General features: G+C 38.0%; 5 protein-coding genes and 2 long non-coding RNA genes across 14 annotated transcripts; 2 read left to right on the top strand and 5 right to left on the bottom strand.

The window, feature by feature from the left end:
- Positions 1-62,052: 62,052 nt before the first annotated feature.
- IMPA1 (inositol monophosphatase 1) lies at positions 62,053-96,536 on the bottom strand. 2 transcript variants are annotated; one of them, XM_059166136.1, is made up of 9 exons: positions 96,425-96,536; positions 93,247-93,312; positions 92,737-92,870; positions 90,647-90,751; positions 89,080-89,125; positions 86,567-86,675; positions 84,750-84,858; positions 65,320-65,471; positions 62,053-63,561 (listed from the first exon to the last, which is right to left on the bottom strand). In XM_059166136.1, the coding sequence occupies exons 2-9, from the start codon at positions 93,307-93,309 to the stop codon at positions 63,446-63,448; spliced, it is 834 nt and encodes a 277-aa protein (XP_059022119.1). In that variant the 5' UTR covers positions 93,310-93,312; positions 96,425-96,536; the 3' UTR covers positions 62,053-63,445. The 2 variants fall into 2 exon arrangements, with proteins under 2 accessions (XP_059022119.1, XP_059022120.1); XM_059166137.1 differs by having other exon boundaries at positions 93,247-93,309; positions 96,425-96,522.
- Positions 96,537-102,337: 5,801 nt separating this feature from the next.
- SLC10A5 (solute carrier family 10 member 5) lies at positions 102,338-105,514 on the bottom strand. Its single transcript, XM_059168845.1, is given in 11 exon segments — positions 102,338-102,435; positions 102,438-102,740; positions 102,743-102,891; positions 103,094-103,168; positions 103,170-103,395; positions 103,398-103,448; positions 103,451-103,521; positions 103,523-103,553; positions 103,556-103,653; positions 103,864-103,995; positions 105,474-105,514. Coding segments are annotated over 11 exon segments (1,275 nt in total).
- A 1,269-nt stretch (positions 105,515-106,783) lies between these two features.
- ZFAND1 (zinc finger AN1-type containing 1) lies at positions 106,784-130,891 on the bottom strand. 5 transcript variants are annotated; one of them, XM_059166135.1, is made up of 9 exons: positions 130,808-130,891; positions 123,154-123,196; positions 121,541-121,580; positions 120,862-120,934; positions 119,567-119,694; positions 119,388-119,479; positions 118,500-118,621; positions 108,114-108,269; positions 106,784-108,006 (listed from the first exon to the last, which is right to left on the bottom strand). In XM_059166135.1, the coding sequence occupies exons 2-9, from the start codon at positions 123,173-123,175 to the stop codon at positions 107,836-107,838; spliced, it is 804 nt and encodes a 267-aa protein (XP_059022118.1). In that variant the 5' UTR covers positions 123,176-123,196; positions 130,808-130,891; the 3' UTR covers positions 106,784-107,835. The 5 variants fall into 5 exon arrangements, with proteins under 5 accessions (XP_059022118.1, XP_059022116.1, XP_059022117.1 ...); XM_059166133.1 differs by having other exon boundaries at positions 130,778-130,869; XM_059166134.1 differs by lacking the exon at positions 120,862-120,934 and having other exon boundaries at positions 130,808-130,885.
- Positions 130,892-131,358: 467 nt separating this feature from the next.
- On the bottom strand, positions 131,359-142,940 carry LOC131826659 (uncharacterized). 2 transcript variants are annotated; one of them, XR_009351693.1, is made up of 3 exons: positions 142,589-142,940; positions 142,306-142,464; positions 131,359-131,662 (listed from the first exon to the last, which is right to left on the bottom strand). It is a non-coding gene; the product is annotated as an uncharacterized LOC131826659 (long non-coding RNA). The 2 variants fall into 2 exon arrangements; XR_009351694.1 differs by lacking the exon at positions 131,359-131,662 and adding an exon at positions 134,228-142,221 and having other exon boundaries at positions 142,310-142,464.
- Positions 142,941-143,007: 67 nt separating this feature from the next.
- On the top strand, positions 143,008-169,462 carry CHMP4C (charged multivesicular body protein 4C). The gene is made up of 5 exons (XM_059166130.1): positions 143,008-143,351; positions 162,824-163,001; positions 165,611-165,725; positions 168,866-169,031; positions 169,240-169,462. Exons 1-5 carry the CDS (start codon positions 143,162-143,164, stop codon positions 169,302-169,304), a joined length of 714 nt encoding a protein of 237 aa, XP_059022113.1. The 5' UTR covers positions 143,008-143,161; the 3' UTR covers positions 169,305-169,462.
- A 15,558-nt stretch (positions 169,463-185,020) lies between these two features.
- Positions 185,021-233,443, bottom strand: SNX16 (sorting nexin 16). Of its 2 annotated transcripts, XM_059166129.1 has the most exons (9): positions 233,246-233,443; positions 231,229-231,476; positions 231,002-231,141; positions 222,385-222,471; positions 218,810-218,958; positions 199,064-199,133; positions 188,893-189,029; positions 188,258-188,377; positions 185,021-187,312 (listed from the first exon to the last, which is right to left on the bottom strand). In XM_059166129.1, the coding sequence occupies exons 2-9, from the start codon at positions 231,374-231,376 to the stop codon at positions 187,216-187,218; spliced, it is 948 nt and encodes a 315-aa protein (XP_059022112.1). In that variant the 5' UTR covers positions 231,377-231,476; positions 233,246-233,443; the 3' UTR covers positions 185,021-187,215. The 2 variants fall into 2 exon arrangements, with proteins under 2 accessions (XP_059022112.1, XP_059022111.1); XM_059166128.1 differs by having other exon boundaries at positions 231,002-231,476.
- A 52-nt stretch (positions 233,444-233,495) lies between these two features.
- Positions 233,496-272,061, top strand: LOC131826656 (uncharacterized). Its single transcript, XR_009351691.1, has 3 exons — positions 233,496-233,596; positions 260,359-260,611; positions 271,781-272,061. It is a non-coding gene; the product is annotated as an uncharacterized LOC131826656 (long non-coding RNA).
- Positions 272,062-288,358: the final 16,297 nt, after the last annotated feature.

Raw genomic sequence — 288,358 nt, 5'->3', positions numbered from 1 at the left:
TGACAGAATGGGAGAAGATATTTGCAAACGACATATCAGATAAAGGACTAGTGTCCAGAATCTATAAAGAACTTAGCAAACTCAACACCCAAAGAACAAATAATCCAATCAAGAAATGGGCAGAAGACATGAACAGACATTTCTGCAAAGAAGACATCCAGATGGCCAACAGACACATGAAAAAGTGCTCCATATCACTCGGCATCAGGGAAATACAAATCAAAACCACAATGAGATATCACCTCACACCAGTCAGAATGGCTAAAATCAACAAGTCAGGAAATGACAGATGCTGGCGAGGATGCGGAGAAAGGGGAACCCTCCTCCACTGTTGGTGGGAATGCAAGCTGGTGCAGCCACTCTGGAAAACAGCATGGAGGTTCCTCAAAATGTTGAAAATAGAACTGCCCTATGACCCAGCAATTGCACTATTGGGTATTTACCCTAAAGATACAAATGTAGTGATCCAAAGGGACACATGCACCCGAATGTTTATAGCAGCAATGTCCACAATAGCCAAACTATGGAAAGAACCTAGATGTCCATCAACAGATGAATGGATCAAGAAGATGTGGTATATATACACAATGGAATACTATGCAGCCATCAAAAGAAATGAAATCTTGCCATTTGCAACAACATGGATGGAACTAGAGCGTATCATGCTTAGCGAAATAAGTCAAGCAGAGAAAGACAACTATCATATGATCTCCCTGATATGAGGAAGTGGTGATGCAACATGGAGGCTTAAGTGGGTAGAAGAATAAATGAAACAAGATGGGATTGGGAGGGAGACAAACCATAAGTGACTCTTAATCTCACAAAACAAACTGAGGGTTGCCGGGGGGAGGGGGTTGGGGAGAAGGGGGTGGGATTATGGACATTGGGGAGGGTATGTGATTTGGTGAGTGCTGTGAAGTGTGTAAACCTGGTGATTCACAGACCTGGGGATAAAAATATATGTATATAAAAAATATATGTTTATAAAAAATAAAAAAAAAAAAAAAAAAAAACCAGGTGAGCCTTCAGACAACAAGTTTTGCCTTTGGCACTTACCAAAAGAACAAACACCAGTATAGAGTAAGAATCAATCCATATCATCCTTTTCTCTTTGACACCAAAGAAAGATAGCAGCTATCTAGAAACATGCAACTTGCTAGAACAGGATTATAAAGGTTGCCAAACTGAATTTTCTTCATTGCTGTGACAAGGAATCACCAATGTATCACAGGGATAAAGTGAAAAGATGTGCAACAGGGTGACGAAAAATGCAGCTGTGGACTTCAAATCCTTGATGTAGGTGCCAAGGCCATGCCCTGCTGTCATTTGCTGAGATTTGTTGAAACTGTTCTCTTTTGATGTTGTAATCATGAAAAATATCTCAGAATAAAACAAATCAGGTTAGATTTCAAAGGATTCAAATGAAGAACCCCCAGGAATTTCACACCCTACAGTTCTAACTTGGTTTTCAAAGACTTCTGCTGGCATACGTCTTCTGTCCTTATTGCTGTTGGAAGGATGGGAATAGATGCTGCATGTACTTGTTTTTAATGTGTTGTTGAAATCATCTATGCCTATCATACCTCTGTTGCAGCTATGTGGTTTTCTCCGTTCTAGACCAGTCTAGATATTCTTCTTCTTAATTTGTCTAAAATCTGTCAACTCCCTCTCTAGTTTTTACACCAGTTTGTGTTGAAATGCCACTTCATTCTTTCATCTATTCTTTCCTTCCATCCACTATAGATTAAATAAATATGTATTGAGTACCTAGCCTAAGCTCCACACTGTGATAGGTATTTCAAATTCAGTCTTCCACAAGATAAAAGACACAGTCTTATTCTCATTATAATCTTTTGATAGCCTATAAAATTATATCTTAAAAGGCAAAAAATAAGAAGAAATCTTCCAAAAGATACTGACCCAGACCTCTTCTGGGACTGCATTGGCTTAGCCAATGTGTTGGGGGTTTTTGTCGTGCATGTTTGATTTCTAGAAACTTCATGGAGCAGAACATACATGAGTGAGGATTCCAATAGAGGTAGACTACTTTGCCAGGAGACATGCCATGTGAAACAATTGAGAGCTTTCCTCCTTCCTCCCTCCCTACCTCTCCTCTCTCTTTTAACAAGTATGTTTGAATCTATACTATGGACAAGGTGAGGATATAATGAGTGAAAACAGTCTTTGTACCCTTACAATACAGCTTACAATACAGTAGGGAGTAAGGCAGGAATAAGAAGTCATACAGATCGATGCAAATTCTAGCAATAAATGCAATGAAAGACACACCGAAATGACAGGGGACCTCACTTCATCTGGAGACTCAGAGAAGGCACCAAACATAAGTACCTTTATTCTTACTTACAGGAAACTAGCAAGTACTATGCATGTAGTTGCTCAGTTCACTTAGTTTGAACCAGAGTTGGGAATGATTCCTTCCTCTAAAATGCTATATAAAAATCTATATTAAGGGCACCTGGGTGGCTCAGTGGGTTAAGCCGCTGCCTTTGACTCGGGTCATGATCTCGGTGTCCTGGGATCGAGTCCCACATCAGGCTCTCTGCTCAGCAGGGGGCCTGCTTCCCTTCCTCTCTCTCTGCCTGCCTCTCCATCTACTTGTGATTTCTCTCTGTCAAATAAATAAATAAAATCTTTTAAAAAAAAAATCTATATTAAAACCCCCCAAAGAGGTACTTTTTAATTTAGGTGTCCACACAACTCTATTATCTGACTGTAAGGAAGGGTATCTTCCCTTTGAGTAGGTATACAGTGTGGGATTTGAAAATGGATCCCCCTCTGGGCAAAAATAAAGACAACCAAGAAATTCTCAGATAGCATAACATTAAATATCCCTTTCTGGGTACAGAAGTCCAAGCTAGTGTTGTCTACCAGTCCACACATAAGCTACAGCAGTGGTTCTCATTAGACTCATCTGGGTGCCTCTAATACCGCTGCCTGAGTGCCATCCCCAGAGACTCATATTGGTCTGGTATAACTGGGCTTTGAAAAGCTCTCCAATTGATTCTGTTGTGAAACTATAATTAAGAACCACCAGGTAACAATGATCTCTACGCACAAATGACTATTATTACAAAAATGGCCTATATTCTCAGATGTTTGAAAAGGTCTTGCCTGTATTCTCAAAGTTTTGCGTTCTCCAAGTATTTGACTCAAAGAAGAGAACTGCCAGCATTCTCAGAATTCAAGAAGCCTTCCATGGCAATCAGGTGTGAGTGATCATAGGTGCTTAAAACACTCAGAGACTAAAAACTTATTTTAGAAAACATCTTGAGACAGAGAATATTTGGAATTTACTGTAAAATACTGTGTTTGGGCTTGAAATTTTTAAAGACTGACCTTCTGATACAAAGTCTATTTTGAAGCTTATTTTGCTCAGGCACTTAGAGCAAAATAAAAATTTGCAGTTATGGTGACTATAAATTTTGGACTAAAATACTGCAAACCAGTAGGTTGTGTGTGTGTGAGGGGGGTGTGAAATAGGTGATGGGGATTAAGCAGTGCACTTGTGATGAGCACCAGGTGTACGGAAGTGTCAAATCACTATATTGTTCACCTGAAACTAATGTTCCGCTGTTTGTTAACGAAACAGAATTGAAATTTTAAAACTTTAAAAAATAAAATTTAAAATGCCAAGAACTTAAATGAGCAATTCAAATGCTATAATCTATGGGAATTGATTTGAGAGAGGCATGAATGCGATGATCAGGAAAGCTCCCAGGAGACGGAGGCCAGAGAGGCCTTAACTGGTAAGCAGGGTTTTGGGGGGGGGGGGCGCAGGAAGTATGGGGGATTTTACATGAGCATGAAGAGCATGGAGGAAGCGTGTGGAGTTGGAAATAAGCATCAGCCTCCAGCTACAGTGAGGAAACTGGCCAGTGGAACTGTAATGTGCCGTTATAGAGTCCTGGAAAAGAAAAATGCCTTACTACGATAGGACCGAACAGGAACTTCTTTTCATTCCAGGTATGCGAGTTTATACTGTAATTTCTAACACCGAGGAGACAGTGAAGTTCCTCAGCAGGCAGTGATAAGATAGCATTTTATGAATATCAACTCGTTGGCGGTTGCAGAGAGGGAGGGAAGGATTAGAGGAAGAAAGACCAGATAAGAGGGTTTGGCAATGCCTTATCTGTAAGGTCAAGAGAGTTTGGGTTTTCCTGATGACTATGCAAAGAAAAACAATGGAATGTATGAAAGAGGCATTTTGGAATAAGAATCAACCAGAATTAGTCTTGACTATATGTAGGTGGTTTAAAAAAAAAAAAATGAGTCAAAATTATTCTGAGATTTTAAGCCTAAAGGATTTTGAAAGCCCTTAGGAAACTTGGCAGATGCTGGGATCTTTGAGCCCATTTTATAACAGGAACAGTATAATCAATTCTGGCAGTTGTCTGTAGAAGGATAACCATACCCTCAGTGTATTTCATCCATCTCAGAGTGAGTTTTTCTACACCTCCTTAGAACTAACGCTGCAAATATTTTTTATCAGGCCAGATCTCTCATGACAAGAATGGTGTGATGCTCCAATTCCCATAGTCAAAGTGGAGAATTCCAATTTATGGAGCAGGTTTTCTGTAAAACCTGTAAGTTAAGAGGGTAATGAATTAGTGCGCTATGGGCTCCCTTAACAAAATATCAGAATGAGAGGCTTAAACAACAGAAATTTATTTTGTTATGGTTCTGGAAGCTAGAAGTCCAAGATAAAGATGCTCGCAGTTTGGTTTTTCATAAGAATTCTGCCCTGGGCTTGCAGACGTGGTCTTCCCACTGTGTCTTCCTATGACCATCTCTCTGTATGTAAGCAACTTTGGTGTCACTTCCTCTATTAGGATATCAGTCTATTCCATCAGGCCGCATCCATATGACTTCATTTAACTTTAACCACATCCTCAAAGGCCCTATCTCTAAATGGAGTCACATTCTGAGGTTTCCTGGGGGTAAGGATTTCAGCATATAAATGCTGGGGTGGAGGGAACCGAATTTAGTCCATCAGAGGCAGCATTCTTTTGGAGATACCCAAAATTCAAGAATCAGAAAGTTAGGTATTTCTGAGAGTATGTTCAAAGTCAAGAGAACATCTCACCTCTTCTAAAAAACAAAGGAAATTAATCTATCGCTTAAATTTTAGGAATGTTATAAAATAAAAATAGAAAATGCATTATGCAACTAAATCATTCTTTTTTGTCTCCCTATGATTGTTCTAAATATTTTGGATAAAAGAAGAGGGGAACAAAGCTTTTCCCATTTCACAAAATCTCGTCTATGTCCATAAAGTTTTCCACCTGAAATCCTTTGTAAGGTCTCAGCATCTGGGTTTCTGCCCCCCTTCAAAAATCCATTCCATTCACTGATTTATATTTTTATTCATACATTTGTGTAACAGATAAATATTTGCATGTCCACTCTGGCCTCTTCAGATGCTAGATCCTAGGATACAATCGAGAGAACAAGGCAATCAAGGGGGCTACAGCTCTTCTAAGGCCGCATGGAGCAGACAGCAAACAAACATTAGCAGCCATCTGTGGCGAATGCAAGGAGAGATCTGAAGTGGGTGCTAGGCCAGCTCAACACGGAGGCACTTAACCAACCCATGGGGTTATTCAGAAAAGGTTTCCCTGAGAAAATACCTTTTGAGCAGTATCTGAAGGGTGAATAGCAAGAAGAGCAAGAACAAAAGAAAGCAAGGCGGCCGACTTGAGGTAAAGAGAATGACAAGGACAAGTCCTCTGTGTGAGGAAGAGAGCAAGCCCTCTGAGGGTAGCTGGAAGAGGTTTGGGATGTCGGGAACAGGTAGTGCAGCTCTTCCAGATCAGCAAAGAGGCGTGGGGGCAACTGGGCGGCTCAGTCAGTTAAGCATCTGACTCTTGATTTCAGCTCAGATTGTGATGTCAGGCTCGCTGAGTGAGACTGAGACCCAAGTGGGTTCCATGCTCAGTCAGGAGTCCACTTGAGGTTCTCTTTCTAGCTCCTTTTCCCTCCTCTGCCCCTCCCCACTGCAAGTGCTCTGAAACCCACAGCACACTCTCTCTCTCTCTCTCTCTGAGAAACAAGTAAATCTTTAAAAAAAAAAAAAAAAAAAAAAACAAGTTATGGTTTTAAGGGGATTAGGTGGTATCCTGGGGCAATTGGAAGCTGTTGAAGGGATTTAAAGGGGAGGAGTGATTTGATCAGATTAGTATTTTCATGAATTCACTCAGGCTTCTATGTGGGCCAGAGATGGAAGCAGGATAAAAGGAGACAGGTTGGAAGGCTGTTGAAGGAATTGAAAGCAGTGAATGCTTGGAACTAGGAAAATGGATAATATGGTGAAAAAAGATACCAAAAAACTGTGATTTGTGAAAAAATTAAGAATGTTTTCTTAGGCTTTCTAATGCTTCATTTAAGTTCCATAAAGAACAGTGATTTTTTTGTTTGTTTGTTTTGTTCTTGGATAGATCCCAAATGCATCCTTTCTGCTTCTGGAGAACTGCAGAGATCATGACCAGAGAATGTTGGGTTGTCCAGAGAGCACTGACTGTATTCTTTGACTGGATGGCACAGTAACAACAGAAGACATTTTGAAAGCTTATTGTGGGCAAAGTACTGTCCTGGAGGCCTTGTCCTATTCAGTCCTTGTGAAAAATGTAAAGAAGAGAAGCCAAGAATCAGAGATTTGGGGCACAGTCCATAAAAGGTAGAATGAAGATTTGAACTCAGGCCTGTCTGACCCCAAAGCCCATCTCCTTCCCCTATGATCCACTAAACCCCAACCTCTCTGTAATAGGATGGAACATCACTTTTTCTAAGGGGGGGGGGGGGTGTTTCCTACTTGTTCAAAGGCTGACAAAGTAATCCTCTTGCCTTTCCTCCCTCCTGATCTGCCATCTTCGAGCACGGAGGCTTGCCAGGCCCCCAAGGCTAAGGGGACGAACCGGTCTTGAGCAAAGATCTCACATAAAGTGCTCCTGGCCCACAGCCTGTTTCTCCCACAGTTTGAGGCAGAATGAGGTCAAGGCAAACACTTTCATATTTTCTTTCTATGAATTTCTTGGATAACAGATTACTCTCTCAAAATATTTTAGAAGGAATGAGAAAAACTGGTACTTGAAGCTTAATTCTGACTAAGGAGAGAAAATTGTGAGCTAAAGAGGGAGTCACATGTTCCACAGGTTGCGATGACCATGTGGTCTTAATTTTTTAAATACCCAGAGAATATAACTGTGAATTGGTTAGTTGAAATGTACTGGGGCACCTGGGTGGTTCAGTCATTAAGTGTCTGTCTTTGGCTCAGGTCATGATCCAGGGTCCTGGAATCGAGCCCCGCATTCAGCTCCCTGCTCAGTGGGAAGCCTGCTTCTCCCTCTCCCACGCCCCCAACCTATGTTGCTTGTGTTCCTTGTGTATCGCTCTCTGTCAACTACATAAATAAAATCTTTTAAAAAATGTATTTATTTGTCCCCTATTCTGTATCTGACCCTGGGTGCACAGGACAAGACAGACAAAGTGTCATCCCCTTAGAAAGTTGATATTTTAATTTATGGGAGACAAAAGACAATAAACATAAAAGCTGGACAATTCTTGTAAGATTTAGAAAACCGAATTTTAATACCTCCTGGAAGTTTTTAACATCCAAACTGCTAATACCAGATAAATGGTCCCAATTTTTCTCATCTCTTCTTTTAATTAACAATATAATATTTGGAATTGGAAGCCTAGTTTTAAGGTGAAAATGTATTCCGTGACTTGACAAAACTTCCATGGGAATCATGGAAAGAAGACAGTAGCATAAGGTAGTTCTCCATCTTTTAATAATTTTGTAAAGTTTTTCATATGCTTGGGGAATTTATCACCATTTTATTTGTTATTTCTGTAAGTATTTTTTATTTCTTGTATCAATTAAATTCAAGCAACATCTTATACCATAGTTAAAATATATAGCTCTTCTGTTATATTCAGCTTGGAAGATACCCTAAAGAATATTCTTAATAGAAATTTTTAATAAAAGGACATGAACAGATTAAAAAATATCAAGGAAAAAAAGTATTCAGGAAATAATTTCACACCTAGAGACACTAAACGAGAAAGTTTGAGTGACCAAAGACTCTAGATGTTCTAACTTTAAAATTTAAAAAGATATATTCAGATTGTGGAAAATTGCTAAATTCTTGAATATAGCCTGTGAGCATACAGAAAATGAAATGGTGACCTCCAGAAGATCAAGGCATTTTGATAACAAAGCATACATTTTTTTTAAGGTTTTATTTATTTATTTGACAGACAGAGGTCACAAGTAGTCAGAGAGGCAGGCAGAGAGAGAGGAGGAAGCAGGCTAAGCAGAGAGCCCGATGCAGGGCTCGATCCCAGGACCTTGAGATCATGACCTGAGCTGAAAGCAGAGGCTTTAAACCACTGAGCCACCCCGGCACCCCAAAGCATACTTTTTAAATGACAGAATGAAATGTGCTAAAACACAGTACCTTGGTATTTATGGTATTTCCCACGATCTTTCACAGTATCTGTGTTAATAAGAGTTTTTAAATTGTATATGTAGTACTACAGTTAGTAAGTTGGATTCCCAGTGACACAGTAATATTGACTCCAGTTTAATGGAAAGCTGATGGGAACTCTCTACTCTCATTCTCTCTAATGATTTTACCAGGGATTTGAATGAAGATATGGAAAACATGTCATCAGATGTAACAATGTACAAGGTTAGGGTAAAAGCTAATGTGTTTGAAAAGAAAGGTTGGATTAAAAGCACTGATTGACTAGAACAGGGAGAAAGGCCAACTGTTGGGCTACCATGATAGAAAACTCATTATCGTTGCTGTCTTCCTCCTGGGTTTAGTAAAGCCATAATCCAGATCTAATTGAGCGTCTACTTTTTTTTAAGATTTATTTATTTGTTTGAGAGAGAGAGCGTGCACAAGTGAGGGGAAGGGCAGAGGGAGAGAGCCTTCAAGTTGACTCGCTACTTAGCACAGAGTCTGGCTCAGGGCTCAATCCCAGGATTCTCAGATCATGACCTGAGCCAAAACCAGGAGTCAGGCACTTAACGAACTGAACCACCCAGGCGCCCCTAGTACGTATTTTTATTCAATGAACAGAAATTCATTAGCACTGAGGGAAAATAGGAAACAATAATTATTATCCCGAAAGGACTGATTTTAATGGTAACTGATAAATAGGCTTGTTGTTATTGTCGTTTTCTTCAAATGAATGAGTAGAAAAAAAATCCCCTAAAATAACATAATTTAGCTTTCCTCTTCAGATAAGATCTCCTATCATATACCAGATATATGGCTAACTATATATGGCCTTTTCTGGAGTTTATTCATGGCTATATCATGGTGTTAAAATGATGCCTAGAACTTAGCCACAAAAAAAATATTTGTTTATTGAATGACTTTAGGGTAGGGAAACTCACTCCTAAATTGGACACTGCATTTCTAGGGGATACCAGTTGGTGGAATGGTCTTTCTTATACTGAGTCAAACTCATTTTTCTATAACTCCCCATTTATTAGGTATAATTATGCTTTCCTGATAAGGGCAAAATGAACCTACTTACCTTCCAAATATTTTAAGATAACTAGCATTTCCCTTTTAAGTACTTGTTAACTTTTCCAAGAAAAAGGTAACTAATTCCTGAACCTTCTGTATATAACATGACTTCCTATCCCTTAAATCATTCTCATCATTCTCCTCTGCATATACCTCAGATCTTCAAAGTTTCTTATAATGTGGTGCCCTGAATTATATGTATCTCCAGCAGGAAGTTGATCTGAGCACTTTACCACCTTATTGTAAGATTGGATTAGTTGTGTGAAAGAAAGCTATATAAGTAGCAATTATTTTAGTTCAATCTGAAATCAATTAAGTGTTTTCTCAAACTACGGGTAAGTCTGAGCTGACATCTGAGTTACACATGTTAATTTTTCTTTTCAAGAATAAGATTGTATTTTCCCTTTTGTTTTCTACAGCAAGTCTTTTGATTAGCCAAAGGATAAAAAAAGACATTGGTTATAAGAAAGAGGGTATATTCTACTATTCTACAATTTAAATTTGGCTCCAAAAATCTCATATAGGTCTAACCTGATAAATACTCATTGTTCTCTGCAGTCTTGAGACCTGAAAGAAGTGCTCATGGCTTAGACTCTGCATGGGTGGGAAGCACAGGGCACAGAGTGAGGGGAATCTGAGAAGCCAGTTAGGTAAGAAGTCACTAGAGCACAGCACAACCATTGCCCAAGCTCCCCTCTCGGCCAAATGGACATGAGGATTGCATGAAGAGTACCATTGGTAAATAGAGAAACAATTCCTATGACATGCTCTGGGCTACTCTACCCTGTGCTTTGAAAGGAGGGCGAATGCTAGAATTCATCCCCAGAAGGGAGGAAGAGAAGAAATGGCCATAAAGGCATGTAAGGACACAGTCCTCTCAGCCCTTCTCACACACTGTGAATGGATGAGCTGTGTCAGAGGGGAGTCTCTCCTGTATATACCTATACAGAGGGCATAGAGGGATTAGAGTAAGAATTCTGGCAATTCATCCTTCAGTAACTTGAATTTTGAACTGTTTGCAACTCCATGAAGGGTAACAGAAGTTGGACAGACCCAGTTCAGGTTTCCCTAACCCCCACTTCCTTCATTTTTTTCTACAGCACAGAGCCAGGGCCTACCTGCCCTTCTTCCCTTCCAGGCCACCTCCGGCCAGGTGCTGCTCCAGATAAGGGCAACCAAAGCCAGCCAAGATTCATCTGCCCGCAGGAGGTCATGTGGCCAAGGTATTCCTGGCATTTAAGTGGACAGAGTCTGGTTGAGTAATTCCAAAGGAAAGGGCTGAGAAGAAGGATGCCTGGTGGCACAGGGAGCTTCTCTAATGCCCTCACAATTCTGTTCTGGCTCCAAACTTGCATACTTCACTCAGTAAAACACAGGCTTGACTAAAGCAGAACCTTCTCCTAGAAGGCAGTTTAGCAACCCTATCTTGCTCCTTGGGCATTTATTTCCCTTTGGAATCTTTTTTTTTTTAAGATTTTATTTATTTATTTGACAGAGATCACAAGTAGGCAGAGAGGCAGGGAGGGGGTGGGGGGAAAGAAGGCTCCCCGCTGAGCAGAGAACCTGATGTGGGGCTCCATCCCAGGACCCTGAGATCGTGACCTGAGCCAAAGGCAGAGGCCCAACCCACTGAGCCACCCAGGCGTCCCTCCCTTTGGAATCTTATCTCAACCCACACCCCACACACCTGCCACTGTTTTATGCCCCCTACAGAGTGGTATCCTGGGAAGTAATCTTGCCAGTCTACCAATTCTTTTATGGGATCAGCAACCAGCAGACCTTATCTTCTCTTCATTCATGGGCCCCACCATTTTCAACCCCAGCCAAGCCACAGTCTTTTCTCTTGAATTCATTTTGAAAAAAAAAATCATGAAAAATATAACAAAATCTTTTATAAATATTTTTATAATATATTATATACAGCTGCATTTATATACAGCTGCAGCAATGGAAGAAGTACTGGAAGCACTGGAAGGAAGACCTTCCAGGACCATGAGATAAAGACTTACAAGAAAGAACGCCCGCTGAAAGAAACGAAGACATAACTAATTTGGCACAAATGTCCCACTCTCTTCCCTCTGGCAGACAATCACTTATTCTCTGCTTCCCTCATACTTTACTATGCTAAGGTGACAGGATTAGGAGCTGTCCACCCTACTCCAAACTTAAGAGAAGATGCTGGAATGAAGCCCCAAACTAACAAAATAGGAAGAAAAAATTCAAATGCACGTCACCCTTCAATCATAGGGCATTCATGGCCTTAGTTTGTTTGCCTCAGAAAAGTTGTTTAACATCCGAGGTACTAGGTGGTCCATCTCTCCATCAGCCAAAAGCTCATCAATGGATTGTATTCCGACAAGGGGATAGAACTTTGCAAACCCAAGCCATCAGCTACGCATGCAGGATGTTGCCGATTCCTTGCATCCCATCCTCCATGTTCGTCAAAAATCTCTGTGGCAGACCCTGTGCCAGGTTTTACAAACATCATTATCTCATTTAATCTTCTCGGCATTTTACAGAAACACACACTTTGAAAGATTAGGTGACTTTGCCCAGAGCACACACGCTACTAAGGCAGTAGAGCTAGAACAAGGACACTGTGACATTCAAGCTCAGGCTTTGAATCTTATGTTGTGCTGCTTCTCCACAGTAAGTGGGGAAAGCAATGATAATCCTTCTTGAACTGACACTCAGGGGTTATGTCTTCACTGTGACCTGGAAGAGCCAAGGGGACCTGGGGAGTCCTGGTCACTGTTCCCAGCACAAGTCTCTGCCTCCCATCCACGAGTGGGTCATGTGCCTTTTTTCAGAACCTTTCATTATTCTTCCCCACCCTCCAGAAGCAGTGAAGTTTGATGGAAGATTGGCAGATTTTTTTCTTTCTAGTCCAGTCTACCACTAGTGGCTATGAGGTCTTAAGGAAGTCCTACCTATTCTCAGTTCCAAATTTCTAAGATAGAGCAATCATCTCCCATTCTTCCTGAAAGAATCAAATGATAATAGTGTGTATCAAAGTACTTCATAAATGGAAAAATATTCTATGTGTATTCTGGTTCAAGTTTAAATTCCAAAAGTTGGATCAGTGTATTAGCACACACTCACTGCCAAAAAAAAAAAAAAAGAAAAAAAAAAGTAAATTGTATAAACTAACTTTGTTCTTTTGCTAATATTGTATCTAATGTTCTAAAACGCATTGGTATTTAAAATACTGGTTTAACAAAAGAAACAAGTTTTGGTAGAAACCAAGATAGTTGTCAAATGGGTTTTGACCATTGTGTTTTATTATGTGGTTTTGAAGCATAGCCAGATTAAATTGTGGCGAGGGCAAGTGGAGATGCACAGCATTAAACCCTGGGCCTATGAGAGCTGACACCTAGAATAAGAAGCAGTTTGATTCCATAGTGTTCTGAAGGGAGCCAGTGACTTGGCAATTCTGTCTTCCTTTCCTCATTGATATGGACCTAGCACTACAAGAGAGCAAAAGCTGGATCTCTGCCTCCTTTAATCTGTGTCTACACTGGAGTAAGGAGATTAAACTGGAGACTGCAGACACAGGGAAGTGCTAACTTCAAGACAGAATAAGCAGTTGTAAGCTATCATAGCTCATTCGGAGTCCAATTTATCCCAAGGAGTTTTTAGAATGAAATATGTTCCTTTAACTCTTAAAAAAAAAAAAAAATGCAGCCCTTCACTAGTTACAGAAATCTGCCATCTGGGCAATAACCAGAATTTTCTTTACTATTATCAAGTGCTTTCAAATATCATAGCTTACATGAGGAAGAATTAATCTCTTTTTATAGATGAAAATACTAAATTTTAGAGAGACTAAGCCACGTAGATAGTAACTGGTAGAGGTCAAATGTGAGCCCAAATCTTCTTTTTCAAAATATCATAAGTGTTTTTCTATGTTCTAGTCCTTTAAATTTCATCAGTGAAATTCCACGGTCATTTAAAGCCATGGCTTTGAAATCAGTGAAACAACTAACAAACCCAAGGCAAATGCTCAATTTTCATAAACCACTTCTTGAGGATTTTACAGGATAAAACCAGTTTTAAAGTTTATTTCCTGTTGTTCCCCCAATAGTTATTGAACTTGTCACAGCACACACCCTAAACTTTGCTGTTACTGTTTTGCTAAAAATCCCATAGGACTCTAACATCGTCTTTTAAATGCTGAAATTAACTTCCCTGTGTATGTGCTATCTCTTGACTGAGAACATAAGGCTTTTGAAGAACAGGACTATTTTGGGTTGGTGCCAGGGTTGGGGAGTAGAAGGGATGGGAGACACAGGATTGGGGGTTGAGATCTGGTCAGCTTAACTCAGGTGTCCAGAAAAGGGTCCTGGAAGGTCCATAGGAAAACTTTAATCTCAGATGTGTGGAATGTTTTTGATAATAATTAAAACTGTACCATGTTTTAAACTTGAATATGCCTAGGATATTTGTAAAACATTAGTTGACTCTAATTATATCTTACATTATCCATACCAGGTACTTAACCTCTGAGAGTTGAGAAATATTCCCAAGTTCCCATGTCAAACAAACAAGAATGGGAGGTTTTGATGAGGAATTATAGACAAACTGGCCAACTGTGCCTTGACCCACAAAACCGCACGTAGCCCATTAGGAGCTGACTCTGGGAACCATCTGATATTTATGAGCAGAGAATCAAGAACATGAATTTCCTGCCAAGTCAGGCAGGTGGGGCCATTACAATATTATCTCCTAATCAGCCGGCTCACAGGTTCAGACCTGCTCTTCCAGGGAAGGTCTCCTCAGGACAGGCAACCACAGACGTGGTTATCTGATGCCATCTAAACCCCAGATCTACTAGAGAAGAACTTTCATCTCTGCTATGGATTTCCTCATTGAGACACCTGAAGAGTTCTCAGTCTCAGACACTCTGCCTTAGACCAAGAGTTAAGTAAAAACCAGGAGGGCCACAATCTATTTTCTAAATGAATACTTTCCCTCAGTCAATAGGTGTGCACATGAGTGGCTAAGAATTAGGTGCTCACATCAATCAACCTTAAGTGGATTCAATTTAACTTTATTTTTAAATATTCTAATTTTTATTTCTACACTCTACTGGAGTGAACAGAAGGAGAAAGAACAGGCAATACCAACAAAAAAAGAATATAGAGTAAAACAAATCATGTATCCAAAATAAGAAAACAAACAAGCCAATTAAAAAGTGCATATTGCAATGAGCACTGGGTGTTATATACAAATAATGAATCGTGGAACACTACATCAAAAACTAATGATGTACTGTATAGTGACTGACATAACATCATAATAAGAAAAAAGCTAAAGCAAAAAAAAAAAAAAAGTATGCAAAAAAAAAAAAAAAAAAAAAGACATTTCACCAAGAATTGGGAGGGGCTGCCTGAGTGGCATAGTCAGTTAGGCATCCGACTCTTGATTTCAGCTCAGGTCATGATCTCAGGGTTATGAGATCAAGCCCTGTGTCAGGCTTCCTGCTCAGCATAGAGTCTGCTTGAGATTCTTTCCCTCTGCCCCTCCCTCTGCTTGCAGGTGGGCTCTCTCACACAAAATAAATAAATAAAACTTTAAAATATAAATAAATAAATAAATCCACAGTGAGATACCACCACACACCTGTTAGGGTGGCTAAAATTAAAACAACTTACCATTCAGCGTATAGGTAAAATACAGAACAATTGTACTTCTTTAGCATGCTGATGGGGACATAAAACAGTACAGCCACTTTGGAAAACACTTGGGGAATTTCCTTAAGAAGGAAAAACATACCAAAAAAACAAAACAACAACAACAAAAAAACCTCATTATTTAATCTAGCCATTCCATTCCATTACCTAAGTATTTCTAAGAAAAATGAAAGTACATGTCCCTATAAAAACTTGTACATTAATATCTACTATTCGTAATCATCAAAAACTGAAAACAATCCTGATGGCCATCAGTTAGGTGAATGAACAAACTATGGTATATCCAGATGATGGACTACAATTCAGCAATAAAAAAAGAATGGGGCACCTGGGTGGCTCATTCGGTTGTGTCTGCCTTCAGCTCAGGTCATAAGCCCAGGGTCCCACATCCAGCTCCCTGCTTTTCAGGGAATATGCTTCTCCCTCTCCCTCTACCCTTCCCCTAACTCATGCTCTCTCTCTAATAAATAAGTAAATTTTAAAAAATGAATATTAATATACACTACAACATGGATAAATCACAACGTAATTAACCTTAGTGAAATAAGCCAGACAAAGAAAGTGTATATAACCACATGATTCCATTTATATAATATTCTAGGAAACGAAAACTAATGTAACATGACAGGAAGTAGATTGGTGGCTGCCTGGGTATAGCTGGTAGGAATGGGAGGTGAAAGGAGGGACACCAAAGGAGCAGGAGGAAACTTTTGGAGAGAACAGATATGTTCATTATCTTTATTATGGTGATTGTTCCATGAGGGCATAGATAAGTCAACTTTTCAAATTATATACTTTAAATATTTGCACTGTTTTTAAATATCAATGATACCTCAATAAAGCTGTTTTAAAAATACCACAAACACTGAAATGTTTCCTTTTCTTATTTACTTTAGGCAACAAAGTAGTCTGTATGTGTAGAAAAACTAATACTAAAGGCCTCATAGTGAACGATAGTAATACTTCTGTACAAATGTCTCTTCAATCCTACTTTTTAAACTTTTTCCGTCTTTTTCTTTTTTCTAAATTTGTATTTAAATTCTCATTAGTTAACATATAGTGCAATATTGATTTCAGGAATAGAGTTTAGTGATTCGTCACTTACATACAACAACCAGTGCTCATCACAAGTTTCTTCCTTAATCTCCATCACCCATTCAGCCCACCTCCCTCTATCAACCCTCAGTTTGTTCTCTATTATTAAGAATCTCTTATGGCTTATTTCCCTCTGTCTCTCTTTTTTCTCTTCTTTCCCTTACGTTCATCTGTTTTGTTTCCTAAATTTCACATGAGTGAAACCATATGGTATTTGTGTTTGACTGATTTATTTTGCTTAGCATAATACACACTAGCTCCATCCATATCGTTGCAAATGGCAAGATATTCTTTTGATGGCTAAGTAATATTTCACTACATATGTATGGGTGTGTATGTGTGTGTGTGTGTGTGTGTATCATATCTTCTTTTTCCATTCTTCAGTCGATGGACACGTGGATTCTTTCCATAGTTTGGCTATTGTTGATAATGCTGTAAACATCAGAGTACATGTGCCCCTTTGAACCTATATTTTTGTAACTCTTGGATACATACCTAGTAGTACAATTATTAGATCATAGAGTAGTTCTATTTTTAACTTTTTGAGGAACCTCTATACTGTTTTCCAGAGTGGCTACACCAGTTTGCATTCCCACCAACAGTGTGAGAGGTTTCCTCTTTCTCCACATCCTCCCCAACATCTTTTGTTTCCTATGTTGCTCATTTTAGCCCTTATGATAGGTGTCAGCAGGTATCTCATCATGGTTATTTGTAATTGCATTTTTTAAAAAATATTTTTTAAAGATTTTATTCATTTATTTGAAAGAGATCACAAGAAGGCGGGGGGGGGGGGGGCGGGGGATGGGGAAGCAGGCTCCCCGCCGAGCAGAGAGCCCAATGCGGAGCTCAATCCCAGGACCCTGAGATCATGACCTGAACCAAAGGCAGAAGCTTAACCCACTGAGCCACCCAAGTGCCCCCGTAATTGTACTTTATTTGTATTTGTAATGAGTGATGTTGAGTATCTTTTCATGTGTCTATTAGCCATCTGATGTCTTCTTTGGAAAAAATGTCTATTCATGTCTTCTGACCATTTCTTAACTGGATTACTTGCTTTTGGGGTGTTGAGTTTGATAAGTTCTTTATAGATTTTGTATACTAACCCTTCATCAGATATGTCATCTGCAAATATCTTCTCCCATTCTCTAGGCCACCCTTAAGTTTTATTGTTTCCTTCACTGTGCAGAAGCTTTTTATCTTGATGAAGTCCCAATAGTTCATTTTTGCTTTTGTTTCCTTTGTCTCCAGCAACACATCTAGTAAAAAGTTGCTCTGGCCAAGGTCAGACAAGTTGCTGCCTTTGTCCTCTTCCAGGATTTTCATCCATTTTTAAAATTTTGTGTATGGTGTAAGAAAGTGGTCCAGTTTTATTCTTCTGCGTGTTGCTGTTCACTTTTCCCAATACCATTCATTGAAGCGACTGCCCTTTTTCCATTGGATATTCTTTTCTGTTTTGTCAAAGATTAGTTGACCATATAGTTGTGGGTCCATTTCTAGGTTTTCTATTCTCTTCAGTTGATCTATGTATCTGTCTTTGTGCCAGCACCAAATGTCTTAACAACCACAGCTCTGTAATGTAACTTGGAAGTCCAGAACTGTGATGCCTCCAGCCTTGCTTTTCCTTTTCAGGATTGTTTTGGTTATTCAGGGTCTTTTATGGTTCCATACACATTTTAGGATTGCTTGCTCTAGTTCTGTGAAAAAATGTTGCTGGTATTCATATAGGATTGCATTAAATGTGTAGATTGCTTTGGGTGGTATAGACATTTTTTAAAATGTTTGTTCTTCTTATCCATGAGCATGGAATTTCAGAGTCTTAACTATAGAAAACAAACTAATGGTCACCAGAGAGGAGGTGGGTGGGGGGATGGGTGAAATAGGTGATGGGGATTAAGGAGGGCACTTGTGGTGGTGACTACCAGGTGTTGTATGGAAGTGTTGAACCACAATATTGTACACCTGAAACTAGTATTATGCAGTATGTTAAGTAACTGGGACTTAAATAAAAACTTAGAAAAATAAAATAAAACTTTTTAAAATATTTCCTCAGCAAAAAAAAATAAATAACATAAACTGTTTTTAACTACTGCTGATTTTAATTCTTTAGTATTATTTGTCTAACTTTAAATAACAGACTTAAATTATTACTATTCTCAATTTTCCAATTTAAGATTCTCTAGGGGTCATACCACTTCTCCCTTTTCTCAACTACCTTTTATTACCTCAATTTCTCAAAATCTTGACATATTTTATTTTGCTTCATAGTCAAATGCATTTTTCAACACAGTTTTTTGTTTTTCTTCAGCAAGGCATTACTACCATCTCGCAATGTATAGTTTACAGTATCTAATGCTTGGGAAACACTTCTATATTCTTCTTAAGATAGTCTTCCTAGAGTCTACTTACTTGATTTTCTGGCTTGCTATTCAATTATCATGCAAAGATTTATCTTCTTTGCCTCACTAACTACTGGGATAGTTCCCAATTCTTTGTACCCCATTCTTTTTCTTGGTTTCCACTATTATCTTGCTGGATTATGTCCTCAAGTAATTTATGAAAATGATGCCTGGCACCTAAAGTTTCTGAGTCCTTCCATATTGAAAATGGTCTTTATGCTCTTTATGGTCTTTATGTTCTTCCTAGATTTGATTAAATTGAACTGGAGTAGAGAATGCTAGGTTTAAATGATTTTTCTATGAACATTTTACTTTGAAGAACCCAATGCAACAATCTGATTTCTTCTTTTATGCAGGTGATCTGTATCTTTTTTTTAATCTTTGAAGAAGTTTCTATTTTACACTTAAAAAATACTTTAAAAAAACTTTAAAAAATACTTAAAAAACTTAAATAAAATAAAACTTTTAATATTTCCTCAGTAAAAAAAAAAAAAAAAAGTATCTTCAAAAGTACTAAATTTTCATGAAGTCTTATCTTTTTTTCTTTTTTAAGATTTTTATTTATTTATTTGACAGAGAGAAATCACAAGTACACTGAGAGACAGGTAGAGAGAGAGAGAGAGGGAAGCAGGCTCCCCACTGAGCAGAGAGCCCGATGCGGGACTCGATCCCAGGACCCTGAGATCATGACCTGAGCCGAAGGCAGCGGCTTAACCCACTAAGCCAGCCAGGCGCCCACATGAAGTCTTATATTGATAAGGATCTTTTCTATTCGATCTGGTCATCACTTAGTAGATTGCTTCCATAAGAAGGGTTTTTAGCTCTGGGAAATTCTCTTAGTTCTTTTATTATTTATTCTTCCTTGATTTTCTCCCCCTCCCTACCCTTTTAGTTTTGTTTTAATTCTTTTCTTTCTGGAATTCTTACTATACAAATTGTTGATATTTAGGCTTGACCTTCTGTTTTATTTTTCCTTTCTAGATTTTCCATTTTACTCTTTGCTTGAAAACTTCATGTAATTCAAGCCCTTCTAAAAAATGTAGGAAGAAGTAACAATCATGGATTAATGTCTAAGAGCTCTTTTTTTTTTTTTTGCTTGTTTGTTTGCTTTTTAAGATTTTATATATTTATTTGACAGAGAGGTATCAAGAGAGAGACACAAGCACAAGCAGGGGGAGTGGCAGACAGAGGGAGAGGGAGAAGTAGACTCCCTGCTGAGCAAGGGGCCCAACACAGAGCTTGATCCCAGGACCCAAGACCATGACTTAAGCCAAAGCCAGATGTTTAATCAACTGTGCCACCCAGGTGCTCCCCTTTTTTGTTTCTGATTGCCCAACACTTATTTTATGAAGACCATATCTTCCCACTTCTCTTTAAGGACAAGAAATGGTGTGCACAGATTCAAAATTTTCTTTTGTTCTCTAAATGACCAGTTACTCTCCTTTTCTTTTTCTTGGTCTTTTAAACTGTGGATTTCCTTTATATAGTGATGTTTGGTTGTTCTTTTATATTTATATTCTATGTTTGCTATTTCAAGGTAACTGGTATACATTTTCTTTTCTACTGCATTTATAGTATGCAGTATTCCCTAGTATCCCCACTAAGAAAACTTCATGTTAGACTTAATAGGCAAAAGCTCTCCCAAATGGATAGAGCTTAATAATATCTATCATAGGAGCCTTGATTCACTGCAGAGAGTTCTTTAATTCTTTCCTAGAGAAGAACTCTAAGGTGAGAGGAAGGTGTGGAGAGGAGTGTGGGAACTAACTGACCAAGTCATTTTGTAACTAGGTTTTCAATTAACCCCTAGGTTTTCTTCAAATTCTATTTTGAAACAATTTTAGATTTATAAGAAATTTCAAAAATAATACAGATAACCCCCATGTACACTTCACCCAGATTCCCCCAAAGATAACATCTTATACAACATTATAAAAGCCAAGAAGCTGATATTGGTACAATACTATATTGATAATACAGGCTTAGTCAGATTGTGAAAATCGTACACTATTCTTTTTTATGTAACAGAGTTCCATGAAATTTTACCACATGTATAGAGGAGTGTAAACACACTAACAGGATATGGAACTGTTCTGTCACCACCAAGAAGTATGCTTTGTACTTCCATAGTCGCCTTCCCATCCCACTCCCAGTCCTAATCCCTGGCAACTACTGCTTTGTTCTTCACCATTATCACTTTGTTACTTCCAGAATGTTACATGAATGGAATCATACAGAAAGTGATTTTCTGTGATTGGCTTTTTAACTCATTACAATGCCCTTGAGATTAATCCAGGTATTTGCTTATTTATACTTTGTTCTTTTTTATTGCTTAATAGAGTTCCATCGTAGGGATCACCCCAGTATGTTTATCCAGCCACCCAATGAAAGACATTTAGGTCATTTCCTTTTGGGGGCTATTGTAAATAAAGATGCTATGAATATTTATCTACTGGTTTTCATATGAACTCTTAAGTTTTCATTTCTCTAGGATACATACCCAGGAATGTGAGTATATAGTCAGATGGTAACTACATGTTTAAGTTCTAATGAAACTGCCAAATTTTCCAAGGGGCTCTACCATTCACATTCTCACAAGCAGTGTATGAGAGATTCAGTTGCGCTGCATCTTGTCAGTACTTAGTATTATCAGCATTTTTTATTTTAATCATTCTAACAGGTACATGGTATTTGATTTACATTTCCCTAATGCCTAATGATATAGAGCAGCTTTTCATGGGCATATTCACCATACGTCTATCCTCTTTAGCAATATCTTTGATCTAATCTGTGCTTGGATTGATTACCTTTTTTCTATTGTTTAAAGAGTTCTCTCTATATTCTGAATATACATCCTGTTGTTTATAACTGAAGATTCGGGGCACCTAGGTGGCTCAGTCCTTGAATGTCTGCTTTCAGCTCAGGTCATGGTCCAGGATCCTGGGATCAAGCCCCACATTGGGCTCCCTGCTCAGCAGGAAGCCTCCTTCTCCTTCTACTCCTCCTGCTTGTGTTCCCTCTCTTTCTCTGTCTCTATCAATCAATAAATAAAATCTTTAAATAAATAAATGAACGAATGAGTGCATAAATAAATAAATAACTGAAGATTCTTTTCTCAAATGGGGGGAAAAATAATCTCTAGGAAGGATTTTCAAATTAAAAATGTGTTTTTATTTGTTTTCTAATTTTCTCAGCACACACACAAAATATTTAGATTGATAAATATGCCCTGAAAAAATCATCAAATAAAAATCTCTTTGAAAGCCAATGTCATTTGTCATTTGTCTGGCACCTCTTAAACATTTTTTAGGTGAAATATTATACTCTGACTGGCATGTTACTAATTATCTTTAAACACTTTAATATTATCAGTGACCATGTTCGTAAATACATTTTGATTGAATTATTTTGAATTAGGATAAAAACAAGATGACTTTGACAAATAAACAGAAGTGGAATTTCTTGAAAAATTTCTTTGATAATATGAAGTCAAGGCTTTGAATATATTTCAACAATAATCTGAAGATGGGCTTCTAACCCTAAAGAAAAAATAGAAATGCCTATTTTATTTCTATTTATTTTCTTTAATGTGCTGAAAAACCTGGAGTAACAGTTGTTTCCTAGAAGCTATTTCACAAAAGGAAATTGAGTGTTCTTCTGAGACAAGGCTGAGATATAAACATAGTGATTTAAAATTTATTAAAAAAAAAAAAAAAAAAAGAATGCAGGGCTCAGATTACAATTTCATTCAGAAATTTCCCAGCTTTCTCCACAGGTGTCCCCAAAGGCTATGACCATCTCACATTTCCATTCCTCCACCATCAGTCCCTCTTATGTCCTCACATCATGGCGCAGAGGTCTGTTTTCAGGCCATTGTGGGTTCTATTGGCCCTACTGACCACAGTCTCCCTGGGGTTGTCATAGCCACACAAATGCTCTGTTCTGGCAACTGCTGTTTTAAAGTCAAGGAAATAACTTTGTCTGGCTTGGGTTAAACCCTAAAACTGGTAAACCCCAGGGGTTCTCAGCAGTAGAGCTACCAACATTTGGATAGGATAATTCTCGGTTGTGGGGGCTGTCTTGTACAGTCTCGGGAAAGAAGAAAATCCTACCATTTGTGACAACAGGGATGGCACTTGAGGGTATTATGCTAAGTCAGCTAGATCAGACATAGACAAATATATGATATCACTTATGTGGAGTCTAAAAAAGCTAAACTCACAGAAGCAGAAGGTAAAATGGTGGCTGTCAAGGGCTAGGGGATAGAGGAATTGAGGAGATGTTGCTCACAGGGTACAAACTTACAGTTAGGAGATAAATAAAGCTTTGGAGATCTAACACACAGCATTGTGTTCATAGTCAACAATACTGTATTGCTTCAAAGTTGCTAAGAGACTAGACTGTAAATGTTCTCACCACAAAAAAAGAAACGCTAATTATGTGCATGGTGGAGGTGTTAGATAGTGTTATGATGGTAATCATACTGCAATATATAAATGTATCAAATCAACACACTGTACATCTTAAACTCATACAATATTATATGTTTTATAAAAGCATTGTTTTATTTTATTTTTAAAAATTGAGGTTTAACTAATATAACCAAAAGGTTATTAGATATAAGAGTACTTCAAAGAGAAAAAAAATGTCACTTAATTATTTTGGAAACCACCATATTTTCCACATATTTTTCCCCATAGATATATACTTTTCCTTATCCCTGCAGCGAAATTACAATGTTCTTTTCACTATGTTTTATTTTTTCCAATATGCTTCTTTTTGCTTGTTTTTATTTACATTACAGTTAGTTAACTACAGTTAGTTTGCATTACAGTTAGTTAACAGACAGGGCAATATTGGTTTCAGACGTAGAATTTGGTGATTCAACATTTCCATACAACACACAGTACTCATCGCAACCGGTGCCCTCCTTTTTTTTTTTTTTTTTTAAAGATTTTATTTATTTATTTGACACAGAGAGATCACAAGTAGGCTGAGAGGCAGACAGAGAGAGAGAGAGAGAAGGAAGCAGGCTCCCCGCTGAGCAGAGAGCCCGATGCGGGACTCGATCCCAGGACCCTGAGATCATGACCTGAGCCGAAGGCAGCGGCTTAAACCACTGAGCCACCCAGGCGCCCCAACCAGTGCCCTCCTTAATCACCATCACCTAATACCCCAGCCCCCTGACTATGTTTTATTTAGAATAATATAATTTCATTAGCCAACCTTCATGTCTACAACTAATATGAGGTCTATGAATAGAAGTAATATCTTGCATTTACATTACTCTTTTCTCTCAAACCATCTAAACCCTTCATGAAGCCGGGACCTTTTCCATTTTCAGGAGACCCATGTCAATGATTTACCATAACATGTATCTAATGGAGGGAAGGACTAAACAAAAAAGAGTCTGTGACTTTTCGAGAGGTGTAGATCGCTCTCTGAAGGACTGGATTAGAACATGTAACTTCACTCCCGGTCTTGGGCTCAAGCAACCTGCCACGCCCAGTGGCAAAGTAAATGAGGTTTGGCAGAGCCAAATGCAGAGCAATGCAAACAGTCCCCCCCAAAATCAGTGTGCTGTTTCTGAAGTCCCCCCTAAGAAATTTGTCATGTGGAGATCGTTCACACCCACAGTAGCCACTTTGTAGGTTTCCTTATTATAAAACGTACACTTCTTCATTTTCGTCCCCGTGGCTCGTTACACTATACCACTGTGTCTTTGTACCATGATAGAGGGACTTTGCTAGAAAGTGAGCAAGCAAGGAAGAGAGCAAAAGAAACAAAGACCTTTAGTAACGGAAGTCTGGGAATTCAGTCTCAAAGTATCCGTTTTAGTCAGATCAACTCATTGTGGAACTTCAGAAGCTGGGCCTGTCCAGGCTCACCAGAGAAAGACATGTTAGTGTGAGGCTTGACTCATCTGATGCCAGGCCTAGATTGGTTTGGATTGAGCTCAATCCAAAATTGTTTCCAATGGGGGCTGAGTCTTTAGTTGCAATCATAATTCCGAAGGCAAGCCACAGAACTCTTGGCCACTGAATTTACAGCCTTAACGCAGTTGAGTCATTTTCCTAGGGCCTGGCAGATGAGCAGTTGTTCCCTGAGTGGAGTCAGGGAACGTCCCCCCCGATAAGCAGGCATCCCAGTGTCTAAGATAAGAATTTACCAGAGGAACACAAGCAGCAAAATCCTGTCCCCACACTTCAGTGTGTGCGTGAGTTGTCCTATGTATATTTCAGATTATCAAGAATTTTAGGAAAGGGAGAGAAAATTGAATGTTGCAAGCTCGGCAATATCAGTTTTAACATTCTCTTCATTGGACAAAGGAACCAAGTTTTGAGACCAGCCCCCGACCCTAGCCTCTCATCTCCTCTTTGGGCCCCCTCTTTGGGTCTGTGGAGGGCAGTGTGAGGACCCTATGAGAATGCTTTATAATCCCTAAATAGCTGTAGCAGTTGATCATTTTCTTGCATTTCAGCTATTTTCAGGAAACCCTATTTGAATAGGCAGCTTGAATGCTAATTTTATCAAGCCACGTGAATGATCTTCCTGTCTCACTCCTAAACTATCAACCCCATTTTGCTACTAGTTCCCAAGCTCAGAAACGATTTCCCTCTCTCCCAAGCCTCCCTGCATGCTTTGTTTTCTCAGAACTCAAAGGAATTCTCTTCAAAAATAGTTATAAAATCTCACATTGTAAAGCCCTGGGCCCCATCACCTAATTGCCTTCCTCCCCTTAACTTCATTTGTCTCTCCTCAAATGGTCCTGAAACTTGCTCACTTCCAAAACCAGATTTTTTCAGGTGTTTCTCGTCTTTCTATCTACATTATTCTTTATACTCGCATCTGTGAGCCGTGCGTGTACTTAAACACATTTTGAACTTTTAAAAAATTCTGCTTTGTTCTACATCTCATGATAATGCATCCTATACGTCTTTTCCTTACTAAGTAGGAGGGTCAAAGGCTCTAGAGTCATCCCTGAATTTTGTCAATGAGAAAACAAGGTTACATCATTGGCCTAAGTGTTACAGCAAGTGGCTAAACACCAGAGGCAAAGATCTGGGTTTAGATAGGTCATCTGACTTGGGTTCAAAGAGAAGGATTTGAGAGAGCCCATTTATCCTATCGGTGGATGGATTATAATGGGAAGGGAGGCTCACTCAGAGCTCTAAGCTGCCGTGTCTCATGGGAACCCAACAAAATGCAGTTGGCAAAGTAATAATGGCAAGCACTGGGGTTGAGTCACAAGAAACCAGGTCTGTGTCTTAGCATACCTGATTCCTGGCTGAACCAAGAGTGAATGCCATCTTCCTGATTTGTTTGGGTGTTTTTTGCTTGTTTGTTTGTTAGTTTGTTTTTGTTTTTTCATGAAATGTGTTTAAAGTAGATAGTTTTAAGGGAAAAATGTTGGGGTTTGAACATAAAGTGATTTTGATTTTTTTTCTAGTAGCTGCCTCTGTACACATGGTGTTAGAACTTCCCTTTCTTACTGGTTATTGAGTCCCTTCATGATTATGGGCCATACTGTATAACTTCCAATAAATTTTGGTTATCACAGAAGTCTTGTTTCATCTTTTAAAAGCTCATTTCTGTTCATTTTTTAAAAATAAATTACAAATTTAAAAAAAATTTTCCGCCACGACCCCAGCCCTGGCTAGATTCAAATGTCCAGCTCCTGTGTTTTACTCTGGGCAAGGGAGCATGGTTTGCTCTTTAGGAAGCTTTCCCTTTTCCCTCTTCCAGCTACAAGCTGCCCCAGTGTCCTGAAAAGACTAGACATCTCCTTACCTAACTGGGAGGTTGCAGTTGTGTCCCTGGTTTGTCACAGCTGCTAACCTGGATTGTGTTCATTAGGAGTGGACAGTGGTTCCAACCTGCCCTGCTCAAGCCAGGCTTGAGGCTTTGAAGCTTTCCTGGGCATTGCTGGTTCATTCTTAAGTGTGGCCACCTCCGCTGCTGACCCCTACCCGCACATTCATGTGCCCTTCCTCTGCCTACTCCTCTTTGCTTCTTTTGCTTGGTTTTCTGGCCGTTCTATGGCCTCAAGTCTCATCTTCTCTCTGCAGCCATTTCCAGGCAGGACTGGTAGGACCCATTGTCCTTACTTCCCAGAAACCCCCAAAAGCTCTGACTCCTGTCCTTAGGTAATCTCTGTGATGCCAGGTCACTCCAGCTAACTTTCCCCCTGCATAAAGAGAATGGGACAGGTCAACAAGTCCTTGACTAAGCAGACATCTTTTTTTTTTTTTTTTTTTTTTTTTAAATTTATTTGACAGAGGTCACAAGTAGGCAGAGAGGCAGGCAGAGAGAGAGAGGAGGAAGCAAGCTCCCTGCTCCAGCAGAGAGCCCGATGCGGGGCTCGATCCCACAACCCTGGGATCACGACCTGAGCCGAAGGCAGAGGCTTTAACCCACTGAGCCACCCAGGCGCCCCAGCAGACATCTAATTAAGGGGGTAAGTGACCATGTTCTTTCAGGCACAGCCAAATCTTAAGAGGATTCTCTTGGCACCCCCACTTCCACGGGTTTGGAGGAGCAAAGCTTCTGACTCTCTGCAAACTGCGCTTCCTAAGATGGCTGCCTTCTCCCTTCTCAGCAGCGTCATACCCATTTATGAAAGAACCAAATCCTACAGGTAGCTGGCTCTCACACAGATGCCTCCTTGAGTTTGGCATTTGAATCACAGAATGACTTCTGTTCATAGATTTGAGTCACTGAGATTTTAGCCACCAGAAAAAAACTCCACACAACATTGTTGTTTATACGTATATAATAAAATAAAGGCATTTCTAAAACTGTTCTTATTGTGATAAACTAATTTTCATATAAGTAGTACTGTATCCTACCTGAGAGTTCCAGGAAGTCACATAATCGTCGCCTGAGGAAGGAACCTGGGATTCCTCCATGCAGCGTGCAGAGACCACGGTTACCAACAATCCCTCGAGTTTAGAGGATTACCAGGCTCTGTGGGAGATTATGGCTCTATTTATGCTTCTCGTCTCATCATTTCAACATATGTTCATCACTGGTTTAACAGTGACCATTTATACTTTACAAACTCCACCCATGAATATAAGACAGAAGGAGATTTAATGAAAAGCAAAACAGTGTAATTCACAAATTTTCTGGATCAGGCATGTAAGAAAATGTGCAAAGGGGCACCTGTCTGGCTCAGTCAGGAGAGAGTATAACTCTTCATCTTGGGGTTATACGTTCAAGCCCCACATTGGGCATAGAGATTATTCAAATATACAATTGTAAAAAATATATGCAAAAAAATGAATGCTGGCAAACTTTGAATTCAAATATAATCAAGGAATGATAGCTCCATAATGATTTTTAGAGCATCATAATTCAAGTACCCAAGGCTTAAGAAATGAGTAGATACACACCCTTCATAATAGATCTTGTTTTCCTGCAGTTAAAGAAGCAATGATTTTCTTTCATTTTTATTCCTCTTTCAAAGTCTGAAAGACTATCTGAATCACATTTTGGTCAATTGTTTTGGCTACCGCTTGATTCGATCTGAGACTTTTTTTTCCTTAACTATTTACTTAAATTAAAACAGGCTGTGGCCCCAGGCTCTACCGGTTCAGTTAACACCTAAAGGGTTTAGAGTTTCCCATTTAGAGGCCTTGGGAAAGGCTGACTTGTGGTGGGTCGTATACTCCCCCTGGTGGACAGAGAGAAAAAAGTATCTGATGAGCCCTGGCCGGGGAAGGGGGGGTGGGGGGGATAGTTTTTCCCTAAAAAACCTCCACTTTGTGACATTCAAGTTACCAAGGCTCCATCGAGCAGTCTATGCATTTTTTATTGTTTAATTTTATCTCCACTGTTGTCTTTTTTTTTTTATTATGATTCTCTTTCTCATTAAACTTATTCAGCCAACAGATACTATTAAAGGCCTTCCAAGCATCAGGCACAGCTCTAGGCAGTGGGGATACAGCCCTCAGTGAACAAGATGATTCAAAATCCTGCCACTGGGGAGTGCCTGGGTGGCTCAGCCCTTCCTTCCACTGGGGTCATGATCCCAGGTGCCCCAGATTGAGCTGCCTGCTCCGCTGGACGCCTCCTTCTCCCTCTACTGCTCCTGCTGCTTATGTTCCCTCTCTCCCTGTATCTGTCAAATAAATAAATAAAATCTTTACCAAAAAAACCCTGCCACTGGGAGCTTAATATCAGATAGTGTTCATTGTGTGTTTCCTACACACCAGATCATGTACTTAGTGACTTGTAAGTATTATTTAACTGAGTCCTCCCAACAACCTTTAAGGAAACTGAGAAGCTAAGAAATTTGCCTAAGCCCTCGCATAGCTAGGGAGAGGTACGAGACACCTGTGACCCCATAGGAATCATGGCCCTGCCTCAATTTTCATGACAGCTTTTTTTTTTTTTTTTTTTTTAATTGCCTAACAACTAAGCTCCAGAGAGCAAGGGCTTTGCCTGCTTGTTCCCCACAACACAGAGCCCAAAGCCTGCCACGGCTCTTCTCCAGAACAATGTAGTTAAATGGCTTCACGGTAATGGAATCAATGAGTTCAAAACTGATCTTGGGACTAAATGACTCCAAAGCCCTTCTCACCAAGGGACTGCACTACTTTCACGAAAATCCAAAATACAGACAGCAATCCCATACTGGCTTGCTCATTTCACTTAGTTTGGAATTAGATGTCCTCTCCATTTCCTTAAAGAGTAGGTGAAGATACTGGAGTCTAAAAAGAACAAGATTTGGCTCTTTAGAAGATTTAAAATCTTTTTTTTTTTTTTAAGATTTTATTTATTTATTTGAGAGAAGGAGAGAGAGTGCACGAGAGGGGTTAAGGTCAGAGGGAGAAGTAGACTCCGCACTGAGCAGGGAGCCCTTCACAAGGCTCCATCCCAGGACCCCGGGATCATGACCTGAGCTGAAGACACTTAACCAACTGAGCCATCCAGGTGCCCTGAAGATTTAAAATCCTTAAACAGAATTTCATTTGCCCCCTCTCCTGAATTTTATAGCTAGAGGGGACAGGAAGAAGCCAAAGCAACACTGACGCCGAGCCGAGTGGATCCCCCTTTAAAAACCACTGATGCTTTGCAGCAGAGAGTGGAGGAGGAGGGCGGAGAGAGATGGTGGCGCTGCCCCTTCAGGAGCTACCGATCTTGCCCCTGCCATGAGTACCACCTAGGCCTGCAATAAACAGGTCAATTTCCATGGTACTGGTTATTAATTTTATAGTAGCTATTCCTGCAACGGCTATACGCCCTACACCATTGTTTGCCCCTTGCCAAGTGACTTAAGAGCATGATAGCCATCATTCAAATCTATTAACCTTTCTTTCTGTGTTTGAAAGTAATCAACGGCGTTCTGGTCGCAGTTGCCAGGGCAGAATGGTAAATACTGAAAGAGTCATCTTGCCATTTGAAGTGCTTCTGGCTGGAATAAATGTTTGCTCAGGTTGCAGCAATGCCCAGGTCATTCCCTGGTGATGAAGCAGGGATCACCTTCAGGCCCTAGGGAGAGCAGGAAAAAGTACTAGACGCAGGAACTGCTTGTAGGGTGGATCTCACTCAGCCTGCCCTTTAGTCTTGTATTTTAAAGAGGAATTGCTGCTGTCAGCTCCTAGTAGGCAAGACCTAATAATTAAACCAAACCTAAAGGAGAAACAGAAGTTATTTCAGGCTGACCGTTATTACACAACCACAAGAAACAACCCAAGGGAATCCTGAATATCACAAATCGGGAGGCCTCGCCTGTCGTCCAACCTTTAAGATCACGGGGCTCTTCCCTATTTAAGAATTTGTGTATGGGGAGTAGTTCTGTAAAGGTAAGTTTGCCAGTTAATTCTGTACGACAGTTCCTTCATCACACGCTTGTTTTTTCTTCCCAGTCAGACTGTGTTTACAGTTGATAACCACCATCTAGTCTCTCAATCTCTTCCTTCTGCGATTCCATCTTCTCCTACAGTGCAAAAATTCTCCTATGGACCTCTATGCAACTATTTCTCACATTTTACTAAATGTCCTTTTCCTAACTGTAGGAGGCTATTCCAACTGCCCTCTGGGCACCTCTGAGTAAATTTCCCACTCTTGCTTGAAGCTCAATGTGTCCCAAACTGAATTCCTCCCAAAATCTGCTCCTACTCTTTCTAATCATTACCAAAGTCCTCAGTCGGAGTTTGGGATCTGTCCCCCACTCATGAGTTCTGCTGCCCACAGTCAAGTTGCCCTCACTCTCTTCAGCGTCTTTGAAATCCCTTTAATTGGCCTCCATGCTTTTCAAATACCATTCCGGTATGCAATCTGCGCATTCGCCATTTTAAGCACAACTGCTATCAATCTCTCTGCTGCCCAACACCTGTGAGTAGTTCATTAGCAAATTAGAGATACTCCCTGGCCCAGCTGGGCCTCCAGAGCTCTCCCCAGTGGGCCCGTGGACTTACCCTGAATGCCCACTAAACTGGAGAACTCCCCCTCTCTTCAACCAACCAGTCCTCTCCTGTCTCCTGGTGTCAGTTTCCATTCCATCTTTCCCATCCCATGCATTTCTTACAGCCTTCGACTCCATTCAAAAGCCAGTTTCCAATTCCTCCTGAGAGTGTCTCCTTCCATCTCTCCATAGCACCGTGTCGGTGTTTCTCCCATCATAAATCCTTATTTTCTTCCTCTTGGTATTGTAGTTGTTGATTTACATATCTTATTACACATGCACACATAAGCCCCCCCACCCCAACGCACATGCACCCCCCACACACATCATGCTGGAAGGGGTGCCTTCCATTGGTTAGGGGAGAAATAGAAGCTCTGGATCCTAGCTCTAACACCTATCTACATGGCTTTGGGCAAGCTTCTTATCCATCCTGGGCTTGATTATCTTATGGTTAAAAAGTGAGTAATGCTCAACCTCTTCAAATTAAAGTATGTGTATTAATTGCCAGATGCTCTCTAAATGCTAGCTAATGCTGGCTCTCGTTATTAACTTCATGCCCTTCTTGTCTGCAGATCACCTTACGTAGCCCATACCTCATACAAAATAGGTTCTCAGAATGTTGGTTGTATTGAAGGATCTTGTCTTCGGGTGGCCCTTTTGCTTAATACTTATCTCAAAATTTAGTAGCAGTTTGACAAACATTGTGTTGACCTACAGAGCACTGAAGAACATTTCCCAATTAGATTTATCAGACTCTAGGGTTTTTAGCTGGATCGCACTGACCCAGTTCTTAGCCAATTCTTATAAAGCTGATCTTGGTGTGGTGAAGACTAGCCATCACTTAATGTTTCAGAACAGATGGAGCTGTATGACAAAAATATATCCAAAAAGTGAAAAACTAGAAAATGCACTGGAGCCTTATAGCCTCAAGCCTGATTTCTAGAACAGAGAGCTGGTGTCCGGCTACATCAACCCAAAGTTTCCATGAGGTCCTTTAGTTGAGATGTCTCAAACTGTGGTCTCACCAGAGCCTCCTCCTGGGAATGACTGAGGAGAATAAAAGAGGAGACAAAAATCTGGTTTCACCCAGCCACAGACACATGATCAGTCACTCAGCTAAATAAAGCAAACAGTTACCCATATGTTACAGTTCCCAGGCTCAGCCCCAATTACAGTGATTCTCAAAGGCTGATGGTTGTAGTAAAGACAGAAGGTTGTAGTAAAGACAGAAGGGCAGAGGGTGCATTTCCCTCATTGAAACATATCAAAACAACCTACAGTCCCCCTCCTTCTGGTAATTCTGAGAATCGCTCTCTAAAATTCCTGTAAATGTTGTGCCTTCTTTGCCTTCTTTGGGCATTCAGTAAAAGAAGACAAGGCAGGGATTAAGATGCAAAGGGTTGGGACCAACCCAGAAAGGGTCTGGCGGAGAGAAGCGTAGTCTAATCGAAACATCCATCCATGTTTCAGACATGAGTTTTCTAGCTGGTACATGTACCACAAGTTTAATGAGGGGCAGCAAAGAAGTACAGTTGCTTTTTGATAGAAAAATTCAAAAGTGATTCCCTGAAAAGCTGAAGTACAATAGTTCTTTAATTCACACGCGTGGCCTCCTCTCCCCTTTCCCCCAACATGACCGAGTGTGTATGTGTGTACACGTGTGTGTATGCGCACACACGCCTGGGGTTTTCTCCACGTCAGCCAAGGATGGTAACTCTCACCAACTGCCAAGAATATTTTTTTCCCTACAGAAGCTGAGTGTGATCATATTTGATCATATTTGATCAAATATGTAAATAATAAAGACATTATTTACATATTTGTCTGGCTCCCTGCCTATCATGCTCTTTGTCATGGTCCAAAAAGAATTTAAGATGGCTTATGTGGTTATGTACTATGACAAGAATTTAAATCGGAACTGAGCTGAAAGAAGAAATAAATACAAACGAAAGACACAAACACGGAGAGACAGGAAAATAATTAAGTAGTATAATAAAATGGTCTACAACCCTGCTACCAGTGAACGATAAATTTGCTTTCTAAGCTTTCCAGTGGCTGAATTTGAAGAGAATATTCGATTACATAATTCTCATCTCTTAGAGGGATTCCCAAACTTCTGTGTACACCTGAATCACCTGATAAGCTTATAAAACAATCATCACTCAGGGCCCATCAATAGAATTTAAAATTTTATCCATCTGGGGTGAGATCCTGAGGTTTATAATTTTAATGCATTCTTATTAAACTGTCAGATAAAAGGAAACCAGCTTCTCAGGACAAGAACAATTACTTTTGATATTAAGAACTGCAGGACTTTCAGGATGCCTGGGTGGCTCAGTCGGTTAAGTGTCTGACTTCCACTAGGGTCATGATCTCAGGCTCCTGGGATCATGCCCTGCATTGGGCTCCGCACTCAGGAGTCTCCAGACTCAGGAGTCTTGCTTATCTCTTTCCCTCTCCCTCTCTACCTCCAACCCTAGTGCTTTCTCTGTTTCTCTTTCAAATAAATAAAACTCTTAAAAAACAACAAACAAACAAACAAAACTACAGAACTTCCTTCTAGGGCGTGACAAAGAAGACCTTGGATTTCACAATGAATATTCTTAGCTCCAAGATAAGTTTCAGGGGTCCACGGGCTGCTGCTTATAATAACCTTCAAAATGGCTCTTATATAGTTATATGAAAGTAATTACATTGAGAGTTGGTTAAGAGGGGACAAGAAACCTAATAATGTTCCCTAGAAACTTGATTTTTGCTAGTTTGCCTTGGCCCAGAATAGAAACTAAATGGATTTTAAATCTATTCAATCCCATTATCTTTATATGGAGCCAAAAATTAAGAACTCCTTAGTAAATATGTCAGCAAAGTATGCCAGCTACAGGGCTAGGTCAGCGCTGGGGCTTCTCTACAAACCAGAATATGAGTTTGAAGAAACATAATATAGTTAATCTTGTCTTTTATATTTATTCTTGAGGCATTGTATTGTTTCCTGGTTTGAACTGTGTAGCAGAGGGGGAGGCAAGTGCAGCGTGGGGTGCGGGGTGGGGGGGGGGCCTGTGAAAGGAAGTGAGCTCATCTGTATTATGGAAATTGTTCTTTGTAAGACCGGAGTCTGTTTTTAGTGAACCCGAATCACTGAAAGTTCTCGATGTGGCGAAGTTCTTGATACTCATAAGTTTTGTGTGATCTTGTAAAGTTTCCTCAATTTCTATTTTGTAACAAAAAAGATTTTATTGTATTTTTCCTGTCTCCCACCTTGTCACCTGGAATCTGAAATGATTCACGGTTTTGGGGTGTTTCATACATGTTCTGTCTTTCAAATCAATTAGTTGGGATGCTCTTTTGTTTTTCTAAGAAAGGGACTGTTTGGGCTGGTTTTAGACAGTTTATTATTTGCAGGTGTGCGTCAAGTCATTGCTCTCAAACCTGAGACATAAGAACGGTGTTATTAGGTGTTGAGACCTCCCCACACACACACACTTGTTCAGTAAATATCTATAGAGAACTTGGTATTTGCCAAGCACTGAGCTAGATAAGAATACAAGAATAACTAAGAATGCCTCCATGCTGTTTGGGGGTCTTTACGGACAGGAAAGAGGTAATTATAGCATAGTGTGAGAAATAGTCTGAAGGGGAAAATGCAAAATACTCAGGAAACAAAAGTGTACTTCAGTGGTCAGGAAAGGCTTTCTGGAGGAAGTTACTTGTAAGCTAAGACCTAATGTATAGATAGAAATTAAACATGTGAAGGTGGGGTAAGCATGGGTTGGAATGAAGTTCAAAATGGAAGATGGGAGAGAAAACCTAAAAAGCCCTCCCAGCTCACTGTGAATGTTCATGAGACAGAAGAAGGTATGTTGCTAAAGCTGAAATAAATCTAGTCTGACCTCTACATGGCATATGTGGGATTGGGAGTGAAAGTTTGGGAGATAAGAAAGCTGGGCTAGATCTTGAATAACCTTATAATCCATATTAAGGAATCCAGAACATATCCGTGATAATTGGGGAGCCACTGCACTGGTGATCATTTATTTGTATTTAGGAAGATTGCTTGAACTAAATCTCTCCAGTCCTGTCTTTCATCCTGTGTAATTTTAGATGAAGGATATTAATTGTTTAACACTTCAACAACCTAAGGTAGTGAAGGAAATTCAGAATGGAGAACCCCACTGCACCTTGAAAAAGTCCAAGATAGGGGTACCTTGTCTTGGCTGCCCTGGGTATACTGTCTTGCAGGTGGCTGGGCCCCTTTGAACTCAGGAATGTGAATATACTTTGCTAGTTGTGAGATCCTAATAAATGATCGTGTTAATATATTCCTATTGAGTCTCACATACCCCACTTTTGTAGCTCCATTTTCCAAGCAAACACTGCCTCTAAGAAGAGAAAATGGGTATATGGAACTAAGCACCCTCGGCCTTGTAGGCTGGAGATGTGACAAGATCCCTAAGAAAGTTAAGCAGCATATTTGTAAATGTTTTTTATAATGGGCCAATTATTTGACAGGAACATTGAAATCTATTTGTGGGAAAGTATTCTCAAGTATAATAAAAAGAAATATTCATTTTATATACGTTTATGATGAACAAAACCCTTTTTAAAGCTCAAGTTGGAAGAGGGCTAAAATCTAGGCCATGCTACATACAGGGCATTCATGGCTCTGCTTGAAGGAATACAAATTGACCCGCAATACAAAGTAATCCAATTTATGAAAAGAAAGTTACCCTGATTTTAATACTATATTGTTAAACTCGAATATTGGCTAATGAAGTTATTTAAAACTTAAAAGGTTTCTGAAATGAAAATGCTTAAAATGATTCCCTATGTATCGTCTGCCATCTAGTGTTGATCTGTGGAAATAAAAAAGGGTGGTAGGATAATTTTCAAGTCCAGCTCACCAGGTAACAAAGGGATGACTCAAAACATTTCAGTGTTAAGACATCACATTATAGGGGCGCCTGGGTGGCTCAGTGGGTTAAAGCCTCTGCCTTCGGCTCAGGTCATGATCCCAGGGTCCTGGGATCGAACCCCGCATCAGGCTCTCTGTTCAGCAGGGAGCCTGCTTCCTCCTCTCTCTCTGCCTGCCTCTCTGCCTACTTGTGATCTCTCTGTCAAATAAATAAAATCTTTAAAAAAAAAAAAAAAAGACATCACATTATATTGTGAGACTTTCTGAGGTTTGTGGAAGTGAGAGAGTGGACGGGAAAGCTGGCTACTTATAAGACATCAATTACTTCTGGGAAATAGTAGTGTACAGCTAATGGTTCTCAATTCTGTCTGTCAAATAGAATGGGAAACTTAAAAAATATGGATGGCTAGGCTATACTGCAGGACCAAGAAAATCATATTCACTCAAGTGGGACCCAGCAATGGTATATTTAAAAACTCCCAGGTTATTTTAGGGGCTCCTAGGTGCCTCAGTAAGTTATGTGTCTGACTTTGGCTCAGGTCAGGATCTCAGGTCCTGGGATAAAGCCCCACATCAGTTTCCCCTCTCAGTGAGGATCCTGCTTCTCCCTCTCCCTTTTCCCCTCCCCCAACCTCTGCTCTCATGCATGTGCACCCTCTCTCTCTCTCTCTCATAAATAAAATCTTAGAAAAAACAAACAAACAAACAACTCCCAGGTTATTTTAGTGTGCAACCAGGGTAAGCAGCACCAGGGAATGGGGTAAGACTGTGGAATTTAGCTCTACCTCTGTGAGTTTCATTGCTTAGTTATGTGACTTTGAGCAGGGAGATTTGGCTACTTAACATCTATGCGCCTCAGTAAAATGAGGCTAATAACCTCTCCTTGGGTTATTGTGAGGATTAAATATCATAAATGTCAAGTATTTAGCATAATGTCTGGTACTCTGTTCAACAAATGTTAGATATTAATAGAAATTTCATTATCAAGGAAAATATTTTATGAGTTATTTAAAGGGATAAACAACCTAAGGGATATGAACACATAACATAGAGCATATTAGAAATTTAAACATATTGGGGCTCCTGGGTGGCTCAGTGGGTTGAGCCTCTGCCTTTGGCTCAGGTCATGATCCCAGGGTCATAGGATCGAGCCCCGCATGGGGCTCTCTGCTCAGCAGGGAGCCTGCTTCCTCCCTCTCTCTGCCTCTCTGCATACTTGTGATCTCTGTCTGTCAAATAAATAAATAAAATCTTTAAAAAAGAAAGAAAGAAAGAAATTAGAACATATTACATATGGCCTATTTCTATTCTTCTTAAACTGGAAGCCTTGAGGGATTGAATGCTGATGCCCAGCTCAGCCACCCCTGAGAAGTGTGTGACTTCTTTAGTGCCAACCTCAAGTGCTTTATGGCATAGTAAATTATACTCAGTCATTCCCAGTCTTTATCACTGGGTTCAAGATGCCCAGTTCCCTAGTATATTTCATTTGTCCTGCGTGGGTCACACGTCCTTTCCTAAATTAATCACAGTCCTAGGCATTGGTGGTGGTTCCTAAGGAATGGGAAATCATTGTGACTTAGGTCTCTTTACAATCAAAAAATATCTATTGTTCCTACCATTACTAAAAGATCTACTACGACTATTATTATGATTTGAGGCAGAAAGAATATCCTCTGAAAAGATTTAGAAGAGCCCAGTGAAGAAGGAGAGTTTATTTGGCTGGGTATTTGATGGGAATATTAGGTGGGACCATATTATTAAAATTTTGGTTATGATAAATTTGATGTCAGAGACTAGGGTCAAGGAAACATCAAATGTAACTGATTCTAAAAATGAATGAATGACAAATGTAACCGGTTCTAATTGAAGAGTGGCAGGAGGTAGTGGTGGGGAGGAAATGCCTACATTACAGGAAAGTAGCAGAAAATTCTGAGGAGAGAGGAGTTTGGTTAGAGACCTGTTGAGCTGATAAAAGGAGCAGACGTTCCGAAGGGAATGTCCAGCAAGGAGCTGGAGAATCAGGGTGAGGACTCGGAAGGGAAATGTGGGCCTTGCCTCAAGATTTGGGAATCAGTGAAATAGGTGTGGTAGTTGAAGTCATGGACATGCATGTGTTTCCTCGGTGACTTGAGAGAAGAGCAGATGTGCTATAGAGCAGTGTCATGACCACAGAACGAGAAGGCAGCAAAGGGGCTGAGAAATAGTGGACGATGAGATGGACTTTAAGTATGGTATTTAAAAACACAGAGCAAGCCAACGGAAAGAACTGCAGAGAGGTCAAGTTAAAGGCAGGAAAGATTTGGCTTCTGTAAAATAGGACATCACTGCCAACTTCAAAAAGGGCGGGACCACTGGAGGGATATATGCAGCCAATCACCTCCCATCCTTACCGGTTCTTGGTATCACTGAGGGTTTATTTGGTTTGTTCTTGATGTTGCTGGGTTTGCTTCACTCTAATCATTCTGTGGTATGTAGTGGTGTATTATTATTTTAACTTGGATTTCTGGATAACATGATATTGAGCACTTTTATATTTGCTTGTTTGCATATATATTCTTAGGGAGTATGTGTTCAAGTGATTTGCCTATTTTGTAATTATCTCTATCTTTTGACGTATAGTTGGAAACACCGTGTTACATTAGTTTCAGGTATACAACATAGTGATTGGATCAGTCTGTACGTGATACTCAGCTCACAAGTGTAGCTGCCATCTGTCCCCGTAGAGCCCTATTACAATATCAGGGACTATATTCCCAATGCTGCAGCCCCACGTCTTACTCATTCCATAACTGCAGACCTGTACTTCCCACCTCCTTTCACCCATTTTGCCCATCCTGCTCGCCTCCCTTCTGCAACAATTAGTTCTCCATATTTATGAGTATGTTTCAGCTTTCTGTTTATTCATTTGTTTTGGTTTTTCCATTCTACATATAAGTGATATCTGATTTATTTCACTTAGTGTAATACTGTCTAGGTCCACCCATGTTGTTACAAATGGCAAGATCTCACTCTTTTCTTTGTCTCCGTGATATTCCATTTACATATGTACCACATTTTGATTCATCCATCTGTCAGTGGACACTTGGGTTGCTTTCATATCTTGGCTATTGTAAATAATGTTGAATTACACGTAAGGGTGCATGTATCTTTTCAAGTTAGTGTTTTTATTTTCTTTGGATAAATACTAAGTAGTGGAATTACTGGATCATATGGTTATTCTATTTTTAATTTTTTGAGGAAATTTCATACTGTTTTCCTCAGAGGATGCATCAGTTCACATTTCTACTAACAATGCACAAAGGTCCCTTTTTCTTCACATCCTCAGCAACTTCACTATTTATCTTTTTGATTCTAGACATGCTGATGGGTATAAGCTGATATTTCATTGTGGTTTTGATTTGCATTTTCCTGATTATTAGTGATGTTGAGTATCTTTTCATGTATTGCTTGAACATCTATATATCTTCTCGGGGGAAATAACCTATTCAAGTCCTCTACCTATATTTAATCAGATTTTTTTTGGTGTGGAATTTTCTATGTCCTTTGCATATTTCAGATATTAAACCCTTATCAGTTGTATCATTTGTGAATATCTTCTCCCATTAACAGGTCGCCTTTTCATTTTGTTGACGTTTCCTCCAATGTGCAAAAGGCTTTATTTTTATATAGTCCCAATAGTTTATTTTTGCTTTTGTTTACCTTGCCTTAGGAGACCTCTTTAGAAAAAGGTTCCTGGGACACCTGGGTGGCTCAGTTGGTTAAACAGCTGCCTTCGGCTCAGGTCATGATCCCAGCATCCTGGGATCGAGTCCCACATCGGGCTTCTTGCTCAGCAGGGAGCCTGCTTCTCCCTCTGCCTCTGCCTGCCATTCTGTCTGCCTGTGCTCACTCTCTCCCCCCCTCTCTCTCTGATAAATAAATAAAATCTTTAAAAAATAAAAAAAAAGAAAAAGAAAAAGAAAAAAGAAAAGGTTCCTAAGGAAGATGTCAAAGAAATTAATTATCTATGTGTTCTTCCAGGAGTTTTATGGCTTCAAGTGTTACATTAGGTCTTTAATTCATCTTGAATTTATTGTAGTATATGGTATAAGAAAATGGACCGGTTTCATTGTTTTGTATGTAGCTGTCCAGTGTTCCCAGCACCATTTATTGAAGAGACTGTCTTTTTTACCCATTATATATTCTTGCCTGTGTTATTTTAGATTAATTGACCATATAAGTGTGTGTTTATTTGTAAGCTCACTATCCTTTTCCATTGATCTATGCATTTTTTATTATTTTATTCATTTACAATGTATTATTTGCTGCGGGGGTACAGGTCTGTGAATCATCAGTCTTACACAATTCACAGCACTCACCATAGCACATACCCTCCCCAATGTCCATAATCGCACCCCCTTCTCCCAAACCCCCTCCCCCCAGCAACCCTGTTTGTTAAGGGTCTTTTATGGTTTGTCTCCCTCCTGATCCCATTTTGTTTCATTTTTTCCCTCCCTACCCACCACGACCTCCCACTCTGCCTCTCAAATTCTTCATATCAGAGAGCTCATATGACAATTGTCTTTCTCTGATTGACTTATTTCACTTAGCATAACACCTTCTAGTTCCCTCCATGTCCTTGCAAATGAAGGTTTTGTTTTATGTCAGGACCATACTGTTTTGATTACAACTTTGTGGTAAATGGTGAGATCTGGGATTGTGATACCTCTAGCTTTGTTCTCTTGAGTGACTTGGCTCTGTGGGCTCTTTTGTGGTATCATACAAATTTTATGATTATTTGTTCCAGTTCTGTGGAAAATGCTATTGGTATTTTTATAGGGATTGCATTAAATCTGTAAATTGCTTTGGGTAGTATGTACATTTTAATAATATTAATTCTTCTAATCCATGAGCATGGAATATCTTTCCATTTGTTTTTGTTGTTGTGAATTTCTTTCTTTTTTAAAAAATATCTTATTTATTTATTTATTTGACAGAGATCACAAGTAGGCAGAGAGGCAGGCAGAGAGAGAGAGAGGGGGAAGCAGGCAAGGAGCCGGATGCGGGGCCTCGATCCCAAGACCCTGGGACCATGACCTGAGCCGAAGGCAGAAGCTTTAACCCACTGAGCTACCCAGGCACCCCGAGTTGTGAATTTCTTTCATCAGTGTTTATAGTTTTCAGAGACTTTTTACCTCTTTGGTTAAGCTTGTTCCTAGGTATTGTATTCTTTTTGGTGCAATTTTAAGTGGAATTATTTTCTTAATTTCTCTTTCTGTGAGTTCTTTTTCAGTGTATCAAAATGAAACAAATTTCTATGTTAATTTTGAACGCTGTAAGTTTACTGAGTACATTTATCAGTTCTAATAGTTTTTTTTGGGGGGGTGTAGTCTTTAGGGTGTTCTATGTATAGTATTATGACATGTGCAAGTAGTGACAGTTTTACTTCTTCCTTACTAATTTGGATGCCTTTTATTCCTATATCTTGTGTGACTGAAGCAACTAGAACTCCTAGTAGTATGTTGAAGAAAAGTGGTGGGAGTGGACATTCTTGTCTTGTTACTGCTCTTAGAGGAGAATCCATCAGTCAGTATTTTACCATTGAATATAATGTTAGCTGTGGGTTTTTCATATATGGCCTTTATTATGTTGAGGTATATTCTTTATAAACCCCCTTTACTGAGAGTTTTTAACATAAATGGAAATTGAAATCTGTCACATTTTTTTTTTGGCATCTCTTGGGATGATCATGTAATTTTTTTTTTAAAGATTTTATTTATTTGACAGAGATCACAAGTAGACAGAGAGGCAGGCAGAGAGAGAGGGAAGGAGGCTCCCTGCTGAGCAGAGAGCCCAATGTGGGGCTCGATCCCAGGACCCTGTGATCATGACCTAAGCCGAAGGCAGCGGCTCAACCCACTGAGCCACCCAGGCGCCCAGATCATGTAATTTTTATCCTTCATTTCGTTGATGTGGTATGTCACAGTGATTGATTTGCAAATATTAAGCCATCCTTGCATCCCCAGAATAAATCCCACTTGATCACGGTGAATGATTCTTTCAATTATTTAATGTACTGTTTGAATGCAGTTTGCTAATATTTGTTGAGGATTTATGCATTTGTGTTCATCAGAGATATTGGCCTATTTTTTTTTTTTTGTAGTCTTCTGTATGATTCTGGTATCATGGTAATTCTGACCTCATAAAATGAATTTGGAAGCTCTCCTTTCTCTATTTTTTGTGGAGTAATTGAGAAGAATAAGTATTAACTGGTATTAACTCTTCTTTAATTGTTTGGTATAATGCACCTGTGAATCCATCTGGCCTTATACATTTTTTATTATAATTCTTTTTATTGTTGCTTTTAATTCCAGTATAGATAACATCAGTGTTAAATTAGCTTCAGGTGTACAATACAGTAATTCCAAAATTCCATACAATACCCAGTGCTCATCACAAGTATCCTCCTTAATCCCCATCACTTGTTTCATCCAGCTCCCCACCTAACTCCCCTCTGATAACCATCAGTATGTTCTCTATAGTTAAGATTCTATTTCTTCATTTCTTTCTCCACCCACCCTCCTTTTTTCCCCTTTATTTGTTTTGTTTCTTAAATTCTACATATGAGTGAAATCATACATTTGTCTTTGTCTGACTGACCTATTTCACTTAACATTATACTTTCTGTCTTCATCCATGTTGTTGCAAATAGCAACATTTCCTTTTTATGGCTGAGTAATATTCCTCTGTGTGTGTGTGTGTGTGTGTGTGTGTGTACACACTAACTACATCTATATATATGTATACTATGTCTTCTTTATCCTTTATCTATCAATGAACATTTGGGCTATTTCCATAATTTGGCTATCGTAAATAATTCTGCTAAAACATCAGGACATCAGGGTGCATGTATCTGTTTGAATTAGTGATTTTGCATATTTGGGGTAGATATCAAGTAGAGTGATTACTGGATCATAAGGCAGTTTTATTTTTAACTTTTTAAGGAACCCCTCCCCCCATACTGTTTTTCACAGGGGCTGCACCAGTTTGCATTCACACCCACAGTGTCCAAGGGTTCCTTTTTCTCCACATCCACATCAACACTTGTTGCTTGTGTTTTGTTGTTGTTTTTTAGCCATTCTGAGAGGTGTGAGATGATATCTCATTATAGTTTTGATTTGCATTTCCCTGATGATGAGTAATGTTAAGCATCTTTTCATGTCTCTGTTGGCTATCTGGATGTCTTCTTTGGAGACATGTCTGTTAATATCTTCTGCCCATTATTTTAATTGGCTTATTTTTGGGGGGGTGTGGTGTTGTATTAGTTCTTTATATATTTTGGATACTAACACTTTATTGGGTATATCATCTGCAAATATCTTCTCCAATTCAGCAGGTTGTCTTTTATTTTTGCTGATTATTTTCTTTGCTATGCAGAAGCTTTTTATTTTGATGTAGTCCCAAAAGTTAATTTTTGCTTTTATGTCCCCTGCCTCGGGCGACCTATCTAGAAAAATGGTGCTACTATCAGTGTCATATACACTGCTGCCTATATTCTTTTCTAGGGCTTTTATGGTTTCAGGTCTCACACTTAGATCTTTAATCCATTTTGAGTTTGTTTTTTATGTATGGTTTAAGAAAGTGGTCCAGTTTCATTCTTTTGCATGTAGTTGACCAGTTTTGCCAGCACCATTTGTCTTTTTCTTATTGGATATTCTTTCCTGCTTCATCGAAGATTAGTTGATCATGTAATTATGGGTTTATTTCTGGTTTTCTGTTCTGTTCCATTGATCTTTGTGTTTATTTTTGTACCAATACCACACTGTTTTGATTGTGGAGGAATTGTGATACCTTCAGCTTTGCTTTTCTTCAAAATTATTTTGGCTTGTGCAGTTCTTTTATGGTTCCATAAAAATTTTAGGATTGTTCTAGTCTATAAAAAATTCTGTTGGTAGTTTGATAGGGATTGCATTAAATCTGTAGGTTGCTTTGGGTAGTCTAGACATTTTAACGATATGCTTCCAATCCATAAGAATGGAATGCTTTTCCATTCTTTATGCCATCTTCAATTTCTTTAGGCAATGTTTTATAGTTTTCAGAGTACAGGTCTTTCACCTCTTGAGTTTTTTCCTAGGTATCTTATTATCTTTGGTATAGTTATAAAGGCAATGTTTTCTTAATTTCTTTCTGCTGCTTCATTATTAGTGTGCAGAAATGCAACAGACTTTTGCGCATTGATTTTGTATTGTGTGACTTTACTGAATTCATTTATCAGTTCTAGTATTTTATTTTTAATGGAGTATTTAGTATTTTATATATAGTATGTTATCTGCAAATTGTGAATATCTTACTGCTTCCTTGGCAATTTAGATGCTTCTTATTTCTTTTTGTTGTCTGATTGCTCTGGCTAGGACTTCTAGTATTATGTTAAATAAAAGTGGTGAGCAAAGAGCCTGGGTAGCCTAGTTAAGCATCCGGCTCTTGGTTTCAGGTCATGATCTCAGGGTCGAGAGGTCAACCCCTGCATCCTGCTCTACACTGAGTGGGAAGTCTGCTTGAGATTCTTTCCCTCTCCATTGCCCTCACCACACTTGTGTGTGCTCTCTCCCTCTAAAATAAATAAATCTTAAAAAAAAAAAAAAAAGTGGTGAGAGTAGACATCTTTGTCTTGTTCCTGACCTTAAGGGAAAAGCTCTCAGTTTTTCCCCATTGAGTATTCATATTCACTGTGAATTTTTTATATATGGCCTTATTATGTTGAGGTAGGTTCCCACTAAACCTACTTTCTTGGGGGCTTGATCACATAATTTTTATCCTTTCTCTTAGTAATGTTATGTAATACATTGATTGATTTGTAATGTTAACCACTTTGCATCCATGGAATAAATCCCATTTGATTGTGGTGAATTAATTTTTTTAATGTATTATTGGATTCAGTTTGCTAGTAGGTTGTTAAGGATTTTTGCATCTATGTTCATCAGAGATATTTGCCTGTAGTTCTCGTGTTCTTTTTTTTTTTTTTTTTTTTTTTTAATGTCTGTATCTGATTTTGGTATCAGTGTAATACTGGCCTCAAGAATGAATTTAGAAGTTTTTGTTCCTCTTCCCTTTTTTTTATTTGGAATATTTTGAGAAGAATAGATATTAAATTAACTCTTCTTTAAATGTTTATTAACCTTTGCTTGTGAAGATTTCTGGTCCTGGGCTTTTGTTTATTGGGAGTTTTTTCAATACTGATTCGGTCTCCTTGTTGGTAATCAGTCTGCTCAAATTTTCTATTTCTTCTTGCTTCTGCTTCAATTTTTGTAGGTGATAATGTTTCTAGGAAATTATCCATTTCTTGTAGGTTGTCCAATTTGTTGGCATACAGTTTTTCATAGTGTTCTCTCACAATTGTTAATATTTTTATGGTGCTGGTTGTTATTTTATGTGAGTCCTTTCTCATTGTGTCTATTTTTCCTTTTCTCTAATGAGTCTGGCTAAAGGTTTATTAATTTTATTAGTTTTTCAAAAAACCAGCTCCTGGTTCATTTATCTACTCTCTTGGGTCTTTTTTTGTTTGTTTGTTTCTATATCATTTATTTCTGTTCTAATCTTTATTATTTCATTCCTTCTGTTGGTTTTGGGTTTGTTTGTTCTTTTCCTGGCTTTTTAAGGTAAAAGCGTAGGTTGGTTGAGATTTTTCTTCCTTCTTGAGGTAGGCCTGTATTGCTATAAAATTCCATCTTTAAACAGCTTTTGTTGCACCCCACTGTGTTTTCATTTTTGTTTGTTTCCATGTACTTTTTAAATTTCTTCTGTGATTTCTTCATTGATCCATTTATTGTTTGGTAGCATGTTATTTAACCTCCATATGTTTGTGCTCTTTCCAGATTTTTTCTTGTGGTTGGTTCCTAGTTTCATAGCATTGTGGTTGGAAAAGATGTGTGGTATGACTTCAATCTTCTTGAATCTGTTGAAGCTTGTTTTGTGGCAAAATACATTCCATGTACACTTAAATGCATGCATATTCTGCTGTTTTCAGATGGAATGTTCTGAACATATCTGTTAAATCCACCTGGTCCAACGTGTCATTCAAAGCCACTAGTTCCTTGTTGATTTTCTGTTTGGATGATCTGTCCATCAATGTAGGGGTTAAAGTCCCCTACTATTATTGTATTACTATTGATTAGTTCCTTTATGTTTGTTATTAACTATTTTATGTATTTGGGTGCTCCAATGTTGGGTTCATAAATAATTACAATTGTTATGTCTTCTTGTTAGACTGTCCCCTTTATTACCTAATGTCCTCCTTCTTTGTCTCTTTTTACAGACTGTTTTAGAGTTTATTTTGTCCAATATTTCTACTCCTGTTCTCTTTTGACATTCATTTGTATGATAAACATTTCTCCATCCCCTCACTTTCAATCTGCAGGTATCTTTAGGTATGAAATTCATCTCTTGTAGACAGCATATGGATGGCTTGTTTGTTTTTAATCCACTCTGTCACACTATATCTTTTGATTGCAGAACTTAGTCCATTGATGTTCAAAGTAATTATTGGTAGATATCTATTTGCCTTTTTTTTTTTTTACTTGTTTTGTGATGGGTTTTGTAGTTCTTTTTATCTTTTTTTTTCTTTTAAGTAGGCTCCATGCCAATGTGGGGCTTGCACTCACAACCCTGAGATCAAGACCTGAGCTGAATAAGAGTTGGCTGCTTAACTGACTGAGCCACCCAGGCACCCCATTTGTATTTTTCTGATCCTTTTTTCCTTTTCTCTCTTTTGGAGTTTGTTGTCTTTCTTTAGTCATGTACTTGGATTCCTTACTCTTAATTTTTTGCATATCTATTACTCTTCCTGGATTTGTAGTCACCACTGGTTTTATATATAACATCTTCTGTGTATAACAGTCTATACTGTGCTAATGATCACTTAATTTTGAACTCATTCTTTATTCCTTTCCTCCACATTTCAGATATTTGGTTACCTATTTTACATTGTTTTATGAACCGCTGGACTTATTTTTGTGTTTTTTACTTTTTATACTCACCTGTTTTCTTTCCACATATAGAGTTCCCTTTAATATTTATTATAGGACTGATTTAGTGGTCATAAATTCTGTTAATTTTTGTTTGTCTGAGAAATTCTTTAACTCTCCCTCTATCCGGAATGATAGCCTTGCTGAATAGAGTATCCTTGACTGCAAATTTTTCCCTTTCAGCACTTTAAACATATTGTGTCACTTTCTTCAGGTATGCAAAGTTTCTGCTAAAAAATCAGCTGGTAATCTTACGGGGTTTCCTTTGCATGTAACTGTCTTCTCTTGCAATCTTTAAAATTCTTTATCACTATTTTTTGCCATTTTAATTACTATGTGTTTTGGTGTGGACCTCCTTGGGTTGAATTTGTTGGGAAATCTCTGTGCTTTCTGAATCTGGATCTCTGTTTCCCTCTGCAGATTTGGGAAGTTTTCAGCTATTATTTCTTCAAATACATTTTCTGCCCCCCTTTCTCTTCTTTGGTGATTTCTATAATGTGAATGTTTTTACACTTAATAGAGTCACTGGGTTCTCTAAGTCTATTCTAATGGTGCTGTATTTGTTTGTCTCTCATCTGTTCAGCTTGATTGTTTTCCATTATTCTATCCTCCAGATCACTCTGCTTCCTGTAGTGTATTGGTAATTGCATCTGTTGTGTTTTTTATTTCATTTATTGAGTTCTTCATCTCATTTTTTTAATCCCCTTGTCAAGGGTCTCACTGATGTCCTCCACCTTTTTCTGAGGTCCAGTGAATATCCTTATCACTTTAAATTCTCTCTCATGCATACTACTTCTCTGTTTTGCTCAAATCTCCTGCTGTAATTTTGTCATGTTCTTTCATTTAGGATTATTTTTCTGTCTCATTTTGTAATCCCCTCCATGTCTGTTTCTTTGTGTTAGGAAAGTTAACTATGTCTTCTGCTCTTGAGAGTAGTGGCTTTATGAAGAAGAGGTTCTATAAGGCCCTTCAATGCATTGTTCCCTGTTCACCTGAACCTAGCATTTCAAGGGAGTCTCCTGTGTGTGTTGTCTGCATTTTACTATTGTGTCTGAGTCACTTTGCCACTCAATTGAGACCTCTGCACTAACTCTCTGCCTGTTGTGGGTTGTGTTTGCACTCTGATGTTAGTAAATGCCAAACAGGCTGGTTGGGTGGACTGCAGAAGGGCTCAGGAGTGGGCAGGGCATCTTAGAAAAATTTGTTCTAATCCACAAGTCCTAGGCCAGACAGCCCAGATCACAATGACCTCTGGGAGTGTAGAGCATGGAGGGAGTGGCTGGGTGGGTTGCACATGGTGTTAAAAAATTTTGCTCTGGGATGCCTGGGTGGCTGTTGGTTAAGCCACTGCCTTCAGCTCAGGTCATGATCCCGGGGTCCTGGGATCGAGTCCCACATAGGGCTCCTTGCTCAGTGGGGAGCCTGCTTCTCTCTCTGCCTCTGCCTGCCGCTCTGCCTGCTTGTGATCTCTCTCTCTCTCTCTCTCTCTCTCTCTCTGACAAATAAATAAATAAATAAAATCTTTTAAAAAAACTTTTTTTGCTCTGAGTTCAGGGCCGAGGCCAGCAGGCTTGAAGTAGGTGAGTCCTCAAGAGAACTCATGGGTGGGGTACACTACTAGCAGGTTAGATAGCAAGTATTTGTGCATCGTCACCTCCCACAGCTGGTTCTGTATAGATGGGGGGGCAGAGGGAATGGCACCTGCCAGTTCCTTTTTTTTGCAGCAGTCCCCCAACATGCTCTGAAATCCTTATAAACAGGTCTCCTTCTCATTTGCTTCAAGTGTTTTACAAAATTTTGATTCTATGTTGCCACTCTGTGGGACAGAGTCTCTCTAAGAGTAGTAACCCAGCTATCACTTGCCCTCCTAGCTGTCCTAGTGCTGAGTCAGCTGACTTTGAAAGCTCCAGTCTATATGTCCTGCTGGTTATACAGACTCCCTAAATTCATCTTCTCTGTTTTTTCAAGGCCAGAGGACATGGGGATTCATTTTCCCCACATGGGCTCCCGGGTGCTTTCCCCCTCCATGCCCACAGCTTTTTCTCTCTTGCAGGAAGCCCCCAACTACCATTTCTTCCCTTCCTAACCTTTCCAATGTAGCCTCTTCTCTACATTTAGTTGTGGAGTATGTTCTTCCAGTCTTCAGATTACTTACTAGTTTGACTCAGATGTCAGCAATATCTAGTTGTAAGTGTGGGACAAGGTGAGCTTAGGGACCTCCTACTCTGACATCATTGCTCCATTCTGGTCCTGGACTCTTGTTTGTTGAGAGTTTTTTTATTATTGATCCAATTTCATTATTAATAATTGGCCTGTTCAGATTTTCTGTTTCTTTCCTATTTTGGAAGATTGTATGTTTTTAGGAATTTGTCCATTTCTTCTACGTTGTCCAACTGTTGGGACATAATTATATATCAGTCTCATAATCCTTTGTATTTCTGTGATGTGATTGTTACTTCTCCTTTTTTCATTTTGATTTTACTTATGTCCTATCCCTTTTTTTCTTGATGAGTCTGGCTAAACATTTATCAATTTTGTTTATCTTTTCAAAGAACCAACTCTTGGTTTCATTGATCTCTGCTATTGTTTTGGATTTTTTTTAAAGTCTCTATTTCATTTATTTCTGTTCTGATTCTTATTATTTCCTTCCTTCTATTAACCTTGGGTTTTCTTTGTTCTTTTTCTCATTCCTTTAGGTTTAAGATTAGATTGTTTGAGATTTTTATTCCTTGAGGTAGGCCTGTAACACTATAAGTTTCCCCCTTACCAATATTTCTCTGCATCCCAAAGATTTAGACTATTTGTATTTTCATTTGTCTCCAAGTGTTTTATTTCTCATTAGATTTCTTTTTTGTTTTCTTTTGTTTTTTGGTTTTTTGTTGTTCTTTTTTTGTTTTTAATAATTTTTTATTTTTTATAAACATATATTTTTATCCACAGGGGTACAGGTCTGTGAATCGCCAAGTTTAAACACTTCACAGCACTCACCAAAGCACATACCCTCCCCAATGTACATAACCCCACCCCCCTTCTCCCAACCCTCCTCCCCCCCAGCAACCCTCAGTTTGTTTTGTGAGATTAAGAGACACTTATGGTTTGTCTCCCTCCCAATCCCATCTTGTTTCATTGATTCTTCTCCTACCCACTTAAGCCCCCATGTTTCATCACCACTTCCTCATATCAGGGAGATCATGTGATAGTTGTCTTTCTCCGCTTGACTTATTCCACTAAGCATGAAATGCTCTAGTTCCATCCACGTTGTCACAAATGGCAAGATTTCATTTCTTTTGATGGCTGCATAGTATTTCATTGTGTATATATACCACATCTTCTTGATCCATTCATCTGTTGATGGACATCTAGGTTCTTTCCGTACTTTGGCTATTGTGGACATTGCTGCTATAAACATTTGGGTGCACGTGCATCTTCAGATCACTACGTTTGTATCTTTAGGGTAAATACCCAGTAGTGCAATTACTGGGTCTTAGGGCAGTTCTATTTTCAACATTTTGAGGAACCTCCATGCTGTTTTCCAGAGTGGTTGCACCAGCTTGCATTCCCACCAACAGTGTAGGAGGGTTCCTCTTTCTCCGCATCCTCGCCAGCATCTGTCATTTCCTGACTTGTTTATTTTAGCCATTCTGACTGGTGTGAGGTGATATCTCATTGTGGTTTTGATTTGTATTTCCCTGATGCCGAGTGATATGGAGCACTTTTTCATGTGTCTGTTCGCCATCTGGATGTCTTCTTTGCAGAAATGTCTGTTCATGTCCTCTGCCCATTTCTTGATTGGATTATTTGTTCTTTGGGTGTTGAGTTTGCTAAGTTCTTTATAGATCTTGGACACTAGTCCTTTATCTGATATGTCGTTTGCAAATATCTTCTCCCATTCTGTCAGTTGTCTTTTGGTTTTGTTAACTGTTTCCTTTGCTGTGCAAAGGCTTTTGATCTTGATAAAATCCCAATAGTTCATTTTTGCCCTTGCTTCCCTTGCCTTTGGCGATGTTCCTAGGAAAAGATGTTGCTGCGGCTGAGGTCGAAGAGGTTGCTGCCTGAGTTCTTCTCAAGGATTTTGATGGATTCCTTTCTCACATTGAGGTCCTTCATCCATTTTGAGTCTGTTTTTGTGTGTGGTGTAAGGAAATGGTCGAATTCCATTTTTCTGCATGTGGCTGTCGAATTTTCCCAACACCATTTATTGAAGAGGCTGTCTTTTTTCCATTGGACATTCTTTCCTGCTTTATTGAAGATTAGTTGACCATAGAGTTGAGGGTCTATTTCTGGGCTCTCTATTATGTTCCATTGATCTATGTGTCTGTTTTTGTGCCAGTACCATACTGTCTTGATGATGACAGCTTTGTAATAGAGCATGAAGTCCGGAATGTGATGCCACCAACTTTGGCTTTCTTTTTCAATAGCCCTTTGGCTATTCGAGGTCTTTTTTGGTTCCATATAAATTTTAGAATTATTTGTTCCATTTCTTTGAAAAAGATGGATGGTACTTTGATAGGAATTGCATTAAATGTGTAGATTGCTTTAGGTAGCATAGACATTTTCACAATATTTATTCTTCCAATCCAGAAGCATGAAACATTTTTTCATTTCTTTGTGTCTTCCTTAATTTCTTTCATGAGTACTTTATAGTTTTCTGAGTATAGATTCTTAGCCTCTTTGGTTAGGCTTATTCCTAGGTATCTTACGGTTTGGGGTGCAATTGTAAATGGGATTGACTCCTTGACTTCTCTTTCTTCTGTCTTGTTGGCGGTGTAGAGAAATGCAACTGATTTCTGTGAATTGATTTTATATCCTGACACTTTACTGAATTCCTGTACAAGTTCTAGCAGTTTTGGAGTGGAGTCTTTTGGGTTTTCCACAAATAGTATCATCATCTGCGAAGAGTGATAGTTTGACTTCTTCTTTGCTGATTTGGATGCCTTAAATTTCCTTTTGTTGTCTGATTGCTGAGGCTAGGACTTCTAGCACTATGTTGAATAGCAGTGGTGATAATGGACATCCCTGCCGTGTTCCTGACCTTAGCAGAAAAGCTTTCAGTTTTTCTCCACTGAGAATGATATTTGTGGTGGGTTTTTGATAAATGGCTTTGATAATATTGAGGTATGTGCCCTCTATCCCTACACTTTGAAGAGTTTTGATCAGGAAGGGATGCTGTACTTTGTCAAATGCCTTTTCAGCATCTATTGAGAGTATCATGTGGTTCTTGTTCTTTCTTTTATTGATGTGTTGTATCACATTGACTGATTTGCGGATGTTGAACCAACCTTGCAGCCCTGGAATAAATCCCACTTGGTCGTGGTGAATAATCCTTTTAATGTACTGTTGAATCCTATTGGCTAGTATTCTGTTGAGTATTTTCGCATCTGTGTTCATCAAGGATATTGGTCTGTAGCTCTCTTTTTTGATGGGATCCTTGTCTGGTTTTGGGATCAAGGTGATGCTGGCCTCATAAAATGAGTTTGGAAGTTTTCCTTCCATTTCTATTTTTTTGGAACAGTTTCAGGAGAATAGGAATTAGTTCTTCTTTAAATGTTTGATAGAATTCCCCCAGGAAGCCGTCTGGCCCTGGGCTTTTGTTTGTTTGGGGATTTTTAATGACTGTTTCAATCTCCTTACTGGTAATGGGTCTGTTCAGGCTTTCTATTTCTTCCTGGTTCTGTTGTGGTAGTTTATATGTTTCTAGGAATGCATCCATTTCTTCCAGATTGTCAAATTTGTTGGCGTAGAGTTGCTCATAGTATGTTTTTATAATAGTTTGTATTTCGTTGGTGTTAGTTGTGATCTCTCCTCTTTCATTCATGATTTCATTTATTTGGGTCATTTCTTTTTCTTTTTGATAAGTCGGGCCAGGGGTTTATCAATTTTATTAATTCTTTCAAAGAACCAGCTCCTAGTTTTGTTGACTTGTTCTATTGTTTTTTTGGTTTCTATTTCATTGATTTATGCTCTGATCTTTATGATTTATCTTCTCCTGCTGGGCTTAGGGTTTCTTTCTTGTTCTTTCTCCAGCTCCTTTAGATGTAGGGTTAGGTTGTGTACCCGAGACCTTTCTTGTTTCTTGAGAAGGGCTTGTACTGCTATATATTTGCCTCTCAGGACTGCCTTTGTTGTGTCCCACAGATTTTGAACCATTGTATTTTCATTATCATTTGTTTCCATGATTTTTTTTCAATTCTTCTTTAATTTCTCAGTTGAGCCATTCATTCTTTAGAAGGATGCTGTTTAGTATCCATGTATTTGGGTTCTTTCCAAACTTCCTCTTGTGGTTGAGTTCTAGCTTCAGAGCATTGTGGTCTGGAAATATGCAAGGGATGATCCCAATATTTTGATACCGGTTGAGTCCTGATTTAGGACCGAGGATGTGATCTATTCTGGAGAATGTTCCGTGTGCACTAAAGAAGAATGTGTATTCTGTTGCTTTGGAATGAAATGTTCTGAATATATCTGTGATGTCCATCTGGTCCAGTGTGTCGTTTAAGGCCTTTATTTCCTTGTTGATCTTTTGCTTGGACCATCTGTCCATTTCAGTGAGGGGAGTGTTAAAGTCCCCTACTATTATTGTATTATTGTTGATGTGTTTCTTTGATTTTATTATTAATTGGTTTATATAGATGGCTGCTCCCACGTTGGGGGCATAGACATTTAAAATTGTTATATCTTCTGGGCGCCTGGGTGGCTCAGTGGGTTAAGCCGCTGCCTTCGGCTCGGGTCATGATCTCAGGGTCCTGGGATCGAGTCCCGCATCGGGCTCTCTGCTCAGCAGGGAGCCTGCTTCCTCCTCTCTCTCTCTGCCTGCCTCTCTGCCTACTTGTAATCTCTCTCTGTCAAATAAATAAATAAATCTTTAAAAATAAAATAAAATAAAATAAAATTGTTATATCTTCTTGTTGGACAGACCCTTTGAGTATGATATAGTGTCCTTCCTCATCTCTTATTATAGTCTTTGGCTTAAAATCTAATTGATCTGATATAAGGATTGCCACTCCTGCTTTCTTCTGATGTCCATTAGCATGGTAAATTCTTTTGTACCCCCTCACTTTAAATCTGGAGGTGTCTTCTGGTCTAAAATGAGTTTCTTGTAGGCAATATATAGATGGGTTTTGTTTTCTTATCCATTCTGATACCCTGTGTCTTTTGATTGGAGCATGTAGCCCACTCACATTCAGGATAACTATGGAGAGATATTAATTTAGTGCCATTGTATTGCCTGTAAGGTGACTGTTATTATATATTGTCTCTGTTCCTTTCTGATCTACCTCTTGTAGGCTCTCTCTTTGCTTAGAGGACCCCTTTCATTATTTCCTGTAGAGCTGGTTTGGTATTTGCAAATTCTTTCAGTTTTTGTTTGTCCTGGAAGCTTTTAATCTCTCCTTCTATTTTCAATGATAGCCTAGCTGGATATAGTATTCTTGGCTGCATGTTTTTCTCGTTTAGTGCTCTGAATATATCATGCCAGCTCTTTCTGGCCTGCCAGGTCTCTGTGGATAAGTCTGCGGCCAATCTAATATTTTTACCATTGTATGTTACAGACTTCTTTTCCTGGGCTGCTTTCAGGATTTTCTCTTTGTCGCTAAGACTTGTAAATTTTACTATTAGGTGACAGGGTGTGGGCCTATTCTTATTGATTTTGAGGGGCATTCTCTGAACCTCCTGAAATTTGATGCTTGCTCCCTTTGCCATATTGGGGAAATTCTCCCCAATAGTTCTCTCCAGTATACCTTCTGCTCCCCTCTCTCTTTCTTCTTCTTCTGGAATCCCAATTATTCTAATGTTGTTTCGTCTTATGGTGTCACTTATCTCTCGAATTCTCCCCTCGTGGTCCAGTTGCTGTTTGTCCCTCTTTTGCTCAGCTTCTTTATTCTCTGTCATTTGGTCTTCTATATCGCTAATTCTTTCTTCTGCCTCATTTATCCTAGCAGTGAGAGCCTCCATTTTTTATTGCACCTCAATAATAGCTTTTTTGATTTCAACTTGGTTAGATTTTAGTTCTTTTATTTCTCCAGAAAGGGCTTTTACATCTCCCGAGAGGATTTCTCTAGTATCTTCCATGCCTTTCTTGAGCCCGGCTAGGACCTTGAGAATTGTCATTCTGAACTCTAGATCTGACGTATTACCAACGTCTGTATTGATTAGGTCCCTAGCCTTCAGTACTGCCTTTTGTTCTTTTTTTTTTGGTGAATTTTTCCGCCTTGTCATTTTGTCCAGATAAGAGTATATGAAGGAGCAATTAAAATACTAAAAGGATGGCAACAACCCCAGGAAAATATGCTTTAACCATATCAGAAGAGATCCCAAATCGTGAGGGGATAGAAAGGGGATAAAAAGAGGTTCAGAAAGAAAGAAAGAAGAAGGGGAAAAAAAAGAATTAAAAAAAGAAAATGAATAAAGAAAACTATAAAAAAGAAAAATATATATATATTAGATAAACTAGTTAAAAAATGTTAAAAAAGAAAAGGGTAAAAGTTAAAAAAAACTTTTAGCATAAGAAGAGAAGAAAAATGAAAAAAAATTAAATTAACTGCAAGACTAGAAAATCACAGGGAGAAAGCCATGAGTTCCTTGCTTCGCTTTCTCCTCCTCTGGAGTTCTGCTGCTCTCCTTGGTATTGAAACTGCACTCCTTGGTAGGTGAACTTGGTCTTGGCTGGATTTCTTGTTGATCTTCTGGGGGAGGGGCCTGTTGTAGTGATTCTCAAGTGTCTTTGCCCCAGGCGGAATTGCACCACCCTTACCAGGGGTTTGGCTGAGTAAACTGCTCAGGTTTGCTTTCAGGAGCTTTTGTTCCCTGAGCTTTTTCCGTAGAGTTCCAGAGGACAGGAATACAAATGGCAGCCTCCTGGTCTCCGGCCCGGAGGAGCCGAGAGCCTGGGGCCCCAGTCCTCAGTGCGCCCTCAAAGAACAGCGCCCAGTAACTCCCGTCTGCCTGACCTCCGGCCACGCTCTGAGCTCCACGCTCTGAGCTCACCTAGCCTGCGACCGGTTCAAGGTAACCCGGAGCTGTGAGCTTACTGTCAGCTCTGTCTCTGTAGCCGGCTTCCCCATTCCAATACCCGCAAGCTCTGCGACAGACACCCCCAATCCTTCTGCCCTGCGGGACCTGAGGCCACGCTGACCGCGCGTGGGCTTCACCCTGGTTTAGCCTCTGGAGCGATGTCCCTCAGCGGAACAGACTTTTAAAAGTCCCGATTTTGTGCTCTGTTCCTCCGCCATTTGCCGGCTCTGTTCCTCCGCCATTTGCCGGGAGCCGGCCCCTCCCCCTGGGGTCTATCTTCCCGTCGCTTTGGATTCACTTCTCCGCCAATCCTACCTTTCAGAAAGTGGTTGTTTTTCTGTTTCTAGAATTGCTGTTCTTCTTCTCTTCCATCTGCCGATGGATTTGCAGGTGTTTGCAATCTTTAGATAAGCTATCTAGCTGATCTCCTGCTAGCTGAAGTAGTCTCAGCCTGCTACTTCTCCGCCATCTTGACTCCTCCACCTCTCATTAGATTTCAACCCATTTTCAGTTTGATAGTATATTATTTAGCCTCTGTGTGTGTGTGTGTGTGTGTGCTTTCTTTTCTTTTCTTTTTTTTTTTTTCTTGATATCTAGTTTCATACCTTTGTGGCAGAAAAGATGCATGATTTCATATGATTTCCATATTCTTGAATTTATTGAGGTTTTGTGACCTAACATGATCTATTCTGGGGAATGTTCTATGTGCACTTGAGAAGAACTTGTGTTCTGTTGTTTTTGATGTAATGTTCTGTATATATGTTAATTCCATTAGTTCTAATGTGTCATTCAAAGACACTGTTTCCTTTTATTTTTCTGCCTGTATCATGTATCCACTGATGTAAGTGGGGTGTTAGGATCCCATACTATTATTATATTAATGTCAAATTCTCCCTTTATGCCTGTTAATAACTACTTGATGTACTTAGGTGCTCCAATATTGAGTGCATAGATACTTAAAACTGTTATACTTTCTTGTAGGATTGACTCCTTTATCATTATGTAATGCTCTTCCTTTGTCCTTTGCTATTCTTTATTATTTTTTTTAAAGATTTTATTTATTTGACAGAGATTACAAGTAGGCAGAGAGGCAGGCAGAGAGAGAGAGGAGACAGCAGGCTCCCTGCTGAGCAGAGAGCCCGATGCGGGGCTCCATCCCAGGACCCTGGGATCATGACCTGAGCTGAAGGCAGAGGCTTTAACCCACTGAGCCACCCAGGCGACCCTAGTCTTTGTTTTAGTCTACTTTGTGTGATATAATCATTGCTATCCTGGCTCCCCTCCCCTCACACACACCATTTCCACTTCTATTTACATTGTATATCTTTTTCCATCCTTTCACTTTCAGATGGTATGTGTCTTTAGGTCTGAGGTCTCTTGCAGGCACCATATAGATGGGTCTTGTGTTTTAATCCATTGTGTCACTCTATATCATTTGATTGAATTATTTGGACCACTTACATTTAAAGAAATTATTCAAAATATTTTTCAAAAAAATTATAGGAATGTATTTGCTGACTTTTTTTAATCGTTTCCTGGTTTTTGTTTTTGTGGTTGTTTTCGTTACTTCTTTTACTGTCTTTCCTTGTAATTGGTAACTTTCTATAGTATTTTGTTTGGCTCTCTTTCACCTTATCTTTTGGGTACCTGCTATAGGTTTTGGGTTTGTGGTTACCGTAAGGTTCATATATAGGTTCCTAAGTATATAGCAGTCTATATTGTTGATGGTCATTTAAGTTTGATCACATTGACCACATTATAAAATATCTTCTTTCATCCCCCTCCATACTTTTTTAATATGTTATACTTTTATCTTTTAATTCATAATTTACTTCTAATTATGGCCTTTTCCAACTTTAAAGAATTCCCTTTAGCATTTTAAAAATATTTATTTTACATACAGCATGAGCAGGGGGAGGGCAGGGAGGTATAGAGAGAGAAAGAGAGAGAAGCAGACTTCCCACTAAGTGTAGAGCCCAGAGTAAGGTTCGATCTCATGACCCTGAGATCACGACCTGAGCTGAAATCAGGAGTCAGATGCTTAACCAACTGAGCCACCCAGGGTCCCCAAATTCCCTTTAACGTCTTTTAAGTCTTGAACTCCTTAACCTTTTTTCTGTGCAAGTCTTACCTCTCTTTCACTTCTGAATGATAAACTTGCTGGGTGATTATTCTTGGATGTACATTTAAGCTCTTTGAATATACTGTGCCACTCCTCTCTGGTCAGCAGTTTCTGCTGAAAAATTCACTGATAGCCTTATGGAGTTTCCTGTGCTTAACTTTTTTGCTTCTCTTGATGTTTTCAGAACTCTAATTTTATCTTTAGCCCTTGCTGTTTAAACTATTGTGTGTTTTTGGGTGGACCTCCTTGGGCTCATCTTATTTGGAACTCTGTTTCCTGAGCTGGAGGTCAGTATCCTTCCCTAGGTTAAGGAAGTTTTCAGCCATTCTTTCTTTCAAATAAGTTTTCTGCCAAATAAGTTTTCTTCAAATAAGTTTTTTCTAACTCCTTCTGGAACACCTATAATGTAAATGTTCACTTGATGTTGTCCAAAAGCTCCTCTAACCTTTCATTTTTAAAAATTCTTTTTTTCTTTTTGCTGTTCAGCTTGGGTGCTTTCCATTATCCCCCAAATGGCTGATCCATTCTTCTGCATCCACTAAGACTCTTGATTCCCTGTAGTGTATTTTTCTTTTTTCATTTAAAAAAATTTTTTTTCTCAAGGATTTTATTTATTTATTTGACAGAGAGACAACAAGAGAGGGACCACTAGCAGAGAGAATGGGAGAGGGGAAAGCAGGCTTCCTGCTGTGCAGGGAGCCTGATGTGGGGCTTGATCCCAGGACCCTGGGATCATGACCTGAGCCGAAGACAACCACTTAATGACTGAGCCACCCCAGCGCCCCTTTTTTAAAGGTTTTATTTATTTATTTGACAGACAGAGATTACAAGTAGGCAGAGAGGCAGGCAGGGAGAGAGAGGAAGAAGCAGGCTCTTCGTTCAGGTCATGATCCCAGGGTCCTGGGATCGAGCCCCACATTGGGCTCTCTGCTCAGCAGGGAGCCTGCTGTCTCCTATCTCCCTTTCTGCCTGCCTCTCTGCCTACTTGTAATCTCTGTCAAATAAATAAATAAAATCTTTTAAAAATAGTAATAATAAAACAAAGAATAGCAAGAGACAAAGGAAGAGCATTACATAATGATAAAGGAGTCAATTCTACAAGAGAGTATAACAGTTTTAAGTATCTATGCACTCAATATTGGATCACCTAAGTACATCAAGTAGTTATTAACAGGCATAAAGGGAGAATTTGACATTGATATAATAATAGTATGGGATTCTAACACCGAAGGCAGAGGCTTTAACCCACTGAGCCACCCAGGCGCCCCTAGTCTTTGTTTTAAAGTCTACTTTGTGTGATATAAGCATTGCTATCCTGGCTCCCCTCCACCCCCACACCATTTCCACTTCTATTTATATAGTCTTTTAACTTCACTATTGTGCTTTAAGATGGTCTTTGCTATTTTTGGCTCTCTATATTTCCAGGTAAGTTGTTAGCCCTCAAGACCTCACCCAAACCATTAGTATTTGGTGGACTGCATTCAATTTACATCAATTTGACAGGAATTAACAATGGAAAAATAGTGTTCTAAACAATAAATATGTATATTATTACTATTCAGATCTTTTAAAAATTTGTTATGTTTTGTACTTTTTCTGTGCTGAGCTCTTGTACATCTTTCATTAGACAAATATTGGATAGTATTTAATGAAGATCCATAGTACTTAAAAAGCTATCTTATGTGTTTCTAGCTTACACAAATATTTTGTACTTTGACCTTATCTCTAGTAACACTACTAAAGACACTAATTAGAAAATCCAAAAGGATCTGCAAATAACCTAAGTGGGAAATCAGACAGTGAATTAGTTTTATTTCTCCAATCAATCCATTTTTTTTCTCATTTAATTTCTTACGTTAGTTACCATATAGTATGTCATTAGTTTTTGATGTAGTGCTCCAAGATTCATTGTTTACATGTAATACCCAGTGCGCCATGCAATATGTGCCCTCCTTAATACCCATCACTGGGCTCTCCCAACCCCCCACCCCTTTCCCCTCTAAAACCCTCGGTTCATTTTTCAGAGTCCACAGTCTCTCATGGTTCATCTCCCCCTCCAATTCCACCACCCTTCACTTTTCCCTTCCTTCTCCTAATGTCTTCCATTGCTATTACTGATGTTCCACAAGCAATCAATCCTTATACTGTTTTTTGTTTTTGTTTTACCTTGCATTGAAGGCTATAGATTTCCCTATAAGCAGTGCTTGACCTGTACGTGCAAATTTTAATGTTATATTTTCATTAAAATAAACCCTGAAAAACTGAAGAACTTTCAAGGGATAATGACAGAGATAGAATTAAGGAATGGCATAACATTAAAAAAGTAAATAAAGGGGTAGGAAGATAAGGATGTCCCTTAGAAACAAAAGCAAAGAGATGTTAAATAGAAAATAAGAGGATAAATCTAGGAGGTCCAATACCTGAATAATAGAAATTCCAGAAAGAGGACAGAGAATGAGGCAGGGAGGAAATGATGAAAGAAGCAAAACACTAAAGGACTTAAATTCCCAGAATGAAAGGATATGAATAACTAATTAGTACAATGGATGAAAAAAAAATTCCTATCACTAGGAAATTTAGGATTTTCTTTTGATTTCAGGAGTTTTCTAATATTTTCAATAAAAAGAGACTTGGTTAATGGATTGAAAATTGAAAGACTTCTCATCCTCAATTCTGAAGTGAGGCAAATTCTGAGGGAAAACTGTTTTCAAGCTAGCATTTTAGAACTACCCAAACTGGGTGCCTGGGTGGCTCAGTGGGTTAAGCCTCTGTCTTCTTCGGCTCAGGTCATGATCTCAGGGTCCTGAAATAGAGCCTTGCATTGGGTTCTCTGCTCAGCAGGGAGCCTGCTTCCCCCACCCCCTCTCTGCCTGCTTCTCTACCTACTTGTGATCTCTCTCTCTGTCAAACAAATAAATAAAATCTTAAAACAAAACAAAACTACCCAAACTATCAATGAAGGGACAGACATTTTCTTGGGAGATTTCAAAACCTTACCTCTAAGCATCTGGAAGATGGGTGCACCAAAATGAGAGAATGAGCAGGAAGATCAAGGACAAAGATGACTGAACACAAGAGAAATAAAAAGAAGGGCCAGAGCTGTGGTGCAGCATACTTACTTAGCCAGTAACCAGTTTACACTGGAAGAAAAGGAAAAGGGCCCCCAAAAGTGTATCTATAGGAGGAAAAGAAAACAGTGCTAATAGAACAGAATACCTGATTAAGGTTGGACAAGTAGGAAACAAAGAGGTTTTACAATCCTGGGGAAAATGTATTGATTTCAGGAAGAACAAGTTGCACAGGAGAGAAAATATAATCATAACACACTACTAGTTAGCTATCCAGTGAATAAAAGTCCTAAGTTATAAACACTGAATATAAATTTAACAGTAACAAGAAAGATATTCTTGTAATAGGAGGATGAAAAGGAAGAGGTAAAGGTAACTCACGGGTGAGTTAAAAGTACAAAATCCTTATCTTCTATAACAGCAAGTTAACAGATAATGAATAAAACCCATAAATATGTAACCATATATCCCTCCTTAAAAAGATGGAGGTAAATACTAGAAGAAACTGTAAAAGAGTTGGACAGATGAACTATTACTCAAATTTTCAAACTATTGTTGGATAACTCACTTGCCAATCCTTTTTCAACATCCAAAGAAATTTCAGCCACTGATTATCTAATTGCATTTAGAATAAAAAATTAAGTCAAGTCTTTTAGAAAAGCTGGGAAAACAGCAGGCAAAAAACCCCCAAGAACATATAATCAATCACAACTGCAAATGTCAAATATTTACAACTCAACACAAAACACCTAGAAGTACTTTAAACCAGAAATTTTAACAACATTCAATCATAGTTACTTAAAATTTTTCATCAGTCTTAATTAAAATAAATTTAATTGAAAAATTAACCGTAGAGTAATATAGTACAAGATATTTTTACTGCACATGACAACAGCACAAATACAGTATAATACTCAAATCTTAGTATATTTTTAAATATATTAGATGTGCACAACAATAAAATAACCTCCTACTTTACAGATGCACTTTTCATTCTATCAAATACAAGGCTCACATGAGACCTTAAATAATCTTCTGTTCAAGAGCCCAGGGACAAGGCTAAGCAGTCAATCAACCTTTTAAAACATCTATAAACCAGAACAATTTTCTTCGAGTTTCATAAGCCAAAGACTATTAAGGAATATTTTAAGACTGAATCGAATCTGGTAGCAAAGAAATTAAGAAATTTGGGGAAAAAAACATAGTTCAATATTAACAATAAAGTATATCTGCCAGGTTCTAGGTTTTCCTTGGCACAACCATGAAGCGTGAACATCTTTAAAACATGAATATTGAATTCGGTACAATTTTACAGTGTATCTAATTATAGTAAAGTGCATAGCTGATGAGAATGCTTTTTTGAAACAGCTTCTTGAATCCAAATAAATACTGTAATGCAGGGTCTTAGAAAATATATTAACTATAGAAATGCCCACAATTAGAAATGATATCTGGCAATATGGTAATTGAAATGGTATGGCAATGTGAAATGTTAAAAGGAATGATGTTAAACATGAAAACGATGATGGGATAATTTTTACTTTAAAACCTAAAATAAAAATAAAGAGTGGTGAGCTCATTACTTTATGTATGTTATAAGTAGGAATTGTTACCTCCAAAATATTTATTCTTTCAATGCTTATTTTTTAATTGCCCATATTTGACAGATACTCTGCTAGGTGCTATGTGAACACTGACGAGTAAAACTAGGTTCTCTGCAAAGAAAAATACCTTGGTCTAGGAAGTACCCATTATAGACTTACAAATTTAATTAAATATGGCTTTGGGAACTAAGGAGAAAATCTTTTCTAAAAAGTTACCTCTCTAATTAAGAATGCTATGCACATAGTCAATTTCAGAGGCTCATACATACTCAGAAACTCTAAATTGCTAACTATTGCAGTTGATGTGATTGATACCTTGTCTCATCAACTGCCTGTGTGTTTTTCCCCAAAGCACATTCTTACACACAAAATTTTTTAAAACAATGAAATATTTCCTCTGTTCTTTCATCCCCAGTCTTAGTAAAATATAAAACAAAATCCTATTTTTCATCTGGATTTCAAAGAATTTAAACCAAACATATTCTACACGCGAAACAAACACCCTAAGTTTTATAACACCGTCAGTGTGTCAGCAAATATGGGGCGAAACAGTTGTGACTACGTGGTGCTGCTGCAATTACTCTTCATCGTCTCTTTGAAGTGGTATCACCTGAATTTCTTTGGCTATCCTTTCTGCTAAGGTTTTATTATTCGCAGCAATTATTCTTCGTGACATCAAGTCAAATGGCGCACCTAAAATCAAACCAAACATGATTCCTGTAAAACTAGTATAGTATGTGTATTGGTCAATCATAGCATTTTAATACTTTGTTTTCTTTAAAAAAAAAAAAACTGTCATTATCATAATGTTTAAGCTTTGGCAATACATAAATGAGTTTTAAGAATCTTTTAGTAAATACCAGAGTTTTTTTGGGGGGGGGGGGGACTCTCAATCATACCAGTCTGAAAAATGTCATTTTTTTTTTCTAAATTTAAATTCATGAGTTAACATGCAATGTAATATTAGCTTCATCTACTTCTTTCCTGTGTTCTTTTTCTAATCTTTTTATTACTCTTATTACCTCTTTCATGTTTGGGAATCTATGGACAGGAAATCTGACTCCACAGCACAGCATTTTCATATCACTCTCCTTCCCATTTCTTTACTTCTTCATTGCTTTTCTCCCTGATCACTGGTGAATACTTTTAGCCCAGGTTCACTCTTCACTTAAAAAATTTTCACCATCTTGGGGCACCTGAGTGACTCAGTGGGTTAAAGCCTCTGCCTTCGGCTCAGGTCATGATCTCAGGGTCCTGGGATCAAGCCCCACATCGGGCTCTCTGCTCCGTGGGGAGCCTGCTTCCTCCTCTCTCCGCCTGCCTTCTGTCTACCTGTGATACCTGTCTGTCAAATAAATAAAATCTTTAAAAAAAAAAAGAGTTCCGGTGTACAACATTTATTTAACCTGGACTAATGGGGAAAGAATGGAGATAGCGTTCATATTTAAGTAATGTGTTCACGCCAGGGACAAAACGAAGATTTTGACAAACTGAGTCACGCTCCAGCTCACTATATGGAACACACATCTGAAAGTAAAAGAACTACGGCCACAGCAAGCACTGTTACAGATTCTGGACAATATTAATGGTCATATTGAATTAATATTATACTTTTGAATTTTCTTTGTTGTATAGCTTGGTTTATTTTTAATTTGAAAATGTTTTGGTTTCGGGACGCCTGGGTGGCTCAGTTGGTTGAGCGGCTGCCTTCGGCTCAGGTCATGATCCCAGCGTCCTGGGATCGAGTCCCACATTGGGCTCCTTGCTTGGCAGGGAGCCTGCTTCTCCTTCTCCCTCTGCCTCTGCCTGCCACTCTGTCTGCCTGTGCTTGCTCTCGCTTCTCTCTCCATGACAAATAAATAAATAAAATCTTTAAAAAAAAAAAAAATGTTTTGGTTTCATAGTTGTATCTTAAATTTGGTTTTATGTTTACACATGTATAAGTGATTTTAAAATAAAGTAATTCAAGATGGAAAAAAAAAAAGAGTTCCTGATACTCATGTCTGAAGAGGCTTAATCATTTATCATTATTAATCCCACATTATAATTAGCTTCTTATCCTTGCCTCTATCTCTAAATTTGTTTTTTATTTTTTGCTTTTTTTTTTTTTTTTTAGATTTTATTTGGCAGAGATCATAAGTAGGCAAAGAGGCAGGCAGAGTCAGAGAGGGAAGCAGGCTCCCTGCTCAGCAAAGAACCCAATGCAGGCTCTGATCCCAGGACCCTGGGATCATGACCCGAGCCGAAAGCAGAGGATCAACCCCCTGAGCCACCCAGGCGCCCCTCAATTTGTTATTCTTATTTTGCAGAAAACTACATGCCTTGTTTTTGTTTTGTCTTTAAGAATTTATGTAATAAATACTAATATATATTAAACATTAAAGGAAAAAAACTACATATAAAGGAAAGTCCAACAGAGAGAAAAATGCTTTTACTGTTCCATAATTTTACCTGTCACGTCCAATAGTACTCCACCAGCTTCGGTAACAATAATGCCAGCTCCTGCCATATCCCAGCAGTGAATTCCCATTTCATAATAGGCATCTGCAACTCCAGCTGCCACAAGGCACATATTAACAGCTGCTGTTCCAACACCTCGGATCCTAACAAATAACATTTAAAAATCAGATTGAAAAATATCTTTCAAAAAGACTCCTCCTCTAGTTTAATTGTTGAGAGAATTTACAAGTTAAAAAAAAAAACTTATCTAATTATCATGATATACTATACAGATGACAAAATTAATCCCCACAGAGCAATCGTTTAGTAAGCTAAACTCTAAAAGATATATTCAGGGGGGGAAAAAAATGGAAAAAATGCCATCATTCTTCTATAATGGCATGCATGTATATTCATATTTGTCTCAACGTAGGGACTACAGCCCCATAATACAAGCAGTCTCTAGGAGGAGTAGAATATGTTATTGGTCACTGCCACATGTGTGCACATCAGAATGTGTGACTAAAGGGTTAACGGCACACCTGGGCTCTGGTGAGACGGAAGCTGACCTGAAAAGAGTACTACAGGTTTGTACCTCTTCCCTGGAAATATTAATGTAAATATGGATACTGCTTTGATAGCCATTACAGTAATAACCGATTCAAGAAAGAATCACTAATAAATGCCAAAATGAGCAAGCGCAAGACTGGTATTTACATAATGTCAAATTACCTCCCCCAACATATGTAATGCATGCATATATCATTTTATTGTGTTTTGTTTTTATCACATATCATATATATTGATTTTTTTTACAAACTGAATCTATTGGTACTTCATGTCTCTTTATCACATTTTGGTAATTCTTACAATATTTCAAAATTTTTCATTATTATGTTGATCAATGATTATGACTCACTGAAAGCTAAGATGATTAGCATTTTTAGTAATAAAATGTTAAGGTATTATGCACATTGCTTTTTTAGACATAATACTATTATATACTTCATATACCATGGTATAATAAAAACATAACTTAGATGCACTAGAAAACCAAAAAATTCATTGACTTGCTTTATTGAAGTAGTTGCTTTATTGCTGTAGTCTAGAACCAAACCTGCAATATGACTGAGGTATGCCTGTACCTATAATGGAAAAGCATCTTTATAATGGTCTACCAATATCAAGTGAACTAACTTATTATCACCAATAATGGGACAAAAAGCTATCAAGTGCCTCCTCCTATTATGCACTGAGAAAGACATAACATTGCTTCTCTAACATTCCTGACAAAATTGTATAACTCCAGTCTTGAGGAAACCAGACAGATTCAAATCACGGACTTACTACAAAATAACTGATATACATTTTTCAAAAATAGCAAGAGCATAAAAGACCAAGACCAAGCATCTGTTCCAGATTTTTAAAAACTGATGATAAAGGACAACTAAATGCAATGTTTGATCCTGGGTTGAATCTTGGATCTGATTTTTTTCAAAGTTTGAATAAAGTGTCACTATATTAGATAACATACCACTTTTAACTTCCTGATTTTTACAACTGCATTATAGTTAGGGAGTATCTCCTTTATTAAAGAACACTGAAATATTTAAGAAAAAGTGTTCATCATGTCTGCAAGTAATTTTCAAGTGATTTTTACTCAAACTCCTTTTGTAATTATTTAAACCCCTTCATATAAGGCCGTGAGATCTGTTCATTGAAAAGGAAATAACAGGAGTTGGGGGGAGCAGGAAGATGGAGTGGTAGGAGCATCCTGAGCTCAACTCCTTCCACAGATACACCAAGATAACAGCTCTATCTGTGCAAGTCACTCTGAAAAACGACCCAAAGTCTGGCATCCAAAGTTAACTGTGGAAAGACCAAATCTTCTGCCCTCTTTAGGGCAGAATGGGACAGAGCTGCCCTGGAACCAAACCCCACTGGATGAGACTAAAACAGAGAGGAGCGACATCCCAAGTGTGGAGAAGTGAGATGATCAGGCTCCATGCCAGGTACCCCAGGCACTAGGGAACCACACTGCAAAGATGAGCTCCCATAACATTTGGCTCTGATAACCAGTAAGGCTTAACTTTGAAAGCTGTTAAAGTCAGCAGGGTTTAACTCCAGGTACTTTAAAAATCAGCAGGCTTAGCTCTGGAAGAGCTAAGCCGCAATGGGAAACTGTCCTTGCCCTAAAATAACCCAAAACAAAAAACCTATAATAAATATCCCAGCCTAGATACAGCATAGAAGCAGCAATTTGAAAAGTGCCTGTGGTATACACAGAAAGAGACTTATTTACTAATCACAGAACAAGTGCTGGAGGGGCAGGAATCTTCAGGAAACTTCTCCAAGAACAAAAGTATACGCAGGCACCACTTCACTTCCTCTCCCCTAGCCTAAATAGCCTGACACATGTGGGAATCTGTGTAAACCCTATCCACCTATCTCACTAGCACTATATACCTCACCCTCCCCATACAGCCCACACCCACAACTTGGTGGGTATCCCCGAAAAGCAGCTCGTGCAAACAGCAGCAAACAGCAAACAGCCCCAGCAAGGACTAGCACCACTGCAAAGTGACTCTTTCTTGGGTAGAGGCAGGGATAACCCCACACACCAGCACACCCACAGTTCCAGCAACCAAACCTGTGAGCTGGCCACCCCAGGAGAGTGCTCTGCACTTGGTGTGCCTGCAGCTACAGCAAACAGACTGGGTATAGATATCTACTCTGACTGCCCACCCCTCCCACCAAAAAAAGCTTCTCAGGAATCCCCACAGGGAAAGTGCCCTGCCTTTTGAAATGCCCATAGCTAAGGCAAACTAGATGTAGACACCTCCCACATACAACCATACAGTAGTCTCAAGCCTCTCAGTGGTGCAGGACCAAACCTGGTATGATGTGCCCATAGCAAGCAAAATAAGACAGGTCATTATAGCCAACTGGACTAAAGGCAAATGTGACTGGGCCACAACAGCAGGTGCACAGAGCCCACAAAGACACCCCTGTAGTGCCTGTTCTGATGCTCGGGGGCACGGGGTCCAGGGCACAGAAGTTTTTCTTCATAAGGCCACTACTTTCAAGACCAAGAGACAGAGTTGACCTTCTTAATACACAGAACCAGAGTTTGAACAAATGAGGAGAGAGAAGACTATATCCCAAATGAATGAACAAGAAAAAAAATCGCAGCAAAAAAGCTAAATGACATGGAGATAAGCACTATGCCTGATAAAGAATTCAAAGTAACGGTCATAAAGATATTCCCCACTCAAGGGACTTGAGGAAAAAAAAAAAAAAAAGATCGCAGATCTTCAACAAAAAGATAGAAAATTTAAAAAAGAACCTAACAGAGATGAACTCAATAATGGGGGGAAAAAACACACTAGAGGGAATCAACAGAACAAAGGATTGAAAAGAACAGAGTGGTGATCTGTAAAACAGTAATGGAAAGCAACTAAGCTGCACTATAAATAAATAAATAAATAAATAAATGAAGGAAGGAAGGAAGGAAGGAAGGAAAGGAAACTCCATGATTTCATCAAGCATAATAACATAAGCATTATAGGGATCTCAGAAGGAAAAGAGAGAAAGAAAACTTATTTGAAAAAATAATAGCTGTTTAAAAAAAAAAAAAAAAGAAAAAGAAAAAATAATAGCTGAAAAATTCCCTAACCTGAGGGAAGAAACAGACCTCCATATTCAGGAGGCAGAGCATCTAAGGAAAGCCACATCTCCCTACATTATCATTACTTTCTGCCTCATTAATTATTAAAAGAATTGTAAAAGCAACAAGAGCAAAAACAGTTGCATACAAAGGAAACCCCATAAGGCTATCAGCTGATTTCTTGGTAGAAACTTTGCAGGCTAGAAGACAGTGTCATGATATATTCAAAGTGCTTAAAGGAAAAAACCTGCAACCAGAATACTCTCTCCAACAAGATAATCATTTAGAATAAAAGGAGAGATAGAGTTTCCCAGACAAACAAAAGTTAAAGGAGTTCATTACCACTAAGCTAGCTTTACACAAAATGTTGAAAGGAATTCTGAGTGGAAAGAAAAGGCCCTAACAGTAAGACAAATGAAAGGAAGAAATTTCATGAATAAATAAAAATAAATAATAAAGGTAGGCAAAATCTCTTAAAAAACCAGTATGGCGATGAAAACACAAAAGCAGTAAAATGAATTATACATACAATACTGAATCAAGGATACACAAAATAAAATTATATAAAATATAACATTCATAAAATGTGGGTAGGGGAGTAAATATTTCATACTTTTAGAATCTGTTTGAACTTAAGTGACCCTCAACTTAATACAGACTGCTATACCCATAAGATGTTATATATTAACTTAATGGTAACTGCAAATCTAAAACCTATAATAGATAAACACACACAAAAAAGGAGATAGGAATTAAAAGTGTAACACCAAAAAGCCATCAAAACAAAAGGGAAGAGAATAAAAGAAGGAATGGAGAAAAACAACCAGAAAGTAAGTCACAAAATGGCAATAAGAACATACCTATGAATAATTACTTTAAAGGTAAAAAGACAAAATGCTACAATTAAAAGATACAGGGTGACCGAAAAGATTTAAAAAAAAAAAAAAGAAAGAGAGAGAGAGAGACCTATCCATTTGCTGCCTATAAGAGGCTTACTTTAGACCTAAAGACATGTATACACTTAATGGATGGAAGAAGATTCCATGCAAACAGCAGTGAAACAGAAAGCCAAGGTAGCAATATTTAGTTCACATAAATCTGTCTTATGTTACAGTCTCTGTTTTAAAGTCTAAGCCTGGCATTATATAATGATAAAGGGAACATTCTAAAAAGAGGATGTAACAGCTGTAAATGTCTATGCACCCAACACTGGACAACCAAATATAAAGCAACTACTAACAGGCATAAAGGGAGAAATTGACAATAATGGTAGGTGGCTTTAACACAACACTTACATCAGTGTAAGACCATCCAGAGAAAAAAATCAACAGGAAACAGTACCTTTGAACAACACATTAGACCAATGGACCTAACAGATATATATACAACATTCTACCTGAAAACAGCAGAATATATGTTCTTTTCAAGTGCACACAGAACATTTTCAGATCACATGTTAAGCCATAAAACATATCTCAATAAAATCCGTAAGACTGAAATCCTACCAAGCATCTTTTCTGACCACAACAGTGTAACACTAGAAATCAATCACAAGAGGAAATCTAGAAAGAACACAAATACACAGAGGCTAAACAACATGCTAGTAGACAATCAATGGGTCAACAATAACAAAAAAAAAGTCAAAGAGGGAATAAAATCTATGGAGATAAAAGAAAATACAACTGTCCAAAATCTTTGAGATGCAGCAAAAAGCAGTTCTAAGAGGGAAGTTTGTATCAATACAAGCCTAAATCAGAAACAAGAAAAATCTCAAACACCTAACCTTACATCTAAGAAATCTATAGAAAGAACAAAGCTCAAAGCTAATAGAAGGAAATATTAAGGCTAGAGCAGAAATAGAGACTTAAAAAAAAGAAAGAAAAAAAGAAAATGTCAGTGAAACTAGGAACTGGTTCTCTGAAAAGATAAAGGTGATAAGCCTTTAGCCAGATTCAGCAACAAAAAAAAAGAGAAAGGACTGAATCAGAAGTGAAGGAGGATAAATAACAACTGATAGCACAGAAATGCAAAGGATTATAAGAATATTATGAAAATTATATTGGGCAACCTAGAAGAAATGAATAAATTCCTAGAAACATGTAAAAGTCCACACCTGAATCAGAAGAAATAGAAAATTTGAACAAACTAACTGCTAGCAGTGAAACTCAATCAGTAATCAAACTCCTAGCAAACAACAGTCTAGGACCAGATGGATTTACAGGTGCATTGTACCAAACATTTAAGGAAGAGTTAATACTAAAATAAATTTAAAAAAATAAAGAATATGTATTCTTCTCAAACTATTCCCCCCAAAAATATTAGAAGGAAAGCTCCCAAATTAATTCTATGAGGTCAGCATTACTCTGACACCAAAACCAAAGACACTACAAAAGAAGAAAACTACAGGTTAGTATCTCTGATCAACACAGATGCAAAATCCTCAACAAAATATTAGCAAGCCAAGTTCAACAATACATTAAAATGATCATTCACCATGATCAAGTGGAATTTGGTCCAAAGATGTAGGGATAGTTTAACAGTCACAAATCAATATCATACACCACATCAACAAAATGAAAAGTAAAAATCACACGATCATCCCACTAGAGGCAGAAAAAGTGTGACGAATTTCAACACCTATTTATGTTAAAAACCCTCAGCAAAATTGGTTTACAGGGAACATAGCTCAACATAATAAAGGCCATATATGAAAAACCCACAGCTAACATTATGCTCAATGGTAAAATACTGACTGATAGCTTTTCCTCTAAGAGCAGTAACAAGACAAGGATGTCCACTCCCATCACTTTTCTTCAACATACTGGGAGCCCTAGTTGCAACAATCACACAAGATAAAGGAATAAAAGGCATCCAAATTGGTAACGAAGAAGTAAAACTGTCACTACTGGCAGCTGCGCAGCTACTATACATAGAACACCCTAAAGACTCTACCAAAATACAGTTAAAAATGAGACATGTTTACACCAAATCAACTTTTAAAAAAGATTAAAATTATGTGATGCCTTTGATTCCAAATATGCTTTCCTGCCTATTTCTTACTGCATATCAGATTTAAGAAAGAACTAGTAACAAATGTTAAACAGACATTTGACTGCTTTTCAAATACATAAAACCAAGTTAACTTTAGCGGCTTTTGATAGTTTATATAAAGAATGGCATATGGAATTTTCCCCGTTTCTCATGGGCTATGTGATCGTTCATAGCTCATGTCCTAGAAAGCAAATATCAAGCTCTTTCATAAATGACCCCTTGGTATTTCTATTCAGACACAGAACTGCAGGCTGGAAGAACTGCTACCTACTGGCAATGCTTCTATTCATTTCTAATAAATATCATAGGCTCTCAGGCAAGGGGCCTGATAGTCAGAAAAGAACATATTCTTTTATGGACAAATACTGCCAGAGAGTACTTAATTATCAAATAATCAAGACTGTGCTATAGATTTTACAAATGTGTTCTGAAGTCTATCTTAGTCTGATCCATTTGGAGAATTTTTGGCATAAAGTAAAGAAGAACTATCTTCAGTATCAGAGATTTGAGTTTGCACTCCTACTTAGCTGCTTAAAACTATAATCTTGAGAAAGTTTCCTCTTCAAGTTTTACTTTTCTTGTCATCAAAATGGGGATACCAACTTACTCTGGACACTGTTGTTAATGGTTATAATAAATATATGCAAAGCCCTTAGGAGAGTGCCTAACATCTGAAAGGTCCTCAAAGACTATATTTAAGATGAAATTATTCTTTAAACCATGATGCCAGAAAACATTACAGAAGCAAATAGATGTGCATTTCACCTAAATAAGTCCCTAAACATTAAACTAAAGGAAATAGACCTGTAATGATTTAACTTTGCTACATAAATATCATTTACTAGTTAGGAACTTATTAGACTGTTTCTACTTGTTTAAAACATTCATTCAAATTATAACTCTCTTTAGTTTCATGTGCATGTGTAAATAACCCTTCCAAATTCACATTCAATCAGCAGAATGCAAAAGATCACAGAAAGAAATCAGTAAGTCAGCACTTCTTGGCAATATTTTCCTTGTTCTACCTTTAAGAACATACAAAAATAAAAGGGCACTATATACTTTTTACTTCAGACCATGGAAATAGAAAAGGTTAAATTTATAAAGCACTTGGGCGCCTGGGTGGCTCAGTGGGTTAAGCCGCTGCCTTCGGCTCAGGTCATGATCTCAGGGTCCTGGGATCGAGTCCCACATCGGGCTCTCTGCTCAGCAGGGAGCCTGCTTCCTCCTCTCTCTCTCTGCCTGCCTCTCTGCCTACTTGTGATCTTTCTCTGTCAAATAAATAATAAATAAAATCTTTATAAAAAAAAAAAATTTATAAAGCACTTATAGCTCTTTTATGAATAACATAAACATTTTATTGCCTACAGTTAAAGTCCTTGCTTCAAAATAGTGCTATAGCTACAGGCTTTTTTAATCATATTGCTCTTCCCTCAGGGATATCATTCTGAGACATTATATACCTTCTTTTCTTCTTCTTCTTCTTTTTAAGTAGGTCCCATGCCCAATGTGGGGCTTGAACCCATAACCCCAAGAATAAGAGTTGCATGCTCTAGACTGAATCAGCCACTCACCCGTAGGTCCTATACTTTCTTGACAGGAACTTTTTTTACTTTACTTATTACAAAACAGGTCACAGATCTACAGCCTAGAATTATAGTTTGTATCAGACCAAACTGTACATGTAATGTCCTGACTCCTAAAACGAAAATCTAATGTTGAAGACAGATAAATGGTCTGGAAGCCAGGGTTCTAGTCACATCTCCATCTACCTGTGTGATCTCAGACAGTCACTTTACCTCTCCGAACCTCAGTCAAGTCACCTACAAATAAGTCTGGATTATCATATGGTCTTTGGTCAGTTTTAAGAGCCTTTTAAATCAATATTTTCAGAAGGCAAAAGGTAGGCATAATTGGTAGTGAAATAAAATCCCCAAAATCTGTGGTTATTATTTTTCTCTATTTTTCTTCATGAAAACAACCACAATAAAGGTCAGGAGAATTCTACTTAACATACACATTAACTACACTAAATTCAAGAACCTCAAAACTCTAGCTTCCCTTTTAAGGACAAATGTTTATACCTGTTTAATATCTGCTTTTAATTCTTCATCTACAAAACTTCCATTATAGAACGACCCTCAGGTTTGGAACATAATAGTGGCATTCTGATTTAAAACTCACTATTTTCTTCCCCCCCAAAATAAAAATAAAATCAATGAGGACAAGTAAAACGTATAGGAACCATTCCTTCAGCAATTCTAGGAACTAGAAAACATAAATTCTCTGTAACTAGTGGGAAAACAGAAAAATCCTAATATAGCACTGCAAGCTTGAGGATACAGAGTTGGGGAGGGAGGCAGAAAAGATTCTGTCACAAGGAGGAGAAGGGAGCAGAAGAGCCAGAGGGAACACAGACAAAGCTACCTTAAGAAAGAGAAAGTGAGGAGAGGAAGTAAGATGGCGGAAGAGTAGGAGACTGAAATATCATAATATCCCAGGAGTTCAGCTCGATAGTTACCAAACCATTCTGAACACCTACAAACTCAACAGGAGATAGAAGAAGAGCAGCAATTCTAGGAACAGAAAATCAACTACTTTCCAGATGGTAGGACATGCAAAGAAGTGAATCCAAAGCGATGGGAAGACAGACCACAGCAGGAGAGGCCAGCTCCTGGCAAGTGAGAGAGCACAAAATTGGAACTTTTATAAGTCTGCTCCACTGAAGGATGTCGCTCCAGAGGCTAAGCAGGGGGGCGGGTAGAGCCCTTGCAGAGACAGTGTGGTTTCAGGACCTGCAGGGTGACAGAAAGACCAGGGGTGCCTGAGTATGGCAGAGCTCCCAGGTATCAGAGCAGGAAAGCCGGCTCCAGACATGGAGCTGAGGAGTGCAATCTCAGCTCGGGGTTACCTTAATCTGAGATCCGAGGCACAGTCAAGCCACTGCTCTTCCAGTAGGTACCCTACAAGTGGCAGATCCAGAAAGACCCCCTCCTTCCTCCTCTGAGAGGAGCAGCACAGGAGTACACTGCAGGAAACTGCTGGGTTTGGAAAGTCCAAACGGGGCTATGTGCCAGACATAGAAACACAGTCACAGGCAGGATGAGCACGGAATGTGGCCGGAGACCAGGGAGATGGGAGGGAGTGACTGCTTTACTCTCAGGGTGCACTGAGGAGTGAGGCCCCGAGCTCTCGGCTCCTATAGGCTGGAGACTGGGAGGCTGCCATCCTCATTCCCTTCCTCCAAAGCTGTACGGAAATCATTCAGGGAACAAAAGCTCCCGAGAGAAAACCCAAGCAGATTACTTAGCCTGGCCCCTGGCAAGGGCAGTGCAATTCTGCCTCAAGCAAAGACACTTGAGAATCACTGCAAAAGGCCCCTCCATCAGAAGAGCAGCAAGAACATCCAGCCAAGACCAAGTCCACTGATCAATGAGAACTGCAGAACTCCAGAGCTAGGGGAAAACAACACATAGAATGCATGGCTTTTTTCCCAAGATCCTTTAGTCTTTCAAAGTTAAATTTTGTAAATTTCTTTTTTTTCTTATTCTACTTTTTTAACTTTTCCTCTTTCCTATTTATATGGCTTTTAACAATTATATCTTATCAATACCTTTTTAAAAAATCTTATTAACTTTTCATTGTTATAGTCATATTCTGTCCCTTCATTGTATTTAACCTTATTTTTTGTATACATAAAGGATTTTTCTTTAAAATTTTGGGATACAATTTCTTCTAATAGATCAAAATATACCCTAAATCTAGCACATGGCTTTGTTCTAGTTTCCAGCCTGATCACATTCTCTCTTTTCTTTTTCCTTTTTCCAACCAACCTCTTATCAATTCCTTTTTCAGAATCATTTTGAATTTTCATCTTTACAGTCATATTCCAATGCTTCATCATGTCTACCCTTATTTTTGTATATATATAAGTTTTTCTTTCTTTAAAATCTCTTCTAACAGAACAAAATACACCCAAAATCAAGTGGTGGCTCTGTTCTATTCACCAGCCTAATCTTTTTTTTTTTTTTCTCCTTTCTTCTCCTTCCAGTTTCGGGTCTCTTCCAATTGGGTTAGTGTACATTTTTCTTGGGTCGTTGCTCACCTTTTCGTATTTTGTCCTCTTGTTTATCTATTCTTATCTGGGTAAAACGACGAGAGAAAACTCACCTCAAAAAAAAGAACAAGAGGAAGTACTGACAGCAACTGACCTAATCAATATGGACATTAGTAAGATGTGAACCAGAGTTCAGAATAACAATTATCAGGGTGCTAGCTGGGCTCAAAAAAAGCATGAAAGACACTAGAGAATCCCTTTTTGGAGAAACAAAATCCCTTTCTGGAGAAATAAAAGGACTAAAACCTAACAAGTTGAAATCAAAAAAGCTATTAAAGAGGTACAATAAAAAAATGGAGGCTCCTACTACTTGGATAAGCAAAGCAAAAGAGAGAATTAGTTATATAGAAGACCAAATGATGGAGAATAAAGAAGCTGAGAAAAAAAGAGATAAACAACTACTGGACCATGAGGGGAAAATTTAAGAGATAAGTGATACTGTAAGACAAAACAATATTAGAATAATCAGGATCCCAGAAGAAGAAGACAGAGAGGGGCAGAAGGTATATTGGTGCAAATTATAGCAGAGAATTTCCCTAATTTGGTGAAGGGAACAAGCATTAAAATCCAGGAGGCACGGAGAACCCCCCCCTCAAAATCAATAAAATAGGTCCACACCCCATCATCTAATAGTAAAACTTACACACTTCAGTGGCAAAGAGAAAATTCTGAAAGCAGATCAGGACAAGAGGTCTGTAACACACAACAGAAGAAATACTGCATTGGCAGCAGACCTATCCACAGAGACCTGGCAGGCCGGAAAGGACTGGCATGATATATTTAGAGCACTAAATGAGAAAAATATGCAGCCAAGAATACTATATCCAGCTAGGCTATGATTGAAAATAGAAGGAGAGATAAAAAGCTTCCAGGACAAACAAAAATTAAAAGAATTTGCAAACACCAAACCAGCCTTACAGGAAATATTGAAAGGGGTCCTCTAAGCAAAGAGAGAGCCTAAAAGTAACAGACCAGAAGGGAAAGGAAACAATATAGGGTAACAGTCACCTTACAGGCAATACAATGGCACTAAATTCATAACTTTCAATAGTTACCCTGGATGTAAATGGGCTAAATACCCCAATCAAAAGACAATGGGTATCAGAATGGTTAAAAAAAATACAAGACCCATTGATATGCCGTATGCAAGAAACTCATTTTAGACCCAAAGACACTTCCAGATTTAAAGTGAGGGGGCAGAGAACAATTTACCATGCTAATGGACATCAAAAGAAAGCAGGAGTAGCAATCTTTATATCATATCAATTGGATTTTAAGCCAAGGACTATAATAAGAGATGAAGAAGGACACTATATCATACTTAAAGGGTCTGTCCAACAAGATCTAACAATTTTAAACATCTATGTCCCTAACATGGGAGAAGCCAATTATATAAACCAATTAATAACAAAAGCAAAGAAACACATCAACAATTATACAGTAATAGTAGGGGACTTTAACACTCCCCTCACTGAAATGGATAGATCATCTCAGCAAGAGATCAACAAGGAAATAAAGGCTTTAAATGACAGACTGAACCAGATGGACATCACAGATATATTCAGAACAATCCATCCCAAAGCAACATGGAACATTTTCCAGAATAGATCACATCCTGGATCACAAATGAGGTCTCAACAAGTACCAGAGGACTGGGATCATTCCCTGCATATTGTCAGACCACAAAGCTCTGAAGCTAGAACTCAATCACAAGAGGAAAGTTGGAAAGAACTCAAATACATGGAGGCTAAAGAGCATCCTACTAAAGAATGAATGGGTCAACCAGAAAATTAAAGAAGAATTGAAAAAATTCATGGAAACAAATGAAAATTAAAACACAACTGTTGAAAATCTTTGGGACACAGCAAAGGCGGACCTGAGAGGAAAGTATATAGCAATGCAAGCCTTTCTCAAGAAAAACGAAAGGTCTCAAGTACACACCCTAACCCTACATCTAAAGGAGCTGGAGAATAGCAAAGAAAGCCTAAACCTAGCTGGAGAAGAGAAATAATAAAGACCAGAGCAGAAATCAATGAAATAGAAACCAAAAGAACAGTAGAACAAATCAACAAAACTAGGAGCTGGTTCCTTGAAAGAATTAAAAAGATTGATAAACCCTTGGCCAGACTTATCAAAAAGAAAAGAGAAAGGACCCAAATAAATAAAATCACGAATGAAAGAGGAGAGATCACAACCAACACCAAAGAAATACAAACAACTATAAGATCATATTATGAGCAACTCTACTCCAGCAAATATGACAATCTGGAAGAAATGGATTCATTCCCAGAGACATATAAACTACCAAAACAGAACCAGGAAGAAATAGAAACCCTGAACAGACCTATAACCAGTAAGGAGATTGAAGCAGTCATCAAAAATCTCCCAAGAGAGAAGAGCCCAGGGCCAGACGGCTTCCCAGAGGCATTCTACCAAACATTTAAAGAAGAATTAATACCTATTCTCCTGGGACTGTTCTAAAAGATAGAAGTAGAAGGAAAACTTCCAAACCTATTTTATGAGGCCAGCATTACCATGACCCCAAAACCCGACAGACCCCATCAAAAAGGAGAATTACAGGGCACCTGGGTGGCTCATTGGGTTAAAGCCTCTGCTTTCGGCTCAGGTCATGATCCCAGGGTCCTGGGATTGAGCCCCACATCGGGCTCTCTGCTCAGCAGGGAGCCTGCTTCCTCCTCTCTCTCTGTCTGCCTCTCTGCCTACTTGTGATCTCTGTCTGTCAAATAAATAAATAAATCTTAAAAAAAAAAAAAAAGGAGAATTACAGATCAATATCCTTGATGAACACAGATGTGAAAGTTCTCACCAAAATGTTAGCCAATAGGATCCAACAGTACATTAAAAGGATTATTTACCACGACCAAGTGTGATTTATTCCTGGGCTACAGGGTTGGTTCAACATCCACAAATCAATCAATGTGATACAATACATTAATGAAAGAAAGAACAAGAACCATATGATACTCTCAATAGATGCTGAAAAAGCATTTGACAAAGTACAGCATCCTTTCTTAATCAAAACTCTTCAAAGTGTAGGGTACATATCTCAATATGATCAAAGCCATCTATGAAAACCCACAGCAAATATTCTCAGTGGGGAAAATCTGACAGCTTTTCCACTCCGGTCAGAAATACGGCAGGGATGTCCACTATCACCACTGCTATTCAACACAGTACTAGAAGTCTTAGCCTCAGCAATCAGACAACAAAAAGAAATTAAAGAAATCTGAATAAGCAGAGAAGAAGTCAAGCTCTCACTCTTTGCAGATGATATGATACTTTATGTGGAAAACCCAAAAAATAAAGACGCCACTCCAAAACTGCTAGAACTCATACAGGAATTTAGTAAAGTGTCAGGATATAAAACCAATGCACAGAAATCAGTTGCATTTCACCAACAGCAAGAGAGAAGAAAGAGAAATTAAGGAGTCAATCCCATTTACAGTTATACCCAAAACCATAAGATACCTAGAAACAAACCTAACCAAAGAGGCAAAGGATCTGTAATCAGAAAACTATAAAGTACTCATGAAAGAAATTGAAGAAGACACAAAGAAATGGAAAAACGTTCCATGCTCAAGGACTGGAAGAATAAATATGAGGAAATTGAGAGGAAGGGTGGGGGGCTGTGAAAATGTCTATGCTACCTAAAGCAATCTACACATTTCATGCAATCCCTATCAAAATACCATCAATTTTTTTCAAAGAAATGGAACAAATAATCCTAAAATTTATATGGAACCAGAAAAGTCCCCAAATAGCCAGAGGAATGTTGAAAAAGAAAGCCAAAGTTGGTGGCATCACAATTCCAGACTTCAAGCTCTATTACAAAGCTGATATCATCAAGACAGTATGGTACTGGCACAAAACAGACACACAGATCAATGGAACAGAATAGAGAGCCCAGAAATGGACCCTCAACTCTATAGTCAATTAATCTTTAACAAAGCAGGAAAGAATGTCTAATGGAAAAAAGACAGTCTTTTCAACAAATGGTGTTGGGAAAATTGGACAATCACATGCAGAAGAATGAAACTGGACCATTTCCTTACATCACGCACAAAAATAGACTCAAAATGGATTTAAGACCTCAGTGTGAGACAGGAACCCATCAAAATCCTTTACAAGAACACAGGCAGCAACCTCTTCAACCTCAGTTTCAGTAACTTTTTCCTAGAGATGTCAAAAAGGCAAGGGAAGCAAGGGCAAAGATGAACTTTTGGGACTTCATCAAGATCAAAAGCTTTTGCACAGCAAAGGTAACAGTCAGCAAAACCAAAAGTCAACTGACAAAATGGGAGAAGATATTTGCAAATACATATCAGATAAAGGACTGGTATCCAAAATCTATAAAGAACTTATCACACTCAATACCTAAAGAACAAAGAACCCAATCAAGAAATGGGCAGAAGACATGAACTGATGGCCAACAGACACATGAAAAAGTGTTCCATATCATTTGGCATCAGGGAAATACAAATCAAAAGCACAGTGAGATACTACCTCACATCAGTCAGAATGGCTAAATTTAACCAGTCAGGAAATGACAGGTGTTGGTGAGGATGTGGAGAAAGGGGAACCCTCCTACACCATTGGTGGGAAACAGTATGGAGGTTCCTCAAAAAGTTGAAAATAGTGCCACCCTATGACCCAGCAATTGCACTACTGGGTATTTACCTTAAAGATATAAATATAGTGATCCAAAGGGGCACATGCACCCAAATGTTTAGAGCAGCAATGTCCACAATAGCCAAACTACGGAAAGAACCTAGATGTCCACCAACAGATGAACGGATAAAGAAGATGTGGTATATATATACAATGAAATACTATGTAGTCATCAAAAGAAATGAAATCTTGCCATTTGCAACTACATGGATGGAACTAGAGGGTATTATGCTGAGAGAAAGAAGTCAATCAGAGAAAGACAATTATCACATGATCCCACTAATATGAGGAAATTGAGAGGAAGGGTGGGGGGCTGTTTGGGGTTGGAAAGGCAAAAATGAAACAAGATGGGATCAGGAGGTAGACATACCATAAAAGACTCTTAATCACATGAAACAAACTGAGGGTTGCTGGCGCGGTAGGGATAGGGTGGCTGGGTTATGACACTGGGGAGGGTATGTGCTATGGTGAGTCCTGTGAAATGTGTAAGCCTGATGATTCACAGACCTGTACCCCTGGGGCAAACAATACATTATACGTTAATTAAAAAAAAAAAAGGGTAAGACAAACATAAAAATGCTGAACAACATGTAAAAATTGCTAATTCATAGTCCTGCTACAGGGAAGGGGCTGGGAAAAAAAGTAGAACCTCAACTCACAGCCACAAGGAAGCTACACTTCTTGGGGAGAGTCAGATAAGATCGGTTATTCTACATATATGTGGATTCTAAAAACAAAACAGGATAAAAAAACAACTGAGCTCTTAGAGAACATATTGGTGGGTGCCAGGGGTGGGAGGTTGAGGGGATTGGCAAAATGGGTAAAGGAGATCCAAAGGTACAAATTTCCAGTTATAAAATAAGTCATGGGGATATACTACACAGTGACTACAGTTAGTAATTTTGTACTGCATATTTGAAAGTTGCTAAGAAAGTAGATCTTAAAAGTTCTCACCACAAGATGAAAAAAATCTGTATGTGGTGATGTTAACTAGACTTACTGTGGTAATCGTTTCACAATATATCCAAATATGAAATCACTATTCTGTATACTTGAAACTAAAATAATTTGTCAATTTATTGCCAAAAAAGAGAGAGAGAGAGGGGGGTGGCACCTCTTTTAGACAAAGAATTGATGGAAAAGAATTAGGCATGAAAAAATAAGGATCCTGTAGAAATGAAAGCGAAATAAGACAGGCCAACCCTCACCGCCCACCACAATTTAATAGATTATCAGAAAGGAAATTGTACAGAAGGTCAGAACTGACAGCAAAAACAGGTACCAGAAACCCTGATCACAAAATAAAACAGAACCGAAAAAAGGAGACCATAATCACATAAAACTACTATAAAATATCAGGTATTTGTTAATGAAAGTATTTGGGATTTTTTTTTTTTTTTTTTTTTTTTTTGCCTGATACAGTCTCCCCCCAAAACTCAACAATGAAGCTATAAAAAACTGAAAATGAAATCAATCCAACCTGAATTGAATATCCTCAAATAAATATTTGTAAATATGGGGGCAGGGGAGGGTGTTAAATGAGAAATACAAAAACTACTGCAGAAACTGTGGGGGGAGGGTGTGGAGAAAGACAGAAAACAAGAAATGAATGAACCCAGAAAAGGTGGCGGAAGGGAGAGACAAAATTAAATCAGGAATGAAATCCCAATCACAAGGTACCTGAAGGACAACATATGCCAATAAAAATCTAATCAAAGGCAATGAAGAAAGGAAATACAGTAAAGTAGTAAAAATGGCTAGAGAGAGAGTAGCTGAGAAAGACCCAAAGGAAACAGCATTCCTACTAGTGCCCTCATGAAAATGAAAACAACAGAAAATGAAAATGAGAACTGAACTAGTATTTAAAACTATAACTCAAAAAAATTCTCCTGGATGAAAAAAACCTGAATATACATGTTAAAGGAGGAAATTCTGCCAGAATGAACAATTCCAAGATCTGTCCTTGTAAAGCTATTAGCCATGGAAGATTAAAAGAAAAAAAATTTCTCAGAGTCTCCAAGTAAAACATGAAATTTTTAAAGATTTATTTGTCAGAGAGAAAGAGAAAGCACGTGTGAACAAGCACACACAAGCAGGGGGAGCAGCAGGCAGAGGGAGAAGCAGGCTCTCTGCTGAGGAAGGAGCCTGATGTGGGACTGGATCCCAGGACCCTGGGATCATGACCTAAACCAAAGTCAGACGTTTAACCAACTGAGCCACCCAGGCATCCCAAAATATGAATTTAAAAGCCAAGAAAATTAGAATGGCATCAGATTTCTCAAAAGCAACATACAAAGCAAGGCAACAGTAAAACAGCATTTTCAAGACATTTAGTTCATACTTTTTCTTAAGGATATTATAACCAACCAAGCTGTTCAAGTTTCAAGGCCAAAGAAAAACAGTACGGAATGTGCTAGAACTCATGGAGTTTTTTATGCACATGTGCTCTTCTCAAGGAATCTATAGAGGATGAGCTATAAAACGCTTGCTGTCCTTTCCTAAAGTCAAGCAAAAAACTAAGACCAATGTATGAGACAGGTGAAGTAGACAAAAAATAAACAACATAATAAGGTTCATCTTTAGGCTATATATCAAATACTATACCCTAATAATGGAGAATATACTTTTTTTTTAGTATGTACAGAACTGTCCCCAAAATTAATCATATACTAGGCACAAACAAAATATTAGTAAGCTCAACAGCAGATTCATTACAATGTAATAAAAATTAAAATTAAAAATGAAAATTTTTAATGCAAAATTAAATTAAATCATTAATTAAATCATGAAATTTTTTAAAAATTAAAATTAAAAATAAAATTTTAAAATTAAAATTAAAAATGAAATTTGAAAAAAAATCCTTATATAAATTTAAGAACACAACTCTCAGGTAAAAGAGGAAATACAAATTACAGATTTTGTGAAAAATAATTAATGAAAACCCTACATATTAGTATCTGTGGGATACATTTAAAACAGCAGTAAGATAAAAATTCATAGCCTAAACACTTATATTAATAAAAAAATTAAAGAATAAAAATAAATTCAAGACAGAGAGGAGAAAAACTGTATATCAGATTAATAAATCATAATCCTGGTTCTCTAGGGGAAAAAAAATGACAAAATACTAAGTAATTTAATTAAGATTTCCAAAAAGAAAAAAGCACAAATATAAAAAAGAACAAGTAACAAGGAAGAAGTAACTATTGAGAGAAACCAGAAATAAATTTTAAGAGTCTACCTTGTATTCTTCTATGCAAATAATTTGAAAGATGAGGGGAAGTGGATAATTTCTTAGGCTGTGGAAATATTCAGATCAAAAGTGGCTGAAGAGATGTGACAACTATATTCATGCTTGACCCTACACTGACTTGCACTGGAGGAAGAAAATGCTACAAAAGACATTGTTAGGTCAACTACAGAAACTAAATATTGATGGTAGATTAGATAAAATGTAAATTTATAAAGTCAACAACTATATTGTGGTTATGAAAAAAAATCCCTAATCTCAGGAAATAAATTGAAGTATTTTGGAGTAAAGAGCCATAATATAACTAATTTACCCTAAAACAGTCCAGAGGAAAAAAGGTGTATATGCACTTGTGTATGCACGCATTCATGTATATATACACACACATACACACAACCACACACACACACACACAAAGGAAATGATGAGATGATAAAGCAAATGGAGTATAATGTTAACAACAGATAAATCTGAGTAAAGAGCATCCTTTTTTTCCCCATTATTTCTGCAAATTTTGTCAAGTTTGAAATTGTTCTCAGATAAAAAGGTTTTATAAATTATATTACAAAATTATAATTATGGGAGTGATCCTAAGCCTGTTAATGGAAAATTTATTCTGAAAATGTTAAATTCTCTGGAACTTTAGGGAAGAAATAAAAAGAGCTTACCCATGAATAGGAATGCACAAAAGCTTTTCCAGATTAGAAAGAACAATTCTTACAGTCTCTGGTGTTCTGGAAGAGCCAAACTCTGTCACCAACAGTGATTTGGTAATATCTAAAAGAAAATGTTTTAAATAATCACTAAGTTTAGTAATAAGAACTCTGATTTAAAAATGTGATCCTTGTAATTCAAAATAAAATAGGACAATTTTCATCCCTCGTTCTAGTTGTACCATATTTCTTTCATTCTAAGCCTTGAAGTATTAGAATTCTGGTAAATGTAATATCTTTAATAATCAAGGAGTCTGCTTCTTTGAACATCCCCCCAAAATATAAAATATAACCAATCTGCTTACATGCATGATACCTTTAGTGGGAAATAAGCAAATACCTTAATTTAAAAAGAATTTACAAAATAAATAATTTAAATATCGGTTTGAAATAAAACAAAAGTTTAAACTGAATGGTGGCTGACCTCCATTTACTAAATTGATAGATTACCCAATATTTTCCATTCCGTCTTTGAAACAACATGATTGAAGCTCTTAACACACTCAACACCTTTGGCTAAGAGACTCCCTGTGTAGCATACCCTACACTTCATCTCCTTCCACTAGTATACACTTACCAGCTTGTTCTAAACATGTTCACAATTACTGTTTCTTCTAATAATCTGATAATCTAAGAATTATAAAATGCAAAAAAAAAATTACAAAAAGGGAAAGATTTAGTTTCTACAAAAGCTACCACATTACTTTTTTTTTTTGCATTTAAAATGCTTCAATTTTTTTTTATTTAATTTTTTTTTCAGTGTTCCCAGATTCATTGTTTATGCACCCCACCCAGTGTTCCATGTAATAAAAGCCCTCCTTAATACTCACCACCAGGCTCACCCAACTTCTCATCCCCCTCCCCTCCAAAACCCTCAGTTTGTTTCTCAGAGTCCACAGTCTCTAATGGTTTGTCTCCCCATCCGATTTCCCCCAACTCACTTCTCCTCTCCATCTCCCATGTCCTCCGTATTATTCCCTATGCTCCACAAGTAAATGAAACCATATAAGTGACTCTCTGCTTGACTTACTTCACTCAGCACTTTGATAAGATGCATGTTTTTTCACATGTTATCTTAAAAATTAGGATATATCCCAATCTTTAGCATCCTAGAGTTCAATAAAAAGAAACTAAAAATCTGCTCTCAACTTAAGTGTCTGAGGAAAAAAATTATAGAAGTATAGGGGGATTCTGAACTTAGACTGATTTGCAAGTATCTTTAAGTTCTTGCTGCACTTAGAATCTGAAGTACAAACTGTGGGAGATGTTGGACATAGTTTATGGAAAAAAAGGGACTCAAAAGTTCAATGAGCTGTCACATAGAAGACAAAATGCCAATCATCAAGGTCGTAAAAAATATACAGACCTCATTTTTAATGATTCCCAACATTAACAGAATTTTTCCCCCTAAGATTTACAGTCTATCAACTGGTCCCAGTGACATCAGATCAGAGGAATTTGACAAAGAATTTGAGATGCAGTGGCTGAAACAATAAACGATGAACTTCACAGGGGTAGGAAGCCATTCTTATTCATCTTTCTATTCCCAGCATTTAGCAAGCTGGTGAGTCTGAGTGGTGTTTGCTGGACTATACTTTCTTCCTTGCTTCCACTACCACATTCAAAACTGTGGTGGAAACAAAAATGTAAAGGGAAAAGACATGTAATTTACAAATCTGTTAAAAACTGCGAGAACTCCATTGGTTAACTCAAAAATAATGAAAAACACGTAAAGAATATCAACCACACCAAAAATGAGAGGATAAACCTACCTTCCTGTTGTGAAACCTGTAATTTTTGACCATTACAAAAGGCTCCCTTTCCTTTCCTGCCAGTATACATCTTATCCTCCAGGCAACTGTATACCACTCCAAATTCAATCTGCGGAAGGAAAAAAGTTTCCTTTATCAAACTTGAGTATTTTTCATCATTAAATCAATACTTTTTTAAAGACAGTAACAAAAAAATCTGTATACTGAGAATGTTTTCAAATAACTATTATGGGATACTTAAAATGTTAATTTCCAGCTTAAACAGAGGAAAGAGGTCATCAGACGTGAATCATTGACTCTTGTCCCATCCATTTCTCAACTCAACCCACCTTGACCTCTCACCCTCCTGCCTCAGATAGGTAAGTATTTCCTACTTTCTAAGGTGAATCTTCCTTCTTTATTGATTCCGACCCTCTCAAATGTCTTTGAAATACTCCTCTACCAACTGATCCTCCTCCTCTCAGATTTCCATTCTGATACTTTCACACCAAATTTCTACCTCCCCCACAAAATTTTCAAGATGTTATCTTCTCCTTTTCCCTTCACTGCCTAAAGGGTAGTCTATACTTCACCTCTTTTATTCTCCTCTTAACAAAAAATACGATTTGGCTTCTGCCCTGATCACACACACTTCCAAAACTTCCCTGAAAGAAATTACCTGTGAACTCCTACTAACCAAATACCATCTCCAAATATTGGCGACTGCTGACCATCATCCATACTTTATTACATATTTATAAATGGAAGTACTGGATTATTACTTAATCCAGTACTTATTTCTTAATCCAGAAACATGGGAGTACTGGATTATTATTTAATAATTATATTTAATAAATAATATTTATAAATAAATATTTATAAATAAATAATTATTATAAATAAATATTATTTAATCCAGTACTCCCATGTTTCTGGCAGTATACATAGTCCTACCTCTTTCACTAATCTGTTTTTGTGTCACTTTTTCTGAGGACCTTGTTCTCTGTCCAACCCTTAAAAGTGGTGTAGGTCAGGATTTGTTCACTCTTCCATTTCTTCAATCCCCTTCTTGGATGTCTATATTCTTAGAGGTTTGTTCTTTCCAGTTCATAAATTCAACTACCACATTTAACTGTGGCCTGTACCACCTACAACCATACTATCACAGGGCAGAACCTATGCGTCCATTAATCTTGCAGAAATCTCAACCAAAGAGGTCAAAGATCACTCATTACCTGATCACACATCATTCCTTCCCCAAATGTCTTCTTCAAATTTTATTTTTTGGTTTTATTTTTGGTTCTGGCATTTCCTCAGCCACCCTCACTGCCCCATCTTAGTTCAGAATCACCCACCCTGCCCCTCTGGTATGATCTCTGCACTGCAAGAATTATCTGTCACCCTGTACTTGAAGAACCTCTACTGGTTTTCTACAGCCTAAAAATAAATGTTCTGGCATAGACAAGCCACAGTGCCTCACAATAAACCACAACTAACTCGCCTCATCATTTCTACTCCTGCCACTTTCAGAGTTTACTCTCAATGAATATCTCGTTCCCTACACACATCATGCTCTTCTCCAAGCTGTTCTGATTAAAATACTTTCCTCCGTTTCTTCTTTATCTGAAAAATTCCTCCTTTTCTAAAACCCAACTTACATGACCAAACTCTAAAGACCCCTTCTGTTATGAAGATTTTCCCCAAACCACTCTTGGGCAGAACTGGATACACCCTCTTCATGTTCTCACAGCATTTGTTTCATAGTTCCACTATGTATTTATCTGTCTGCCCATCTAACTTCAGCATGAACTGTGAGTTAGTTCAATGGCAGGGCAGCACATAGCCCAAGGCTGATTATAGGGTAAAGGCTCCTTTAGCTTCTTTCAGAAGTTCTCACTAATTAGTGCAACCCTGTGCCTAAGATGTGTTTTTATTTTCACAGATTTTTTATCTCTCCTGTATACATACTGATTAAATACATCACAAGCTCCTGGAAGTCAGGTATGACAGATGTTAGTAAACATCATTCATTGCTGGATCAATGAAATAGCCAAACAGCAAGGAAATGCAATAGCTACAGCTTGTATTCTACTAGGTTTCAAATTAAGCAAATATTTGGATTCCTGAACATACTCAGCATTTCCCAACCATGTTCTGGCCCCTACCATTTTCTGGTCTTTCAAAGTCTCCCTTCACAGACACCTTAAGGCATTCTTAACTCAAATCCCTCCACTTGCATCTAGCATTTCAGATCACACATCAGCTCCTATCACATCTGACTCTATCACATATATAATGGTGATTAAATATGAATTGTATTTCAGTCACTTATCTGTATTTTTTTCTTTTAATTATTGCTTCTCAGAGATTAAATTTTCTTTACTGGAAAAAGCATCACGCCAATTCTAACAGTTCTGCAGCTTACTTTGAAATAATGCAGCTATATAAATTGAATATAGAAACAAACCTAAATTTATGTACTCTTTCTTAGAAAATGAGAGCAAGGCATTTTACTATAAATTTAAACAGCATACCTTTTTATTTACAGTGAAGCCAATCGAAACAGCTACAAAAGGAAATCTTAAAAAAACACACACACACATATACAAGTTAACCAAGATAAAAATTACTTTCAATAAAGATGTTTTCTCATAATGTAAATGACTACAGAATTTTTCATATAGTTTCAACCCTCCTCCCACAGAACAGTGTGTATAGTATGCACAGACTATGGGGACAGGTGGGACATGTATATACGTACACACATTCAAGATGCTTCTAGCTTCTACAGACATGAAACATCTTTGAAAGAATTCACAAGAAATAGATAACAGTGGCCACCTCCAGAGACTGGTGGTCACCTCCTGAGAAACTGGGGTCAGAAGTGGAGGGACACTTTGCACTGCATGACATTTTATATCTTCGGAATGTCAAATGCCACGAATATAGTAACTGTAAAATACTTTTTTCAAAAAATACGGAATTTAAAAAATTTTTAATTGTTCATGATTAAGAAGTCTCTTTCCTTTGGTTATTTCTCCCATAGTCAGGACCTATAAACACAAATACCAAATTGTACAGAACAAACTGTTACTTGTCTTTAATACCAAATTTGGAGTTTCACACGTGAAAAGTAACTGTTAGCCACAACTATTGCTATGGCCTCATGACAGTTTGAACACATACATTGTAATTTTTGACTCAAGAGTCAAGATGAATAAAATAAGACAAAATGTGTTCAACTACTGAAAATAAAAAGTTTAATATTTAATAATTTTCATTTTAACAAAAATGGGACCATAGTATCCACTCTGTATTAGAATCTTGTTATATCAGGAGCATCTTTCCACATTAACACTCCACATATAGATTCTAGATCTTAGCTTTACAGACTTTAACAATTCTGTAGTAGTAAAGATACGTATAGCTACACAGCAACTTCAAATATAACATTTATGTGTAATCCCAACAAACTAGGCTACCCATTTTAACTGTCACTGGCAAATCCCTCAGGCTTTCTTTTAGTGCTAATATACTGAGTTACATACTTACTTTGTGCCAGGCACTATACAAGGTCTTATATAAAAGTATTACTCACTGAATCCCATGAACAAACAGTTCTATAAGGAAGGTAGCATCAAAATGTCCATTTCACATATTAAACAACAACTGAGGCTTAGAACGATTATAACTTGCCTAAGGTCACAAAGCCTATAAAAAAGCATCTGAAATCAAGCCCAAGTCTGTTGAGCCTAAAGCACACACTCTTTTTAATAGTTTCTTCTCCTGGACTGAACCCACTCTATACAGACAACACTCTCTATGACCCCCAAAATTGACTCCATTAGTTCCTTAATCTCAAAGTAGCAATACGGCTTGCTTACATTTCTATCGGGCTCCACCAGTGAGAAAAAGAATGGTGAACAGGGCCCCTCACTGCCTAAGCCCACAGCATGAATATTTCATCATCTCTTCCATATCTGATGAAAATTCTGCATGATACCTTTCACTCTACAAACTATATAATTCTCTAAAGTATCTGGGTCCATTTAGTTAATATACAAACAGTAATTACAATATTAACATTTTTAAAAAACATACCTATGTACAAAATTTGTTGTCCCGTCAATAGGGTCAATGATCCATGTAGGGCTGTCAGTTAAGACACTTTTTTCCCCAGCTGCCACAGATTCCTCACCAATGAAACTACAAGCAAGAATGACAAATTCCAAATCTTCACACTGCATTCAGCAATTTTCAAACTTAAATATTTCCTTAGATTCAGAGTCTACTTTAATACATAACAAAAGTCCACACACCACTTTTCTATTGTTGTTCCTTCTTCCTTCAGACTGATAAAGTGAGAAAACTTTATTTCTCCCAGAGCAAAGTCATGTGAAAAATAAAATTCAGATTCTCAAATGTAATACCAGGGTTAAGTAAAGGCACTCACATGTGAGCATGCACTCACATTTGTTGCAGATGAGAACTTACTAAGAAAATGTGGTGGTTTTAAAAAAATAACTCTACACATTCTCTCATGCTCTTCTCTTTAAGAGGTAGAACTTGACACCCCTTGCCTTGAGCATGAATTTGAACCGAGTGACTCTTTTCTAACCAACAGTCAAAGCAGAAGTTACAATATGCAACTGTGAAGACTTGTTCACAAAAATGGTACTGTGGTTTCCATCTTTACTCTAGTTCTCCCTCTGTCCCTTTCCCCTTCTTGCCTCAGGGGAAGTAGTCACAACATTAAGAGCTGTTCCATGGAGAGGCCCAAACGGCAAGGAAATGAGGGGAGCTGCTAGCAGAAAACCCTTGAGGAACTGAAGTCACCAACAATCACATACATGAATCCTTCAGCCTTAGTTGAGGCTTGAAATGCTACAGTTCTGACCAGCAGTTTGACTGTAACTTTATGAGACCCTGACCAGAACCATGCAGCCAAGCAACTCCCATATTCTTGACCCTAGAAAACTCTGAGATAATAAATGTTTGTTGTCTAAAACTGCAAAGTTTTTAAAATAATTAGCTATACAGCAACAGACAATATAGAGAACATTAAATAAGTCAGTGAGAAAGCAAACTACCCATCAAAATTACTATGTCTACATGCCTTCCCAGAACATGCTATGCAATAAATCTCAGGTGAATTTTGTAAATGGTGTCTGAGTTGACTGGTTTTCTTTGTATTTCCTTTATTCATTATTTTATTTCCTTTACTCAATACTGAACTGTCCTACAATCCTTATGATTCTCTTTTATCCCCTTTTCACTTAGCTATAAACCTTTTTACTAAGAGGGAATATATTTAGCCACAGCTTTAAACATTTTTTTCTTCTCAATGGCTAAAATACCAAGAACAGATAATGGCATGACCAAGAAATTGAGAACGGGGGGTGCCTGGGTGGCTCAGTTGGTTAAGCATCTAACTCTTGATTTCAGCTCAGGTTATGATCTCAGGTTTGTGAGCTCCAGCCCTGCATCAGGCTCTGCGCTCAGCAGAGAGTCTGCTTGAGATTCTCTTTCCCCCTCCCTCTGCCCACCCCCACCACGTGCTCTCACACTTTCTATAAAATAAATAAATCTTTCAAAAAAAAGTAGAGAATGACAATGTTAAAACTTTAAAATGATGACGTTTCTGCTATATGTTTCTGTAAGAGAGCCCAGATCTTAGTTTCTCTCAAACTCGCTGAGGTTACCATCCCTCTATCACATAAAAGAGTTTGCAATATAGAGAATAAAACTTCTAAATCATACCTATGGCAGGCATTTGTCATATTAGCTTCTCAGCATCCAAACACTCCTCTTACTATGAAGGAATCAAAATACCTCCTCTTTCCTCCTTCCTGGCAGCTTGATCTTGGGCAGACAATCTGAGTTCAGCAAGACTTTCCTGCTTAGGATTTGCAAACTTGAGATAATGGGGTAAAGATATCCAAAACCAGCAGTCATGAGACTACCACCAGTGGCATCTGAAGCAATGGATCCTGGGGCACCTGTAGCTCTGCCTTTCTTCCTGATTTCTGCCTATGCCCTGCATTTAGGGCTCCTGAGCTGCCCAACACTCCAAATAAATTCCTTTTCAGCTTAAGTTAAAGTCAATTTCTGTGTCTAGAATCAAAATTTGTCTAGTACATTGACTCTGACCTAAGTTTCAACTTATCATGTGAAACTAAAATAAAAAATACCTGTGAGATGGATACTTTTCTTTTATGGAAGAGATAAGCATTTTTTCAATTTTTTGGTCAGTAGCGGTTACCAAATCAGCTGGAGAACTTTTAATCATGACATTCATTTCACCTTTTATGGCTTCACGAACCACCTAAAAAGATTTTTTGATAAGCAAATAGAAAAGCATAAATCATTTTAAATCAAACTAAAAGATAAAATATAGAAATGGCTTAAAACATTCAATCTGTCTGAAATGCTGTTCTTAAAAATGTCTTACCAAAATGTATATAAAATAATCTTTCAGTGGTTATGACCTGGATACAAAATCATACAATCTTACATCCTATTTTAAATTCACAATTGTCATTAGAAAGATTTAACAACAAAAGCAGAGTATTGACTCCATTGAAAATGTTTAGTAAAATGAAAACAAATGCAAATTAATCAAAATACATGTTTTATTTCACAGGACAACCCCATGCTGCCCACATCCATCGCATAATGTCTGACAAGATTTCTGTTCATACCTCTCCAGCTTGTCTTGCTAGGGTTACTGCATAATCCATGCATTCCTGCCAAGGATCAGCCATCTTCTGAACAGATTTAACACAAGTCAGGACAAAGCAATTAAAAAACTCTAAGTCTTAATTATAGAATAGTTAGTTCACAAAAACATCTCAATTAGCACAATACTTTCACTCAGGTAATGAATCACACGTGTACAAAATCACAAATGTAATCATTGCTTTAGAGTTCAATGTTTTTCAAGATTCACTCATAGGTCCATTAAAAAATATTCTTACCTAAACCACTTCTATTGTAGAACATTTACATAACAAAAAAACTCTATAAAAGTGTTTCCCAAAGTGCTCATAACATCATGTTATAAAAATATAAAAATAAACAACAACACACACACACACTGGTTTGGGGAATGGAGAAGAAATGACACATAAGTACTTTAAAACATAGCTGTATGTTTGGGTAGAGAATGAAGTTAAAATAAAAGAACACTGGGAATGCTGAAATTAAAGAAGCTTTGAAAGAAAGGCACAGAAGGTATATACTTAATTCTTGTATTTAAGTCCACTATCTTTCTGTTATAACATGAGGAAAAGAAAATTCTAGGACTAAAAATATAATACATTTATTTCCCAGAAAAAAATAACATATTTTTCTCTTCTGAACAGTCCAGCTTTCCACTGACTTCTGAAGAGAATATCAAAATAACTCACCACTGGTTGACTACACTCTAAAATCGGAACCTAGGACAGTAAAGCTCTTCAGGAGATCAGAAGAATGTGGCATCACTTATTAAGCAACCCCAGGGAAGCCTGGGTGGCTCAGTTGGGTAAGCATCTGCCCTCAGCTCACATCATGACCCCAGGGTCCTGTGATTCAGTCCCGCATCAGCCTCCTTGCTCAGGAGAGAGCCTGCTTCTCCCTCTGCCTACCATTCCCCCTGCTTGTACTCTCTCCCTTACCCTCTCTAACAAATAAAATCTTAAAAAAAAAAAAAAAAAAAAAAAAGAATAGAATGCAACTCCAATTTTGTCACCTTTATAATTGAGAATAACTGACAGTTTCACCTTAAAGACTGCTCAGAATTCCCTACCATGGTGCTCACAGTGTAGGAAAGAGAGGAAAGGAGGGGAGGGCAGAGGGCAGAAACAGTAAGCTGTTTGTTCCTGCTGGTAGGTTTTTTTTTTTTCCTGATTTTTTTTCTTTTAAATGTGAAAGGGAAGCCACTTTTCAAGTTACAGAAGTCACTGCTTAGAGTATCTCAAGAATTGTTTCCAAACTCTTTCCCCCCGCTCTGTTCTTACTCCATTCCTCTGTTCTAGACTTAACAGAACTAGATTAACTGAACAGTGCATATGCTTTCTTGCCAGAAACTCCGCTCAAGCCTCTCATATCTCTGCCTTCTAACAGCAACAGCACTGATATAACTCCTACCAATTCTTCAATGCCCATTTCAAAAGCTACCTTTTCTTCTAGGGATTCTCCATCTGGAATTCATTATTTGTTTAATCATTTGATAGTTATTTGCTGAATACCTGTGATACCCTGTGTACTGCATCATAATGAGGAAAACAGGCCCAATTCACTTACTCATTAGTGGAGAGTCGGATATTAATAATAAAAAATCAGACTACATGCAAAATCGCAAACGTAATAAAGTTTAAGGAGGACAAGTACAGTGAGAGAACCTTGTGAACAGGAGAGCTTTAACTGGGCCTTAGGTATCAGATAAGGTTGCCCTGACAACATCATTAAACCAAGCTCTGAAGGACAAGTGAAGAGGCATTAACTAACTCAAGTGCAGGTAGGTGAAGAGTAACTAAAACACCTAAGTGTGACAGTTCAGAGATCAAGGGAAGGGGGGAGGGATGAGACTGGGGGAGATAGTAGGCATCGTCCCAGGCAGGGCCTTAAAGGTAACATTTTGATTTGAGAGCCATGAAGAATCATTTCACCATGGCTATTGAAGAGAACAGACTGGAGGGTGGAGGGGAGAGTGGAGAGTGGGTACTGGGTAGACTGGATTGCAGATTTAGATTTAGGATGCAGTAGTCCAGGCAGGCCTGAAGGTTGGCTTAAACCTGGGAGAGTGGCGGGAGAGGTGTTTATAGAGAAGTTTAGAGAATGGCGAGATGCTTGCTTTAGGAGGTAAAGTTGGGGGCGCTTAGTAATAATTTGGATATGGGTATGAAGGAGAAGAAGAGTTCAGAGATGCCCAGATTTCCCACTTCTAGCAACTGAATGCATAATAGTGACATTCACGGAAGCCGGGAGTAACAGAAAAGAGTCAATCTGAAGATGTGTGTAGGAGGTGGAGAGATCAAAAGTTTAATTGGTAGAGCACGAGGCGGCTTTGTGAAGCCAAAAGGAGATGCCAGTTCGGCAGCTGCTCTATGGATCCTGAGCTCACAGAAGAGATAATGACCTTCAGATGTAAATACCAGGTAAGCCACCTAGGTAAGGCAACACTGAGTCCTGAGCCTGAACGACAGTCCCAAGGAAGGAACAGAACACACAGTGAGAATCTGGGAGGACGCCTTGGCCTGAAGAGCCCATAAACTCTGTGCATCACACTTGGGGCCCTCAGGAATGTCCTCCTTACGTTTTGATCATTTGTGTAGGTGCCTAATGTTCACAACCACTTGGAGCCTATCTCTTGATGGAAATGAGCATATTCTATTCACCTTCCCTTTCCTAAAGACAAACGCCCGACACATTCCCAACTGTTTCTGTCTGTCCACAGCCTTCCTGACGGTGGGAACCATGCCACCTTCCTATCACCTGTCCCCAGCAGCGCGACTGCAGACAGCAGGAAGTGAGGGGCTCGCCCTGGGACTGCAAGACCCTGCAACCATGCCAGGTCTCTGAGCTTCTTTGAAATCAGTAAAATGAAAAAGAGAAAAATTATTCTACGTCAGCGGCCACAAGGGTTCAGAGAGAACCCGTGGGCGACACCGCTACACGACGTGGGGCCTTCCCCGTTGTCACCCGGAGGAAGGGGCTAAGGTAACACTGCAGGGATAAAGCCCCCCCACCCCTCCCCCAAGCCGCCTGCGGCCTGGGTCCCTGCGCGCCCACCCACTTCGGCTGGGGGAGGGGAGTGCTGCCTGCAGCACCCACGCCCACAGCTCGGACCCACACGGCCCAGCGGCTGATACGAAGTCGCAGGAACGCAGCACTTACCTCAACTTGGGGGACGCGAGACTCACTAAGCTGCCCCGCGGGATCTGCGGCGGAGTTCTTCCTGAGAGAGCGAGAAGTCTCCGCGACAGGAAGTCCCACCCCTGCGGCCCCGCCCATGTGGGCGTGACTCCTTCGGGCCGCAGCCCCGGGCGCGCCCGTGTGAGGCTCCGGCCCCACCTCTCCCCGAAGGCCTGGACGAAGGATTGTAGATTTTAGCTTCATTACTTCTGGTTCCAACTTCCTTTCTGCAGCCTGCGCTTTCTTCAGAAATTTAGAAAAACTTAAGAAACTAGCTTTTTGGTTCATTGTCAGTTATCTTAAAATAATCTTGCCCTCGCGCTGGGGTGGCTCAATCAGTTAAACATCTGACTCCAGCTTAGGATCCCAGGATGCTGGGATGGAATCCTGCCTCTCTGCCCCCCTCCCTCCCACTCTGTCTCTCATGAAAAAAGAAAATCTTCAAAAAATTATCTTGCCAGGGCACCTGGGTGGCTCAGTGGGTTAAGCCGCTGCCTTCGGCTCAGGTCATGATCTCAGGGTCCTGGGAGAGTCCCGCATCGGGCTCTCTGCTCAGCGGGGGCCTGCTTCCTCCTCTCTCTCTACCTGGCTCTTTGCCTACTTGTGATCTCTCTCTGTCAAATAAATAAATAAAATCTTAAAAAAAAAAAATTATCTTGCCAACCGCATACCGACGACGTGCGTTGATCTAACCAGATAAAATTTTCCAGGCTTTTGAAGAAATGTCACCAGAGCCCTCTTAAAGCCTCCTTTAAACGAACATGGTCCCACTGCCTTAGCAAAGCTGCTACAACTAAAATCAGTGTAAGAAATGTTAAGTCAGAAGATCAAATCTTACTCCTTATTCAAATTAAAATCACTTCACACTTCCTACCTCAAATGAACAGGAAGTCCAATCTTTTTCTAGGGGCCTCACAATTGTTCTCAAGTAACTCAAGAGTGTTTTCAGTCCAAAGAGACCATTCAACTTCCAAATGCCTGAAACTGAAAATCCTGTAGTGCACAGCAGACATCGCACAGATCTGCACAGATCCAGTTTTGGCAGTGTTGCAAATTGGTCCCACACAGTCCAAACGATTTTTATTCAGTGATTTTTATTCAGCTGTGAGTTTTGAGGGCTGCAGAGGTCTCCATACCTGGTATACTGTCCTTGGCTTCCCAAAAGTACAATTTTTAAAGTTATGTCATATTTACAGCCATTGTTCCCACTACCAAAGATCATCCATTGTTCCAAGGTGTTTGGGAGTTAGGGAGGGGTCAGATTCCAGCATGAGCCACATACTATGCCAGGACAAAATCTGCTTCCTGATGGGGCATCCAAGTCACCATTCCAGACTTCCCTAAAGGCAAGTTCCCTTTTCTTCGTCTTCCTCCTGGTTGACTTCCATCCATGAGAAAGGTTCTGATTGGGCTAAGCTTCAAAGTAGAAAAGAGGTGAGATCTAATGGCCTTGATACTTTCCCAGACACCTGACTATAATAAGAGGGGGTGATTTGGGGCAAGGTCCTTTATTAAGCCACAGAGTGCTAAGGTCACACACTTGCAGGAGCAGTAAGTGTCCAACTGCCCTGTTATTTGAATAAAGAGGGACAACCATGATGATTCCTTTCCCAGCAATCTTGGGTATCCTGTAACTTAAGTGTTAACTTAAGTGTCTGGAGCTGGTTTCCTTTAGATGGCAACTCTTTTCACTGGAGAGAAAAAAAATCAGATGCCACATACCAAGACTTTACTATTTAGTGGACTTTGATTTTAAGATGATAAAAATTTACACAATGTGCAGGTCCTTAGGGATGGAGTCTCCAGAATACCTCATAAGGTTTCATGTTTTGACATAACAGATTAGAATTGCAGATAGACTTTTCACTCTTGGAACAATGTATCCTAGAATCACCCCCTCTTGAGGGTTGGAAAGAAACTATTAAAAAGCATCTTACCCCTCTACCTCTGGATCTTTTGTCTAAGCAGTCCTGGCTATATAAAATGATTGGTGTGAACTCAAGCAATCAGACATGCTTTATGCCTCATTCTTAAAAAAAGAATAACTTGAGTAACTTCATCCCCAACCAAATTAGATGAATGTTACCATGTAAAAACCTGTTTTCCATGAAACATCAATAAGAGAAATTATATTCCTACCTCCATCATGCACATTCAGTTGCTCTTAAGGTTACAGATCATTCAAATATGTATAGAGTAACAACAGAGTTTACTATGTGTTAAACATTGCTCTGAAGACCTTACTAATATTAGCTCATTTAACTTTCACAACAATATCATCATACTATCATTATCCCCACTTTCCATATAAATTTAGGTCTAGAGAGACTGACTTGACCAATGTCACCCAGCTGGTGACAGAGCTGGAAGTATAGACCCAGGCATTGTCTGGTTCTAGAGTGTATGATCTTGATCTTTATAGGTATTGCTGATTAATTCAATGTTTAGTGAGAACCAACTCTATTTAAGGCACTGAGGTAAACACTGTAGGGAATTCAAGAATAATATTTGGTCCCTCCTCTCAAGAAGCTCTTTTTGCTGTTACCATACCTAGAAAAAGCAGAAGCTGTGAATGGTTATTCCTTGTCAACCTGAACCTTCTTCACTTTGTCCCATCACACTGTCAGAACCACAGACTTAAGGAATTGAGCAAGATCTTAAACATGAGTTGAATACCCTCATTTTACAGATTTGAAAAATGAAATGCAAAGAAAGGTCTTATTCAAGGTCACAAGGTTAATGATAAAATGTAACTAGAAAGGCAATTTGTCTCCCACTCAATAAAGTATGTTCAGGGGCACATGAGTGGTTCAGTAAGTTAAGCATCAGCCTTTGGATCAGGTCATGATCCCAGGTCCTGGGACTGAGCCCCAAATTGGTCTCCTTGCTCAGTGGGGAGCCTGCTTCTCCCTCTCCTCCCTGCTTGTGCTCTCTCTTTTGCTATCTCTATCTGTGACTCCCCCTCTCTCAAATAAATAAAATCTCAAAAAATAAAGTATGTTCATGAAAATATATATAAGTTAAATTTGTGTAAGCTTAACTATAAACTCCTAAGTGGAGATTTCTGTTTAAAGGAGTCAGTAAGGGCGCCTGGGTGGCTCAGTGGGTTAAGCCGCTGCCTTCGGCTCAGGTCATGATCTCAGGGTCCTGGGATCGAGGCCCGCATCGGGCTCTCTGCTCAGCAGGGAGCCTGCTTCCTCCTCTCTCTCTGCCTGCCTCTCTGCCTGCTTGTGATCTCTCTCTGTCAAATAAATAAATAAAATCTTAAAAAAAAAAAATAAAGGAGTCAGTAAAATATTCCATGTAGGTGATTATTTTATAAAGCGAATAATAACCATCTACCACCATGCCAAACCAGGTCTTTTATAAATCTTGATATTCATATACTGGGTTTGGTGAAATTAGAAAAAAAGAACTCTGGTTGTCGTATTTGTTGGCAAATTAAAAAAAAAAAAATTCCCTAATACTACGGGTAAGACAGTAAATATCACTGATAGGAAATGTTCAAAGTTTTAGGCTCCATACAGACTTATCAAATTCATACTTCAAACCATTAGCTATTTCAGGGTCAAAAGTGTAATAGCTAACAGCAACAGCTAACACTGAGCATGTACTATGTGCAAGGTACTATAAATAAGTACATTATATGTACTCACTTAGCGTAGTAATATATGTAAAATATGACCTCATTTAATTCCGTGGAATTGCATACAATTTCTGAACATGAAAGACTCCATTTTGAAGCTTCATTTTCCTTTCTAACTACGGAATTCTTGAACTGGGCCAAAAGTGACAACTTTTTATAAGGAGTTGCTAAACAGAACAACTGGCATCAAGACCATAAAACTGTTGGTATGAGCTTATGAAGACAGAATAATTAAAGCACACCAAGATTAGTTTCATTTGATAGCACCAATTAAAGTCAGAGTAATCAAAGCAGCTCAACTAGTTAGCACCAATTAACAGGTTTTTATTTTTCTCTCTTTATCAAAATCATGAGATTACCCCAATTCTTCTTTCTCAAAATAACCTCTTGTCTTCCCCACATGAGTGGGACACTTTTCTGGTTACTAACAGAATCTGTGCTCTCTGAATTGCAATTCGGAGACCCCAAATAAAAAAACCTTTCTTATTCTCTTTTGCCTCTTTTTCTTGATGATAATTCCTACAACAATTTGACAGAGTTCACATTATTACCTCCATGTTTTTTTAACAAGGAAACTGGACTATAGGAAGATTCATTTGCCTACAACTACAGGTTAAGGAATTGTGGGAAGCAGAATTATTTAGAGAGATTTCTCATTATTGATGCCCATACCATCTTTGGAGAAGAAAGCAAACTCAAGCTAGATACTGAAACTGCCACTGAACATTCAAAAGTGGCATAAAACAAGCACACATTTCCTTTGGGGCCTAGTCTGTGCTTTTAGCCCTTTATTTGAGTTAATACATAAGAAATGTGCTAGACATGGGAAGTATCAAAATGAATACTGTTTATACTATTATATTGTTTGTATGATTGTAGTTCTCATGTTCAAGGATTTATAGCAAAATAGGGTATGACAGGAACATATAGTTGTAAAACAAACCAAGCTGGCTAGATATGATATATTAAAAAATTGAGCATTTAGAGAAAATTTCACTTACATGTTGCTAAGCATGATTAGCGAAAGTTTCATAGCAAGATTGACACTTGAGCCAGGTCTGTGGGAGTAGTCATAATTTAGATAAAGATGAGGCCTGCCCCTCAGGTTAACAGTGTGAACAAAGGCATATTCATGAGCTACCGAGTCATCCGGTTTGAATGGAACAGGATGTATGTAAAGAAGTGGGGGTGGAAATAAAACTGGGAAGTGAGAATGAAGTCAGATAGGACAGTGTAATAAGAAATGGATTGCTAAGGAATACAGACTATTCAAAAGGCAAAAAAGCTGGTAGCAGGGAAGATATACAATCAAAGTTAGATTTTAGGAAGATTAATCTGACAGTGATTGGAGAGTGGGCAGAGGGGACAAAAGCCAGTTAAAGATTTAGGAAAGCAATAATATGGGGTAGGGAAAAAGTGGTATTACTGGGAATGAAGAGGAGATTGATAAAATGATATTATAGGAAATTTTCTGTAGGAAATAACTGGACTATAAAGGAAAGAATGAAAGGAAGAAAGGAGAAAAGGGGAAAGAGATGACCCTGTGTTTCAATATAAATGGTAATGTCTTTACTGCCACATGGGCAAGACAGAGGAAGTACAGTTATGAGAGCAGAGAGGCTACATTTAAACATACTGGGAGAAAAAAAAAAGACATTGATTCTGATGAGCCAATGAGAGATCCAGGTCAGAATTTATATATTCATTCACTGTGTGAGCATTTATTTATTTATTTATTTTTAAAGATTTTATTTATTTATTTGACAGGCAGAGATTACAAGTAGGCAGAGAGGCAGGCAGAGAGAGAGGAGGAAGCAGACTCCCTGCTGAGCAGAGAGCCAGATGCAGGGCTCGATCCCAGGACACTGGGATCATGACCTGAGCTGAAGGCAGAGGCCTCAACCCACTGAGCCACCCAGGCGCCCCTGTGTGAGCATTTATTGACTGCCTATTACATGAGAGCCCTTTCATAAATACTTGGAATATATCACAATCACTAAAGAATTATTTATTGCTCTTTCCTGTTTATGAAACCCTAATAAAGGGCCATATTCAAATTCAACTCTATAAAACATTTCCAAACGAACACAGTTGAAAAGTGGCCTCCTTCCTGTGAATTTCTGTACATTTAACTGTCTGTACTACTCATGGGGTGTTTAGCATTCCCATAGTGTCAGATTTTCAATCAGATCATAAGTGTTTTGAAAACAGGCATCATTTTAGGTATACTTTGAATCTCCCACAGTACCTCATTCAGAGTAAGAATTCCATAGTGCTTTAATTGTTCGGGATTTCTTTTTCCTTTTATCTTCTATGATAAGGATACATCTTTCCTTAGCCTTGTAGAAAAGAGGAACAGTAACATTTCACATCCAGAACGCATAACCACTGTAAAATGAGTCACAGAAGCTAAGTCGGTCTTGGACTGTGAAAAAGAGCTGAATAATGGCAAGGGCTAAGAAACTAGCATCCCACTGTTGATAGCAGCAAGTTTACAAACAGGAAGAGGCAGCAAAGAAATTTTAGAAAAGGAGTACCCAAACAACAAACCCAGAGCAGGAACTAAGACACCCAATAAAGGCACCTCTAGGTTAACCATTTTTAGAAACATTCTAAAAGTAAAATAAATCCCTACAGACATTAAAATGGAATTCTAATTATTCTTGCCAAGAAGTTTGCTTTTTTAGGTATTCTACACTTGACTATTCCAACTGATGTTAAGTATAAAAAGGTATATGTAATTTTAGAAACAAGAATATGAAATGTGCATGATAACCCTAACACCCTACTGTACTTGTATAAGAACTGGCAAACATCGGGGCGCCTGGGTGGCTCAGTCGGTTAAGCATCTGCCTTCAGCTTGGGTCATGATCTCAGGGTCTGGCTCTGAGCCCAACATTGGGCTCCTTGCTCAGCAGGGAGCCTGCTTCTCCCCCTCCTCTGTTACTTCCCACTGCTTATACTCTCTTTTTCTCTCTCTGTCAAATAAATAAAACCTTAAAAAATTGGCAAATATCAATATCAGGGCCAATAGCACTGAACTGCAAGTTATCTAAATGGCCAAATGACAACTCTTTCTAGAAGCAGAAGACATTCATTCCTCCTGGGCATGTGCAGGTCATTATAAATCCAAAAGCCTAGGTTTTGCCTCCTGTGATACCAGATCTGTGTCAAAGGCAATCCATAAAGTGGCATAAGAAAAAAAATTGCGTAACTAACCCAAGAATTATTGGCAAAGGTCTCTCTCACACTGTTTCAAACACCTGCAATTCAATATTGCAACCAAATGCAAATCGGTAGAATAAGCCTTTAGGATATTTCAATCAATATGCATTGGTGCCTTAAGAAGACCATCTTTCTTTGTTTAAGCACTTTGACTTTAACATTTCTTGAACCTTGCCTACCTTCAGAATCCCACAGTTGATGAGACAGTTGTCTCTCCATCTTCATCTGTCACTAGGTTTTTGATAAGGTTTTTGTCACATTCACCACTTGGGGCAGTTTAAGATCATCTATTTGCAACAGGAGACAGCTGGAGTTTGGCCAATCATCTTCATAACTTGATCTTCAATGACACTTTCTTCAGTTTTTTTTTTTAAAGATTTTATTTATTTATTTGACAGAGAGAGAGATCACAAGTAGGCAGAGAGGCAGGCAGAGAGAGAGAGGGAGAAGCAGGCTCCCCGCTGAGCAGAGAGCCCAATGGGGGGCTCGATCTCAGAACCCTGGGATCATGACCTGAGTCGAAGGCAGAGGCTTTAACCCACTGAGCCACCTAGGCACCCCACTTTCTTCAGTTTTTATGAAAAACAGCATTTCAGTCTTTTCTATATTCAGAACACTGAGAAATGACTTCCTTGCTTCTCCCGGAATCACAAATGACCAAAGCAGAGTAATAACAAGTTTGCTAATTGTTTTGAAAGTTTAAATAAATCACGTATGCAAAACCATTAAAAAAAAACTAAAAAAAAAATTCTTCGTGCAGATTCAAGTGACAGTCTGAAGTTGTTAGGTAAGCTGTTTTTGCTGTACTGAAGTCTAATAGGAGGGACTATCGTGCTTTTCAAAATATGAAGATATCTAGTGAGTAACGCAACTTATTTAACCTGTAGTTACAAAAATGTAAAAGCCATAGCAGAAACCTCTTTCCTCCGGACTTCTCATTTCTGCTAATGAAAAAACAATCTGTTTACCTGAATTCAAAACCTTAGTGTCGTCATTTTTAATTTTCTTTCTTCCTATGGAAAACCCACACTAAAAGCAGTCATATCTAAATCTAAAATAGAGATTGAAGAGGCCTATAAATGGGTATCACTATTTTATTCATTCAAGTCAAAATCAAAATATTTACTGAACATGTTTGCTGGGGCACTGAGCTAGGAGCTGGGTATACAATAGTAATCCATTCAGACGCAGTCTCTGCCCTCTTGGAGCTTAGTCAGGTAACCTCTTATTATCACTTAAAAACCTATAGTGTTCAGGGGTAACTGGGTGGCTCAGCTGGTTAAGTATCAGACTCTTGATCTCAGCTCAGGTCTTGATCTTGGGGTTGTGAGATTGAGCCCCTTACTTAAAAAAAACAAAACAAAACTGTAGTCCTCATATACAAGCCTTGTAGCAACCTTAGTCTGATAATAGTTTCCTTAGACTGATGAGAGTGATTGTTATCAGGCAAAAACCAAAACTGGTTTTGATGTCCTTAAGTAGTAAAAAAAAAAAAAAATTCCTGGATGATTACCAGATAAGCTTGGAAACCTAGGAAAAGCAGATGGCTGCATCCGTGGCCAAAGGTACAACCTAGTTAAAGAGCACCACTCCTGGACACTTGGATGGCGACAGAGTGGTGCACAGGAAGGCCACTGGCATAATTCTAATCTCTTACTCCTTCCTATAACACTATTCCCTATTCACAGCTAGGGACAATGACATTCAATTAACCCACCTTAGGTCATATGCCTGTGTCTTATGAGGAATAAGGAAGATATCAGGCTTTTTTGGAGTTCAACCCACAGGCTCACAAACCCTTTTGTATTTTCCAAACAAGAGGAGGGAGTTCTGATGCTAAGCCAAAAAAAAAAAAAAAAAAAAAAAAAAAAAAAAATTTAAAGAAGAAAAGAAAACTACTGCAATGGTCTCCTATTGAGCCTATAGATCTAGTAGTCCCCAAACATATAACCATTTCAGTGGCTCCTTCATACAATCATGACACAATCTTTATCAAACGAAACTCTGAAGGTTATGTATTAAGTATTACAGATAAAATATTTGCCCCACTTTTGACAAGAATTTGTCAAACCAATTTTTATTGGACATTTTTATAGGTCTTTTAAATATTCCATTTACACAGGCTACTCTTTCAAATGCAATAGATTCTGCAAGTCATACCTCTTGTTTCCATGTACCACATTAGGAAAAACATGACACATTGTACCAACCTGAAAATAGGGAAAGGAATGGATGTTTCTGTAGTACCTCAGTTAAATTACCAGGGAAGTTGCCTAGTTTACAATTACAAAACAAAACAGACATAAAAACTTAATGAACCCAAAACTATCTTTATACTTGTATGACTTAATATCTTAATGTGTAATTTTTGTTGCCCAGGTCAAGGGTGTGAAATATTAAAGCTTTGTTCCCCTTTCTATCAACAGCCTTTCCCTTTGCTCATGTTCTCCAAGCCTTCTCCTCTCCTTACCTGAAAACCGCCAGGAAAAAAACCTGACAAATCTGGGAAAAATCTGATACTCTTATCATTTACATGTATTTACTGGCTGATTACATTTAAACTGAGGTTTATATCATAGTGGTTTACAAACACTTATCTAAATATAATGCGCCCCCCGCTCCCATTTTGGGGTTTCTTCTTAGAATTCTAATTGTCCGCAAGCAGGCAGAAAGATACCAGGGTTAGGTGGGAAGTCAAACCCCAAAATTTCATTAAGCATACTCAACTGAAACCCCAAAAGAAATCCTGAGAAAAGTCTGATTTTTGTAGTTTAGAAATGAGAAGGTAGAGAGACCTTTTTACCCACGATCTTGTTTTCTAGATGACTGCTCATGCTGAAACCCCTGGTCCCTACAGTCTCTGAGGATGGTGGTACCTGTGTGTTTCTTCTATACTAGTTTGCTACACTATCTGGGACCTGATCTAACTTACCTCTCCTTTGCCGGCTGACTTAAGTCTTTTCCTCCATGCTGCTTTGTCTGTTTTCTAATCACTGACAAGACCTCTTCTTCATTCTCCCTGGGTATAATTCAATTTCTGCCCATCTTACCTCACTTCTTCTCAAACCCCCATTGCTGTTTTTTCTGGTATATTTAACTTTAATTCAATTCATGAGGCATGTGTTGGTCACCTATTACATGTAAGTAATTATGACAGATGCTAAGGTCTGTATTAAAACTTTCTGGTCTCTGGGAATGTATTTAAGGATTATTTCTACTTCTGGTCTTGTAGTTTCTAATAAAATAACCACTGGAACATCTATATTTACTCTCTATCTACTCATTCGGCATTTGCTACACAGCTTTTTTATAAGTATGCATACAACTCATCATTATATCCACCGTAGCAATTACAATCAAATTCTTATATTTGGTACATACTCCAATAATCACCTTAATAAATGAACAAGTAGCTGACATAAATCAGAAGTTATCTCCATTCCTTTCATGAAAATACAAAGACATGAACATTCTGAGTTTAATTCCTTTATTTAATTATACGTAAAGCTACTTTGTGTCCATGACAATTAAAACACAAAAGGGACAAAGCCTTTACCAAAAAGAACAAAAAAGGGAAAAGAAGAAATCATTTCTATTTCTTCTATATGGTAGTACTTTGTTGAGTACCGATGGAAGAGATAGATCAGTCAGAAGCATTCATTTTAATGTGTTGGTAAAATATAATTCCTTTTGGTATGTATTTTGCTTTGATATATATAAAGATACTGAAATGAAGTTGTGCTACCTCATCTTACTCTCATTTTTGTGCTACCTCATCTTACTCTCATTTGTAATACATTTACACAAACAAAAAAGGTAAATCCTACTGGAGGAGGACCTTTATCAGAGAGATATGCCCCAATGCAGTACAGAGAACACCAAGAAAATCATTTCTTCTTCCTACCCTGAGATTCCTCATCTAAAAACTTAGAAGAATGAATAAGATGGTCTCCAAGTTTCTATGATTCATGTATACACATCAATTTATACATCTGGATATATAGTTAAGGCTTTATATACTGTGGCTTCATAATACAAGGTTTGGCAAGGTTACTTGCTTAAAGCAAAAGTGATACATGTATTTTTTCTTTCTTTCTCTCTCTCTCTCTTTCTCTTTTTTGGATACATGTATTTTCTAAAAACCATCTCTTTCTTCCTCTGCCTTAAAAGTAGCAATGTCCCAAACATGAGTCAGCTTAGATCCGAGAGTAAAGAGGACACGCAGCAGCGCCACAATAGCTGACGTTAACTAAATGAAATACACCTTTTTGTTGTTACTAAGCACAACCTAATAAAAGCTAAAGATAAAAATTTACTAATAACTGAATGTCTGCTCATAGTTAAACTTTAACACAAAAATTCCAATTTAATTTAACAGAAAACTGATAATGTAAATTATGACACAATGGAAATAAGTTAAAAAGCAACTTTTAAAAATAAAATATATGTATATAGTATTTGTAGTAAAAGAAATTGACTTAACATAAAATTTTCTTCATTTCTGGCTTGAATCCTTACATGACTATTCCAGATAAGAATCAACATTTTTTAAAAACTGTTCTTCATCATTAAGATATTCCAAGATAATATTTCCACCATTATATAAAGGACAATCTTCCTTAGCAATCCAGGTTTCCAAAGTATGGTCCAAGGGTAAGGCTTCTCCTGAAGTAATGTGACATAACCTTAATTTCTGTTAAGGGAAAAAAATTAAAGGAAATAAATCATGCTGTAATAAACAAATATGCTGGTATCCAGGTATCCTAAAGCTTTTAAAGAAAAATTATAACCAGTTGTTACCTTAGCTGTTAATTTGTTATTATCATTTTTAAGACTGGTTAAAGAAGCTGCAAAGTCTATGACCTTTCCAATGCTCCATCGGTGGCAAAAGAACATTGGTTTGCTCTTCTCTTTGCTCCCCTTAGGTAAGAAAACGTGAAAGTAAACTCTTTCTTTCTGTAAAAATAAAAAGTTAAAATACAGATTACACACACACATACACACACACACACACTCTCACATATATAAATAGAGAGCATCTGCTTTTGTTCGGTGAACTGTCTTCCTCTCTTCTTGTAGTTAGATGATTACCCTCTAATGATGTATCTTTTAGTGGGAATATCAGTCACAGTACCCAAGAACCCACCTAAAATGCATATGCATAGGAACTAAGGCCCTAGGCTAGGGTGGTCTGTGCAAAGACAAGATGTGACATAAAATTAGGTCAATCAAGGTCTTTTCCTGGGATTTTATATTCAAAAACTAGGAGAAGGGAGGGGAATTTTTTTTTTTTTTTTTTTTTTTAAGGAGTTTAGTTTTTTTGGGACACCTGGGTGGCTCAGTCGGTTAAGCATCTGCATTCAGCTCAGGTCATGATCCCAGGGCCCAGGATCGAGTCCCATATTGGGCTCTTTGCTTAGCAGGGAGTCTGTTTCTCCCTCTCCCTGCTGCTCCCCTTGCTTGCACTGTCAGATAAATAAAATCTTAAAAAAAAAAAAGAGCATAAATACAAAAGGAAAAATTTTAAAGCTATAGCCTCACCCAAAAAAGGGAAAGAAATAAAAGAAAAAAGAAAAAGACAAGCATCTGTGAGGATCAGAAATGAAACAAATACACACAAGTGATAGGTAGGCAGGCTGAGCCATAAACTTTCAAAGCTCCAGAAGAGAAAGCAGTAGTCAAAAGTTCAGCTGTGGGTTAGTGGGAAACAACAGTGGCACATGGGGATGAAGTACCTGGATGGGGCTCACTGCCTGGAAGCAGAGGCTAGCACTGAGTTTGTGCTCCAGGAAAGGACGCTGAAGAACGTGCTGCTGAATGCTAACTTAAGATACTGCTTATAAAACATAGTATTTAGAAAGGCAGCGAAGCACAGAGAGAACCTCCTGACAGTGAACAAAGCCAAGGTCTTCCAACTGAGTAAATGGATCCATAATAACCTGAAAAGCTCTGCAGAGCAAAAGCACAATCTGAGTAGACTGGCTAGTGGAAGAAAGTGCAAAATTGCTAAAGAGGGAGAGGTGAGTGACCACAGTGAGCAATACAGCGGGAATACCTCCTACTTAAGACAGACATGTGGAATCTATAAATGGAAATTCAAAACAAAGGTTAACTTACCATAGGCAGATGAACTAAACGAACTTGAAAACGATACTTTTATGGATATATCCGTAAAAAGGGACCAAAAAGGATGAATCAAAAATAGGCAGAAATGAAACAAGGCAAGTTATGAAGATCCAATGAGAAATATAAAAATTTTAAAATATAGTTTCTGAAATAAACTCAAGAGAAATTTCAATAATATTCAATGAAAAGGTTTAACTGATTGGAAGATGTAATTGAGAAAGTCCTCTAGAATGTAGCACAAATAGGCATAAAGATAGAAATTATAAATCCAAAAATATGTCTAACAAAAGTTAAGAGAAGGAAGCATTATTCAGAGGTAATGACTATAATTTTCCAAAAGTAAAAAAAATAAGTCAAATTAAAAATGTACCTCCAGGGCCAACTTGAGCAATCAAAACAAATTCATATGTAGAAACACTGCACTAAAATTAGAAAATATCATAAACTCCTAACTACCAAAAAGAGACTGATTACCCATAAAGCAACAAGATTGATAGATGCTTCCTCAATAATAAACAGTGACCAATGAATAGTGTATTAAGAGAGTTGAGAGAATCTAATGGACAATCCAGCTCAAGTGAGGGCAAAATAAGAGCTTTTTCAGAAGACCTGAAGTTTACCAGTGAAGACTCTTAAGGAATGAACTCTAGTACTTACTTAAAATAAAAGTGAGTCCTAAGGAAAGGAGAAATTCAAAAAATATGTTGGTAAATTTTAATAGCTACTGATTTAAAAAGAATCGTGTGTGAACAAAGATGAAGGGATGAGACACACTCAACTGGATGTGAAAGCATGTCAAACTCCTTGTCTTATTCAAGAGGATACAATACTAAGTAACTTTAGATTCTGAGAGAAAATTTGGTAATTATATATTTTTAAAAAATTAAAAATGTAAGCACATGCCTAATATCATGTTATGAAACATTACAGTGGAGATTCTAGAAAATATAGTACAGAAGATGAATTAAGCAGTATAATTACTAAAAAATTAAAATTGAAAAATCCTTATTTGTTAGTGGGGTGTGATTGTTTACCTAGGAAATGAAGGCAAAGAAAAAAAAAATCACAGAGTTTGGTGATGTGACTGAGTAAGATGAACAGGAAGCACCTTTTTTTCTCTATATTGGCAGTAAGTACCTGGGTATAGAGGTAGATGGAAATATTCTGTTCACAACAGAAACAAAACCCATGAGATAATTAGGGATGAAAATAAGGAATAAGATTTAAATGAAGAAAAACAAAATGTTACAGAAGACAAAGCAGGAGCTAAATAAATGAAAAGACATATAGGATTCTTAGACAACATTACATATCCTACAATGCAAATCCAAAGTGAATCCCTCAGAACAATTTCAGTCCAAACTAGCTGGGAGAGTGAATTTTACTTTACCTAACTTACAGAAATCACTAGACAATGTATTTAGGACCTTTTACTCAGTTGCTTACACCGAGTGAGTAGGAAGGAAGCCAGAATCTCCACTACAAAGAGGAAGAGTTCAAGAGGGTAAATCCTCCTGAGAATACCAAAGGGGTCTTCTTATAAATGGCCAAACCTTTACATCCTATTGACGCTATTATTCACAGCTTATATTCTTGTGGGAAATGGGGGGCAAGGGAAGCCACATATCTCTGAGACTATGCTGTGTTCTCTCTTGCTATTTATAATGATTTCTTTCAGTTTCTCCATTTCTCCTTCAAAGAGCCTAAAATCTTTAAAGTTACCTACTGGAGTCTGCCACTCAAAACCTTGTCCCATCAAGACAACCATGAAAATCCCAAGAGGTTTTTTTGTTTTGTTTTTACTATAGTTGACATACAACATTACATTAGTCTAGGTGTATAGCATAGTGATTTGACAAGTTTATACATCATGCTATGTGCACCACACAGCTACCATCTGTCCCCATACAATGCTATTACAATATCATTGAATATATTCCAACGCTGTGCCTTTTATTCCCATGACCTATTCATTCCATATAACTGGGAGCCTGTATCTCCCACTCCCATTCACCCATTTGACCAACCCCCCCACCCATAAAGTTTAATTTGAATATAATAAGGATGAATAATATGGGTGAATAAAAAATAAAACTGCTAAGAAAAAATACAATGGGACTTACATTTTATATTAGGACATTCTATAAAGCTATTGCATCATATCAAGTCGGTACTGATATGAGTAAAAAATGAGTGGAATAGGAAATCCAACAATAGACCCAGTAAAAATAAATCTTAAACTTTTTATGAATTGAAATACCAAATAGCACCTTCAATAGGAGAAATGATTTAATAATTGGTGATGACAAAATTAGCTAAAAAACTGGAAGAAAATAAAATTGGGTCCTTAGCTCGTAGTTTATGCTAAAAACAAATTCTGTATGGATTAAAGACAAATGCAAGATGCAAAAAAATAAAGAAAACCAAAGCAGAAAAAAAGACAAATCTTAGAAAAAAATAACCACTGATAATGTCAATGCGATACATAAGCAAAATCAAAGTATTAGATTTTGAAAAAAATAATTTCCAAAGAAAACTGGTTATAGATAAAAAATGTTTACCATCTATTATGCTCCAATAATTTCCATAAGTTGACCAAACAACATAAAAGGATATGAGTATGGGTTAATAGGCAACCAAAGAGAAAAATGATCAAAGGATATGTATAGGTGACTAAAAGAGCAGTTATACATGGCCAACAAACATATTAAAAGATGCTCAAACTGAACAGTAATCAAGGACCTGCAAACTAAAGCAATTAGAAATATCTTTTTATAGCCATTAGACTGGAAAACATTAAAAAGGATAACAGCTACTTGCAAACCAGGGGAGGAGGAAAGGGTACTTTCATGTCTGGCCCCAAGAGGCAGTATATTAAACTGGGTAGGGGGGCAGCCTCATCCTGAGGGATCTTAGACAACTTCAGATTATTCATCTGTGAAATGAGGACACAGAATACAGAATATTCCAGTATTTCCAGTTATGGAATGTACCAGCAAATGTGTATGTATTAAGAGAGAAAAAATTTAAAGCCACAAAATAATGCTCGGCATGGTGTAATCAGTCAATAAAAGCTGACTTAATAACTGCTGCTAGTAGAAATGTAAATTCTAAAGAATTTAGAAATAAAGAAATGTAAATTTCTTTATAAAGCAGTTTGGCAACACCTACAAAGATTTAAAATACACATACCCATGGGGCGCCTGGGTGGCTCAGTGGGTTAAAGCCTTTGCCTTCGGCTCAGGTCATGATCCTAGGGTCCTGGGATCGAGCCCCGCATCAGGCTCTCTGCTCAGCAGGGAGCCTGCTTTCTCCTCTCTCTCTCTGCCTGCCTCTCTGCCTACTTGTGATCTCTGTCTGTCAAATAAATAAATAAAATATTTAAAAAATAATAATAAAAAAAATAAAATACACATACCCTTTGACCAAGCAAATATTCCTTGGAATTTAGCTCACAGAAATAAGAAACCAGATTGAGACTATTCAGCACAGTAGCCAAAACTAGAAACAAACTGAATGTTCATCAAGAGAAAAATGGCAAACAAAACAAAACAAAACACCTGTATATCCAAACTGGAGTATTTACCTAGTTTTTTAAAGAATGATTTAAAGCCACACCAGCTCCCTTAAGAGAATTTCTGCTGGGCATGAATGAAAAGGATATATAGAGATAATGATATATAGCCCACCTAAACCTGCCTTATTTTTATTTATAGCCATAATCACTATTTGACATGGTATCATATATAATATTTAATAGCCATTCTCACCTCTTGGAATATAAACTCCATGTTGGCAAGGACTTTTATTTACTCTTGTATCCCCAGGGCCTAATATATAGTGATTAAAAAGAAAAAAGTAGGGGTGCCTGGGTGGCTCAGTGGGTTAAAGCCTCTGCCTTCGGCTCAGGTCATGGTCCCGGGGTCCTGGGATCGAGCCCCGCATCCGCCTCTCTGCTCTGTGGAGAGCCTGCTTCCTCCTCTCTCTCTGCCTGCCTCTCTGCCTACTTGTGATCTCTCTCTGTCAAATGAATAAATAAAATGTTAAAAAAAAAGAAAAAGAAAAAAGTAGTGACTAAATGAAATGATGCCATTTTTATAAAATAATGAAATAATAACCAAAAGATACTTTGTGTTTGCATACATATACAAGTAAACATTTCCATTTATGTAAAATTATATGTATACACACATACACATGGGTGTGTGTGTATACATATGTATACGTGTGTATGTGTATATATATATGTATATATATATATATTATATGTAAGTACGTGTGTCTAAACACAAACACACATTAATGCAAGGGGAAAAGTTACAGCTACAGACCTGTGGCATTCCCCACGTTAAGCTATCACCTGTGTTAAGAACATGGTTTCTGAAGCCAGCCCACCTGGTTTCAACTGGTAGTTCTCCACTTAGTAGCTATGCTACTAGTGAATTCCTTAACCTTTTTGTGCCTGAATTTTCTTACCTTTTAGGCAGAAATAATAGTGCCTATATCAGAAGCTCCTTGCAATGATTAAATGTGTTAGGAGAGGGCCTGGAACAAAGTAAGTGCTATACAAATTTTTACTATTATGTTTCAGTAATGAAACAACTGCAAAGTAATCTGAACAATGTATTATTGGATACCTTAGGGCAGCCCTTGTCAACCTTGTCACTACTGACATTTTGGATCAGAAAACTCTTTACTGTGGCCACTGTCCTATGCATTATAGGTGGTTTTACAGCATCTCAGGCCTATACCCACTAGATACCACAGGATCCCCATGTCCAGTTGTGACAAGCAACTCTAGGGGACAAAAATCACCCTCAACTGAGAACCATTGCCTTAATGGGAAGAACATGGGCTGAGGATGGTGTGTTGGTTTTTCCCTTTATACATCTTTTAAAGGTTACACTTGTAAAAGCATGTACTACATTTGTAATTTTAAAACCATCAAATCAAGATTTCAAAAAAAAGGGGAAATATTAAGAAATAATCACCCAACAATGACTATAATCAATGGTTTTAAACCAGCAGAATAAAAGGGAATATAGAAAATGTAATCAATATAAAAGACATGAGGAGAGAGAAAATAAAGAGAAAGGTTGATTAGCAAAAAGCATAAGATGGAAGAAATGGGTTCAAATGTATCAGTGATCACAATATAAATGGATTCAACTCACCTATAAAAGATACTATCAAACTGGATTAAAGAAAACAAAGTCCAGCTATATACTGCTTACAAGAGACACCCTAAAACAAAACAGAAAAGTTAAATATAAAGGGATTTTAAAAAGATGTAATAGTTAAGTAGTCACTTAAAGCGTGAAACAGTATTATCATTCAAAATAATATTTAAGGCAAAATTCATAAAGATATAAGAAATGCATGTACCTGATAATAAATATGTATAGAAAAACCGTTAGAATTACAAGAAAGAAATCCGACAAAACCAGTTATAGTGGGAGATGTTAGCACTCTCAGTCTCGGACTGATAGATCAAGCAGACCGAAAATTAGTATGCACATACACATACAGACATGCATATGAATACACACAAATGGGTGAGGGGTGGTGGCAGGAGAAAGACTGCAAATGACTGAGCAAAAAGGGCAAGATGTAAATAATTGGTACCCTCGGATAAAGAATATGGAAAAATTCTCTGTACTCCTCTTGTAACTTTTCTCTGTTTAAACTATCAAGTTAACAAAAAACCCCACAACCAAACAAGTATGCTGAAAATAAATTCACTGCAAGAAGATGGAAAAAGATCAGAAAATCTAAGCAAAGTAAATAAAAGGAAATATAAAAGCAGAATTCAGTGACACAGAAAGGAAAAAAAAAAGGCAAAACAAAACAGTAAAGAGGGCACTAAAACCAAAATATGGTTCTCTAAAACAACTAAAACATAAATTAAGACACACATATACAAACCTCTAGCAAGATTGTTCAAGGGGCAAACAAAGTATCAGTAAAAAATATTAACATTGAAATGGAACGATTACTAAAGACACAAGAGAGATTTTGGAACATAAGAAAATAATGAACAACTCTATAACAATAAACTGGAAAATCTACACCAAACAGGAAGTTTTAAGACAAATTAATGTTTACTATAATTTGGGGTGGCTCAGTTGCTTAAGTGTCCTGACTCTTGATTTCAGCTCAGGTCATGATCTCAAGGTCCTCACACTGAGCCCAAACACTGGCTCTGCACTCAGTGAGGAGTCAGCTTGAGATTCTCTCTCTCCCTTTCCATCAGCCCCTCCCCCTAGTCCATACTCAGGTACTCCAATTCTAATATATAAAAATCCTTTAAAAAAAATTTACCAAAATTTCAAAGAAAGGACTACTCAAATAAACCACAAACCATTTAAAACATCGAAATAGTATTCAAAATTCTCCCCTCAAAAAAGGCAACAGATTCAAAGGTTGTTAATACCCTTTAAAACAACCCTTCAGGAACAAATAATCCCCACTCACTCACTCAAGATTTCAAAGAATAAAAAAGAAAGCTACTCAATTTTATGTGTATAATATAGGTACTAATATCAAACACCAAATAATAGCTAATCATTTAGTGCATTTTAGAAGAATTACATACCAGAGTCAAGCAGTTTATTCTGGAATATATGGATGATTCAACAAAAATACTGATTAATATAACTTAAAACATTTGTAAGGTAAGAAAAGACACCCACTTATCCTATTGGATGTAGAAAAAACTTAAAGTAAGTGTTCAAACCTATTCATGATATAAATTCCTTGCAAACTAGGAATAGAAAGAAGTATTGATAACCTGATAAAGGCTACTACCAAAAATTTATAACAAACACAGCGTTTAATGATGAAACGTTAAAGTCATTTGCATTAAAGTCAGAAAAATGATGAAGATGCCTACTCTCATGTACATTATTTCAAGACTTCTGGAGATCTCAGCTAATGCACTAAGAAAAATAAGGAGAAGAAGAAAAGAAAATTTGGGGGGAAAAAAAGAAACCTAAGAAACTGTCATTCACAGAAGATATGGCTACACAGGAAACACCCCCAGAAAATCTACAAGCTATGGGAACTATTAGAAAGGTTATTTGCTAGACAGAAAGACAACATACAACAATGAGCAATAACCATTAGGAAAATGTAATTTTTTAAAAAAGATGCTGTCACTTAAAATGGCAACAAAAATGATGAGGAACCTAAGATATATAAATATGTGTAAACATTATAAAATGTTAAAGACATTAAAAAAAAGACCTAAAGAAAAATTGGAAATCATTAGATGTGAATGAGAAGAATCAAAACTCTAAAAGATGGCAACTGCTGCTAATCTAAAATTTAAGAATTCCTCTCAAAATTGCAATTTCAAAGAACAGGACAAAGTGATCCTAAAATATTTACAAATGAATAAAGTGCCAAGAACAGATGTGGTTGGAAGCAAAGAAGCAAAGAATAAGGTGGAATGACCTGTCCTACTTATTACAAAACTATGATAATAAAGACAGTTTGCTTTTTTTTTTTTTTAAGATTTTATTTATTTATTTGACAGACAGAAATGACAAGTAGGCAGAGGCAGGCAGAGAGAGAGGAGGAAGCAGGATCCCTGCTGAGCAGAGAGCCCGATGTGGGGCTCGATCCCAGGGCTCTGGGATCATGACCTGAGCAGAAGGCAGAGGCTTTAACCCACTGAGCCACCCAGGTGCCCCGACAGTTTGCTCTTAATGCAAAGACAGACAAACAGACCAAAGGAACTGAACTGAGATCCATAAATTAATCCTAAATGTATAGAACAAATGTATAGAACCCTACAGGGGGGAAAAAATCTACTTCCCTTACAACTAAGTTCCAAATGGAACAAAGAGTTGATAATTTTTTTTTTTTTAACTTTTGAAGGATGATATAAGAAAAGAACTTATTTCAAAAAGTACAAATCTTAAGGAAATTAAATCTGAGTACATTAAAATTCTAAAGTCTGAACCACTAAAGAGTCAAAAACAAAGTGAAAACAAGCCGTAGACTGAAAAGATACGTGAAACTTGTTTAGTCAAGAAAGCATTGGAACTCAGAATATATAAAAAATCCTATAACCTTTTTTTAAAGTGTGGGGGGAAAATACCCAACAGAAAAAATGTGCAAAGGACATGAATTGTTCCGACATAAAATGGCCAATAAATCAATGCAAAGTAACTGAACCTTATTAGTCACAAAGAAATTCAACTTTAAACTTCAGTAAGATAGAAACAAGAAACACTGAAAACCCTCAGATACTATAGGAAGGAGATAATCTGTACAACCACTGACAACACAAAGTTGATACTATCTAGTAAAATGGAAGATGAGGAAACCCCATGACCCAGCTTTTCTATTTCTAAATATATTCCTTAAAGTAGCATTTTTCAATATGATTGATGGTCTCCATCCTTTAAGGGTTATAAAATCAACAATCTTTAAAATGAAACAGAACAAAAACCAGCCAAGTATGTAACACCTAAGGCTAGTATACAACAGAACTAGGTATTACTTACTGAAACTGTGTTAAGGTACATATTTACATATGTATGCATGTATGGACAATGTACTGGGATATTATATAAAATATAATTGATACTATGGAGTCTTAAAGGGACCACCCTAGAAAAATGTTCCCACACATACACAAGGATGTTCACTACTAGAAAAGTTTATAATAGCAAGAAAATTAGAAAAAAATCTGAATCTGTTCATTAGGAAAATGGATAAATTGTGGTATATTCACACTATAAGTTAAGTCACACTATGGAATAATGTGCACCATCAAAATGGTATCAAAATAAATGAACTAGACTAAATGTATCCACATAGGTAAGTGTTAAAAACATGATGCCAAGTGAAAAAAAAAAAGGTTGAAAAAGAATACAGATGGTTCACTGACACTTTGTAAAGTGGAAAAAACTCAAAAGTATATACCATATAATACTAGTAACAATACATATCAGGTTCAGATTAGCTGTTACTTGATGGGTAGGAAGAGTAAAAAGGGAGCTTCAGCCATATTTGGAACATTTCTGTTTTTCAAAAATCTCTGAGACCCACCTGTGGCAATGACTTATCTCCAACAGCATGCATTTTTAATTTCATCAATGCTACCTTTGCAGCTGTTTCACTATTTTTTGCACCTTTCCGTCGTTTACTTGCTATCTCTCCGGTCTTAGAATCTAAGAAATAAGTATAAGCATACAGGCACATAAAATTTTTACATTACATTTTCCAGAGTTCTACCAATTACTATTTATTAGTTATGGCCTTAAAATGTACACAAATTACATACAATGGACCTATATAGAGACCACAATCTTTTTGTTGGTATTATATTTACATGACCATTAAAAAAAATATAGTGAGGTTGACCTAAGCAATCCCCATATCAAAAACTCACTGTTACGTGCTTTTTTCCAATGTAAGTCCATTTAATCCAAAACAACCCCTAACAACTCTGCAAAAAACTTTGAGATTTGGCTATAGAAGATCTTAAATGAAGATACGATCCTAATACAGAATGAAAATTCTGAACATATTGCCAGAGAGACTGGTTAAGTCACAGACACATTCTTCCTGGTGCTTCAGATTATCAGCAGCATTCATAGGATAGCTGGTAAGACTTAAGATTCATATTTAAAGAACGGAAGCCATTACATTGGCCTTATGAATACCATGTCTAGCCATGATAGTTAACCAGCTGATCTAAGTGGCCCAGTAAAAGAGAACATCTGGTAGGGCACATCCATAGAACTCCCAGTTTTTCACTGGTCACATAGCCCTTGTGAGAAAATGTCACAAAAATGTCATCAAAATCTCCACCAAGTTACAAACATTGAGGCCATAAAAACACCTTCCATAATGTGCCTGCTGATCAAAGAAGCAATACTCGGTAACAAATACACAGCAGTAAGGAACAACAAAACAAGCTTTCTAGATACTTGCCAATAATATCTTTAACAAGTTTCTGAGTGGCAGCCATACGAGGCTTAGGAATTTCCAGTTTTTCACATTCATGATCCGACTGATGACGGTGCCTATGAGCAACAGAAGAGTGACACTAGTTCATAAATTTGCATACAACTTAAACAGATATACAGAATTTGAATGATCTCAGTGATCACCTCAGGCAAAAATTCTTCTCACAATAAGGACATTTAACTGGCACAAGCTCTCTTTCAGCACAGTCCTTGAATGAGCATGGGTAAGATGTAGGCTTATCTGACTTCAATTTCTCATTGATTACAGTCACCTGAAAAATGTACAAAGAGGAAAATGGCATTATATATTTCACATTTAAAGCAAATCAACATCTATTTTAGAAGGCAACATTCTTATAGGTTTCGCTTAAACTTGTCAGAACAACTTATGTTCTCTCACATAACAGATTATAATAAGGTATGAGAAAGGATTACTCTGCTGACTGTTCTACATTTTCATAACTTTCTTACTATGGTATATTTATCTTCTAAGTCAAGTTAAAATGACTGTTCAGTTACTCTTCGTAATTTTAGTCTTCTACTCTGTATCAGTCCTAACTAAGATGCCCCCATAATAATATGTTTAGGTGATCATTTCATCAACCCTCAAGTGGCAAGTCATAACTACTTTCTATGCTGATTTTAGGAAGTTAAATATATATTATATATATGTATGAGAAAACTTAAAAGTATGTTTATCCATGATACAGAAGGTTAAAGATGGTTTTTACAATGATACATTCTCTATTTTGCTACATGCTCTATTCTGCATTTTTTATTATATTACCAGCAAATATTGAGGAAGAAGAGATTTTACAAGATTTATAAAAAAAAAAAAATCCAGGTCAGGCTAGTTTGAGTTTTAAGTAACTAGGTTTTTAGAGTTGAATGAATTTAGTGAAATAATCTCTTAAAATTACAACCAAAGGGCATTCCTCTATATAAATCGTAGTTGTATCTTACTAGAATTGATTATTTTTCCAAATTTGATCTAATGGTAAAATTATTTTCATTTCATTATTTAAGGAGATCTTAATTGACATTCTATGAGAGACATTCACAGAAGTCAAGTGATATCGTAAGAAAAAGGAAAGCACAGAGAAGATTAACAAGCTGAAGAAACATCAATATGTTTACTATATGACTACTTTCCTCCAATTAACTTGCACAGTATCAAAATGTTAATTTTTATTTTCCTAACATAAATCACCTAACCCTCAAAGGACCAGATTTGGACTGAAGCTCATTTAACTTTCTATAATTGAGAAAACAGATATAAAAGTCCTTAGTAAAGTGCTTGGTAAATGTTGGGCAGGAATAAAATATCAACTGAAGAATGTAATGCACAAAGCTTTCTGCCAAATCAACTCACTTCAGTTTAACTTCCTTCCTTTCTCTGACAAAAGGAGATGAAGCAACTTATAAATTTGAGAAATTACCTTTGGTAATGGTGAGCTCAGCTTTCTCTTCTTCCCTGTTGGAACTGAACTGCTCTCTAGGAGGAGGCCTAACCTGGTGAAGCATAGCTGTGACTAGTAGGAAAATATGCCTAGTTCTGGATTTCCTTTGCAGCCTACACTACTCCACACTAAGCTTCATCATTCAGTTTATCCTCTGTGAGTAGTAGCAGTGATTTTTTGGCTTCTATCTAACTGCTCTTATTAATCTTTCAATTAGATCAGAACCGGAGTGAGGATTTTATTGGACTAAAGTTTTGTTCCTGGTGATCTAAGGCTAATTGAGTCAGAACAATTTGTAAATACCAAATCCTAACACTAGGAAATAAGGACAATGAACAAACGCTGGAGGAAAGCTTAAAGGAATATATGATGAAAATGTTAACTCCATTGTAGATTTATAAATATAGAGCCTAAAGCTGTAAGTGGGCTACCTAAACCTAATCACAATGTTTAAGATTGATAACAATTTATAAATACCAAGGAAACCAATTTATCTTTAAAACAAACTGAGAAAAATAACATAAAATAAACTAAGAGCCTCTTTACATAACTGGTTTAGTATGCCAAATTTTAGTCTGTGGTACCTTGACTGGTTTTAAACTCAAATTCTGAATGAAAGTACATAAATACAAGCATTTTGTTAGAACTAGTAACATACCTCAGGACAGCTGTGTGACTCCCTGCTTCTGTGTTCAAGGCTTAAATAATTAAAAAAAAAAATTTTTTAATTCAATCAAGTAATGTGCTTAAAGATAACTGTAGTAATAAGATAGTATCCTTAAGAATACTCACACTACATTAAATGGTTAATGGTTAGTATCATTAAGAATACCCACAATACATTAACTCTGCATATAAGAATAAACTGAAATGGCAGACAAATTAAAGACAGAGCATCTAGGGGCACCTGAGTGGCTCAGTGGGTTAAGCCTCTGCCTTCAGCTCAGGTCATGATCTTAGGGTCCTGGGATTGAGCCCTGCATTGGGCTCTCTGCTCAGCGGGAAGCCTGCTTCCTCCTCTCTCTCTGCCTGCCTCTCTGCCTACTTGTGATCTTTCTATCAAAGAAATAAATAAAATCTTAAAAAAAAAAAAGAAAAAAGAGCATCTCTAGTCTCAAAAGTTTCAAAATCCAACTGTTCAACTTCAATATGAATAAAGCAATTCATCACTCTAAACTGCCTCTCAAAGCTTCAAGGTATGTGCAAATACAAAGAGTCTTTTAATTCCTTTTATTTGTCAAAGATCATCAAGAATAAATTGTCAAAGAAATGCTCTACTTCTGAAAAATATGCCTTACTTTTATTTAATCCTAATAAATCTTTGAGTTACCTTCTGAAGATAATTAATTTTTTCCATGTTCTATTTAATAAGTTAAATGCCTAAAACATGGAAGCACCTGGGTGTTTCAGTAGGTTAAGCATCTGCCTTCGTCCCAGGTTATGATCCCAGGGGCCCTGGGATCTAGTCCTGCATGGGGCTCCCTGTTCAGTGGGGAGTCTGCTTCTCCCTCTCCTCCTTCTGCCTGTATCCCCACTCATGCTCATGTTATCTCTCAAATAAAATCTTAAAGAAGAAGAAGAAGAAGAAGGCCTAAAATACAAAAGTTTAATTAAAAAGAAAAGACCTTTTTCAAAATCTTTGGTTAGTTCCCAGGTTTTATCTTGCATGTGATATATGTGCAATGGACATGTGATATCCAATTTAAGAAATGTATAGGCTAGATTCTTCATTTTAATTAATGAAGTACCTGGATTGTTTTCTACCCTACTCTTTATTTTTTTTTTTTAGGATCTTATTTGTTAGAGAGAGACAGACAGACAGTGAGAGCACATGTGCACCAGCAGGGGGAGCAGCAGGCAGAGGGTGAAGCAGGCTCCCTCCAGAGAAAGGAGCTGGATGCAGGACTCAATCTTGGGACCCTGGGACCATGAGCTGAACCAAAGGCAGATGCTCAACCGAATGAGCCACCCAGGAGTCCCTTCTACCATATTCTTTATATTGTCGTTATGTTCTCTCCTTATGATTACAAGACCACAATATAACTTTTATGTAAACTCACACATACAAATTCATTTCTGAAAGTTTAAAGTTTACCCACATGTATGCACAAGTAATCAGAGCCTAGGATTATATTTTCTAAGTAATTACTATAATACAAAATATCAGTGGCTAAATTAAAAACTATTTTAAATCATTCTGCTTTTCAGAAATAAATCTCATATTACAAACACTAAAATTACTTCCAAATCCTGTATAAAAATTTAACTTACCAAAATACTCCTGAACAACCATCACACACAAAAGGAAGAAAATCTAAAATTGAGGGGAAAATGTTACATGCACTGGTCATTATCTGATTTTGACTTAGTTTTCTTAAACAAAAAGATCCTTAAAGTACTGAACTACCTCTATATGAGAATTCTTCTTTTTTTTTTGAGAACTCTTCCTTTTGACCTGTATCCCAGTGTAGGAAATAGTGGTTAACTAAAAGCTATCACAACCTCAAGCACTCTGGGAATGACGGATTATCAGGAGATTAAATGTTCTTTGTAGTAGTGTGCTAAATCAGAAAAAAAAAAAAAAAAGTACTGGGGTTTTTTGGATGCCCAGATTTATTATATGTCGTTTCTGAGTACTGTATGCTGCAAAAATCCTGCATTTGAAGTGAAAATCCTAGGTTTCAATTCTGATCCCACAGTTTACTAACCTAGCAATGCTAAGCAAAGTGTTTAATAATGAAGTTTTGGGGCAATGAGAAAATGACAGTGTAGCAGGACCTAAGCTCATCTCCTCCCACAGACACACCAATATAAAAGCTACACCTGAAAAACACCTGAAGATGTGAAACAGATCTTCCACGCTTAATGCTACAGAGGGAGGACATACTGGAAGGGTAGGAGGAGTGGAGACACAGTTCGGATCCAAACCTGTGGTAAGACTAGACATAAATAGGGACACAAGCACAGAGAAGCTAGAGGATCAGAGCCCATACTAAGCACCCCAGCTATTGGAAACCTGCACTGGGAAGAGAAGTCCTCATAATATCAGGCTTTGAAAACCAGTGAGGCTAAACTTCACAAGCTTTTAAAATCAGCGGGGGTCACCTCCAGGTATTTAAAAAATCTCTTAGAGCTAGAAGCAATAGTAAACAGAGTCCTCACACTTAAAAAGCTAGAATAAGTAACTGCTGGCAACTAGCACAGAAATAGCAGTTTGAAAAATACCTGGGTATTCATGAAGGCAATTTATTTACTAATCTCAGAATGTGCACTAGAGGGACAAGGTCCTCAGACTTCTCCAAGAACCGAAGTGCTGGAGGGCACCATTTCTCTTTTCCTCTCCCAGGTTAGATAGCAGGGCCCTTGGAGAAACCAGCACTAACACTCTCCAACTACCTTGCTAGCAGGGTGCCTCTGTCCATGCATTCACCTGCCTTCCTACCACATCCAATCCGCTCACCTCAGCAGACTCCCTCCAAAGTGGCTCCTCTCCAGCTGTATCTCCAAGCAGTCCCAGCAGGGACCACACTCCAAAGTGACTCCTGCCCTGGGGAAGAGGGGATAACCCCACACACAGCATGCCCAAAGTTCTAACAGCTTTTAACAGGCCATAGAGGGAGAAAGCCCCACCATTCGGTTGGACCATAGAGGCTGTCTGCACACACCTACTCTGAATGCTGGCTCAGCCACTTCCAAGCCCACCAAGGCCTCTCAACAATGCAGGAACCAAACTCTGCCCAGTGTGCCCACAGGAAGCAAAGTAGGTCACTGCAGCCAACAGGGCTGAAGGCAAATGAGACTCAGCCACAACAGTAGCGCACATGCAGCCCACAGAGAAGACACCCCGGAGCACCTGGTGACCAGGTGTCATTGTACTACAAGCATCACAGGACCTCTTCAACACATGTACACTAACTTTGAAGACCAAGATACATAGCTGATCTCCCAAATACATGGAAACAGAGTTATACAATATGAGAGAAAAATATGTCCCAAATTAAAGAACAGAACAAAAAATCACATCAAAAGAGTTAAAAGAAACTGTGATAAGCAATATACCCAATAATGAAAACAAGTAACCATCACAAAGATACTCACTGGACTTGAGAAAAGAGTGGATGAAATTCAGAGAACTTCAACATAGATATAGAAAATGTAAAACAGAAGCAGAGATGAAGAATTTAATAGCTGCAATAAAAAACACACTAGAGAGAACAGATAAGGGGAGCAGTGGAACAGACCACAAATTCAGAAGACAGGATAATGAAAAGCAAACAAGCTGAAGAGTAAAAAAGAAAAAATAATAAAAAATTAGAATAGGATAGAGGAAATCAGCATCATCAAGTATACTAACATTCACATTATGGGGATCCCAGAAAAAGAGAAAAGGTGGCAGAAAACTTATCTGAGGAAGGAAACAGACATCCATATCCAAGAAGCAAAGAGAACCTCCAACAAGATGAACCCAAGGAGGTCCATACAAGACACATAATAATTAACATGACAAAAAGTAATGAAAAAGCGATAAGTTTAGGTTCGCCTGGGGGCTCAGTCAGTTAAGCATCTGACCCTTAATTAAAGCTCAGGTCATGATCTCAGTGTTATGAGATCAAAATCTGCATTGGATTCCATGCTGGACATGGAGCCTGCTTAATGTTCTCTCTCTTTTCCTTTTGCCTCTCCTAACCCCTTCCCAAAAGGGTAATTTTAAAAGCAAGAAGAAAAACTTAAAAACAAAAACAAAAACAGGTATATACAAGGAAAACCCCATAAGGCTATTAGCTAACTTTCCAGCAGAAATTTTACAGGCCACAAGATAGTGGCATGATATATATGCAGTACTGAAAGGAAGAAACTTGCAACCAAAACCACTCTACCCAACAAAGTTATCATCCAGATAAGCAAAACTTAGAGTTCATCACCACTACATGAGCTTTACACAAAACACTAAAGAGAATTCTGAGTAGAAAGAAAAGGCCCTACTATAAGAAACTTATGAAAGGAAAATATTTCACGGTTAAGAGTAAACATATAAGGTAGTAGACAAAAATCACCTATAAAACCAGCATGGAGGTTAAAAAGCAGTAAAATGAATTGTACCTATAAAAACGAGTCCAATGATACACAAAATTATGTAAAATATGACATATACATACAATGTGAGTGGGCGAATAAAAATATAATCCTTTTAGAACAATGTTTAAGCTTAAGCAACCACATCAACTTAATATAAATTGCCATATGCATGTTACAAACCTCAAAATAGCCACAAATTAAAAACCTGTAATAGATATATACAAATAAAGAGAAAGGAATCCAAGCCTAACACTAAAGAAAGCCATCAAACCACAAGAGGGTAAGAGAAGAAAAAACAAGAGAACTACAAAAACAACCAAAAAACAAGTAACAAAATGGCAATAAGTACATACCATTCAATAATTACTTTAAATGTAAGTGGAGTAAATGCTCCAATCAAAAGATACAGGGCAACCAAATGGATTAAAAAACAAGATCCATCTAGAGGCTGCCTACAAGGGACTCCCTCCAATGTGAAGGACACACATACAACTGTAAGTGAAGGGTTGGAAAAACATACATGCAAATGGAAGCCAAAATACTTACAGCACACAAAACAGACTTCAAAACAAGCATGGAAGCAAGAGACAAAGATAGATAATGATAAAAGGAACCCAACAAGAGCATATAACAAGTATCTATATACCCGACATAAGAGCATTCAAAAACATAAAGCAATTACTAACAAAGGGAGAAACTGACAGCAATATAATAGTAGTGGGGCATTTTAACGACTCACTTGCATCAATGGGTTAATCATCCAAACAGAAAATCAATATGGAAACAGTGACTTCGAATGAAACATTAGACCAGATGGACTTAATACATACACAGAATATTCCATCCCAAAACAGCAGAATACATTCAAATACATACACTCTCTAAGACAGATAAGCTATTAGGCCACACAACTAGTCTCAATAAATTTAGGAAGACTAAAATCATTATCAAGCATCTTTTTTTAACCACAAAGGTATGAAACTAGAAATTACAAGAAAAAAATCTGGAAGGAACATAAATACTTGGAGGCTAAATAGCATGCTACCAAACAATGAGTGGGTAACCAAAAAATCAAAAAGGAAATTAGAAAAAAAATACATGGAGATAAATGAAAATGAAAACAGTGGTCTAAAATCTTATTATGGTCAAGTAACCTATTACAAAGGAGGCAAGATTAAACAATGTGAAAAAGACAGTCTCTTCAATAAATAGTGTTGGTTGGGGCGCCTGGGTGGCTCAGTGGGTTAAAGCCTCTGCCTTCAGCTCAGGTTATGATACCAGGGTCCTGGGATCGAGCCCCACATCAGCAGGGTGTCTGTTTCCTCCTCTCTCTATCTGCCTATCTCTCTGCCTACTTATGATCTCTCTGTCAAATAAATAAATAAAATCTTTTAAAAAATAAAATAAAATAAAATAAAATAAATGGTGTTGGGAAATCTAAACAATTACCTGTTAAAGAATGAAACCAAAAAAATTTCTTACACCAGGCATAAAAATAAACTGAAAATGTATTAAAGACCTACATGTGAAACCTAAAACCATGAAACTCCTAAGAGAAAATACTGGCAATAATTTCCTTCCTTGCATCAGCATTAGCAACATTTTCTAGGTAAGTCTCCTAAGGCAAAGGTAACAAAAACAAAATAAACTTGGAATTATAACAAATAAAAAAGTTTTTTGTATCAAAGGAAACCATTAACAAAAAGGCAGCCTACTGAATGGAACAAGATATTTGCAAAAGGGATTAATATCCAAAATATATAAAGAGCTTATACAACTCAAGATAAAAAAAAAACCCAAATAACCTGATTTTAAAAAATGGGCAGAGGCCCTGAATAGACCTTTCTCCAAAGAAGATATAAGAATGACCAATAGATACAGGAAAAGATGCTTAAATCACTAATGCTCAGGAAAATGCAAACCAAAGCCACAATGAGATATCACCTTATACCTGTCACAGTGGCTCTTTAAAAAAATTAGAAATAGAAATACCATCAAAAAAAAAAAAAAAAGAAATACCATATGATTCAATCATTTCACTACTGGGAATTAACCTAAAGAAAATGAAAACACTAATTCAAAAAGATACATGCACCCCTATGTTTACTACAGCATTATTGTCAATAGCCAAGATATGGAAACAACTCAAGTGTCTACTGATAGATGAGTGGATAAAGATGTGGTACATAAGGGATGCCTGGGTGGCTCAGTCGGTTAAGCCACTGCCTTCAGCTCAGGTCATGATCCCAGCGTTCTGGGATTGAGTCCTGCATCGGGCTCCTTAATTGACAGGGAGCCTGCTTCTCTCTCTGCCTCTGCCTGCCACTCTGCCTGTTTGTGTGCATGCTCTCGCTCTTTCTCTCTTTCTGACAAATAAATAAATAAATAAATAAAATCTTAAAAAAAAAAAAAAAGATGTGGTACGTAAATATACTACAGAATAATACTCAGCCATAAAAAAGAATGCGACCTTGCCATTTGTGGCAAAATGCATGGACTAGAGGTTATCACTATGAAATAATACAGAACAAACATACCATATGATTTCATTTACATGTAGAACTTTAAACAGAAACAAACAAAAAACTGACTCTTAAGTACACAAAACAAACTGCTGGTTGCCAGAGGAGAGGTGGGTGGGAGAATGGGTGAAACAGACAAAGGGATTAGGAGATGCAAACTTCCAGTTATAAAATAATCAAGTCACAAATGAAAAGCATAAGGAATGTAGTCAATAATATTATAATAACATTGGATGGTAACAATGATGACTACGTTTATCATGGTAAGCGCTGAGCAGTAAATGAATTGCTAAATCTATATATTGTGTACCTGAAACTATACAGTCAAGTGAAGCTGGTATGTCCAATCGCACTTTTACAAAGTGAAAACAAAAGGTACATTTTAGAGAAGACTACAGTTGCCCCCGAAAAGGTCTCATCCTATAGGGTACCTTAACTAAAACAGAAAGAGGTCCTATAGGGACGCCTGGGTGGCTCAGTTGGTTGGACGACTGCCTTCGGCTCAGGTCATGATCCTGGAGTCCTGGGATCGAGTCCCGCATCGGGCTCCCAGCTCCATGGGGAGTCTGCTTCTCTCTCTGACCTTCTCCTCGTTCATGCTCTCTCTCACTATCTTTCTCTCAAGTAAATAAATAAAATCTTTAAAAAAAAAAAAAAAAGAAAGAAAGAGGTCCTATCATAACCCAAAGGGATCCCTGGATAATTGTGCTTGTAGGACCAGGGGGTCTGAATATAGTTCTTCTACCTCAGAAGTAAGGTAAGTGAATTGACACTGTTGTTCTGAGGTATGATATTGTGTGCATGGTGCATACCAAAAAAAGTAGGCACTCATTTGTCAACAAGAAGAAAATGAAGCATATAATATTCTAACTTCTATGTCTCTTTCAAACTGGAAAAATTATACATGTTTGCTATTTTGAAACTCATGATGATGAATTAGATATTAAATGCAGAACAAAAGGACCTAGAGGGAAGAGTTAAGATCAAGGTAGGAAACTATGTTTCTATCCATACAGAAGCTAAGTGAGATTTAGGATACTCACTTAATACCCTCTAAATCCTAACCCTCTCTCCACTACTCTGAAGAGGTAAACCCTGGACTCATTTCATATATATTTATATCTTAAGAGATCCCTGAATTTGGCAGATACCACGGACTTAGTAATCAGGTATACCAGAGATAAACATAACTTACAGTCAAAACCAATTGGCTAAGCTTCTCTATGAGAGATCTCTATGAAAGGAAATACAGGTTTTCTGAATGGCTGGCCATGACAGCCAGTGGTAAAAGATACACATAAAGACTGTAAGTTAAAAGAATATAGAGGGTTGTGTGCCCTTTTCCCCCCGCTGCCCACAGCAAGTATCACTAAACCACTGTGGCATTCCCAATAAAACTGGGCTAAATCTCGGAGTCCTCTTTTCACCCGGTACCTACAACCAATAACTGAAGCTGCAATGAGAGATGAAACCTATTTGCCACCCTGTGTAGTAACTGTCAACTGTGACGGCACACATTTGAAGCAAAACCCAGATACCAAAGACTGAGCATTCTGTATCGCTCTAATGCTTTGGAAACTTCCCTGTCCAAGTGCAGGACATCTTAAAGCTTGTGCCACACTACCACTGGCTATTAGATTGGGCTCTCAGTTGACTGCAGAGAGAACATCGCTTTACTAATGCTTCAAAATGCACATTATCCTGAAAGCTTTTCTATGGAAAAGACTGTATTTTATACCCTCCTATGTAGTTCCAGCACCAAAATTGATGCTTGGTAAATGTTTGTTGAGTCAACAATATTCAATCAAAGAACTGAGTGAGCATAAAGATCATTTAGCAGAATAGTCTGAGGATGAGAATCTGCTAAAAGCTCAGGGCATTCTCAAGAGAAGCCACGAAGACAGGTGAAAAACTGACCTCGCCATCTGACAGGTAAGTAACAGATTAAAAAGTTTGGAAAGTGGCTTGTCCAAGGTTGTAGTGGCGGGATCAGCGGGGAACACAGGTCTCCCGACATCAAAAAGGAGTAGGAAGGACACAACAAGTTCTTGGCCAGGCACACTCGAAAAACAAAGGGAACGCTGCAAGGCATGTTTTCGGAAATTGCATGGTTCGCTTCTAAAAAGACCACAAGTCTCTTCCAAAGGCTCTGGAGCAAGAAAAAAATACCAATACATCTCACTGCAGACCCAAGAGAGACGAATCCACCCTGCCTCCTCAGACTTCACCCCGCCCCAGCACCTCCACCCCCTCCCCCGCCACCACTCTCCGTGAAGACACAGTGGGACCCAGTCTACCATGCTCGTAGCTAAGGACTGCTAGATCACCTCGCTGCCGGCAATGCTCCACCTGACAGTGCTGCCCTATGTCCAATTCCGCCATCACTGCGCCGCAAGAGGCGGGGCTACGGCGCACGCGTGGCGCCTGCTGGGAATGTGGCGGGCCTGGGGGCGGAGCCTGCCGCCGGGCTGGTGCATCCACGGGAAGGAGTCAAGCTGCTGGGCGTGTGCGGGGCTGTGAATGTATATGCGGTCCAGGAGTCTAATGAGGCTGCGCGAAGCAAAGGGACTTGGTTTGTTTGTCTTCTTGGGCACAAGACTTCGCATCCTGTCCTTAAGGAAATATGCAGTTATTCACCTGGAAGACTGCGCATGCTGAAGTTCCCTCCGTGCTGCCACCCAAATCGGGGAAGACCTCACGAGGATTGTCTTTTTTTTTAATTGATGTACATCTCCGAACCGGCACAGTGCTTGGTACAAGTATTTGCAATCATCAAGTGAAGAAGGACCTTACTCAATTCCGCATTTGTCCTGCACCATTGTTACTTAATAATAAAGTAAATACCTCTTGCAAGGGAATCATTAGGCTTGTTAAAAGTAAAGGTTTTTTATTTTATTTTATTTTTTTAATTCGGAAGGGGAAAGTCTGTAGTTCTGAGGTCCTGAGTGTGTACGGAACCGCGTTGAGTCCCTCAGTTTAGAGAGCCCCGTCTCATTTAAAACAGCTCCTTGAAGAAAGCTTTTGATTCTTTCAGGAAGAAGGGGAGTCTCATGTACTTGATGAGCCACTTCAAAGGCACCAAGGAAATAGAGGCTCTTCTAGGTGGAGTACGAATGGATGTCATTCCATTGGTGTGACACCAGACACGACTCAGAGTGGGATGAGCGGCGATCAAAAACGTACTCACAAAAAAATAAATAAATAAATAAATAAAAAGCACTCATGACATGAACTGGAAAAATATTCAATACCTTGTGTATAACAGGGTCTATCTAAATCAATATTCATTGAGAAGGGGAAAGGGTGAGATTGGGAAACATTTATTACTTCAAGGTTTGCTCCTGCATGAATCTGTTTAAGATTTCCATCTCAGACTTGCTTGGGCCCCTGGAGAAACTCTAGATTTTAGAGCTAGAAACAACCTAAAATATCATTTAGTTATGCCAGCATCAGTTTTGTTTTTGTTTTAAGATGAGAGAACAGGGTCACAGAATTTAAATGATTTGCCCAAATTAATGGAAGAGCCAGGACTAAAATTCAAGTATCAAAGACTTCTGGTATTCTTGAATTTAAGAATCATTTTTGTATGTTTTAGATTTCATATGTTTCTTTTAGCTGGTTGAGTCAATCAATAACAGGTTTTCTTGAGTTTTACTAAATGTTTAGGATGTCCTAAACTGGTGGCAGGTATTTTATTGGTCCAATCATAAGATTAAAATACTCTTATTTTTTCAGTTCACTAACCCTGGGAGTACAGGGAACACCAGATAATTAAAGTAGCCAAGAATGCAGTTGCTAGCTCTTTCATCTCTAGTCTCCTTTGCCAGCTTCTCCTCTAGGTGCTACTTCAACGTGTGTTTCCCTTTAATTTTGTGTTTGGCCCGTTTATCAATGTACATCCTCATAGAAGTGAAATTCCCCTGGTTCCAAATGACTCCCATAACCATATTATCTTGAGAACTTTCTCCCAGACTGAAGTTCTCTATATCTGTCTGTAGGCATATTCACTTGGTGTCATCTGTCATATAAAACTTACGTCAAAATGGGACGCTTTCTTACTCCTACCTAACAAAGACAGTCTACCAAGTTAGAAACCCTAAATTTACTCTTCACCACTCCATTCTTATTTCTCTCATGGAAGTAGTTATTAAACTCTATCAATTATTCCTCAGAAAGTTCTCAAACCTACACTCTTCAACTTCTCAGGTTATTTCCTCCCCTGAAAATTCACTTCCTTACCTACGATCTTCTGATGGTTCTCCATTATTCACAACATTAGTTTAGTAAGGAAAAGCGTTATTGGAAAAGCTTTTCATGATCTCAGCTTCAGCAATAACTACTTCCCCTCAAACACTCTCTCCACAATAATTTCCTAAATGTATTTTCTGGTCTTTCATATGTACAGGTCTTTCCTTTTCCCTTGAATGTGCTCTATACCAGGGTCTTCCAAGCTATGAGAATAAGAATCAAGAGGGGTGCTTGTTAGTAAATACAGCTGCCCCTACCCGTCCCTGGGTCTAATTTTGAGGGTCTGGGATTGGCACTGGGAAGCTAGATCTTTAACAAGTGCCCTTACATTCATTTGTATAGATCAAGTTGAAAAACAGATTTCTCTTTTACTCCATCTTCAGAATATAATTCTGTTATTCTTTCAACTGGGAAAGCTTTGAGTGCTCAGCCAAAATTCAGTCCTCCAAGACATCAGGCCCCTGCTATGGTAGTAATTGCTTCATACTGTCCTTACTAGCACTAACCAATCAATACTGCGATTTACCGGACTAAAAACTTCAGTGGATTCTATTAGCTAGGAAATAAAATCTGCACTCAAGTTAATTCAGCAAACCTATTCTAGATTTGATACAAAATTGAATAAAACATGGTCTCTGAACTCAAGGAGCTCACAAAGTCTAGGGAAGAATATCTCTGCTTGGCATTTAAAGTCTTTCAACTCTTTGCCCCACCTACCTTTCTCACTGTCACTCAAAGGACTCTCCACAGTCTGTGCTCAGCACAGCCTCAGACCCTTAAAGGTGCTATTCCTCCTACTTGGAATGCTCTTTCGCTCTCCCATTTGAGCTGGTTTGTTTCTGCTTTTCCTTTAGCAGTCACCTCAAGTATCTTTTCCTTGGGAAATTCTTTGTTCTCCTCACTAGGGCGAATCCTGCTGTTATTACATTTATTTGCATCTCCTTCAAAGATTAGTCCCAGATTTGATCTTGTATTTGTATGATTTGATTAATGTTTGTCTCCCCATCTCAGCTGTAAGCTCCATGAGGACAAGGGTGTGGTTTTGTGATTATATAGTTACTGTAGAACTCTTTAATATGTCTCCCTATGTTTATTCAGTCTTCTGTAGATTTGTTATATCTCTGAATAACAGTTTATCTTGCGTACCATATTCTACATTGAATCTTTGAACAATCTAAGTTCAAACCTGAACAGTTATAACAGCTAAAATTCTTTGAGTATCTTATATGTACTAGGCACTTACATGGATCATTTAATCTTTTTTTTTTTTTAAAGATTTATTTATTTATTTGACAGAGAGAGATCACAAGCAGGCAGAGAGGCAGGCAGAGAGAGAGAGGAGGAAGCAGGCTCCCTGCTGAGCAGAGAGCCCGATGAGGGACTCGATCCCAGGACCCTGAGATCATGACCTGAGCTGAAGGCAGCGGCTTAACCCACTGAGCCACCCAGGCACCCATGGATCATTTAATCTTAACACTTTTAGGTATTCTTGTTCCCATTTCATAGAATGCCTTATAAAAATTATTCAACTCCTGCCTCCTTGCCTCCATCAAGAAACTGCTCTCCCTTTTCATCTCCTCACTGACTTAATTGATTATACTGACCAGCTCTCTTCCTGGTGAATCTCATAAACTAATCTCTTAGTGAGGAATTCTTTCTCCATTCCCCAAATTTACTTGGCTATTTCCTCACCTTTCAGCTCTCAAAAGAGGCTTTTAAAATCTGGCCCCCTCAGTTTCCCATTGTTGGTGCAACAAATAACTTTAAACACCGTCAGCTTGTTTCTTTTTTAAGACTTTTTTTTTTTTTTTAAGATTTATTTATTTGACAGAGACCACAAGTAGGCAGAGAGAGAGGAAGGGAAGCAGGCTTCCTGCTGAGCAGAGAGCCCTATGAGGATGTGGGGCTCCATCCTAGAACACTGAGATCATGACCTGAGCTGAAGGCAGAGGCTTTAACCCACTGAGCCACCCAGGTGCCCCACCGTAAGTTTTTTAATAGTACCTTACTGGAGGTCAGAAGTCTTAAAACCCATGTGATGGCATGGCTGTATTCCTTCTGAAAGTTCAAATTTCTTGTCTTTTTCAGCTTTAAAAACTACCTGTGTTCCATGGCTCAATGACAACCACTTCCTCCATCTTCAAGGAGGACAAAATGAAATCCTTGAATATTTGTGCTCCTGGCCTTCTCCATGCTTCCCTGTTTCCACCAACCTCCTTCTCTTACTCTGACCCTTCTGCCTTCCCCTCTTAAGAAGCCTTGTGGTGGGGGCGCCTGGGTGGCTCAGTGGATTAAAGCCTCTGCCTTCGGCTCAGGTCATGATCCCAGGATCCTGGGATCGAGCCCCCCATCGCGCCCGGCAATGAGCCCCACATCGAGCTCCGCAAAGAGCCCCTCATCGAGCCTCGCATCGAGCCCTACATCGGGCTCTCTGCTCAGCGGGGAGCCTGCTTCCTCCTTTCTCTGCCTCTCTGACTGCTTGTGATCTCTGTCTGTCAAATAAAAAAAAAAAAAAAAGAAGCCTTGTGGTTACATTGGGCCCACCTGGATATTTCAGGCCCATCTCAAGAGCCTTAACTCAATCACATCTGCAAAGCCCCTTTTGACATATAAAGAAACAGTTACAGGTTTCAGGCAATGATGTTAGCTAACTGAATCTAAATATAAATAAGTAAATAAATAAATAAAATGGTTTTGGAGGGGGAAGGGGTTGTAGGTCAATGTTGATTTGTTCATTCACTAATTCAATAGACATATTTTTTGAGGCCTTACCATGTTTCAGTTCTAGGAAGTATGAGAATGTATCTTGGAGTAGGTAAAATAATGGTCCCATAAAGTTGTCCGCATTCTAATCCCTGAAACCTTCTTCCCCCATTCACCTGTTCTCTCTTTCTCTCTCTCAAATAAATAGATAAATCTTTAAAAAAAAAAAAAAAGTAGGGAAGGCAACAAGATAGTGAAGAATGAGTAAGAGCATTCTGTAAAAGGGCATTTATAATGCTTAGGGCTTAATCAGCAGAATTGAAGAAAGATGTGAAGCAACGAAAACCCCATCATCAAGACTACCATGACCACTATTATTACAGCAGCCAGTGTGCATGGGTGTGCTTAGAAAACATCATGTTTTTTATTTTTTTTTAAAGATTTTATTTATCCATTCGAGAGAGAGAGAGAGAGATCACAAGTAGGCAGAGAGACAGACAGAGAGAGAGGGGGAAGCAGGCTCCCCGCTGAGCAGAGAACCCCTTCCCCCCCCCCCCCCGCCATGTGGGACTCCATCCCAGGACCCCAGGACCATAACCTGAGCTGAAAGCAGAGGCTTTAACCCACTGAGCCACCCAGGTGCCCCTAGAAAGCATCATGTTTTTTAGCAGCAGTTTGTTTCAGAAGGAAACTTTGTAACACTTTTATAAGTAATTACTTTTTAGAGAGATAATTTAGTTGTCCTGATAAGCATACATAAAACTATTTTGAAATGATGGCGTAGATTGTGTCTGGGCACAAACTGGATATTCACATGTAATTAATTAGCTGTAAAGTTTTCTTTCTTTTTTTTCTTTCTTTCTTTTTTCTTTTTCTTTTCTTTCTTTTTTTTTTTTTTTTTTTTTACATTCATGGAGCTTTATTTTTCCCGCAAAACAAATCTGGACTTCCAAGCTTGGCACATCAGCATTTTTGTCCCTCAGACCCAGATGTGGAGTCATTTTTTTTTCTTTTGCCCTTTATTTTTTATTTTAGTTTTCTTTCTGTGGGCTCCACACCTAGCATGGAGCCCATCTTGGGGGTTGAACTCACAATCCTGAGAACTGAGACCAAGAGTCAGACCATTAACCAACTGAGCCACCCAGGCACCCTGGGAATCATTTCTTAATAAATACCTCTACCCCTCAGGCAGAGATAGTGGGGAAGGGAAAACCCCTCTACATTAATCTGCAGGGTGCTAACTATAAGATTTTTTTTTTATGTGTAGGGGCACGTGAGGGGTTCAGTTGGTTAAGTGTCCAACTTCAGCTAGGGTCATGATCACAGGGTCCTGGGATTGAGGCCCTGGATCCAGCTTCATGTTTGCTGGGGAGTCTGCCTTTCCCTCTTCCTCTGCCCCTTCCCCCCACTCATGTTCTCCCTCTTTCTCTCTCAAATAGTCTTTTAAAAATATTTTTTTCATGTGTAATAACGGCTATTAATACGTTTACTCCTTGAAATTCTCACCAACAAAAAGGAATCAAATATTTTAATATGTAAATTAGTTTCTAGAGAATACATTTTGAAAATATGAGAAAGTGATTATCTCCTTCTCAAGTGCGAGGTGCAACATCTGTCCAAAGTTTTTTTCCATTGCCCCAAATAACATCACCAGAAATTTTGTGAGTACATCTGCCTACTGGCCTCAGAGATTTAAAACTTCAAAGTATAGGTTTCTCTTCTGCATCAGAATGATAACACAGATTACTGGATCTAGAAAATGTGCTTCCCAATATTTTAATATTTTATACCATCATTTGAATATTTTATCACTTATGTTGTATTTCTTCATTGATTTATTCAACAAATATCGATATAAAGCCTTTGAGGTGCCAGGATCTGTTCTAGAAACTGGTAAAAAAAGCCAATAAAGATCCCTGCTCTCGGGGCTCCTGGGTGGCTCAGTGGGTTAAGCCTCTGCCTTCTGCTTGGGTCATGATCTCAGGGTGTTGGGATTGAGCCCCGCATCAGGCTCTCTGCTCAGCGGGGAGTCTGCTCCCCACCCCCCCACCTACCTATGATCTCTATCTGCCAAATAAATAAATAAAATATTAAAAAAAAAATCCCTGCTCTCATGTGGAGCATTCTTGTGGGGAGAGGCACAGAAACTAAGCAGAATAATAAAACTGAAACAGCATATGATAGAGGGCGGTAAGTGCTATGAGAAAAATAAAGCTGGGAAAGTGAGTAGGAGTCCTGTAGGAGTAGGAGGGTGGGAGGAGAGGCATGCAACCTTAAATAGGGTGGAGCAAGAGGGCGAGACACAAGTCAAGGCCTACAGAATGTGAAGAACTGAACAACATGGGTATCCAGGACAGGTTTCGAGGCAGAAGAGCCGTGCAAAGGCTAGAAACTGTGTGAGGTGTGGGGTGGCTGGTAGAACGGCTGAATAAGTGGGCAGGGAGGTCGAGGAGATGTGACAGTAGGGGTCAGTAGCACTGCCTACATGGACTTGAAGACCTTATGAAAGTCTTGACTTTTTACTGAAGTGAGGTGGGAAGTCAGCTGGGGGTGGGGCGGTCTGACCCAGGCTCACTCTAGCTGCTTTATAGGGAAATAGTTGCAAGGTGAAGATGACCACAGGGAGGTCAGTTGGAAGTCTGTGATATCTAGCTGAGAGATGAGATTGGCTGAGAGCAGGACGGTAGCAGTGTTGGTGGTGGCAAGTGGTCAGGTTTCTGTAGGAGTTTAGCACACGGGGCTTGCTGATGGATTAGATGGGGGTGAGAGAAAGAGAAGTGTGTAGAATGACTCCAGGGCTTTTGGTCTGAGCGAAAGGAAGACATCATTGTTGGAGAAGGAAAGGAGCTGAATTAGAAACTTGTGTGTTCCTCAATGAGGTACAATATCTTATGTAATTGCACTCAGGTAGAAGGAAATTCTGGAGGTAAAGGAAGGTAAGAATCAACTTTGGGTAGATTATGCAATAAAGGTGACAGTGAGGTAGAGAGCTACATCTCATGTTATATTCATTAAGTGGTTGGTATAGAAAACATTCTACAGCCAAATCTGATAACTCTTAGATTCTGTAACTTCTTTCTGATCAGGGATAGGCAGAGATATGCGAAAACATGCATAAAGACCTATGCAGGCAAAACTGAGTCACAGGCACCATATGTCTTCATTATGAATGAGGGCAATAAAAGTTATTTTTGCAAAATTATTATTTTTTAATCAGGGCTACTTTTGTACTCATTATTGGGATTATTATGTACAATGAATATTTGGTTCTAAGAAACAAAAGGAACTGCTGATGAAAAGAATGTGTACATGCTTGTTGAGCTGCTTAATAAATAACTATTTGATGATTCTGCAGTATGTTTAAAGGGTAATTCTTCTTCTGTTGCTTTAGAGAATTCATTTGGCATTCTAAAAATGGATGTAATTTCAAGCAGTGGCCAAAATGTATCAATTAGCCTGACATCTAGGTCTTTTTAACAGATCTATAAATTTCCAATTTCCTTTGCCATCTTAACCATGGTAAATCATCCTGAACAAGATCAGTCTTTTGAACAACAGCCTCCTTATTAACTGAGATCAATTGAGATTAGAAAATGAAAAATACACTAGATGCTGAGAACTCTTTATGAAACCACATTGGTAGGATGAGTATTGTATGAAGATAAATGTGTTATTTTCAGCTTCTACATCATTGATTTAAAAATTTATTCTCTATATCCCATTGCTGGATTAAACACTAATATATATTTGGATGGTTTACTTGCTTATAAGTGTTATCTTTTCCCTATTGAGGTTATGTATTAATGGAAGGGAATTATTTTTAATTCAAATGTATCATGCTTTACACAACACATGCATTTCTACACATTAAATTGGTTAAAATTAATTTTTTATTGAATTGTAAATTAATGACTAAATCCTTTGTTTTAATTTCTGATTGATTTTATTTGCTCTTTGGATAAAATACATGATGCTTTGCCTCCCATGTGGACTCTATGTGATCAGAACTCTGCCTACCCTTAAAGGCAGTCTGACAGCACTGTCCTCTTCTTTCTCCAAACACCATGTACCCTGGCCTTCTTTAAAATCTTAATATTTCACACTCAATATTTTTGCACATATTGTCAAAAAATTTAGTTCTTTAGCACTGCCTGCCTTATTACTTTCTTAATTAATGAATTGCCTGTCTTCCCTTAACAAGAAAGTAGCCTCCAAAAAATACATGGATTTTAGTCTTTTTTCTTCACTGCTGCATCTCTAGCATCTAGAATTGTGTTGGGTATACAGTATGCACGAGAAAAGATGATGAATGAATGAATGATTCCTCACCCTGGAATACCAATTTCCCTTCTCTACATCTAGGTAACTTCTATTCGTCATCCAAGTTCCAGCTTAAATGTCACTTTTTCAGGCCACCTTTTAAAAAATATATATATTTTATTATGTTTAGTTAGCCAAAATATAGTACATCATCACTTTTGATGTAGTGTTCAATGATTCATTAGTTGTGTATAACACCCATTGCTCAGCACAATCGTGCCTTCTTTATACCCATCACCTGGTTGTCATCCTCCTGCCCGCCCCCGCTTCTGTAATCCTCAATTTATTTCCCAGAATCCAGAGTCTCTCGTGGTTTGTCTCTCTCTCTGATTTCTTCCCATTCAGTTTTCCTTCCCATCCCCTGTGGTCCTCCATGCTATTCCTTATGTTCCACTCCATATGAGTGAAACCGTATGATAATCGTCTTTCTCTGCTAGACTTATTTCTCTTAGACAGATCTCCTCCAGTTCCATCCATGTTGATGCAAATGGTAGGTATTCATCCTTTCTGATGGCTGCGTAATATTCCATTGTAGATGTGAACTACATCTTTTTTATTCATTCATCTGTTAAAGGACATCTTAACTCCTTCCACAGTTTGACTCTTGTGGACCCCCAAGACATGATCAGCTTTCTTTTATTATTTGTTCTTATAGTTCTCAGTATTTCTAAGTTCTTCATAGAACTTATTAGAATTTTATCTTATAAAGTCTACTTCTTGTGAGGTAGTTTGCTTAACTCCTATCTTCTCCCCCAAACTATAAAATAGCTCTATCTTTTTCTTTAAAAGAAAGATTTTATTTATTTATTTGAGAGAGAGAGAGAGAAAGCACAAGAGCAGGGCGAGGTATAGAGGGAGAAGCTAAGCAGGGAGTCGGATGCATAGTTCCATCCCAGGACTCTGGGATCATCACCTGAGCTGAAGGCAGATTCTTAACCAACCCAGCCAGCCAGGCGCCCCTCTATCTTGTCCTTAATAGTCTATCCAACATCTATGTTCTTAATAGTCTATCCAAATCTTCCTATATTCCAGCATAACACCTGGAACAAAGGAACGCCCAATGCTCAATAAATATCTGTTAAATGAAAACATGGGTGGAAGGATGGATAAGCAACCCTCATTATAACTTTCAGTCCTCTGTTCCACTTGTTCAATATTCTCCCAACAACAAAAAAAATAGTAATTAGTGAACCACAAAACAATGTGTTGCTATACTGGAGAAGTTCTTATTTAAATATACCCCTCCATGAATTCAATAATGCTTGGAGGATCCCTTAATGTTAATGCCTCATACCAGGCTCTTCATCCCCCACTTTATTTAATTAAATAAGTACTTAATGGGTTTCTCCTCTGGACCAAGCCATATAGAGGGAAAGAAAGTCATGTAAATAACCAGAAGACCATATGCTTAAAATAGAAAGACCTCTTACCCTCTAAATGCCTGTGCGAGCTTGGCAAAGTTACCAGTTGAGACTTTGGCTCCTTATCTGCCAAATAGAAATACCAATATATATTTTGTGTGGGTTTTGGGGGGCTTATTAATGATGTAGGCAATGTGTCTGCCACATAGTAAGTGCTCAAAAGATGGCAGTTGTTACTGCTATCACTAGAAGGTAAGCTCCTAGAAGGCAGATTATACTTGCATTTCTAGTATCTTATATATAGAATACTCTTCATAAAGTTTGGTTAAACTAACCAGCAATGAGAACCATAGCAGAATATGTGCTCCTTCTGAACTCCCGTGGGGCTTAAAAGATAAGCAAGAAAGTAAGTTCCAAGACAGATTCACAAAATATTTAAATAACAATGAAATACAGTACTTACTATAGTTTATGATACATATGAGATTATAGTAACGTATGTGTTCTAGACCATAAGCGCTTTACAAGGCCAGGCAGGAAATGATCAGAGGTGGCTGGCTGGAGTTATTGGGAAATGATAAGTTCACGTATTTGTGTGTGTAGATCTATACCAGTGAGCCTCCTGTGAAAATGCTCTATTTCTTTGTCAAAATTGATGCTGGCTACACCAGTGTTGGATAAAATGGATCAACCTGCTGCTTCTGTGTTATTATAATAGCAGACAAAATTGGGTTATTGATCTTGGGTAGCACCGTGTCTTTTTTATAGTAATGGCTGCTTTTTTCCCCTTTTAACAATCAGAGGTTAGCTAACATCGCAAACAGGTTTTGATGATGTTGGGTAATGTTCCTTAATATTTGGTGTATTATGTGGGAATATACACTGGCCCTTCAAAACTGGAACATAGGCTCAAATCCATTTTCCATGTCTTTGTAGCAGGTTCAGCATCGGTTTTCAGTCCTATCCATCATCCATAATCATTATCTGCGGCTGTCCTTTCATCTTACCAAACTCTCTGCTTGCAGCTCTAAGAAACAGGGCTGAGATAGTGGCCATGAACAGAATGTTTCTTTTTTCTAGGATGCGCTTTCCTTTTTCTTCTTAGGTGTCTTTCTAAAGATATTTACAAACACAGGGGGCACTCCATTAAAGATTTTCGATACACCAACACCCACACTGAAAGCTTCAGATACCTACTTAACAGAATCGAGTGCAGCAATCACACTCAGTCCTGACATGAGGAAGAGAGGAGAATACCATCTTTCACCCACTTCAAACCATGTGAGGATGATCTAGAATCCATCCGTGCCAACTGGCAACCAGGCACACTTCAACCTGCCCAGAGTCTGCATCTGCAGAGACAAGCCCAGTCAGACCAGTTGCTCCCAGAGTAAACCGCTTGCCCCCAGACCTGCTTCAGAGTGAAGGGCCTGGAAGCCCTTGCTTCCCACACCATATACACCCACAGGAACATACCTGAATATTCTTATTCACAAGGACAGAGACCTGAATACAGAAATACTGCGCTCGCACACACTCGCAAGCAAAAACACATGTGTGGAATGAAGTTTTATTTCTTTCTTTTAATCGGTAGATCTCACTTTCAGGACTCACAGGAGAGCCCGGAAAATTGGTTCGCTTTTCTCGGAGCCATTCGCAAACCAGTCAGTCCTTCAATGCTGGGTGTGTCTTCCGTGTGGATCAAGCAGCAACTTTGTGGCAGTCGTGTTGATCTTTTCAACTCTTTCCCCTGCTCTCCTAGAACTCCCAGAGGGCCGGGTGGCGCCGGCTGGGACAGGCACGTCCGACCCGACTCCAGTGCCCTCCCCGCCCCAGCCGCGCCGAGGGGCGGGGCCCAGCCGGCCGCCAGGAAATGCCCAGGAGTCTGTGTCACCTGCCCCCGAAGACTTGTTGGTTCCCTGGAGCGCTGCCTTCTAGCTCAGGACGCCCCCCGAGAACTGAGGACGGTCTCGCTTATCTGCTCCCCCGGCGCGGCCCGGGGAGCTGCTGAGACACTCCCGGGACCGCTCGCCCCTCTAATCCACAGCCATGAGCAAGCTGGGCAAGTTCTTTAAGGGGGGAGGCTCTTCTAAAAGCCGGGCCGCTCCCAGCCCCCAGGAGGCCCTGGCCCGACTTCGGGAGACGGAGGAGATGCTGAGCAAGAAACAAGAGTACCTGGAAAATCGAATCCAGAGGGAACTCACCCTGGCCAAGAAGCACGGCACGCAGAATAAGCGAGGTAGGCTTGGGGTCTGGCCGCAGGAGTGAGTTCTCACCCACAAGCCTCCAGCTCTTTCCTTGGGGGCAATCAGGCTCACAGCACCTGTTCCCCAGGAGGCCGGGTTTACTCCCACAGCCTTTCTAGGAACTGGTATTGACCCCCAGGGCCAAAACTCTCAAGTCAGCTGAGCAAGGCACAATCCTGGAGGGCAAAATGTTAGGGAATTCCAAAGAAAACCAACAACAAAAAAGCTCAGAATTAATGTAAAAAAAACCCCAAACCAAACCAAACCAACAAAAAAGATGATGAACAAAATATCAAAATTTCAAATAAAGACAGAATTGGTATTACTGTTTTTTTTTTTTTTTTCTTTTTACTTCTGGCTCTTACGACGTTCTACAAGGCACTTTTTAACTTTCTTTAAAAAAAAAGTGATATTTTGTCCATCGTGAATTTTGTTGCATTAATTTTGAATTATAAAAGCATTGCATTAAAATATTATTTATCTTGATTACTGACTTTTTTTGCACCCCCCCCCTTACATTTTCCTCCTGTCTAACTCTACCCTAGTCCAGCCCTGCTGACCTCAAATATCAAGTTTTCTGTTATGTGTTTATGTATATTGAATCACACATTTTAACTTGAATGGAAATCTTCTGTAAAATATATTCTAGTATGTTCTGGTTTGCCTTAATTCTAAGCCGTTGAAGGGTTTAGTTGGCTGTTCTGCAGTTGAGATATTATTTAAAAAAAAAAAACACTAAACTAAATATTATATTTCCTATCACTGGTTTTTACCACACAAAGGACTTTGAACCAGTAATAATTCTTGGTGCTTCTGTCGCACCTTTAACCCTTTGTTATTTTCCAGAGTTAATTGGTTTCTTCAGTGTACTGCTCTCTTTATAGAGAATAGACGTAAACAATACAGTGACACATAAAAACCCAGGGAGAGGTTAAAGTAATTTGGTCTTATAACACCAGAAATAAAAGTGGTTTTGCAATGGCAGACTCAGAAATAGAAGCGGCAGTCCAGGACTCTGCCCACCACCTAACCCTGAACTTGCATCCACAAGTCAGACTTCTTTAGTAGGAACAAAGCTCTGGTAAGATTTACTTAGCCCTAAATGATGCTGCCATTGTTTAATGCAGGAAAGGAATAATGCCTTCTTGAGTTGGCCTTGAAAACCCTGCTGCTTCCCATAAAAATATGCCTGATACATTTGTGTCCACTTACTACCAACAAAAAAGGCCAAGTTTCATTTTTCTCTGCTGCTGCTGTGCTACGATAGTCTAGCCTGTTTTAGAGTTAAATGTTGGTTTCTATTTTTACTGTTTGTCCGAAAATATTTTGGGAATCTATTTAGTGGCAATTTCTAAAGAGATACCATGCTATTATGGCCTGCTAAAAAGTCATGGCCAGTTCTGTTTCTCTGTTCGTTCTCTTCTGTTTGATATGCACTCTGAAATTTGCATAATGTCTGTCAAGGGTTGTCTGTCATTCTTTTGTGTCTGTATATCCCTTTATCTACAGTGGTGGCTCAGTAAATACTGGCTTAAAAAATCTTAAAAATTGAACATCTGCTTCTAGGAAATGGTAAAAATATAGATTTGTTTTCAGAAGACTAAAATGTAAGGTAATATGCATTTTGTTTATTTTTTTCAGAAATATTCTCCAATGGGTAATGCACTAAAGTATACTACAAATTGGCTTTATAAAGACCCTCTCCCAACATTAAAGACAACATTAATTAAGAGCATCAGTCTAACTTCCTTAAATCAGAGAAGTAACAGATGCATGTATCATGTGCAAATAACCATTTAGGGTTAAAGAAGCCACTTATTTTTTATCGTTTATCCTTGGGTATTAGCCAGGCCGGGTTCTACAGTGGTTCTGGGAGAAGGAAGCTAGTTAGCATGAATTCATCTGTGCTCTAAACTATGGAAAGAATTCAATCACAGGCCCATATATTAGAAACCTTGTCAATATCAGCATTTTCCAAATAAATCAGATAACTTCATGTACAGATAGTTTCTGTTTTCCATTAGCTACCAAGAAATACTTTCACATACACAGTGTAATCAGGCCTAATATAGTTAATACAAAATGGGCCTTGTGTTACACAAGACTGTATATTGTGCTATAAGGGCTGTAATTTATGATCTGAATGACACAATGTATGTGCAGTTAAAATTTTACTTCTAGACATGGTTGGTCAGCTAGCATGCTGCCAAGAATAATAGGTTGAATGGTCAGCTAGCACTGTATCAGAAAGAGCCACACTCCTGGTCATTACAAAGTCTTTAGTGGTCTATTTCTTTACAACAACAGAAGCTTTGACAGCATTCTGAATGTAAAAAATGGGACCTTGGCTAAAATAGTTTAGAGACACCTCCTTGCTTCCCATGCCCAACAGGCCTTAGAATCCACGAAGTGTATAATGAACTTAACATTAGAAGGGTAGTGACGCTTGATCTCAGATGTGCACCAAGTCCAGTTCTTGGTTCGGGTGTATTTCTGACAGAGGGCACCTCCCACAGGACTCAGCACCCCATAGGGGACATTGTTGCCTTGAGTGAGCTTTTCATATGGGGTGTATCAGAGCCCCTGAAACGACGAGTCAGGACTCATTGAGCTAATGGAACAAGCTAACAAACTATTTTTGCTTGCCAGTGTATGTTTGGTTATACAGAATTTAGTCTGAAACTTGCTCTCATTGTATCTCATACCAAGTTGTGCAGGCATAACTAATTCTTCTCACCTCAAACTTCTTCAGTAGTTACTGTAATCTACTAAAAAGAACCTGACTGTGCGCTATCAAATTGGTTTTGCAACACCTATGATATTCAAGGCCCTGTTAATCTAAAAGATTAACACTTGGAGCAAGATTTATAGTTTGGTTAAAAATTTCGGAGGTCAGTGAGGGTGGAGATGGGGTAACTGGGTGATGGGCATTAAAGGGGGCACTTGATGGAATGAGCGCTGGGTATTATATGCAACTGATGAATCACTACATTCTACCTCTGAAACTAATTAAAAATTTTTTTTCTAATAGCTGTATTAGAAAAAGAAAAAAGAAAAAAAAAATTGGAGGTTGGAGGTTCTTTAATGCAGTTTATGTAGATTACCCCCTGCTTTATAACCGGCCATCTGTTTTGTGGAAAAGTAAACTTTTTACAAACCACTTGATTTTTTTCTCTTGAGCGCTATCATCAAGAGCAGTTTTCTTTTCTTTCTTTCTTTCTTTCTTTTTTTTTTTTTTTTAAAGATTTTATTTATTTATTTGACAGAGAGAGATCACAAGTCAAGTCGGCAGAGAGGCAGGCAGAGAGAGAGGAAGGGAAGCACTCTCCTGCTGAGCAGAGAGCCCAATGCTGGGATCATGACCTGAGCCTAAGGCAGAGGCTTCAACCCACTGAGCCACCCAGGTACGCCCAAGAGCAGTTTTCAATCCTGGCTGTATATTAAGTCACCCTGTTGCCGGGTCCTAGTCCCATAGATTCTGATATAAATGATAGGAGTGAGGCTCAGGCACCAGTATATTTTAAAAGGTGCCCCAGAGGGTGACTGGGTGGCTCAGTCTGCCTTTGGTTCAGGAATCTAGTCCTGCATTGCACTGGGCTCCCTGCTCAGAGGGGAGCCTCCTTCTCCCTCTACCTTCCCTCCACACCCCTCCCCTGCTCATGATCTTGCACTCTCACTCTCTTTCTCTCAAATAAATAAAATGTTGAAAAACTAAATAAAAATAATATCACTAGGAGATGGCCATAGGTTACCTTTTGTTTAAATACAATGTTCTGATCCAGGTTTTACACACTTGATAGGAAGTAATTTAGTGTTGTAGTCAGGAGCTTCAGCTTCAAAGCAGACAGACCTGGGATTGATTCCTAGCCTTGCCCTGTGGCTTAGACATTGTGTGGCTTCAGACTGCTTACTAGGCCCATCTAATTCTCAATTCCTTCATCTGCACAATTGTGAGGATAAGACTGATCCTCAGAGTTGTCTGGATTAATGACATTATTGTATAAAACTCTTAATTCAGAGCTCCAAAAATATCGGCCATTGTAATTACAGTATTTTCTTTTTCAGCTAAAATTGGCTTCCTACTAAATTCCATTTACTGGTTCAAATTTTGTTTTCTGGAATAACAGAATAAATCTACTCCACCTGTCATGTGAAGACCTTTCACATATTTGAGGACAACAGTCATTTCTTTGTGTCTCCTGTTCTGTGACCTCGATTCCATCAGTCACCTCTCAATTACCACTTACTGTGCTGAGGTTGGCTTCCCAGGGCCTGGTCTAGGGGGAGGTGAGAGACCCCTAACACGTACTTGTGTGACCCCGAGAATGATTGTCCCCTTAAATTTACATCCTAGATGTCTCTGCTACTTACTTGTCTTAGGCTGAGCAGGAACATCAAATATGTAATTACGTGGAGAGGGATGGATCCAGAATGGGTTACCCATAGGCCTTAGGCTATGGGAAGTGGGCTGAGAGAGAGGAAAGGGTGAGACTAGGAAGGAGTGAATTTGGCCACTACCTCTCTTCAGGATCATTACACGTGATTCTGGTGAAACCTAGCAGCTGAAACCCTCCCACCTCAGGTATCTGATGAATGAGACCCTAAGGCAGAGTCTTCTTTTGGAGTAAGCCAGCTCTCACTCTGAAGCCTGGGATTTTTATTTATTAACTTATTTATTTTTGCGGGGAGTTGGTGGCGGAAGGCTGAATTTGCTTTCAGAGTCAGACTTGGTCTTCCTTGGAGTTGAGGGTGTGACCATGATCCCATTGATTTAGCCTGGACTCTTTTTTTTTTTTTTTTTTAAGATTTTATTTATTTATTTGAGAGAGAGACAGCGAGAGAGAACATGAGCGAGGAGAAGGTCAGAGAGAGAAGCAGACTCCCTGTGGAGCTGGGACCCTGATGCGGGGACTCGATCCCGGGACTCTGGGATCATGACCTGAGCAGAAGGCAGTCGTCCAACCAACTGAGCCACCCAGGCGTCCTTAGCCTGGACTCTTAAGTTTGTTTTTTACTGTAGTCATCACAGAGCTGAATTGTGCAGTCTCAGACACCGGGGACCAGAAGGATTTGTTTAAAAAGAATCACATCTGTGTCAGTTGTGTGTCAACTTTGCACCAAAGTAGTGAGGGCATAGCCTGTGTGGCTCAGGTAATATGAGACTGATGTAGAAGGCCCTGGTGGATGGGAGCTCCCTTGGGAGATATCACTACCTGGTGACCTCGTTTCTTAAGAGAGGTTCTCAGAGAGGGCCCTCAGATCACCTGCATCTGAATTCCTTGAGAGTATTTGTTATAATGTACACTCACAGAGACCCCCTCAAAATTCTAACATAGTGGGTTGAATGTAGGGCCCAGAAATCTGAACTTGGAACTGATAACACAGTGATTCTGACACCCACGACAGCTTGGGAAGCTGAAGAGGCATTTAGTATTCAATGAGCAGCTAAGCTGGCGACCTCTACCCCCTGCTGTTTTCTTCCCTCCCCATGCCTATTGCTGCTTCCTTCCTCCTCCATCCCTCAGGGACAAAGATGAGCACTATCTATCCACCTTCCTTCCGTTTCCTGCTGAAGACACATTTCTGGAGCTCCTGACAGATCCTCTGTAACCGGCCCGAATCAGTTTTCCTGAAGGAAGTTCACATGGTACTGAGACTCTGTAGTTCTCCAGTATTCAGATTACAAGCAAGCGTCATCATAGAGGGTTTGCTTGCCTCCGATTATCTGATTTTTAAATAGATTTTATTTATTTGAGACAGAAAGAGAGTGCGTGTGTGTGTGTGTGTGAGAGAGAGAGAGAGAGAGCACAAGCAGGGGGAGGGGGACTCCCTATGATTGGGGAGCCTGGATGGGTCCGGATCCAGGGACTCTGGGATCATGACCTGAGCCAAAGGCAAACACTGAACCAACTGAGCCACAGGCGCCCCTGATTATCTGATTATTTTGTACCATACTCTGTGTATTCTGGAGCCAGAGAAAAGAAAGAGTTGTGGTGTTTTTTCGTTTTTGATTGTTGTTCTTAAAGATTTTATTTATTTGTCAGAGAGAGAGAGAGCACAAGCAGGGGCAGGGGCATGCAGAGAGAGAAGCAGGATCCCTACGAGGAGACTGATGTAGAACTCCATCCCAGGACCCTGGGATCATGATCTGAGCCAAAGGCAGATGCTTGACTGACTGAGCCAACCAGGCATCCTGAAAACAAAGAGTTTTATTCCTGGGGCATTAAAAACCCACATGTGAGTCAGGTCTTATTCTCCAGTCAACTGTTCTTCTCTCTTCTGGAAAACATAGATTATGGAAATGTGACACTTTCTCAGTTTTTACCCCCAACCTCAGGAGCTCCCCCGGGGCTTTCACCCCATGGCTGGGGAAACCTAAAACATCTGAGTGGCTCCTGGGAGCCTATTCACTTAAGTTGTTGTATTAAAACTTCTCGCATTCCTACTACCTCCCTTCGCTCACTTAGGTATCGACCAGCAGAATGCCCTGGGCTTGTTATCTCTTTTGTTCTATTAATATTTCCTCAGTTTGCCTGTGCTTTTTCTGATGAGAATCAGTTGCTTTTCCCCAGTGGAGTTGGAAAGAGTGAAAAATCCCAGCCAGATTTACCCTCTCCCCATTTAAATCAGTATGTGAAGCTTATGTTCAGTATTTTACATTTCTGTTAAATATCATCTTTTCAATTAAATCTTAAAATTCTAATTTTATTGCCTTATGTGTGCGCTATTTCTTTTTGTTGAACCAGTCACAAATTTGATCAACAGCTTTTTTTTTTCTTTCTGTCCAAGTCTTTTGTTAAAATAATATTGAATAAGGCAGAACCCAAGGACAGAGCCTCATGGCATGCTTCAAGACTTTATTCCAGGATAACCTCTACATTATAGTAACAATATTTCATCTCAGATTCAAGTAAGACATGATTACCAATTTGACAGATCAGCACTCCATGAGTTCTGTTATCTGTCTCACTATCCATCTCAGGAAGATACTTGATCTGTATTTCTAGCCCATATCATCTTATTTCTCATTCCCTTTCCCCTAACAATGCTTCAGTATACCTTGTGGATTATATTCGTGAAACCAAACTATATTTATACACCTCTGCTTCACAAATGCTGATTTATGAACTGAGAGTGTATGAGCTTCACCAGATTCACCTGCAGAGCTTTTTAAAATGACATACCCGGAGATTCTATTTCAAGAAAACTTCAGGAATGTGATACTCAGGCCTTTCTGGTTGATTTTGATGTGCATAGAAGGCTAGTGGCAGTCTATGGTTCTTTTTTTTTTTTTTTCCTTCCTTGAGTCGGCATCTCGTAACCCCAAGAAAACAGGCCAGTGAGATTATTTTGATATTTTTCATCTTTGTGAGCTCATATTGGCTTCTAGGTATCTTTGTCTTCTTTCCTAATTTCTCAGAAACCAGAGCGTAGGGAGTTTGTGCTCTAGAAGTATACTTCCAAGTGTCTGGCACAGATTCTTACAGTTTGCTGATGTGCTGTAGCTACTTCTAGAAGGGTAGTTGGTACCGTTTGTTGTGTTATATAAGTACATTGAGTTTTTCTTTTCCTCCATGAATTTGGGGCAGCATTGTACATTCTGGAACTGTCATTATTATTGCTCTTCATTTAAGTTTCACAAAGCTGGATAGTGGAGCTTTTCACAAAATACTTACATTGTATTGTATTACATATAATTTCTTTGGTATATGCTATTTTGCAGTGAATTGAATTAGACACAAAATGGTAGAAAATTTATTATTAACACCATGATTATGCCAAAGTCATATGATTTATCAGTTCTGAGAAACTATAGCAGAGATTATTGTAAGCTTGCCCTCAGCTGTAGTTAGGGTTTGTGTTTCTCAGTATTTAGAACTGCTAATTTCAGGTTAGATTTCATTTTCAAGAAAATGGAACAAGTGCAGGATTGTGTAATCAATGAGAGGTAAGGCAAGTTCTAATACCGAGTTTTTAAGTTTATAGTGCTTGGCTTTGGCAATCAGGTTTGGAAAGGGCAAGCGTGATTTATTTTGGGATTCATTTTTTTGTAATATTCTTAAGTACATTGTGACTATTTGTACTTTTTTAAAAAAGAATTATTTATTTATTTTGAGAGAGAGAGGGAGCGAACGAGCACACACATAGCATGGGGAGGGACAGAGGGAGAGACTCTCAAGCTGACTCCCCGCTGAGCACAGAGCCTGACATAGGCTCTATCCTGTGACACTGAGACCATGACCTGAGCTGAAATTAAGAGGCTGATGCTCAGGGCGCCTGGGTGGCTCAGTCGTTAAGTGTCTGCCTTCGGCTCAGGTCATGATTCCAGGGTCCTGGGATCAAGCCCCACATCGGGCTTCCTGCTCAGCAGAGGGCCTGCTTCTCCCTCTGCCTGCTGCTCCCCCTACTTGTGTGTGTGCTCTCTCTCTCTCTTTCTCACTATCAAACAAATAAATAAAATGTTTAAAAAAAAAAAAAAGAGGCTGATTCTCAACCAACTGAGCAACCCAGGCACCCCTCTATTTGTACTTTTAAGGGACCAAATATTACAGGTACTTAAAATATATTTTTAAAAATTCAATTCTCAATCTTTTGCCTTAGTAAACTATAACCAGAACTTTTAATACACACTGGTAATTTTAGTTTCTCCTACCCTTTTTTTTTTTTTTTTGAGCATCATTTGCTAGAATTCAACAAACACACAATTGGCTTAATAAAGTTTGCAGAAGGGCGCCTGGGTGGCTCAGTGGGTTAAGCCGCTGCCTTCGGCTCAGGTCATGATCTCAGGGTCCTGGGATCGAGTTCTGCGTCGGGCTCTCTGCTCAGCAGGGAGCCTGCTTCCTCCTCTCTCTCTCTCTGCCTGCCTCTCTGCCTACTTGTGATCTCTCTCTGTCAAATAAATAAATAAAATCTTAAAAAAAAAATAAAGTTTGCAGAAGGAGAAGAGGCCAAAAAAAAAAAAAAAACCCCAAAAAACAAGAGTCTGGAACAAATGAAAAGCAACTAGTAATCTACTTCCTGACTAACTGACTTCCCTACAATAGAGATCTTGCTTTCTTACCTCAGACAGGTGGTTCTAATTGCTTATTGGAATTGCTTATTGGAAATATTTGGGATTTAGTCCAAAGTTTTTGCTTTAAAGCAGTGAGAGCTCCTAAATCCAGGCCCATCAGTCTTTAAGCTCACTGCTAAGCCCTTCTCCCAGATATCTCTGACTTGTGGGTATTTCCAGTGAGAGGACAGGGGCTAGCCAGAGCCTACTGTGACCTGCTCTGGGCAACCTCTATCAACTCTTCCTTAATCTAGTCACCTAGTGACTTAAATACCAAGGCTGTGATTGCTACCCTCAAAACAAAATCACCCCCCAAAAGCAAGCAAACAAGAATGGTGATTTTAAAATAACAGGAAAGTAGAAGCTGATTATTCTCTGTTAAGAGTTGGGAATATTTGCAGTAGAAGTTAATGTGTTTAAAAATAACATTTAATGTCAATCATTCAGCTAAATAAAATAAAGTGCATACTTTTACAATTGACTCACATGTAAATTTAGAGGAATAAAATCCTGCAACCAAATATTCGACAGACACGTTTGACATTTTATTCTGTATTTAAATATCAATTTCTGGTGAATCTTTTTGGTTCTTTCACATAGTATTATATGCTGCATATCCATAATGGGTATGTCTTATTTGCTTTAGCAATAATAACACTGTTCAATGGGCCTTTCTCAGCAAACAGTGCAAATTCCATGACTGATTCTTGCCATATATTTAGTACATGTAACTGAAAGCCAATATAACCTTGGAGTTTGAACAAAGATACTAACCTAACTCAAAACTTAAACTTCGTTAACTGCAGCAAGAAAAAAAATATTATAATTATGTTAAACCAATTTATACATATTTTAAAGATCACGCATATACGAGCCTTTGGTTTTTCTTTCTGTGAGCAATATGAAAAATTTTATTTATATAAACTATCTTCATTTGTGGAGTGTTGTTCAGCCACTTAAATTGCAAAGTTGAAGAATAGTGTAGTTCATCACCAATAGCAACATAATCCTATTCTTAAAGAATTTCAAATAGATATAGTGATCTCAAGGGTAGGAGCTATATTTTCTAGATTCGTTGATCATAGGATGTCAAGGCAATTATCATAGAATCATAGATGGTGAAGCCTGAAGGGCACTGTAGAGACAATAGTTTGTTGGTCCTCAGGAGCACCTGTAAGCCACAGACGCAGTAGTAGGAAATATTGATGCATCGAATGAACAAGGAATACTTCATACAAATAGAAAATAGAACTATGTTACACATGCAGACACACACATATATACACATTTATACATACACACATATTCATACATATATATATATGCACATGCATAAATACAGATACATATACACGTGTATAGATGTACACAAGCAATATAGAATTACATTTATAGGTACGCATGTCTACCCTCTACAATTAAGCATAATTGCTATTTCTGACATTCTATTTAATATTTGCTGGTCTGGTATTCATACTGTTTTTCCTACATTTTAGGTAGCAGCAGGACCATAGAGGTTACCAATGTGTGTGAGGTTACTAATAATACCAGTAGCAAGTAAAAAACTCATCCAATCCGTTCTGTGTTTTGCCTGGTCAAACATTTAGTTGGGGTTTTACAAAGAATATCAAGTACATTTTAATGACTGCATTGGTATATTGTTCCAAATAGCAGGTTAATTTGACTTTCTTGGCAGTCGACCTCAGAAGCAATTATAAGAAATAAGAATTTCAGTGGATATATAAAATGAAGTCTTATGCAAGCATTCTTCTTTTTTTTTTAAGATTTTATTTATTTATCAGAGAGAGAGAGGGGGAGAGAGCAAGCACAGGCAGACAGAATGGCAGGCAGAGGCAGAGGGAGAAGCAGGCTCCCTGCCAAGCAAGGAGCCCGATGTGGGACTCGATCCCAGGACGCTGGGATCATGACCTGAGCCGAAGGCAGCTGCTTAACCAACTGTGCCACCCAGGTGTCCCAAGCATTCTTCTTTTTTTGACAGCTCAAGGCTGATAGCACTTCTTGGTCATGACTTTTCACTCTCAGATTTAATAATCTCTTGTGTGATATCCTGGCAGTAAGAACTACTTCATCTCCAAAAGTAACTGTGAGCTTTCTAGAAAAAAAAAAAAAAAAAAGAGTAACGTCATTTCTGTTGGAAAGTACCTTTAACTTCCTTTGTCCGTTTCCTTTCTTTCTGGAGATGGGAGAAAGTGCTAATTATCTTCTTTCTAATCTTTCCTACTTCATAGTATTAATCAGTCACTCGTTCTCTTTCTTTTCCCCAGATTTCGGTCCAACATTCTGCTTCCAAATGTCCTTTTCCTCAGAATATCTCTTACTTTCTCCAATCTCCTTCCTTTTCACTGTTTTCTCCGGCATCTGCTGTGCCATTGTATAATCCACCACGTCATTGTCATGTTCTAATCTTTTAGCTTGCTCTTTACCCTTTTTATGACATTTAATATTGGTGAGACCTCTGAAAATATGTATTTAATATTGGTGAGACCTCTGAAAATATGGAGGTTACTTATAAGATCGCTGGTGTGGCAAGCTGGTGTGATTTGCTCTGTTTTGGGGTGGATGGTTTCTGGCTTCTCATATATCTCAACGAGAAAATTCACATTGTCGTCCAGCAGGAGATTTGCGTCAGGGAGAGCATTGAGGGGCTAGGAGGACTCCGTCCTGTGACACCTGTTATCATTCATGCTCTCTCCTGAGCCGTGCGTTTGCTGTTTGTGTCTACGTGTAGACTGTCACCCTGGCTTCATCCCCATCCCTTCCTCTGTGGCGCCCCTTACCCTCCAGAGCTTGTCCGTTCCCTCTGTGCACACACCTACTTCCTACGTGGCGTGTTATTCTCCCTCTGTGTCTCCTCTACTACTGAAATGTAACTTACACGTGTTAGTATCTGCAGTCACGTTTCTGGAAGATCGTGCATGCTTACTAAATGCTTGTTTCATGATGAATAAATGGTTGAACATTTCTCTTCGTATTTGACCCTCTGAGATTATAGCCTTATTTCTTCGTCCCTGCGGTACCCAGCATAGTGGTGGTTGCATGGTAGGTCTTCGGCATATACTCCTGGAGTGGTTGAAATGAATGGATGAGAGTATTTTTTTAAACTGAAGAAGGCTAGGGGAATTCATGATGGAGGGTCCTGGTCAAATGAACCTTCAGTTTTCTAGTATTCTGCCAGTTGTTTTCAGTCTAACCTGCGACTTTGAACAGAAGCATTTTGTTTTCATTCTGTTTGCAGAAAGCTTACCATGAATGATGCCTATTCAGATGGTGTTTTTTAAGAACTAAAACAAGGTGCCATAAATAGAAGGTATTCTTTAATTGATGAGGTAATTTGTATGTGAGTAAGAACAGGGCTCACCTTTAAGGTTCTCAAATAAAACAACATGATTATGGCACTTCCCAGTTAAAAGCAAGAGATGACACGGCCGATTATGTGTGACATATGTCTCTTAAGCACTCTCTGGTAGTTCTCTTCTAGGCCTCATCTTTCAGGTCTTCTCTAAAGATCATCTATTCCTGGTAGAGAGAAGAGCTATCATAGAGCAGTTTCATATTTCACACACAGGTTTGTCTATCGTCACTGGATATGATGGTTTCTGAAAGGTTCTTCTTTTTTTGGCAACTAATGGATTAACAATACACACATGTATACACTCTTTAAAAAAAAAAAAGATTTTATTTATTTATTTGACCCACAGAAAGAGATCACAAGTAGGCAGAGAGGCAGACGGGGTGGGGGTGGGGAGGGGAAGCAGGCCCCCTGCTGACCAGAGAGCCCGATGCAGGACTTGATCCCAGGACCCTGAGATCATGACCTGAGCCGAAGGCAGAGGTTTAACCCCCTGAGCCACCCAGGTGCCCACACATGTATACACTCTTAAACGAGTGAAAAACAGACTGACCTTTAAAACCAAGATGGCCTATATGTTATACGAGCAATGAAACTGTAACTTTTTTTCTGCCATTTTTAGTTATTTTTCATTGATGACTCCTCCTCTGGCCATGTAGTAGTGAAGTAAAGTTGTGTAAGGCTGGTGGAATTTGGGTTCAAGTGAGTAATTCTTAAGTTTCAGCGTCATTCCTCACCCAGCAGTCATACAGACCGTTGTTCCATGACTCCATTGCTGAAGGAACGTCACTGTGAAGCCAAGAGACAAAACCCCTGGCTGTTTCTCCACCACAAAAGAATACAGTAGATTCCTTTATTTCAGAAAGAATGCTGTCCAGGTCGCACCTGCTGCTTAAAAGCACATACAGGAGTTTGAAGATTGAATTGCACCTCCTACACGGGTTAAATTACATGGCTCTGAAAACATCCTTCTTCGCCAAATCAGGAACACTGCTAAATTTGCAGTATTTGTTCCTTGTCTTTGAAAATAGGCAGCTATTTCTTTCCCAAATTGTTTATTAGAAAAAAATCAAAGCCTGTCTGACTCCTGGTGGGCCTGAGGCATCATTGTTTCATGTGAGAACCAGGTCATGAGTCTCTTCACGCGTATTTCTTGGCTCTTTGGAGCATCAGGCTCTTGTCTCAGTGTTTGGAAGAAATATACCAGACCAGGCAGAAGGAACAGGAAGTATCTGGTGTCCTAGGGCCAGGCCCAGCTACACAGGAATCACTGGGTTTGTTCACACAAGGTGATCTGAAACATGGAAGTCAGATTTTAAATTTGGAGGACTTTGCATGCGAATCCAGATGCTTCTGGTAGATCAGGCTTAATGCTTGGCTGGTTGCCAGAGTTCCTGCTTCTTCCTGTTGACCCCCTTATCCTGGGGCCAGGGTCCACTGCCATTTATTATCACTCTTATGCTATTTTTATTACATATTATATATTATTATATTTATATTACATAATAAATATTATGCTATTTATTATTAGTAATATTCCTCTCTCAGTAGACTAATATTCTCTCTCACAGGTGAGAAAACAAAGAAGGTCTTTCTCCCTAACCTCTCTCTGCTTCACTTACCTGTCATTACCTGCCTGGCTCCTTCTGGTGTAGGCCAATCTGTAATTTGTGGTACGGGAATTAACATGTAAGTTGAGATTCCCAACTCTTAATGAATTTTCAAATTTATCCCACATAATTTGAGGGGCAGAAACCATGTTAACATAGGCATTTAAAACTGTGATCAAACCAGAACTCATTATTATCAACAACAGACATTTGCAAGGTTGTGTTATACCATGTGGCTCCCACCATACAGTTCGGACAACCCTGCAAGGGAAATAATGATGGTGATTGTGACGATCCCTAATAGTTAGTAATCACTCTTTATGGGTCAGGCATGGCACTAAATACTTTGCACATTTTATTTCAATTAATCCTTAACCACAGAATGAGTTATATCCTTGTTTTCCACGAAGCAACCTATGTAAAGTCACTCAGCTATGAATAGATGGAGCGTAGGTTTGGAAGTAGGCAACTTGACTCCAGAGTACAGTGGTCTGTTGTCGTCTGTATTATTGTTGTTGCTATTATTATTATTATCCAAGTAGGGAAGGTCACTTCAAAGTTAAGGTTACACTCCAAGGTTATTATGGACAGTTATTAATTGGTAAGGGTAGGATTAAAATGTAACTCTGAAGTCTCATCCTTTATATCAAGTTGCATTTTTTTGATTTTTAGAAAGTGAGCTAAAATTATTTCTTACCAGGAAACATGGTATATTTTTAAATAGAGAAATCTAAAGTTTTTCTAAAAGAAAGAAAAAAGAAAATGCTTTTGGGTCAATGGATACCAGTTAGGTTCCAAATAAGTACAGACACTGAACCTGCCTAACAGGATAGGGAGGAGACACACTTGGAACACTCCACTTCTGGGTATGTTGGGTGGAGATATGTACTTGAAGTTTAGCTTCCTAATATTTTCTAATGGTTTCTAGTATTATGTTCCTGTTATGGTGAGTTACAGCAAAAAAGCCAGTAACTTGTTGCTCATTGGCCTCAGAAATAAGATACACAATTACATTAATTAATAAATGTTAGGTAATTGCTATTTTAAATAATAATATCTAATTGCTTAAGTGTCGACCTTGCATGGGGACTGTATAAGGTATTTGACATAAGTTATCTCTAATTCTTAAAACAGTCATCCAGCCTTGTGGGCATTATATCCCCGTTTCCAGAACATCACACTGAGGCTCAAAGAAGGGAAGTGACTTACCCAAGAGTACACATCTATTAAGTCATGGGAGAAGAATCACACTTTGGCCTTGAAGGCCATACTTTTCCTATTATACCACGCTGTCATTATAGTATGTCAACAAAATTATCAGATTTATTTATTTAATATTCCTTCATTTCATCTTCTGTAAAGTAGATCAGTAATAATATCTACTCTTGGAGTTTTTGTGAGCGTTAATGACCATTCACATAAAGCACTTAGCGCCAGTTTAGCATATAACAGATGCTCAATGTTAATTTTTGTTATGTGTTTTATTGGCCTTGTGCCAGGACCTGAGTCAGGTACTGGGGAAATAGGAGACTAGAATACTACATCTTTCTTCCAAGGGCTTATAAGTAGTATAGGGGAGATGAGGTAGAAAAGTTTTACCAGTAATTATAATCCAGTGTGATAAATGCAGCAAGATATATGGATCCACAGGCAGGGTATTAGCATGGAGGGTCAATTGCATTCTTCGCATGCTGGGGAGAAAACCCCTGCACAGCTCTGGTCATTAATGTGATGAGAGCCTCTCTACAGGGCGATATTGTATGATATCACAGAAGGGTCTTTATGAAGAAAAATTTTTAAAAATTGTTTTGGTTCTTTCCTAAAGGACAGGTTAAGCAAATAAAAACCCTTTTCTAAATAAAGTGTCAGTGCTATTCAGCGGGGAGTTAAATTATGATTTTGCACCTGGAGAGGGAGCCAAGTGGAACCTGAGAACCCCGGACTTCCACAGTGTGCAGGGTGGGGAAGACAGTTACCACTCACCACTCACTCACCACTTCTGTGGAGAAGGAGAACAATGCTCCACACCTAAAATAAAGGCATTCTTTGTCAAGCCTTTCTACTTGCTCCCTCCCCTGGAGTACCACACCCACTTCTTCAGAGCTTTGGGCAGCCTTGGTCTTTCAAGAGACCTCATGGGAAAACACTCTTTAAGTAACTACAAGAAGCCCAGCTACTTATACTAACTATTCTAGTCTTTCATTGATAGATATGAACTTCTAACACAGACTCAAAAGAATTTAGATGAAAACTAACTGCAAGAAAGGGTTAAGATAAGCAATGCAAACAGCCAAACCCAAGAGAAGAGAGATAATGTAGGCAATAAAAAAACGTTAAAAACAAGACTTGTGGGCACCTGGGTGGCTCAGTGGGTTAAGCCGCTGCCTTCGGCTCAGGTCATGATCTCAGGGTCCTGGGATCGAGTCCCATATCGGGCTCTCTGCTCCGCAGGGGGCCTGCTTCCCTTCCTCTCTCTCTGCCTGCTTCTCTGCCTACTTGTGATCTCTGTCTGTCAAATAAATAAATAAAATCTTTAAAAAAAAAAAAAAACAAGACTTGTGTTAGTATCTTCAGGGAGTATATATTATAATAATAGTATATGCAGGCTATTGAACCATAAGGCGAGAATGGATTGCCATAAAAATGAACAGCTAGAAGAAAAAATTCTTAGAAATTAAAAAATATAATTAAAAATAAATGAGTGGGCAAAAAGTAAAATAAATGTAGTTGAAGACTACTTAGTAATTCAGAATATAAAGTTAAGGAATTATCCTAGAAGATAGAATAAAAAGAGAAAGAAATTAATAGATTGGAGGATAGCACCAAGGAACCCAACATCCATCATATAAGAGTTTCAAAACAGAATGGTTTGGACAAGGGTACAATTCAGATTATAATACAAAAATAAATAGGGACTTCAGAAGAAAGTAGGCAGGGGCACCTGGTTGGCTCAGTCGGTTAAGTGTTGCCTTTGGCTTAGGTCATGAACCCAGGGTGCTGAGATTGAGCCCCTTGTTGAGCTCCCTGTTCAGCAAGAAGTCTGCTTCTCCCTCTCTCCCTGTTCATGTTCTCTCTCTCTCTCTCTCTCAAATAAATAAAATCTTAAAAAAGAAGAAGAAGAAGAAAGTAGGCAGAAATAATGGAGGGGAAAGAAGTAATAAAAAACATAAAAGATACAGTTTCTCCAAACTGAAGGAAGACTTAATTCTTCAGGAAAAATAAAACAAACAAACAAAAAACCCTTCACCAATTATTTAGTTGGGAAAAGCAAAAAATAAAAGACACACACTTAGTCCTGTGCTGGTGAGACTTCATAACTCTAACATAAAAAAGAAAACTGTAAACATTCCCAAAGAGGAAATAAGCTAACAGATTTTCTACAAAGGGATAAAAATAATATTATTATCAAACTTTTGGAATATTGATTACCCAATGACAATGAAATAGTCAAATCTTTGAAATATATCGAACCTAGAATTCTGTAAATAAAAGTTCAAACTATTATTCAAATTTGAAACAAAATGACATTTTTAGACCTCTAGGTATTTAGAGAATCTATATCTATGCACCTTTTATGAAAAAAAGTTAAGATTTATTTCGGTAAAGGAAAAATAATCCATGAAGCAATGATGTAGGATACAAGAATCAATAGTAAGAAAATAAGCCAGCCACTATAGTTTAGTGTAAATTGTTGAAATTGTGTCTGCCAAACTTAATGCAATTGTTAAGAAAAGTTTCCTTAAAAATTGAAAGGATAGTAAAAACAATTAGTAATCATCTAGAACTAATAAAATTTTAGATTATTTCAATCAAATGTATAAAGTCTAACTGAGAAAGGAATCTTATTTGGGAACAATAAATTATAATTAATTTTTAATTAATTTTAATTAATTTAATTTTCAACATGGATAGAAAATTGTATATGTCTTTTTTAAATATAAGAGTATTCTTTGGAGAATAAATTTAGTATATATAATTCCCCAACAAATTATAGAGGGGAAAATGAACAAAGAAAATTTGATCAATATACATAAAGATAAGACAGCAGAAGTAAACAAAAAATATAATAGAAAACACAAAAAGATGATAATAAAAAGACAATTTGAGAGAACATATCAGTCATTACAATAAATAAACATGAGTTAAAATCTTATATTAAAAGATAAAGACTATTTGAATCTGTTGAAAACAGTCACACAAACTACCTATTCAAGTATATGCTATTTGTAAAAGGTGCAATAGAGCAAATGGAAAATAATTTTGAAATAGAGGTCCCCATAAAATTATAACAGACAAATTGTAACAAAAAGAAAACTGAAACATTAATATAAAACAAAATGCAATGTAAGGCAAAGAGTATGAAATGGGACAGAGAGTGATATTTCATATTGATAACCAGTAAAATCTGACAAGAAAGTAATCCAAATTACTTTATTACTTTATTTATTTTATTAGAATAAGCAATCCAGATCTCTTGGAATTATAAGAATAAATCGATCAAAATAGAGTTTGAAGAGAGCCTTTTTTCAGAAATCTGTGTTGCAGTAACTTTTACGTGCTTTACTCTGAAACCGTAAAGCTATTTGAGTTTTTTTGTCAGGTCCATTTAATTATCTTTATATTAACATTCTTCTGCTGCTCTTTTCCTGCACTGTCCTTAAATACCCTATCAAAACTCATATTTTAAGGTCTTTTTTTTTGCAGGGGTGTAAGAGTCAAAAGGACTCCATTAATTTTGTGATTTTCAAATGAAGCAGGTAAAGTTTTTTTTTGCTAAAGAGCTAATGGGAGTGTATTTGGATATTTCGCTTAAAAGCAACACTTTTCTCTTACCAGCATGTCATCTAATCCTTGAGTATGACTTTAATGATATTGATTTTATGGATGCTCATGGTTAGATGTAACCTTGCTAACCATCTCATAATCATTTTAGACCAAGACATGAAACTCATCATCCTAGGTTTTGGTTCCAGCTGCCACTCACTGTCTACCTTCAAGAAAGTCACATAACTTCTCTGGATCTCAATTAACTTGTCTCTGAATTAAAGAAATTGGGCTAGAATAGTTATTAAGATTTCTTTCTTCCTCTAAAGTTTTATTTTTTTACTGCATGATTTTTACTCATATTTTTATCTATTCTTTTTCTAAAATTCTATATTGACAAAAATACTTCTGAGAAATATTTTATGAATATGAAAAATGACTTTTCATCCTCTTACCAGATTTTTGGAAGAAAAGAACAGCAAAACATTTGAGGGAGTGGTAGTTGGTGCAGGTGATTGAAGGGACAAATGTTAGTTTCTCAGCTTTCTTTGGCACCCTCATTTTCCATAGGGATCAAAAATGCTGAGTCTATGGTTGGTGTGGAGCAAATGTCTCTTGAGTAAGAGGCTTGGGCTTTCTCCTTATAAATGTGGCTTCTCCCTTATTTAGCTGCATTGCAGGCACTAAAGAGAAAGAAGAGGTTTGAGAAGCAGCTCACTCAGATTGATGGCACACTTTCCACCATTGAGTTCCAGAGAGAAGCCCTGGAAAACTCTCACACCAACACCGAGGTGTTAAGAAACATGGGCTTTGCGGCAAAAGCGATGAAAGCAGTTCATGAAAACATGTGAGTGACTTTGGTCTCCCTCCAAGTCATAAATTCCCTCAGTGTTGAGAAGAGCCTTTGGAACTCTATGATGATTTTGGTAGGAAGGGAGTTAGTTATTCATTTGAGGATTTTTGATAAGTTGGAATGGAATGCCCCCTCAAAGAAGGATTAGAAGTTAGAATTGGGAAGAAAGAAAGAAAAAAAGACCATGAGAAAATGAAGACATTCATTTTGCCCTTAGGTTTCCCAGTTGTTTCAATATTGTCAGATACTCCAACTATAAATGCTTTTACACTATAGGTTTTTTGGTTTTTGCTTTTTTAGAGGATTTTATTTCTTTATTTCAAAGAGAGAGGGACAGAGAGCAGAAGCAGGGGGAGAGGCAGAGGGAGAGGGACAAACAGACTCCCCACTGAGCAGGGAGCCTGAGGAAACAGGGCTCAATCCCAAGACCCTGAGATCACTACCGAAGCTGAAGTCAGACTTTTAACCGACTGAGCCACCCAGGTGCTCCTCACACTGTAGTTTTTAAAAGACCTAAATGTTGACACCTGTGAATGTTAGAATGATCAAATAATGGTTGCCAAACGTTGGTTATCAAACCTTTTGGAAAACCACAAAAGAACACAGATTCCCAGGTTCCTTGAAGCAGGGTAGGGATTGGGCCTTTTGTTTTTGATCACCAAGTTCCCCAGGTGATTCTAATACTAAGAGGTGTTTATGAAACATTGACCTGGAAGAATAACTATGAGCATGGATTTAAGGTCAGATTTTTCTAAGTTACAATCCCAGTTTCATTACCAGCTATCCTTGAAGCAAATTACTTTGCCTTTCCCTGATTCAATTTCCTTAGCTATAAATTGGAGATAATAATAATTCTTACCTCATGTAGTCATTGTAAAAGTCAATGAGATACCAGATACAATGCACTTAGTTTCTGGCACAAAGTAAGTTCAGTATCAATATTCATCATGGTAGTGGGGCTGGGGATAATTTGCTGTACATCTACACTAGGAAATCCATGCCTAGGACCTGATCCTTTCTTGCGATTGGATATGATGGTGAAGTCTGGGTCAAAAATGCATAAGAACAATGAGTGGCTGAGGGATCTAGAGAAGTGTCCATGGATGGGAAGAGTTGGGTGGGGGGAGGCTGGGGCGAGGGAAGACTTCTTTGCTGACATTTTCTTGCCTTGATGATTCCTTGACAATCAGCTGTCATTTTGACAGCTTCAGAAAGATCATTAAAGTCGTTATCACAAAGTCCTCTCTCACTGCTGTCAGCGGTGTGCTAATTGTGTCACAGAATCACAGCCTTTTTCTCCAGGTAGTTGAGCAGCTGCATTCCCCTGAATTCCTTTTGAGAAAAATTCAACCTCAGGCCCAGACTTTACTCCTTTTCATAAATAAGTTCCTTGTATATTTGTTATAAATATAATAATTGGAAATAAGGGGTGATAGGAGAATGCTAAAAGAAAACTTTTTATGTAAAAAAAACAAACAAACCTTGGGAAACTTACAAAATATTTATTCCCCTGGAAGTCACAATTTCAGGGTTTAGGTTGCTTAATAATAAGGAAAATTGTCACTTCTCTGGTATCCTATCAGTTTACCCTAGTTTCAGAGTTGGAGGAGTGATTCAGAGATGGGGTGGTACAGAAGCAGTCCAGATCCTGGCCTTAGGCAGGTGGTTAGTTCTGGAGGGGGAGAGGGTGGTGATCAGGTACTAGGAACTGTCATCAGAACAGCTGTCCATCATGGGCCTGTGGCGACCTGGGTTTCTGTGCCCAAGTTGCTGACTCTTCTGAGGGCTTCCCAGGCCTCACCCTTTTCTCATTAGTGTTCTCCCCGCTGGCATCAGCAGCTACGGGAAAGCCCTCAGGAAGTCAGATCTCAGAGCCATGAGGCATTCTAGAAAAATCTCTCGTTCCAGAGTTCAGCTTCTCTAAAAGACTGCTGTCAGGTAGTGGCTGCTGAGAGTTGCCATAGCTTATCTTAGTCATGGTGGTCCTTGGTGGTCCATGGCACCATTTCCTGCTGACTTAATATAGAGCAGCATATATTATTAAATTCTACATATGCCCTACCTACCAGACAAAATTTCAAAATGCATCTAAAATATTGTTAGTTTTAGTCTCTAGTGACTCCCGAAGGTAATAACTATCTATCAAATTTTAAAATATATGTGCAGGGACGCCTGGGTGGCTCAGTTGGTTGGACGACTGCCTTCGGCTCAGGTCATGATCCTGGAGTCCCGGGATCGAGTCCCGCATCGGGCTCCCAGCTCCATGGGGAGTCTGCTTCTCTCTCTGACCTTCTCCTCGTTCATGCTCTCTCTCACTGTCTCTCTCTCAAGTAAATAAATAAAATCTTTTTAAAAAATAAAATAAAATATATGTGCATATGCAGGATTGTTAAATTTCTTGCAGTGCAAGTTATTTTTAAAGTTGATAAATTTTATCACCCGAAATTTTTGTTATTCTACTGAAATAACTAAGAGTTTACATTAAATTAACTCCTTTCCCATATGGAATTATATCTAAATTCATAAATGTGAAGTAAACTTCTGAAATATTTCTTCTTTTTTTTTAACTTCTGAAATATTATCAACAACATATTATCTCCCAGGGATCTGAACAAAATAGATGATCTGATGCAAGAGATTACAGAGCAACAAGATATTGCCCAAGAAATCTCAGAAGCCTTTTCTCAGCGGGTCGGATTTGGCGATGACTTTGATGAGGTAGGTAACAATGTAAAGAACGGAGGATTGTGGTTGCTGGAAAGGATAGCTTCCTCCCATATAGAGCAGGTGGGGTTTCTTAAATATTTTCTTAAATATCATTAGAGAATAAGTGGTATTTGTTAGTGATGTATTTCTCTTTTTTTTTTTTTTTAAAGATTTTATTTATTTATTTGACAGAGAGAGATCACAAGTAGGCAGAGAGGCAGGCAGAGAGAGAGGAGGAAGCAGGCTCCCTGCCGAGCAGAGAGCCCGATGTGGGGCTCGATCCCAGGACCCTGAAATCATGACCTGAGCCGAAGGCAGCGGCTTAACCCACTGAGCCACCCAGGTGCCCCTGATGTATTTCTCTTAAGGAGGAAATGGAAGTGCTGGCAACCCTGATTTAAAAGAAAGATTAATATGGTTTAGCAAACTACCCCCTAATTAAGTTTTCAGCTATTAAGGAAAGGAAGCATGTGATTATGTAGAGTTAGTGACTTTTAATGACTGAAGCCTAAACAGCCCCTTTTCAAGGAATCAAGTGCTCACACATATGGGCAAAACAAAGCAGTTTGTGTCACTCTGCAAGGAACAGACTATATCACGCTCTGCAGTTGTTAAATTAGAGGTTAGTCTGCCTCTGTCTATTACTCAGGCTATGAAACAAAATAAATGTAGAGTGGCATTATTAACACACACATTCCATTTAGATTAATCAGTCCAATAATAGAGACTCTAATTATAATGGTGGTGTCTGCACTGTGAATTTCAGTTGTTCTACTCAAAGCACATATATAAGTAGGACTAGTATATGTTTCGAAATGTTTCCAATTCTCTGATTAGTATGGGAAAGAATCTGACTTTCTACATCTGCCTGGTATTAAAAATGATGTATCTGTGAAGTAAGAGGTGGTTGCATAGAAACCTGGAAAGTAAGAATTGAGTGTCAACAACTTTTAAAAAGGGTGTAGATGGTCACATGTGGAACTTAAAAAACAAAGCAAACAAACCAACAGGAAAAAAAAAATAGAGACAAAAACCCCAGGCTCTTAAATATAGAGAAGTAAGGGGTGGTCGCCCCGGGGGCATATGGATGAGGGGAGGGTGAACAGGTGAAGGGGATTAAGAGTGCGTTTATCGTGAGGAGCTCTGAGGGGCACATACAGTTGTTGAGTCACTGTTAATGTTAATTATACTGGAATTAAAATAGAAAACCCTATCTCCTCCTCTCCCCCCAAATGGTGTAGACCAGGGGTTAGAAAATTTGGCGTTGAGGCCAAATCCTTCCCATGGTCTTTCTGTATGATGCCTGAGCTAAGGATGTTACATGTTTAAAGGACTGGAGAAAATAAGAGCAATGATGATAGAAACAAAGAACGCGGTGCAACAGAGACTGTATGTGGCCAGCAAGCCTAAAACACCGCTATCTGACCCTTTACAGAAAATGTGGCCTAGCCCTGCTTAGGCTAATAAGCATCTAATGAGTGCATTACGTATGATGTGGTGAAAGGGGGTCTGGGCTCGAGGACATCTGGGTTCTGCCATTAGTTCCTTTGTGTAAGTCTCTTCACTTTTCTGACGCTTAGTTTTCTCATCTGTAAAAGAAAAATTACTGGTTTGCTACATTATCTCTGAAGTTTCTTAAATTCTAAAATTATTTTTTCAGGGAACAAGTGTTCGATACTCAAGGTCTATAATCGATGGGGGAGATGATTATTCTGTCATATTTGCTAAAGCAAATATCAATATCTTCTTGGTGCTGTTGAAACTAGCAGGTGCTATTGGCAGTTCTGGGCACCCATTCAGTGTAGGCTGGCGTGGGCCGCCATTACCGTATCGGCTATATTTGTTCCCATTTATTTTGTGAGCAGAAGTAGGCATCTCAATATTCATCCTGCAGCATGTTATTCATTTTGTCTGTGGAAAACTGAAAGCACACAAGTACACCGGCCATACTATTTCAATCGCCCTGATGACATACACGTTCATGATTTATTTCCTTTTCATGAGGTAGACTTAACAGTGGTCAGATAGTCGTTAAGCTTGCTGCACATCTGATATAAATTGACTTGATCCAATGTTGTGGTTGGCTTAAGTATCTCCTGTCATGGCCCAGAGTATTGTTACTCTTACTTTAATATAAGATAATGATTTGTTTATTACCTTTCTCCCACAATCGATAATGAGTTCCTGAAGTGTAGAGACTGTTGATTTAACTTTGCATCCCCAACACTGAGTTCAATACCTAACCATGAGTGAGATCTCAATAAATTTGTTCAATGATGAATGAATGAATAAACAAAGAATCTCCTTGGTCAAATGTAAGAGTGCCTTAGGTCATTTCCAATAGCGACAGTCTTAGAATTCTAATAACAACAAATTTAGTGTTGACTCCCAACCACTCTCAGAGTGCGGAGGGAAGGGCTTGGACTCTGAGTAGTCATGGAGCCAGTTAGATCTGAACCACCATAGTTTTCTGACATCTGACATACCTTATCTGACATAAGGTGACTTATGCCTTTAAAGTCTCAAACTGGTCTTGCCTCTCTAAGGTCCTCAGGGCAGAGAATAGTTTAGGATGAAACCAGACTCTCTGAGACTACAGCTGAAAGAAGGAAGTACAATGTACCTACCTTGAGTCTAAGTTTTCTAAACCCAGACACACAGAATGATTTATACTGGCTTTGGTAAGTTAACAGAGAAACCATAGTATTTTTGATTCTTTTTACTTTCTGTACATTATGGTTTTGCTATACCGGTTGCTTTATCTTCAAAAGCTGAGGTGAAAATATTTATTTGCTCCAATTAAAGTTTTACAGATTCTTAATTTGTTACAGTAGAAAAGAAAAGATACATTGGAAAATGACAGGCAAGGTGTAAATTTCCTAGAAACTGAGGTTATATATTCAGCTAGCACAAATTACTTGAATAACTGTTTACTGAAGTATTATAAGATTAACTGCAACAAATTTGCACAACCCAAAATATTCATTTTTTAATCATTGCTCAGTGTTGCAAAAAAAGACTTAGTCTTAAAATAAATATTCCATTTCACTGGGTTCTCACATCAATTGGGTAGCAGATGTTCTTATTATTGTGTTTGAGGAAACCCACTTCCTGAAACGTTAACTCTGTAATTTTCTTTCTCCTATGTTCAGGATGAGTTGATGGCGGAACTTGAAGAATTGGAGCAGGAAGAATTAAATAAGAAGATGACAAATATCCGACTTCCAAATGTGCCTTCTTCCTCCCTCCCAGCACAGCCAGAGAGGATGCCAGGGAGAATGTCAGCCACGTCCTCCACTGCACACAGATCCCGAGCAGGTCTGCTGCCCACCTCAGCTGCCTGTGGTCAGATAGGTCCCTGAAATAGTTAGCTAGGTTGATCCCTTTTAGCACTTATTTTTGTTTCATAGATACACACTTTTTTTTTTTTTGATACATACCTTTTAATACCTGTATGCAAACCCGTTTTTTGTGCTGCAGTTGTGAATATCACCAATTGCTAATTTTTATCCATTTTATGTTCCAGCATCATCCAGGAGGGCAGAAGACGAGGATGACGATATCAAACAATTGGCAGCTTGGGCAACTTAAACTAAAATGGAATTCGTGGACACCTGAATTAATGAGCTGTATATAAGACATAAAAAATGTTTTTGCCTTGTTCAGAAGTTAACAAAGGCCCTGTTTTATATTCACACTGGATCAGTAATTGTCTTTTAAGCCTTATAAATAAAAGTTACAAAGAATCATTTGTAGACATCCAATCAGAGATGGAAAACAACTTCCCGCTAGCATCTTGGAGGGTCTCCCCATGCTGATGGGAGGGGGTATTCTATCTTGTTACATGCTACTGTATTTCCAGTCCCGACACATACTACGTGCTCTGTGTACATTTGTTGAAAGAAAATGGATTCCTATTAACATACAAAACATGTAACAGTTTATATGCCATATAAAAGTGATGTGTTGATAGCTAGAGAAAATTACTTTCTTTTCTAAGGGAATGCAAGTTTGCTGTGTGCATCTGTTAGGACATATCTATCCCATGGTAAATGTACATACACCATGTGTCTTGTAGGAGAGACTTCATTTAGGGAAGTCTTGTGTGAGTCTCTATATAAGTAGTTTCATTTGAGTTTTGCAGTTTAAAATCTAAAAGGAGCTTTAATTGACATTTATTATGGCAATTAAGCCTGGAATAGGGCAATGGATGCACTTCCCAAAATGTCTGAAAGTGCTAACAGCTTACACTGCTGAGCAAGGATCTCCTGGGTATAATTTAGCCACTTAGGAAGCCATGTTAACACTCCCAGGCCATTATGATGCCGTTATGGCTTCCGCGTGCTCAATGTGTGAAGGTTCATTCTTTTCTATTCTGTGCTCTCTTGTACATTTATTTACCCTTTACATCATAGTCTTTGTAAATACATAGAAATGGAGGCAATTAAAAGTATATGATGAATAAAATTTGGGTCATAATTATTTTCAAATGAAAATAAATGGCAAAATTATGTATTGCTCATATGTCATGGACCACAGAGTGACAGATGTCCTTATATAAGATGTTCTAGTGTTCCCTACTTTTGCTAGGCTACATAGTGGAATGGAAAGAACACAAGAGCTGGAGGTGAGAGTCCTGGATTCCAGCCTCTGCTCTGCTGCTAATGCCGTATGATCAGCCATGTCATGAATTCTGAACCTCTGTTTCTTCACTGGGAACTTTTAAGTGTTGGATTTGATCTCTAATCGGTCCATCCTGCCACAGGCCTTTTGCATCTGCTGTTCTTAGCAGTCTTCCTGTTATCCACACACAGACACCAAATCTTACTCATTCCATAAATCTTAGTTAAAATGTTCTTTATTTTGGGAAACTCTTCTTGATTCCAGATTAAATCAAGTCTCCCTGTTATATGCTTTCACAGCACTATGCTCTCTCTCTCTAATCACCTATCAGGGTTTATATTGCTTGATTGTTTACTTAATTATTTTTGTTCTTCCCTGCTGGGCTGGGTAACCAGGAGGGCATGAACGCTACCTCTTCCGGTTCAATAGTGTATCCCAGGACTCAGCACAGTCCCTCATATACAGTAGGTCTTCAATTAATATTTACTAAATGAATAACTATGAACTTTTTACATCTTTTGGGCCGTGAGAAATAACAGGAAGTGGATTTACTTCCCACCCTCAACCAACTAGACAACTGGACAAAATACATGAAGTAAGGACAATAGGCAGCACTAGATTGTGATTCCTGAGAGCGAGACAAATGACAAATGAAGTGAACACTTCTGGTGCCCCCTCCTCAGAGCCCCCCCCCCCCCCCCCCCCCCGCTTACTGCCTTAGCAGGGAAAGCTTAGTAGTCTTACTGAGTAGAGGAAATCTGTGAGGAAGATTCCTGCAGGCACACACACCCAGAGTTTAATAAAGCATGGTCCTGTCATGATGTCTATCTCTTGCCATGCGCTCTAGCCCAAGCTCCAGTCAAGTACAAGTTAGAGATTTCCTCTGGTTTTTCTGCCATCTCTTCAGTATTGACATCTTTGTGTTACAGCTCACTTTGTTTGATATTAATTAGCTACTCCAGATCTCTTTTGGTTATAGTTTGCATGAAATATCTTTTTTCATCTTTTAATTCTCAGTCTATATCTATGCTTGAATCTAAAGTGAGTTTTTTGTAGGCAGCATGTCTTTCAAAACTCTATTCAGCAATCTCTCCCTTTGAATTGGAGAGTTTAATCATTTCATTTAGTTCTTTAGAAATTGTTTGTTTTAGCTCTTTGAGCATATTTAAAATAGCAAATTTAAAGTCTCCGTCTAGTAAGTTTAACATCTGGGCTCTTTAAAGCATAGCTTCTATTCTATACTCTTGTGGGTTTGTTTTTCTTTTCCTGTGTGTGGACCATACTTTTTTGTTTCTTTGTGTGTGTCATAATTTTTTGTTGAAAACAGGACATTTTGAATATTATATATTTGAATAGTATAATCCACTCAGTGTTTGTTGTGAGTTGATTTTTGTACTTGTTTAGTTACTTTTCTGAGCTAATTTTATGAAGTCTGTATTCTTAGATGTGTGTGTCCCTTGAAGTCTCTATCCCATGTTGTGGTCAGCTAATAATTGGCCACAGATTTCCTGAAACATTTGAAACTGAAATGCGTTGTGTAAATTAACATATTTAGCATAAAGTGGTGTGTAACACTCTGTACATTTTATGAATCCATACTAACAATCTACATGATTTCTTAATATTTCACTAAGACTTGTTTCTTTGAGTGTGACATGTGTAAAGTCTGCACTACCTGGGGAAAAAAAGGCTTATATTTCATTTATATGTTGCCCAATTCATTCATCCATTTGTTCTTGTGTTCATTCACCAAAGACTACTCAATGACAGATGATGGGAATTTAAACAAGATACAGATCCTGCTCTTAGGTAGGTCACAGTCTAGCAGTGTGAACTTCGGAAAGTTTCTTAATCTTTCTGAGGCTGAAATTCTTTCATGAAATAATAGGAATACTACCTTAATCTCATCAGATTGTCATAAGAATTAAATGGGAATATGAGTGTAAAGCCAGTGCAGTACTTGGCACAAAGTTAATGCTTAACGAATGCTTTCTTCATGCTCTTGTCAATTCTCAGAGCAACAGAGGTATCTTAAATAACAAATCTCACCATCTGTCATATGCTATCCACATGCCAAATAAGTGCAAAGGGTCTTATTTAATATTTTATTTAGTTTGTAAAACATGGTTGTGAAATAGGTTTTAATATAGTAGGTAATAAAATGAGTAGCCATTAATAGATTGAAAGGGGCTCAAAGACATTAAGCAACTTCCTGAGGCCACACAATTGCTAAATTAAAATTAAGAATTTGAATTTAGGTAACCTTTAGTTTAATACCTATCTCATCAACCTCTTCCCTACATCTCTGCTGATACTAGCCCTTCCCTCACAAGATGGCACACACAGGCATAAAATCCTTGAGGAAATAGTTCTGAGCCAGTAGTAGAACCTAAGGGACCATTCCTTGCCTTTCCTTGGCTGTAGAGGGCAGCAGAGAGCCAGAGTGTGAAGGGGGTGAGCACTTCAGAGTAGAACATTAGAATCTTTACTGGTATTTCTCCTAGAAGTTTATTTTAATTTAGATAATGAAAAATTGCACAAGTCTACAATTTTTCAAGGAGCTCCTAGGAAACTGAGCCAGATAGAATTCTTGAAACTTATTTATCTATCTATTTATTATTATTTTTATCTGATAGTTTCTTAAAAAGAACACTCCTTTTTTCAGAGAAAGAAAGCAAACTTCAGCCAAAAAGATAAAGCCAATGACAGTCCAAATAGTTGTAAGAATGTTCCCCTAAGTTCCTATTTGAAAAGTTAGCCCTTCTGTAGCTTAGTTCTTAGTCAAGATGGAAGAGTTCAGGATCATATCTTAAAATTAAAGTTAAAAAGGATTTTGAGCTGTTTTACCTGATAATGTTTGTTGACAGGATCTAGAGCTCTGCTGTAGCCACAGGCTTCAGATGGCTGTGGTGCTTGAAGTTACCCACAGCAGATTTTAAAGTGCAGGGAAGCTAAATGTGTGATGTGGTCACTTCCTGAAGACCCAGGATCATTTTCTTTTTTAAAAGTTTATTTTTTATTTTTTGTAATCTTTACACCCAACATGGGGCTCAAACTCATGACCCTGAGATCAAGAGTTACATGCTCACGGCACATGGGTGGCTCAGTTGTCTAAAAGACAGTCTAAGCAACTGTCTTCGGCTCAGGTCATGATCCTGGAGTCCCAGAATTGAGTCCTGCATTGAGCTCCCTACTCAATAGGAGTCTTCTTCTTCTTGCTTCCTCTTGCTTCTTCCTCTGACCCAACTCCCTCTCATGCTCTCTCTCATCCTCTCTCAAATAAATAAAATCTTAAAAAAAAAGTCACTCTGTGGGACATTAGGGTTACTGAGAGGCCAGCATGAGCTGAGAGCATGGCAATGGGGTTTGGATATAGAGGAAGGTCAAAGGGGGCCAAGGAGTCATAGATATTCCTTGATGTCTTGTTTGAATAATTTGGCATATTTGTTCCATTTTCTATGGGATAAGGAATATCAGGAAAGGAGAAGACGTGGGGTGGGAATTGGGGAAGAAGAGGATCATTTTGGCTTTGGACATCAAAATTGAGGTGTTTGGAGCCACTTGATCATTAGAGGGCTGTAAAGCAAAGGATAATCTCTAGAAGAGTCAGTTTGGAATAAAAAAGTTGCAGATGTAAAGAGAAGAGGAATGCTAACCTCCAGTAAGCGGAAATTCAACTGAGGAAGGAGTGGGATAAATATAGAAAATCCAGGAGGTTTTCTAGCTTCTGTGATATGTTTTCACAGTATGGGAAAATGTTCTGTTTTTATCTAGTTAAATAGCAGCTTTCCATCTTTTAATTATTTGAACAAAACTACTGCTCTCAGATTATAAAACTCCTCAAGAGGAAGATAAGGAGTAAGAGAAAAAAATCTTTTTAAATAAGGTGACAACAAATCAGACATACCACTTTTAGAAAACTGAGGTTAAAAAAATAAAAAACGAGAAATTTTTTGTAAAGGAATAAAGAGCACATGAGAAAATGAAAATGTAGGGATGAGTTCGGGTACAGAATTATTAAAAACCTGAAGAAACAGGCACCTATCAGTGTTGCGTAGTTGGCATCCCTTGTTAAATAGGTAAAATAACAGAACTGAATAAATAAAAATGTCATTAAAATTTGATAATGGCTTTTTATTTTTACTAATTTTTAAGATTTTATTCATTTGTCAGAGAGAGAGAGAGTAAGTGCAAGCATGGGTTTCTACTACTACTACTCTTCTACTTCTAGAGAGTAGAAGCAGAGGGAGAAGCAGGTTCCCCACCGAGCAAAGAGCCTGATACCGAATTCCATTCCAGGACCTTGGGATCATGACCGGAACTGAAGGCAGGCACTTAACTCATTCAGCCACCCAGGTGTCCCCATAATGACTTTTTAGCTGATGATGACGTTTTAGCATTTCAGATTAAAAAAAAAAATGGGTAAGGCATGGATCAATTTCATGTTCCTTCCTTATGGAGTTAAATAGAAAAAAATACTAAAAATATTCTATGGTAAATGAAATACAATCCTATATAGGTTAGTCGAGACCTGGTCAGGTGAATACCCTCACACAGGTAACACACTTTCTTAAATGAGGTAGTCAGTCGAGATAAATCTTGAAATGGTTCTCCGTGAGGCCTGACAAATCCGTAAAACAGCAGTCAAGTACTGAGACTTGGGATTTTCAATTTGTTGCGTTCCTGTTCATGCCATCTCCTCTATGGAGTATGTGATCAAGTGCTACTACACATCCTTCCCACTAGGCGGCACTCTAGGCTCATCGGAAAGGCGAAGACTAGGCACCTGCTGAAATCGGCCTCAGGCTGCTCGATTTGTGGGAAATTGATAGCAGTTTGGATTTTATTAATTGAAACTTTAGAAATGGAAATGGTTCTTTATATACTAGGCAACAAGACAAGCCACATGGTTTCACTGAAAGTCAGTGGTCTTTGGAATCCTTGCTTTTGTTTCATCTCACCCTCCAATGCATCTTGCAGACAGGTCAGGAGACGTTGCCCGGGTCGACGGATGGATCAGGGTGGCGGTGAGGCCTGGGCTGACCCTCAGGAGATGCCTTGGTTTACTCACGGAATTGATAGGGCCCAGCAACCTTGCTCAGCCATACATACAAGAGAGATCACTTCTCTAACAAGCAGCCTCAAAGGGAAGTGTTTCATTGCTCATTGGCAGAAAGACTGCAGGACTGTAGCCGTGAGGGGGCTCACCTCTCCATTACTTCAGAGGAACAGTTCTCCTCACGAGGTTCCAGGCATCAGAAGGGGCAGCGGTCTTCAAAGACTTTGGAGAAGTGGGTATGATGCATGTAGCTAGGTTCATGTCAGAAGTCCTTCATCCTGGCTGTTGGTATGAAAGGGTGACCCGTGACCCTTCTTCATTAACAACCTTTGTCAACCTCAGCCCAGGAGGGAGAACTGGAACCTGGGCTCAGGGACAAAACTGAGAACTCTCACTTCACTGGCTGTGGAGAAGAAGAATTCACAGATAAGGCTATGAAACATTGTTCACGAAGCCTTTATGGATATAACCAAACCTAGGAGAAACACCATACTGTGTGCCACAGAGACTTCTTTCCATGAAGCTCCACCACTTGCTTACTGTATTCCTGTAATTTTTTGGGGTTGAGGCTTCATCTGCCAGACGAGAGGTTTGGAGCAGAAGACTTGATGGGTTTTCAGGCATACAAGTTCCAGGATTTGGGTCCAAGGAAGCTGAGTCTCTCTGCAAACTGTCACCCTACCACCATGCAGAGAGCCTTCCTGACCACTGTTGCTTAGGTGGGCATAGCAGACTTTCTACGAAGGGGCTTCGTGCTTGAGGCTGTTTGGACCAGCTGATTTCTAAAGTACTCCTAGTTAGAATAGATCACCCTGGGTCCATATGACATGTGAGTAGTCTACAAAGTATTAATTGACCGGGAGCTAAGAGTTCCAAATGTTATTTCAGGGTTGGTCATAAGCCATTCATGTGCAACAAATATACTGAGCCCCTGGCTTGTATATCCCAGCACTATGGCATAAGCAGTCAAGGGCTGCTTAGAGTCTGTGTGGTGGAGGGACTGAAAACAAAGGAGGACAATACTCTGTGGGAGGAACGTACCAGCCACTATGGGTCTAACCTTCCAGGCATCCCGGGAGGAAGGCCACACAGAGAGCTGGGTCACCAAGGGACTTGCTCATTGCAGCGCATGTCAAGCACGTGCCCTTCCAGGCAGTAGGCAGCCGATGATGCCTGCTGATTAAATGCCTGCGTGTATACAGATGACAAAGCGTTGGGTAACTGAGGGCAATGCCTAAAATGTTTGAGCACTTGGCACCTGCTTTCACAGGTACTCCTTTCAGCATACCAAACCGGTGAGCCCTGTTATCGTTTTATATGAGCACCAAAGCTCAGAGAAGCGAAATAATCCACCCCACTTGGTAAGAAGCAGAACCAAAACTCAAACACAGGTCTGTTCAATTTTAAGTTATATTCTTAATTGGAACTGGAAGTAAGAAGCAAGTGAACTTGGACAGTTCTGGGGCTCTAAGAACTGGAGAAAATTAGGAAAAGTTTCATAGATACAAAATGCTCAGAAAAGTAAAACCCAAGTTTTTTTTTTTTTTTTTTTTTTGGAGTGTATTTATTTATTTAATTTTTTTTTCTTTTTTCAGTGTTCCAAGATTCATTGTTTATAGATTCTTAAAAAAATATTTTGAGGAAGGCATTGTAAATATATATCTATGTAAGCTATGTCAGCTTTTATTGAGGAATTCATGTATTATCTGGCTTAAAAAAATGAAAGATGTTCTTAAATGTATTTCTCTTTTGGTACATACAGTTGAAGTCTTCTTTTGAACATAAAGTTGTTCACATATTATAAAATCAAATTCTCCAAGACCCAATTAAATTAATCATTGGCTGAGTATCTGAAGGGCAGAGGTCTGACACGTACTACATTATGGATATTATGGACGACCCAGACAGAGTGCCTGGCTGCTTCTGTCTGCCCCGTGCATCTAGCACACTCCTCTGCTCAGCTTTCTGCCTGCGGGGGTTTGAGCCCATGCGCTCTTGTTGCTTTGTCTTCTTTTACATGCATACTTCAATTAATCCAACTGTGGGCATTTTCTGTGTGCTGGGTTGTACACTAGATACAGTAAAGAGTTTTAGGAGTTAGAACAAATATGGTCCTTGTCTCAGGGAACTTCTGTGTTTAGTAGAAGTGTAGAACCATTTGTTTACACGTGTAAACCAATGCTCACTCCTTCCTCTGTTTTCTAATTCCTATCTAGTTACCACAGTAAAAACACTATTATGTTTTAGGCAAAAACAGATCTTATTTTGATTAACAAGATTAGAACTGGTGATTGATAGACTTAGGCTAAACAAAGAAGTTCTGTGCCAGACTCCTTATGAGCCAGGGCCAAGCAGGCCAGGACTTGGCCTGCTGCACGTAAGAAGACACTTAAAAAACAGAATTGTCAGGTGTTTCAGAACTGCAAGGAATTTCCTTATATGGCCCGAGTTAGACCTTCATGGCATGACAGGGTCCCACTGCAGCCTGGTGGCATGGAAGGCACAGGAGGCCAGTGATTCCCAGGAACCGCCATGTAGGAAGCTGGCCTTCCTGAGCTGCTGGGGAGAATGGGGGGAGCCATGTCCTTCCTCACTTATATCCTTACAGTGTCAAACTTTTGCACTGTTTTTTGGCCTATTTTGTCGAGGTGGTCAGAGTTGTCATTTTTTGGCAGACTTCTGTGTTGTCTCTCTGTGCTTGGCCTAGCTCACTTTGCAATCTCCCGTTAGATTCCTTACAGAAATCTCCACTTACCTTTCACCGCCAATTAAACTGTTTCCCTCAAGCATGTGTCTAGAAAAAAGTTACCATGTTATTGTTTAATTACCAGTTCAAAACTATTTTGTTATTGCAGACATTACACAAATTTCTTACAGATTAATCTAAAAGGCATTTTAAGTTTAGTTTGATAAGCTGCCATTATTGGAACTCAGTCCTTGGGAATGTGGTTAGAACATAAACCATGTGTAAACTGGATAAAGCCTATTCAACTCTTCCAAATTTAAAATCTAGGGTATGGGGTCCCCGGGTGGCTCAGTTGGTGGAGCATCTGACTCTTGGTTTTGGTTCAGGTCATGATCTCATGGGTGGTGGGATCGAGCTCTGCATTGGGCTCTGCACTCAGGGAGGGGTGTGCTGGAGATTCTCTCTTCCTCTTCCTCTGTCCCTCCCCCCCCTCTCTAAAATAAATCTTTAAAAAATAAATAAAATATAGGGTAGATGATGGAATAACATGGCTAATGAATTCTGTCCACTAGAGTCATTTTTAATGAAAGATTTCCTCAGTATTTTAGGTTCCAGATGGATTCCTGAATGGCCAGTGGGTGATGGTATTTCGGGCAGGAGGCTGGATATCAGCTTCTGCTCATTTATGAGTGCCTACAATGCGACAGACTGTAGTTAACACTTAACTACTCCATTTAGACCACAACAATGCTGTACTTGGGATCACATTATCTTTTTCTTTCAGGAGACAGATTGAGGAATTTGCCACAAGTCAAGAGAGTAGATGGTAGGGCAAGACATGTTAGCTGTTAATTTAAAAATAATTTAAAAAATTACAAAGTAATACATGCTTGTAGAAAATTCAGAGATCCACGAAAGCAAAATTCCTTCATAATTCCATCAGGTAATTAACCATGACTGTCAATTTGCTGTATTTTTTCTGTATACAGATGTGTAAATGTGTTACTTTTTACTTATAAAAAGTGAGATCATTCTGTTTTGTAACTGGCTTCTTTCAATTAGTGGTATATCATGACCATCTTTAAATCTTCTTGGCAACATCACTTTATTGAACACAAGAGTCTCCTTTTTTTAATGTCACAAATATTTAACAAATCCCCTTAACACTAGAAACTTTGGTTAAAGTGTTTGTGATCAACGTGATGCACATCCTTTGAGCAGATCTTTACACATTGCATATATTTCTTTAGTTGAAGTTTCTAGAAGCATAAATGCTAGGTTGAAGGCTATAAACATTTTTAACGGTTTTGTTGTCTGTAGCCAAATTAGCTCCAGAAATAATCTTAAATCAATTTATACTTCCACCAACAATGTAGATTTCATTTCTCCATATTCTAGTGAAACTACTATATGGCAACTATATTTCTTTGATTACTAGTGTAATAAAAATTTTCCGTTCTATTATCTGACTTTCTACTTTTTCTTAAACTTTGCTTTAAATACTAAATATTAAATAAGAAAAGACAAACTTTGTGATATTATGCTATTTTTAAATCTCCTCTGCGGGAAAAAGAAAAACATAATCTTCTCTGATGACAAATTACTTATGGAATGAAAAACAAATTAACAGAATGAGACACCTGGGCCCATCAGACATATTTCCATGACACCTGTCACCATGGTACACGTGAAGTCCTGCATTGTTGGTCTTCTTCATTTCAGTACTGCTAATGTGAGTCCTTAACAGGTTTTAGACCCCTGTATTATGGGCAAGGGATATGGAGAACAAGTAATTTTATTAATAAAATAAAAATAAAATAAAATTTTAAATATAGTTAGCATATACAAATTTGGAAGCAAACTGATGTTTAGAAATCACACAGTTCTCTTAGGAGGAAAGAGGGGTGTGCAGGTGTTCTAAGAAGAAACCAACTAGCCACAGGCATTCAGGTTGCCCTGGGGACCATTGAGCACATTTTATGCAGAAGATGCAGAACTTCAGCAGGTCAATTATATTTAATACCTGCCCTGATTTCTGGATAATTGTATCCAACTGCTTTGGATTGCCTATAGTATTTTTTTTTTTTTTTTTTTTTTTTTTTATTATTTTTTATTTTTTATAAACATATATTTTTTATATACATATATTTTTATCCCCAGGTCTGTGAATCACCAGGTTTACACACTTCACAGCACTCACCAAATCACATACCCTCCCCAATGTCCATAATCCCACCCCCTTCTCCCCAACCCCCTCCCCCCGGCATCTCCCTGATATGAGGAAGTGGTGATGCAACATGGAGGCTTAAGTGGGTAGAAGAATAAATGAAACAAGATGGGATTGGGAGGGAGACAAACCATAAGTGCCTATAGTATTTTAAATCCAGCATGTCCCAAACTGAATCTACCGCCCACCTCCCTAAATTTCACTGTTTTCTCCCTCTTCCTCAGGTGCTAGCATATCAATCTACCCAGAGAGTATCAATTCCCAAGACTCAATTTTATTTCAAATATCTATGTTTTCTCTAATATTTCCATAATTCAGGCTTCTATCTTAATCATTAAGTATTTTTGAGCCCTTCTTATGTGCCAGATCTTCTCCTAAGCTTGGTGGTGATGGGGGAGAGAGCAAGGCTTAGAGGGAAAAAAAGAAAAAAGCCTTGCTTTTTTGGGGATGCACTGGGGAAGTACACAGGTGAAGCAGACAGTAAAAAAGTAACTAGGAAATCTAAGGGGTGCCTGGGTTGCTCAGTTGGTTAAATGACCAACTCCTGGTTTCCACTCAGGTCATGATCTCAGGGTTGTGAGATGAGTCCCACCTGGGGCTCAGTGCTCAGTACTGCGTTCTCTTGGGATTCTCTCCCCTTCCCTCCTCCTGTTGTGCTCTCTTTCTAAAATAAATGAATAAAGTCTTAAAAAAAACCACACACACACACAACAAAACTCTAAGATGGAGGTGATTGTTTTGAATACCGCTTGCGGTTGCCCTCAGAGGTAATATTTAACCTATGATTTAAGAGAAGAGCCTGCCAGGATTCTGGGAGGAGCATTCTAAACAGGCCAGGTCAGGAAGAAGACTTTACTAGACTCAAGGAACAGAAAAGGGGCCATGTGTGCTGCCATTAAGGACAGTAATTGGCAGAATGAAACCATATTGGAACGTCATGTAACGAAGTCTGAATGTTGTAATATTAAACATGATGGGAAACTTTTGAAAGTTTTTAAGGAGAGAAAAAACATGTTGTGATTTATGTCTTTCAAAAAGAAAACCATGGCTGCTGTGGGAGACTGGATTATAGAGGGGGGAAGGTAGGTCCTGGTGATCAATTCATAACTGACCTGCTGAAGTTCTGCATCTTCTGCCTAAAATGTGCTCAATGGTACCCAGGGCACCCTGAATGCTTGTGGCTAGTTGGTTTCTTCTTAGAACACCTGCATACCCCTCTTTCCTCCTAAGAGATCTGTGTGATTTCTAAGCATCAGTTTGCTTCCAAATTTGTGTATACTAGCTATATTTAAAATTTTATTTTATTTTTAAGATTTTATTTATTTGAGACAGAGAGAAAGAGCATGAACAGGAGGAGGGGCAGAGGGAGAGGGAGAAGCAAAGTCCCCACTGAGCAGGAAGCCTGACAAGGGTCTCAGTTCTAGGACCAGAGATCATGACCTGAGTCAAAGGCAGACACTTAACTAACTGAGCCACCCAGGTGCCCGTAAAATTAAATTTTAAACAAGATCATTAACATTATACAAAACAATGCAATGTGAGAACAAGTTATCATTTCTAGGGAAAACTAGGCCAGTTTGTAAAGATATTACATGATTGAAAAAAAAAAAAACCAGTAAAAATCATGCTTTCTGCAACAGATTCCTTCATATACATCTTATGCCTTCACTCTACAGAAACTAAAGCTAGAAATCAGAAAATGCATTTAGGATTTAGCAAGAGAGAAAACCAGAGCACTCATTAGTAAAAACTTGCCAAAGATAGACTTTTCACCACTGTTTGAACTTTGGCAAATGAATATATGAGTATTGAGTTAAAATAAAATGTTTAAGGTATGCAGTGTGGTTTGTGTGTCCCTCTTTGGCCTGTCACATCAGGTGAGTGGGCTTCTACTTTGGAGCTAGAAGTGATACACTGGGTAAGGGAAAAAGAATCAGGGATAATAATGATTCTTGCCATTGCATGGGCTAAAGCAGATCTGCTGGGCACACCCTTCTGCTTTTGAGAAGCTGCTGATGCTCTACACTTCTACTGCTGACCAACACTTGTCCTTTCCAGCCTTCTCATTTCCATAATTCATCATGAATAACACAATTACCACCACACGTGCCACAGTGCTGTACGAGCAGCCTGTATTAAAAGCTGTATTGGTCTAAACTTCTTGAGGGGATCATGTGCTTAACAATTTGTATCACCCAGTGCTGACATGTGGTAGATGATCAATGTTTGTTCAATGGACAAATGAAAGAATAGGCTATCTACTTTAATTTTTTGAACTGAGAAATCTCTTTGTAAGCATTAAAAGATAATCCATCCTATACTGTTATGTACTGAATGTCTGTGCCTCCCTCAAATTCGTATGTTGAAGCACTAACCTCCTAGTGTGACTAAATTTGGAAATGGGTCCTCTAAGAAAGTGATTAATGTTAAATGAGATCAAAGCGGGGTGTGTGTGTGTGTGTGTGTGTCCTGATCCAACAGGACTAATGCCCTTATGAGAAACACCAGAGAGCTTGTTCTCTGTTACCCAGAGTATCCTCACCAGACACCAACCCTGCAGGCACCTTTATCTTGGCACTGTCTCCAGAGCTATGAGAAAATAAATTTCTGTTGTTTAAGCCATCCAGTCTGTGGTTTTGTTAGAGCAGCCCGAGTAGACTATACGTATGTGTAGAATAGATTGTTTTCTCCTTCATATTTGGTTTGCCAGAAGGAGTCTCAGGAGTAAGCGAACTTTGGTATGTCTGAGAGATGGTTCTCTTTTAGCTTTCAAGAAAAAAATGTTTCTCCTCTGATTATTTTTCTTTACTAACAAAATACATAGTACCATCGCAGGAAGAAAGCCTTTTTGTTTGAAAAGGCTTTTACCCCCTAAAGTTAAACCTATAATTCAAATTAAAAATAGCTTTTATCTTGGTACAATGAACAGAACAACAATTTTTAGTAGTTTCACAAGTGGCTAGTTTCTGTGATTCCCTTAATCTTCCCTCAGACTTGTCACACCTCGTATCTGCAAGATGGTTTCCAGAGTTCTGCACATTACCTGAGATTAAAACAAGAGGAAGGGGGAGAGGCCGTACGAGCAGCATATTTACCCTCTTACAGGAAAAGCGAGCGATTTTCCAGCAGCTATCAGCATACTTCTATCCATCTCACTGGTCGTAATCCTGTCACAGGCTCAAACCTAGGTGCATGGGGAGCTGAGAAAACATTCCCATTTTGAAGGGGGTAAAGAAACTTCTGGGCTAGTCAATGGATGGTGGTATTTGCCATACAGGGTTACTGGAAAACGACTGGCAGGTGAGCTAATTTTAAGAAATAATCCTCCAGGTGGGCTTAATCACCCCAAGGTGGGCTTTTCATTTCACACCTTAGCAAAGAACTTTAACCAGCATCTAACCAATAGTTTTTTGATTACAACTAGCTAGGCTGCAAACATTTCATTAGGCAATTCTAATTCTATACCAAGTCTTATCTGTACCTATTACAATAGAATACTGACTTTAGCTACTGAGTATACATTAGCTGTATTGTTTATTGTTTTGTGTGGGGCTAATGACACTATTCTACTTTTCTGTCAATGATACACAAGGACCTGGCAAGTGGGGTCTTCTAATTTGAGGCTATGGTTAAACACATAATCTGAGTTTATCAATATTGTATTTTGACCAAGAACCTACCCATAGCTTACCACTAGTTACCATTTCTAAGTTTGCATCCCACATTCACTGGTCCTACTTAAGAACATCTTTGAAAGGGAAGAATAATTTATCTTTGTGTAATTACTGCTATCCTTAATGGTGCAGTAATGGTGTTAATACAGGCTATGGCAAGTTTTTACCTAATGTAGTCTAAAATATCATTCCAATGGAGACTTATCAGAACAAAAACATACGTGTTCTAATTGAGACCTTAAATAGGGAGGAAAAGTGGGGTTGAGAAAATAAGAAAAATAAAGTCATGTTTACTACACAAAAGTAGATCTCCTGAGGTTCTATATGGTAGCCATGGTGAACACAATTTGGCTGAGGTTTGCCTAAAAAAATAAAGAGAAAGACAGTAATAAATAGTCTTTAAGGAAAAAATAAAAAAAACAAAGAAACCGCAGATAAATTCTTTAAGAAAAGCACTGCTTTTACTGCTGCTGAGACCTAAGAGAATTTTCTCTCATGAGTCCTCATAAAGGTACACTGTGGTGTAGCAGGCATCAGCCTTGAAATAAACACATGTGTTGAAAACGCAGTTTCTGATGATTGTTTTGCTAGTAGAAGCCAACAGCACAGAAGCAAATTGCAATGCAGTGAAGATAATTCTATTATCTTTTGGAAGAACTAAAATGTGGATCAAATATGTAGCTTTTTGAAAATCTCCCAGAGGATACAATTTAGATTCCTCTCTTTCCAAGTTGAGAATACAGGCTTGTTTTTAACATAATCCCCAAACTTCCTCTCTTTCCGTAAGTAATAAAACCCGTTTTAAAACTAGACAAATTATTTTTCGATGTAAGACCACTGTTCCCTTTTAATATCACAAACAGATGAAGTATACTACGTAGATTATTTATCTGAGGAACATGGTTTTCTAAATAATGTGCTTTAAATGTCTACTCTCAGAACAGACAAATAAAGCACATTTTAAAATGCTGGTTTATGGTTTTACTACCTACCCATGAAGTTAATTTTTAAAAGGTTAAAAGAATATTCACAGAAATGTTTCCTGTTTGAATTATGTTCATCTTTTTTTTATTAATATTGGTTACATTTGTAGCACAGTGCACCTATTCACAAAGACTTAAAATGATAATATAAAGTGTAAACCTAAAAAATGATCATAAACTCATTCCATATCTGTGAAATGGAGCAGTTAAGTATAATTAAATTTACAATAATTGTAAGGGATAGAGAGAACACTGAAATGGAAGGGGAAAAATACTATTCAAGATCTAAACAACACAGCTACTGCTGTACTGAAAAAATAATTTATTAAATGAATATAATAATAAGATGCATCATAAAAGTAAAAAAAGTAAATTCTAAATATAAACAGTGGTTTATCTAATTAACAAGTTTTTCTTCACCCATCCCAAACTTTACATACAATCTTCTGAAAAGCCAGATTCAGAAGTGTATGGTTCACTTTAAAACAGACATGTATGTAGCATTACAGCATCTGGGATTTAGCAAAGATCATCTTATTATTAGACTAAAAATGATATTAATTTAAATGATTGTTCTTTTTAAACCTTTTAAGCCTAGAATATTTTGAAATGAACAAAGAGAATAGTTTATTATATTCTTCCTGTCTCTCTCCCAGGAGACAGGTATACTTTGTGGAAATATTCTGAGACAGAACATAGCTGTACATTTTGACAAAAGCTTTTAAAATTTTTGGTACTTTGTAAGAAACAGTGTCCTTTTTAGATCAAAAGTTAACAACAGCCACTTGATCTCTTAATCTATGTAAGCAGGATTTTAAATAACTACATTTTAGTATGTACATCAAGATACTGATAAACTTTTAGATAGTGAAGAAAACAAAACTGGAGATGGTTATTCTATTTCCCCAGTAAGTTTCCCTCAGCTTTTAGAAAGCACATGCAATTCAATATACCGAGCTGTATTTCAAAATGCTAGCACGATCACAACACTTATTAACAGCAATATGCAAAGCACTAGAAATAGAAAATAAATGAGTAACTTCATATTGTAAAAATGAAACAAGGCACTTTCAACAATTATAAGTCAATCTGAAAGAAACACTTTTTCATAAAGCTGACTCACAGACCCTAGCAGACTGGTGTAAAAAGTCAAATAGTGAAGGCACTACATAATTCTTTTTCCTAACTCCACTTACTAAAGAAATTCACCAATTAAACTTGGCACAAAGGAGTTTAATTATCATAAAGTGCATCACTTGGCTAAATATATTAAAAGGAAAATCAGCCTTAATATATTATAGCAACATATTCACATATACAGAAATAAAAATGCAATCCCAGGAGTCAATATAGTTAAGGAACTTCATAGTATATATGGCTTTTTATTTTGTATATATTTTTTTGTAACTCCTTACTTGCTTAGAATCTTTATTTTCAAAAGATTATACCTTGATTAGCAAAAAGAGGTAGTATTCTGAAAGAGGAAAACTCACTGATTCTATAGGTAGAGATTTAAGATAAAGATTATGTGGAAAATAAACAAGTATAACATATTATAATAAATTAGGATACTTATCATAGTATTCTGATAATGTATCAGCTTTTAAAATCAAGGCTATTTTATCAGTTTAGCTATGTTATTTTATATTAGTATAGCTCTTTCAAATAGTTTTCCTTTGGTATTAGAAAGTTTTCTTCTTTTAAATAGCAAACAGGCAATTTTTATTTACAGATGGTAAATGTATCGATATTTAAAACTTAATTCATCTTTACCACTGATTTAAACGACTAATGAAAATGTATCATGTCATAGATACAAAGAAGTATATATCAACCAGATAGTAACATGCATTTAATGTCCATTTAACTGATAAAATTGGCATTTTAAACACAAACTCAAACACACACACATACACGCAAGAGTATGCACACACACATTACTTTGGAGCAATATATTGGCAAAATACCAAAATAATTTATGCACATTATTTAAGAATTGAGTCTTGATAACAGAACTCAAACTAAATTTTTTTTTAGTGTATTAAATACAAAGGTTGGATAAAAGACAATTTAAAGCAGCAGTGAATACATTTCTTATCCCAATAACTTAAAAAACTTTTATGTAAACTTTATACATGTGCAATCTTTCTGTTTTCTGTAAATGCTTCACTCTTTTTTTCTTTTTAAATATTTGCCACTCTATTCTAAATTTGCTGAAACATATACATGGAAGAAACTGCTTGTCGTGTATTAGTCTTCTTCAGCATTGTATGCCACTTCTGCAACTTCTATGTCTGATACAGAATTTTCAGGTTCACTAAAACTTAAGCATGGCTTATCATCAGTTCTGCAAGAAAAGAGAAACATGTCAACAAAGAGATTAGAAACATGCGATTTCACTTCACTATTACCTTAAAATTTTTTTTTATCTAATGGAAAGATTATTTAAATACTAATGTGAAAATATTTAATGGAAAAGAATACTTAAATAATTGATCAGAAATTACACACACACACACACACACACACACACACATATATATTTAAGATTTTATTTATTTATTTGACAGAGAGAGAGGGAGAGAAACCACAAGCAGGGGTAGTTGGAGGGGGAGAAAAGAAGCAGGCTCCCCACTAAGCAGGGAGCCCAACGTGGGGCTTGATTCCAGGACTCTGGGATCATGACCTGAGCCAAGAGCAGCTGCTTAACAGACTGAGCCATCCAGAAATTTTATATTTTTAAGTTGTTATTACCAGACATCATCTATGGAGATATATTTTTGAGTCTTTCAGCTCTCCCAACTACCATTTATCACTAAAAATCCAATTTATAATGACCTTTACCAACACAAATTTGTTCTCATAATTACAGCTTAGCTGCTGCCACTAAAGTATTTACAATGACTTTGGATTTATAAGTAATAAATATTCTATGTGCTTTCAAATATACTATCTTCATCATTCCTGTTAGGTAGGCAGGCTTGTTGCTATTATAGTATCCCACTTTTTGAATGGAAAAAGACTGAGAGAGATTAATATGTTAAACTTAATAAAATTAATGAATTAAATGAATAGGTAATTTAGATATATCTTCAAAGTAAGTAATAATTTACAGCCTAGATGCCAAATATTCATTTTTAGGGACAGCCTAGAATATCAAATAGTCTTTATTTGCTCAGCAGATTCATGATATAATAACACTGAGTTCATAAAAAAAAAAACTTGATAGAGTATTACTATTTCCCTCTAATTAATCAGATAATTAGGCCATAATAAGCCAAATATTATTTACCTAGATTCCTCATGCAAAACATCTTGATCAACCTCAAGTGAGGAGGGCTCCACCTTTGGGATGTGTCCACCTTCTGTTTCTGATGCGTGCAATGACTCTTCAGGTTCTAAAGACAATGTTCTGAAAGTAAATTAGAGCAACAAGTTATTTCCTACAAAAAAAGTATTAGTTTATTTTTGTAAATACACATAACTTTATTAGTCTTTAGCTATTCTTAATATAGCTAATAGATTGCTGACTCTGGGAGTCAACAGAGAAACTAGTATTTATAATTAACGTAAAATGATTTTAATGTCAATTAAATATGCTGACAAGAACACAAACTACAACTTTCATATGTGAAAAATTGGTAGAAATGCCTAGAAATAAAGATACCATTTAAACAGGTTAAAATGAATAATGTTTATCTTCAACAGCTAGAGACTTGTATTTCTGATGTTTCCCATCCTTCAAATGTTCAGCCTCCTAAATAATTTATCAAAAGGCAATTTTCCCAATCTATAAGAAATTACGCCAAGAGTCTAAGACTTCTGGAATCAGAAATTTCCTAAATCATACTAAAATACAAAGGGCATTTAGCCCAGAGTATTAAGGGTTTAATGAGTAAGGCTAAAAATGTAAATATCACAATACACCTGATTCTGCTCTCTAGAGTTTCTATATGAAGTTGCTTTTCATGCAGCAGTTTCTTCAGTGATTCCACCTCTTTTTGTTTTTCAAGTAGTTCTTTTTGAAAACGGTAGTTTGTCTCTTCTAAAGTTTCACAGAAAGCCTTAAAAACAAATGAAAAATTCAGAAAAAAATTACTTATGCAGTATCTTCCTCAAGAGCATTTATTTGAGGAGTTAAAGAACATAACCAAAATAATATGTATGCAGCCCCAACAATTTGTTCCCTTTCCTCATCGTTTTCGGTCTCTGCTATCTTGCTATCTGCCACCTACCAGCAGGACTTCTAACTACAGGTCCCCTTTCTTGAGAATTGTTAATCAGTAAGCCACATTGCTTGAAATGAGTATGTGATAACCCTATAGAGTAGAACTGGGGGAAAAAATGACCAAGTTTTAAGTTTCTGTTCTCCTTCATCTATTTTTGCCTAGTCCTAGATGAATATACTTTTTTGAAAAACTGACTATTCATTCGTATTAGCTTAGCAGCAATAATATTGTAACAACCTCCTCCACAACACCAAAACAATGTTGGGTTCTTTTTTCAACATTGTTTTTCTCTTGCTTCTCCTTTTCCCAGATTCGTTCAAAGTTGACATGTTATCCTTCATACCCAGGATACTAAACACTGCTGAAATAAAGATTAAAACAAACAAAATCGTTCTACCATAAAAAATGATGTCATGAAAATATGTGGGTCACTTATTTTGGTGAGGCGTTCGGCATTACTGATCAATTCTTTTAATTATTCCTAGTTATCTCTCACTCCCTGTCCTGTCTTCTCTCTGACTGTTTCAGAACTTCACCCCTGGTAAGTCCCCTACAATGCGTTACTATTGCTGATTCCAAACCCAGCAGATGATCTGGATTACTGTATCAGGGGAAAAAAAAAACCCACTGACTCCCTGAATCCTGGCTACCTTCACATCCTGTTCTTTTCCTTAAGAACATGAGACTCTTTATCTTATCTACTTACTCTTCCTCCTCTGGAAGTGTGTTCAACCACATACACTTTGTCTTAAATTTTCAACCTTTCCCCTTCCTGGACCCTAAACCTCCTTAATAAACTTGACTGAAGTTCATTAAGCAAGTCCTAAAAATTTCTCTATAAAGAAAAATCATCACCTCTCTCTTAATCATGACTAGCTATTAACTCACCTCCTTCCTTTCAAAATGAAACAATTTATCACAATAGGTTTTTATCACCCAAATTTAGCCCCCCATTTACTTCTAAAATCATTTAATTAGAGGAGTTTCATTCTCTTTTTCTCTACCAACTATGCCCAGGGAAAGGCAAACAATGACCTTCTAATTGTCAAATCCAAAGTGTTGTTTTAATGACTTCACTGCATGTCACTGTTGATTTAATTTTTTTTTTTAATTTAATGGAATCTCTTTCATTTGGCCTCCATGAAACTTTATGGTTTGCTTCTTAACTTGGACAGCTACTTCTTAGCTTTTAATCTGTTCTTTGCATGTGGGCATTCATCAGAGTTTTGCCTTTGGTTATATATTCTCTTGTTCTATATGTCATTCCTGGGCAATTGCACTTACTGTTAAGACTTCAGCTCTCATCTCCACTATATGCTATCAACTTCTAATGGGTTTGTTGTTGTTATTAATCTCCACCCCTCAACATTTCCTGAGTGCATAGACATCATTCATGTATCTGTTGGTCCTCTTCAACTAGATGTACCAATGGCAAGTCAAACAGCGTTCACAAGGGAGTATCTATTCTACCATCTCATCATTAAAGTCATCAAGCAGGCATCTTAGATCACTGAAGTCCCCTAATTTCTATGGCCCAAAGATAACCCAGTCTCTCTACCTTTCCCTTACCCTCATTCCCTACTGCCTCATCAACACTTCTTATGTTTTTGTCATTTTTTTTCTCATTTCTACAGTTTTCAGTTCTTAACCAAACTACACCACCAGTAAACTAATTGGCTCACCTATGTTTACTCTGGCAATATAAGCTGGCTTTCTTCCCTTTTTTTTTTTTTTAAATTGTGTTATGTTAGTCTCCATACAGTGGACTTTCTTAAAAATACATTTGATCATGTTACCTATGATTTAATACTGCCTAAATAATAAGGCCAAATATATGTAGGCAAATGAAGTACCTTATGATGTGACATATCCCTTTTACCCCAACTTCATAGCTTGATGTATTTACCTTTCCTTTCCTCTGGTCTTCTACATAACCCATGTTCCACCCAACTGAATTATTTTCAGCTTCTCAAATATTTATCTTTATATAGATGGAAGTATTTAATATATATCAGTCTTATTTTTTTTACCTAATGACATAAGATGAACGTTATAAACATACCCATATTTAAAGATCTGGGTATAGTCACATATGAGAAAAACTGAACAGTGTTCAACAATCATGCAAATAGAACATAGGAACACAGAAAAAAAAAATAAATGAACCACACATAACTTCCACAGATAATAGTATGGGTGACCAGGCAAACTAAGGCTTCTGGCTATAAAACACCTAGCTAAAAATCCAACTTTTTTAAACAGCTATGTGGGCAAGAAACAGAGGTAAGTCTCCGGGAACAAAAACAAAGAGAAATGAAAACAAGTACCACCAGGATCTGCACTAACATAGCTTTGGGTAATGGGTGAAAAAGGAGTGAGGAGAGGTTGCTTTTGGTAACTTTGAACTTTAAACATCAAGATAAGAGATGAATCAGGGATGTTTTAAGGGCTAGTGACAAAAAATCAGATACTTAGGAATAAATAAAGTAAGGACTCTGAAGAGCAAAGTCATTAATAAAAGTCACTCATCAACACTGGAATACATCAAGGAAGATTGTGTGTCTCATCTTGGCCTATATGTGGGAGAGGTAAAGTCTTCCCTGAAGAATCCGTAACTATGGGCCAATGTCTCATGTGGATTTTGGTTTGAATTTACACTGTTCACAATCAGTCAGAAATACCCAAGCTTTGAAATTAGCATAAAAAATGGTCCAGGATCAATGATACTCAAGATATGTCTGCAGAATAAAACAAACTTCTATGGAAGGATATACCCTCAAGTTTGGCTGTTCAGTGTTCCTGGCGACAAGGTTCTAATCAAGTCAACTTTATAACCTAAATTACAAAACACACTTGGATATCATCCACTGAAAAGAGGATTAGAATTCCATAAACTTCAGATAGCATATTATGAGATAAAGACCATAAGAGATGAACATGTAAAATGACTGGAAAATATTTTTTAAAAGCCACTGTTAAAAAAAAAATCAGGTATACCTGAGACAAAACAATAGAATGTCAAGACATGATAAGTATAGTCAATATTATTAAGATTTTTTTTTTAAAAGATTTTGTTTATTTGACAGAGAGAGATCACAAGTAGGTAGAGAAGCCGGCAGAGAGAAAGGAGGAAGCAGGCACCCTGCCGAGTAGAGACCCTGATGTGGGACTCGATCCCAGGACTCTGAGATCATGACCTGAGCCAAAGGCAGAGGCCACACCCACTGTGCCACCCAGGCATCCCAATATTATTAAGATCTTAATGGAACAGTAGAATAATCCTACCTGAAGACAATAAACTGGAAGCTAGAACTAAGAAAATTATAGAATTTATTCATTGAAGAATGAAGCACAGGGAGATGGAGACATAACATGAAAGGTTAAGACAGATGGAAAAGGAAAATAACACACATATTTATAAATTGGTCTAAAATAGAGAACAGAGAGAATGAGGAGAAGCAATATTCAGTGAGAAAACAGCAAAAAATTTTCAGAACTGATTAAATAGTAGCATTTTCAGACTTGGGAAGAATAATGCATCCCAAGGAAGAAAAAAATAAACACCACCCACACATAACATGGTAAAACTGCAAATGTTAAAATCAAAGAGAAAGTCTCTAAAACACTAGGGAGAAAAAAGAGTTTACTAGAAAGGGACAACAATGAACTGAAAATAGATATTTCACAGCAGTTCTACAGCAAAGGCAGGGGAAAAGACCTCAAAGAACTGAGAAGGACTATCAAGGTGAAATTCTAGGCCCAGTTAAATCATACTTCAAGAATGAAAGTTAAGATTTAAAAAATTTCAGACATTAAAGACCTAAATATTACCAACACACATTCAGTGAAAGAGCTATTAAATGGTGTATTTTAAGAGCAATTAACTGAGCCCTAGTTGAAAAAGTGAGACAAAAGAACTTAGAATGATGAGGAAAGGAAGTGCCAGTATGCAGGTAATTAAAGGAAGCACTGGCTCACTTTCGGGAGGCTGTAAACAACTTGGTTCTAAATTATTTGATGAAAACAATATATGGCCATTAAATAAAAATGAATATAGAGCTTAGAAGCCAGGAATAGAAGGAAAAAGGGAGGAAAGAAAACTCATTAACTAAAAGAAAGGAAAGGAGAAAAAGGTAAATAAAAGGCACAAAATAAAATGGCAGAAATAAATACATACATATTGGTAATTACTGGACACATCACAATAAACTTGCCATTTAAAAAACAGATTGTTCTGTTTGTATCAAAAACCAAAAATACCTCTATGATGCTGACAAGAAACACACTTTCTTTCTTTTTTTTTTTTTTAAAGATTATTTATTTATTTGAGAAAGAGAGAGAGAGCAAGGGAGGGAGAGTACAGAGGGAGAAGCAGACTCCCCGCTGAGTAGAGAGTCTTAACATGGGACTCAATCCCAGGACCCAGATACCATGACCTGAGCCGAAGGCAGACTCTTAACCGACTGAACGACCCAGGTGCCCCAAGAAACACATTTTAGATATACAGATAGAAAAATACTTAACAGGCAACAGGCAAATCTTCTCTTTCTTCCCTACAAAAAGTGTAGCTTTATTAATCTCAGAGCAATACGTTTTAAGTGGCAAACATCAGGCACAAAAAGAGTCACTACCTAATAATAAAAGGAATGATTCATTAGGGATATTTCAACTACAGAATTCCAAAAATTTTTTTTAACAACCAACCATTATGAGTGAATTCAATATACTACTTTTGGTAATTAAAGATACGTTAAGAGATTTTTAAAAATCAGAGAAAATGCCTTACATCAATGTATTTTAAAATCTGTACGATTTGCCCAATTTTCTTAAAATACACCAAAACTGAGCCCTAAAAAACCCACACAATCTAAATAAGCAGTATTCATTAAAGAAATGTAATTAGTTGTTAAAAATCTACCCATACAACTACTAAACAAACTAAAGAAAATATCAGACTCAGGTTGTCCTACAGGTGAAACACAGAATCATTTCCTTTAAAGTTAGAAACAGAGGAAAAGGATGTTTGTCATAACTGCTTCTACTTACTCTAAAGATCCCAGGTAGCACAAAAAATTATGAAAATAGAATGAAAAGTATTAAGGATTAAAACAGAAAAATTGTAACTGTAGTATTTCAGGGGATATGATTATCTATACAGAAGATTTAAAAGGATCTACAAACTAATGAGAGATTTCACCAAAGTATAACATATAAAATATATAGAAAACAATAATACAACAGTAATAAATTAGAATATAGTAGGGGTGCCTGGGTGGCTCAGTTGTTGATGGTCTGCCTTTGGCTCAGGTCATGATCCTGCAGTCCTGGGATGGAGATCCCCACTGGGCTTCCTGCTCAGTGGGGATGCTGTTTCTCTCTCTTCCTGCTGCTCCCCTTCTCGGGTGCTCTCTGTCAAATAAGTAAAATCTTTAAAAAATAATAAAAATACCAATTATGATAAAAAAAAACCCAAATAATAAATCTACAGCTTTCCCTAAAAGTTTTAGGAAAAAATTTAACCTTTTTTTTTTTTAAAGATTTTATTTATTTGACAGATCACAAGTAGGCAGAGAGGCAGGCAGAGAGAGGGGAGGAAGCAGGCTCACTGCCGAGCAGAGAGCCCGATGCGGGGCTTGATCCCAGGACCCTGAGATTACGACCCTAGCCGAAGGCAAAGGCTCTACCCACTGAGCCACCCAGGTGCCCCAAGGAAAAAATTTAACCTTTACTGAAGACTTTTAAACAAGACTTAAAGCAATGATCTTATTGATAGGAAGACTGAATTCTATAATGACTCTGCTCTTCAAAATTAATCAATAAGTGTACAATAATTCCAAACAAAATGCCCCAAGGATCTTTTATGAAACTCACAAGTTGGTTCTAAAATTCATATGGAAAAACAAATGGTTAATTTTGAAGAAGAAGTAGGAAGGGAAATCTTGTCTTGCCAGTTACAGAAACTATAAAGCCACAGTAATTAGTTATCACAGTATGGACTCAATAAAGAAACAGAATAATTATTATAACATAAAAGCAAATAGAAATGCTAGAGTTGAAAAGCACGATAGCTGAAGTGAAAAATTAACAAGAGGAGTTCAATGGCAGATTTCAAATGACAGAAAAATGAGTCAGTGAGCTTGATCAACAGAAATTATTCAGCCTGAAGAGCAGAGGAAAAATGATTGGAAATAAAATGAACAACACTTCAGAAACCCGAAGTACAATGAAGTATACAAATATATGTAATGGGAATCCCAGAAGGAGAAGGCTAAAAGGAAATGACTGAAAAATTATTTGAAGAAATAATGGACAACCACTTCCTAAGTCTGATGTAGAACACTAATCTACTAAATCCAAGAAGCTCAATGAAGCCAAATTTTGATAAACACCTTGATATATCATAATCAAACTGCTGAAAGTCAAAGAAAAAAATCTTGAAAGTAGCAAGGGCAGAATGGCTCATCATGTCCATGAGAACAATATAATTAAAGGCTGATTTTTCCTCAGAAACAATGGAAGCCAGGAAACAAAGGAATGATACAAAGTAGTGAAAGAAAAAAAAAAACATCAATAAAATTATCCTTCATAATGAACTTTCCTAAATAAACAAAGGCTGAGAATTTGCTGCCGTCAGACCTGCCTTACAAAAAGTACTAAGGGAAGGAATGCCTTGAAGCTGAAATAATGTGACACTAGATGATAATATCAATCCACAGCAAGGAATGAATTCTGTAATGACTTTGCTCTTCAAAATTAATCAATAAATGTACAATAATTCCAAACAAAATGCCAGAGGGCTGGAAATAGTAAGTATATGGACAAATATAAAAGTCTGTAACGTATTTTTCTCATTTCTTCTCTTAATTTCTTTATAAGAGAAAAGACTATATAAAGAAATAATTATTATACTGGGTTTATGACACACAGATTTAAAATATGTAATAAATAATAGGGGTGTCTGACTGGTTCAGTCAGTGGTGCATGTGACTCTTGATCTCAGGGTTGTAAGTTCGAGCCCCATGTTGGGCCTAGAGCTTACTTAAAAAAAAATGTAATTATAGCAATATCAAGGAGAGGGGACAAAAAGATGTACTGGAAATAAGTTTATGATTCCCTGGAATTAACTATTTCTCTGAAGTAGGCTGTTAAGATGTATACTGTAATACCTAGAACAACCGTTAAAAAATAAAAAAGTAAAAATTTTTATAGAGGAATCAAACTGCCATATAAAAGATGTGTATTTCACATAATAGTAGGCAGTAAAAGATGAAGAAGACCAAAAGAGATGAGACAGATAAAAAAATAAATTGCAGGGGCACCTGGGTGGCTCAGTGGGTTAAAGCCTCTGCCTTTGGCTCAGGTCATGATCTCAGGGTCCTGGGATCGAGCCCCGATCAGGCTCTCTGCTCAAGCAGGGAGCCTGCTTCCTCCTCTCTCTCTCTCTGCCTGCCTCTTTGCCTACTTGTGATCTCTGTCAAATAAATAAATAAAAATAAAAAAAAAAATTGCAAATGGCAGATGTAAAAGGTAAAGAGTTAGATTAAACAAAAGACCAAAACCCAACTATATTTATATTGTTATATACAAGAGACAGACCTTAGATTGAAAGACACAAACTGAAAGCAAAAAAAACAAAACCAAAAAAAACTATGTAAACAGTAACCATAAAAACCTGTAATAAACAAGACTGTATCGTACTGGCATAAGGACAGGTAACTGGGTTAATGGAAGAGAATTAAGAGTCCAGAAACAAATCCATTCCTTTATGTTTATTTGATTTTTGATAAAGGTACCAACACAAAAAGTGTACTGGCATAATTAGGTATCTGTAGGAACTTAAAACCCTTATCTCATACGTTCTAAATATCAGGTCAGAATGGATTATAGACTAAATGTAAGAAACTATAAAACTTCTAGAAAAAGAATGGAGAAAACTTTTGTTAACCTGTATTAGGTGGAATTCTTTTTTTTTAAGTAGGTTCCACACCCAACATGGAACTTGAACTCATGACCTGAGATCAAGACTTGGATGCTCTACTAATTCAGATAGCCAGGCACCTCTGGGTGAAGAGTTCTTAATGGTACAACATCATAAGCCATAAAAAAAAGGTGAGTAAATAAACTTCATTAAAATTAAAGACATTAGTACTTCAAAAGACACCATTAAGAAGATGAAAAGACACAGAGATCAGGAGAAAATATCTGCTAATCAGGTATCTGATAAAGGGACTTATATCCAAAATAAAGTCTTACAACTCAATATAATAGCTAAACACACACAAAAAGGCAAAAGACATAAATAGCCAATTCATGAAACATAAATGGCTAAAAAACACATGAAAAAGTGATCAACATATTAAAAAAAAAGTGACCAACATAAAAAATTAGGGAAATGCAAATTAAAACTATAGCACAGTACCATTACATACCCACAAGAATGGCTATACTTCAAATCACATTTATGAGGATATGGATAAAGTGAAATTCTCATACACTTGTGGTGGGAATGTAAAATGGTATAGCTACTTCAGAAAACAGTCTGTAAGTTTAAAAAGTTAAAACATAATTTGCCATATAAGCAAATGTTCCATTTCTAGGGATCAATCCAAGAGAAATAAAGACAAATGTCCACACAAATCCTCTATGAGATTGTTCATAGCAGCATTATTCAAATAGCATATAACTGGAAACTATTCAAATGTCCAACTGGTGACTGAATAAAAGAAGTGTGGTATATGCAAAGAATGAAAAACCATTCAGCAACAAAAAGTATTGCTTCTATATTTATAGAAAATGAATGGTTGACCCTCAAAAACATGATGCTAAGTGAAAGAAAGTAGATATAAAGATTATATAATGTATACTGTTATGCATACTGTATTTGTAAAATATTATGTACACTGAACACTGATCACAAACACACATACACACACACGCACATACAAAATATGACTCTATTTATAGAAAATAACCAGAAAAGGCAAATTTGTAAAAACTGAAAGCAGATTAGTAGTTGTCTGGTGCTAGGAATGTTGGACTGATTGCAAAGTGGCTGGCAGGAATTTTTTTTCAACATGATGGGAACTTCTAAAACTGTTATGGTGATGGTAGTACAGTTTTGTAAATTTACTAAAAATTATTAATTGGTACTTTTACAATGGAACAGTAAATAGCTAATTTTATGGATGAAATTTTTACTTCAATAAGGCTGTTTCCAAAAAGCTATGGCATTTACTCTAATACAAAGAACAGATTCAGTTTAACTGAAAACATTACAAATCTACCAATTAAATCTGTTCCATTTAAATGCAATTGAACATTTGGGGGTGGGGGAAAACTTGCATAAAATCCTACCTATTATTACCAAATCTGTTTTGTGAATCTAGCCAACTGCTTCAAGAAATAGGCCACTCTAACACGTCAATTAGCGTAATTTGAGGAGCATCAAGCTTGAGTTGAATTGATAACAAGACAATAAGGTAAGTTTTAATTGAATTTAATTGTAGGCTCTTTACTTTGATATTTAGATGGGAGAAAACTCAGCACAGAAAAAGCATTTTTAAATGTAGTAAAATAAATTTCCAGATGATTTTTTTTTCCCCAACAGTAAAAGGAGGAAAAAACCAAGATTTAATTTTAGAGCTTCATTGATGGCACGGCATGTATGAACTTTTATTTTTTCACTAAACTAGGTTCATGTATTTCAATGAAAGACATCTTTGACTCAAACATTAAAAGTTTTCTGTGTAAAACGATCATGGTCTGAAATGATAATATTTTGCTGTTTGCTATTCCATTCAGGAAACAATGTAGTTATTGTACTGAATCATTTGTTCCCCTTTCCATGTGATACATAATACAGCACTTACCCTGCTTTCTTCTAGGCTATCAAATGGACCTGGTGGATCATCCAGACAAAGAAATTCTCTCACTGCAAGGCTTTTCAGAGGAAAAAAAATAAGGTGGGGTACAAATAAGTTTACAAAAAACAGAAAGCAAAAGTTACTTTGAAGCTATACAGTGTTTTAAGCAAGTTGGTTTTGTGGATATACCAAAAGCAGCAAGTTGGTTATGTGTTTTCACACAACCAACCAAACACAAATATAAAATCTATAGAAGACGCAAAGATTTTAATCCATTTTCTAAGATCCTATGAACACAGAGATTGTAAGTCCATGCTACATAAAAACTGCAGGACAGGGGCACCTGGGTGGCTCAGTGGGTCCTCTGCCTTCAACTCAGGTCATGATCTCAGGGTCCTGGGATAGAGGCCCCCCCCTTCCCGTAATCCGGTGCTCTGCTCAGTGGGGAGCCTGCTTCCTCCTCTCTCTCTGCCTGCCTCTCCACCTACTTGTGATCTCTGTCAAATAAATAAATAAAATCTTTAAAAAAGAAATAAAAAAACTCCCCCAAAACCTGCAGGACATAAAGTATAAATCAGAATAATGGTATAGGAGACCAACCTAAATGATGAGTAGAAACAGGATTACTTCCAAAATTATTAATTTAAACTATTCTAAAAATGTCATTATCCTGTTATGCAGAAATACAATTTCTAATTTATACTTCATTTGTTTTATTGTCAGGAGATGCTTCTTCTTTTTTTTTTTTTTTTAAGATTTTATTTGTTTATCAAAGAGATAGAGGGGGAGAGAGCGAGCACAGGCAGACAGAATGGCAGGCAGAGGCAGAGGGAGAAGCAGGCTCCCTGCTGAGCAAGGAGCCCGATGTGGGACTCATCCCAGGACGCTGGGATCATGACCTGAGCCAAAGGCAGCTGCTTAACCAACTGAGCCACCCAGGCGTCCCGTCAGGAGATGCTTCTAAATAAAGTAACAGAAAAGTATTTTCTCTGCAACAAGTTAAAGATATTTTGCAATCATGTTTATTACACAATTTACTTATTTTCCCTAAAAAGTTTAAGAGAAAAAAAATACTGAAAAACTCATTTCTGAACTACCACAAATTTTGAAATAATGAAATACAGTTGACCCTTTAACCACACAGGAGTTAGGGGTGCTGACCCCCTGTGCAGCTGAAAATCTGCATATAACTTTTAACTCTCCAAAAAGTTAGCTTCTAATAGCCTACTGTTGACTGAAAGCCTTCTCCATAACAAAAATGGTCAATTAATACATATATTGTATGTTCTATTATATACTTCATTTTTTACAATAAAGTAAGCTAATGTTTTTTAGCAAATCATAAGGAAAATACATTCATAATGCTATGCTGTATAAAATGCATGTATAAGAGGATCTTAGGCAGTTCAAATCTGTGCTGTTCAAGTGGCAACTATAACAGTGCACTGTCATCTTTCTCAATTATCAGAAATAGGTTAAAATAGAAGAAAATTTAACTTCCTTATTACAAAAATACTTTTCTAAAAGCAATTTTGGATTGAGAGGCAACTCTGTTTGCATGTTAAAACATGTATGGAGACTTAAAACTTTTAGGTATAAAAGGATAAAAATATGATTATCTTGAGGTTCTGTATAGATGTCAACCTATGCTGAAAAGGGAATGGTAACATTGGGGTTTTTATATTGGGTCAGACGGGTTTATGATGACAGGATGGTCATGAAGAGACAAATGGAATATACAGGGAAACCTTTCCAAAAGTAAAAATAATGTGAATTAATATAGAGAAATGGTGTTAAGAAATTAATCCAGAAGACTGCAAAGACAGAACAAAGAGAATTGAATCTGTGGACAATAAAATCTTGACAATACCGGTAATAAAGGACACAGATTCAAGGAAACAGAAAAAACCTGAGTATTCATAGTCATGAAATAAGAGATGGAAAGGATCTTAAATGTGATCTAGTTGATTTTTAAAAAATGTGATCCATAGTGTGCTTTTTATCCTTTTCATGTGTTCAGCAAGAATTATACCTAAACACCTCCAGGAATAGGGAGTGTTCCACCTCTTAGAATAAACCATCATATGTTTGAAAAATACTGAAAATTATACGAATTATTTCTTTTACTGAGCTGAAATTTTTTGTCATGCAGCTTCTACTCAAGAATCTTAATTCTGCTTTTGAGCCGTTCAGGGCAAATCTAAGTCCTCTTTCACATGATAACCCTAAAAGCACATTTTAAGTGTTATATTTCCTCTAAACTTATATTCCGCCCAAAGCAATACTAATACACTAATATTCTCTTTTCTTTCATCCTGTAACAAAATTTATTGCATACTTAAAGCCTACATGGGTCTGCACTCATGGAGCCAACATGTTCCCCCAGTTTTACTGAGGTGAAACTGACAGTTAAAAATTGTACGTGTATTTAAGGTGTACAACTTGATTCAAGTATACATTTTGAAATGTGAACTACAATCAAGCTAATTAACATATCTATCACCCCACATAGTTACCATTTCTATTATTTTTAAAGTACATTTCACAAAGGGCTTTCATATATCCTATTTCATTTAATTTTCACAATAATCATGTGAGGTGAAGATAGGCATTACATTTCCCATTTTACAAATGATACCAAAGTTCAGAGAGTTAAAATGACCCGTACAATGTTACAAGTGCAAGTGGTAGAACAAGACCTTGAATATGTCTTCTGAGTCAGAATATGTACCTTTTTCTACCTTTAAATTCTTTTCTGCTATATTTTGGTTCATTTGGATCCTCTCCTCTTGTTAGTCACTTCCCTCAGAAAACATTCAACTTGTCTATCTCCTTTAACCAAGGCCTCTAGAATACTGCACTTGGTCTAAGAGCACAGAGAAGAACAGGACAACCACACATTTTTTTGGTTTAGCTATATATTTCTATCCACCCATTGTTAGAGAACAAACTATTAGGCAAAAAATGAGCCAGAGGAAATAAACTGATTTTGGGACTGAGAGGTCAGAAGTATGGATGAAACCATGAGAACAGCCTTTAAGATTGATATGGAAAGTGCACAGAAGTTTACAGAAGGGTCTTTTTTTCTTTTTAATACTTCAAGAGTATGATAACCCAATGTGAGACACTGTTTTCTTGTAGGTTTATACCCAGACTTCCTCATTCTTTAGTAACATTTTTATGTTTGCAAATTACCCTAGTTATTGAAATGCTGCTGCTAGGAAAGAAAAAGTAGTTAAGTAGATATGTATCACTTTTTATATCTTTGACTTATAGTAGAAATTTAATCCAAGATCAATAGTGATACTGACAATGTACCCAGCTGCAGGAATCTTTTTTGGAGGGGCTTTTCTATTTCATTCGCCTTCCCTAAACATCTTTATGATCTATATTACTGCCTCATGACCTATTTATTTTATATTATACTTCAGTAAAAAAAGAAAAATCTTTATGATCTACATAGCTCACTAGTGTGCTACTCAAACAAAATCCAATGGATTTTTTTCCAATATAGTTCAAGGTCATATTCCATGCCCTACCTTCTTTAAATTGTATCATAAGAATGAAATTTGAAACTGGCTATACAACTCTGATTTATAAAATACTTTCTCAGGGATTCACTACATTTTCTGTTTCAACAGGACTCAGGTGGCAGAGGAAGAGAGTCAGTATGCTCATACTATTCCCATAGGAGAGGGCCACAAAAGAATCTCTGGGAGACGGTTGCATTTGAGAAAACAATTTCTTTCACAGACATTCTGATACCTTTTTTCCCCCTTCTTGAAAAGGAAAGCTTTACCCATGCTTGAGAACCACTGACTAGAGAACTTTAGATTTGATAAATATTTGACTGCCTCTGTGTGCCATGGTTCTGCTCAGTGATTTCCTCCATATTATCAATGTATAATTTATAAACAAATCAAGTGAATTCAAATAAAATATAAATACCACTCTATTATTATTAAATGGTCTATAAATTAAATAGAAATCACTTTTCTCCCAGAGAATTGAAATTTTTCTTAAAAAATTTTTTTTTATTATTTTCAGTTAGCCACTGTATATCATTTGTTTTTGATGTGGTGTTCAATGATTCATTAGTTACATATAACACCCAGTGCACATCACAACAGGAGCCCTTCTTAATACCCACCAACCTGTTAACTCCCAGAAGTCATTTTTTTTTTAAAGATTTTATTTATTTATTTGACAGAGAGACAGACAGACAGACAGTGAGGGAGGGAACACAAGCGAGGGGAGTATGAGAGGGAGAAGCAGGCTTCCCGGAGTAGGGAGCCCAATGCGGGGCTTGACCCCAGGACCCTGGGATCACGCCCTGAGCTAAAGGCAGCTGCTAAACTGACTGAGCCACCCAGGCACCTCCTTAGAAGTCAGTTTTTAAGAAAAAGTCTCACTCTTTTCCTCCTTGTTCACCAATAGGTTCAATATAGCCCCCAATCTCTCCTCCATATTCAGTCTTTAATATTTTTGGTTCCATTTGGCTATGATAATAAAGCTAAGAGAAACAGGATAAAAAGAGAAACCTATCTAAGAGAAAAATCCAACAATCTGGAATTAAAAGGTAAAGAAATACTTTGTATCTTTCTATGCCCTTTATAACCTAGAATAGTTTTTAAGTGTGTTTGGGAAAATTCTATTTTAAAATTGAGATCAGTTGTTGACTTAGCTTGCCTGAAGATAAGGAGACCACAGATGGTATCCCTCAGCATTTTTTATTATCAGAGCAAATTTGCCCTATAACTTTCTCTTCCTCTGATTCTCTAAAAAAGTTTTCTGTCAGAGTTCTACTATTTTCAAACTTAGAAAATGATTTCATCTGGTGCACTTTCATCTTCAATTTACTATTATAGTTTACTCTTTTTCTTTCATAAATATGTATCTGTTTACATTTGATTTTTTTAAACCAGTAATTTAATAGCTAAAAGTGCTCTTAATCTTGAAATGTGTATTTTAAAAGAAAAAAAAAAAAAACCCTTAAAACTAATGCAATCCATTAAAAGGTCAGTCAAGAACTAAATATATGAAAGAACTAAAAATACTAGATACCAGTTCTGTCAAAATCAAATTAAGCACAAAAAGCCTACTGCATGAAAATATTCCTCAAGGATTTCAGATAGAAATGCTTTATCAGTTAGTATTTCTCTTCAGGACACTCTACCAGCTAAAAGAAAGTAACAGAAAATTGACATTAAACACAACCTGGAAGATAAGGACTCAGGGATCAAGGCTGGTGACAGTGAGGGTCACAATGGAGGTAGGCTGACTGGGTATGAGGCTGAAGCACTCACATTTAGAATCCTGTGGTGGAATATCGGGGTAGTGGGGAACCAGTTTAGATCCTGATTATCTCTTGCCTAATTACTAGTCACTTTTGCCCCTATGTTCAGTTTTATTCCTTCTAATCCAGAGTACTTCAAAAACAAACATTTTATGTCAAACCCAGGTTAAAACTAATCTATGCTTCCTCTAGCAAGAGGGAACAAAGCCAAGATCTGTGTGCTGGCATAAAACACCTGCCTACATTCCATTCCAGTTTTAACTGTTTTTCCCTAACTGACACTTAAAATAGTACATCTTCATAACTATTTCATGCCTCCATACCTTTACTCATGCTTGCTGCTATTAACCCAGCCCATCCTTCCTACCTCTATCTGGCTAACTTGTTCTTATTCTTTGTGGCTCAGCTATTATCTCCTCATGGAGTCTCTTCTGATTAGGTCCCCTTTCCTACCCATGTTAGGTTCGGTCCCTGCCCCCCCCTGCCCCCCCGAGAGAGAGAAAGCGCATGTGCATGAGGGAGCAGGTGCATCAGCGGGCAGGTGCATGAACTGGTGTGTGAACTGGTGGTGAAAGGCAGAAGGAGAGAGGGAGAGAGAGAGAGAGAATCTCAGAGAATCTCTGGTCCATACCCAGCTCAATGCCTCATGTGGGGCTCAATCTAACGACTCTGAGATCATGACCTGAGCCAAAATCAGTCTCATAACCAACTGAACCACTCAGGTGTCCCTAAGTTCAATATTCTTCTATGGATTACTATGGCACTGTGAAGAGATCCTTTTCACAGCACTTATTACATTGTATTATTAGTATTGTCTGTTTATCAATATCAAGTATTGTTTGCTTCACCAAAAGGTAGATGTTTCTGGACTGTATAGATCATATTCAAACCAATTAGTACACTGTAGAATAAGTATTCCACAAATAAGGACCTTATTTCTAAGAGTTATACAATTAGAAAAAAATTTAATGCAACTGTTAAGAGCATCAGAACAAATTTATATCCACTGCTGCAGATAAACACTCTACTACAATTCTCAAATTTGAGATGAATTTTAGGTTTTAATAGATACTCCTACTTTCCCAAGAAGGTAAACTGTGGACAGCAATAAGACCAAAAGTCTTAAGAGTTAAAAAGTCAAAAGCTGGTTGCTTTCGATGGTGTAACCTTAAGATTCACGAGGAAGCACAATGAAAAGAATACAATGAGAAATCTAGTGTTGAAAGGGAACTTTCAGAAGCTACTTAGCTCAAATACCTCATCTTCCAATTGAAGACATTGATTAAAACCAGGTAAGTGGAGGAGTCAAGATGGCGGAGAAGGAGCAAGCTGAGACTGCTTCAGCTAGCCGGAGATCAGCTAGATAGCTTATCTAAAGATTGCAAACACCTGAAAATCCATAGGCAGATCGAAGAGAAGAAGAACAGCAATTCTGGAAACAGAAAAACAACCACTTTCTGAAAGGTAGGACCGGCGGAGAAGTGAATCCAAAGCGACGGGAAGATAGACCCCGGGGGGAGGGGCCGGCTCCCGGCAAGTGGCGGAGCAACCGTGCACAAAATCAGGACTTTTAAAAGTCTATTCCGCTGAGAGACATCGCTCCAGAGGCTAAACCGGGGCGAAGCCCACGCGGGGTCAGTGTGGCCTCAGGTCCCGCAGGGTCACAGAAGGATTGGGGGTGTCTGAGTGTCGCAGAGCTTGCGGGTATTGGAACGGGAAAGCGGGCTACAGAGACAGAGCCGACAGTAAGCTCACAGCTCCGTGTTACCTTGAACCGGTCGCAGGCTCGGTGAGCTCGGAGCGCGGCCGGAGGTCAGGCAGACGGGAGTAACTGGGCGCTGTTCTCTGAGGGCGCACTGAGGAGTGGGGCCCTGGGCTCTCGGCTCCTCCGGGCCGGAGACCAGGAGGCCGCCATTTGTATTCCCGTCCTCCGGAACTCTACGGAAAGCGCTCAGGTAACAAAAGCTCCTGAAAGCAAACCCAAGCGGATTACTCACCCCGGCCCTGGGTAAGGGCGGTGTAATTCCGCCTGGGGCAAAGACACTTGAGAATCACTACAACAGGCCCCTCCCCCAGAAGATCAACAAGAAATCCAGCCAAGACCAAGTTCACCTACCAAGGAGTGCGGTTTCAATACCAAGGAGAGCAGCAGAATTCCAGAGGAGGAGAAAGCCAAGCACGGAACTCATGGCTTTTTTCCTGTGATTTTTTTTTAGTCTTGCAGTTAATTTAATTTTTTCTTTTTCTTTTTTTTTTTTTTTTTTTTCTCGCCTTCGGGTAAAATTTTTTTTTAACTGTTACCTTTTTCTTTTTTAACGATTTTATACTAGTTTATCTAATATATATATTTTTTCTTTTTTACATTTTTCTTAGGTGTATTCTTTTTTTAAAAATTCTTTTCTTTTTTTTTTCTTTTCTTTTTTTTTTTTTAAATTTCTTCCTTTTTCAACCTCTTTTTATCCCCTTTCTCCCCACTCACGATTTTGGATCTCTTCTAATTTGGTTAAAGCATATTTTCCTGGGGTTGTTGCCACCCTTTTAGTATTTTACTTGCCCCTTCATTTACTCTTATCTGGACAAAATGACAAGACGTAAAAATTCAACACAAAAAAAAGAACAAGAGGTAGTACCGAAGGCTAGGGACCTAATCAATACAGACATCGGTAATATATCAGATCTAGAGTTCAGAATGACAATTCTCAAGGTTCTAGCCGGGCTCGAAAAAGGCATGGAAGATATTAGAGAAACCCTCTCGAGAGATATAAAAGCCCTTTCTGGAGAAATAAAAGAACTAAAATCTAACCAAGGTGAAATCAAAAAAGCTATTAATGAGGTGCAATCAAAAATGGAGGCTCTAACTCCTAGGATAAATGAGGCAGAAGAAAGAATTAGTGATATAGAAGACCAAATGACAGAGAATAAAGAAGCTGAGCAAAAGAGGGACAAACAGCTACTGGACCACGAGGGGAGAATTCGAGAGATAAGTGACACCATAAGACGAAACAACATTAGAATAATTGGGATTCCAGAAGAAGAAGAAAGAGAGAGGGGAGCAGAAGGTATACTGGAGAGAATTATTGGGGAGAATTTCCCCAATATGGCAAAGGGAACGAGCATCAAAATTCAGGAGGTTCAGAGAACGCCCCTCAAAATCAATAAGAATAGGCCCACACCCCGTCACCTAATAGTAAAATTTACAAGTCTCAATGACAAAGAGAAAATCCTGAAAGCAGCCCCGGAAAAGAAGTCTGTAACATACAATGGTAAAAATATTAGATTGGCAGCTGACTTATCCACAGAGACCTGGCAGGCCAGAAAGAGCTGGCATGATATTTTCAGAGCACTAAACGAGAAAAACATGCAGCCAAGAATACTATATCCAGCTAGGCTATCATTGAAAATAGAAGGAGAGATTAAAAGCTTCCAGGACAAACAACAACTGAAAGAATTTGCAAATACCAAACCAGCTCTACAGGAAATATTGAAAGGGGTCCTCTAAGCAAAGAGAGAGCCTACAAGTGGTAGATCAGAAAGGAACAGAGACCATATACAGTAACAGTCACCTTACAGGCAATACAATGGCACTAAATTCATATCTCTCAATAGTTACCCTGAATGTGAATGGGCTAAATGCCCCTGTCAAAAGACACAGGGTATCAGAATGGATAAAAAAACAAAACCCATCTATATGTTGCCTCCAAGAAACACATTTTAAGCCCGAAGACACCTCCAGATTTAAAGTGAGGGGGTGGAAAAGAATTTACCATGCTAATGGACATCAGAAGAAAGCAGGAGTGGCAATCCTTATATCAGATCAATTAGATTTTAAGCCAAAGACTATAATAAGAGATGAGGAAGGACACTATATCATACTCAAAGGGTCTGTCCAACAAGAAGATTTAACAATTTTAAATATCTATGCCCCCAATGTGGGAGCAGCCAACTATATAAACCAATTAATAACAAAATCAAAGAAACACATCAACAATAATACAATAATAGTAGGGGACTTTAACACTCCCCTCACTGAAAGGGACAGGTCATCCAAGCAAAAGATCAGCAAGGAAATAAAGGCCTTAAATGACACACTGGACCAGATGGACATCACAGATATATTCAGAACATTTCATCCCAAAGCAACAGAATACACATTCTTCTCTAGTGCACATGGAACATTCTCCAGAATAGATCACATCCTCGGTCCTAAATCAGGACTCAACCGGTATCAAAAGATTGGGATCATTCCCTGCATATTTTCAGACCACAATGCTCTAAAGCTAGAACTCAACCACAAAAGGAAGTTTGGAAAGAACCCAAATACATGGAGACTAAACAGTATCCTTCTAAAGAATGAATGGGTCAACCGGGAAATTAAAGAAGAATTGAAAAAAATCATGGAAACAAATGATAATGAAAATACAACGGTTCAAAATCTGTGGGACACAACAAAGGCAGTCCTGAGAGGAAAATATATAGCGGTACAAGCCTTTCTCAAGAAACAAGAAAGGTCTCAGGTACACAACCTAACCCTACACCTAAAGGAGCTGGAGAAAGAACAAGAAAGAAACCCTAAGCCCAGCAGGAGAAGAGAAATCATAAAGATCAGAGCAGAAATCAATGAAATAGAAACCAAAAAAACAATAGAACAAATCAACGAAACTAGGAGCTGGTTCTTTGAAAGAATTAATAAAATTGATAAACCCCTGGCCCGACTTATCAAAAAGAAAAGAGAAAGGACCCAAATAAATAAAATCATGAATGAAAGAGGAGAGATCACAACTAACACCAAAGCAATACAAACTATTATAAGAACATACTATGAGCAACTCTACGGCAATAAATTTGACAATCTGGAAGAAATGGATGCATTCCTAGAAACATATAAACTACCACAACTGAGCCAGGAAGAAATAGAAAGCCTGAACAGACCCATAACCAGTAAGGAGATTGAAACAGTCATTAAAAATCTCCAAACAAACAAAAGCCCAGGGCCAGACGGCTTCCCGGGGGAATTCTACCAAACATTTAAAGTAGAACTAATTCCTATTCTCCTGAAACTGTTCCAAAAAATAGAAATGGAAGGAAAACTTCCAAACTCATTTTATGAGGCCAACATCACCTTGATCCCAAAACCAGACAAGGATCCCACCAAAAAAGAGAGCTATAGGCCAATATCCTTGATGAACACAGATGCGAAAATACTCAACAAAATACTAGCCAATAGGATTCAACAGTACATTAAAAGGATTATTCACCACGACCAAGTGGGATTTATTCCAGGGCTGCAAGGTTGGTTCAACATCCGCAAATCAGTCAATGTGATACAACACATCAATAAAAGAAAGAACAAGAACCATATGATACTCTCAATAGATGCTGAAAAAGCATTTGACAAAGTACAACATCCCTTCCTGATCAAAACTCGTCAAAGTGTAGGGATAGAGGGCACATACCTCAATATCATCAAAGCCATCTATGAAAAACCCACCGCAAATATCATTCTCAATGGAGAAAAACTGAAAGCTTTTCCGCTAAGGTCAGGAACACGGCAGGGATGTCCATTATCACCACTGCTATTCAACATCGTACTAGAGGTCCTAGCCTCAGCAATCAGACAACAAAAGGAAATTAAAGGCATCCAAATCGGCAAAGAAGAAGTCAAATTATCACTCTTCGCAGGTGATATGATACTATATGTGGAAAACCCAAAAGACTCCACTCCAAAACTGCTAGAACTTATACAGGAATTCAGTAAAGTGTCAGGATATAAAATCAATGCACAGAAATCAGTTGCATTTCTCTACACCAACAGCAAGACAGAAGAAAGAGATATTAAGGAGTCAATCCCATTTACAATTGCATCCAAAACCATAAGATACCTAGGAATAAACCTAACCAAAGAGACACAGAATCTATACTCAGAAAACTATAAAGTACTCATGAAAGAAATTGAGGAAGACACAAAGAAATGGAAAAATGTTCCATGCTCCTGGATTGGAAGAATAAATATTGTGAAAATGTCTATGCTACCTAAAGCAATCTACACATTTAATGCAATTCCTATCAAAGTACCATCCATCTTTTTCAAAGAAATGGAACAAATAATGCTAAAATTTATATGGAACCAGAAAAGACCTCGAATAGCCAAAGGGATATTGAAAAAGAAAGCCAACGTTGGTGGCATCACAATTCCGGACTTCAGGCTCTATTACAAAGCTGTCATCATCAAGACAGCATGGTACTGGCACAAAAACAGACCCATAGATCAATGGAACAGAATAGAGAGCCCAGAAATAGACCCTCAATTCTATGGTCAACTAATCTTCGACAAAGCAGGAAAGAATGTCCAATGGAAAAAAGACAGCCTTTTCAATAAATGGTGCTGGGAAAATTGGACAGCCACATGCAGAAAAATGAAATTGGACCATTCCCTCACACCACACACAAAAATAGACTCAAAATGGATGAAGGACCTCAATGTACGAAAGGAATCCATCAAAATCCTTGAGGAGAACACGGGCAGCAACCTCTTCGACCTCTGCCGCAGCAACATCTTCCTAGGAACAACGCAAAAGGCAAGGGAAGCAAGGGAAAAAATGAACTACTGGGATTTCATCAAGATCAAAAGCTTTTGCACAGCAAAGGAAACAGTTAACAAAATCAAAAGACAACTGACAGAATGGGAGAAGATATTTGCAAACGACATATCAGATAAAGGACTAGTGTCCAGAATCTATAAAGAACTTAGCAAACTCAACACCCAAAGAACAAATAATCCAATCAAGAAATGGGCAGAGGACATGAACAGACATTTCTGCAAAGAAGACATCCAGATGGCGAACAGACACATGAAAAAGTGCTCCATATCACTCGGCATCAGGGAAATACAAATCAAAACCACAATGCGATATCACCTCACACCAGTCAGAATGGCTAAAATCAACAAGTCAGGAAATGACAGATGCTGGCGAGGATGCGGAGAAAGGGGAACCCTCCTACACTGTTGGTGGGAATGCAAGCTGGTGCAGCCACTCTGGAAAACAGCATGGAGGTTCCTCAAAATGTTGAAAATAGAACTGCCCTATGACCCAGCAATTGCACTATTGGGTATTTACCCTAAAGATACAAATGTAGTGATCCAAAGGGGCACATGCACCCGAATGTTTATAGCAGCAATGTCCACAATAGCCAAACTATGGAAAGAACCTAGATGTCCATCAACAGATGAATGGATCAAGAAGATGTGGTATATATACACAATGGAATACTATGCAGCCATCAAAAGAAATGAAATCTTGCTATTTGCGACAACATGGATGGAACTAGAGCGTATCATGCTTAGCGAAATAAGTCAAGCAGAGAAAGACAACTATCATATGATCTCCCTGATATGAGGAAGTGGTGATACAACATGGAGGCTTAAGTGGGTAGAAGAAGAATAAATGAAACAAGATGGGATTGGGAGGGAGACAAACCATAAGTGACTCTTAATCTCACAAAACAAACTGAGGGTTGCCGGGGGGAGGGGGTTTGGGAGAAGGGGGTGGGATTATGGACATTGGGGAGGGTATGTGATTTGGTGAGTGCTGTGAAGTGTGTAAACCTGGTGATTCACAGACCTGTACCCCTGGGGATAAAAATATATGTTTATAAAAAATAAAAAATTAAAAAAAAAAAAAAACAAAAAAAAAAACCAGGTAAGTAACTGATTAAAATTATTTTACTATTGAGCTCCAAAAACTAAATTTTCCATAAGGTCTCTGACACCCAATTTAATTAGATGAGAGTTTAAATATATCTGAATACAAAATATTTGGCTTTACTGCATTTAAAAAACTATCCATAATTGAATGTTTACCAAACTAACATTAGTGGTGAAAATCACTTGACTAACCTTAGCAAAGTGTTGGTTCTCATGACTTGGGACTATATGAGCTTTGCATATATAATTATAAAAAATACTAAGAATAATTTCTCTTGATAATATCTTTATATAAAAAACTTAAATACATTTAAAAAAACTTCCTGTGAGAACATAGTTCAGGTTGAAAATGAATAAAAAAATAGTTTAAGTATTCTTGTTCCAGAATTATAGAATTACTGAATTTTACAACTAGAAGGGATCTAAGAAGTCATCTAATCCAATATATCCCAGATAATAATCCCCCCTTCAGTACCACCGACGCTTATTTAGCCTTTTTAAATGCTTAAGGTAAAGAGAAACTCACTTTCTCAAAAAAAAGCAGAGTATTTTTATATTTGATAGCCTGAAATGATATGTAATTCTTTCTTATCTGAACTGACAGGGTCTTCCTCTAGTTTCTCACTTACTATTTCTAGTTTTACATGTTAGTCTTACATGTTAGTCTTGCTATTAAAAATGAGGTCCTTGGATCAGCATTATCAGCATCATCTAGAAACCTGTTAGAAATGCAGAATCTGGGACGCCTGGGTGGCTCAGCTGGTTGAGTGGCTGCCTTCGGCTCAGGTCATGATCTCAGTGTCCTGGGATCAAATCCCACATTGGGCTCCTTGCTCAGCGGGGAGCCTGCTTCTCCCTCTGCCTCTGCCTGCCACTCTGTCTGCTTGTGCTCACTCTCACTCCTCTCTCTGACAAATAAATAAATAAAATCTTAAAAAAAAAAAAAAGAAATGCAGAATCTTCACTCCAGACCTGCTGATTCAGGGCTTCACTTTAACAAGACACACTATGGTTGGAGAAATACTATTTTAAATCTAAGTATCATCTGATTAATCTTTCTTCCCATCACAATTTTTCAAATATGTGAAGATGGCTATTTTATCTCCTAAGTACTTTTGCTTTTTAAAGCATAAATATTATCATGTTTTTTCAATTGCTCCTTCCTGTAAATTCTTCTATACTTTTTTTTAAACTATGAACTGCTGTTGATGCAAATCCATCCTGATTTTTTTTAACACATATAGAATTTAAAACATGAATTTTTTGGTCACTGAAGTTCTTATAGATGGATGGTAATTTGAAAAAAAATATGTAATTTAACTTCTCTATTTTAAAAGAATTAAAAAGAAGAAAAAAACTCAGTAAATCAGGATATTAGTGTAGTGTTTCTGAAAATAGAGAATAGTAAAATCTGCTGTGCTGATTAAATGATGCAACAATTTCGAAGTTGCAGAAGACAGTATAAGCCAGTAAATAACTATATTTATAATTTATAAATAATTTATAAATAACTATATATGGTAAATAACTACAACCAAACTGTGCAGAGTAAGACTTTCCCCTCCATCTATCTTTAGATATCCTTCACCTTAACATGCTGCTTGCTGGCATAGGACCTGTGCCTTCTTGCTTCTGCGTTTTGATACAATACTCTGAGGGAGTATAAAGAGGGAGTATTTACCTTCTCTTTGTTGGTCCAAATATCATTAATTCTTTAAAATCCAGCTCAAATCATCCTCTAGGAAGCCTTCTCTAATTCTCCAGTCAAAAGTTCTCTCTCTCTCTTCCTCCTCTGAAAGAGATCTAACTCTATTCACGATAGTTTTTTTGGGTGAATATTCCTCCTATTCAATTTTCAATTTTCTTTTTCTTTTTTTTTTTTTTTTTTTTTTTTTTTTTAATTTAAAGATTTTATTTATTTATTTGACACAGAGAGAACACAAGTAGGCAGAGAGGCAGGCAGAGAGAGAGAGAGGAGGAAGCAGGCTCCCTGCTGAGCAGAGAGCCCGATGCGGGACTCGATCCCAGGACCCTGAGATCATGACCTGAGCCGAAGGCAGCGGCTTAACCACTGAGCCACCCAGGCGCCCCTCAATTTTCAATTTTCTTGAATAAAATTGAATAAAATTCAATTTTCTTGAATAAAGGATCAGTATCTAACACACCTTTGTGTACTAGGGTACCTTATATATAGTTAAGACCTAAATAAATATTAATGGAACAGATAAAATTAATAAAACCTTGAAAAATTGTTTTTATTCTGTTTTCTTACTTTTTATTTTCTAAATGCATCTGAAAATAATATTTTAAAACTTTCAGACCAACAATCCTTAGTATCCTTTCAGTTCTTACTTTTACTTCTGCTTTGTTCCAATCAGAGAGGTTATAATATTAAGAGCTGCTGGTTGTGTAATGGCAAGCTCTTAGCCAACATGAATGTTAAGAACTGTGTTGTGAAGTGTTAAGGATATAAAAAAGGAAAGTGAAAGGCATGCAATTATAAATCTATAAAGAATTAGTATCAAATTATTACTTGACCATGTAAAGAAAGTAGTTTTTCCATGCTGCCATTACAATTCTAAAAGGATGCTAATAGGTATATCAGCAGGTAACTTTAATTGATGTTTTAAGTAGTGATTCTTTTTCTTAAGATTTATTTATTTGAGAGAGTGAGTGTGTACCTGGAGGTGAGAGTCAGGGGGACAGGGTGAGAGAGAGTCTCAAGTAGACTCTGTGCTGAGCATGGAGCCCAGAGGGGCAGAGGGCTTGATTTCAGGATTCTGAGACCATGACCTGAGCTAAAACCAAATGAACCACCCAGGAGCTCCTAAGTACTGATTCTTAAATGTTTTCTATTTTCATACAGATGTGTTGAGATTGTCTCTTTTCTCCTTTTCTCCCTTAGAAGAAATTCATAAATGGCTGCTTGACAATCCTAGACCTCCTAGATATCTCCTAATTATTGATTATTGGCTCATATTCATCTTCCTACCCATAATTTTAATTTAGCCTTCAATGTTCTCAAATTCTACTTCCTACAGTATTGCTTCATGATTGAAAAGGACCAATCTTCCCCTTCTCTGAATTCCTTCTACTTTAATAACCTATGTCATACCAAGTAGCCATTCATAAACTCCCTTATTTTGTTCATATGGAAGCCTAATTTCTTCAAATGAATTTTAAGACCAATGAGTACACCCTCAGGTTCTTTCATTTCCTTCTTGGGTTGACAAAGAGCAAGTGCTTAAGTGCTTAAGATAAATAACTCCTCTTCCCCTCCCTGCACTCAAGCTTTGAACAAAAGCTTATTAAGAAGCTTTTGAAACTGTGAAATAAATAATGGTACACAAAACCCACAAAAAGGATAGTGGTTATCTCAGAATAAACAAGGCATAAATACTTCATTTTGAGTTCAATTTATCTAACAGTAATCCCTAAATGTTAGATGATGCAACATGACAAAAACAAGTAGGCAAATAGCGTGAGGAGCACTACATTCTTTAATGCAATACTTCTTAGAACTTTCAATACTCTAGGCCAATTTATTTGGCCAAGAAATCTTTGTTTCTCTGAAACACCTAGTTACAAGTTGAACAAGGCCATTACCACTGTTCTAAAGTATGCAGTCTTGGGCGTGCCTGGGTGACTCAGCCAGTTGAGCATCCTGTTCCTAGTTTTGGCTCAGGTCATGATCTCATGGGTGGTAAGGTCAAGCCTCATGTCCTGCTCCACACTTAGCAGGGAGTCTGCTTGGAGATTCTCTCCCTTTGCCCCTCCCAGCCTCAAATATGTAAATCTTAAAAAAAAAAAAAGCGTACAGTCTTAGTAACAACAGGATCTCAAATGTCACTCGTATGTCTACCTTGACAGAGATCCCATAATTAAAAAAAAAAAAAGACAAAACTAAGATACACTTTCACTATTTAAAAAATCAAGATATCACAAAATCAGTTTATTAATGTGGTTTATATCATTTCATATTTCACTACACAGAGTAGTCATTTATAGAATAAAAATAATATTTTTAATACTAAGACATAAAGGTTTATAGAATAAAAGAGAAGAGAAGGGGATAAGATATGTATGTTGACTTTTTAGCTCTAAAAGTCTTCTTTTTGTATGGTTTAATATATATTTTCTTCAAACGGTTCTATGATTTTAGAGTTTGCTGGCTTTTATTCCTGCTTTATGTGTCTGAATTAACACTAACCTTTTATTTCTTTTGAGATGTAACAATTTTGGAAAGTAGGGAGTACCCATGTCCCTGGCACGTAGAACACACAATCACTAAATTTTGTCATATTTGCTTCAAACTTGTTTCTTATAGATAATACAATAGCAAATATCCAGCCATTTGTTTAAGAGGTACTCTTATTGGGCACACACTTTGTGTTAGCACTGTGTTAAGTGCTGCACAATGAATGGAGAGCAAAACAGCCACATGACCTACAACTACATATGTACCTTACAACCTGGTAGGAGAAACACAATCAAATAATCAGAGAAATAGTTACAAACTGAAATGCTGAGATTAAAGTACCAACCAGCCTTTCTCAGCTGGGATTCCATGAGAGAATTAGATGCTAAGGACAATGACTTGAGGGACTATTTTCAGAATTCCCTTAAGACTGGCACATAGCTAGTACCATCCTAGAGTACAGGTGAGAAGTTATTTCATACATACAATAGGTATCTCACTTAAGCCACTAAGATTTATCTCTCAGAACCAGTTGAGAAGGACTGGTACAGATTCTAGAAAGAACTGATCTTTGGTGGTGGTACTGGTGATGGTAAGTGAGGGGGTGGTCAGAAAAGCCTAAGGAAGTGAAGTTTTTAACTGAAATCTGAAGGATATATAAGCATTCACTAGACCAGGGTGGGGTGGGGTAGTAGTATGTAACACTGTCTTCCCAGGGAACAACATATTTGAATATCCTAAGGGGCGAAGGAGCAAGGTGATTCTGGAGAATTAAAAGACCAACACAGCAGAAGTACAAAGAACAAGGTCAGGGAGGAATAATAAAATATGAAGTTGGAGAGACAGGCAGATAGGCAGGGATCAGAAAAAATGACTTCAACTGCATTAAAGAAGATCACTATGGCTCCAATGGACTACAGAAATAAGAGTATATGAGGAAGACTAGAGGGAAACCTTCTGCACTAATTTAGGTAAGAGATAACTGCTTAGACTAGGGTGGTAATGGCAGGAATGGAGAAAAGTAGACAGATTTGAGTGATATTTAAAATGTAAAGGAGGGGATAAGGATAGACAGGTTTGTGTCTAGGATGACTCCCAGGTTATGGGTAAATGATGCTGCTGAACACTGGGGAAGTCTGGAGAGTAAGTTTTTAGCTGGGTTGATGTCACTTTAAGATATTTGAAGGAGCTGCCAAAGAGGCAAATGCATGTATGAATCTGGAATTAAGAGAAGGGGTTTAGCTTGTAGATCCTTTCATAGAGGAAAATGAGGGGGACTGGCAGAGATCTCAAGCAGTAGCCATCAAGCTTGGGAAGCACACATTAGAAAACAAGATGTATATGCATGGCACATGTGTGACATATGTATAACACAAGGTGATATACATAAAAGAAAGACTGAGAAAAAAAGGGAGAAAAAGTGAGAAAGGATGGTTGCCTTGTTTTTCATCTTATGTGAAAAACTGCTTATGTGAAAAAGATAGTTATAGATATAGGCAGTTAAACAATATGCTATTGCTGCTTTGTAAATGCTCTCTACTTATATCAAAATACTTCCTATTTATCTGATAATGTAAATTCCAAAATCAGACACCCAACTGATAATAAATCATAAAGCAATTGTCTTATAAATATTTTCAGAAGCAAAAAACCATACAGATCCTTTATCTCCCTCTTTAATGGTTTTTATTTTCACAATTTACCCTCTGTATACCTTAACCCAACTTCACAATCTTCATCTTTTTGCATTATTTTGGAGAAATGTAAGAACACTACCTTCAAAATTATATAATGTTATATTAACGAAAAATCTAATATGTGGGCTCCTTTTTAAAATAACTGTTAAAATACTAAATAGTGCGGGGCCTGCGTGGCTCAGTGGGTTAAGCCTCTGCCTTTGGCTCAGGTCATGATCCCAGGATCCTGGGATCAAGCCCCACCTCGGGCTCTCTGCCCAGCAGGAAGCCTGCTTCCTCCTCTCTCTCTGCCTGCCTCTCTGCCTACTTGTGATCTGTCTGTCAAATAAATAAATAAAATCTTAAAAAAAATACTAAATACTAAAATCAAGTTTATAGTTGCATGGTTGAGCATATGGTACACTGAATTTTTAACTTAAAAAAATTTTCAAAGAGTATATACATTTATTTATTTGAGAGAGCAAGAGAGCATAAGCATGCATGGGGAGAGGGGCACAGGGAAGAGTAGAGGGAGAGGGACAAGCAGACTCCTCACTGTGCAGGGAGCCAACATGGGTCTTGATCCCAGGACTGGGAAATCATGACCCGAGCCGAAGGCAGACGTTTAACCAATTGAGCCACCCAGGAGCCCCTAATATTTTTTACATTGAAAGATTTTGAACTTTGCTGATTTTTTAAAAGGTTAATACAAATCAAATGCCAAATAAAATTCTTATGGGTAAAAAACAAGAAAATTCCAAGTAGTACCTTATTAGAGAGGACAAGTAATTATATTCCTACCCCATATTTTTGTGCTTGAATAACTACGGTTCTATATTTATTCTTTAGTTTAAACAAGTTGTTTCAGTTTGTTACATACCAGTTAGCAATGTCTTTGTGAGCCACTAAATTCTGAAGAAATGCTTGTAATCCTAGTTGTCTATCTTCTAAAAAGTCAGCATTATAATTATCTTTGAACCAGCGTTTTGGTGGAAGTGCTAATCGAAAGCCTGGAAACATCTCTTTTAACTGAAAAAGAAGAAAAAAGAAAAATACAATGTTCAACTCAATTATATCAATTCTATAAAATCTATCCTGTTAACTACATGAACTTGTTCATGAAATAAGCTTAAAATAATTAAATTCAGCTAAGCTTTTTATAACCTCAATTGTTTTACTTGTTGAATTTATTAGTTGTATATATATAGGCGTTATAGTTGTTCCATACCCTTGCCAACAATTGACATTGTCCATCCTTTCAATGTTAGCCAATCTAATGGGTATGTAGTAGTATTTCACTGTGGCTTTAAAATGCATTTCTCTGTTGACGAGTGATGTTAACTATTTTCTTATGGGATTTTTTTGGATCTGCATATCTTTGGTGAATTATCCATTCAACTCTTCTTACCCTTCCACTTAAAAAAAATTGATTTATCTATTTATTATTAAACTGCAAGAGTTCTTTATATATTCTGGATACAAGTCCTCTGTCAGATGTGAATTCAACAAAGATTTTCTCTGAGACTGTGGTCTGACTTTTATACACATATTTTGATTCTTGGAACTAAAACCAGGTGATAGGTAGAGTTCTTTCTGGTACCTAGAACACTGACATAGATATTTATTAATTTTAAAGTGCCCAACTTGGAATATGTAGGAGATATTTGCTAACTTAAATTACTACTAACAACTTTCTTTAAAAGCTTAAGAGTTTTCTAAATCCCAACTTGCCAAAGATAAGAAATATTACAGTAATATTAAGACAAGTCTACAGAGGTAAAAGAGAAGTAAACATTAATTAATAACTAAGCCCTGAAAAGAAAAATAGCAAGTCATAAAGGATTAAAATAGCTCTAGGGGCACCTGGGTGGCTCAGTGTGTTAAAGCCTCTGCCTTCCGCTCAGGTTGTGACCCCAGGGTCCTGGGATCCAGCCCTGCATTGGGCTCTCTGGTCAGCAGGGAGCCTGCTTCCCTTCCTCTCTCTCCGCCTGCCTCTCTGCCTACTTGTCTGTCAGATAAATAAATAAAATCTTAAAAAAAAAAAAAAAGCTCTAAATTGAAACTGTTAGAAATTAGTCTTCATGAATAAAAACTGTAACAATTTCATAAGCAAGAATTCAACTTAAGTATCTGGTAACTTCATAAATTACTTTGATCTTATTTAATTATTAACAAAAGTCAATGGAAGTACAGAATTACATGTTTTTAATTCATCAGTGTAATAATAAGAACTCAAGAAAAGTAAATAAATTCATATTTAATGATGGAAATATATTACAAATAATACTTTAAGTATCTTGGCATACAACAAAAAGTCATCTTGATAATACCTAAATAAATGATAAAATAGTTCAGCATTTTGTATTTTACCTTTCATTCAAATTGAGGTTTTTCAAAATGGCATAAATTTTTGGGCAGCCAGGCAATTGCAAAATCACATAGTTGGGGTTTCTTACCACCAAAAATGTTAAAAATATACTAACTTTAGAAGTTTTGAGGGTGAAGGTGGCAGATGGGAGAAAACAGGATCAGTCAAATTTCCTCTACTAAACACCTGTCAAAATTAGGGAGTGATTTCTGATTCAAGGACAGAATCCAAAGTTACTTAGCCCCTGAGAAACATCATAAACTACTTGTTTCTTTTGGAGAAATGCTCCTGGTTTCTAAAATACTGCCCCACTCACCTGCCTCAGTTGACTTCCCTCTAGCTCTGTGACCACCTCAGCTCTTTATTATATTCTTACTGCAATTCTTCAATCAATTCCCTATCAATTCCCCAGTTTAGGTTGGTTCTAATTATTAAGAATCAAAATCTAATTATTAAAAACAAATTAAAATACAAAGAAAATAACAATGAATAAAACACAGTGAAAAGTGTCCTTAGAGCTAAATATTGTCTATATCCATGATTTCTTATTTCGGATAAATCCCAGAAATGTGATTATTATGTCAAAATTATGCACAACTTTAGGAAGCTGTGTACCCTAGGAAGATTCCAACAATGGAAAATACCACTTCAATGTCTGTTAACTTGATGGGTGAAAAATAGTTTCTTAATTTTCCTTAGAGTCCTTGTGATACCAAATGTTTTCCAAATTTACTGGTCATTTATATTTCTTCTTTCGTTTGCCTTGTTCACATCATTTGTAGTATTTTCTACTTTTGGGTTTACTCTGTAATTTATTTTAAGAGCTTTTAATATATTGACTTAAAAAAAATTTTTTTTTTAAAGATTTTTATTTACATTTGACAGCGAGAGGTCACAAGTAGGCAGAGAGGTAGGCAGACAGAGAGAAGGGGGGAAGCAGGCTCCTTGCCAAGCAGAGAGCCCGATGCGGGACTCCATTCCAGGACCCTGAGATCATGACCTGAGCCGAAGGCAGAGGCTTAACCCACTGAGCCACCCAGGTGTCCCAATATACTGATTTTTAAAATTGAAATAAAATTTCTGTAAAATAAAATTTATTTATTTTAATATATTGAGGATTTTTATTATTATTCTTTGTTTCATATGTGCAGTAAGCAGAATTCTAGATGGCCCCATGATCGTTGTCCCTGGTATTGCTTCTGTGATTTTGTTTTGTCTCATAAAAGAGATTATGCAGATGTAATTAGGATTACTTTTCATTTGGCTTTAAGATAGGGAGACTATCTTGGTGAATCTAATCTTATCATGAGCGCTTTAAAAGTCTAGCTTTCTCCCGAGCTGGTGGCAGATGATTCAAAGCACAAAAAAGGACTTGACCGGCAATTGCTGACTTTGAAGATAGAGGGGACACGTGCAAAGACTGGACAGTACTCTATGAACTAAGAACAACCTCTGGCTGATAACCAGCAAGGAAATGGGACCTTGGTCTTACAAGAAACTGAACTCTGCCAACAATTTCAATGAGCCCAACAAACCTGATACCTTCTCAGAGCTTTCGGAGAAGAGCCCGATCTAGCCAACAGCTTGACTTTGACCTTATCTAACCCTCAGTGGTAAACCCAGCTGAGACCACCTAAATCACTAAATAAACAGGTATGTTTTAGGTCACAAACTTTGCGGTAATTTGTTAAACAGAATAGAAACTAATACAATATGTTAGAAATATTTTTTGTTATTCATTTTCTTATAGTCATATGATTTAGGGGCTCTTATATACATCTTTTTAAAATTCACAAGACTATATAATCATTTATATTTCTGTTAGCAGTTTTAAGATTTTCACATTTTTATACTAAAAATTTTTTTTTTCTAAAAAAGGGAAGTTATGTATAGAGATGGGTATATAGGCTATTAAAATGAAATAAGATAGTTAATTTTCTTAGGAGTGGCAAAATTTAACTTCACTCAAACAACAAGGAGGAAAACCCACAAATATTTAACAGTGGAATTGTCAGGAACAGATAATAAATTGAACAGAAAATAATTTGAAACTGGAAAGTCCATTTTAGATTTATTTAAGTACTTACTTTATCATTAAGTCTAGAGAAGTCAGTATACCTTCTGAAAACTATCCAACTTTCTTCTGGTGTCTTCTTAACTAGTATTTTATATACCTATGAGAGAGAGAGGTGAAAAAAAAATGTCAATAAAGATATTTAAAATATTTTCAAAACTTTTTCAAATTTCAGATTTTTTCAAATATTTTCAAAAACTTTTACTTAACGACACAGGTCATAATAATATGTAAAAAATATCAGAAACCATTTGGAACATCAAATGTACAAATAATCAATGTAGACACCAAAAACAAGATTTGTTTCTTAAGAAACATTATTATGACAAATTTGCGACAAAATGTTTTGGCACATACTAATAATAAATGAACTCATCGGTTCCAAATATATTTTATGTTAAATATTTAAAATTGATGAAAGAATCACACTTGTAAAAGGTGTGAAAAGTAGCCATTCTTGTCCTATACAATCAATTTAATTTCGAAACTCAATACTATCACACAAAGTTTTTGAATAAATTTAATGTTGTTTTATTCTTCAAGGCTATAATGCAGCTAAAAACTATCCATATTCAATAAAAGTTTACACTTCTGTACTTACACACAATTATCTAGGCTTTAAATAAAAAAACCTGGTTGAAGCAAGTCAGTATTTTAAAAAGCATACAATAAGAAAACCATATTCTATTTTTCTTAAATATAATTTTAGAGTTTATTATGAGGAACTACTATTTCTGACAGACTCTCAGTAAACCATCTCCTGATAGTTTTGGTACAGCGTTTTGGGCTAAACTAAATACAAGACACATAGGAAGTACTCAATAATGATTTGCTGAACAAGTGAAACTTAAAAATGAGTTAAGTTTTTTTTTTTTTTTAAGTCAGCTGTGCAATAACTTTCAATTGCAGCTCTGGCGCTGCCCTCTAGCCACAAGTGGCTACTGTACACTTGAAATGTGACAAGTCCTAACTGACAAGGTGCTGTGAGTATAAGTACACACTGGATTTCAAAGACTGAGAACAAAAAAAAAGATGTAAAAATACTTCACTAAAATGGTTCTGGATTAAGTAAAATATATTAAGTATAATTTCATCTGCTTCTTTTCACTTTTTAAAACATGGCTACTAGGAAATTTTAAATTACAAATCTGACTCACATTTGTGGCTCACCTAGTCTTACTGGATGCTCTAGAGAAACTCATTGTTTAGGGACTAGATAGTCTTATTTTTCTCCCTTACAGACCTCTCTTTCAGTTTGTAAAGGGGAGAATCAGCAAGAGTTAAGGATGACTCCTTTAATTTTGAAGTAAAAATAAATAATTCAACTTTTTTTTTTTTTAAAGATTTTATTTATTTATTTTACAGACAGAGATCACAAGTAGGCAGAGAGGCAGGCAGAGAGAGAGAGGAGTTAGCAGGCTCCCCACAGAGCAGAGAGCCCCATGCGGGGCTCGATCCCAGGACCCTGGGATCGTGACCTGAGCCGAAGGCAGGCTTTAACCCATGGAGCCACCCAGGCGCCCCTCAACTTTTTAACATATAAAGAATGAGGGATTATTTGGATACCCACTAAAGTCTGCAGAATGTCCCTATTTAAGATAATTGTAAAGGCGAAACTCATAAAACATTTCTTTTTAGGAGTTACTAATTGAAACAAAAGGGATAACCTGACTTCAAAACTTTTCTGAGTATGAATAACTGATGCATAATAAAAGTCAACTTCATATGATAATAAGGTTTATCTACATAATCTATATTGACTTTATTCTCCTGTTTTAAAAAAATGAGTCTTCAAGTTTTTCTCTACAGTGGCCCCTGAAAACTCCTATTTCTCTAGGAAAGACAAAGTACAGGTTTTGGGTTTTATCTTCTCTAGAAAGCTCTCCCATGTTTCTATTTGTGTAAGTAGGGCCTTCAGTGGAAAGTTTATGGACACTACTGATCATTCCCTCCTTTTTTTTTTTTTTTAAGATTTTATTTATTTATTTGACAGAGAGAGACATCACAAGTAGGCAGACAGAGAGAGGGGGAAGCAGGCTCCCCACTAAGCAGAGAGCCTGATGTGGGGCTCGATCCCAGGACCCTGAGACCATGACCCGAAACGAAGGCAGAGTAACCCACTGAGCCACCCAGGCACTCCTGATCACTCCCTCTTCTATGTTCTAGCAGCAGTTACTCTTTACTAGAAACTTAGTATATACTACTTTGTGCTTTTTATATAGTCCTTATTTTAGGATTTTAAATAAATTATGTGGGAGCATACACCTAATCACAGAATACATACAGAGAAGCACAAAAATCACAAGTATACAACTTGATGAACTGTCACAAAACAACACACTCATGTAACTAGTACCAAGCGCAAGAAACAAAGCATTACCAATTGAAGCAGCCTACCTCATGTCTCCTTCCCAATCTGACTTATCACCCCTCCTAGTCACTTCTTCTCTTAAACACTTTTCAAAGGCTTGACACACTACTGACAAGAACTATCCAGTCATTCCTAACATTTTCTTCAGTCAAGAGCTCAATTCAAAGAAATATACCTAGGAAAAGTTATCTTACAAACCTAAGACTGCCAAGCTCATATATCCAGCTCAGACCTCTCCCCTAAACTCAACTTTATTTACATATGTATACATAATACATATGCCTATGGACATACATCCACATATACACACACACCTAACAGCTACATTTTCATGTCTACTAGGTATCTCAAGTTTAGCATGCCCCAAAACAAATCCTGATCGTGCACTCAAAACCTGCCATCTAAGTAAACAGCAACCCTAGTGTTTACCCAAAAACTTCAGGATAATCTTTGATTTCTCTTTATTCCACATTTCAAGTTTTTACCTTCAAAACATACCCAGAATCTGATCACTGCTTAGGACTTCTTCCACCTCCCTGTCCATACCACCATCATGTGTTCCGTGGATTACTGCAAGAACTTGATACCTCCTGTTTCCATTCTTTCCTCCACAAAATCTAGTCTTAACTCAGCAACCAGATGAGCCTTTAAACATTAAGTCAGATCATGTTACACTTCCTTTAAAACCTTTTCAAAGATTCCCATCTTGGGCAGAATAAAATCTAATGGCCTTACAATGGCCTACATGCTCTACTTGATCTGTGTCTCCTTTGTCTTTACCTGTTATTTCAGTTCCTGCATCTCTCCCCATGGCTTCTTTTGCTGTCAGCCACAAGGGCCTCTGCAGCTGTCTCATCTGTCAGGAACATTCTTTCCCCAGATATTCTCATGGCTCACTGCTTCTTAGTGAGGCCGTAAGTGACAATGTGATTTAAATTTCAACTCTGGTTGTGGGGAAAATACCTCCCTTCACTCTTTTATTTCTCTTTATACCACTTAGAACCATATGACATACCACATTTTAAAATGCTTACTTATCTAGCATTCATTCATTTGAATTGCTGTACTACTATCACTGAAAGAGTGCATTACACACAGTAGGTACCCCTAACATGAATTAAATGAATGAAAATAACTTTATACCCATTATTTACTTCTTCCTCCAAAGTGTTTTTAAAGACTTTATGTATTGCTGCCTTAAATTTGCCCATGAACTTGTATTTTCACACACATCATTTCAATGAATGTTCGTCCAGCATAAAGTAGGTCAATGTAAGAAAATGGGCCACTGGCTTATCATAATTTCCAAAAATGTCAGGTCCATGCAAATTTCCCATTACATCATCAGTCTTATGATAATTTAACTTTAAAGATTATCTCTCTTCATAAATTATCTCAATACTGATGTATACAAAAATCATCAACAAAATATTAACAAACTGCATTCAACAACACATTATGAGGATCACTCACCATAACCAAGTGAGATTTATTTTGGGGATTCAAGAATGGTTCAGTAATTGCAAATCAATGATATAACCATATCGACAACATGAAGGATAAAAATCATATGATCACTTCAACAGAGGCAAAAAAGCATCCCACAAAATTCAACATCTATTCATGATAAAAATTCCCAACAAAACAGGTTTAGAATAAACATATCTCAACATAATAAAGGTCGTATCTGAAAGACCCACAGATAATATCATACTCAATGGTGAAAAGCTGAGAGCTTTTTCCTTTATCAGGAACAAGACAAGAATGCCTACTCCTGTCACCTTCATTGAACAAAGTACTAGAAGTACTAGCCACAGCAATCATACAAGAAAAAGAAACAATGGGGAGTGCCTGGGTGGCTCAGTGGGGTAAGCCTCTGCCTTTGGCTCGGGTCATGATCTCAGGGTCCTGGGATCGATCCCCCGAAAAGGGTTCTCTGCTCAGCAGGGAGTCTGTTCCCCCCACCCCCGCCTCTCTTCCTACTTGTGACCTCTGTCTGTCAAATAAATAAATAAAATCTTTTAAAAACAACAAAAAAAGAAACCATGGTAAGGAAGAAGTTTAACCGTCACTATTTGCAGATGTCATGATACGGTATACAGAAAACCTTAAAGATTCTACCATAGTAATAAACTTCCACCAGAAGTAATAAACAAATCCTATAAAGTTGCAGGATATAAAATTGAATTTTTTTGGTTGTTTCTATAAACTAACAACAAAGTAGCAGAAAGAGAAATTAAGAAAATATTTCTACTTATAATTGTGCCAAACAGAATAAAATACCTTGGAATAAACTTAAGAAGGAAGTGAGAGACTTGTACTCTGAAAACTATAAAACATTGACAAAAGAAATTGAAAAAAATGCAAATAAATGGACAGATATTCCATGCTCATGGATTGGAAGAACTAATGGTATTAAAATGTCCATACAACCTAAAGCAATCTATAGATTCAATGCAATCCCTATGAAAATACCAATAGCATTTTCCACAGAAGCAGACCAAATAATTGTAAAATTTGTTTGGAATCACAAAATATCCTGCATGGCCACAGCATCTTGAGAAAGAAAAAAGCTGGAGGTATCACAATCCCAGATTTCAAGGTATACCACAAAGCTGTACCAATCAAAACACATGGTACTGGCACAAAAATAGACACATGAATCAATGGAACAGAATAGAAAACCCAGAAATAAACCCAAGCTTATACAGTCAATTAGTCTGTAACAAAGGAGGCAAGGATATACAATGGGAAAAAGTCTCTTCAATAAAAGGTGCTGGGAAAACTGGACAGCAACATGTAAAAGAATGAAACTGTATCACTTTCTAACACCTTACACAAAAATAAACTCAAAAGGGATTAAAGACCTAAATGTGAGACCTGAAACCATAAAAAAAGAGAACACATGCAGTAATTTTTTTTTCACATCAGCCTTAGCGAATTTTTTTAGATAAGTCTCCTGAGGCAAGGGAAATAAAAGCTAAAATCAGCTATCGGGACTACATAAAAATAAGAAGCTTTTGTAAAGCAAAGGAAACCATTAAAAAAAAAAACACTAAAAGCAACCTACTGAATGGGAGAAGATATTTGCAAATGATATATTTGATAAGGGGTTAATATCCAAAATATATAAAAAGCTTATAAAACTCCACACAAAGAAAACCCACAAATAAATGCAATTAAAAATGAGCAGAGGACCTGAATAAAGATTTTTCCAAATTAGACATATAGATGGCCAAAGACACAAGAAAAGATGTTCAACATCACTATCAGGGAGATACAGAGCATAACCAGAATGAGATATTACATTATATCTATCAGGGTTGCTAAAATAAAAAAGAAGAAATAACAAGTATTATCAAAGATGTGGAGGAACCCCTATACACTGTTGGTGGGAACGTAAACGGATGCATCTGCTAAGGAAAACAGCATGACGATTCCTCAAAAAATTAAAAAATAGAATTACCATTATGATCCAGTCATTTCACTACTGGGTATTTACCCAAGGAAAATGAAAACACTAATTCAAAAAGATATTTGCAGCCTAGGTTTCCTGCAGCATTATTTATAATAGCTAAGATATGGAAGCAACCTAAGTGTCCACTGATAGATGAATGGATAAAGGTGTGGTATGTACACACACACACAATATGGAGTATCATGCAATGACAAAAAAGGATGAGAGCATGCCATTTGCAACGACAATGATGAACATAGAGGCTACTATGCCAAGAGAAGTAAGTCAGACTGAAAAAGACAAATAGCATATGATTTTACTCATATGTGGAATCTAAAAAACAAAATGAATAAACAAAAAGCAGAATCAGATCTGTAAATACAGGGAACAGACTGGTGGCTGTCAGAGGAAGGAGGGTGGGAAAGTACAAAATGGGTGAAGGGGAGTGGGAGATACAGGTCTTCAGTTATGGATGAGTAAGTCAAAGGGAAAAATGGTACAGCATAGGGAAAATAGTCAATGATACTGCAATAGCGTTATGTGGTGACAAAGGGTAGCTACACTTATGGTGAGCATTGCATAATGTATAGAGAAGTAGAATCACTATGCTGAATGCCTAAAACAAATGTAACATTGTTGTCAAATATACTCAGATAAAAAACTTTTTATAAAAATTAAACATTTCCCCTAACAACAAAAATTATCTCAACAATTTTTTCCTCAGAGGTCGTTCTATACTGTTGTAGGTTTACAGCATGAAATGTTGAAGTCAATATAAAAACTTTATATTAAGAAAATCTAAGAGGAAGAACTATTCCAATTATAAGTGTATTGAGCAGGTTTCCAGATACATAAACTCACACTGATACACAAGACCAAAAGCAATGAATGAACAGAAATCAGAACAAGATATCAAGAACATCAAACCACATACATGGAAATAAATTTAACTAGGGGGTGCCTGACGGGCTCAGTTAGTAGCGCATGCTTTTCTTGATCTCGGGGTCATGAGTTCAAGCCCCACATTGAGTATAGAGATTACTTAAAACAAACAAACAAACAAACAAAAACCTCTAACTAAAACTCCTAAGATTTCTGCTCTGAAAACTATAAAAGGAAGTTAAAGATTTCAGTAAGTGGATTAGGTTTAGATTCAGAGACTCAGTATTGTAAAGATGTCAGATCTCTTTAGTCTACAGATTCAATACAATCCCAGAACAGGGTAAAAGATAGCCAAGACAATTCTGAAGAAGAATGACAAAACTAGACTACTTAAGCTAGCAGGTATCAAGTCCTCTCATAATGCATGTATAATTAAAGACAGTGTGAAATTGGTAAATGAGGGAAAAATGGAACATAGAAACAAACCCATATATTTAAATGGTTGCCTGATATATGACATTGGCAATGGTGCAAATGCAGAGAGAGTGGTTTTTTCAATAAAAACCTGATTACTTGATCCCATAGGGAGGGGAAAAAAGTATCTTGACCATTGTTTCACACCACGGACAAAAATAAATTCCAGATAGTTTACAGATCTAAATGTGAAAGGTCCAAGAATAAAGCTTTTAGAAGAAAACATAGGACAACATCTTTGCAAGCTGGGAGTAGGCAGATTTTAAAAAGTGCTAATCATAAAAGAAAAAATAAATTGGACTATAGTAAAACTACAAATTTTTGTTTATCTAATGCATCACTAAGAAAGTGAAAAGGCAAGCCACAGAGATGATCATACACAGTGACAAAACTGGAAGCAGAGTTCCCTATGGGCATAGAAACGGGACACAAGGAGTTGCCACCTTCTTTTAGCCTTTGCAAAAACCTGCACACTTGCCTCTATTATCATAGACAGAACAGTCACAATGTATGCTCTAACAAAGAACCTGTTCAAAATGCACAGAAAACTATAAATCAAAGAAACTTTTCCAAAGAAAAATGAATAAAGGTCTTGAACAGATACTTCACAAAAGAGAATATCTATTGGCCAAAAAAGTCTTCAATTTAATTAGTCATTAAGAATGCAAATGAAGACCACAATGTGATATTACTCTCCCCACTGGGATACCATAAAATAATAGTGAAAAAGATGAAAAAATACCACATGTTGGGAAGGTGTGGAGTAACTGGAACTCTCCTACACTGCTTAAAGGAGTATAAACTAGTGCAACTACTCTGGTACACTGTTCATTAGTATCTTTTAAAGCTAGCCATATGATCTAGCAATTTTACTCCTACGCAGATGTAAAACAAATGTTTTAATGTGTTTAATGAGCAGTAAGTACCCAAAAGGTTCACAGCAGTACCATTTGTAACAGCCCCAAATTAGAAATTATCCATATGCTCTTCAACAGTACAATGGATAAAAATAAACTGTAGTATATTCACATAAAGGAATACTATCAGTAATAAAAATTAGCTTTTACATGCAAGATTAAGGATGGATCTTACAAACATGATGCTGAAGAGAACACATCCAAAAGAGTACACATTCTGTATTTCCATTTGCATAAAGTAGAAAAATAGGCAAAATTAATGTAGGCTATCATGAGGGTGAGTATTGACTGATGGAGAGCCTGGTTGGGGGTTGCTTTTTGGATCCTGGTAATGTTTTGTTTCTTGATTTGTGTGCTGGTTTCAAGTAAAATGAAGTTTACTACAGCATGACAGAATTTAGAGGTGTAAAACTTACTTGAATTTTATGTTCAAGAAATTTTAAGTACAGGTAACAATTTAACCCAGGTATAGAACACAGGTTAGTCAATTTCCACTTTCTACTGATCTACAGCAGAAGTCAATACTCACAGTAAATTTAGCTCTTTCTTCCATCACTTCATAACCCAGTATAGTAGGTGTAGAAGGTCTATCTTCTAAATATACTGTTTCAGGATTTTGTTCTTCACTTTCTCTTGGTCTAGCAGAATACTCAATGGAAGAATCTGCACCTGTAAATTTAGTCCTAATGAGGGGACTGCTACAGACAGATGAAGTACTATCCATTTGATCGGGTACACTTGTCTGTTTAAAATTACCCATATTTGAGTCCTCTAAAGGGCCTTTGGAAGAGTTTGAGCTTGTTGAGATACTCCCAAAAGAAGAACTTCTTTGGTTTCTGTTGGCTGTAAAACTGGAAGCAGAGTTCCCTATGGGCATAGGAACTGGGACATAAGGAGTTGCCATCTTCTTTTCGACTTTGCAATAAACCTGCACAATGCTGAGTCCAAACACTTAGAGAACAACTAATATGAAATCCATTATTTTCTTCTTAGGAATTCACTATCTAAAAATGAGAAGAACATATTGAAAGGTTAGTATTTAATTTGGAGCATTATCCAAAAAAAAAAAAAAACCTATGAATGTTCACATCGATTTCTTTTGATTTTGTGACACTCTATTACTTCATTTGGAATGAAAACACACCTCAGATCACTTCATTTAATCCCAAGATATCATCTCTAAGGATTCCCACTTGCATGATAAAGAGAGCAGAACTATTCCACACTCTTTCTTGACCTTCATATTACATGTCATGCTTTTTAATCCCCACTCTCTTTCCTTGTGATAGATTTCTATAATGTTCATTTGAAACCGATTTCACCTACACAGAAGAATTGGGAACAGGGAGTGGTAAAGACCTTTCTGAAGCTTTATTGTCTACTCTGGTCCTGACAGTTCCACATACAGTACAAGGGGAGGGAAAGAGGAAGAAAAGAAAGGGAGAATTATTCACATTTCCTTTTGATTTAATTAGTGAAACCAATCAAAATCAATAAACTAATTACTCAGAGTAATAACTGAACAATAAACTTAGATGCTACAAGGTAAATATCAACTGTTCTTAAGGTAACCATTTATTAAACCCAGAACCAAATGTACTTGAGGGGAAAAAAAAAAAAAAAAAAGAGTGGCCAAATTAAATTAGTCAAATAAGACCCAAACTTATATTCAACAAGATGAAATGATTGAAAGTTAAAATGTTCTTCACAGTTTCCAGATCATCAGTAATCCTGCTATGCCAGAAACTTGAGGGAATTTAACAAATCCTTGTAACTCATACGCAGTAATCCCTGTTGTCAAAAGGACTGGTTTATCTTGTCTCAGAATCTCACAGTTACATAATGAAAAGGTTTCCCACTAAGGGTTAAATAATAAATAATAAACTAAGAAACTGCAATAACTACAGACCTGTGAAATGACACATAACAAGGGGTTTGCCTATCTTAACCACATCTAGGCAACTCCGCTGTTGAGCAAGGTAGGGAGAGAGCTGCAGGACCTGGAAAGATGCTGAAGTAAGATTTTTAATCTAGCACGTGGCTCTGGGCAACCTTCCTCATCATCAAAGATTCAAGAAACTTGAACTGCTGATTCACTGCTCCTCGGTTCTGCTTGATGGCCTCCCCCAAAAGTAGTAAATAAAAGTCTGAAACCTCATCCTTTCCAAGGCCCGTGGGATAGCCCTGCCCCTTGCCACTCAACTACCTGAGGCCCTGAGGCTGGGGAGAGACGACGACCATCCATACAGTCACTGACGCGCAAAGAAGCGAGCGCTACCCAAACTTCAAGAAAATAAATGTACTGGGATCATTAATAGCGTCTTCACTTTTGCCTTAGCATAGAGACGCTCCAAGGGCTAACATAGTCCTACACTGGAAAACCTCGGTCAGGTGTGGTGGCCCGAGCCTGAGCAACACGGTAGGAGAGAGAAGTGGGTGGCCAGAGAAAAGTGGAGAGAAACCCAGGCGCAGCTCGACCCTAGCACTGACTGGTTCGTACCAGAGCAGGCCACGGGTCTTCGGCTCACCGGACGGAGAAGCCCACTGCTCCCGGGGCTCCCCGGGGCCCCAAGACGGTGCCACCTCCGCCGCCCGGTGAGAGGCCAGCGCCTCCCACACGCACCGCGGAGTCTGCGGTGGCCTAAGGATGGCCCCGAGGCTCCCGCGGGGCCCCTCCAGCCTCCGGTGGAGTCCGCCCGCCGCCCGCCTGCCACGGGGTCGCAGGTGTCACTCGCATGAGCGCCCAGGACAGCGCCCGCTGCGTTCTCCCTACCTCAGCCCACTCCGCCGTTCCGTTTGAGCACACTTCCCTGTGACGGTTACATCCGACCCTGCTTAACCGCAGCTTTTCGTCTCCACCCACAGGACCAAGAAGCCTCACGTGACTTTCCGCCCCCAAAGCAGCTGCTCCCAGCCTCTGCCGGGCTCTACCGTGGCCGCCCCGCCCAGGCTCCTAGCGAGGTGGAGGGTGGGGCCAAACCCGGCCGCCTCTCCCGGAAGTTACGTCACACAAAAGGCGCTATTCCCGCCTCCTTCGTAATCCTCACCCCTCCCCACCCCAGAGGTCGGGACAGGAGTTCCCCGGACGGGGCTCGTTGGCGGCTGGGTTGGATATGGTTTTGTGGTAAGCATCCCACCTTCTCTGCCCTAGGCTTATTTTTGTAAACTAACTTGAGAAATGGAGGTTAGGACCTCAGTTTGTCGCACAGGTGATCTGAAGATTACAGTTCCGAGGAGGAACTACAGCCAGCATTGGTCCAGGTTCCTGCTTTGCATCATGGGACTTGTAGTCATCACTCACTAGCTTGGGCAGGTTCTAATAGGTTATAGATTGTTTTCTAGAATTAGTAGCGCTTTAAGGGATGACAATCGATTCTAAGAAAGGGAAGATAGAACACTGCACCTAAGCTTATTCGCCCTATCATGGAAAGATAATTGAAATTATTGAGGGGTTTTGTGTTTTTACAGTCCAGGGAGCAGTTTTATCTCAAATGATACATGAGGCTTGTTAGACTTGGACATCTGAAGACCTGTAAAGTTATCGGGAGAACTGTTTTTTGATAGTGAAGTACCAAAATTTAGACCAGTTCACAGGGTTGCTTATCATTAGAATTGTGCATTTTGATTTAAAGATTATCCCATGATTTCTAGGCTTTGGAACATTACGGAGACTGGGAAAAATTGATAGCTGTGATTTCAAAATGGGCATAGGAAATGAATCTGGTTTGTGGCCTAATAATGCTTTTTATTGATGGTATTGCCCTTCTTGTGTGATTGAGACATAAAAAGGGAATTCTGTGGAAACAGTAGACTAGAACATGAGTTTTCTGTTCAGAGTTGGCAGTCTTGACCTTGAAGTGGCAGTTGTATCCATGAGTTCTGTAAGTGAATAAGGGTATAGAGAGAAAAGAAAGGAAAAAGATTTGCCTTGGAGTATTTCCTTCACCTGTGGGAAGGGCTGCAGATGGTAGCAAAAGATACTTACAATGAGAAAATCCAAAATCCAAAATCAATCCAAAGCCAAGGTAAATTAAACTTTCAAGAGACAAAAGTGTACAAATACCACAGTTAGGAAGTTCAGGAAGGATCTAGGAAAGTTGAAATTGTCCAAGAACTTCCCACACAAAGTATTGAAAGGAACACACAAGCTATAGAGACTATATGTATTCTTTATCTTGCAGACTATTGAAAGATTTTTCAAAGTTGAGGTATAATTTACACATTACATTACATTAGCTTTAAGTGTGCAACATAGTTATTTGACGTTTGTATATATTGAGAAAATGGTCGCTACAATAAATCTAGTTAACATCTGTCACCATACATAGTTCCAGAAGTTTTTTCATGTCATGACGACATTGATATTTACTTTCTTGCAATTTTCAGATATTCAATCAATACAGTATTATTAACTATAATTGCCATCCTTTACATTATATCCTTGTGATTTACTTATTTTTGAACTAGAAGTTTGTACCTTTCAACCTGTTTATGCATTTTGCTCACCTCCACCTCTGGTAACCATGAATCTGTTCTCTGTATCTATGAGCTTGTTGTTTTGTTTTTGTTTTTTTAAATTCCATATATAAGTGAAATCATATGATATTTGTCTTTCTTTGACTTATTTCACTTAGCATAATGCTTTCTAGGTCAATCCATGTTGTCACAAATGACAAGATCTCATTCTTTTTTATGGCTGTGTAATATTCTGTTATATCTATCTACCTATTATCGCTCTCTCATCTTCTTTATCCATTCATCTATTTTTTTAAAAGATTTTATTTATTTATTTATTTGACAGACAAAGATCGCAAGTAGGCAGAGAGGCGGGCAGAGAGAGAGGGGGAAGCAGGCTCCCCACCGAGCAGAGAGCTGGATGCGGGATCTGATCCCAGGACCCTGGGATCGTGACCTGAGCTGAAGGCAGAAGCTTTAACCCACTGACCCACCCAGGCACCCCTAACCATTCATCTATTGACAAGCATTTAAATGTGTTTCCAAATCTTGGCTATTGTAAATAATGGTGCAGTGAGCATGGGAGTGTGTATATGGTATGTTTTTGTTTTTGTTTTTTGTTGTTGTTTCTTTCAAATTTTTATTTACATTCTAGTTAGTTAACATATAGTGCAATATTGGTTTCTGGAATAGAATTAAGTGATACATCCCTACATACACACCCACTGCTCATCATAAGTGCCTTCCTTAATACCCATCCCCCATCTTGCCCATCCCTTCTACCTCCCTCCAGCAACACTGTTTGTTCTCTGTTTTTAAAAGTCTCTTATGATTTGCTTCCCTCTCTTTTTTTTCCTTCTCATATGTTCATCTCTCTTGTTAAATTCCACATATGAGTAAAATCATAGCATATTTTTCTTTCTCTGACTTCGCTTAGAATACTACCTAGTTCCATCCATTTGTTTGCGAATGGCTAGATTTCATTCTTGTTGATAGTTGAGTAGTATTCCTGTGTGTGTGTGTGTGTGTATCTTTATCCATTCATCTGTTGATGAACATTCGTACTCTTTCCATAATTTAGCTATTGTTAATGCTGCTGTAAACATTAGGGTTCGCATACCCCTTTGAATCTGTATTTTTGTATTATTTGGGTAAATACCTAGTGGTGCAATTGCTGAGTGGTAGGGTAGTTCTGTTTTCCATTCATGAGGAACCTCCATACTGTTTTCCAGAATGAAAGAACTTTTTTTAAAGAAAAAGAAAAAAAAAATTCCAGTAGCAGAAAGAGCTCTGGTCTGAGAATTATGAATCTGCCACCAATTTGAGTTAGTGTTTTTGTTTTCTTTGGATAAATACCCAGAAGTGGAATTTTTGGATTATATGGTAATTATATTTTTAATTATTTTAGGAACCTATATACTGTTCTCCATAGTGGCTGCATTTTCACCAACAGTACATGAAAGTTCCCTTTCTCCACATCCTCACCAACACTTGTTATTTCTTATCTTTTTAAAAAAATGATACATGAGTATAGTTTAACTTAATTTAACTTTTTAAAGTAATCTCTGTGTCCAGTGTGGAGTTCGAATTTACAACTCCAAAATCAAGAGTTGTATTCCCTAGTGACTGAGCAGCCAGGCACCCCTATTTCTTGTCTTTCGGATAATAACCAGTCTGACAAGTGTGAGGTGATAATCTCATTGTGTGTGTGTTTTTTTTTAATTTAAGTTTTTTTTTAAACTCCAGTTAGTTAACATGTACTGTAATATTAGTTTCAGTTATATAATACAGTGATTCAACACTTCCATGTAACACCTGGAGCTCATCACAAATATACTCCTTAATCCCCATCACCTATATAACCCATCCCTGCCAACCCCTGCAGTCATTGTGGTTTTGATTTGCATTTCTCTGAAGATACCGTTGAGTATTTTTCCATATGCCTGTTGGCCATCCATATGTCTTCTTTGGAAAAATGTCTGTTAAGATCCTCTGCCCAATTGCTGTTTCTGAATTGTGTGAGGTCTTTATATATTTTGGATGTTAATACCTTATCAGTTCCCACATGTTTTGCAAATATTTTCTCCCACTCAGTAGGTTGCCTTTTCATTTTATAGATAATTTACTTTGCTCTGCAGAAGGTTTTTAGTTTGATATAATCCCACTTGTTTGTTCTTGCTTCTGTTGCCTTTGCTTTTGAGGCTGGATCCAAAAAAAATCATTGCCAAGACTCATGTCAAGGAGTTTCCCACCTATGTTTTCTTTGAGGAGTTTTATGGTTTCAGGTTTTACATTCAAGTCTTTAATCTCTCTTGAGTTAATTTTTGTGTATGGTGTAAAGATACACCATAGTTTTATTTTTGTACATATGGTTGTCCAGTTTTTCTAACACCATTTATTGAAGAGACCATCCTTTCCCCATTTTATATTCTTGGTTTGTCATAAATTAATTGACCATGTATGTATGGGTTTACTTTTGGGCTCCTGAATGTCTTTAATAATCAAGAAAGTATATCCTGTGGTTGTCAGAGTGAAAGTTACATTTTGACAGAGCATATGTAATGGCTAGTCTCTATGCAATATTTTAGTTAATTTTGGATGACTCTATATAGTACACACAATCAAATGAAATTGTGTACATTTTAATTTGTAGAGTAACAGACCATTTTTCAGTCCTTTGTTTATTTTAATTTTATATAAAATATATACATCGACTAGGATATTTTGAGCCCACTCTAGGAACAATTTTATACAATGATATATAGAGATTGGTAATGGAGGGTGAAAGGTTTAGGAAGAGAGGGAAGAGTGGTATAAAAAAACAAAACCAAAAACCCAGCAGAAAAAAATATGTACATAGGCAGACATCTCTTGAGGTGGCTTCCTGGAGTCCCACGTTTGCCCCTTCTCTGGGACTGGTCTGTCTGCTGTAAGGCTGGGCCCCTAATATGTTAGTCTGATAACAAATGTTTTTTGTCATAGTTAATTGTTCTTAAGGAGGACATTTGACTTAAATCATATCCAAAGGATGCTCTCTCCTAGGAATTAAGAGAGGTGGGAGGAAGATACAGACTGGAAGTCACTTGAGGTGAAGTCAGATAGAGGAAATTTTGTGGTAAGTGGGTCAAAAAAGTGGGTCACTGGAGTTGATCTGGTCATTCCCCATTCTTCACTTTTACTTGGAGTTCATGAGATACCCTAGTGTACTTTCAATAGATTTGGTTTTTGTTTAAACCTAGCCAAGAGTTGGTTCTTCCTATAAACAAAAGTATAACTACTACAGCAAGTTAGAAGGAGGCCTGGTTTTTTAAACTTCATATTCAGTTTATGAAGTTTAAAAGCAGATAAAATACAAACAATTCCTTCTCAGTGATTTATAATGCCTAAATTAATATAAAAAACAACTCCTGGGGCGCCTGGGTGGCTCAGTGGGTTAAAGCCTCTGCCTTCGGCTCAGGTCATGATCCCAGGGTCCTGGGATCGAGCCTCACATCGGGCTCTCTGCTGAGTGGGGAGCCTGCTTCCCTTCCTTTCTCTCTGCTTGCCTCTCTGCCTACTTGTGATCTCTGTCAAATAAATAAATAAAATCTTAAAAAAAAAAAAAAAAACAACTCCTGTTCAGTTATTATTTTGGTATACTTTCATGGCTTCCCTAATTTGTGTATGTTGTTTTCCATAGGTGGTGTTTCTGTGATTTCATGTTCAGGCTCTGTAATCTACTTACTCCTATTTTCTCACTGCCATGAGATTGTGAGGGTCCAGAGAAGAACCACAAGTGACCTATACTTAAAATAACAGGTGGTGATCAAAGTAACAGAGGAACACTGACAGCCAACTTTATTGCAATTAACCTATGATCTTTGCAATTTCCTAGATCTGTGGTAGGAATTATATGGCATATATAATGGTACAGAGAAGACACTGTTCAGGATCCCTACCATTGATTCTTTTGTGAATTCCACTCACCAAATTACGTAAGGAAAATTTCAAAAGCATATGTGGAAATCTTAAGGGAAATGTAACAGATCAAATTCCCTCACAAAATCACTAGATCTTAATTACAGCTTTAGAAATGAAAGAAACTAAAGAGATCATGGAGGTAAGCCTCTATTTTAGAGCTAAGACTACTGAGGAAAACAGAAGCTTAAAAATCTTCCTATAATCACAAAGCTAATGAATCCTTGAGTACTCAACAAGTAAGCTGCTCATCACACATAATAAGACACCCTTTCCTGAGCACTTTTTTTTTTTTTAAGATTTTATTTATTTGAGAGAGAGAGTGAGAGTGAGCACGAGAGGGGGAGAAGGTCAGAGAGAGGGAGAAGCAGACCCCCCGTGGAGCTGGGAGCCTGATATTGGACTTGATCCCAGGACTCGGTGATCATGACCTGAGCTCGAGGCAGTTGCCCAACCAACTGACCAAGCCACCCAGGCACCCCCCACGGAACAGTTCTACATTCTTATGTCCTAATGTCTTTAAGCCTCTCAGCTGAGTCTTATCTCTGGTACATTCTCAAGTACATTGGATACCTGGGAAGTTTTCTTGGATTTTATGAATGAGAAGGCCTACATTGGGCCTTTAATTGGTGGTGGGAATTGAGTAAATAAAGGTCACACCAGGGAGGTTCAAAGACTTCAGAGAGGACATAGTAGAGTGTAGGGTGTTGTCTCTTCATTAAGGAGACTAGCCTCATTGGGTTGAAAGGTATGTAGCTGGAAGTAGAAAGATGAGCTCCTACTCATTCCTCAAATTGTCTCAGATGCAGTCTCACCAGTAATGTCTATTTGATAGAAAGGAAATCCCCTCCTCAATCATCCTTTTGTATTTGATAAGTGAATGGAGGCAGTCATCACATTATATAGCACACTTATTTATGTGTGCAGCATAAAGGTTGGGATCCTATAGACATTGATGTGCTGACCGTACCTTACATTCTACCTGAATAAAGCAAGTACTTCAAGTATAGTCACGTATAGTCCCTATAATTACTATTTTTTTATGCCTGACCCACTTATTCACATTTCCTATAAATCCCTTTAGACATTTGTTTTTTCAACTCCTAGTTTAGAAAACAAAATTGAATTCTTTGAGTCAGCCTGTGAGACCCTTCATGAACTGACTTTTATCTAGTTTTATAGTCTATTTCCTCTAGTTTAATTAATTAATCAACTAACCAGCTATTTATTGAGTACCTATCACATGCAATGAATTTCACTGAACAGCCATATCAATTATTTCCCATTCTGAACTCTTCATTTTCTCTCCTGCTAGCGTTTGTTGTCGCTTTTGCCTGGGAGTTATCCTACTTCTCTCATCCCATTTCTGAGTCCCAGCTCTAGGTGACCTCCATTTTTGTCTTAATCCCTTTCAACCATATCCTCACCGTTCCTTCTATAAGCTTCTACTGTAGCCATCCTCATATTAGATGTGGTTGTTCTTGTGTGTCTGCCTTCTTGACTAGAACACATGTTTCTTGAGGCAGAGATCATGTTATTTTCTTCTTCTTCACTGGTTGGCAGAAACTCTGGCATATGTGAGGTCAAACTGAATGAATAAATGAATGAAAAGTTGTGAATAAAGTTTTGTTTTGTGTGGTTTTTTTTTTTATCAGCTTGGTGGCTTAATGTAAACAAACAAAAATTACATACATATTCTCAGTGGAATTTGGTTTCAAAGAAGTAACACTTGCTCTATGAAACAAAATGAAGCTGCTCTGGTTAAGAGAAAAGATTCTTTCATTTGTTCACAATAATTTCTAAACTGTTGGACTAGATAAGTGATTTCAAAGGTCCACTTAAGATCTAGTGTCTTATAAATTTATATGTATCATTTGAAATCTGAAGTAGATAATGGAATGAATATCACAGACTGGTTAGCAATGATCAGATCTATAAAAGGCATTAGGCTGAGCAAAAATAAAATGGAAAAAAAAAAAGAAAAACCTAAACTACTGAAATTAAACATGTTTATAAAAAATAAAAAATTAAAAAAAAATTAAACAGACCAATGGATGGATATTATTGTACATTTAAGTCTTTGTCTTAATTAAATTTGAGATATGCTCCAACTCCTTGTATAAACATGGGAAAAAAATTTCCGTTTTCTGAAGTTCGGGTGCCAGGTCTCAGCATCTCAGTGTGTAAGAGATCGTCCTAAGAAAACTATAGTTTTTGGAGGAAAAGTAAAGCTCTGGAAGAATTAGCAAGTCTAATACATCAGCACTAGGATTTGTGCTCATTCGTACTCATTTTGTAGGTGAACATCACACCTCTTCACCTTTTTCAGGGCTGAAATCATCTGGGCTACCTCTGGCCTTTTGTTTGGATTACTTCCAACTTTTCTTCATCTGTCATGTGCAACAATAATAGTTTTTCCTAAGAGTGTTCTTGTGAAAAATAGAAAGTCATCATGCTTCTTAAGTGCTTAGTACGGTGCCTGGTAAAATGAATAATAGCTATTATTTTCTCTTGAGCCAACTAGATAGCTTAAAATGATAGACAATATTAATAACATCACATATAGATATTTGCTGAATGAATGAACAGCAGTTAACTGTGGGTAGAGAACTGCACTACTGATTTTATGTGCATTAATTTATTTAATCCTCACAGTAATCTCATGAAACAGGTACTGTGATTATAATTGATACTTTACAGATTGCATCTCTGAGAGGCTGATTAGCTTGTCCTTTTTATATGGAAAGTTATTCTCTGAGAGGTTAGCTTGTTTGGCAAGGTTGGGACTCCTGCTCGGTTCTATCTGTCTCCAAAGTCCATGTTCACATTTCTACTCTACCATACATCCTCTGTCATTGTGGTGCGTGGAGCCTTGACCCTCTAAGAACCACGCTTGCCAAGACATTGGTTGAAAACAAGGTCTTTGGGTTTAGTTTCAGAAGCTTCTGCTCCTGGGTTCTTCATCCCATTTAACACTATTGTAACTAGCTTAGTTTCATTTCTTTTTTTCTTCCTCTTTGTCATTACCTAGTTCTAGTAAAATTTATGCATCTTAGCGTCGACTCAAAATCATTGATCTTGATAAACTGATGTTCTGTGCCTGTTCAGTCCTCAGCTTCTCTCTTGTCTTTCTGATTTGCTCTCTGGTATTGATTCCAGTGTTTCACTTCTTTCATTTTCCTTGTCGAAAGACTGGGTAAACCAGAGGGATTGGGAAGGAGTCAACCAGATGAAGCATATGTCTGGGAGGGGAGGGCTGGGGGGGTGGTGAGAAGTGTAGTTGGGAAAAGGAGTGCCCCAGACAGAAAAAGTAGGGAGGATTTTATATAGAGACTATGTAATAATGAGAGACTGAGTTGTTTGACTTGAAATAAAGATTTATAGATATAAAGTTTTAATTTTTATGTGGTATTAAATAGCCTCAACTCTGTGGGGAATCAGATACTCATACTCATTGAACAAGTATTTGTTGAATGCCTATCATATGTGCCTACCATTGTTGTCCTAAGGCTACAGGAATTCATCAGGAACAATCTCTGCAAAGCCACTTTCTTCTGGAGTTCACCTTCTGGTGAATGTTTGTGTGGGGACAGACCATAAACATAATAAGAAATAAGTTTTAAGAATTTCGCTAGATTTATATTCTTTGAAGAAAATAAAAGAGAATAATATCAGAGCGGTTGGGCTGGGGGAAGTGCAACAATTATACATTGAGGTATCAAATCAGACTTCTCTGAGAATGTGTCTTAATTGCTGAGATTGGAATGTCTAGAAGAAAACAACCTTGAAAAAATTGGGTGGCAGAGGATTCCAGGAAACCTGCCTCATGTGTTCAGTAGGAGAAAAAGGAAACTAGTTAGCAAAAGTGCTCCCTTTTCCTCCTCCTCAGAGCTCCAGTTCCAGGAAACAAGATGTCAGATGTTTCTTTCATCACATGTGTGATCCACATGTCTCCGAGACACTAGATTTTAACACGAACACCTAAGTCTTGCTCATTTCAAATTCCCTCTTCATTTTAAGGAATTCTAGTCTCTTGTAAATTTTCCTTTCCTGCCTAACCTTAGAGTCCTCAAGAGATATCTTCTATGCTCCAGGGAATCTGTTCTGATTATTGTTCCCTGTCACCATTGCTGGATGAGCAGCTGTCACTGCTTTTGCCGCCAGCTGAATCATGCTTGCCTTGACAGCTCTACACCATCCTTTCCACTCACAGAGATTAATTCAGTGTCTCTTGAGTCCAGGTCTTCATACCACGAAAACAAACTGGAGGTCTTCCAGTAATGCTGTCTGCCTCTGCTGGTCTGGGGACCCATAGGGCAGCAGTCTGCTGCCAAGTGCAATGGGGAACTTTTCTTTCACTTTTGCTTGAATCCCGGAATATTACAGAATTTGGTGAGCAAGACTTTTCAGTTTTGTTCATGAAGTCTCTTTTCCCCGGGAAAAGCCACCATGTGGGTGGCTGAGTTGGCAGAAGCTCCTATAATAGTTCTGTCTGCAGTGGACCTTAGTGGTTGCCAACTATCTGAATCTCTTTCTGTGTCTAGGAATTTCCTGCTTTATGTATGTAGGTGAGAATTCAGAACACACTTCCCACTGTGAAATTCCAAATTGTCAGATAATCTGCTTTCTCAGCCTCCCTTGCAGCTAAGGTATAGATGTATGCTCCTGGCATTACTAAGCATGTGAATCCTTTCTCCGGCCTTCCATGTTGGTGGTTCAGGGTACAGGGTCTAGTGCTCGGTGGTCACAGCTTCCTTGTAAGACTAGTTTTATGCTTTGGTCTTGGGCCGTTTTCTTAGCTGTCCTAAGCTTCCCAGATATTCTGGGAGCTGTTAGTCTGTCTTTAAAATTTCTTTATTCTTAAATTGGATGGAGCCACTTCTGACAGCTTGCCACATAGGGAAGTGAAGAGAAGGGCCAAAAGAAGGGCCAAGAAAAAGGAAAGACTTAATTCCTAGGCTTGGGGAGAAATACACTCTTCTTTTCAAATGCTTAATTCCTAGGCTTGGGGAGAAATATTCTCTTCTTCTCTTCAAATGCTTATGAACAAGGATGCACAGAGTCCTGACTGCTATCCACAATCATCTTGCAACTGCAAGGCAATCAGTTTGGGATGAACCCAATATGAGGATGGCGGAGTGAAGAGGGGGAAAGCATCTTGACGATATCCCTTAACCTTTAATTTTACTCTACCTAGAGTCTCTTTTACTTCTGGTCTTAAAATTATCTCTTGAGATAATACATTTCCTTATTGATAAGCAAGCTTGAGTTGGGATTCTCAGTTGTTACTAGCTTTATTAACAATGAATACAAATAATAATGCCTAGCCTTTATTGAGAACTTAAAATGTCACAGGCACCTTTCATTGACTCAGTTACTATTCGCTGAGCACCTACATATGTTAAGTCATTTACTTGCTATAACAACCCGAATGTTACAACAGCATAGTATGTGTGCAGGTAGATGTACAGACTTAAACACAGACATATGCATAGATATAGGTCTGCATGTAGGTAAATAGATATAGTCATAAGCATGGATATAAGTATATGTATGGCTATGGTTATGGCTGTGGGTATAGATAGATATATACATAGTGGTAAAGATATGCAACTGGAGGATAAATGAAATCTGTCCCTTATGGCAGCTAAATCTCAAAGCTGAGGATGCAAATTGCTAAGTACTCCATGTCCTAAGGGTACAGTGCACAAGCAGTTGGTGCCAACAGTCTTTAAAATTTTTGTTGAGAGATGCCAGTTCAAAGAATTGGTCCAATCATCAAATTCACTCAAGTGATATTATAGGGGGTCTAATGAGAGAAGATGGTGTGCCCTGTTGGAGAAGGCAATGTTTGCAAAGAAGAAAGGCTGTTCCTTTCCCATCACAAGAGCTAACAGATTGGCCAACAATTTTTCAGCCTTATTATCAGGATGGTCAGCTCCTCAGCCTGAGATGTGCCCTGCACCATGCTTCTCTCCTTCAGCTCATTTCACATTTTAATACCAGGTTCTGAAATAGTTCATATGACTCGGGGGAATAAATAATAGAAAATCTGGCTCACACACGTGCTGAAACATTAATAAGAAAATGTATTGACACAATTACCAGAAAAATCCAGAAGCAGGACAGATTTTAGGTTTGGATGATCTGATGACTTAATGATTCTGTTTTGTTTCCTGTGATGTTAGGCTCATTACCTCACAATGTAGGGAGCTGCCAGTAGTAATCAAGTATATATGTTTCCTTGTTTATTCTTATGGGAAAAAGAAGTTCCATCTGGATATTCTGAGCTAGAGTCCTGAGAATTATTCTAATTAAACTGTTTAAGTCACATGATCAGCAATACACCAGTGACTGTGGCCAGGGGAATAGAACCTGTTTGCTAGCTTAAGTCAACCAAGGTCTACCTCAGGTAGACCTTGAATCAGTTTTACCCTAAGTACATGGGTTGCATAGGGGATGGGGTATCTGAAAAGTCTGGTTGTGGTTAGGAAGGGAGAATGGAACGGGGATGCTGAAAAACAGTATTATTTTCTACAAGGAGAGTTAATGACATAATGAGGGGAGATCAATGATGGGAATATATGCAAATCCTAGATAAGAGGCAGAAGAACTTGGATTGTGTCCCAGTTAATAGGTAAAGCTGTGTGTAGCTTTTAGAGAAAGATTGGGATGGTTTTGAAGAATTCTTTATCAGTGAAGTTCAGCTTATATTCATTTGTGGAAAGCCAGGTTGGGGGGTGCCTAGTATAGACTGAGGGAGTTGGTCTCCTCCTCCAGCCAGTCAGACGTAGAGGCACTGATTTTATTGTGGCTGCTTAGTGGTGATGACAGAAGTCCAGCTGGAGATGCCGTAAAGTTGATCTCCACCCCAGGTTTACCCTTCTTTAGGCATGAAGAAATATCTTCTGTGGAATAGAAAAAGAAGGAGCACACCACTTAGGTCTATGTTTAAAAGCTGGTTGAATAATTCTACTTGAATGTCCCATCAGCACTTCAAAGCTATCATTTCTTTAGTGTTTCCCTCCTCTCTCCCTTGATGTTTCTTCCCCTCTCTACTTTGGTTGTGATGATATTCTTACCTACAAAATCAACCAAAGCAGGGAATTTGAGAATTGTCCCAGATTTTCACTGTTCTGTCCTTTACACCCTGTCAGAAGCAGTAATTTGTTTTCTAAAATTACCTTTCAAAACTGTTTTCTCTTTCCTCATCACTACAAATACTTTCCTTCAGGCGTGTGCATATATTGCCTTGGACCAATGCAATTAGCCCCAGATTGGTATCTTTGATGCCAGACATTCTTTCTCTACTTTTGTTCCTGAGTGAGCATTCTGTAACACAAATCTACATGGATTGTAATTCACCTGCTTAGAATCCATTATTATTGCCGAGTCACTTACAAGATAAAACAAAACTCTAAAGCCTTGCGGCAGAGAGTCAGTTATCATATGGTGTCACTTTCTTGTGGAACATAGGAATAACGTGGAGGGCGTTAGGAGAAGGAAAGGAAATGTGAAGGGGGGAATTGGGCATTGAGTATCAGGTTCTGTGTTAGCCACTTTATATACGTCATTTCAGGTATTTATTGAGAACTTAGGGTTGCCATCCTCTGAACCAAGAGATATAGTATTCACATCAGAACAGGATTGTTACTGGGATGCCTGGGAGGCTTGGTCTGTTGAGTGTCTGACTCTTGATTTTGGCTCAGGTCATCATTTCAGGGTTGTGAGATCGAGCCCGGAGTCAGGAGGAAGTACCCTCTAAGTTTAGGACTGAAGGATGATTAAAAGTTAGGCAGGTGGGGGCGCCTGGGTGGCTCAGTGGGTTAAGCCACTGCCTTCGGCTCAGGTCATGATCTCAGGGTTCTGGGATCGAGTCCCGTGTCAGGCTCTCTGCTCAGCGGGGAGCCTGCTTCCTCCTCTCTCTCTGCCTGCCTCTCTGCCTACTTGTAATCTCTGTCTGTCAAATAAATAAATAAAATCTTAAAAAAAAAAAAAAAAGTTAGGCAGGTGAAGGGAATGGGGATAAGAAGGAGGAGGGGAGGGTGTTTCAGTCAGGACAGTGTTTCCCAAGGTCTGAAGTTGAAAAACAGAATGATGGAGTCAAGTGTATTAGGAGCAAAATATTAAGAATGTATGAATATGGACAATTCCTCTTACAGCCTTGGCTTTAAGGTAGAGGGAGTCAATCTTGCTTATTAGGGGTTTTGCATAATTAGTAATATGTTGATTTTTTTAAAAGATGTTACTTATTCATGAGAGACAGAGAGAGGGAGAAGCAGGCTCCCCACTGAGCAGGGAGCCTGATGTGGGACTTGATTCCAGGACACCGGGATCATGACCTGAACGGAAGGCAGACACTCAACCATCTGAGCCACCCAGGTGCCCTGCTGGTATTTTTTTTTTTTTGAAGTAAGTACAATTAGCACACATTGGTATATTAGTTTCAGGTATATAGTATAATGACTCAGCAGTTTTGTGTATCACTTAGTGCTCATCAAATTACATTCTTAATTCCCTTTATTTTACCCCTCCCTCACTCAAGTGCTTTCTGGCAACAAATTGTTTTCCATATTTAAGAGTCTGGGTTGTTTTTTGTTGTTGTTGTTGTTTGTTTCTTTTTGTTTTTGTTCCTTTGTTTCTTAAATTCCACATGTGAGCGAAATCCTATAGTATTTGTGTTTCTCTGTCTGTCTGTCTTCACTTAGCATTATACCCTGTAGGTCCATTCATGTTGTTTTAAATGGCAAGATCTTACTCTTTTTAATGGCTGAGTCATAGCCTATTGTATGTATACCGCATCTTCTTTATTGATTCATCTATGGATGGACTTTTGGGTTGTTTCCATATTTTGGCTATTGTAAATAATGCTGCAATGAACATAGGAGTACATATATCTATTAGAACTTGTGTTTTTGCTTTCTTTGGGTAAATATCCAGTGGTGGAATGACTGGATCATATGGAAATTCTATTTTTGATTTTTTTGAGGAACTTCCACACTACTTAACTACAGTTTGGCTCCAGTTTGTGTTCCCACCAGAAGTGCATTCCTTTTGTTTACATCCTCACCAATATTTCCTATTTCTTGTGCTTTTGATTTTAGCCATCTTGACAAGGGTAAGGGGATATCTCATGGTAGTTGTGTGGGGTTTTGTTTTTGTTTTAAAAGGAAAACAGCCGAGAGGGAGCCAAGGCTGCTTTTCCCAGGAAGTTCGGTATATGTTTCCTTTATGAGGAAATGAGAGGAGTCTAGGAACCTGACCCTTGGCTCAGGTCTTGGCTGGCTATTGGGCTTCCATGGAAGTCTAGAGATCAGGAGTAGTACCTTTGGGGAATGGGACAGAATGGACCGTGGAGTTACCTGATTGTAAGACTGCTGTATGGAGAAAGAGAGAATGATTTTGCTTGCTGCTCAGAATGGAAAACCTTCAGGGGAAGGATGGTTGTATAAAGGGAATGCTTAGGTAGCTTTATGTGAAATTCTGTGTGAAATCCCTATGTCACCTTTTTAAGAACGTCATAGTTAAGACCTACCCTATCCTTTATACCTTTTCTGAAAATGTCAGAAGAGAAATAGAAAAAGTTCACAGAGCAAATACCACAAAGTATAGGGTTGTGGAAGGCTCGGGATGGAGGAGAGGTGGTGAAGGAAGACCGGGTCACAAAGGGCCTTGAAAGTAAGCTTGAGGAGCTTAGAAATTTAATGTCAAGAGTGGGAAATGGGAAGACAGGGGAAAAGAAGCCAGGATCAAATTTGCATTTCAGACAGATTACTGGGTCTTTAGTGCCCAGAATAAATAGGAGAGAGATAATACTGGAGGCAGAGAGATGGTTTACTGGGGTATATAGCAATACTTAGAGGGTAAGTATTACTGCTATGCTTTTCCAGATTCAGAAGCAGAGGTTTGGAGGTGGTTAGCAATAAGCAGAGAGGATTGGGACTGTGGACAGCCCGATTCCAAAGTCCATGTTTTTTCTAGTTGGTCATACTGCCCCTGTTCACTGGTCTGTGCTACTCTTTGAAGGAAGAAACTGGGTCTTCTGGTTACAGTGCCTGTTCTGCTTTTCCATTAATGAGTAACTAACTATGACAAAATTTAGTGATTTAAAACAATAACAAAATTTGTTTTGTTATACAAGTGCGATGGAGTAGGACTGAGTAGAGACAGTGTGGTCCTGTTCTACTCAGCAACACTTAGCATCACCTTTCAAACTTGAAAGCTAGGACCTGGAGTCACCTGTGGGCTTGTTCGTATGCATGTCTGCCAGTTGATGCTCACTGTTGCTTGAAACGTTAGTTGGATTCTTGGCCAGACATCTTGACATGGCCCTTACTTGCTTCCACTTTCTTGTTTCCTTGCAATGTGGTGACTAGTTTCCAAGGGTAAGCATCCTAAGAAAAAGAGAACCACAGCGAAGTTGTATCACCTTTTTTTAACTAGCCCTGGAAGTCACTGCATTCTCTTTGTTGGAAATGACTCAGTAAGGAAAGAACTCTTCTTACTTTTGCTTTTTTTTTTAACATATAATGTATTATTTGCCCCAGGGGTACAGGTCTGTGAGTCGTCAGGCTGACACACTTCACAGCACTCACCATAGCATATAGCCTCCCCAGTGTCCATAACCTAACTACCCTCTTCCCGGCAACCCTCAGTTTGTTTTGTGAGATTAAGAGTCTTAATTAATTAGGGTTTCTCTCCTATTCCCATCTTGTTTCATTTTTTCCTTCCCTACCCCCAAACCCCCCACTTTGCCTCTCAAATTTCTTGTATCAGGGAGATCGTATGATAGTTGTCTTTCTCTGATTAATTTATTTCACTCAGCATAATGTCCTCTAATTCCATCCATGTCATTGCAAATGGCAAAATTTCATTTCTTTTGATGGCTGCACAGTATTCCATTGTATAAATATACCACATCTTTATCCATTCATCTGTTGATGGAAATCTAGGTTTTTTCCCTAATTTGGCTATTGTGGGCATTGCTGCTATAAACATTCGGGTGCATGTGCCCCTTTGGATCACTACGTTTGTATCTTTAGGGTAAATACTCAGTAGTGCAATTGCTGGGTTGTAGGATAGCTCCATTTTCAACTTTTTGAGGAACCTTATGCTGTTTTCCAGAGTGGCTGCACCAGCTTGCATTCCCACCAATGGTGTAGGAGGGTTCCCCTTTCTCCATATCCTTGCCAGGATCTGCCGTTTCCTGACTTGTTAATTTTAGCTGTCCTGACTGGTGTGAGGTGGTATCTCATTGTGGTTTTGTATTTCCCTGATGCTGAGTGATGTGGAGCACTTTTTCGTGTGTCTGTTGGCCATCTGGATGTCTTATTTGCAGAAATGTCTTTGTTCTTTGTTCTTTAGGTGTTGAGTTTAATAAGTTCTTTTTTTTGTTTGTTTGTTTTAAAGATTTTATTTATTTATTTGACAGACAGAGATCATAAGTAGGCAGAGAGGCAGGCAGAGAGAGAGGAGGAAGCAGGCTCCCTGCTGAGCAGATAGCCCAATGTAGGGCTTGATCCCAGGACCCTGGGATCACGACCTGAGCCAAAGGCAGAGGCTTTGGCCTCTGTCTTTTGGTTTTGTTGACTCTTTCCTTTGCTGTGCAAAATCTTTTGATCTTGATGAAGTCCTAGTAGTTCATTTTTGTCCTTGTTTCCCTTGCCTTTGGCGATGTTTCTAGGAAGATTTTGCTGTGGCTGAGGTTGAAGAGGTTGCTGCCTGTGTTCTCCTCAAGGATTTAATGGATTCCTTTCTCATATTGAGGTCTTTCATCCATTTTGAGTCTTATTTTTGTGTATGGTGTAAGGTTTCATTTTTCTGCATGTGATTGTCCAGTTTTCCCAACACCATTTGTTGAAGAGACTGTCTTTTTTCCATTGGATATTCTTTCCTGCTTTGTGAAAGATTAGATGACCATAGAGTTGAGGGTATATTTCTGGGTTCTCTATTTTGTTCCATTGATATATGTGTCTGTTTTTGTGCCAGTACCATACTGTCTTGATTATGACAGCTTTGTAATAGAGCTTGAAATCTGGAATTGTGATGCTGCCAACTTTGGCTCTCTTTTTAAACATTCCTCTGGCTATCTGGGGACTTTTCTGGTTCCATATAAATTTTAGGATCATTTGTTTCATTTCTTTGAAAACAATTGATGGTATTTTGATAGGGATTGTATTAAGTGTGTAGATTGCGTTAGGTAGCATAGACATTTTCATAATATTTATTCTTCCAATCCATGAATGTGGAACATTTTTCCATTTCTTTGTGTCTCTCTCAATTTCTTTCATGGGTGTATTTCATGTGTATTTGAGACCTTTCTTGTTTCTTGAGAAAGGCTTGTATCACTATATACTTTCCTCTTAGGACTGCCTTTGCTGTATCCCATAGATTTTGATCAGTTGTGTTTTCATTTTCATTTGTTTCCATGAATTTTTTCAATTCTTCTTTAATTTCCTGTTTGACCCATTCATACTTTAGTAGGATGCTCTTTAGCCTCCATGTATTTGAGTTCTTTCCAACTTTCCTCTTGTGATTGAGTTCTAGCTTCAGAGCACTGTTCTGAAAATATGCGGGGAATGATCCCAGTCTTTTGGTACCAGTTGAGACCTGATTTGTGACCCAGGATGTTGTCCATTCTAGAGAATGTTCCGTGTGCTCTAGAGAAGAATGTGTATTCTGTTGCTTTGGGATGGAATGTTCTGAATATATTTGTGATGTCCATCTGGTCCAGTGTCCAGTGTGTCATTTAATTTCCTTGTTGATCTTTTGCTTGGATGGTCTGTCCATTTCAGTGAGGTGAATGTTAAAGTTCTCTACCATTATTGTATTATTGTCGATGTGTTTCTTTGATTTTGTTATTAATCAGTTATATAGATATTTAAAATTGTTAGACCTTCTTGTTGGACAGACCCTTTGAGTATGATGTAGTGTCCTTCCTCATCTCTTATTATAGTCTTTGGCTTAAAATCTAATTTATCTGATATAATGATTGCCACCCTAGCCTTCTTTTCGTGTCCATTAGTGTGGTAAATTGTTTTCCACCCCCTCACTTTAAATCTGCAAGTGTCTTTGGGTCTAAAATGAGTTTTTTATAGACACGTATTGATGGGTTTTATTTTTTAATCCATTCTGATACCCTGTGTCTTTTGATTGGGTCATTTAGCCCATCTACATTCAGGGTAACTATTGAGAGATATTATTTAGAGCCATTGTATTGCCTGTGAGGTGACTGTAATTTTATATTGTCTCTGTTCCTTTCTGATCAACTACTTTTAGGCTCTCTCTTTGCTTAGAGGACCCCTTTCAATATTTCCTGTAGGGTTAGTTTGGTGTTTACAAATTCTTTTAGTTTTTGTTTTTCCTGGAAGCTTTTTATCTCTCCTTCTATTTTCAGTGATAACCTAGCTGGATATAGTATTCTTGGCTGCATGTTTTTCTCGTTTAGTGCTCTGAATATATCATGCCAGTTCTTTCTGGCATGCCAGGTCTCTGTGGATAAGTCTGCTGCCAATCTAATATTTTTACCATTGTACGTTACAGACTTCTTTTTTTTAAAGATTTTTATTTATTTATTTATTTGACAGAGAGAGAGAACAAGTAGGCAGAGAGGCAGGCAGAGAGAGAGAGAGGCGGAAGCAGGCTCCCTGCTGAGCAGAGAGCCTGATGCGGGACTCGATCCCAGGACCCTGAGATCTTGACCTGAGCCGAAGGCAGCGGCTTAACCCACTGAGCCACCCAGGTGCCCCAGACTTCTTTTATTTTTTAGACTTTTAAAAAATTTATTTGATAAAGATCACAAGTAGGCAGAGAGGCATGCAGAGAGAGAGAGAGAGAGAGAGAGAGAGAAAGGGAAGCAGGCTCCCTGCTGAGCAGAGAGCCCAATGTGGGGCTCTATCCCAGAACCCTGGGATCATTACCTGAGCCGAAGGCAGAGGCTTTAACCCAGTGAGCCACCCAGGCGCCCCTGTTACAGACTTCTTGTCCCAAGCTGCCTTCAGGATTTTCTCTTTTTCACTAAGACTTATAAGTTTTAGTATTAGATGATGGAGTATGGACCTATTTTTATTGATTTTGAGGGGGGTTCTTTGTGCCTCCTGGATTTTAATGCTTTTTCCCTTTGCCATATTTGGAAATGCTTTACTATAATTTGCCCCAATATACCCTCTGCCCCCTCTTTCTTTTTCTTCTGGAATCCCAATTATTTTAATTTTGTTTTGTCTTATGGTGTCACTTATCTGTTGAATTCTCCCTTAATAGTCCAATAGTTGTTTGTCTCTGTTTTGCTCAGCTTCTTTATTCTCTCATCTGGGCTTCTGTATCACTAATTCTCTCTTTTGCCTCATTTATCTTAGCAGTAAGACCCTCCATTTTTGATTGCACCTCATTAATAACTTTTTTGATTTCAGCTTGGTTAGATTTTAGTTCTTTTATTTCTCCAGAAAGGGCTTTAATTCTCCAGACAGGGTTTCTCTAATTTTTTTTTCCATGCCATTTTTGAGCCCAGCTAACACCCTGAGAATTGTCAAACTCTAGATCTGACATATTACCAATGTCCCTATTGATTAGGCCCCTAGCCTTTGGTATTGCTTCCTGTTCTCTTTTTTTTTTGGTGAGTTTTTCCACCTTGTCCATATACGAATATATGAATGAGAGAATAAAATACTAAAAGGGTGGCAAAGATCCCAGAAAAGTGTACACTAACCAAATCAGAAGAGACCCCAAATCAGGGGGAAATGAAAAGGCATAAAACGAAATGAAAAAAATATATACATATACATATATATATATGTATGTATATATATTAGACTGGTGAATAGAACAGAGCTACCCAGTTGATTTGCGGTATATTTTGGTCTCTTAGAAGAGACTACCTCCCAAAATTTTAAAGAAAGAAAAACTTAAATATATATACAAAAATTAGAGTAAACATGATGAAGGGATGGAATATCACTGTAAAGATGAAAAGTAAAAAAAAAAAAACCAAAAAACCCCTAAAAACTCTAAAAAAGGAATTGATAAGATATGTTGGTTGGTAAAAGAAAGAAAAAGAAATTAGAGAGAATTTTCTCAGGCTGGAGAGTAGAACAAAGCCCTGTGCTTGATTTAGGGTATTTTTTGATGAAGAAATTGTATCCTGAAAGTTTTTAGAAAAAAAAAAACAACAAAACCCTGTATGTATACAAAAAATAAAGTTAGATATAATGAAGGATAAAATAAGACTATAGTGATGAAAGTTTAACAAGATTTTTTTTTAGTAAGGTATCATTTAAGTGAATAGTTAAAAATGTTAAAAGAGGAAAGAGGAAAAGTTAAATCAGAATAAGAAAAAAATAAAATTTTAAAAATTTCATTAATTTTGCAAGACTATAGAATCATGGTGAGAAAGCTGTGAATTCCATGCTTTGTTTCCTGTAGCTCTGGAATTCTGCTGTTCGCCTTGATCAGTAAGCTTGGTCTTGGCTGGATGTTCTTGCTGATCATCTGGGGGAGAGGCCTGTTATAGTGATTCTCCAGTGTCTTTGCCCGAGGTGGAATTGTGCCGCCCTTGCCAGGGGCCTGGCTAAGTAATCTGCCGGTTTGCTCTCAGGAGCTTTTGTTCCCTGAATGCTTTCCATAGAACTCTGGAAGATGGGAATGAAGATGGTGGCCTCCCAATGTCTGGCCTGGAGGAGCCAAGAGCTCAAGTCTCACTCCTTAGTGTGCCCTTCGAGAAAAGTGGTCAATCACTCCTGTCTTCCAGGTCCCCCCTGCACTACATGCCCACTGGCCTGTGATCGAGTGTTTCTTTCTCTGACTCACAGCCCCGTTTGGATTCTCCAAACCTAGCAGATTCATGCTGCTCTGCTCTTCTAGTGGAGGAAGGTGGGTCTCCCAGGATCTGCTACTTGTGAAGCCCCCAGTCAAAGAGTAGTGTCCTGACTGTGCCACGGATCACAGTTTAAGGTAACCCTGAGCTGAGAGCTTACTCCTTGGCTGCATCCCTGTAGCCGGTTTCCCTGCTCTGATACCTGCAAGCTCTTCTGCACTCACACCCCTGGTCCTTCTGTTGAGATGCCTAAAGAATAAAATTATAACCATTACCGCTATTTCTGCTTCTGTGCCTTCGCTTGCTAACCCATGAGGAGATGGAAAAACACCAGCAGACTTTCTATGGACACTCTGTAACCACACATCCCCCACCCAGAATTGAACCTGGCAGAGTGGCCGCTCCCAGACCCCCCACCAGGCTCTGGGCTGAGAGATAACAGCCATCTGGTGCCAGAGAAACCCCCACCCAGAATTGGACGTGACAGAATGACTGCTCCTGGTCCCCCCACCTGGCTCTGGGTGCAAGAGATAATAACCATCTGGAGCCCCGCAGCTTGACAGGGAGACCCTGGCCAATCCTGAGGTGACACATACCGTAGCGGCGCCAACTAAGCAGTTTGAAGAATGACAGCCCTTTGATCTAACCAATAATCTGTTCCCAGCCTTTTCCCGCTCTGTAGCACGCCAGTCATATCATAGAGTTGCCTTTCGATTTTCCTGCAGTATGTGGTGATTTGTTACAAGATACTATGTGTATGCTAAGTCCCTACCTCCCCAAAAATAGTGTATAAAAGGTGTTGTGATCCCGAGCTCGGGACCTCTTAGCATCACCGGCAACGAGTGTGCGGAGGTCCGGGTTCGAACTCGTAATAAACGACCCTTGCTGTTTGGCTTTGACTCTGGACTCTGGTGGTCGTCTTTGGGGGGGGGTCTTGGAATTTGGGCATAACACTGTGACCACGCAGGACCTGAGACCACACTGTCCCTGTGAGGGCTCCATCCCTGCTTAGCCTCTGGTGCGATGTCCTTCAGTGGAGCAGACTTTTAAAAGTTCAGATTTTGTGCTCTGCTGCTCCACCGCTTGCCTGGAGCCGGCCCCTCCCCCTGCAGCCTATCTTCCTGTCGCTTTTGATTCACTTCTCCACAGGTCCTACCTTTCAGAAAGTGGTCGATTTTCTGTTTCTAGAATTGCTGCTCTTCTTCTCTTCGATCTCCTGTTGGATTTGTAGGTGTCTGGAATGGTTTGACAACTATCTAGCTGATCTCCTGCTACCTGATGTGTCTCAGCCTGCTACTTCTCCGCTATCTTGACTCTTCTCCCTCATTTTTGCTTTTATTGAGTTATTTGATCCTCATGAGAACCTTGTATTATTATACCCATTTCATATATGAAAAAATCTAGGCACACTAAGTTAAGAATTTTACCCAATATAACACAGATAGTAAGGAATGAAACCACCATTGCAACCTACACAATTTGGCTACACGGTCTGTGTTCTTAACCTCTTTGCTGCATTGTCCATTGCAGTATCTAGAATGTAGTCTGGACCAATATATATTTGTTAAATGATAAATATTTTGTATTTTGGGCTTCCTTCAAATGCTAGTAAGGATATTTTATTTTTTTTTATGTTTATTAATTTTTTTTAAGTACTCTTTAAACCCAACACGGGACTTGAACTCATAACTCTGAGATCAAGAGTCACATTGCTCTTCTAACTGAGCCAGGGTAAAGATATTTTTTAAGTAAATGATTGCATATTCCACCCTGCATCTGGCATTTGAAGGGAAATGTACTCCTGTACAACTGAAAAAAGAGCTATCCTGAATTTCCAAGAGAGTGTTGGAAGAACCTGTTCAGGGTGACTTCTCTTTAAGACATGCCTCAGATATCACATTTTATTGCAGTTACTCAGAAACTGGAGTATCTTCTGTATACATTATGGTAACAGTCTCTCTCTCTCTCTTTCACACAGGTACATATATACTCACATATATCATCATGGAATGAGTATTCAGTTGTATACATTGTATTGTGCTAAGATTTTTTTTTTCTCCTTTCCAGATACTGGCTCTATGCCAAGTATTCAGTTTAAAAGAAATGTAAGAGATAATATGTTCTGTATGTGGAAGTTGATTTTTTTAGAGCTGTGTCCATGATGCAGTTAATTTAAAATCTAGGAAGAGCCACCTTGTGGCAAAATTTAGCATTTCAATTATTTCTGAAGAAAAAGATAAGTGGCCCTAAATTGCATTGCAAAATAAGGTACTGATACTGTATACAAATCCTATAATATGGTTTGTGAGATATATAATTTTATTTTCACATTAGCTTATATTATCAAAAGGTATTGAGAATTTGAAAAGCCTAGATTAAAATATGCAAAAGATATTACATACATTAATGACTTTATATTTTAAATGCTCATTTCAAGGTTATAGTTGTCTCCTAGTACACTCAGTTTCAGTTACATTTTGAACCTTAAAAATGAAAAATTAAGGGTGCCTGGCTGGCTCAGTTGGTAGAGCATCTAATTTGATCTTGGGGTTGTGAGTTCAAGTGCTCCATTGGGGGTAGCAATTACTTGAATAATTAATTAAAAAGTTTAAAAAATTAAAAAAAATGAAAACTTAAAAAGCATATCCATTTTTCCTTGATGTGTAATTATAATACAGCTTAAATTTTATTGTATATTTAAATATATTTATATAGCATTGGTTGTCACCTTGTATCAATAATAAAAAATACTCAGTTTTCTTTTTGGTTTAATTGATACATTGACATCTTTGCAATTTTTCCTAAATTTTCTGTATCTTGGCAATTCACTAAATTCTTCTTTCAGTTATTTCACAGATTTTCATGTCTTTCAGGAAACCTCCCCCACTTAATTGAATGTGGTAGTAAATTTGTAACTGTTTGTAAGTACTCAGTGTATACTCAAGTATGAAGAGGCACACTAATGCAGATCTCTCCTCTCTCTTTTCCCTGCTTCATTGGCACTTTGAAAACTTGCTGAAAGCTAAGAGGTTAATTTCGTATCTTCTTATCTGCCCTTTCACTTTCCTGCCACTTCTTTTGTTCATACCTGGCCTCTAAATTTCATCTGACATCTGGATCTTGTCAGGTAGTGGTAGAGTCAAGGTAGGTGGCGATAGTGTAGATATTGGCATGCCAATGGAGGAGGGAGATTCAGAACCCAAATATCAGATTCTAGAGGAAGAGGAATAGGTGAGTTGGGATGAAGAGAAGAGAAAGTGAAAACATACTTATTACCAAAAGCATCTCTCTCTGGCTTCTTCCCTTCTCATTTCCAAGTCTGTTTTCTCCCTCTCAGATTTACAAGGATATATGGTTTTTGTTTGAGTTCTTTTTGCGTGTGTGTAATGGCCTTTCTGGGTTGCCAGTTCTTCAACTCCAAATTTGGAATATTTGAGGCAGAAAGAAGGCCCAGGAAACTCACCGTCCTGTCATTCCTTGGGTCTCTAAGTCTCTACTGATTTGTCTTCTCTTCACCTTTTAGAGTCTTCTAATGTTTGTTGGATACAGAGTGTCCACAGTTTTTTAATTGTACATAATGGGAAAAATAAGGAAAAGTAGATCAATTTTTTCTTCTCAGAAAGCAGAATTCTCAAATTACTTTGTCTTCAAGTTTACTTTTCATAAATCACTTTTATTACTATGTAGAGAGCAAATTCATAAGGGAAGAAAATAGTGAAGCAGGAGAAGCTGGGAGACCAGTTAAAAGTTGTTTCAGCCAGTTAAAGAAATGGTGCTCACCTGGTAAAGTTAGTGGCACTGGAAATGGAGCAAAGTATATATTTCTGTTTATGTAATGATATGATTCTTGGTTAACTATTTAGGAGGTTTTCTTTTTCACCCAACATCTATTTATTATGCACATATCAGATGCTAAATTTAGGAATTGGGTGTGAAGTGGTAAGCAGCACGAGTATCGTCTATGACTTTTATGGACCATATTATCTAATTTGGAAAGATATAAGTAATAAACAAGTAAACAAAAGAGCACTAAGCAAATAAACCAGAAAAATTAAATTATAATTGCAAATTGTGACCTTGCTGTGAATGAAGTAAATAGTGCTTTAATAGAGCATAACATAAGACCTACTTGGTGTGGTCAGATAAGACCTTTGAGAAGATGGTATTTGATGTGAGACCCAAACAATGACAGGAACCAGTTATGTGAAAATCTAGCAGAAGGACAAGGGAGGGGAATTGGGTATATTAAAGGATGTGAAAAGCAGTTTGGTTGTGAGATAAAGGGTGACATGGGTACTTGGATTTTTGGTGAAGACTTGAGTAGTTAGGAATATATGACAAAATGGCGTTAGTCCTGCAAGGCTATGAGGAAAGATGTCCAATTCACTCCTGGGCTGCGAATACTGAAGACTTTAGTAAGCAGTAACGAGTTTTCAGTGCGGCTGCCTTTTTGAGGCAGCGTGAGTTATGGTAGTTAATAGGGGGTGGGCTCATTCAGGGCTACGCAGGGAGATTTGGTCCTGATGAGCGACATGACTCCCTTGGGAAGCAGTGGTGAACCTTGTGAAAAGCTTGCCTGATTTTTAGAATTTTCCCTGCTCATAGTGTTCATCAGCATTATACTTTAATTCTTGTTTAGCAAGTATTTATTAAGATCTTGTGTACAGCAGTCTGTGCTCTGTAACATTCATACCCATATGGTAATACTGTGATCACTTAACTTTGTTCACTGATGATAAGGCAGAGCAGGTATACTTGACATACTGTGTTGGTGGATGTGTGTGCCAGTGATAAAGATAGCGATGAGTGATGATAAGGTGACAACTAGAGGAGGCTATCAAGAGAAATTGAAAATGCATTAATACATAACTTACTTGTTTTAAATCTTTACTCCTTTCACTCAAACACATTTTTATGTGAGCAAAATGTTAAGGATTTTTTGGGAGAATAAAGAACTCAAAAAACAAAGGACTTTCATGTGTTTCTCTCTTTGAGGGTAGAAACATGTAGACTACATCATTGAATTCCTAGGGCCTACACAGCCTCTGGCATATACAAGGTGCTAAATAGAGGTCTGTCCAACGAATGAATGAATGGATAGATAGAAACATGAAATGTTTAAATTGATTCTCTGGATACTTTCTTGATTTTGATTCACAGAAGTGCTCATTTCAAATGGTGAATTTGCATGTGTGTGTATGTATATGCTTGTGATATTATACAAGAACATATTGCCCAAAGAGACAACAGAAAACAAAATTAGAAAGCAGCTTTATCACAAAGGAGTTTTTGTTTACTTTGCTCCACTCTTGGCTATTCTAACCATTCCTTTCATTCTGTTGATTCCTACCTCCAGAGTTGAAGTTTACTGGAAGGAATCAGGGCTACAAACCACTCGCTGAAGGCCACAGGCTGGTGTAGTTCTTGAACATTTCTAGGGGTCACTTTCAAAATGGGAACTTTTTCTACCAGAGACCTGAAAAGAAGAGGCAAGATAATGTGTAATGTAGTAGAGGGGAGAGCCTTTGAGAGAGACTCACATAGTAATAGTAAATTCCCTTTATTTAGTATCTCCATGTGTCTGGCTCTGAACTCAACACTTTATCTCCTCTCGTTTAATACTCAAAATAACTCTCCAGATACTGTTCTTATTTTGTTTTTTCCAGATGAAGAAATGGAGTGTTCTATACCTTTGCTACAAATTACACAAAAATGAACATCTTTATGCCCATGGATCTGTGGATCAGGAATTCGGATGGGGATGACTTGTCTCTACTTTGCAACATCTGAGGCTTCAGATGGAGCCCTTGAAGGCTGGATCAAGTCCAGGGGTCGATGCTGGTGGATGAGAAGGACTTCTGTGTTGTTTTCACATGGACTAGTTTGCAGTTCCTAAGAGCATGGTGGATGGATTTTAAAGTAAGTGTTGAGAGGGGAGAGAGAAGGTAAATGAATGTGTTGAGAGGGCAGAGAGAGATGACTTTTATGACTAGCGGGGAAGTTATGGCAGTGTTAATTTCTGCCACATTCTGTTTGTTAAATGACTCTGTGACTATGAGGAATGCCCAATTTCAAGAGAAATTGACTTCTCTTGATAGAGGAGAGACGAGATTCTGAAGAGAAGAATCAGTGTGGCCACTTTTACAAAATACAGTTGACTACATAAAGCCTCCAAGAGAGGTTAAATAATGCTTCCAAACAGCTGGTAAATGGAGCAACCCCACTAGGAGATTGGATTGACTTGTTTCTAACTGTGTGTGCTTGTCACTTGATCACGTTGTATAGTAGAGTGTTATGGGATAATTAAGATCTTAAAAGAACTGTTGTGAATAAATAAGCAAAGAAAGTTATATGAACAACTTAAATTAGGAACTTAGAACCTTACAGAAGATCCCCAGGCATCGAGATTTGTAGAGTACTGAGGTAATGGTTTGTACCTTTTATTTCGGTACCTTTCTTTTTCTTTTCTTTTCTTTCTTTCTTTTCCTTTCCTTTTCTTTCTTTTTTTTTTTTTTAAATATTTTATTTATTTATTTGACACAGAGAGAGAGAGATCACAGGTAGGCAGAGAGGCAGGTAGAGAGAGAGGGGAAGCAGGCTCCCTGCTTCTGAGCTGAAGGCAGAGGCTTAACCCACTGAGCCACCCAGTGCCCCTCTTTTCTTTTTTAAAAAATATTTTATTTATTTATTTGAGAGAGAGAGGGAGCACAATGAGAGGCTAGAGGCAGAGGGAGAAGGAGAAGCAGATTCCCTGTCAGGCAGGGAGCCTGACATGGCTTGATCCCCGGACTCTGAGATCATGACCTGAGCCAGAGGCAGAGGCTTAACTGACTAAGCCACCCAGATGTCCCTTTTTGGTACCTTTCTAAGGTCACCTATTCTGTTTTCCCTAAAATTATGTTATTTGTGCATGTGTCTTATAACTTATTATCTCCCCCAACACATATAGGCTGGTTGCTTATTTCATTCAGGGTTGGATCTTTGTCTAATTAGATTTATCTTTCTACCCTGGTAACACCTCTTATGAGAAGCTGGCTCACAGTAAACCCTCTTTAAATGCTTGTCAAATGAATTAAAAATATGAGTTTATACTAGCATGAAATAGCAGAATATTATAACTTTGTTATTGTTGAACTGCTCTGGGGTTCTTGGATTATGGGTATTGTGAAGACCAGATTAGGTAATTTGAGTGAAAGTGTTTTAAATATTTTGTGATTAATATGGTAATGGTGACTTTGGTCCTGGAACCCTGATAGACCTGTGGGGAAGACAGAGACATTTAATTTTTGGTTTTTGACTTGTGCCAGGGGTGCTTTTCTAGAAATAAAGATAAATCATGGTCATAAGGTCAGAATAAATATAGCATTGCAGAGTGGAAGTTCTCTTCAATATGTTGTCACTCTATCATCAATTTGTAATTTTAATATAATCCATAACTAAGATCATGCTTTGTAATATTCTGTTTTGCTTTTACTCTCAGAAATATCTTAGAGGTCTTTCCATGTAAGTACATAAAGATTTAGTACAGTATTATATTACTGTCTATAGTTCTGGGTGTGGGCACAGTGTATTCTACTGAATGGACATAGACATTGGGTTGATCCTACTTTTTTTGTTTTATTTTATTGCAATAACAGATAATGTTGCAATGACTTACTACTGTATGTATAGTAAGAATTTCTATAGAACAGATTCCTGAGTGAATTACTGGATAAAAGGATATGCCTTTTAATGTTTAAAATTAAAAAAAAATTTTTTTTACAGATTTTTATTTATTTATATGACAGATAGAGATCAAAGTAGGCAGAGAAGCAGGCAGAGAGAGAGGAAGAAGCAGGCTCCCTGCAGAGCAGAGAGCCCGATGCGGTGCTCGATCCCAGAATCCTGAGATCATGACCTGAGCCGAAGGCAGAGGCTTTAACCCACTGTGCCACCCAGGCACCCCTAATATTTAAAACTTCAAAATATATGGCAAATTATTCTCCGAAATGGCTATATGGATATACTCCTACTAATATTCCTCTGTATCTTTTCAGTACTGATTTTAATGTGATTAATCTAGGAAAATTACAGCATAGTAGGTCAAAGAATCTTCATGTCAGTGAAGGATTTTGAGTTGATATCTAGTTTGAAATTCTTACTCTGCCACTTACTCATTGTGTAACCTTGAGTAAATTATTTGGCCTTTTGGAGCCTCAGTTTCTTTATCCATAAAATATAGGCTATGGTAACAACCTTCCTGGATTATTGAAAGAATCAATGAGGCAACTACATTGGTAAAGTCTTGGTGAAATTCTTAGAGCTAAGAATTATAGTTAAATTATTTTTCCATTCCTTCATCAGTTTTTTATCTAAATATATAACCTCAAAATATAAGTCCCATTTGAGCCCTCACATACATATCTTAGTACAAAGTTTTGCTTGATTACTTAATTTTCAGAAGAATAGCATTCTTCTGAAATTATAGCTTGAATTTCAGAATATATATATTTGGAAAAATGTATTTTGATTTTGCTGACATTAAGAAGTCATATACCTGGCTTTGTAGCTTTTTAAGACTTTTTAAGATTCATTTTTTTATTTGAGGGAACAGGGGCAGAGGGAGAAGAAGAGGAAGAGAATCTCAAGTCAACTCCTCACTGAGTGTGGGGCCCAGTGCAGGGCTTGATCTCAGGACTCTGGGATCATGACCTGAGCTGAAACCAAAAGTTGGATGCTCAACCAGCTGAGTCACCCAAAAAAAAACTTGCCTTTTTTTTTTTAATCTTTTTTTTTATTATGAGTAATTTTTTAAAATTTATTTTTTATTTTCAGCATAACAGTATTCATTATTTTTGCACCACACCCAGTGCTCAATGCAGTCCGTGCCCTCTATAATACCCACCACCTGGTACCCCGACCTCCCATGCCCCCGCCCCTTCAAAACCCTCAGATTGTTTTTCAGAGTCCATAGTCTATCATGGTTCACCTCCCCTTCCAATTTCCCCCAACTCTCTTTAATTGCTGTCTTTAGCTGTATAATAATAGTCATCACTTCTTGACACATTTATATCTTAAAAACTGTACTTTAATAGTTTATCATACTAATCCTGGAGAAAAGATATAGTTTTCCTATTTTTATTTTTATAGCTGATGTTATACTTTAAGGAAATAGTTTTTAAAAGTTGGAGTTTCTATCTGTTAATGTATAGTTTTCCCAAGGAAAAGATAAAGGACAACATTAAAACTTCACAATTAAACTCCAACCTTTGATTGTATTTCCAGAAGTTACTTGGGCTGAATAAAATTATTTGGTTTGTAATGAGTTTTAGAAGAAGTGAAGAAAATGGAGGTATTGGAAAATGAAGTATATCTCTTAATTGAAAAAAAAAAAAACTATGTTACTTTCCAATCTAAATCAAATTATTATGACAGTGGTTTCAAGCAGTTGGAAAGGGAATTATTTTCTAGAAATAATGACTTCATTATATAACCTAAAACTATAAGTAAAACAAACAAACAAAAAACCCTTTGGTTGTCTTTCTGCTGAAATAAATGATTTAAAAATGAAAATATTTTTATTGTTCATCTGCAGAATTCATTGTTTTTCAAAGTAATATATAAGCATTAGAAAACAGGTGTCTGATTCCTTGCTGGAATTTTCATTTGGGCTACCATGAGGTATAAACTATCTAAAAAGAAATGAAACTATGCATATGCAATTTATGTGTATATGTATGTCTGGACATACATACACACATATATACATGTATATATATTCAGTTTTTTTTCTTTTAACATTTTTAAATTTTATTTTAAGATTTTTTATTTATTTATCTGACAGAGAGAGAGAAAGACATAGCAAGAGAGGGAACACAAGCAGGGAGAGTAAGAGAGGGATACGCAAGCTTCCCGCTGAGCAGGGAGCCCGATGTGGGGCTCGATCCCTGGACTCTGAAATCATGACCTGAGCCAAAGGCAGACACCTAACGACTGAGCCACCCAGGCACCCCCAGTTTTTTTTCTTTTAAAAAAGAAAAGCATGGGGCTTGAACTCATGATCCCAAGGTAAAGAGTTGTATACTATAGACTGAGCCAGCCAGGCACCCCTGTGTGTGTGTGTGTGTGTGTGTATAAATTAGGGTAAACGTAATGTTTATGATTTTTTAAAGATTTATTTATTTTAGAGAGAGAGAGTGAGTGGGATGGGGGGCAGAGGGAGAGCGAGATAGAATCTCAAGCAAATACCCCGCTGATTGTGGAGTCTGATGCAGGGATCCTTGTGGGGCTCCATGCAGACTCAGTCTTCTGACCCAGAGATCATGACCTGAGCCAAAACCAAGAGTTGGATGCTTGACCCACTGAGCCACCCAGGCACCCCTAATGTTTATGATTTTAATTGTTTGCTTTCATGGGTGTTTCAAGCAATTATTTTTAAAATTTATTATTTGAGATGAATATAATTAAAATTTTCAAGAATACAGTTTGCATTTTTTTTTAAAGATTTTATTTATTTTTTTGACAGACAGAGATCACAAGTAGGCAGAGAGCAGGCAAAGAGAGAGGAAGGGAAGCAGTCTCCCTGCTGAGCAGAGAGCCCGATGCGGGGCTCGATCCCAGGACCCTGGGATCATGACTTGAGCCGAAGGCAGAGGCTTCAACCCACTCAGCCACCCAGACACCCCATACAGTTTGCACTTTTATTATATGTACACAAAGCTATTGTACAAAAGCTAATATACAAAAGCTATTGTACACACAAACACTTATAATCTAACATCTGGGAAAGCACTACATTGTACATAGGATGCCCCAAATATTTATAAGGAAGCATGATGAATTCATTTTCTTTATAGGCTGAGAGAAGGAATACTTTCAAGTATTTATATTTTATCTTTGCAGGAAAATCATTTCCCCAAACTCCAATAGTCACTAGATTATTAATAACGTGAAATATTATCCAATTTTAACCTCAAGAACAAGTACTAATTGTCCAGATCCAGATGTTTGAAATAATTACTAAAACCTTCATTCATTTTCCTTTTCCCATTTGCTGCTATGTGGACCATGTGAATCATTATTCAGGCATAGACCATAAACTCTTGGAGTCTTGTCTTGCTTGGGTTTCTACACTTTGGAAATGGGGAAATTGGTGACACACTGTGATAATACTTACCTGCCTATCAGTCCAGTCATCTGGTCAGTATCTGTTTTACCCGTCTGTCCTTCTCTTACCTATTTACTCACAGTATGTTACGCCTTCACCTACTAAACGCGTACTGTCTTCTTTTGTACAGATACTCTGTTAGTTATACATCGTTCCAATTTTTGTATGACATTCAGTAGATCGAACTTCTAGAATAGAGCCATTTGGGATCAAATACTCATGGAATCACATCAAACCTTTTCACTCTTGAGTTGTATCTGTGTGAAGATTCTTTCTTGTTTTGCGCTGAGATTTATGATCTCATTTTATAACCCTCCTGTTCTTTCTCCTTTTCCTCTCCAACGCAGTCCTCTACTCCACTCAGCTCCCTTCACACTCCACTCTGGGGCTTTGTTTTAGATACATATCTCTAAACAAGAAATGTTTGTATGTTCAAATAGATGTATGTATCCCTCCCTGGTTACTTTCTTTTTCTGTGTTCTGATTATTATTAATCTTATTCTCCTCAAATTTTAGTCGCAAACTATTCTTAAAGATGTCACCGATGTTCATACCTATCTACATGCAGGGTGAGGGGTAACACATAAAATACATTTGAGATCATAAACCGGTGTGATTTCTCGTATGTCTAATTCTTGTTCCTTCTGCATGCTATTCTCAACGATAAACCTTCTGAAAATGAGAGTTCCTCAAATCATATCTCTGAACCCTTCACTAACGCTATGCTTTGTAAAGAATGAAGTGCAAGTGCTGTATCAGGCACTGCAGACCCTTTAATCCATCTCGCCAACTTTATCTACAGCTATTCTTTCATCAGAAAGTTTAGCAAAATAAATGTGCATATTACTCTCTGATAGGCAGTGTATTGTAGAAAGGCCAGGCTGTCTAATACTTGTTCTGCCACCATCTCACTGTATAGTTTGTAATTAAGTTAAAAACTCCCTGTCCCTGTAAGTAAATTAAACTCCCTGTCCCTCACTAGAAAAAGACTGGTCAGAATAGCTACTTTATAGGATTGTTAAGAGGAGTAAAATTGTTCACACACATAAAATCCCAGAAAATCGTACGTGACACCTGGAAAGAATTCAGATATATCTCAGCAAAAAATGGTAGCTATGCCTCGTTGCATTTATTTTCACATACTATTCTTTTTCCTATAAAACCATGACTTTTTTGTTAAGTCTTGCCTTCCTTCAGAGCACATTTCGTATCTAATCTTCTTCCTTCAGTGATGTCTCCTGTCCTGAAATTGTGTTTCTTTTTTCTTTTTCTTGTTTTATTTTGTTTTATTTTATTTTATTTTGTTTTGTTTTGTTTTCGGAGGGAGAGATGAAGCATCGAAGACTGTGGACACTGAAAAACAAACTGAGGGTTTTGGAGGGGAGAGAGGTGGGGGGTTATGTGAGCCTGGTGGTGTGTATTATGGAGGGAATAGATTGCATGGAGCCCTGAGAGTGGTGCATAAACAATGAATCTTGGAACACTGAAATTGTGCTTTTTTTCTGTGTCATTGATGCAGGGCTTAGTTAGGGTGACCACATTATTTATGATTCAGACAGGGACTCTGTTGATAGGAAAATGAGTATTTTTGGTAATTACACTGGGATGAGTGGCATAAATTGGGACTGACCTGGGCAAAGGGACAGATGGTTACCCTGTGAATAGTGGAGCCTTAAGATATCAAATCTGTTATTATCAAATCAAAGCAAACTTTATCTTTATATGCAAATTGTTATGGCAGAGCTCCCATTATCTTAATTGTCAGGAAATGAGGTTCATCAGAATGAACCTCAGCTGTTTCTGGCCATTCCCAGAGGACCGCTTCTCATCTGTTCAGATACAAACCCTTCAGTCTCTTCTCTCCAGTCTTCTTCATTTGATCCTCATGCTGCTTCTGCTTCCTGACCACTGATCCATATGAGACAGCCCCTCTACCTGGTACTCCTTGCATCGCCCAGCTCCCCTGGCTCCCCACCCTTCCCTCCTTACTCCACACCCACATCCTTCTCTAGGCTCTGGACAGGAGGAACTGCTCTCACTTATCTCATTCCTTCCCAAATGTATGCACCAGGCCTTTCTTAATGATCCACAGCACAACTGACACCAATGATGATTCTTGCTTGTAGGTTTCACTGATGCATCTTGGTTGAAAGAAGAGGGATTTAAGTCAGAGAATTCATAACAATCACTGCCTAAACCTGTGTGCACACCTATGGGCACTTGGAGGCCCGTTCTTTGCCTTGCTTGCAGCCTATCCCTCCGACCAGGGATAGCTCAAACCCCACCATTTGAAACATTCCAGGATTCTCAGTCCTCTTCATATATAAAATGCTCCTGTCCATAAAGAGACAAATTTTCTGTAGTTTCTCACCACTCACTCTCTGGAACCCAGCCCTCTTGTTTAATGTCTTTTAGGATGATTGATAAGAGGAGAAAATTCCTCCTTTCTGGAGAAAACTCCACCAAATCCTCAAGGATGTGGTCTGGTTCTATGCTCTTGTTAAGGTAGTCATAATAGCCTGACACTGGTATATTTCCCTAAAACTGGGATATTTAGTATCATTCATCATGACCTATTACATGACCTATTTGTTATTTGTATTTTTATAAATATATTCTATGTCCTTAACTAGATTGTGTGTTTCTTGGGAGTAGGTATGAATTTTGCCTAGCAAAGTTCCTGACCTAGTGTTCAATGAACTGGGTTCGATGAGCGTGAGATGAAGAGATAATACAGAACATTGCTAACTTATGAAATAGCCACTCCTTCCTCATGTATTGTTTCCTCCTTTTGGATACTAGTTCTTGCATAGAACACTTTCTGTGAATCTCTGCGTTCTCTCAGCAGAGCTATGAGAACTGGTCTGCTCAACCCATTCTCCTCCTGGCCCATGCTGCTTCCTTAGCTTTCCTTCTGGGATAAGTCATCTTGTATTCTTAGTATCAAGCACAGACCACTCAGGCCGTGGTGAAAGGAGGGTTTGTTTATGAAGTGAGATCTGCCAGAGGCATGGGTGACAAAATCACCAATCACTAGGCTCCCAGTGATTTGGGTTAGGAGATTTCCTCACCAGCGTTATCTTTTTCTGAGCAGATATGTCCACAGACCTTCAGTAGCCTGCTGTAGCAACTATTCAATTGTTTAATACAGAAATATTTCTCTCAAGTATAAATTTTCCTCTTTTCAACTCTAATAGTTTTCACATAATAATATGTCTTTGTCAACCAACATTTTCTGTGTGTGCTCCATTGGATATCAAACATGACACAAAACAAGGAAAGGTCTTACTCTTTTATCAGTGCAATGTTTTTTTCTATCATTCATGCTGACCTGGTGTCAGCAGCTATTTTACCAGACACCATCATCAGTACTTACAGTTAACCACAGAGATGTATTTGCAGAGTTTGACCTTTGTTCCATATACTGAGGACAAAGAAGAAGGAAAAAACCCAATACTTTGAACAGAAAATGATGGAAGAGTCCATAAAGGTAGCACTAAGGGGAAAAATTCTTCCATTTATTGTGATTTGGGTTTAAAATGCTTTTAAAAAATTACATACTCATTTTAGCTAAATATATTGAATTTTCCAAACAACGGCAGATCTGTTATTTTCATTATTTCATTCACTGCTATATAATTTTAATGCTTTGCATTTTGGCTGGGCATTATATCTTCTACCTGGTTTGTGAAACAAGTAATGAAATTACAACTTAGTGTTTGGTGGTAGGTTAATGATAGTAATTACCTTATATGTTATGCACTGTGCAGTTAAACCCTAGGAAATTATATTGGCAAAATATGGAATTTAGTCTGAGAAGCATTTAACTTAGTATCTGTCTAAGGGGACCATTGAAGGGGACAAATATAAATACTACCTCTCTTCCACCAGGAACAAGGCAGGTGGAAGCCCAGATGCTATCTTTATGCCACACAAAGCTGATATTTCAGAATGTGGTCTATATATGCCCATACATGTGTTTCTTAGTACAGAGTTCTGAATTTAGGCCAGTTTTCTCATCAACTCATAACTGTCTGAGTTCAGGCAGCTCCCTGTACACACACCACAGAACAAAGGGCAAGGACTGTGGCAGGAGCTGAGTGGACTTCCCACCCACTGTAGGCAGGGCCTTGCTAAGAGGAAAGGGCTTTTAGATCCACTTTCTTCTTCCAGACTCACCAGTCATCTAGGGGATCATGAGTGAGGGGTTAGAAGGGAGGCCATGGGTGTTTTACTAATGGGGTTCCCTCTGCCTCTTAGGCAACAATAGGGGTGGGCAATCAGTATCTGTCACTACTAGAATTTCTGAGATTTTTGCATTCTTAATTCATTGGGCTTAACTATTAAATCTTTAATCACCCAAAGCTATAGTCATTTCCAGCAGGAAAGGGGGCACAGTCTCTCAGGATGACCCTTCCCCCACTTCTTAGAGGCTGCCCTGCAAATACTAGTCACTGCTTTGTGGAGTACCTCCTGGGGACTACTGGCATCAGTACAGATTTTGTTCCCAAAAGGCTCTAACATAAGTCCCAACAATAACCAATTAAATTAACTCCTGCAGAGCCACTCTGCACTCAATAATGTTCAGTTATATGTTACTTTATATCCCTAAGGTATGCAACCACATATCCAAAAGTATCTATCAGAGGTTCTTCAAAGAGAGCAAATGACAAGTCATAAAATAGAATTCCCTTCTTATTATCAAATTCCCAGAAAGAAATTAAAGTTGTAAACTTAATTCCCCTTTCAAGTTGTATCTGTCAAGTTCTAGCAGGGAGTGGATGGCACACTCAAACTGGATGGTTGAGAAAAGTTTTTTTTTTTTTTAATAATTTTTTTTATTTTTTATAAACATATATTTTTATCCCCAGGGGTACAGGTCTGTGAATCACCAGGTTTACACACTTCACAGCACTCACCAAAACACATACCCTCCCGAGTGTCCATAATCCCACCCCCTTCTCCCAAACCCCCTCCCCCCAGCAACCCTCAGTTTGTTTTGTGAGATTAAGAGTCACTTATGGTTTGTCTCCCTCCCAATCCCATCTTCTTTCATTTATTCTTCTCCTACCCACTTAAGCCCCCATGTTGCATCACCACTTCCTCATATCAGGGAGATCATATGATAGTTGTCTTTCTCCGCTTGACTTATTTCGCTAAGCATGATACGCTCTAGTTCCATCCATGTTGTCGCAAATGGCAAGATTTCATTTCTTTTGATGGCTGCATAGTATTCCATTGTGTATATATACCACATCTTCTTGATCCATTCATCTGTTGATGGACATCTAGGTTCTTTCCATAGTTTGGCTATTGTGGACATTGCTGCTATAAACATTCGGGTACACGTGCCCCTTTGGATCACTACGTTTGTATCTTTAGGGTAAATACCCAATAGTGCAATTGCTGGGTCATAGGGCAGTTCTATTTTCAACATTTTGAGGAACCTCCATGCTGTTTTCCAGAGAGGTTGCACCAGCTTGCATTCGCACCAACAGTGTAGGAGGGTTCCCCTTTCTCCGCATCCTCACCAGCATCTGTCATTTCCTGACTTGTTGATTTTAGCCATTCTGACTGGTGTGAGGTGATATCGCATTGTGGTTTTGATTTGTATTTCCCTGATGCCGAGTGATATGGAGCACTTTTTCATGTGTCTGTTGGCCATCTGGATGTCTTCTTTGCAGAAATGTCTGTTCATGTCCTCTGCCCATTTCTTGATTGGATTATTTGTTCTTTGGGTGTTGAGTTTGCTAAGTTTTTTATAGATTCTGGACACTAGTCCTTTATCTGATATGTTGTTTGCAAATATCTTCTCCCATTCTGTCAGTTGTCTTTTGATTTTGTTAACTGTTTCCTTTGCTGTGCAAAAGCTTTTGATCTTGATGAAATCCCAATAGTTCATTTTTTGCCCTTGCTTCCCTTGCCTTTTGCGTTGTTCCTAGGAAGATGTTGCTGCGGCTGAGGTCGAAGAGGTTGCTGCCTGTGTTCTCCTCAAGGATTTTGATGGATTCCTTTCGCACATTGAGGTCCATAAGATACCTAGGAATAAACCTAACCAAAGAGACACAGAATCTATACTCAGAAAACTATAAAGTACTCATGAAAGAAATTGAGGAAGACACAAAGAAATGGAAAAATGTTCCATGCTCCTGGATTGGAAGAATAAATATTGTGAAAATGTCTATGCTACCTAAAGCAATCTACACATTTAATGCAATTCCTATCAAAGTACCATCCATCTTTTTCAAAGAAATGGAACAAATAATTCTAAAATTTATATGGAACCAGAAAAGACCTCGAATAGCTAAAGGGATATTGAAAAAGAAAGCCAACGTTGGTGGCATCACAATCCCGGACTTCAAGCTCTATTACAAAGCTGTCATCATCAAGACAGCATGGTACTGCCACAAAAACAGACCCATAGATCAATGGAACAGAATAGAGAGCCCAGAAATAGACTCTCAACTCTATGGTCAACTAATCTTCAACAAAGCAGGAAAGAATGTCCAATGGAAAAAAGACAGCCTCTTCAATAAATGGTGCTGGGAAAATTGGACAGCCACATGCAGAAAAATGAAATTGGACCATTTCCTTACACCACACACGAAAATAGACTCAAAATGGATGAAGGACCTCAATGTGCGAGAGAAAAGTTTTTATTTTTAAAAAGTTCCTTTATTAAAAGGACTGTTTAGGGGCACCTGCATGGCTCAGTGGGTTAAAGCCTCTGCCTTAGGCTCAGGTCATGATCCTAGGGTTCTGGGATCAAGCCCCGAATCAGGCTCCCCGCTCAGTGGGTAGCCTGCTTCACTGCTCCCCCCCCCACCCCCGCCTGCCTGTCTGCCTACTTGTGATCTCTATCAAATAAAAAAAAAATAATAATAATAAAAAAATAAAAGGACTGTTCATACCAGAGCACACAGGGTATAGGGGAACTAAAGGATAGGCAGTATTCTGGGGTTACCAAGACGGAGTTCCTGTCACCACCCTAGTCCTAAGGAGGCACAAGGTGGGGAAGAGCCTCAGAGTCCGCAGAAATTCCTTATATGGAGAGGGCTACTCTAACTGGAGGGACGCAGCCAACCTGTAGTGACCTAGCAGGGAAGGAGCCAATGGGATAAACACCCTGACCTAGTTTGGTCCTATCTTACTGGTGCTTTCCACTGGTGGAGTTCAGCGGGCAGTCACAGGATAAGGAGCCCATGCAGGCTTTGCTGCATACAGAGTAGAGAGTGATATGGAGGAGCAGAAAGAAGATAACGATAAATTCAAGTTTAAGAAGCAGCATGAAGGAAATAAAGTCCAAAATCAAATTCTGTTGCCCTTGTGTTGTAAAATGCCAAAGAAATTTAAGCCCCAAATCCATTCTTTTTAACTTAATATTCTGCTTAGTCTCAGCTGGAGTAATTTCTCAGTGCTTGGTAAATGTGTGTTTTTTTCTTTCTTTCTTTCTTTCTTTCTTTTTTTTTTTAAAGCTGCAGGCTGGGGGCTCCTGGCTGGCTCAGTTGGAAGAGCAGACAACTCTGGATCTTGGGGTCGGGAGTTTGAGCCCCCTGTGGGGTGTAGCAATCACTTAAATAAATGTAAAAAATTAAAAAAAAATTATTTTAAAAGTAAAAAAAGCTGCAGGCTAGGCTGTCTTATCCCAGAATGGGTATAGATCCTTCAACACCTCAGGAGGTTTATTCGCTTAATGTCAAGTGTTTTGTGAGTTACAGTTTTAAAGAGACAAAATGATAACTAGGACAGTTCAGACGATCACAGTTCTAGGCACACGTACAGCACTTTTCAAAATGAACCAATTTTCTGTCCCTAGAATCGTTATACAAGGCAAAATAATGTTCCCAGAATCAGAACCCAGGACTTAGTCTAGCCAAATATTGTTTACCAAAGACCCCAGTGTAAGCCAGATGATATCTGACTGAAGCTCAGACAGAGAAAATACTCTTGATTTAGTCTTGCTCTCATGCCAGTCAGTTCCTGCCAGTTGGTTCAGAATTCAGAAACACAGTGGGAGAAATCAGGTTAATTGTTCCGTTATGCACATATGGAGAAGAATCCACATCTGTTTGCTGCGTCCTCCTCCACATAGTGGCATTTGAGACACTGTTACTGTTTTCCAAAGTTTAGAAATTTTAAGTGGTGGAAGCTCCAGACAGAAAATATTAATTTGAGGAAATCCTCTTTCCCATTTCATATTCAAAGCCTCTCATCTTTGTACTATTTATCTGTGCCTGATGTGGATAACCTGAACCTAGAACCTTATTAGTGTAGTGTAGTGTAGCCTGTGCTACTTTCAGAATAATAGCCGCAAATGTCATTGTGTCTCCTTCTCCTGTCTGATAGGTCTGTGTATAAAGAGACTGCTTCCTATAGTTGAATTTTGCCTCATCTGCACCTCTTAGGAAGTTGCACATGTATGGTTCATGGTCAAGCAGCAGTAGCTAATCCTGAGCCTGCTTGAAGCAGCTATAGATCAGGTCTTTGGTGAAACCCACAGGTTCACATTCCTTTGTTGGCCCTACCCCCAGAGAAAGAGCTTATGGTTAACACCTTTTGAAAAAATATGATGGGGCTTAGGGCTTAAAGTCTGTCAAGCCAGGGCAGAAAAAAATGAATGGCATAATTGTAAACCTTAAGCTAGCCTGTTATAAGCTACATGGTCAAAGTTTAAAAAAAAAAAAAAAAGAAGAAAAGAAACCATGTATTTACAGCTACCTCGAAGCCTCAGTCACTTTTGGTTTATGTCAGTCCCCAAATTTTAATTCTCTGTTACAAAGTATTTGGCCCCAAGAACCAGATATTTCCAGATATTTATCAAAGATAAATGCACTCCTCCTTGCCTCACCACATTGGTAAATCTTGCGTCCTGGCCTGGAGCAATAAAGAGTATAATCTTTTGAGCGGAGTTTGGCTCCCAAGAGAAAGGAGAGAGGGAGGAGCCAGGTGCCACGTGCTCGGTTTCCATTCTGTGGCAGCCACGGAAATGCACTTCTGACATTCTGGGCAACAAGGAGCATAATTGACTAATTGCCCTCTTTTCTGCCCTTCTGGAGCCAATCCAGTGATTTCTCTAAAGCCACCTGCAAGCTGCTCCCAGCCAGTAACTGGACACAGCTTGGGGGCTGGTGCCAACCCATCCTGCAGACTCCTTTAATGGGTAGCCTTAGCCTAAGGTCCCCAGTTGGCCTTGCCAAACCTCTCGTGGAATGGCATTTGCCGTCTTTTCTTACCAGTTCCCTGTAGCAGATATCAGATCTGTACGTCTGTGAAGACTCTCTTCCTCTTTCCCTGCTCCTTTCTTTTCACAGGCATTTCCCCCAATATATGTATCTTGGATGTCTAACCCCATTTTGCATCTGCTTTTCAGAAGTCTTGAACTAACACACCGAACTCATTGAATTGTTAGGTAATTCTACACCTCTCCCCAAGGACTGACTGTGGGGAAGGACAAGAATGTGAAGCTCCCTCTACATGGAGTATGATGTCAGGATTGGGGTAGAAGCTACACTTCCACTGGTTTTATTATGAGAAGTTGGGGAAGTTAGAGTATATCCAGTCTCTTGTGTGTCTCAAATATGTCCACATTGAAATATGACTTACTGCATATTGCCATATTGCCAGGAGCAAGATATCGAGTAGGCCCTTGGTATGGCTTCAGATAGCTTTCCTTGTGGTGAGAAAACATAGCTGACTGATTTAACTGGTTGAATAAAAAATAAGTCAGTTATTCAGTTTTTTAATTTCAGATTTCAAGTAATTGCTGCTGAATCTTAAAAATGCTGCAAACTCCTAATTCTTTCTTTTTAGTACACTCTCTTTGGTTAAAATTGTCAGCATCCATTCAGTTGCCTAGCTTAGAAATTTTGATTGATCTCTTTCCTTCATGGTCCATAGTTAACCAGTCATCAACTACTTTAGAATGTACTGTTCATGGAATTTAAGCAACAAAATAGATGAGCATAGGGGAAGGGAGGGAAAAATGAAACAAGACTAAATCAGAGAGGGAGACAAACCCTCTTAATTATTAATTAATAGGAAAGAGATTTTTTTTTTTTTAGATTTTATTTATTTGACAGAGAGAGATCACAAGTAGGCAGAGAGAGAGGAAGGGAAGCAGGCTCCCTGCCGAGCAGAGAGCCTGATATGGGGCTCAATCCCAGGACCCTGGGACCATGACCTGAGCTGAAAGCAGAGGCTTTAACCCACTGAGCTACTCTGGCACCCCTAGGAAAGAGATTCTTTTTTTTTTTTTTTAAAGATTTTATTTATTTATTTGGCAGAGAGACAGGCAGAGAGAGAGGAGGAAGCAGGCTCCCTGCTGAGCAGAGAGCCCGATGCGGGACTCAATCCCAGGACCCTGAGATCATGACCTGAGCCGAAGGCAGCGGCTTAACCCACTGAGCCACCCAGGCGCCCAAGGAAAGAGATTCTTAATCGTAGGAAACAAACTGAGGGCTGCTGGCAGGGAGGGTGGTAGGGATAACTGGTGATGGACATTAGGGAGGGCACGGAATGTAATGAGAACCGGGTATTCTATAAGACGGATGAATCACTGAACTCTACCTCTGAAACTAATAATATATTATATGTTAATTAATTGAATTTAAATAAAAAATAATATACTATTCAAAGATAAACACAATGTATTCCCTCTTTTCCATTCTTTCTGTTATAACTGTTGTCATCGGATTTGGCCCATTTAAATAGCCTTGTTATGATATTTTGGCTTTAGCTTCTTCATTATTTCAGTTGATTATTTTTCTAATCTATAAACCAAATTATGTTACTCTCCTGCTTAGAAATTACTTTCCATTACTAGAAGATGAAGCTAAAACTCATTATCATGAAGTAAAAGTCCTTCCTAACCTGATTTCTGCCTGTCTTTTGAGAATCAAGCCAGTAAAACTCTTCTTTGTATCATCTGTTTTAGTCTCAGAAATATCACTGGGCGTTCCTTATACTTGCTGGTTGTTTCACTTGTCTGTGTAATTGTGAATGTTTTCTTTAGGACTTGTGTTTTATTTCTTCTTTTACCTTCCTTCGTCTGATAACTTCCTCCATATTCTTTAAATCCTGGTTCAAAATCACCTCCTCTAAAAGTACCTCTAAGGTTTTCCAGGCAGAGTTAATAATTTCTAATATTTGCTTCTAAAACATAGGAAGCACTTTTCAATTATGTTTTAATTTTTTTCTCTGTGTGCCTTTGTTCCTTTTGATTTTAAACTCCAATAAGTGTAGGCAATTCTCATTATCATATAGTAAATACTACTGAATTTAAGTGAAAATTTCAAGATAACATAGAAAAGGACTTTAGGAATAACCACCATTAAGATGTGTTTCTCCTGGTGTGCCTGGGTGGCGCAGTGGGTTAAGCCTCTGCCTTCAGCTCAGGTCATGATCTCAGGGTCCTGGGATCGACATCAGGCTCAGGAGCCTGCTTCCCTCTCTTTCTCTGCCTGACTCTCTGCCTACTTGTGATCTATCTCTCTGTCAAATAAATCACACAAAAAAAGGATGTATTTCTCCTTTAACATACATTTCTATTCAACAAATAGGAAACAAATTCTAAACAATAGATAATAGATAATATAAATTAAAGTAATAGGGCCTTGGTACAACCTGATTTTCAATATCATGACATTTTTAAGATTTTGGTCTTCATCAAAAGGGCTCTAAATATGCAGAATGACTTGAATTATAGTATTGCACCAAAGTGTCTCTTATATCATTAGCTCCAAAGAAAATTTTTAGTTTAGGGTATAGTGAAATCAAAAGTCCAAAACTGATTGAATATTTTATATACATTATTTCTTCCTGTTTTCTTTGTTTTATTGCCAACTCTCAATCAGAAGCAATAAGTAACTAATATAAGCAAAAAGAACCTAAATATAGTCGAGTGTACTTGTCAATTTTGAATTAAACTGCTTGAATAGATATCAAACATATATAGGTAGCTGATAAACCATAGACATATTTAAGCAACATTAAAAAAAAATATTTTATGGGGCGCCTGGGTGGCTCAGTGGGTTAAGCCGCTGCCCTCGGCTCAGGTCATGATCTCAGGGTCCTTGGATCGAGTCCCGCGTCGGGCTCTCTGCTTAGCAGGGAGCCTGCTTCCTTCTCTCTCTCTCTCTCTGCTTGCCTCTCAGTGTACTTGTAATTTCTCTCTGTCAAATAAATATATAAAATCTTTAAAAAAATATTTTATGTATTTATTTGAGAGAGAGAGAGAGAGAGAGCAAGCGTGAGCAGGGGCCTGGGGGAGGGAGATAGAGGGAGAAGGAGAAGCGGACTCCTCACTGAGCAGGGAGCTGATACAGGGCACAGTCTCAGAACCCTGAGATCACAACCTGAGCTGAAGCTAGATGCTCAACTGAGTTGCCTAGGCACTCCCATATGTAAGCGACATTAATGAAACAGTCATAGTGAGTATAGATTCATTTTAGCAACATCTTAGCTGTTCATACCAAAAGAGGGGAGAAGACACATGACCTTCCTGGGTCTCAGTTTCCTCAGTTGTTAAATAAAACGTTGGACATGGCTCACTCAAATGCTTGTGTACCAGATGCCAGTGTTGGAAATACAAAGATGTACAAAATGGATTGGGCTCTTGTCTTTTAGAAATCTAAATGTAGATGAATTTAATTTTTTTTTTCCTCTGTGGTTTCATAAGCATGGCATGATGGTATAAGTTAAATGAGATGGAGAATGAGGCATTATCCATATTTGATTCTTTTTCATATTTGCTCTTTTTTTCCAGAAGCACATTTTACTGATGTTTATATGATAAAACAAATTCTCATTAGAAGACAAGTTTTAATGGTTGAATTGCAATAAACATATTGCCACTATTTTGTGTAGTAATTGGCTCTTGGCTTTAAAACAACGGAAGATTGGTCAATGTATTGATCCCACATAGACTACGATTTAGTCAGACATATGCATTTTAATTCCCAAAGAGAGTCCCTTGTAGAGATTTCACTTTGTACACTGACTCTTACTCAATTCTATACTGACATTATTGTCTATGGCCTTGCATATGACTGGGTAATGGGGACAGGACATTTTTCTATTCCTTTAAGTGCTGTGTAGCAGGGACAACTTGTTCAAAAGTATGCATTACGTAGCCCACTTTTAAAACGAACAATGGATGATGAATAACAAGTTCAAAGAAATAAGCAAATATTCACTGTCTTAATAAATCTGTCCCATGGAAGTTTTGGAATTGACCAGAATGACATAAAGACACTCAGAGGAAGGTAATGATTTTGAATCCATATTATAAATGATTTTTATTTTTAGTTCTTTAAGTCTGTATTTGTTAATATCATGAGGGATGTTTTCACTGTCAGACTTTGATCATATCCAAAGAACTGGTCTTTATGATCAGGAAACCTGCCACTGTACTTTAAAAAATATGATCTCAGTACATTGCAACTACATTATATTTCTAAGTGAAGAAGTATATAATAAACAAGTCAGTGATAAAGCAGATGCTATTTAGCTCACTTTTTCATTTAAAGATTATAAAATTGTAATACTCCTTAGTGGAACAGGAATATTTCCATGGTATTAAACTGATAGGGATTTTTCCCCCCAGTAACTTTATGACTTTCAGATGAAAAGCCATGTCTGGTGGTGCAGATTATACTATTTATTCTTTAGGGAAAATATCTCTTCTTTTATTGAGACTGGGATTTGAGGCTTAATGTCTGCTGGAAAGGAGGAAGCTATGATGGAGGAAAGTCTTTTCCAGGGAGAAATAAAATGGGATGCCATTCTTTTCTGAACATGTGGATTGAGAAATGAGAAGAGAAATGAGATGTGTAAAGAGGTCAGATTTCCATGCCATCATTTTCCTCCTCTAACGAATAGAACCTAGTGTATATAGTAGAAGCATCCACATGATAGGGTCTAGTGGAAGCAAGCTAAGCACTGCAAAACTCAGAATCTTATATTTAACCTTACCCAATGTGGCAAAGATAAAAACACAAATATGATGAAGGGAGTTAGCTAAGAGATGGCATGAGGCAGCCTTCTGGACTCCAGTGGTATGGACAGAGTATGAAGGGATTAAGAAATTTCCTTATCTCCTGGTTGAGAGGATATGGAGGGACTGATAGGGTCAGTGGACCATCAGAGGCCCAAAGTTAAAACAAAGACAGAGTGTAAAGAACAGAGTCACAGATCTAAGATCACAAACTCTCATGGTAGATGTCATCAAGATTCTTCAGTAGGCTCATCACACCATAGTAGGTCCAAGTTCAGGAATTAGATTAGACCAGTCACTTAACAACAGGAACTGGAAAGGATCCTGAGGACCCCATAGACATTCAGTATCACCTTCTGTCATAACACTGTGAGCTCCTGATGTCCCCAGACACTATATAAGGGTAGAGCCAGGAGAGAGAGAATACTGCAGTTACCACTGCTACATAGAAAACTATTCAAACACTTACTGGTATAAAACAACCATGTTAATTATGCTCATGGATTTTGTAATCAGAAATTTGGACAAGGCATAGTGAGGATGCTTTTTCTCCAACACATGGTGTAAAGCCTTATCTAAGAACACTCACTGGTTGAAAGTACCTTGATTGCTGGGGCTGCAGTTATTGGGAGGGTCTTCATTCACATGTCTGGTGGGCAACGTTGGCTGTTGGTTAAGACGTCCTCTGGCGGTGCCAGCCAGAGCACCTCCACCCGTCCTTTCCATGTGGCCTGGTTTTCAAAACATGGAAGACTTAGAGTAGTTGGGATGCCCTATATGGCATTTCTGGGTTTGTTTAACAGCAAGTGTCCCAGTAGTCAAGATGAAGCTTTATCACTTTTTATGATCTAGCTTTGGAAGTCACAGAGTGTCACTTTGGCCACACTCTGTTGTTTGGAGCATTCACAAATCTAGATTTGAGGGGAAGGGACCTAGACCCCATTTCTTGATGGGAAATGGCAAGTCACATTGTAGAAGAGCAAGTGGGGTGGGAAATATTGTTCTGGCAATTTTAGGAGAGTATAGGGAGAATCTGTGGAATATATTTCTTGAAAGATAGTATAGTGCACTAGAAGGAAACCAGTGAAACCCTAAGCGATTCAGAGAACGTGAATTGAAGAGTTTAAATTTTCTTGTAACTCGATAGAATGTGGTTCATAGAAAAGATTCAATTTGTTTCCTTTTCATGTATTGTAGCCGTAGATATTTATTTTGTAATCCCACTATGCTAGCCCAATTGATTTGAATTTAATTTTGAGATCATTGTGTTCTCTATCAATGACATGTTAATAGCTAGCCTGTATCTCTGGTGCTTCATCCCAATTTCAACCATCCATGAACAAATATTTCTCTCTTATCTATAGTCAGACAGTCTTTTGAGTCCCTCCAAATGATGATTGCTTATTTCTTAAGGTTCTCAAAAGCTCTTCATCTTGGGGGCACCTGGGTGGCTCAGTGGGTTAAAGCCTCTACCTTTGGCTCAGGTCATGATCCCAGGGTTCTGGGATCAAGCCCCCGCATCGGGCTTTTTGCTCGGCTGGGAGCCTGCTTCCTCCTCTCTCTCTGCCTGCCTTTCTGCCTACTTGTGATCTCTGTCAAATAAATAAATAAAATCTTTAAAAAAAATAGCTCTTCATCTTAAATACTATTCTATGATGTATCTTCCAATTCTGACCAAATTCTTCAGAATAAATAGCACTTTCTAAAAAGCTTTTAAAAATTGTATTTTCCAGGGTGTCTGGGTGGCTCAGTCAGTTAAGGGGCTGCCTTCAGCATGGGTCATGATCCCAGGGTCCGCGGATTGAGCCCTGCATCAGACTCCCTGCTCAGTGGAGAGTCTCCCTGCTCAGTGGAGAGTCTGCTTCTCCCTCTTCCTCTGCCTGCCAGTCTGCCTACTTGTGCTCTCTCTCTGTCTCTCTGTCAAATAAATAAATAAATAAATAAATCTTTAAAAAATTTATATTTTCCCTTCTAGTCCTCATATCCTTTATGTTCCCTGGCCCCCTTCTCCCAGGGGAATTTTATATGTGCTATCTTGCTTGTTTACAAAATTAAAGACTTTGTAATTTTACCCCAGTTGGTTTAAAAAAATATATCCAGTCATGGCAACAGAAACACACAGAACCATAAGCATATTTATTCATGGTGGGTAAAAATATGGATGTAAGGGAGTGACCAAATGATGCAAAGAAGTTTTTCCTTGTAAGATTTTGGGATGGAGTGGGGAGTCAGTACTCAAAGGAAAAGGCACCCACTATGTCGATAGGTGCACATTCTCTTAAAGTTAGAGATGATTCTTACAGCCCTAGGACAGGTGAGAGAGCCAGGAGTGCCCACGGAAAAACATATTGCCTCCTTAGGCCATTGTGGAAGGGAAGCCAAAAAGCTGTTTGCTTTCCAGTCATTTTGGCTGAACTGATTGATATTCCAAAGATAGGGAATTTTATTTTATTTTTTCACTGTTTTAAAAAAAAAATTGGAACCAAAGGGTATTCTGCTAAGCAAAATAAGTCTATCAGAGAAAGACAGTTATCACATGATCTCACTGATATGAGGCATTTGAGAAACAAGACAGAGGATCATAGGGGAAGGGAGGGAAAAATGAAACAAGATGAAGCCAGAGATGGAGACAAACCATAAGAGACTCTTAATCTCAGGAAACAAACTGAGGGTTGCTGGAGGGAATGAAGGTGGGAGGTTTGGGGTGGCTGGGTGATGCACCTTGGGAAGGTATATGTTTTGGTGAGTGCTGTGAATTATGTAAAACTGATGAATCACAGACTTGTACCCCTGAAACAAATAATATATTATATGTTAATAAAAAATAAATAATTGAATTATAGTTGACATACAGTACTATGTTAGTTTCAGTTGTACAACATAGTGACTGGACAACTCTATACATTATGCTATGCTCACGACAAGTGTAGCTACCATCTGTCACCACACAATGCTATTACAATACGATTGATTATATTCTCAATGCAGTACCTTTCATCCCTGTGACGTATTCATTCCATAATCGGAAGTCAGTATCCTATTCCTCCTTACCCATTTTGCCCATCCCTCCATCCCTCTCCCCTATGGCAACCACCAGTTTCTTGTTTGTATTTATGGGTCTCTTTCTCTTTTAGTTTGTTTGTTCTTTTGTTTTCTTGTTAGATTCCATATGTAAGTGAAATCACGTGTATTTGTCTTTCTTTGTCTGACTTATTTCACTTGGTATAATACCCTCTGGGTCTATTTACATTGTTGAAAATGGCAAGATCTCATTACTTTATGGCTGAGTAATATTCCATTACACACACACACACACACACACACACTTACATATCACATCTTCTTTATCTATTCATCTAGGGATGGATATTTGGGTTGTTTCCAGATCTTGGCTATTGTAAATAATGCAGTAAACACAGGGGTATATATATCTTTTTGAATTAGTGTTTTTGTTTTCTTTGGACAAATATCCAGTAGTGGAGTTACTGATCGTATGATATTTCTATTTTTAATTTCTTGAGGACCCTCCATAGTGTTTTTCACAGTGGTGGCACCAATTTACATTCCCACCCACAGTGCATGAGGGCTTCTTTTTCTCCATATCCTTGCCAACACTTGTTATTTCTTGTCTTTTTCATTCTTGCTGTTCTGAAAGGTGTAAAGTGATATTTCATTGTGGTTATTTATGCTTCACTGATGTTTAATGATGTTGAGCACAAAGTTGGGGAATTTTATTTTTTAAGATTTTATTTATTTATTTGAGGTAGGCAGAGAGGCAGGCAGAGAGAGAGAGAGAAGGAAGCAGGCTCCCCACTGAGCAGAGAGCCTGATGTGGGGCTCGATTCCAGGACCCTGGGACCATGACCTGAGCCAAAGGCAGAGGCTTAACCCACTGAGCACCCAGGTGCCCCCAAAGTTGGGGAATTTTAAATGGTATAAGCAACCTTAGTGCCTACATGTCATTTATTCACTTAATGCTCACTATTTTAAATTTTAATATTAATGAATATTTATTCCTGTAATCTTGTGGTAAATACATTTAAATAGCTTGTGCCCTGTGTGTTTTATTGTTACAATTTCTAGGGGAGGGCAGGAATTTACAGAGGTTATCTTGAAATGCAACTATAATTCCTTACTCTATTTATTATATATGTGCTATCACTTATTATGTTCCATGATAATGTACTTGAAAGGGCTTTAGACAGAAGCCTAGGATTTGGTCATAATTTTGCTCTTAAATAAGAAGGTATTTCTCTTTTCTGGGTCTTAGTATCCTCATGTTAAACGATGAAAAGATGTGTTAGATGAAATAATTTCAAAGTTTCCCTTTAGCTATGAACTTATTGGTCTCTCTTATTTTAAGGAAGTGATAAAGAATAATAAAGAATTTATAGTTTAATTTTGCACAAAATGATTCTCATGTACATCCACTTTTTACTTGGTCACACACTGACATTTATGAGGGAATTGTATTAGGGGGTTTGGAGTATTCCTTTTCTGTATAACTTTATATAGGTTTTGTAGAATCCTGATGAAATAACTGAAGTATGTTTTTATTATAAAGGTGAAAAAAATCCTGTGCAATAACACAGCACTTCAAATAAATTTAGAAATACCATAAATGAATAAATGTGAAATTGAATTATCTTTGAACTTCAGGCATATGACCTAAATTTAATTTTATTGTATCATACAAATGCTTTGTTTCTATTCATGTGGAAGAATAGGAAAATAAACTAGTGGAGATAGTAGAATACTTTGGAAAGAAAATAGTCAATTTAAGTACAAATAACTAAGAAAGATTGCTGATGTGTTTGAAAAAGAAAAGAAACCCTTACCTTATTTTGGTAATTATTATGAGAGTTAACATATTGTTTTAGCAAAAGGCATCTAGATATTTCACTTGTTTTTCAGATTGAGTGTTTTATCTTAAATTGTGACTTACTTTGTGAAATTTGATAACACTTGAGATTTTACTTAATATTACATAAACTGTTAGCTGAGCATAGTTAAAGCATATTATTTTAGAAACCATTAAAACATAATAATCATTTTTATAGGGTGAAGACTAGAAATGGATTTGTAATATTTTTCTTTTGTATAACAGAATTCTATTAGAGGTAGTTTATATACATTTTTGACCAGAATTTCCCCCCCAAAAAATAGCATATGTAAAACTGTAATTTTTGATAGATTTAAAAATTGATTTGAATGTGCTGGTGAGCCCTCAACCCAATTTCTTTGTCCATTAAGTTCTCTTCCTTCCTGACAGAGCTCCTTATACACCTCAGAACCGTGGGCATCTGAAGAGCAGTTTGAAAATCAGTACCTTATTGTAAAGTAATTCTCTATTAGTCTATAAATGGCAACACTAACTTTTTACAGCACGATCGATTTTAAAATAGGTACCATTATTCACTGAAATTTCTAAATATATATATATACATATATGTATATCCAATCTAATAGATATTAAATTCTATGTCTGAAGGAGAGTAGCATATGAAAAAAAGACAGTATAGTTTAAAATGCTGTTCCAGATTTCCTACCAATAATTAAATGAAGTAGGGAGATTATATGTGAGAAATCAATGGTTATCCTCAAACAAACAAAATATATTGCTCCTACTTGTTCAAATTGGTACATTAAAATCCTGCCTAGATTACATTTGTGAAAAACACAGCACTACTGATATATCAAAATAGTAGGAAATGTACTTTATTTTGGGTTACTTTTATTGAATCTTCCCACTTCTGGAAGGTTTAAAATGATTGGAGTGTCAGATCTGAATGTTTCTCTGGATGTTAATGAACTGTTCAGGTTTACTCAGTTGAGGTTAGCAGTGGCTAGAAATCTCTGCAACACAATTTATGGCATTTATACAATGTGTTTGTCTTTGTAGAATGTTTGCCACTGAGCATCTTCCTGAGAAGCAGTCAATAAATTTTTGACTGACAGGGGACAGAGCTAACAGATGTCTTCGTTGGCAGTCTCAATATAGCAAAAGCAGACTTTCTTTTTTCCCTTTTTAAAAAAATTTTATTTTATTTTTTCAGTGTTCCAGGATTCCTTGTTTATGTACCACACCCGGTGCTCCATGCAATGTGCGCCCTCCATAATACCCACCCCCAGGCTTGCCCAATCCCCCAGCCCCCTCCCCTCCAAAACCCTCAGCAGACTTTCTTGTCATTGTTTACGTGCTTTCATTTCTTCCTCAGTTTTCTGTCACCCTTAGTCATAAACATTGTAGCATCTCCTCTGAGCATGTAACCTTAGGTTTATCTTACCTTTTTCTCCTCTCATATTCCAGTAGTCAGCAAATCAAGACAAGTTATCATGTCCCTAGGCCCACGAAACCATAACCATATTTTTCAACCCAAATTTCCATGCCCTTGAATCAGAACTGGATTATCCTTGTGGGACGCTGGGCAAAGGCCTGTTGGTTCTCAGATTAGATAATCTTGTCCTTAGTAATGATATCACACTGGACATCACTAATCCTTAAAAACTTTTAGTGTAGTTTGGTGTTATAGAAATTATCCAACTGCTGGGAAGTCCTCATTTACACACTTCTATTTGTGAGCCACTGGTGTAATCACATTGTGCTAGGAAATGCTAGGAGAAACCAAGCGTGGTCTTTCACTTAAATGACTTTATAAATAGCTTGAGAGGCAGTATTATACTGTGGTTAAGAATGGACTCAAGAGGGGTGCCTGGGTGGCTCAGTGGGTTAAGCCGCTGCCTTCGGCTCAGGTCATGATCTCAGGGTCCTGGGATCGAGTCCCGCATCGGGCTCTCTGCTCAGCAGGGAGCCTGCTTCCTTCTCTCTCTCTCTGCCTGCCTCTCCATCTACTTGTGATTTCTGTCAAATAAATAAATAAAATCTTAAAAAAAAAAAATGGACTCAAGAGACTGCCTGAATTCAAATCCCTCTTTTATCACTTCCTAAAATGTGCAGCTTTGGGCAAGTCCCTTTACTTTTTTATCCTTCAGTTTCTGTATGGCTTCAGTAAGGATTATGAAAACCACTACCTCATGTAGTTGTGAGAATTAAATGAGTTAATTGGGCTAAAAAGCTTTGTGCTTTGCATATAGTAAACACGCTTAGGGTTTGCTGTTACCATTAACTAGTTGGGAGGCGCTTCCTTGTCTCTTCTCTCTTTTCTCATGCTACATGCATTTTGGGCTCATTGAGCTGAACTCCAAAAATAAGGCCAAAAATGCGTCTCTCAGTATTTATTTGCAGTAATTGATGTGGTCTCGTGTGTGTATTTTTGTGCTGCAGTTGAAAGAGAAGGAGCTGAGAATGACGCTGGGTATGTCTCAGGCAGGCCCGCGGGCTGGTTTGAATGGCTGTGTTTAAAGATGGACAGAACGAGTGCTCTAAAAGAGATCTGGAAGAAGCCAGGCAAGAGGTAATGGTCAGAGGAGAAGAGAACTCTCAAGAGAGAGTTTGTGAAGAGCAAACAGTTACTTTGAAGTGTTGCAAAATAGCTTCTGAAGGCTGACTTTATTGATTTGCCATTACTTACTCCACTTCACTCTAGACTAGTTGCCTAGTTCAAGTAAATCAATACACTTTTAACACTGGGCACTTAAACAAACAAAAGAAACCTATTTAGTAGGGGCATGCCCCAAACAGGAAAGTCTGAGACCAAGTAGTTTTCTAGGCCCCACTGCTGGCTGCAGAGCTGATTCCCAGGAACAGGATATTTTACCGCGGGCATAGATTAGTTGGGGTAGCTCCAGTGTGGATGGCTTCCCCCGGAAGATGGGAACATCTCCCCAGTCCTGGGAGAGTAAGAGAAGGGTCCATTCTAATGGACGGGTAATACTAGCTATAGCAACCCAGTTGGTTGAGTGGAACTCAGAGCTTTGGAGCTTTCCCCCACTTCTCATTCCCAAGAACTTCTCTCAGGGCAGAATCAGATCCCCCTTGTTCCTGCTTCCCAAGACTGTCACAATAAGTTTATGTCTCATTGGCTTATTTTGTTCTGGTACCCAGACAGAGAAGAGGGGCTTCAATTACTCTAGCAAATCAGAATACAGTAGATGCTCATCGTTCTTTGCAGTGATGTAGGTATTCTTGGGAACACTGAATTAGCGAATACTGAATCATTGCCTCGAATTAGGTGCCTATGTTTCTTGTTGCAACATTTTCATCAAGGAGTCAGTGTGTAACCTTGTTTTATTTGTGTTTCAGTTTTTTTTAACTCTATTTAGTATATATTGTTGATTCATTAACACAATTAACATCCAACAGCACTGTAACTCCTGCCTGAAGGAAGCTTATCCAACACATGTATTTTCTCCATAATACATTGCAAAGCCGCCTTGTGCTCAGGAACACTAGACAGTAATACTTCAGCTCTATGCTTGAGGCATTTTCAACAGTCATATTACCATCAGGAAGCACAAAAATGTGGAAAGGGCACTAAATATACTGAGAAGGACCTTCATTTAGAAGGACTTGTTTACTATAGAGATAAAACAAGAAGGCAGAGTGTTGCCTTGTTTGACTGCTGCT

Source organism: Mustela lutreola, chromosome 3, assembly GCF_030435805.1.
Source record: "Mustela lutreola isolate mMusLut2 chromosome 3, mMusLut2.pri, whole genome shotgun sequence".
NCBI classification, from domain to species: domain Eukaryota; kingdom Metazoa; phylum Chordata; class Mammalia; order Carnivora; family Mustelidae; genus Mustela; species Mustela lutreola.
The sequence above is the reverse complement of the archived record's forward strand: the minus strand, read 5'-3'. Positions and strand labels throughout refer to the sequence as shown.

What these genes read in the sequence shown, in the direction of transcription:
- CHMP4C (XM_059166130.1), top strand. Translation starts at nt 143,162, where the DNA reads ATGAGCAAGCTGGGCAAGTTCTTTAAGGGGGGAGGCTCTTCTAAAAGC. An exon ending in AAAGCAGTTCATGAAAACAT is followed by an intron (nt 163,002 to 165,610) that starts GTGAGTGACTTT and finishes ATTATCTCCCAG; the next exon opens with GGATCTGAACAAAATAGATG. An exon ending in TGCACACAGATCCCGAGCAG is followed by an intron (nt 169,032 to 169,239) that starts GTCTGCTGCCCA and finishes TTTATGTTCCAG; the next exon opens with CATCATCCAGGAGGGCAGAA.
- IMPA1 (XM_059166136.1), bottom strand. Translation starts at nt 93,309, where the DNA reads ATGGCTGATCCTTGGCAGGAATGCATGGATTATGCAGTAACCCTAGCA. An exon ending in ACAACAAATTTTGTACATAG is followed by an intron (nt 89,126 to 90,646) that starts GTATGTTTTTTA and finishes TGTTTTTTTAAG; the next exon opens with ATTTCCTTTTGTAGCTGTTT. An exon ending in GCTTCACTGTAAATAAAAAG is followed by an intron (nt 86,676 to 89,079) that starts GTATGCTGTTTA and finishes TTCCTTCCGCAG; the next exon opens with ATTGAATTTGGAGTGGTATA.
- ZFAND1 (XM_059166132.1), bottom strand. Translation starts at nt 130,862, where the DNA reads ATGGCGGAATTGGACATAGGGCAGCACTGTCAGGTGGAGCATTGCCGG. An exon ending in AGTCACACAGCTGTCCTGAG is followed by an intron (nt 120,935 to 121,540) that starts GTATGTTACTAG and finishes ATGCTTCACCAG; the next exon opens with GTTAGGCCTCCTCCTAGAGA. An exon ending in ATAACAAATTAACAGCTAAG is followed by an intron (nt 108,007 to 108,113) that starts GTAACAACTGGT and finishes TTCCCTTAACAG; the next exon opens with AAATTAAGGTTATGTCACAT.
- SNX16 (XM_059166128.1), bottom strand. Translation starts at nt 231,376, where the DNA reads ATGGCAACTCCTTATGTCCCAGTTCCTATGCCCATAGGGAACTCTGCT. An exon ending in CACAAAGACATTGCTAACTG is followed by an intron (nt 199,134 to 218,809) that starts GTATGTAACAAA and finishes TCCTCTGAAAAG; the next exon opens with CCTTGCAGTGAGAGAATTTC. An exon ending in ATAGCCTAGAAGAAAGCAGG is followed by an intron (nt 189,030 to 199,063) that starts GTAAGTGCTGTA and finishes TTTGTTTTTAAG; the next exon opens with GCTTTCTGTGAAACTTTAGA.